This window comes from Salmo salar, chromosome 15 (genome assembly GCF_965601325.2).
Source record: "Salmo salar chromosome 15, fSalSal1, whole genome shotgun sequence".
Taxonomy (NCBI): domain Eukaryota; kingdom Metazoa; phylum Chordata; class Actinopteri; order Salmoniformes; family Salmonidae; genus Salmo; species Salmo salar.
Genome location: NC_138305.1, coordinates 101,128,975 through 101,417,332, shown reverse-complemented (window position 1 = coordinate 101,417,332; position 288,358 = coordinate 101,128,975). Strand labels below are relative to the sequence as shown.

General features: G+C 45.0%; 6 protein-coding genes across 10 annotated transcripts; 4 read left to right on the top strand and 2 right to left on the bottom strand.

The window, feature by feature from the left end:
* The first annotated feature begins 21,982 nt into the window (after positions 1-21,982).
* LOC106572707 (vasopressin V2 receptor) lies at positions 21,983-94,216 on the top strand. Its single transcript, XM_045696361.2, has 8 exons — positions 21,983-22,379; positions 25,343-25,401; positions 63,936-64,324; positions 64,842-65,087; positions 70,542-70,688; positions 76,224-76,360; positions 76,784-77,139; positions 84,938-94,216. Exons 3-8 carry the CDS (start codon positions 63,938-63,940, stop codon positions 85,153-85,155), a joined length of 1,491 nt encoding a protein of 496 aa, XP_045552317.1. The 5' UTR covers positions 21,983-22,379; positions 25,343-25,401; positions 63,936-63,937; the 3' UTR covers positions 85,156-94,216.
* An 11,006-nt stretch (positions 94,217-105,222) lies between these two features.
* On the bottom strand, positions 105,223-109,541 carry ssrd (Translocon-associated protein subunit delta). Of its 3 annotated transcripts, none has more exon segments than NM_001141872.1 (7): positions 105,223-106,047; positions 106,085-106,191; positions 106,343-106,408; positions 108,288-108,377; positions 108,627-108,701; positions 108,966-109,084; positions 109,277-109,458. In NM_001141872.1, coding segments are annotated over 6 exon segments (504 nt in total). In that variant the 5' UTR covers positions 109,326-109,458; the 3' UTR covers positions 105,223-106,047; positions 106,085-106,086.
* Positions 109,542-110,089: 548 nt separating this feature from the next.
* LOC106572708 (isocitrate dehydrogenase [NAD] subunit gamma, mitochondrial-like) lies at positions 110,090-130,826 on the bottom strand. Of its 2 annotated transcripts, none has more exons than XM_014147114.3 (13): positions 130,724-130,826; positions 130,459-130,574; positions 130,129-130,182; positions 128,576-128,673; positions 126,652-126,761; positions 126,056-126,116; positions 121,842-121,974; positions 121,556-121,689; positions 116,213-116,315; positions 115,808-115,954; positions 115,333-115,427; positions 115,133-115,193; positions 110,090-113,436 (listed from the first exon to the last, which is right to left on the bottom strand). In XM_014147114.3, the coding sequence occupies exons 2-13, from the start codon at positions 130,537-130,539 to the stop codon at positions 113,335-113,337; spliced, it is 1,179 nt and encodes a 392-aa protein (XP_014002589.2). In that variant the 5' UTR covers positions 130,540-130,574; positions 130,724-130,826; the 3' UTR covers positions 110,090-113,334. The 2 variants fall into 2 exon arrangements, with proteins under 2 accessions (XP_014002589.2, XP_082818350.1); XM_082962224.1 differs by having other exon boundaries at positions 128,849-130,182; positions 130,724-130,824.
* Positions 130,827-131,100: 274 nt separating this feature from the next.
* fam3a (family with sequence similarity 3, member A) lies at positions 131,101-139,129 on the top strand. Of its 2 annotated transcripts, none has more exon segments than NM_001165375.1 (10): positions 131,101-131,351; positions 131,596-131,654; positions 131,764-131,871; positions 134,760-134,783; positions 134,966-135,089; positions 135,665-135,723; positions 135,850-135,900; positions 136,110-136,194; positions 136,561-136,687; positions 137,016-138,733. In NM_001165375.1, coding segments are annotated over 9 exon segments (690 nt in total). In that variant the 5' UTR covers positions 131,101-131,351; positions 131,596-131,641; the 3' UTR covers positions 137,115-138,733.
* A 1,217-nt stretch (positions 139,130-140,346) lies between these two features.
* On the top strand, positions 140,347-248,577 carry LOC106572720 (uncharacterized). The gene is given in 26 exon segments (XM_082962223.1): positions 140,347-140,933; positions 163,965-165,269; positions 193,789-193,961; positions 196,102-196,322; positions 196,975-197,132; positions 207,684-207,772; positions 208,203-208,422; positions 209,009-209,345; positions 210,484-210,602; positions 210,832-211,032; positions 211,362-216,026; positions 216,476-216,519; positions 216,841-216,976; positions 217,087-217,203; positions 217,454-217,555; positions 219,985-220,033; positions 226,258-226,419; positions 226,785-227,434; positions 227,436-229,685; positions 229,930-230,179; positions 240,503-240,582; positions 240,840-241,180; positions 241,508-241,740; positions 243,101-243,196; positions 243,286-243,461; positions 245,412-248,577. Coding segments are annotated over 25 exon segments (12,273 nt in total). The 5' UTR covers positions 140,347-140,933; positions 163,965-164,486; the 3' UTR covers positions 246,033-248,577.
* A 740-nt stretch (positions 248,578-249,317) lies between these two features.
* On the top strand, positions 249,318-282,011 carry LOC106572710 (histone lysine demethylase PHF8). The gene is made up of 21 exons (XM_014147117.3): positions 249,318-249,715; positions 250,551-250,891; positions 250,987-251,072; positions 251,350-251,479; positions 252,789-252,949; positions 256,635-256,776; positions 257,008-257,194; positions 258,938-259,100; positions 260,571-260,658; positions 261,475-261,581; positions 261,679-261,770; positions 261,956-262,045; positions 262,227-262,502; positions 262,662-262,744; positions 264,460-264,635; positions 268,188-268,395; positions 268,677-269,023; positions 276,890-276,970; positions 277,149-277,258; positions 277,587-277,950; positions 278,187-282,011. Exons 2-21 carry the CDS (start codon positions 250,794-250,796, stop codon positions 278,273-278,275), a joined length of 3,078 nt encoding a protein of 1,025 aa, XP_014002592.3. The 5' UTR covers positions 249,318-249,715; positions 250,551-250,793; the 3' UTR covers positions 278,276-282,011.
* The last annotated feature ends 6,347 nt before the right edge of the window (positions 282,012-288,358 follow it).

Genomic DNA, 288,358 nt, shown 5'->3' with positions numbered 1-288,358 from the left:
CGTGTCACGCCCTGACCATAGAGAGACTTTTTATTCTCTATTTTGGTTAGGTCGGGGTGTGACTACGGGGGGTGTTTCTATCTAGGTGTTCTATTTCTATGTTGGCCTGGTATGGTTCCCAATCAGAGGCAGCTGTTTATCGTTGTCTCTAATTGGGGATCATATTTAGGTAGCCATTTCCCCACTGTGTTTTGTGGGATCTTGTTTTGAGTTAGTGCATGTAGCACCTCTGATGTTACGGTTAGTTGTTTGTTTCCTTTTGTTTTTGTAAGTTTCACTAAATTAAATATGTGGAACTCAGAGCGCGCTGCGCCTCGGTCTGTCTCTCCACACAACCGTGACAGTGCGATCTTAGTGCCAGCATCAGTTTATGGTGGTAAATAGACAGCTACGAAAAATATAGATGAAAACTCTCTTGGTAAATAGTGTGGTCTACAGCTTATCATGAGATACTCTACCTGAGGTGAGCAAAACCTCGAGACTTCCTTAATATTAGATTTTGTGCACCAGCTGTTATTGACATATAGACACAGACCGCCACCCCTTGTCTTACCGGATGCAGCTGTTCTATCTTGTCGATGCACGGAAAACCCCGCCAGCTGTATGTTATCCATGGTGTCATTCAGACACGACTCGGTGAAACATAATATACACTGCTCAAAAAAATAAAGGGAACACTTAAACAACACAATGTAACTCCAAGTCAATCACACTTCTGTGAAATCAAACTGTCCACTTAGGAAGCAACATGGATTGACAATAAATTTCACATGCTGTTGTGCAAATGGAATAGACAACAGGTGGAAATTATAGGCAATTAGCAAGACACCCCCAATAAAGGAGTGGTTCTGCAGGTGGGGACCACAGACCACTTCTCAGTTCCTATGCTTCCTGGCTGATGTTTTGGTCACTTTTGAATGCTGGCGGTGCTTTCACTCTAGTGGTAGCATGAGACGGAGTCTATAACCCACACAAGTGGCTCAGGTAGTGCAGCTCATCCATGATGGCACATCAATGCGAGCTGTGGCAAGAAGGTTTGCTGTGACTGTCAGCGTAGAGCATGGAGGCGCTACCAGGAGACAGGCCAGTACATCAGGAGACATAGAGGAGGCCGTAGGAGGGCAACAACCCAGCAGCAGGACCGCTACCTCCGCCTTTGTGCAAGGAGGAGCAGGAGAAGCACTGCCAGAGCCCTGCAAAATGACCTCCAGCAGGCCACAAATGTGCATGTGTCTGCTCAAACGGTCAGAAACAGACTACATGAGGGTGGTATGAGGGCCCGACGTCCACAGGTGGGGGTTGTGCTTACAGCCCAACACCGTGCAGGACGTTTGGCATTTGCCAGAGAACACCAAGATTGCCAAATTCGCCACTGGCGCCCTGTGCTCTTCACAGATGAAAGCAGGTTCACACTGAGCACGTGACAGACGTGACAGAGTCTGGAGACGCCGTGGAGAACGTTCTGCTGCCTGCAACATCCTCCAGCATGACCGGTTTGGCGGTGGGTCAGTCATGGTGTGGGGTGGCATTTCTTTGGGGGGCCACACAGCCCTCCATGTGCTCGCCAGAGGTAGCCTGACTGCCATTAGGTACCAAGATGAGATCCTCAGACCCCTTGTGAGACCATCTGCTGGTGCGGTTGGCCCTGGGTTCCTCCTAATGCAAGACAATGCTAGACCTTATGTGGCTGGAGTGTGTCAGCAGTTCCTGCAAGAGGAAGGCATTGATGCTATGGACTGGCCCGCCCGTTCCCCAGACCTGAATCCAATTGAGCACATCTGGGACATCATGTCTCGCTCCATCCACCAACGCCACATTGCACCACAGACTGTCCAGGAGTTGGCGGATGCTTTAGTCCAGGTCTGGGAGGAGATCCCTCAGGAGACCATCCGCCACCTCATCAGGAGCATGCCCAGGCGTTGTAGGGAGGTCATACAGGCACGTGGAGGCCACACACACTACTGAGCCTCATTTTGACTTGTTTTAAGGACATTACATCAAAGTTGGATCAGCCTGTAGTGTGGTTTTCCACATTAATTTTGAGTGTGACTCCAAATCCAGACCTCCATGGGTTGATAAATTGGATTTCCATTGATTATTTTTGTGTGATTTTGTTGTCAGCACATTCAACTATGTAAAGAAAAAAGTATTTAATAAGATTATTTCTTTCATTCAGATCTAGGATGTGTTGTTTAAGTGTTCCCTTTATTTTTTTGAGCAGTATATTACAGTTTTTATGTCCCGTTGGTAGGTTAGTCTTGATTGGAGCTCATCCATTTTATTATCCAATGATTGCACGTTGGCTAATAGGACTGATGGTAGAGGTGGATTACCCACTCACCATCAGATCCTTACAAGGCACCCCAACCTACATCCCCGATATCTCCAGCTCTTCTTCAATTGAAAGATGGGGATTTGGGCCTTGTCCGGTGTCTGAAGTAAATCCTTCGCGTCCGACTCATTAAAGAAAAACGTCTTTGATTGATTGAATCTAGGTCGACAAATGTTCCATGTCCATTTATAGAGTGATAACATGGAAACATAACATTCCCTTTATTGACTATCCTGGCGTTATCCCTCCTTCTATCTCTCCTCCTCCTCCCCTGTTTCTTTCTTCTTCTATCTCTTCCCAATATGCTTGTTCTGCTGTTTACCCCCATCTCCCCCTTATCCCTAGAAAAGTGTGTGTGTGTTTGTGAGTGAGTGTGTGCATGTTGGTGTGTGCTCGTGTGTGCATATGTGTGTTTGTGCATGCGTCAGCATGCGTGCATTCGGTCCCTAGACAGCAGTGCTACAAAAGAGAGACAGGGACCAGGCATCACTAGAACAATAAACGAGGGAGAGAGATACACAAAGAGGAGGAGGAGACGAAAAATAACGGATGATGAGGAAGATAAGGTACTGCAGGGAAGAGGGAGGACTATCAGAGAGAGACAGTCATCATAGCCAGGAAACATCTGCTCTCTGGGTCTTTTCTGACTTTCTGTCATCAGGATCCCATGTGACACACACACACACACACACACACACACACACACTGATATTTTTTTACATTTTTTATTTCATCTTTATTTAACCAGGTAGGCCAGTTGAGAACAAGTTCTCATTTACAACTGCGACCTGGCCAAGATAAAGCAAAGCAGTGCGACAAAAAAAAAACAACACAGAGTTACACACGGAATAAATAAAAGTACAGTCAATAACACAATAAAAAAATCTATATACAGTGTGTGCGAATGGAGTAAGGAGGTAAGGAAATAAATAGGCCATAGTAGCGAAGTAATTACAATTTAGCAAATGAACACTGGAGTGATAGATGTGCAGATGATGATGTGCAAGTAGAAATACTGGTGTGCAAAAGAGCAAAAATGTAAATAAAACTAATATGGAGATGAGGTAGGTAGTTGGATGGGCTATTTACAGATGGGCTATGTACAGCTGCAGCGATCGGTAAGCTGCTCAGATAGCTGATGCTTAAAGTTAGTGAGGGATATATAAGTCTCCAACTTCAGCGATTTTTGCAATTTGTTCCAGTCATTGGCAGCAGAGAACTGGAAGGAAAGGCGGCCAAAGGAGGTGTTGGCTTTGGGGATGACCAGTGAGATATACCTGCTGGAGCGCGTGCTACGGGTGGGTGTTGTTATGGTGACCAGTGAGCTGAGATAAGGTGGAGCTTTATCTAGCAAAGACTTATGGATGACCTGGAGCCAGTGGGTCTGGCGATGAATATGTAGCGAGGGCCAGCCGATGAGAGCATACAGGTTGCAGTGGTGTGTGGTATATGGGGCTTTGGTGACAAAACGGATGGCACTGTGATAGACTGCATCCAGTTTGCTGAGTAGAGTGTTAGAGGCTATTTTGTAAATGACATCGCCGAAGTCGAGGATCGGTAAGATAGTCAGTTTTATGAGGGTATGTTTGGCAGCGTGAATGAAGGAGGCTTTGTTGTGAAATAGGAAGCCGATTCTAGATTTATTTTTGGATTGGAGATGCTTAATATGAGTCTGGAAGGAGAGTTTAAGTCTAGCCAGACACCCAGGTATTTGTAGTTGTCCACATATTCTAAGTCAGAACCGTCCAGAGTAGTGATGCTAGTCGGGCGGGCGGGTGCGGGTGCGGGCCACGATCGGTTGAAGAGCATGCATTAAGTTTTTTGTTTTAAAAACTAAATAAATATTAAAAACACACACACACACACACACACACACACACACACACACACACACACACACACACACACACACTGATATTTGAAACATCCACACTGAGCTAAAGGCTAGAGCTGTCCCTTTCAAGGAGCGGGACACTAATCCGGACACATAAGAAATCCCGCTACATCCTCCAACGAGCCATCAAACAGGTAAAGCGTCAATACAGGACTAAGATCTAATCCTACTATGCTGTCTCTGATGCTCAACGGATGTGGCAGGGTTTGCAAACTATCACGGATTACAAAGGGAAACCTAGCCGCGAGCTTCCAGAGACACGAGCCGACCAGATAAGCCAAATAGGTTAAGATTCGCAAGGCTTCGGGGCCAGACAGAATACCAGGATGCGTACTCAGAGCATGCACTGACCAGCTGGCAAATGTCTTCGCAGACATTATCAACCTATCCCTGACCCGGTCTGTAATACCAACTTGTTTCAAGCGGACCACCATAGTCCCCGTGCCCAATAACTCCAAGGTAACTTTTCTAAATTACTATAGCCGTGTAGCACTCACATCTACAGCCATTACATGCTTTAATAGGCTGGTCATGGCTCACATTAACAACATCATCCCAGACATCCAGAACCCATTCCAATTAACATACCGCCCCAACAGATCCACAGATAATAATCTCTATTGCACTCCACACTGCCCTCACTCACCTGGACAAAAGGAATATCTATGTAAGAATGCTGTTCATTGACTACAGCTCAGTATTCAACACCATTGTCCCCTCCAAGCTCATCACCAAGTTCAGGACCCTGAGACTGACCACCTCCCTTTGCAACTGGAGCCTGGACTTCCTGACGGGCCACCCCCAGGTGGTAAGGGTAGGCAACAACACATCCGCCACACTGACCATCAACACGGGGGCCCCTCAGGGGTGTGTGCTTAGTCCCCTCCTGTACTCCCTGTTCACCCACGACTGCATGGCCATGCACGATTTTAACACAATTATCAAGTTTGCTGACGACACTACGGTGGTATGACTGAACACCGATGACATTAAGCGAGCCCATAGTGAGGAGGTCAGAGACCTGGCAGTGTGGTGCCAGGACAACACCCTCTCGCTCAACGTCAGCAAAACAAAGGATCTGATCACGGACTACAGGAAACGGAGGGGCGATCACTCCCCCATCCACATCGATGGGGCTATAGTGGAGCGGGTCGAGAGCTTCAAGTTCCTCAGTGTCCACATCAATAAGGAATTAGCATGGTCCACACACATACACAGTTGTGAAGAGGGCACTACAGTGCATTTTCCCCCTCAAGAGGCTGAAAAAACTTGGCATGGGACCTCAGATCTTCAAAAAGTTCTACAGCTGCACCATTGAAAGTATCTTGACTGGCTGCATTACCACTTGGTACAGCAATTGCAAGACACCGACCGCAAGGCGCTACAGAGGGTGGTGAGTATGGTCCAGTACATCACTGGGGCTGAGCTCCCTGCCATCCAGAACCTCTATACCAGGCCGTGTCAGAGGAAGGCCCAAAAAATTGCCAAAAACTCCAGCCACCCAAGCCATAGACTGTTCTCTCTGCTACCGCACGGCAAGCAGTACCAGAGCACCAAGTCTGGAACCAACAGGACCCTGAACAGCTTCTACCCCCAAGCCATGATACTGCTAAACAAGACAGCTAAATAGCTCATCAAATGGCTACCCGGACAACCTGCATTGACCCTTTTTTGCACTTACTTTCTTACACTGACTCTACAGTATGCCTGAAATCCCAACACACACACACACACACACACACACACACACACACACACACACACACACACACACACACACACACACACACACACACACACACACACACACACACACACACACACACACACACACACACACACACGCTGCTGCTACTCTCTATATATCCTCTTGCCTAGTCACTTTACCTCTACCTATATGTACATAGCTTCCTCAATTACCTTGTACCCTTTCTGGTACTCCCTGTATACAGCCATGCTATTTTTACTCTTTATTGTTATTCGTTATTCACTGTGTATTTATTCCTTGTGTCACTATTTTTATGTTTTTTATTTATCTTTAACTGTTGGAAAATAACCTGTATGTAAAAGGACCCGCATTGTTGGGAAGGGCCTGTAAGCATTTCACTGTCAGTCAACACCGGTTGTTTACAAAGCATATGACAAATACAATTTGATTTGATTTGAGAAACCAGACCACTCCCCACACTCTCAGATGAAAGTCTTGTCTACTGTCTGTCTGAAACGGTCCCTTATGATCACTGTTGGGAGTAACGCGTTACAAAGTAAAGTGTTAGAGTAGCCTACTCAGATGACTTTTTGTGGTAACGAGTAAGCTAACGAGTTAGCTTTTCAATTTAAGTAATCAGTGTAGGAGATAAGGTTGTAACGTAACAAGTTACTTTAAATGCAATGCAAGTTCCCCAACACTGCTTACGATTACCAGTCAACATATATCTCTATCCCTCTGTGATGTTGACACTTCGCTGTGTACAGTGTTGAAAAATCCCACTTTTACAGAAATCCTGGTTGGAGGATTCCAGATTTCCAGGAATTTTACAACCAGGATTTCTGGAAAACCTGGGAATTTAGGGAAAATGGTGTGAATTTTGTAACCCTAGCTGTGTATTATCTCTGAAAGACAAAATGTTAATCTGTAGACTTACTTCAGCATCCATCCATCCGTCTTGTCACTACGGAAATGACATGCCCGCTAGCCAGACCATCCATCTATGTCCTTCACTACCATTAACGTGATAGAGCACAGTGAACAGATCTAATATAATAACTTGATTCTGGGATGAATAGTGGTTAGAGGCATCCTACTGTGACCATATGTATCATGTATGCATCCCATCCTATGTAGTGCACTACCTTTGACCAGTGCCCATAGGTGTTTGGTCAAAAGTAGTGCACTATATTGGGAATGGTGTGCCATGTGGGATGCAGACCACATGAATGGCATGCTGAGGTAAGGATGAATGTACAGGTTTATGAATAATTGAAATATTTCTTTAAATAAATTATTTAACAGACAATACATATATTAACATAGGATTGGTAGCGTGGAGTGAGTGAATAGATAGATGTGTTTCTCTGTGAAAGTCACCCAACTGAAACCTTTCTGTGTGTGTGCGTGCATGTGTGTTTACATGTTTTCCTACATTATCAGGACCCCAATGTCCTAACAATTCACCTGAATATGCTGAAAAGGTAGGAAACCAATAACTTTTTTTGAAAAGTCAGAACTTTATTTCAGGTCCTGAATTTGTTGTTTTGCTATTTTAAGCTTAAGGATTGGGGAAAGGGGGATACCTAGTCAGTTGTACAACTGAATGCGTTCAACTGAAATGTGTCTTCTGCATTTAACCCAACCCCTCTGAATCAGAGAGGTGTGGAAGGCTGCCTTAATCGACATCCACATCTTCAGCACCCGGGGAACAGTGGGTTAACTGCCTTGCTCAGGTGCAGAATGACAGATTTTCACCTTGTCAGCTCGGGGATTCGATCCAGAAACCGTTTGGTTACTGGCCCAACGCTCCTAACCTCAGGCTAGCTGCCACCCCATGGGTTAGGTTTAGGGTTAGGGAAAATAGGATTTTTAATGGTCAAAGATTTTTACATTCCAAAAAGTCCAGAAATGTCATGAAAATAAAGCTGTGTATTAATAAAAAGAAGAGAAGGACAGTGTGGAATAAAAGGTGGCTGAGCCTGATGAACTCTAAGCCCTTTAAATCGACAAAACAACATTTTATTAGTGAAATAATCCTGCCAATATCTCTTCACCGAAATACAGCATCCGTCGAGCACAATGGGCCCAAATTCCTCATATGTCTTTGCTATTAACGAGACAGGTGACAGATAATAGCTTCCTCAGATGTTCCATACTGCAATGCTGCCAGCTTCTACCTTCAGCTCCAAGTGTTTTCCTGACACTACTGTCCTCCATACATCTCCCTCCCATCAGACAGAAAAGCAGACTGAAGGACTGACGTTGGGCCTGGTTCAATGTATTGCTATCCCCCAGGGCGGGGCGGGGAACAAAGGAACGTCCATCAGTCCATGATTGACCACATGATTGATTCATTGAACATTATACAACAAAGTGCATTGCAGAGCGTTCAACATCGCCATTAGAACAAGGAGGTCTGGTCGAAGAAGCGCTAAAATGTTTTGCATAAGAGACTAAGGACCCTGGTCAAAAGGACCCTGGTCAAAAGTAGGGTGCCATTTGGAACGCAAGCTAACCATCTCAGAAGAAAACAGCTATCATTTTATTTATAGCCTTGTTACTATACTCCAATACTGAGCTGGAATTGAGCCTTAACATGTGGGAGAATGCCCAGCCAGAAACCTCAGAAGAGTAGGGGAGCGTTTTGATAGCAGAGGACATTGAGATGTTTGCACTTGGGGTTCCACCATAGAAATAGAATGATACAGACTATGGGCAAAGATTTTTACAACTAAAGCAACATAGACCACAGCCTGTTGTTTCCAATGGGAACAAATTAGTCATAGTGGGGAGGACAAGCAAGGAGGTGGCAGAGCCAAGCACGGGCTAGAGAGATCCTATTGGCATGTTCTAGCATGTATCTGCGTGTGCAATAACTAAATTCACCTTTGCACTCCTAAACAAAACAATTTTTTAAAACTTTTGCAAAGCGTAAAGTCCACAAAACGTAGTACACTCTGTTCATAACAGATTCTAGTTTTGGGAACAGAAAACTGAATTGAGATAAAATGTTTCATCGATGAGAACATTTGCAGAATGTTGGCCAAAATCCATCTCGTTCCATCTTCTCCCACTACCGGTCAGTGGGCTTCCTCTCACTACCATATTCTATGGGTTCCATGTTGGTAGGCTCCTACTCATGTTGGTAGGCTCCTACTCATGTTGGTGGGCTCCTACTCATGTTGGTGGGCTCCTGCTCATGTTGGTAGTCTACTACTCATGTTGGTAGGCTCCTACTCATGTTGGTAGTCTACTACTCATGTTGGTAGGCTGCTGCTCATGTTGGTAGGCTCCTGCTCATGTTGGTAGGCTCCTGCTCATGTTGGTAGGCTCCTGCTCATGTTGGTAGACTCCTGCTCATGTTGGTAGGCTCCTACTCATGTTGGTAGCCTCCTACTCATGTTGGTAGGCTCCTGCTCATGTTGGTAGGCTCCTACTCATGTTGGTAGGCTCCTACTCATGTTGGTAGGCTCCTACTCATGTTGGTAGGCTCCTGCTCATGTTGGTAGGCTCCTACTCATGTTGGTAGGCTCCTGCTCATGTTGGTAGACTCCTACGCATGTTGGGAGGCTCCTACTCATGTTGGTAGTCTACTACTCATGTTGATAGACTCCTGCTCATGTTGGTAGGCTCCTACTCATGTTGGTAGGCTCCTGCTCATGTTGGTAGGCTCCTGCTCATGTTGGTAGGATGCTGCTCATGTTGGTAGGCTGCTGCTCATGTTGGTAGGCTCCTGCTCATGTTGGTAGACTCCTGCTCATATTGGTAGGCTACTACTCATGTTGGTAGACTCCTGCTCATGTTGGTAGACTACTACTCATGTTGGTAGGCTCCTGCTCATGTTGGTAGGCTACTACTCATGTTGGTAGACTCCTGCTCATGTTGGTAGGCTCCTGCTCATGTTGGTAGGCTCCTGCTCATGTTGGTAGGCTACTACTCATGTTGGTAGGCTCCTGCTCATGTTGGTAGGCTACTGCTCATGTTGGTAGGCTACTGCTCATGTTGGTAAGCTCCTACTCATGTTGGTAGGCTCCTGCTCATGTTGGTAGGCTCCTGCTCATGTTGGTAGGCTCCTACTCATGTTGGTAGGCTCCTACTCATGTTGGTAGGCTCCTGCTCATGTTGGTAGGCTACTACTCATGTTGGTAGGCTCCTACTCAAGTAGAGCATTGTGGTGTATATAAAACTGACGCAAGAGTTGGTATATGCTTGTCACAAACTCCCAAAAAGTGAACATTACTGTACACACCTTGCAGTTCTCATTCTTAGCTAGCCAGTGAAGGTTGCTATAGCACCTGGCAAAACCATGTCTCCAAAAAGGATGCGATATCTCCACCTGCGATTGCAGTGCCGACGGTTCAATGCAGCGTGTGAGTCTTTGTAGTCACGTGTGGTTAAATTAAAGCTGCAATATGTAACTTTTGAGGTGACCCGACCAAATTCACATAGAAATATGATTTATAGATATGCTGTAATGGAAAAATTGAGAGTGAACAAATGTGAACGATGATGAAGTGATCAAGATTCCACCTGCTGACGCTAACCTGGCATGTTGTTTCAATTTGGCCTTGTCCGGATGGATGGCTGTATATTTGCATCTCACACCTTCTAGTGGAAATCTCGGGGGAAAAGATGTTCCCCTGGAAGTCCTGGGGTCACTGACACCACAAGAGGTGTGACGACTGATAACTTGAATTGACGAAATTGGTGTTACTGTGTGAATTAAATTGTCATGCTTGGATTGTTTCAAGAGTTTATAAAGATGCTGCACATTTTGATGTCTTATTGCATTGTATGTTTTCTGTTTGATGTATTTAAGTGACTGGATTGGTCAAAACATTCAAATTGAGTTGATTAGATTAGAATCTGGGTGTGTTACTCCTGCCTGTAATGAGTGGGCTGTGAGTTGGATGCAGGTGCAACGTTTAATAAAACAACAAAACCAAGAAGATGACACTAACATAAGGCAGAACGCCGATACACAAGAACAATACCAACTGGTGAGTGAACCTGGGAGAGTGACATATAAAGGGGAGGAAATGATGAAGGTAAATGGAGTCCAGGTGTGAATCATAATGATTCACAGGTTCACGTAACATCGAGGGGAGCCTGGCGTACTCTGTCAGATCCCTACTGGAGTCACGACATCGTGGGGGTTGGCTCCAGTATCTATTGGACTGGGAGGGGTATGGCCCAGAATAGCGGTGTTGGGTTCTGGTGGAGGACATTCTGGACCCCAACATCATCCGTGATTTTCACCTTTGCATCCCGGACCGACCCGCTCCTCGTCCTCGGGGTCGTCCCCCTGGTCGGCGTCGTCCTGCGGCTGGAACCGCACGCCGGGGGGGGGGGGGGTACTGTAATGCCTGCTCCTCCCCTCCGGCGTACGACGTCGCCAGAGTACTAACCACCGGTCCTGGGATTCATCATTACGCACACCTGGCACTCATAATTACGCGCACCTGTGAATCATTTTGATTCACACCTGGACTCCATTACCTTCATCATTTCCTTCCCTTTATATGTCACTCTCCCAGGTTCACTCAGCAGTTTCTATTGTTCTTGTGTATCGGCGTTTTGCCTTATGTTAGTGTTGTGTTCTTGCTTAGAGCGTGCGGCTCTCCTTTATTTTTTAATAGTGTTCCACTCCGCTAGCCAGCACCTCGCCTAAATAGGTGTGTGTTTATTTCGCCCCTAGATCATTCTGTAATATAACATGTATTGTAACACTGTAGCACTGTAATTGTTTGAGTGTCAATTATTTCGTGATTAATAAATTCTATCTTTTACTTTCGGTTTTGAACACCACCTTCAAGTAGCTGTAAATACAATATTTTTGGTTATGGAAACAATATTTCACAGCGGTTAAGATGGTACAATGATTCTCTACACTATACTAGCTTGTTTTGTCACATAGTGCAGTGCCTGGCTCCACTCCTACTCCCCAGGCGCTCTCTTTTGATGACTTCTGTAACCGTAATAACCTTGGTTTCATGCATGTTAACATTAGAAGCCTCCTCCCTAAGTTTGTTTTATTCACTGCTTTAGCACACTCTGCCAACCCGGATGTCCTAGCTGTGTCTGAATCTTGGCTTAGGAAGTCCACCAAAAACTCTGAAATCTTCATCCCTAACTACAACGTTTTCAGACAAGATAGAACGACCAAAGGGGGCGGTGTTGCAATCTACTGCAGAGATAGCCTGCAGAGTTCTGTCCTGCTATCCAGGTCTGTACCCAAACAATTTGAACTTCTACTTTTAAAAATCCACCTCTCCAAAAACAAGTCTCTCACCGTTGCCGCATGCTATAGACCCCCCTCGGCCCCTAGCTGTGCTCTGGACACCATATGTGAACTGATTGCCCCCCATCTATCTTCAGAGCTCGTGCTACTAGGTGACCTAAACTGGGACATGCTTAACACCCCAGCCATCCTACAATCCAAGCTTGATGCCCTCAATCTCACACAAATTATTAATGAACCCACCAGGTACAACCCCAAAGCCGCAAACACTGGCACCCTCATAGATATCATCCTAACCAACGTGCCCTCTAAATACACCTCTGCTGTTTTCAACCAAGATCTCAGCGATCACTGCCTCATTGCCTGCACCCGTAATGGGTCAGCGGTCAAACGACCTCCACTCATCACCTTCAAACGCTCCCTGAAACATTTCAACGAGCAAGCCTTTCTAATCGACCTGGCCCTGGTATCCTGGAAGGATATTGACCTCATCCCGTCAGTAGAGGATGCCTGGTTATTTTTTTTTTAAATGCCTTCCTCTCCATCTTAAATAAGCATGCCCCTTTCAAGAAATTTAGAACCAGGAACAGATATAGCCCTTGGTTCTCCCCAGACCTGACTGCCCTTAACCAACACAAAAATATCCTGTGGCGTTCTGCATTAGCATCGAACTGCCCCCGCGATATGCAACTTTTTAGGGAAGTTAGAAACCAATACACACAGGCAGTTAGAAACGCCAAGGCTAGCTTTTTCAAACAGAAATTTGCTTCGTGCAACTCCAACTCTAAAAAGTTCTGGGACATTGTAAAGTCCATGGAGAATAAGAACACCTCCTCCCAACTGCCCACTGCACTGAGGATAGGAAACTCTGTCACCACCGATAAGCCCACTATAATTGAGAATTTCAATAAGCATTTTTCTACGGCTGGCCATGCTTTCCACCTAACTACCCCTACTGCATCCAACAGCACTGCACCCCCCACAGCTACTCGCCCAAGCCTCCCCCATTTCTCCTTCTCCCAAATCCATTCAGCTGATGTTCTGAAAGAGCTGCAAAATCTGGACCCCAACAAATCAGCTGGGCTTGACAATCTGGACCCTTTGTTTCTAAAATTATCTGCCGAAATTATTGCAACCCCTATTACTAGCCTGTTCAACCTCTCTTTCGTGTCATCTGAGATTCCCATAGATTGGAAAGCAGCTGCTGTCATCCCCCTCTTCAAAGGAGGTGACACTCTTGACCCAAATTGCTACAGACCTATATCCATCCTACCCTGCCTTTCTAAGGTCTTCGAAAGCCAAGTCAACAAACAGATTACCGACCATTTGGAATCCCACCGCACCCTCTCCGCTATGCAATCTGGTTTCAGAGCTGGTCATGGGTGCACCTCAGCCACGCTCAAGGTCCTAAACGACATCGTAACCGCCATCGATAAGAAACAATACTGTGCTGCCGTATTCATTGACCTGGCCAAAGCTTTTGACTCTGTTAATCACCACATCCTCATCGGCAGACTCAGTAGCCTTGGTTTCTCAAACGATTGCGTCGCCTGGTTCACCAACTACTTCTCTGACAGAGTTCAGTGTGTCAAATCGGAGGGCCTACTGTCTGGACCTCTGGCAGTCTCTATGGGGGTACCACAGGGTTCAATTCTTGGGCCAACTCTTTTCTCTGTATACATAAATGATGTCGCTCTTGCTGCTGGTGAATCTCTGATCCACCTCTACACAGACGTCACCATTCTGTACACTTCTGGCCCTTCTTTGGACACTGTGTTAACAACCCTCCAGACGAGCTTCAATGCCATTCAACTCTCCTTCCGTGGTCTCCAACTGCTCCTAAACACAAGTAAAACTAAATGCATGCTCTTCAACCGATCGCTGCCTGCACCTGCCCGCCTGTCCAGCATCACTTCTCTGGACGGTTCTAACTTAGAATTTGTGGACAACTACAAATACCTAGGTGTCTGGTTAGACTGTAAACTCTCCTTCCAGACTCACATCAATCATCTCCAATCCAAAGTGAAATCTCGAATTGGCTTCCTATTTCGCAACAAAGCATCCTTCACTCATGCTGCCAAACATACCCTCGTAAAACTGACCATCCTACCAATCCTCGACTTCGGCGATGTCATTTACAAAATAGCCTCCAATACCCTACTCAACAAGCTGGATGCAGTCTATCACAGTGCCATCCGTTTTGTCACCAAAGCCCCATATACTACCCACCACTGCGACCTGTACGCTCTCGTTGGCTGGTCTTCGCTTCATAATCGTCGCCAAACACATTGGCTCCAGGTCATCTACAAGACCCTGCTAGGTAAAGTCCCCCCTTATCTCCGCTCACTGGTCACCATAGCAGCACCCACCTGTAGCACGCGCTCCAGCAGGTATATCTCTCTGGTCACCCCTAAAGCCAACTCCTCCTTTGGTCGTCTCTCCTTCCAGTTCTCTGCTGCCAATGACTGGAACGAACTACAAAAATCTCTGAAACTGGAAACACTTATCTCCCTCACTAGCTTTAAGCACCAGCTGTCAGAGCAGCTCACAGATCACTGCACCTGTACATAGCCCATCTATAATTTAGCCCAAACTACTACCTCTTCCCCTACTGTATTTATTTATTTTATTTATTTTGCTCCTTTGCACCATATTATTTATATTTTAACTTTGAACTTTCTTCAAACTACAAATCTACCATTCCAGTGTTTTTCTTGCTATACTTTATTTACTTTGCCACCATGGCATTTTTTTGCCTTTACATCCCTTATCTCACATCATTTGCTCACATTGTATATAGTCTTATTTTTTCTTTTTTCTACTGCATCATTGATTGTATGTTGTTTTACTCCATGTGTAACTCTGTGTTTTTGTATGTTGTTGAACTGCTTTGCTTTATCTTGGCCAGGTCGCAATTGTAAATGAGAACTTGTTCTCAACTTGCCTACCTGGTTAAATAAAGGTGAAATAAATAAAAATAAAATAAAATAAATAAACTGAAATTAGGCGAACTATTGCAATTTTTGCCACCAGGAAATGGTGGAGCGATTTCTTTGTAGTGCATCTTTTAAATGTGTCTCACTGGTCTTCTGTCAAAGCGTTATTATTGTTTTCTTAGACAGACTACTCACACCCTCCCTGTCTGAGTGACATGGCATAATCAAATGTTTTCCTCCTGGCTACGATCACAATAGGTTTCCTCTTAGGGATTTACACCGGTCCTAGGCATACAGACTCATATTTTTTTGTGTTTACGGGCTGCCTGAGGTACTTTCATTAAGTGTTTACTATCTGTCTTTGGTCAGAAGTCTTCCTGCTGCCTCCCCTTCATGTTCTCACTCCACTGTTTCACTTTAATAGAGGAGAAGTGGATCAGGGATTGATGTGACATAATGGCTATGTCCCAAATGGCACCCTATTCCCTATTTAATGCACTACTTTTGACCAGTAATGCCCTATGTAGGGAATAGGGTGCCATTTAGGACAAAGCCAATGTCCTGTTAGGAGACAGGATAATCATATTACACTTGTTTCTGAGAACTCTGGGCAATGTTACAACTTCCATCGGTAGAACATCAAAAGAGTTTGATTGAAGGTGGCATGTGAGGAGAATCTGGCACTGCTCGAGTTCTAGAGCTCTCTGGCTTCAGTTGTGACATCATGGGACACTCCATTGGCTCAGGGCCAGCTCCATGCTGGTGTACTCTGCGCAAGCAGGGAGAAAGACCATACTCCTGGTAAAACACTCTTTTATCTGCGTGCTGGTGTCGTTGACATGAAAACAGAGACAGTGTACACACACAAACACACATACTGTATGCACACAACAAAGTCTGTTTTTGAAACATATACACACACACACACAACCTCTCTCTCTCACGATTAGTCAAGTCAAATTCATTTTAAGTGCTTTTAATCAGGGTTACCAAACCAAACACGTTACATAATTCAATATTGGCCATGATGGTGACCTACCTACCTACCTACCTACACAGGTGTGTTGAGGTGCCAGGTAGTGTGTGTAGTTACCTACCTATACAGGCATGGTGAGGTTCCAGGTGGGGTGTGTAGTTACCTACCTATACAGGCATGGTGAGGTTCCAGGTGGGTGTGTAGTTACCTACCTATACAGGCATGGTGAGGTTCCAGGTGGGGTGTGTAGTTACCTACCTATACAGGCATGGTGAGGTTCCAGGTGGGGTGTGTAGTTACCTACCTACACAGGCATGGTGAGGTTCCAGGTGGGGTGTGTAGTTACCTACCTATACAGGCATGGTGAGGTTCCAGGTGGGGTGTGTAGTTACCTACCTATACAGGCATGGTGAGTTTCCAGGTGGGGTGTGTAGTTACCTACCTATACAGGCATGGTGAGGTTCCAGGTGGAGTGTGTAGTTACCTACCTACACAGGTGTGTTGAGGTTCCAGGTGGGGTGTGTAGTTACCTACCTATACAGGCATGGTGAGGTTCCAGGTGGGGTGTGTAGTTACCTACCTATACAGGCATGGTGAGGTTCCAGGTGGGGTGTGTAGTTACCTACCTACACAGGTGTGTTGAGGTTCCAGGTGGGGTGTGTAGTTACCTACCTACACAGGTGTGTTGAGGTGCCAGGTGGGGTGTGTAGATACCTACCTACACAGGCATGGTGAGGTTCCAGGTGGGGTGTGTAGTTACCTACCTACACAGGTGTGTTGAGGTACCAGGTAGGGTGTGTAGTTACCTACCTACACAGGCATGGTGAGGTTCCAGGTGGGGTGTGTAGTTACCTACCTACACAGGTGTGTTGAGGTTCCAGGTGGGTGTGTAGTTACCTACCTACACAGGTGTGTTGAGGTGCCAGGTAGAGTGTGTAGATACCTACCTACACAGGTGTGTTGAGGTTCCAGGTGGGGTGTGTAGATACCAACCTACACAGGTGTGTTGAGGTGCCAGGTAGAGTGTGTAGATACCTACCTACACAGGCATGGTGAGGTTCCAGGTGGGGTGTGTAGTTACCTACCTACACAGGCATGGTGAGGTTCCAGGTGGGGTGTGTAGTTACCTACCTACACGGGTGTGTTGAGGTGCCAGGTGGGGTGTGTAGTTACCTACCTACACAGGCATGGTGAGGTTCCAGGTGGGGTGTGTAGTTACCTACCTACACAGGCATGGTGAGGTTCCAGGTGGGGTGTGTAGTTACCTACCTACACAGGCATGTTGAGGTTCCAGGTGGGGTGTGTAGATACCTACCTACACAGGTGTGTTGAGGTGCCAGGTAGGGTGTGTAGTTACCTACCTACACAGGTGTGGTGAGGTTCCAGGTGGGGTGTGTAGTTACCTACCTACACAGGTGTGTTGAGGTTCCAGGTAGGGTGTGTAGTTACCTACCTACACAAGCATGGTGAGGTTCCAGGTGGGGTGTGTAGATACCTACCTACACAGGTGTGTTGAGGTGCCAGGTAGGGTGTGTAGTTACCTACCTACACAGGTGTGTTGAGTTTCCAGGTGGGGTGTGTAGTTACCTACCTACACAGGCATGGTGAGGTTCCAGGTGGGGTGTGTAGTTACCTACCTATACAGGCATGGTGAGGTTCCAGGTGGGGTGTGTAGATACCTACCTACACAGGTGTGTTGAGGTGCCAGGTAGAGTGTGTAGATACCTACCTACACAGGTGTGTTGAGGTTCCAGTTGGGTGTGTAGATACCTACCTACACAGGTGTGTTGAGGTGCCAGGTGGGGTGTTTAGTTACCTACCTACACAGGTGTGTTGAGGTGCCAGGTAGACTGTGTAGATACCTACCTACACAGGTGTGTTGAGGTTCCAGGTGGGGTGTGTAGATACCTACCTACACAGGTGTTGAGGTTCCAGGTGGGGTGTGTAGTTACCTACCTACACAGGCATGGTGAGGTTCCAGGTAGGGTGTGTAGTTACCTACTTACACAGGTGTGTTGAGGTGCCAGGTGGGGTGTGTAGATACCTACCTACACAGGTGTGTTGAGGTGCCAGGTGGGGTGTGTAGTTACCTACCTACACAGGTGTGTTGAGGTTCCAGGTGGGGTGTGTAGTTACCTACCTACACAGGCATGGTGAGGTTCCAGGTGGGGTGTGTAGTTACCTACCTATACAGGCATGGTGAGGTTCCAGGTGGGGTGTGTAGATACCTACCTACACAGGTGTGTTGAGGTGCCAGGTAGAGTGTGTAGATACCTACCTACACAGGTGTGTTGAGGTTCCAGGTGGGGTGTGTAGATACCTACCTACACAGGTGTGTTGAGGTGCCAGGTGGGGTGTTTAGTTACCTACCTACACAGGTGTGTTGAGGTGCCAGGTAGAGTGTGTAGATACCTACCTACACAGGTGTGTTGAGGTTCCAGTTGGGGTGTGTAGATACCTACCTACACAGGTGTTGAGGTTCCAGGTGGGGTGTGTAGTTACCTACCTATACAGGCATGGTGAGGTTCCAGGTAGGGTGTGTAGTTACCTACTTACACAGGTGTGTTGAGGTGCCAGGTGGGGTGTGTAGATACCTACCTACACAGGTGTGTTGAGGTGCCAGGTGGGGTGTGTAGTTACCTACCTACACAGGTGTGTTGAGGTGCCAGGTAGAGTGTGTAGATACCTACCTACACAGGTGTGTTGAGGTTCCAGGTGGGGTGTGTAATAGCCTTGTCACAAACCCTAAAACGGGAAGCCTGGGGAAGTTCCAGGATAGAAAGCAGCTAAAGCGGGGTCGGAACCAGGTGGAAATCAGTGCTCTCCAGATTAGTGCTGTAGGAACAACAGTGCGTGAGGACAGAAAATGTCCATCATACTGTAGGCCTATGGCTGCATTGGCAATGGATGTAATATGATATGGTGCTAGGTGGATTCACATAGATGATATACTGAGAGAGATTGACAATCAAATAAAACAGATTGGAGAGTTTACAACTAGACAAAAAGAAAAGGTTCATTTGAGAATACAACACAGAAACACAAACACATTACAGACTTACCCCTTCCCCTCTTTATTGCAGGATTATGATATGTGATTCATCAACATTTACACTAGTTCACTTTGAATAATAGTTGAACAATTAAAACAAGTTTAAACACTTTAAAGAATCAACACTTCATCACTTAAAAATGTACAAATAAGCTAACTGGTATGTAAAGATTAGACAGCTTAGTCTAAACAACAACAGATCAAGGCGTAGTAGTAAGTAGGCTTTTATTACTAAAGTATCATTTCAGGCAAACAGAAAAAAGGACCTGCCCTATCCAGTACAGTAGCCTACACTCTCACTTACTGACAGTACAGCAGCCTACATTCTCACTTACTGACAGTACAGTAGCCTACACTCTCACTTACTGACAGTACAGTAGCCTACACTCTCACTTACTGACAGTACAGTAGCCTACACTCTCACTTACTGACAGTACAGTAGCCTACACTCTCACTTACTGACAGTACAGTAGCCTACACTCTCACTTACTGACAGTACAGTAGCCTACACTCTCACTTACTGACAGTACAGTAGCCTACACTCTCACTTACTGACAGTACAGTAGCCTACACTCTCACTTTACTGACAGTACAGTAGCCTACACTCTCACTTACTGACAGTACAGCAGCCTACACTCTCACTTACTGACAGTACAGTAGCCTACACTGTCACTTACTGACAGTACAGCAGCCTACACTCTCACTTACTGACAGTACAGTAGCCTACACTCTCACTTACTGACAGTACAGTAGCCTACACTCTCACTTACTGACAGTACAGTAGCCTACACTCTCACTTACTGACAGTACAGTAGCCTACACTCTCACTTTACTGACAGTACAGTAGCCTACACTCTCACTTACTGACAGTACAGTAGCCTACACTCTCACTTTACTGACAGTACAGTAGCCTACACTCTCACTTACTGACAGTACAGTAGCTAACACTCTCACTTTAATGACAGTACAGCAGCCTACACTCTCACTTACTGACAGTACAGCAGCCTACACTCTCACTTTAATGACAGTACAGTAGCCTACACTCTCACTTTACTGACAGTACAGTAGCCTACACTCTCACTTACTGACAGTACAGTAGCCTACACTCTCACTTTACTGACAGTACAGTAGCCTACACTCTCACTTTAATGACAGTACAGTAGCCTACACTCTCACTTTAATGACAGTACAGCAGCCTACACTCTCACTTTACTGACAACTGGAGCTGCAATTTCACACTCTTCCATGGCTGTTATCTACAAATACATTTGGGGACTGTGATTTTAAATTCCAATGAATACATCATTGTAGCTAGCTAATAGGAAGTTAGCTAGCTGATGACATTTAATTAACTTAGCCAAGGGGCCTCCTGAGTGGCGCAGCGGGTTTGTAACATTTGAAAAATGTATTTACTTACTTGAATAGGTTCTCCCACTGCCTCCGTTTTTTGGGGTCCTTATGGAATTTTTGGATATTTATTAGGATCCCTATTAGCTGTTGCGAAAGCAGCAGCTACTTTTCCTGGGTTCCACACAAATACACACAAACTATCTAGATCAAATAGCGGAGAGGTGTTGTGCCATGAGGTGTTGCTTTATCTGTTTTTGAAACCAGGTTTGCTATTAATTTGAGCAATATGAGATGGAATGGAATTCCATGCAATAATGGCCCTATATAATACTGTACGCTTTCTTGGATTTGTTCTGGATTTGGGGACTGTGAAAAGACCCCTGGTGGCATGTCTGGTGGAGTATTTCATTCAAACCGTTTTTCCAATCGGCAGCAAAGTGATTTTGGAGGTATGGCAATGTGAGACTAGGTGTGTAGTTACCTACCTACAATACACAGGTGTGTTCGGGTAGTGCCAGGTGGGGTGTGTAGTTACCTACCTACAATACACAGGTGTGTTCGGGTAGTGCCAGGTGGGGTGTGTAGTTACCTACCTACAATACACAGGTGTGTTCGGGTAGTGCCAGGTGGGGTGTGTAGTTACCTACCTACAATACACAGGTGTGTTCGGGTAGTGCCAGGTGGGGTGTGTAGTTGACTTAACTGAGTCAGCCTATAGTTATTCATAGATTGTGGTATTCAGGTGATCAGGCAGGCCACAACAGGAAACCCCATATTGCTTACCACAGGTTGTACATGTTTAGTAACAATGTTGTGAACAGAGGGGGGGATTAAGTGATGAGACAGCGTGAAAACAACAATAACTAATAATAAGGACAGGAGTAAATTGTCAGTGACGCAGTAAACACATAGCAACACCTTAAACAGTATTGTATATGTACTCTCTCTGTCTCGCTCTCTCTCTCTCTCTGTCTCTCTCTCCAACAACAACAGCATCAACAACAACAACAACATCCGTATAGGTTGCATACAGTATAGTATATCTAGCCTATTGCAATGGGTTGTCTCTCTCTCTCTCTCTCTCTCTCTCTCTCTCTATCAAAATTCAATTCAAAGGGCTTTATTGGCATGGGAAACATATGTTTACATTGCCTAAGCAAGTGAAATAGATCATAAACAAAAGTGAAATAAACAATACAAAATGAACAGTAAACATTACAATCACAAAAGTTTCAAAGGAATAGAGACATTTCAAATGTCATATTATGGCTATGTACAGTGTACAGACTCTTTCTCTCTCATATACTTCATTGGTATGTATAAAAACATTGTCTCCCCTCCCCTCTGGATGTTAGCTCCTCCTCCCATCCTAGAGGACAGCTAGTTTGACCCAGGAGGAGGGCAAAATGGGAGGAGGAGAGGGTGGGAGAAGAGTGAAGGAGGGATGGTAATAGCAGACGGAGCTTATATTCAGTCCAGTCAGTGAGTAGAGTCTCTCAGAGGTAGCAGAGGAGAGAGGGACACACACGGAGCCTGGCAACTAATGGATTACTCTCAGACTGTTGTGAACTACACAGCAGCCAAATGCCATCAACCACAAGGCAAATACAGTACAGATATATTGACACATATTTAACTACAGCCTATAACACCCTACAAGCTCTGAACACATTTAGATCACACAACATTTGAGACAGACAGTTCTAACACTGGTCTCTTCATCTATATTAGCGTAAACAGACAAACTGATTCAATGATCCCTCACACAAAAACAGAGACAATGGACATGCATGGACTTCACTGTTGAATCAAAGGGACAAAGATGTGAATTTTGGTGCGGATTTGGACACCTTTGTGAAACATCAATGAAGAGGATCACAAGCAAAAGTAAGTACAGTCCCTCACCTTTTAACTCACCTCTGTGTTTAGCTACCTTTCACTTTGTCTAGTAACGGAATCCTCAGATGTTACCGCAGCTGTCTGTTTGTCTGAGCACGGCAGTTTACAACAATTTATATTCAGTAAGGTGTGTGTGTGTGTGTGGATGCATTTCATAAACAGACTTTGCATACTGACAGACATGATGAGATAAGATTATACTAAAAGCTTTATGGTAAACCTGCTAGCCTCGACATTCAGATGTGTCTCTCGAAAATAGAGTCATGCTATGTAAATGTCGCCAGCTAGCCTTTATGTCAACACTCCTGATATACTTATCTGAGTTAGTTCATTAATGTTAGAACTGTCCCATCCAAGGTGAGTAGCTATGTGTTGTAGAGATTCCTATGGGAGGTCCTGAAACGTGACTGTGTATAGATCAGCTTATCATCAGTATGATCCATTTTGATGTTGATGGAAAATGAGTCTCTCTCCTTTTGTGACAAGGACAGAAAGGCCAGCACGCTATATGCTCCTTCATCCGTAAGAGTCTAGTGACGCACCCATGCGTCAATCTAAGTAACATAATAAAAAAGCTAGAGATGTTTTTTTTGTTGCATGGGCTGCGTCTCAATGCGCCACACCCGCCTATTTCAGCCTTCCACATCTGTGGTGGAAGGTGGCCAATTTACAGCGGTGTTTGTCAGACCTTAAGACGTCCCAAAAATCTTCTCACAAAAATGCCTGTATTGTCCGAACGGTTGGCCTAAAAACGAACATTGTTATCAAACAGCTTAGACTTTTAGTTAAGTACAGAAAGGCCAGCACACTACATGCTCTGTATATCACATTTGATGACAATGTTTGACCTGATGATACTCTGGATTGAAACGTTGTCATTAAGGAGGTTAAAGGTGGTACAAGGTGGTATAAGGTAATATAAAAAATGTTGACATTTATTTAACTAGGCAAGTCAGTTAAGAACAAATTCTTATTTACTATGACGGCCTAAGAACAATGGGTTAACTGCCTTGTTCAGGGGCAGAACGACAGATTTTTACCTCGTCAGCTCGGGGATTCGATCTAACCTTTCGGTTACTGGCCCAATGCTCTAACCACTAGGCTACCTGCCGTATGAGGTGCTATGAGGTGGTATGAGGTGCTATAAGGTGGTATAAGGTGGTAAGGGTTGCTATAAGGTGGTATAAGGTGGTATAATGTGCTATGAGGTGGTATGAGGCGGTATAAGGTGGTATGACGTGGTATGAGGTGGTATAAGGAGGTATGACCGCAGGCCCCAGTTTGTCTCCCGGGTGTGGCGAGCCTTCTGTGACTGACTGGGGGTCGCCCTCAGCCTCTCCTCCGGATACCAACCCCAGACCAATGGGCAGACGGAACGCCTGAACCAAGAAATAGGGAAGTACCTCCGCCAACAATGTTCTGCCTCTCCACACGACTGGAGTCGGAATATGGCCTGGGCCGAATACGCTCAGAACTCACTCATGCATTCATCCCTCCGCCTTACTCTGTTTCAGTGTGTACAGTGTGTACCAACCCCCCATGTTTCCCTGGGAGGCGAAGCCTGGTACTGTCCCAGCTGTCGCCTGTAATACCCAGAAACACTTTGCCGACAGACGCCGCCGACCTACGCCACTCTTTCACCCCGGACAGCTTGTGTGGTTCTCTACCAGAGACATCCGGCTCCGCCTCCCCTGCAAAAAGTTCTGTCTTTGCTTCATTGGTCTCTTCAAGATAACCAATCACATCAACCCTGTCACGTACCGCCTCCAGTTACCCCATCAGTATCAAATCTCCTCGTCCTTCCATGTGTCTGTTAAAACCGGCCACCTACAGTCCTCTTCATCCTCCAGTCCTCTTCATCCTCCAGTCCTCTTCATCCTCCAGTTTGAACCCGCAGTGCGCCCCCACCGTTGGACGTCGGAGGGGAACCTGCCTACACCATTCAGGCCATCCTTGATTCCAAATGCCTGAGAGGCCGCATCCACTATCTAGTGGACAGGGAAGGTTATGGGCCTGAAGACCGGTCCTGGGTCCCCGACTAGGACATCCTCGACCCAGAGATGATTCAGGCATTCCCCCGTAACTGTCTGGATCGTCCCGCTCCCTGACCTCAGGGTCAACCCCCGAACTGACCGACGCAGAATGTCGTCTCAGTCCACGACCTTGTCGAACCAGCCTGTCGGACCTCGCCCCCGAGGTAGGCGGCCGCCTCTGCTTCCCAGCCCGCCCGCTCCACCCTCTGGTGCCGTTGGGTCGTCAGGAGCCTCCCTTGGGGAGGAGGAGGGGGGGGGGTACTGTAAGGTTCTGTATTTATTTTCTTAGTCAACCTTGTGTTCTGTTCATTGTGTTCTTGAACGTAGCTCTATCTTTCATTTTTGTTCATTGATTTCACCTGTGTTAATTACTCACCTGGTCTCATCAGCTCCTTATTTAGTTCAGTTCATTCTGTTTGTGCCTTTGTGAGGTATTGTTCGTTTTGACTCTACTAAGCTTGTTCCTAGCTCGTTTGTGAGAACCAGTCATAGCCTTCAGTCCTAGTTTTGATTCACCTGCCTGTTTGCCTACCTGTGTATGACCATTGCCTGCCTGTGACCACGATTCCTGCCTTCTGCAAAGGCTTAATAAACAACTGCCGTTCCCTGCGCGTGAATCTACACCCTTTTCTCCCTGAGTATTCATTACAATATCACATCCGGCTGTAACTGTGAGTCCCATAGGGCTGGTCACAATTGGCCCAGCATCGTCCGGGTTTGGCCGGGGTAGGCTGTCATTGTAAATAAGAATTTGTTCTTAACTGACTTGCTTAGTTAAATAAATAAGGTGGTATAAAGAGCATATAGTGTGTGGACCTTTCTGTTATTTTCATGTACACCCCTAAGCCCTGTTTTGAGGTTTTTGTAGGATGTGGTTATCACCAACCATTTCTACCTCCTTCCTTCCCCCTGCTGTAGGGACACTCAGAGAGAGGACAGGACACGGGTGAGTAGGATGACCATGCACTGACAGAAAGGTGAGAGCCAAGAGAGGCAGAGAGAAGATATAGACTCACCTTGGTGTGTGTGTGTGTGTGTGTGTGTGTGTGTGTGTGTGTGTGTGTGTGTGTGTGTGTGTGTGTGTGTGTGTGTGTGTGTGTGTGTGTGTGTGTGTGTGTGTGTGTTTCTGTGTGTGTGTGTTCGCTTGTGTGTGTGTGTGTTCTGCCACACTAACCAAAACTCTTTTGATGTTGATTAATACATTTATGAACCCTGATAATTATCCAGATATACACGCATAAAGTATTAATAGTAGACAGACGCAGACAAAATCTAAAATGGCTTTGATGGCTTTTCATATCGTTCATCTAATAAGGAAAATAATCTTGAAAATCTTCAATCATTACATTTTATATTTATGTTGATGACCATCCTTATAAATGGATGTTTGTTATTAAGTAAGTAGGTAGTAAATTCTTTAGTAAGTCTTTTATGTCAAACACCCAGATGATTCTTCTCATTTCCCTCTTGGCACACTCTACGGTATTGGTATACATATTTCAATCAGAGGAAAAGGCAGATGTTCAAATTGCTTTCTTGTTTGTGCATACTGAGCTTCCATCAGGAAAACGAATGATCGTTTCGTATCAAAGGGTGTTTCTTGTTCTGATGATTCAGTTATACTGAACAAAAATATAAATGCAGCATGCACCAATTTCAACGATTTTACTGAGTTACAGTTCATATAAGGAAATTCTTTAAAACGACATTGGTAGAGAAATTAACATTCTATTCTCTGGCAACAGCTCTGGTGGACATTCCTGCAGTCAGCATGCTTGTTGCACGCTCCTTCAAAACTTGAGACATCTGTGGCATTGTGTTGTGTGACAAAACTGCACATTTTAGAGTGGCCTGTTATTGTCCCCAGCACAAGGTGCACCTGTGTAATTATCATGCTGTTTAATCACCCTGCCGGGTAGATGGATTATCTTGGGAAAGGAGGAATTTTCACTAACAGGGATGTAAACAAATTTGTGCACCACATTTTAGAGAACTACGTTTTTTGTGCATATGAAACATTTCTGGCATCTTTTATTTAATCTCATGAAACATGGGACCAACACTTTACAACTTGCATTTATATTTATGTTCAGTGTACATTTGGAACTTGTGTGGATATGATCCCCAAGTCCAAGATCTTATAGGTTTAGAGATTTTTCCAATAGAATCCTATAGGATTTTGTGTCACCTTTATCAGAATCCTACTGGAATCCTATTGGACTACTTTTATATTATTGGAAATAAAAAGTAATCATATTGGATGTTATAGGAATCTTGCAGTCCTATAGGATTTTGTGTCACCTTTATCAGAATCCTATTGGACTACTTTTTTTCTATTGGAAATCAAAAGTAACCGATTGGATCCTATATATATTTTTTTGTAACTTTTTTTTTAACATGACAAAACATGCACATACAGTTGAAGACGGAAGGTTGGAGTCATTAAAACTCCTTTTTCAACCACTCCACAAATTTCTTGTTAACAAACTATAGTTTTGGCATGTCGGTTAGGATGTCTACTTTGTGCATGACACAAGTCATTTTTCCAACAATTGTTTACAGACAAATCATTTTACTTATAATTCACTGTGTCACAATTCCAGTGGGTCAGAAGTTTACATACACTAAGTTGACTGTGCCTTTAAACAGCTTGGAAAATTCCAGAAAATGATGTCATGGCTTTAGAAGCTTCTGATAGCCCAATTGACATAATTTGAGTCAATTGGAGGTGTACCTGTAGATGTATTTCAAGGCCTACCTTCAAACTCAGTGCCTCTTTGCTTGACATCATGGGAAAATCAAAAAATCAGTGAAGACCTCATAAAAACAATTGTAGACCTCCACAAGTCTGGTTCATCCTTGGGAGCAATTTCCAAACGCCTGAAGGTACCACGTTCATCTGTACAAACAATAGTACGCAAGTATAAACACCATGGGACCACGCAGCCGTCATTACGCTCAGGAAGGAGACGCGTTCTGTCTCCTAGAGATGAGCGTACTATGGTGCGAAAAGTGCAAGTCAATCCCAGAACAACAGCAAAGGACCTTGTGAAGATGCTGGAGGAAACAGGTACAAAAGTATCTATATCCACAGTAAAACGAGTCCTATATCGACATAACCTGAAAGGCCGCTCAGCAAGCAAGAAGCCACTGCTTCAAAACCGCCATGAAAAAGCCAGACTGTGGTTTGCAACTGCACATTGGGACAAAGATTGTACTTTTTGGAGAAATGTCCTCTAGTGTGATGAAACAAAAATAGAACTGTTTGGCCATAATGACCATCGTTATGTTTGGAGGAAAAAGGGGGAGGCTTGCAAGCCGAAGAACACCATCCCAACCGTGAACCACGGGGGTGGCAGCATCATGTCGTGGGGGTGCTTTGCTGCAGGAGGGACTGGTGCACTTCACAAAATAGATAGCATCATGAGGAGGGGACATTATGTGGACATATTGAAGCAACAGCTCAAGACATCAGTCAGGAAGTTAAAGCTTGGTCGCAAATGGGTCTTCCAAATGGACAATGACCCCAAGCAAACTTCCAAAGTTGTGGCAAAATGGCTTAAGGACAACAAAGTCAAGGTATTGGAGTGGCCATCACAAAGCCCTGACCTCAATCCTATAAAGAATTTGTGGGCAGAACGGAAAAAGCGTGTGCAAGCAAGGAGGCCTACAAACCTGACTCAGTTACCCCAGCTCTGTCAGGAGGAATGGGCCAAAATTCACCCAACTTATTGTGGGAAGCTTGTGGAAGGCTACCCAAAATGTTTGACCCAAGTTAAACAATTTAAAGGCAATGCTACCAAATACTAATTGAGTGTATGTAAACTTCTGACCCACTGGGAATGTGATGAAAGAAATAAAAGCTGAAATAAATCATTCTCTTTACTATTATTCTGACATTTCACAGTCTTAAAATAAAGTGGTGATCCTAACTGACCTAAGAGAGAGAATTTTTACAATGATTAAATGTCAGGAATTGTGAAAAACTGAGTTTTAAATGTATTTGGCTAAGGTGTATGTAAACTTCCGACTTCAACTGTACAAACGACAACATATGGACACACACAAACATCCACATCATCACCCCTTCCCAGACTCACCTGCTCACAACCCCATTTCACGCACTGCCTCAAACTGACCTGTTTACCGGACGTGCTACCTTGTCCCGGACCTGCTGTTTTCGACTCTCTCTCCCTCTCTCTGTCTCTCTCTACCCCACCTGCTGTCTCGACCTCTGAATGTTCGGCAATGAAAAGCCAACTGATATAGCCACCTGACCTGTTGCACCCTCTACAACCACCGTGATTATTATTTGACCCTGCTGGTCATCTATGAACGTTTGAACATCTTCAAGGCCTTCATGGCCATATACTCTTAGAGGCTGGTTCCTCTCAAGGTTTCCTCCTAGGTCCCTGAGGTAAAACCCAACTAGGGCCGGCTCCAGGCATAAGAGACATAAACGGTCGCCTAGGGCCCCACGCCCCCCCCTCCCCCCCAGTTAGAATAATTAAATAAACAAGGTGCAAATTAGAAATTTGTCACTGACAGTCAGCGAACAATTTTTTTTATTGGTAAATTAGTCTAGCCAGCTATCTAAAGTTAATCATGGTAATCACTTAGTAATCATGGTCGAATACCGCCCGGTCACGCAGGGAACATGCCCAGGGGCCCTGAACTCCATGTGTCCCCATTGATTTTATCATTTTGTCACTCTCATTCAGATATCATTAACATGGCATAAGTCATCGACAAAATGTGTAGAATTGCAGAATATTTGCTTTAAAACTGAAAAAATATCTCTTCACATCATGGCAAAATGGGAGGAATTGCAGGAAATTGGCAGTAAAACTTTTTCCTCTCTGCCCAATGGCAAAATGTGTAGAATTGCAGGAAATGTAAATTAAAACGTATATTTTTCTCTCCACCAACCAAGTATTGCTTAGGGCCCCCAAAAGGCTAGAACCGGCCCTAAACCCAACAACCCCCTTGGCCTTGATTGTCTATTGTGTAAATAGAAAGATGTGTGCAAGTCGAATAGTGGCAACCTGAATTGACTATGACTCAAGGAGAGAACCCTCAATGCAAGTCAAGCAGCTACACAACTGTGTGTACTGCAGGTCGGTGAGTAATGGCTGTATCAGTGTGTGCAATGAGGTGTTGTCGGCTCTATTAACATTTAATAGGTTGTTTTGGCAAGATATGCTATTGTGGGACAAAGCATTCACCTGTATTGTTGCATGTCCTTTATGGTGCTATAAAGGCTAAACGGCTGAAAGGGGGGTTATATGGAGATTGAGTGGACAGATTGATTATGTGGGAGCTACAGGATACTTCAGGAGTTCAAGAGAAGTCAGCTTCTGGATTTGACTTTCACAGTATAGGCTACAAAGAGAGTGTTTTGGACATGCCACCCTCTGCAAAACGATAATGATTAATATGGACTGAAAGTTCATTTGACTTTCTAATCGACTGGACAAGGTCACAAAAAGGCAATACAACTCCTAACATAAGTGAGTAGTAGGGGTTCTGATAGTTTGTGGTGTGGGAGAGCTGAAGTATAGGTGGACAGCTAGAGGACAACACCAGTCTATAATGGTAATGTTCTGTTCCCACGTGTTCCAGAACAGAATACTGATCACAGGTTCTAGAAGTGCACGGCACCCACAGTGTGTGTCAGCGACTGAATCATCCTGGCTCAGCTGAATAATGTGTTACTGATTGGTATGTAAGTAAAGTATTTGACAATACGGAGCGAGCTGAGCGGTGTAGCATACAGCCGACTGCTCCACTTTAACGCTGCTTGCTTAGTTGGTTCACAGTACAACATGTCGTAAGACAGGAAGCTCACACACAAAAGGTTGAGCCATGCATTTTTTCCAGGGAGGCAGGCAGATAGCTCTGTTGTTGCATTTGTTGTTGTGTATGTGTGTGCGTGCGTGCGTGCGTGTGTGAGTCTGTCCGTGCATACGTGTGTGTGTGTGTGCATGCGTGTAAGAGAGAATGGTTACAAATAATACCAGTATTAATGTTTTTCTTAGAATTCTCATTATTATCATAAGTATTTGTAATTGCTGTTAATATTATTACCACTATTAACATTATCATTATTATTGCTTTATTACTAACAGCCTAGTAGGGGTGGCAGGTAGCCTAGTGGTTAGAGTGGTGGACTAGTAACCGAAAGGTTGCAAGATCGAATCCCCGATCTGAAAAGGTAAAAATCTGTCGTTCTGACCCTGAACAAGGCAGTTAACCCACTGTTCCTAGGCTGTCATTGAAAATAATACATTGTTCTTAACTGACTTTCCTAGTTAAATAAAGGTAAGAAAATAAAATGCTCCTGTCTTATTGGACCATCATGGTTATATGGTTACTTTGACAATGTAAGTGTTTAACATTCCCTGTCAATAAAGTATATTGAATTGAGAGAGCGAGAGAAAGATGAAAAGAGAGAAGAGGTGGAAAGAAAGAAATAGACAGACAGACAGAGACAGACATACAGGCAGATACAGATAGACGGAGACAGACATACAGACAGATAGGCTGACAGACAGACAGATAGACATACAGACAGATAGACATACAGATAGACAGAGACAGACAGACGGAGACATAGACAGACAAACAGACAGACAGACGGAGACATAGACATACAGACAGACGAAGACATGGACATAGACAGATAGAGAGGTGACATTCACATTTCACACATTTCACATTCACAGTCTCACAGCACATTTGGCACATGTCTCATTGAGCCTGGTCTGACGGATGGAGCATGTGTGAGCGGAGACAGAGAGAGGGAGAGAAAGACCGAATATTCCTTTGAAACTTTTGTGAGTGTAATGTTTACTTCACTTTTGCTTGTTATCTATTTCACTTGCTATGGCAATGTAAACATATACTGCTCAAAAAAATAAAGGGAACACTTAAACAACATTAGGTACCGAGATGAGATCCTCAGACCCCTTGTGAGACCATATGCTGGTGCGGTTGGCCCTGGGTTCCTCCTAATGCAAGATAATGCTAGACCTCATGTGGCTGGAGTGTGTCAGCAGTTCCTGCAAGAGGAAGGCATTGATGCTATGGACTGGCCCGCCCGTTCCCCAGACCTGAATCCAATTGAGCACATCTGGGACATCATGTCTCATTCCATCCACCAATGCCACGTTGCACCACAGACTGTCCAGGAGTTGGTGGATGCTTTAGTCCAGGTCTGGGAGGAGATCCCTCAGGAGACCATCCGCCACCTCATCAGGAGCATGCCCAGGCGTTGTAGGGAGGTCATACAGGCACGTGGAGGCCACACACACTACTGAGCCTAATTTTGACTTGTTTTAAGGACATTACATCAAAGTTGGATCAGCCTGTAGTGTGGTTTTCCACTTTAATTTTGAGTGTGACTCCAAATCAAGACCGCCATGGGTTGATAAATTGGATTTCCAGTGATTATTTTGGTGTGATTTTGTTGTCAGCACATTCAACTATGTAAAGAAAAAAGTATTTAATAAGATTATTTCTTTCATTTCTAGGATGTGTTGTTTAAGTGTTCCCTTTATTTTTTTGAGCAGTGTATATTTCCCATTACAATAAAGCCCATTGAAGAGAGAGAGAGAGAGAGAGAGAGAGAGAGAGAGAGAGAGAGAGAGAGATATGGTGAAAGATGTAACCGACCACTACAATGTTTTCTCCAGCACTGTAACTACCTGTTTGGTGTCAGGGTAAAACCCTAAGGCACTAAAAACATTTCTATAAGCTTCTGTAAGATAGAGGGGGAGAAAAGATGGAAAGGAGAGGGGGACAGAGAGGCATGTATGGAGGTGTGAAGGGGGACAGAGAGGCATGTACGGAGGTGTGAAGGGGGACAGAGAGGCATGTACGGAGGTGTGAAGGGGGACAGAGAGGCATGTACGGAGGTGTGAAGGGGGACAGAGAGGCATGTACGGAGGTGTGAAGGGGGACAGATAGGCATGTACGGAGGTGTGAAGGGGGACAGAGAGGCATGTACGGAGGTGTGAAGGGGGACAGAGAGGCATGTACGGAGGTGTGAAGGGGGACAGAGAGGCATGTACGGAGGTGTGAAGGGGGACAGAGAGGCATGTACGGAGGTGTGAAGGGGGACAGAGAGGTATGTATGGAGGTGTGAAGGGGGACAGAGAGGCATGTATGGAGGTGTGAAGGGGGACAGAGAGGCATGTATGGAGGTGTGAAGGGGGACAGGGATAGGGATGGTTCCACACTCTCCAGAAGGAAAGCAGGAAGCAGGGATCAGGTTTATTTGTTTTAATCAGAGTAAAAGCTGCAGCCGTTATGTCAATATCAAATCATTTCTGGGTAACAATTAAGTACCTTACTGTAATAGATTTCCATTTAAACGGCCAAAAATAGCTATTTTTTGTTTTTGCAAAAAACGATTCTCAAGCAAGAATTTTGGTAGGACTGCCTGGGAGTGGTCTGACTGGGGAGGGGAAACTGAAAACTAGCTGTTATTGGCAGAGAGGTTTGGAACTCTCTTTGTTATTGGTCTATTAACCAATTTACCGCAAGGTGATGTAACCATGGAAAGCCAAAACTCCCGCCCATGCAAACCTGCTGATTAAAAGTTCCTGTGTAGATTTGTATTTTAAACCAGCAACTATCAAGAAATAATACTGCTACATTTTTTCACACTTTTACAGTGTTAGTTAGATGTTGTACAATATGATAAAAAAAACTGAATTTGGAGATTACTGGGCCTTTAAGGTAAAGAAAGGCTCTGAGGGGAGTGTGTGGCTACAGACCATCTCACAAAATATGACGGAACAATTTCTAGTTCGCACGAAGGTTGTGAATGGGAGTGCTTGTTTTCTGCCAGTGAAATTAGCAGAGATTAGGCTGTATGACTCCCACCTCTCTAATAACTCTATACATCAAATAATCAATGTGAAAAATGACTGATATAAAGAGTGGTGTGTGTGTGTGTGTGTGTGTGTGTGTGTGTGTGTGTGTGTGTGTGTGTGTGTGTGTGTGTGTGTGTGTGTGTGTGTGTGTGTGTGTGTGTGTGTGTGTGTGTGTGTGTGTGTGTGTGCGTGCGCGTGCGTGCGTGCGTGCGTGCGTGCGTGCGTGCGTGCGGTGCAGCTCTTCACCACATCATTCATCAGTGTATGTATGTGTGCAAATCATGCTTATCGTGCATTTTGTGTTAACATAGAGGCAGGGTTGCACGGGAAGAGGATTTTTTATTTATTTTATTATCTGAGAAAAATATGACCCAAATAGCCCCCTATTCCTTATATAAGGCCTTATATAATGCAATATAAAATAACATGATCAACAGTATCAAAAGTTTTAGACAGGTCCACAAACAAAGCAGCACATTTCATTTTAGTGTCTGAAGCACTGACAAGATCATTAATAACTAAAGTGGTTGCTTTAATAGCGCTCTGCCCAGGCCTAAACCCTGACTGGTTTACATTCAAAATACATTTCTCAGATAAAAAAGGTATACATTGACCAAGGTTGCACCCTGGACAACCACTGTGATTATTATTATTTGACCCTGCTGGTCATCTATGAACATTTGAACATCTTGGCCATGTTCTGTTATAATCTCCACCCGGCACAGCCAGAAGAGGACTGGCCACCCCTCATAGCCTGGTTCCTCTCTAGGTTTCTTCCTAGGTTCTGGCCTTTCTAAGGAGTTTTTCCTAGCCACCGTGCTTCTACACCTGCATTGCTTGCTGTTTGGGGTTTTAGGCTGGGTTTCTGTACAGCACTTTGAGATATAAGCTGATGTAAGAAGGGCTTTTATAAATTAATTTGATTTGATTCGAGAAGGAAGCCTTGAAAGGGGGAGATAAGTATGAAGATCCCTACTATGCCCTCCCTTATGGAGTGGCAGCACAAGAGATGATTTCCATACTTCTGGAATATTTCCTAAGAACAATGTTGAATTAAAAATGTGGGTTATTGAGCCAACAATGATGGGAGCTGCACACTGAAGCAGACCAAATAAAATAAAATGTTATTGGTCACATACACATGGTTAGCAGGTGTTATTGTGAGTGTAGTGAAATGCTTATGCTTCTAGATCTGACAGTGTAGCAGTATCTAACAGGTAATATCTAACAATTCCACAACAAAACCTAATACACACAATCTAGTGAAGGAATGGGATGACAATATATAAGTATAAAATATATGGATGAGCAGTGACAGAGTGGCTAACATGCAATAGATAGTAAAGAATACATAGTGAAGGATACATTATATACATATGAGATGAGTAATGTAAGATATGTAAACATTCTTGAAGTGGCATTATTAAAGTGACTAGTGTTCCATTTATTAAAGTGGCCAATGATATCAAGTCTGTAGGTAGGCAGCCGTCTCTCTGTGCTAGTGGTGGCTGTTTAACAATCTGATGACCTTGAGATAGAAGCTGTTTTTCAATCTCTCTGTCCCAGCTTTGATGCACCTGCACTGACCTCGCCTTCTGAATGGAGTGGGGTGAACATGTAGTGGCTCGGGTGGTTATTGTCCTTGATGATCTTTTTTTCGTTCCTTTGGTGTTGCAGGTGTCCTGGAGGGCAGGTAGTTTGCCACCGGATGATGCGTTATGCAGACCGCACCAACCTCTGGAGAGCCCTGCGGTTGTGGGTGGTACAGTTGTCGTACCAGGCGGTGATACAGCCCGACAGGATGCTCTCAATTGTGCACCTGTCAAATCAAATCAAATGTATTTATATAGCCCTTCTTACATCAGCTGATATCGCAAAGTGCTGTACAGAAACCCAGTCTAAAACCCCAAACAGCAAGCAATGAAATTAGAGGGTATTAAGGTGTTGAATGCTGAGCTGTAGTCAATGAACAGCATTCTTACATAGGTATTCCTCTTGTCCAGATGGGATAGGGCAGTGTGGAGTGTGATGGCGATTGCATCGGCTGTGGACTTATTGGGGTGGTAAGCAAATTGGAGTGGGTCTAAGGTAACAGGTAGGGTGGAGGTGATATGATCCTTGGGTGATATGGCCCTTGACTAGTCTCTCAAAGCACTTCATGATGACAGAAGTGAGTGCTACAGGGCAGTAGTCATTTAGCTCAGTTACCTTAGCTTTCTTGGGAACAGAAAGAATGTTGGCCATCTTGAAGCATGTAGAGACAGCAGACTGGTATAGGGACAGATTGAGTATGTCCGTAAACACACCAGCCAGCTGGTCTGCGCATGCTCTGAGGACACGGCTTGGGATGCTGTCTGGCAGCCTTGGGAGGGTTAACACGTTTAAATGTTTTACTCACGTCGGCCATGGGAAAGGAGAGCCCACAGTCTTTGGTAGCATGCCGTGTCAGTGGCACTGTATTGTCCTCAAAGCGTGCAAAGAAGTTGTTTAATTTGGCAAGACGTCGATGTCTGGTTTTCTTTTTTAAATCCGTGATTTTCTGTAGACCCTGCCACATACGTCTCGTGTTTGAGCCGTTGAATTGCGACTCCACTTTGTCTCTATACTGACGCTTTGCTTGTTTGATTACCTTACAGAGGGAATAACTACACTGTTTGTATTCGGTCATGTTTCCAGTCGCCTTGCCATGATTAAAAGCGGTGTTACGTGCTTTCAGTTTTGCGCGAATGCTGCCATCAGTCAACGGTTTCTGGTTAGGGAAGGTTTTAATAGTCAGTGGGTACAACATCTGCTATACACTTCCTTATTAACTCGCTCACCGATTCAGCGTATACGTCAATATTATTGTCTGAGGCTACCCGGAACATATCCCAGTCCACGTGATCGAAGCAATCTTGAAGCGTGGAATCTGATTGGTCAGACGAGCGTTGGATATACCTAAGCACGGGCGCTTCCTGTTTTAGTTTCTGCCTATAGGAGGCCAGCAACAAGATGGAGTCATGGTCAGATTTGCCAAAGGGAGGGTGGGGGAGGGCCTTATATGCATTGCGGAAGTTAGAGTAGCAGTGGTCGAGTGTGTTACTAGCTCGTGTACTGCAATCGATATGCTGATAGAATTTCGGAAGCCTTGTTCTCAGATTAGCTTTGCTAAAATCCCCAGCTACAATAAATGCAGCCTCAGCATATATGGTTTCCAGTTTGCATAAAGTCTAGTGAAGTTCCTTGATGGCCATCTTGGTATCTGCCTAAACGGCTGTGACGATAACCGAGGATAGTTTCCTTGGGAGATAATATGGTCGGCATTTGATTGTGAGGAATTAAAGATCAGGTAAACAAAAGGACTTGAGTTTTTGTTGTTACAATTACACCATGTGTCGTTAATCATGGAACATACACCCCCGCCCTTCTTCTTACCAGAGAGATGTTTGTTCCTGTCGACGCGATGCACTGAAAATCCTGTTGGCTGTACGGACTCCGACAGCATGGCCCCAGCTAGCCATGTCTCCATGAAACAGAGTATGTTACAATCCCGGATATCTCTTTGGAAAGCAACTCTTTTCCTAATTTCATCGACTTTGTTAACTAGGGACTGGACATTAGCGAGTAATATATTCGGAAGCGGTGGGTGGTGTGTGCGCATCCGAAGCCTCATTAGAAGACCGCTCCGGCACCCTCTCCTCCGACGGCGTTGTTTTGGGTCAGCCTCTGGAATCAGTTCAAATGCCCTGGGAGGTATAGACAAAGGATCCGCTTTGGGAAAGTTGTATTCCTGGATGTAGTGCTGGTTGTGCTGGTAAGTTGACGTCTCTCTGATATCCAATAGTTCTTCCCAGCTGTATGCAATAACACTTAAGGTTTTCTGGGCTAACAATGTAAGAAATAATACATAAAAAAACAAAATACTGCACAGTTTCCTAAGGACTTGAAGCGAAGCTGCCATCTCTATCGGCGACCAGGATCCAATTGGTTGGCCCTTGTGGATTTCTTGTTGTCTACTGCTAGCAAAGCATCTATGACTTATTGTTCTGTAAATAGCCCAAAATTAAAGCTTTGTTTATCATTCCTCTGGTCATTCAGCAAGTTTCCCCTATCAACATCCTGCCCAAATCATTGTGAATAGGCGTAGAAGTTATTTCAAAGAGATCGCCCACTGAAATAAAATGGTGATTAAACGCATCAATAATGAGGCCCGTGTCTGATTTAATTCGTTATGGCAGAGAGGAGGATGTAGAACCCTTCAGGGATTTGACAGTTTTCCAGAATTTAGCCGGGTTCCCATTACAATATGAAAATGTGGTTACATAATAATCAGAGCCTTTCCGATTTGATTTACACAATGATTCCTCAGTTGCTTTAAAACTTGCCAGTCCAGGCCTAAGCCTGCGTTCCTGGCCTTGACCCAAGCATCATCTCTTTTATGAATGACTTCTGATAATTACGGAGTGTACCAAGCATTTGATCTACCTTTAACTCTTAATTATTTGAATCCAGCATGATTATCCACAATAGCATTGAAGACATCTGTAAAGAGGCTCAAAGCTAAATCAGGTTCAGGGATAGCTGAAAACAACCAAGATCACTAAAATAAAGATCATGTAAAAAAGCCTGTTCACTGACGTTTTTAAAGTTCCTCTTTGTGATGTCACAAGGTTTTGATTTTTGTATTCTCACATCTCTAACACAAACAACTGGGCAACGGTTACTAATGTCTTTGGCTAAGACACCAGTAGAAACATATTGCTCTGGTGTATTTGTTAAAATAAGATCAATCAGTTGACTTTGAAGGATGTCTAGGGTTGGGCCGTGTAGGCTTAGTCACCAGCTGGGTCAGGTTAAGATCATTACATAGGTTTTTTTTTAGATTGTCTGAACCCTGCATTTCCCAATCATAATTTAGGTCACCCAGGATAATGACTTTTGATTTAGTAAAAGAAGACATCAATCTAGTTATTTCCTCCACTGCATAAAGGTTAGCCGAGGGACGATGGTAGACCCGTTTAACAGTTATGGATAAACATTTTTGCAAGGGAAATGGATTTCAGTAAAAATGTGCCACTCCACCACCTCTACCCTGTCTGTCAGCTCTGAACACATGATAACCCTCAATATAAATATCAGAGTCCAGAATATCCCCAGAGATTCAAGTTTCAGTCAATACCAGAATGTCTGGATTTGCCTGCGTAGCCCAGATCTTGATATAATCCAGTTTAGGAAGTAAGGTCCTAATGTTCAGATGTATCAACCCAAGTCCTTTATGATTTTTAAAGTCACATGGAAACTCCAACTCAAACAAGCTACGTTCAATAGGTGGTTGCGGGCCGTCTGATGGTTGATATTAATATAGTTGATTTCGCCATAAGATTGCATAGAACTGCACCATAGGGCCTGAGGCCGCAGCCAATGTCCATATGAGGAACTCTTATAGTAACCAATGATGGAATGTTAGAAACTGACTTACATGTGCTTTGGTTGCTATCGTGCGACAGCCCAAGCCCTCTACGTGATTTGAAAATCGAGGGGGTATTGAAGTTTATGGAATTCACATTTAAACTTAACACACTGGGTGAGAAGACCAGTGGACTCCCCTTTTGAGCTAACAATAGCAGATCTGAGAGTGGAGTTCAAACGAATGGGTACAAGATTACAACTGACAACAACCCTGGCAATATAGACAACAGTACGACAATAATGCTTATAAAGGAGGGTAGGTATTACCTAAGCGGGACTTGGTCTGTCTCTGAGTCAATATCTTAACGTGCCTTGAAATGTGAAGAGAGTGTCCAGGCTCCTGGATGTTTTGAGTGCATCTTTTGTTTCCAAAAAGTGTTGAAATGGTCAATAAAAGTTATGCCAATAGAGTGCCAGTACATTTTAAGACAGATATGAAGTGCTAAGAGCCTGCTGAACCTTTCGTAGCCGCAACCCAGCGACGGCACATGACCAGAGATAATAGGGTGCCATTTTAAGACACAGACATGACAATGTTCTGCTGTACCTGGCTGTTCTGTAGTCAACCTAATGGGAAATTCAAAAATAAAAAAGAATCCATATTTTATGTACATGAGAATGGACGTTCTGGAATGAAGAACATGGAACACATTACATGGTTGAAATACAATGTGTTTAGTTTTAGAGATGTTCAGGACCAGTTTATTACTGGCCACCCATTCCAAAACAGACTGCAACTCTTTGTTAAGGGTTTCAGTGACTTCATTAGCTGTCCTTGCTGATGCGTATATGGTTGAATCATCAGCATACATGGACACACATGCTTTATTTAATGCCAGTGGCAGGTCATTGGTAAAAATAGAAAAGAGAAGTACACAACACTTGACGTGTTTGACATTAGAGAAGTTTCCATTAAAGAAAACCCTCTGAGTTGTATTAGATAGCTCTGAATCCACGATATGGCAATCTGAGTTTGAAAAGCCATAACACATGTTTTCTCAACAACAGCTTATGGTCAATAATATCAAAGGCTGCACTGAAACCTAACATTACAGCTCCCACAATCTTCTTATTATCAATTTCTTCAATTTCAAATAAATTTCAAATTATCAGTCATTTTGTATCAGTGCAGTACATGTTGAAGAGGTAGGGAGGGGTGAGGAGGTAGGGAGGGGGGAAGAGGTAGAGAGAGGGGGGTGGTGAGTAAGGCTGTGGTAGTCACAAAATGTTGTCAGCCAGTGATTGTCAAGCAAATAACTGTCAGTCTCACGGTAATTGACTGTTAATTAACCTCTACGGGATTGGTTAACCCCCCACGGGACGGTTGAGCTAACATGCGCTAATGTAATTAGCATGAGGTTTTAAGTAACAAAAACATTTCCCAGGACGTACAGTATGATATAGGCAGAAAATTTAAATTCTTGTTAATCTTACGGCACTGTCCAATTTACAGTAGCTATTACAGTGAAATAATACAATGCAATTGTTTGAGGAGAGAGCACAGTTATGAACTTGAAAATGTATCAATAAACCAATTAGGCACATTTGGGCAGACTTGATACAAGAATTTGAACAGAAATGCAATGGTTCATTGGATCAGTCTAACACTTTGCACATACACTGCTGCCATCTAGTGGCCAAACTCTAAATTGTGCCTAAACTGGCATAATGCATTGTGGCCTTTCTCTTGCATTTTTCTTTGTATTATCTTTTACCAGATCTAATGTGTTATATTCTCCTACAGTAATTTCACATTTCCACAAAATTCTAAGTGTTTCCTTTCAAATGATATCAACAATATGCATATCCTTTCTTCAGGTCCTGAGCTACAGGCAGTTAGATTTTGGTATGTCATTTTATGCGAAAATTGAAAAAAAGGGTCCGATCCGTAATATAAACACAGGTAGCATCTCCTGGCTTCCAGACATAGCCTACAAGCCATTTTAGTCTAATAAATCCATTTAATATAGCCTACACTTTCACAATAAATCCATTATTTATTTTAGACATGTCTAAAGAAGCCTGATATGAAGAAAATGTAGTCTATTTCAGAAGAAAAGAATAGCATACTCTGAGTTGTCCTTATGTTAAGTCCTGATGTGGCTATGCCAAATGGATGTTGCTCCTTTGCACCCTAGTATCTCTACTTGCACATTCAACCTCTGCACATCAATCACTCCAGTGTTTAATTAGTATATTATTTATTGCCTTACTTCCCTTAACTTACCTCATTTTCACACACTGTATATAGACTTTTTTTGTTCTGTATTATTGACTGAATGTTTGTTTATTCCATGTGTAACTCTGTGTTGTTGTATGTGTCTGCTTTGCTGCTTTGCTTTATTCTTGGCGAGGTCGCAGTTGTAAATGAGAATTTGTTCTCAACTAGCCTACCTGGTTAAATAAAGGTGAAATAAAAAACACTAGTTCATTTAGCGGACAATGCATTGTTTCTTATGCTGGGCATCATTCACAAGTGATAATATATAATTCACAAGTGATAGGCTAATATTGTCACCCATCAGACTATTCTTGATATAATCTTGTCTTTACATATACTAAATAATACATGCGTGACATTTGTTTTGATTTAGAATGGACCATTATCATGCACCTGTATCGAAACATGTGAGCGGGAAAAAATACATGTCATATATGCACTTAAATAGCGAATGGAGGACGCTTTTCCCTGTGGTTTATTGTCATGCCAGCCAGGTAGGCTATACTCCTGTTGTAAAGAGAAGCAATGTGCTTAGGAAAGTTGAGAAATAAATATAGTAGGCCTAGCCTATAGAACGCTGATGGAAGCCTCCTCTTTTTATTAGAAGCCATCACTCTGTTTTCTCACGCAATTGCATAGCCTATAGAAATATTGCACATCGTGAGCTCATGGGCTCTCATGAAGTGTTTGATTTGATTTTCAGGTACATTTGCATTGATGTCAGAGTGATTAGAGTGACAATACAGTGCTGAGTACCAGGCAGTTAGCAAGTTTGGTAGGCTACTAGTGACCAGCAGTAGCATCAGAGCTTGGAGAGGCCTAATTACCGTGACTAAACGGTCATGTGGAATTTGACTGCCATCATGACTCGTGACCGCCGGTGTGGTGGTAATATGGTCACCGCAACAGCCCTAGTGGTGAGGAGGTATGGAAGGGTGAGGAGGTAGGGAGGGGTGAAGAGGTAGGGAGGGGTAGGAGGTAGGGAGAGGTGAAGAGGTAGGGAGGGGTAGGAGGTAGGGAGTGGTGAAGAGGTAGGGAGGGGTTGGAGGTAGGGAGGTAGTGAGGGGTGTGATGGGTTAGGAGGTAGACAGGGGTGAAGAGGTAGGGAAGGGTGAGGAGTTAAGGAGGGGTTCGGAGGTAGGGTGGGATGGGAGGGGTTCGAAGGTAGGGTGGGATGGGAGGGGTTCGGAGGTAGGGAGGGGTGAAGAGGTAGGGAGGGGTAGGAGGTAGGGAGGGGTGGGAGGGGTTAGGAGGTAGGGTGGGATGGGAGGGGTTCGGAGGTAGGGAGGGGTGAAGAGGTAGGGAGGGGTAGGAGGTAGGGAGGGGTGGGAGGGGTTAGGAGGTAGGGAGGGGTGAAGAGGTAGCGAAGGGTATGCCCAGAGGGCAACAGAAATAATGGTGTTACAAAACACAAAAATAACACAAAAATAATGGTGTTACAAAAACGTCCAGTTGCCAGGACAACAAATACAAATTCCATCTAGACACCGTTGCCCTAAAGCACACAAAGAACTATACATACCTCGGCCTAAACATCAGCACCACAGGTAACTTCCACAAAGCTGTGAAAATATCTGAGAGACAAGTCAAGAAGGGCCTTCTACACCATAAAAGGAACATAAAATTCAAAATATAAATTGTGATCTGGCTAAAAATACTAGAATCAGTTATAGAACCCATTGCCCTTCATGGTTGTGAGGTCTGGGGTCCGCTCACCAACCAAGAATTCACAAAATGGGACAAACACCCACATCCGTGTACAACGTAAAACACCAAATAATGCATGCAGAGCAGAATTAGGCCGATATCCGCTAATTATCAAAATCCAGAAAAGAGACATTAACCACCTAAATGGAAGCGATTCCCAAACCTTCCATAACAAAGCCATCACCTACAGAAAGATGAACCTGGAGAAGAGTCTCCTCAACAAGCTGGTCCTGGGGCTCTGTTCACAAACACACCCCACAGAGCCCCAGAACAGCAACACAATTAGACCCAACCAAATCATGAGAAAACAAAAAGATAATTGCTTGACACATTAGGAAGAATTAACAAAATCAAAGAGCAAATTAGAATTCTATTTGGCCCTAAACAGAGAGTACAACATTTCAGAATACCTGACCACTGTGACTGACCTAAAATTAAGGAAAGCTTTGATTATGTACAGACTCAGTGAGCATAGTCTGATATTGATAGAGGCCGCCGTAGGCAGACCTGGCTCTCAAGAGAAGACAGGCTATGTGCAGACTGAGGTGGAAAATGAGGTGGAAACTGAGCTGCACTTCCTAACCTCCTGCCAAATGTATGACGATAATAGATACACATATTTCCCTCAGATAACACAGACCCACAAAGAAAAACAAATCCAATTTTGATAAACTCCAATATCTACTGGGTGAAATACCACAGTGTGCCATCACAGCAGCAAGATTTGCGAATGAGTATTTCTCTCTGTAAAAAAGCCTTTTTGTGGGTAAAAACTAATTCTGATTGGCTGAGCCTGGCTCCCCAGTGGGTGGGTCTAATTGCCTTCGTCAAAGTACCCAGACAAAGCCAAAGGAGAAGGGGACAACTGGCTACTGTGTCAGTGGTTGACAGCATTGTGAAGTTCCTCTCTGACATTGAAAACACGTGTTTGTACAACCCAGAAGTAAGACTTGAGGCTTCAGGGCTGCCTACTGCGGTGCCAGACCATGGCTTTAAGTTTACATCCACCATGGTGCACATAACCCTCAATCTTCTCGATCCTCCAAACAAATTACTCCAGGCAAAAGCAACAGATCTTTACATTGGAGTCAAAGTGGTCCGCAATGCATTCTAGTGCGTCGATAAGCTGAGGTGTGACAGCGATTTCGAAGCCATTCGGGCACAGTGCAGTGCCAGTGGCACTGACTCACCACCTGCTCCAAGCAAATGACGACGTTATGTAAGTACAAATCTCCAACGATATGTGGTGGACAGTACAGTAGGCCAGCAGGACAGAGGAGTGTAAAGGACTGTTCTTCAGCATGTTGGATGCTGTCGTTGGTGAAATGTCTGAACGATTCAGCGAACGCAACAGTCAATTGGTGGAGGCCCTGTGCGCCCTTGACCCAGAGAGCCATGACTTTCTAGATGTGAAAAAGGTAAAACCACTGCTGGATCTAAGTAAAACAGACTTGGTTGAAGCTGAGTTTAATGTCGCTCACCAGTTTTTGCAGACTTAAAATCGCCGCTACAGCTCCAACGAGGATAAATGGACCCCACTTGATATCCTGCAACGATTATCTGGGCCTCTCTCCGCTATGCCGACCGTGCTTACTGCACTTAAACTTATTGACTTTTGGGGTGTCAACTTCTACATGCGAAAACTAATTTTCCACTTTGACAAACTTGTTCAGTCAGCACAAAAGAAGTATGCTACACCCGAGGAAATCTAAACTAATCCAACTCGCATTTCAAGGTGATCATACAAGAAGATGTTTAGGGAGAATGGAATAATTGATTACTCAGGAAGTTCCAAATAGCACCAAGGAGGCTGCAACTCGTCTGAAAAAGTAAGAAACAATCTAGCTGGTGGGGTTTTGTCAAAATGTTGGTGGTATAGCCAGTTGCGTCATTTCAACAAAAATCTAGGGTATGGAATTGCAAAAGGACTCCAGCCTAGATTTTCTATCAACTTATTTTAATGTGTAGGGCGCTGCCCATGGTGCTGATAGAGCGCAGCGGCGATTTCGTGGCAACCTGTCATTACTTGGTCAAATGCACTCAATGGTGTCGGCATTTGAACTTTTACGTTTATTGTGGTATAGCGTGATATAAGCAGAATTGTATATAATTCCAATGCAAGAACGCAAATAATGCCCCAGGGTATAGATAAATATCAGCATGTTTCATCATAGAAATAGATACATTCTATTATGGTTTTCTTGGTAGCCTATTTGTTGTCGTGGTCGTAAATGGAACTGTACGTATTGGAAACGTGTTTATGGTAGGCTGGTATTGCTTCATTGATTACGTGGGTCAAATTTAATCGACAGTAGTGTATTGTGCCATATCACACAGTGTTGCTGAACTCATGAGCGGCATGATTTCCCATGTTTTAAGCGAGCCTATAGGCCTATTTGTTTGTAGTAGGCTGTAGGCTGCATCTCACTGTAGTAGGCTGTAGTCTGCATCTCACTGTAGTAGGCTGTATCTCACTGTAGTAGGCTGTATCTCACTGTAGTAGGCTGTATCTCACTGTAGTAGGCTGTAGCCTGCATCTCACTGTAGTAGGTTGTAGGCTGCATCTCACTGTAGTAGGCTGTATCTCACTGTAGTAAATGTAGGCTGCATGTCACTGTAGTAGGCTGTAGGTTGCATCTCACGGTAGTAAGCTGTAGGCTGCATCTCATGGTAGTAGGCTGTATCTCACTGTAGTAGGCTGTAGGCTGTATGTCACTGTAGTACGCTGTAGGTTGTATCTCCCTGTAGTAGACTGTAGGCTGTATCTCACTGTAGTAGGCTGTAGGCTGCATCTCACTGAAGTAGGCTGGCTGTAGGCTGCATCTCACTGTAGTAGGCTGTATATCACTGTAGTAGATTGTAGGCTGTATGTCAGTGTAGTAGGCTGTAGGTTGTATCTCACTGTAGTAGACTGTAGGCTGTATCTCACTGTAGTAGGCTGTATCTCACTGTAGTAGGCTGTAGGCTGTAGGCTGTAGACTGTATCTCACTGTAGTAGGCTGTAGGCTGCATCTCACTGTAGTAGACTGCATCTCACTGTAGTAGACTGCATCTCACTGTAGTAGGCTGTAGGCTGCATCTCACTGTAGTAGGCTGTAGGCTGCATCTCACTGTAGTAGGCTGTAGGCTGTAGACTGTATCTCACTGTAGTAGGCTGTAGGCTGCATCTCACTGTAGTAGGCTGCATCTCACTGTAGTAGGCTGTAGGCTGCATCTCACTGTAGTAGGCTGCATCTCACTGTAATAGGCTGTAGGCTGCATCTCACTGTAGTAGGCTGTAAGGCTGCATCTCACTGTAGTAGGCTGTAGACTGTATCTCACTGTAGTAGGCTGTAGGCTGCATCTCACTGTAGTAGGCTGCATCTCACTGTAGTAGGCTGTAGGCTGCATCTCAGTGTAGTAGGCTGTAGGATGCATCTCACTGTAGTAGGCTGTAGGATGTATCTCACTGTAGTAGGTTGTAGGCTCTATCTCACTGTAATAGGATGTAGGCTGTATCTCACTGTAGTAGGCTGTAGGTTGTATCTCATTGTAGTAGCCTGTATCTCACTGAAGTAGGCTGTATCTCACTGTAGTAGGCTGTATGCTGCATCTCACGGTAGTAGACTGTAGGTGCATCTCACTGTAGTAGGCTGTAGGCTGTATCTCACTGTAGTAGGCTGTAGGCTGTATCTCACTGTAGTAGGCTGTAGGCTGTAGGCTGTATCTCACTGTAGTAGGCTGTAGGCTGCATCTCACTGTAGTAGGCTGTAGGCTGTATCTCACTGTAGTAGGCTGTAGGCTGCATCTCACTGAAGTAGACTGTAGGCTGCATCTCACTGTAGTAGGCTGTATCTCACTGTAGTAGGCTGTAGGCTGTAGACTGTATCTCACTGTAGTAGGCTGTAGCCTGCATCTCACTGTAGTAGGCTGGATCTCACTGTAGTAGGCTGTAGGCTGCATCTCACTGTAGTAGACTGTAGGCTGTATCTCACTGTAGTAGGCTGTAGGCTGCATCTCACTGTAGTAGGCTGTAGACTGCATCTCACTCTAGTAGGCTGTAGGCTGTATCTCACTGTAGTAGGCTGTAGGCCTCATCTCACTGTAGTAGGCTGTAGGCTGCATCTCACTCTAGTAGGCTGTAGGCTGTATCTCACTGTAATAGGCTGTAGGCTGTAGGCTGCATCTCACTGTAGTAGGCTGTAGGCTGCATCTCACTGTAGTAAATCAAATCAAATCATATATTATTGGACACATACACATGGTTAGCAGATGTTAATGCGAGAGTAGCAAAATGCTTGTGCTTCTAGTTCCGACCATGTAGTAATATCTAACAAGTAGTCTAACATTTTCACAACAACTACCTTTTACACACAAGTGTAAAGGAATGAATAAGAATATGTACATATAAACATATGGATGAGCAATGGCCGAACGGCATAGGCAAGATGCAGTAGATGGTATAGAATACAGTATATACATATGAGATGAGTAATGTAGGGTATGTAAACATTATATAAAGTTGCATTGTTTAAAGTGACTAGTGATAAATCTTTTACATCCAATTTTGAATTATTAAAGTGGCTAGAGATTTGAGTCAGTATGTTGGCAGCAGCCACTCACTGTTAGTGATGGCTGTTTAACAGTCTGATGGCCTTGAGATAGAAGCTGTTTTTCAGTCTCTCAGTTCCAGCTTTGATGCACCTGTACTGACCTCGCCTTCTGGATGATAGCGGGGTGAACCGGCAGTGGCTCAGGTGGTTGTTGTCCTTGATGATCTTTTTGGCCTTCCTGTGACATTGGGTGGTGTAGGTGTCCTGGAGGGCAGGTAGTTTGCCCCTGGTGATGCGTTGTGCAGATCTCACTACCCTCTGGACAGCTTTACGGTTGTGGGTGGAGCAGTTGCCGTACCAGGCGGTGATACAGCCCGACAGGATGCTCTCGATTGTGCATCTGTAAACGTTTGTGAGTGTTTTTGGTGACAAGCCAAATTTCTTCAGCCTCCTGAGGTTGAAGAGGCGCTGTTGCGCCTTCTTCACCACGCTGTCTGTGTGGGTGGAGCATTTCAGTTTGTCCGTGATGTGTATGCCAAGGAACTTAAAACTTTCCACCTTCTCCACTACTGTCCTGTCGATGTGGATAGGGGGGTGCTCCCTCTACTGTTTCCTGAAGTCCACGATCATCTCCTTTGTTTTGTTGATGTTGAGTGTGAGGTTATTTTCCTGACACCACACTCCGAGGGCCCTCACCTCCTCCCTGTAGACTGTCTCGTCGTTGTTGGTAATCAAGCCTACCACTGTAGTGTCATCTGCAAACTTGATTGTTGAGTTGGAGGCGTGCATGGCCATGCAGTCATGGGTGAACAGGGAGTACAGGAGAGGGCTGAGAACACACCCTTGTGGGGCCCCAGTGTTGAGGATCAGCGGGGTGGAGATGTTGTTTCCTACCCTCACCACCTGGGGGAGTCCCGTCAGAAAGTCCATGACTCAGTTGCACAGGGCGGGGTCGAGACCCAGGGTCTCGAGCTTAATGACGAGTTTGGAGGGTACTATGGTGTTAAATGCTGAGCTGTAGTCGATGAACAGCATTCTAACATAGGTATTCCACTTGTCCAGAAGGGATAAGGCAGTGTGCAATGTGCAGTGTGATTGCAATTGCGTCGTCTGTGAACCTATTGGGGTGGTAAGCAAATTGGAGTGGGTCTAGGGTGTCAGGTAGGGTGGAGGTTATATGATCCTTGACTAGTCTCTTAAAGCACTTCATGATGACGGAAGTGAGTGCTACAGGGTGATGGTAGTTTAGCTGAGGTACCTTAGCTTTCTTGGGAACAGGAACAATGGTGGCCCTCTTGAAGCATGTGGGAACAGCAGACTGGGATAGGGATTGATTGAATATGTCCGTAAACACACCAGCCAGCTGGTCTGCGCATGCTCTGAGGACGCGGCTGGGGATGCCGTCTGGGCCGGAAGCCTTGCGAGGGTTAACAAGTTTAAATGTTGTACTCAGGTTGATTGCGATGAAGGAGAGTCTGCAGGTTTTGGTAGCGGGCCGTGTCGATGGCACTGTATTGTCCTCAAAGCAAGCAAAGAAGTTGTTTAGTTTGTCTGGGAGCAAGACATTGTGGTCTGCGACGGGGCTGGTTTTCTTTTTGTAGTCCGTGATTGACTGTAGACCCTGCCATAAACCTCTCGTGTCTGAGCCGTTGAATTGCGACTCTACTTTGTCTCTATACTAACGCTTAGCTTGTTTGATTGCCTTGCGGAGGGAATAGCTACACTGTTTGTATTCGGTCATGTTTCCGGTCACCTTGCCCTGATTAAAAGCAGTGGTTTGCGCTTTCAGTTTTGTGCGAATGCTGCCATCAATACACGGGCTGTAGGCTGTAGGCTCTAGGCTGTATCTCACTGTAGTAGGCTGTAGGCTGTATCTCACTGTAAAAGGCTGTAGGCTGCATCTCACTGTATTAAGCTGTAGGCTGCATCTCACTGTAGTAGGCTGTGGGCTGTAGGTTGTATCTCACTGCAGTAGGCTGTAGGATGCATTTCACTTTAGTAGGCTGTAGGCTGCATCTCACTGTAGTAGCCTGTAGGTTGCATTTCTCACTAGTAGAATGTTGGCTGTAGGTTGTTGGCTGTAGGCTGGATCTCACTGTTGTAGGCTATAGGCTGTATCTCACTGTAGTAGGCTGTAGGCTGTAGGCTATATCTCACTGTAGAAGGCTGTATCTCACTGTAGTAGGCTGTAGACTGTGTCTCACTGTAGTAGACTGTAGAATGTAGGCTATATCTCACTGTAGTAGGCTGTATTTCACCATAGTAGGCCGTAGGCTGTAGGCTGTATTTCACTGTAGTAGGCTGTATCTCACTGTAGTAAGCTGTAGGCTGTATCTCACTGTAGTAGGATGTATCTCACTGTAGTAGCCTGTGTCTCACTGTAGTAGGCTGTAGGCTGTGTCTCACTGTAGTAGGCTGTAGGCTGTATCTCACTGTAGTAGGCTGTAGGCTGTGTCTCACTGTAGTAGGCTGTAGGCTGTATCTCACTGTAGTAGTCTGTATCTCACTGTAGTAGGCTGTGTCTCACTGTAGTAGGCTGTAGTCTGTCTCACTGTAGTAGGCTGTAGGCTGTATCTCACTGTAGTAGGCTGTAGGCTGTATCTCACTGTAATAGGCTGTAGGCTGTATCTCACTGTAGTAGGCTGTAGGCTGTATCTCACTGTAGTAGGCTGTAGGCTGTATCTCACTGTAGTAGGCAGTGTCTCACTGTAGTAGGCTGTAGACTGTAGGCTGTATCTCACTGTAGTAGGCTGTAGGCTGTGTCTCACTGTAGTAGGCTGTGTCTCACTGTAGTAGACTGTAGGCTGTATCTCACTGTAGTAGGCTGTAGGCTGTGTCTCACTGTAGTAGGCTGTAGGCTGTGTCTCACTGTAGTAGTCTGTAGGCTGTGTCTCACTGTAGTAGACTGTATGCTGTATCTCACTGTAGTAGGCTGTAGGCTGTGTCTCACTGTAGTAGGCTGTAGGCTGTGTCTCACTGTAATAGGCTGTAGGCTGTATCTCACTGTAGTAGGCTGTGTCTCACTGTAGTAGACTGTAGGCTGTATATCACTGTAGTAGGCTGTAGGCTGTGTCTCACTGTAGTAGGCTGTAGGCTGTATCTCACTGTAGTAGACTGTAGGCTGTGTCTCACTGTAGTAGGCTGTAGGCTGTATATCACTGTAGTAGGCTGTAGGCTGTGTCTCACTGTAGTAGGCTGTAGGCTGTATATCACTATAGTAGGATGTAGGCTGTGTCTCACTGTAGTAGGCTGTAGGCTGTAGGCTGTGTCTCACTGTAGTAGGCTGTAGGCTGTAGGCTGTGTCTCACTGTAGTAGGCTGTGTCTCATTGTAGTATGCTGTGTCTCACTGTAGTAGGCTGTAGGCTGTATATCACTGTAATAGGCTGTAGGCTGCATCTCACTGTAGTAGGCTGTAGGCTGTATATCACTGTAGTAGGCTGTAGTTAATGTTTTGATTATTTGGATCTCCTTTCACTTTTTTTAATCTGTGTTTGTTAATGTAACTAAATTTACAGTAGATTTTGTAATGCCTTTATCAATGTAATATTTAGTTTTCTAGGCCGACTTGGTTCGGCTGAAATGTTATTCGCATTCATTCGTTCACAGTTGTGTCAGTATTCTAAGCCAAACCGCTATTCTGTATTTTTGTTTGCATAAATAACTTGGCTACTACTTTCAGCATTTAGTTTGAATTATTTTGTTAAGACAGCTGATGGTATGGCTGCATTCACATAGGCTGTTTGTAACAGGTGAATTACACTGTCTCTCTCGTAGACTATATTAATTACCAAAACGGCTTTAGTGTGTAAGGTGCTGTCCATTTTGCTGACACAGCGGAGATAGGCTTAACCTGTCACTTCAAAAAGCACTCAATCAATGGTCTTGGAGTCTCGGCATATAAACTTGGTGTTTATTGTGGTATAGCGGGATATAAGCAGAATTCAATATAATTCCAACGCAAGAACCCTCCAAAACTGTGTCCCCCTCACTGATTTAAACTGTCCCCTTAGTCACTTTATCCTGACATGGGCACACACATACACACACACACACACACACACACACACATATTGTACCACACACACACATAGATGCATGAACGTGCACGCGCACACACACACACACTTCAGAGAGAAAGAGACTCTGGTTCTGCTCCTCTTCTTCTCTCTTAATCACTCTCTGCCTGCTGAGCAGAGTGGGCCAGCCCATGGGCCAAGGTTAGAGCAATGCAGCTGTGTTGCGTTGTCACGCCTCTACAGCTGAGCTAGGTTCAAATACTATTTGAAATAATTTCAAATACTTTATCTGTGCTTGATTAAACTTGTCTGGCTTAACGGACCAATATAATATACCCAAACCGTTAAACCCCGCCCATCTGGTAATCTAGACAGTATAGTGCAAACGCTCAAAGTAATTGAAAGATTTCAAATAGTATTTGAACCCAGGTCTTCTCTACAGCAACATTCCTCTGGCAGAGAGCAGCACAGTTGGTAACACTTTAGAAGAATAAGTCATGCTGTATTATCACGCTTACCAGCCAGTATAAACATTATTTCTTGCAGCAAATTGCCCATTAAGTGGCTGTTGTAGAACTGATTGCAAACCTTGTAATTTCTTGTTAGTCATACCCAATTAAGAAATAATATGAGTGGAGCTATGGAAGTTTCCAAATATATATTTCCAGAACAACCTGACCTCTAACTCTCAAAGTGAGTATTATACCCAGGTAGTCTGTTATTGTAAATAACTAGTCATTCTTAACTGACTCGCCTGGTTAAATAAAGGTTATATACATGTAAATAAATACCGGTATATAAAAAGTATATTCAGATGGATTTTACATCCCACTTCCTGATAACATCAGTCAGGTCACACCTGTTCTCACCATGGTAATTCTAGAATCATTATGACCTAGTTACCTGTCCCTTCTTCTTCTCCTCTGTTTGTCCACCTTCTCCTGCGCCTGCCTTATCTTTCATCTGTCTTCACCTTTTCTGTTATTCTTACACCTAATCTGGGTGGCTTGCCTCAGCTGCCCCTACGCTCCCTCTATCCATACTCTCACCACTCTCTCTTCCTCCACCACATCCACCCTCTCTCTCTCTCTCTCTCCTCCTCCTCCTCCTCCCCTCTCTTGCTCTCTGTCTGTTTATTTGGTCTCCCTATCCCACGACTCTGTTTCTCAAATTGTCAGTTTCATTCATATCAATTATATTTACTTTTGTGCTATTTATTTATAAATGGGAGAAAATAAACTGTTTTTTATTGGGATCAAGAGAGGGTGTGATTGGAGGGAAGAGAAAGAATGTGAACAAATGTGAACGAGAGAGAATGTGAACGAGAGAGAGAAAAAAGAGAGGGAGAGGAGGAATGTATGTGGTATAAACGAGGGATGAGAAAGATTATGAGAGTGAAGGATAGAGGGATAGAGAGAGAGATGATACAGGGAGAGGATAGAGAGAGAGGGGGGATAGAGGGAGAGAGAGGGGATAGAGGGATACGGAGAAAGAGAGAGGGAGAGAGGGATACAGAGAGAGTGGGATAAAGGGAGAGAGGGGGGATAGAGGGAGAGAGGGGGATAGAGGGATACGGAGAAAGAGAGCGGGAGAGAGGGATACAGAGAGAGTGGGATAGAGGGAGAGGGGGGGATAGAGGGAGAGAGAGGGCGATAGAGGGAGAGAGAGGGAGAGAGAGGGGGATAGAGGGATACGGAGAAAGAGAGAGGGAGAGAGGGATACAGGGAGGAGAGAGCGAGAGGGGGGATAGAGGGAGAGAGAGGGGGATAGAGGGATACAGAGAAAGAGAGAGGGAGAGAGGGATACAGAGAGATGGGGATAAAGGGAGAGAGGGGGGATAGAGGGAGAGAGAGGGGTATAGAGGGAGAGAGGGGGGATAGAGGGAGAGAGGGGGGATAGAGGGAGAGAGAGGGGGATAGAGGGATACAGAGAAAGAGAGAGGGAGAGAGGGATACAGGGAGAAGAGGAGAGAGCGAGAGGGGGGATAGAGGGAGAGAGAGGGGGATAGAGGGATACAGAGAAAGAGAGAGGGAGAGAGGGATACAGAGAGATGGGGATAAAGGGAGAGAGGGGGGATAGAGGGAGAGAGAGGGGTATAGAGGGAGAGAGGGGGGATAGAGGGAGAGAGGGGGGATAGAGGGAGAGAGAGGGGGATAGAGGGATACAGAGAAAGAGAGAGGGAGAGAGGGATACAGGGAGAAGAGGAGAGAGCGAGAGGGGGGATAGAGGGAGAGAGAGGGGGATAGAGGGGGGGATAGAGGGAGAGAGGGGGGATAGAGGGGGGGATAGAGGGAGAGAGAGGGGGATAGAGGGATACGAAGAAAGAGAGAGGGAGAGAGGGATTCAGAGAGAGTGGGAAAGAGGGAGAGAGGGGGGGATAGAGGGAGAGAGAGGGGGATAGAAGGATACGAAGAAAGAGAGAGGGAGAGAGGGATTCAGAGAGAGTGGGATAGAGGGAGAAGAAGTCATATCAAGCCGGGGAAAGTATGAGAATGAAAACAACTGAAAGCAGGACTTATGTCAGACAGAAGGAGAGTTAGACAGACAGACCAACAGACACACTGTAGAACTGCTAGCAGAACTGTCACCAACACTGTATAACTGTTACCAGCACTGTAGAACTGTTACGAACACTGTACAACTGTCACCAACACCGTAGAACTGTCACCAACACTGTGGAACTGTTACCAACACTGTGGAACTGTTACCAACATAAACACTGTAGAACTGTTACAAACAGACACACTGTAGAACTGTTACCAACAGACACACTGTGGAACTGTTACCAACACTGTAGAACTGTTACCAACACTGTAGAACTGTTACCAACAGACACACTGTAGAACTGTTACCAACAGACACACTGTGGAACTGTTACCAACACTGTAGAACTGTTACCAACACTGTAGAACTATTACCAACATACACACTGTGGAACTGTTACCAACAGACACACTGTGGAACTGTTACCAACACTGTAGAACTGTTACCAACACTGTGGAACTGTTACCAACACTGTAGAACTATTACCAACAGACACACTGTAGAACTGTTACCAACAGACACACTGTGGAACTGTTACCAACAGACACACTGTAGAACTGTTACCAACAGACACACTGTAGAACTGTTACCAACAGATACACTGTAGAACTGTTACCAACAGACACACTGTGGAACTGTTACCAACAGACACACTGTAGAACTGTTACCAACACAGTGGAACTGTTACCAACAGACACACTGTGGAACTGTTACCAACACTGTAGAACTATTACCAACAGACACACTGTAGAACTGTTACCAACAGACACACTGTAGAACTGTTACCAACAGATACACTGTAGAACTGTTACCAACAGACACACTGTGGAACTGTTACCAACAGACACACTGTAGAACTGTTACCAACACTGTAGAACTGTTACCAACACTGTGGAACTGTTACCAACAGACACACTGTAGAACTGTTACCAACAGACACACTGTGGAACTGTTACCAACACTGTAGAACTATTACCAACAGACACACTGTGGAACTGTCACCAACACTGTAGAACTGTTACCAACAGACACACTGTAGAACTGTTACCAACAGACACTGTGGAACTGTTACCAACACTGTAGAACTATTACCAACAGACACACTGTGGAACTGTTACCAACAGACACACTGAAGAACTGTTACCAACACTGTAGAACTGTTACCAACAGACACACTGTAGAACTGTCACCAACAGACACACTGTAGAACTGTTACCAACAGACACACTGTAGAACTGTTACCAACACTGTGGAACTGTTACCAGCAGACACACTGTGGAACTGTTACCAACAGACAGACTGTAGAACTCTTTACCAACACTGTAGAACTGTTACCAACAGACACACTGTGGAACTGTTACCAACAGACACACTGTGGAACTGTTACCAACAGACACACTGTGGAACTGTTACCAACAGACACACTGTAGAACTGTTACCAAAAGACACACTGTAGAACTATTACCAACAGACACACTGTAGAACTGTTACCAACAGATACACTGTAGAACTGTTACCAACAGACACACTGTGGAACTGTTACCAACAGACACACTGTAGAACTGTTACCAACAATGTGGAACTGTTACCAGCAGACACACTGTGGAACTGTTACTAACAGACACACTGTGGAACTGTTACCAACACGGTAGAACTATTACCAACAGACACACTGTAGAACTATTACCAACAGACACACTGTAGAACTGTTACCAACAGACACACTGTATAACCGTTACCAACACTGTGGAACTGTTACCAGCGGACACACTGTAGAACTGTTACCAACACTGTAGAACTGTTACCAACACTGTAGAACTATTACCAACATACACACTGTGGAACTGTTACCAACACTGTAGAACTGTTACCAACACTGTGGAACTGTTACCAACACTGTAGAACTATTACCAACAGACACACTGTAGAACTGTTACCAACAGACACACTGTGGAACTGTTACCAACAGACACACTGTAGAACTGTTACCAACAGACACACTGTAGAACTGTTACCAACAGATACACTGTAGAACTGTTACCAACACTGTGGAACTGTTACCAACAGACACACTGTGGAACTGTTACCAACACTGTAGAACTATTACCAACAGACACACTGTAGAACTGTTACCAACAGACACACTGTAGAACTGTTACCAACAGATACACTGTAGAACTGTTACCAACAGACACACTGTGGAACTGTTACCAACAGACACACTGTAGAACTGTTACCAACACTGTAGAACTGTTACCAACACTGTGGAACTGTTACCAACAGACACACTGTATAACCGTTACCAACACTGTGGAACTGTTACCAGCGGACACACTGTAGAACTGTTACCAACACTGTAGAACTGTTACCAACACTGTAGAACTATTACCAACATACACACTGTGGAACTGTTACCAACAGACACACTGTGGAACTGTTACCAACACTGTAGAACTGTTACCAACACTGTGGAACTGTTACCAACACTGTAGAACTATTACCAACAGACACACTGTAGAACTGTTACCAACAGACACACTGTGGAACTGTTACCAACAGACACACTGTAGAACTGTTACCAACACTGTGGAACTGTTACCAACAGACACACTGTGGAACTGTTACCAACACTGTAGAACTATTACCAACAGACACACTGTAGAACTGTTACCAACAGACACACTGTAGAACTGTTACCAACAGATACACTGTAGAACTGTTACCAACAGACACACTGTAGAACTGTTACCAACAGACACACTGTGGAACTGTTACCAACAGACACACTGTTGAACTGTTACCAACACTGTGGAACTGTTACCAACAGACACACTGTAGAACTGTTACCAACAGACACACTGTGGAACTGTTACCAACACTGTAGAACTATTACCAACAGACACACTGTGGAACTGTCACCAACACTGTAGAACTGTTACCAACAGACACACTGTAGAACTGTTACCAACAGACACTGTGGAACTGTTACCAACACTGTAGAACTATTACCAACACTGTAGAACTATTACCAACACTGTAGAACTATTACCAACAGACACACTGTGGAACTGTTACCAACAGACACACTGAAGAACTGTTACCAACACTGTAGAACTGTTACCAACAGACACACTGTAGAACTGTCACCAACAGACACACTGTAGAACTGTTACCAACAGACACACTGTAGAACTGTTACCAACACTGTGGAACTGTTACCAGCAGACACACTGTGGAACTGTTACCAACAGACAGACTGTAGAACTCTTTACCAACACTGTAGAACTGTTACCAACAGACACACTGTAGAACTGTTACCAACAGACACACTGTGGAACTGTTACCAACAGACACACTGTAGAACTGTTACCAACAGACACACTGTAGAACTGTTACCAACAGACACACTGTAGAACTGTTACCAACAGATACACTGTAGAACTGTTACCAACAGACACACTGTGGAACTGTTACCAACACGGTAGAACTATTACCAACAGACACACTGTAGAACTATTACCAACAGACACACTGTAGAACTGTTACCAACAGACACACTGTATAACCGTTACCAACACTGTGGAACTGTTACCAGCGGACACACTGTAGAACTGTTACCAACACTGTAGAACTGTTACCAACAGACACACTGTATAACTGTTACCAACACTGTGGAACTGTTACCAGCAGACACACTGTGGAACTGTTACCAACAGACACACTGTAGAACTGTTACCAACACTGTAGAACTGTTACCAACAGACACACTGTGGAACTGTTACCAATAGACACACTGTAGAACTGTTACCAACAGACACACTGTAGAACTGTTACCAACACTGTGGAACTGTTACCAGCAGACACACTGTGGAACTGTTACCAACAGACACACAGTAGAACTGTTACCAACATACACACTGTAGAACTGTTACCAACACTGTGGAACTGTTAACAACACTGTGGAACTGTTACCAGCAGACACACTGTAGAACTGTTACCAACACTGTAGAACTGTCACCAACAGATACACTACAGAACTGTTACCAACACTGTAGAACTGTTACCAACACTGTAGAACTGTTACCAACAGACACACTGTGGAACTGTTACCAATAGACACACTGTAGAACTGTTACCAACATACACACTGTAGAACTGTTACCAACACTGTGGAACTGTTACCAGCAGACACACTGTGGAACTGTTACCAACAGACACACAGTAGAACTGTTACCAACATACACACTGTAGAACTGTTACCAACACTGTGGAACTGTTACCAACACTGTGGAACTGTTACCAGCAGAAACACTGTAGAACTGTTACCAACACTGTAGAACTGTCACCAACAGATACACTGCAGAACTGTTACCAACACTGTAGAACTGTTACCAACAGACACACTGTAGAACTGTTACCAACAGACACACTGTAGAACTGTTACCAACAGACACACTGTGGAACTGTTACCAACACTGTAGAACTGTTACCAACACTGTAGAACTATTACCAACAGACACACTGTGGAACTGTTACCAACACTGTAGAACTGTTACCAACAGACACACTGTAGAACTGTTACCAACAGACACACTGTAGAACTGTTACCAACACTGTAGAACTGTTACCAACACTGTAGAACTATTACCAACAGACACACTGGAGAACTGTCACCAACAGATACACTGTAGAACTGTTACCAACACTGTGGAACTGTTACCGGCAGACACACTGTAGAACTGTTACCAACCCTGTAGAACTGTTACCAACAGACACACTGTGGAACTGTTACCAACAGACACACTGTAGAACTGTTACCAACACTGTGGAACTGTTACCAGCAGACACACTGTGGAACTGTTACCAACACTGTCGAACTGTCACCAACAGATACACTGCAGAACTGTTACCAACACTGTAGAACTGTTACCAACAGACACACTGTAGAACTGTTACCAACAGACACACTGTAGAACTGTTACCAACAGACACATTGTGGAACTTTTACCAACACTGTAGAACTGTTACCAACACTGTAGAACTATTACCAACAGACACACTGTGGAACTGTTACCAACACTGTAGAACTGTTACCAACAGACACACTGTAGAACTGTTACCAACATTGTAGAACTGTTACCAACAGACACACTGTGGAACTGTTACCAACACTGTAGAACTGTTACCAACATTGTAGGACTGTTACCAACAGACACACTGTAGAACTGTTACCAACACTGTAGAACTGTTACCAACAGACACACTGTAGAACTGTTACCAACACTGTAGAACTGTTACCAACACTGTAAAACTGTTACCAACAGACACACTGTAGAACTGTTACCAACAGACACACTGTAGAACTGTTACCAACAGACACACTGTAGAACTGTTACCAACACTGTAGAACTATTTCCAACAGACACACTGTAGATCTGTTACCAACACTGTAGAACTATTACCAACAGACACACTGTAGAACTGTCACCAACAGATACACTGTAGAACTGTTACCAACACTGTGGAACTGTTACCAGCAGACACACTGTAGAACTGTTACCAACACTGTAGAACTGTTACCAACAGACACACTGTGGAACTGTTACCAACAGACACACTGTAGAACTGTTACCAACACTGTGGAACTGTTACCAGCAGACACACTGTGGAACTGTTACCAACAGACACACTGTAGAACTATTACCAACAGACACACTGTAGAACTGTTACCAACACTGTAGAACTGTCACCAACAGATACACTGTGGAACTGTTACCAGCAGACACACTGTGGAACTGTTACCAACAGACACACAGTAGAACTGTTACCAACATACACACTGTAGAACTGTTACCAACACTGTGGAACTGTTACCAACACTGTGGAACTGTTACCAGCAGAAACACTGTAGAACTGTTACCAACACTGTAGAACTGTCACCAACAGATACACTGCAGAACTGTTACCAACACTGTAGAACTGTTACCAACAGACACACTGTAGAACTGTTACCAACAGACACACTGTAGAACTGTTACCAACAGACACACTGTGGAACTGTTACCAACACTGTAGAACTGTTACCAACACTGTAGAACTATTACCAACAGACACACTGTGGAACTGTTACCAACACTGTAGAACTGTTACCAACAGACACACTGTAGAACTGTTACCAACAGACACACTGTAGAACTGTTACCAACACTGTAGAACTGTTACCAACACTGTAGAACTATTACCAACAGACACACTGGAGAACTGTCACCAACAGATACACTGTAGAACTGTTACCAACACTGTGGAACTGTTACCGGCAGACACACTGTAGAACTGTTACCAACCCTGTAGAACTGTTACCAACAGACACACTGTGGAACTGTTACCAACAGACACACTGTAGAACTGTTACCAACACTGTGGAACTGTTACCAGCAGACACACTGTGGAACTGTTACCAACACTGTCGAACTGTCACCAACAGATACACTGCAGAACTGTTACCAACACTGTAGAACTGTTACCAACAGACACACTGTAGAACTGTTACCAACAGACACACTGTAGAACTGTTACCAACAGACACATTGTGGAACTTTTACCAACACTGTAGAACTGTTACCAACACTGTAGAACTATTACCAACAGACACACTGTGGAACTGTTACCAACACTGTAGAACTGTTACCAACAGACACACTGTAGAACTGTTACCAACATTGTAGAACTGTTACCAACAGACACACTGTGGAACTGTTACCAACACTGTAGAACTGTTACGAACATTGTAGGACTGTTACCAACAGACACACTGTAGAACTGTTACCAACACTGTAGAACTGTTACCAACAGACACACTGTAGAACTGTTACCAACACTGTAGAACTGTTACCAACACTGTAAAACTGTTACCAACAGACACACTGTAGAACTGTTACCAACAGACACACTGTAGAACTGTTACCAACAGACACACTGTACAACTGTTACCAACACTGTAGAACTATTACCAACAGACACACTGTAGATCTGTTACCAACACTGTAGAACTATTACCAACAGACACACTGTAGAACTGTCACCAACAGATACACTGTAGAACTGTTACCAACACTGTGGAACTGTTACCAGCAGACACACTGTAGAACTGTTACCAACACTGTAGAACTGTTACCAACAGACACACTGTGGAACTGTTACCAACAGACACACTGTAGAACTGTTACCAACACTGTGGAACTGTTACCAGCAGACACACTGTGGAACTGTTACCAACAGACACACTGTAGAACTATTACCAACAGACACACTGTAGAACTGTTACCAACACTGTAGAACTGTCACCAACAGATACACTGTAGAACTATTACCAACAGACACACTGTAGAACTGTTAGCAACACTGTAGAACTCTTACCAACAGACACAATGTAGAACTGTTACCAACAGACACACTGTAGAACTGTTACCAACAGACACATTGTGGAACTTTTACCAACACTGTAGAACTGTTACCAACACTGTAGAACTATTACCAACAGACACACTGTGGAACTGTTACCAACACTGTAGAACTGTTACCAACAGACACACTGTAGAACTGTTACCAACATTGTAGAACTGTTACCAACAGACACACTGTGGAACTGTTACCAACACTGTAGAACTGTTACCAAAATTGTAGAACTGTTACCAACAGACACACTGTGGAACTGTTACCAACAGACACACTGCAGAACTGTTACCAACAGACACACTGTAGAACTGTTACCAACACTGTAGAACTGTTACCAACAGATACACTGTAGAACTGTTACCAACACTGTAGAACTGTTACCAACAGACACACTGTAGAATTGTTACCAACAGACACACTGTAGAACTGTTACCAACACTGTAGAACTGTTACCAACAGACACACTGTAGAACTGTTACCAACACTGTAGAACTGTTTCCAACAGACACACTGTAGAACTGTTACCAACAGACACACTGTAGAACTGTTACCAACAGACACACTGTAGAACTGTTACCAACACTGTAGAACTATTACCAACAGACACACTGTGGAACTGTTACCAACAGACACACTGTAGAACTGTTACCAACACTGTAGAACTGTTACCAATAGACACACTGTTGAACTGTTACCAACAGACACACTGTAGAACTGTTACCAACACTGTAGATCTGTTACCAACAGACACACTGCAGAACTGTTACCAACAGACACACTGCGGAACTGTTATCAACAGACACACTGTAGAACTGTTACCAACAGACACACTGTAGAACTGTTACCAACAGACACACTGTAGAACTGTTACCAACACTGTGGAACTGTTACCAACAGATACACTGTAGAACTGTTACCAACACTGTAGAACTGTTACCAACAGACACACTGTAGAACTGTTACCAACAGACACACTGTAGAACTGTTACCAACAGACACACTGTAGAAATGTTACCAACAGATACACTGTAGAACTGTTACCAACAGACACACTGTAGAACTGTTACCAACAGACACACTGTGGAACTGTTACCAACAGACACACTGTAGAACTGTTACCAACAGACACACTGTAGAACTGTTACCAACACTGTAGAACTGTTACCAACAGATACACTGTAGAACTGTTACCAACACTGTAGAACTGTTACCAACAGACACACTGTAGAACTGTTACCAACATTGTAGAACTGTTACCAACAGACACACTGTAGAACTGTTACCAACATTGTAGAACTGTTACCAACAGACACACTGTAGAACTCTTACCAACAGACATACTTTGGAACTGTTACCAACACTGTAGAACTGTTACCAACATAAACACTGTAGAACTGTTACCAACAGACACACTGTAGAACTGTTACCAACAGACATACTTTGGAACTGTTACCAACACTGTAGAACTGTTACCAACACTGTAGAACTGTTACCAACACTGTGGAACTGTTACCAACATACATACAGTATAACTGTCACCAACAGACATAGATGGGTTAGCTGACGAGATCACGAAAACGATGTGTGCACTTCCATAGAGCAGAAGTCAGCCTATTGTTGTGATTCTGGATGGTCAGATTCCTAGGTGTTTTGACTGATTTCATATCAATGTTCATATGGCTAACATTCGCTAGCTAGATAACCAACAACTGTAACAATGTATTTGACAAACAAGTGTTAATTGTGCTCATTTATTTATGTTTTCAATTAACATTGGAGACAAAATATAGCTTACATGTTGTCAACCATTTAAGCCAACCCGATCTATTTCGTCCCATAGTTGCGCACGCCTCAATTTTGTGGCTAAACAACCAACCCGTCTGTACTGTAGAAGTGTTCCATAAAAACACAGCTTTACTGACCTACATACACACTGACAGGAAATATGCAATAAGTTGAAAAGTTGAATCACATTACAATATTTGATTTGTTTGATTAAATATTGTGTTTGACTGTATTGTTCAAACATAACAATTTTGTGGTAATGGTGATGAATGATAAGGCCGTCAAATGTTTGTTTTATAACAAGACAATGAAATGACCTGTAAAAGTTATTTAAATCTTCATGACAAAACCTACCAGGAAGATCACAATCAATGAAACAAAGTGTTTGGGCTGTCTCTAATGGGGTCTATTTTAGTGCTCTGTCTCTCTCTCGCGCTCTCTCTCTCTCTCTCTTCTATTTTCTTGCTAGAAGCATGCAGCTCTATTCCCAAAATCACAGAGTTTGTGCCTGTTATATTGACCCTGGAAGATGTCAATGAAAGATGCCAGAAGTTTTGACAAGATGTCTGGACAGAGACAGTGCTAAGACATAGGAAGGAAGGGGAGAGGGATAGTAAGACAACTCGTCTGTCCAACAAATTGGGGGGCAATTGAAGATAATTTAATAAAAACGGGATTATCCCAAACTAACAAACCAATGGTTTATTATCAGATCTTAGCCGAAATGTTTATTTGAACGTAAACAAACAAGGTAAGCTTGTGACTCGCATGCTCCGGTAGAGACCGGAGTTGGGATTTAGCCCTCGGTTATTTCCACAGGCCCTCTGTGCCCTCTCCCTCTCCCTCCCCAAACAAACTCAGGAGAGATTTTATCATTATTCTTTTTCTAAGGTTTCTGTTGTTTCATTTTTGTTATTACTTAGGCATGGAAAGTATCTCAGAGAAAACGGGTTGGGATGGATTAGGCCACTCCTCTCTGACATCCGCGACGGCAGGAAGAAACAACCTCACTTCCTCCCTCTTCTCCGACTTCACGTCCCTCAACAGTTCTCATGGAGGCGCAGGGTCCTACTATTGGATTATCCCAGAGAACGTCTCAACCACCACGCCCCAAGCCTTACCCCAGCCCAGGGTGAGGGATCTGGGCCTTGCCCGGGCCGAGATAGGGGTGCTGGGCCTGGTGCTGGCCCTGACTACCCTGGGAAACGGCTTTGTACTGTGGGTGCTGCTCCGCAGGAGGAAACAGAACGCTCCCATGCACCTGTTCATGGTCAACCTGTGTCTTGCTGACCTGGTGGTGGCGCTGTTCCAGGTGAGACTGACACCTCAGGGTATGGAGTCGACTCCAGTTTTCTTGAGATTGATCCCAACCCTCTTCTGGTTGCTAGGCACCACATTGGTGTACTCATCATCAGTAGCCTATGAGTGATCTATGTAATGAGGACATACTGTTATGGTGCAGCTAGCTAGCATGACCACTCTAGTATGTTTACTAATGGCTTTGATTCCAACAATATGAATGAGTCAACTATTCCCCAACCCTCTAACGCACTGACATACTGGCTGCCCTTATGTATTGAGTGTGGACCTGTCAAGTAAGTACACACTCGCCCACCATTGTGTGGTGGACTGGGCGCAGTTCTCAAAACACAATGGAAATGGCCTGAGCATTCAAATAAATATTATTTTTATTCCATTGCTTTAGGAGCTAGTCTACTCTGTTTTTATTTCCACACTAGCATCATGTATTGATTGATGGATTCTAAGTAGTATGCTAGTATCTAACATAGCAAAGTTTAATATCCTCCTGTTTCCTGTCCGTCCCTTAGGTACTTCCCCAGCTGGTGTGGGACATCACAGAAAGGTTCCAGGGGCCAGATTTTCTGTGTCGCTCAGTAAAGTACCTGCAGATCGTAGGGATGTTCGCGTCCTCCTATATGATCGTTGCCATGACGGTAGATCGGCACTATGCCATCTGCTGCCCACTGCAAGCCTACCGTGGTGGGTCCGTGTCGCGCTGGAACACCCCTATCTTGACGGCCTGGGGCCTGGCCCTACTGCTCTCCATACCACAGGTAGGAACGCTATCACTGCTTCCTGACCCTAACCCTGACCCCGACCCTTACCCTGTCATGGGGCCTGACCCTACTTCTCTCCAAACCACAGGTAGGTACTGTAGGGGACATTAAACCTAACCCTAGCTTCATGTCCACATCCCAGCTCATCCCTAACCCTAGCCTCATCCCTAACCCTAGCTTCATGTCCACATCCCAGCCCAACCCTAACCCTCAACCCTAACCCTCAACCCTAACCCTAGCTTCATGTCCACATCCCAGCCCAACCCTAACCCTCAACCCTAACCCTCAACCCTAACCCTAGCCTCAATCCTAACCCTAGCTTCATGTCCACATCCCAGCCCAACCCTAACCCTCAACCCTAACCCTAGCCTCAACCCTAACCCTAGCTTCATGTCCACATCCCAGCTCATCCCTAACCCTAGCTTCATGTCCACATCCCAGCCCAACCCTAACCCTCAACCCTAACCCTAACCCTAGCCCCAACCCTAACCCTAACCCTAGCTTAATGTCCACATCCCAGCTCATCCCTAACCCTAGCCCTAACATGACAGCCTCTGCTTGACCACTTACCGTTGACTTCACCCAACAAACCTCGAGGTAGAGCTGCCCTCAGAACAAGATGTAGAGCTACTCTCAGAACAAGATGGAGGTAGAGCTGCTCTCAGAACAAGATGGAGGTAGAGCTGCCCTCAGAACAAGATGGAGGTAGAGTTGCTCTCAGAACAAGATGGAGGTAGAGCTGCCCTCAGAACAAGATGGAGGTAGAGCTGCCCTCAGAACAAGATGGAGGTAGAGCTGCTCTTAGAACAAGATGGAGGTAGAGCTGCTCTCAGAACAAGATGGAGGTAGAGCTGCTCTCAGAACAAGATGGATGTAGAGCTGCTCTTAGAACAAGATGGAGGTAGAGCTGCTCTCAGAACAAGATGGAGGTAGAGCTGCTCTTAGAACAAGATGGAGGTAGAGCTGCTCTTAGAACAAGATGGAGGTAGAGCTGCTCTCAGAACAAGATGGAGGTAGAGCTGCTCTCAGAACAAGATGGAGGTAGAGCTGCTCTTAGAACAAGATGGAGGTAGAGCTGCTCTCAGAACAAGATGGAGGTAGAGCTGCTCTCAGAACAAGATGGAGGTAGAGCTGCCCCAGAACAAGATGGAGGTAGAGCTGCTCTCAGAACAAGATGGAGGTAGAGCTGCTCTTAGAACAAGATGGAGGTAGAGCTGCTCTTAGAACAAGATGGAGGTAGAGCTGCTCTCAGAACAAGATGGAGGTAGAGCTGCCCTCAGAACAAGATGGAGGTAGAGCTGCCCCAGAACAAGATGGAGGTAGAGCTGCTCTCAGAACAAGATGGAGGTAGAGCTGCTCTTAGAACAAGATGGAGGTAGAGCTGCTCTTAGAACAAGATGGAGGTAGAGCTGCTCTCAGAACAAGATGGAGGTAGAGCTGCCCTCAGAACAAGATGGAGTAGAGCTGCCCCCAGAACAAGATGGAGGTAGAGCTGCTCTCAGAACAAGATGGAGGTAGAGCTGCCCTCAGAACAAGATAGAATAAATAGAATAGAATAAAAGTTGATTTTCCATCCAGGATGGAAATGTATCTTTGGCATCACCTGACATTAAAATAATCACATACACATGCATCCACACATCACACACATTTAAACCAGTCAGTCCATCATACTGCGTAAACTAAAAACATAGAGGACATTGATACATTCGCTCACAACTGACCACTGACCACAGAGAGGGCCCCATTCCTGAGGACCCTCTGTGGTCAGGGTCAGTTAATCAGAGAGGGCCCCATTCCTGAGGACCCTCTGTGGTCAGGGTCAGTTAATCAGAGAGGGCCCCACTCCTGGGGACCCTCTGTGGTCAGTCAGTGAAAAAGTCCTTTATCCAACATGTGAGGCCTCCATTGACATTCAGGTCCAGCAGTAATTTCAGCAGTGTGTGTATATGCATTGTATTGAAAGCTGAACTAAAATCAATAAATAAAATGTATATGATTTTGCATGTTAAAGGTGACTAGCCACCATGTTCACCAAGGTCAGGGTAGCATCCTCAGTCCTCCTCTGGGCCTTATAGGCTAACTGTAATGGGTCCAGTTGATCTGCTATGGACAGGGTAAGGTGCTTACTGACAACCCTTCACCATGCATTTGGCCCAAAGGGGCATGAAGGCCAGAGGTCGAAAGCCATTTGTTGATTTGGCCCTTGGCTTCTAAGGCACCGGTACAATGGTTGGCACCTTCCAGGAGATTGGCACTGTGCAGGTGCTCAGCAGGAGTTGAAACAGTCGTGTGAAGACTCCCTTGTAGCTTGTCGGTGCAGACCTTCATTACGTGCCCTGTAGTACGTCTGGGCCCGTTGCTTTGTGGCTTAATATGTGACAGGCTTGAGGCCACCTTGTTCTCTGGTATCTGAACAGGAGAGGAATTGGGGATGCTGTCACATATTTGTTTGACATTGGTCTTTAAAAATCAACGGTGTCAAATCTTCCTTAAGGTCATTTACAAAGGATGTACAGTCTGCAATGTGATTGTTCTCTGTTCTCCTCCTCTCTCCTCCCATCATTGCATTCCTTCCCATGCTTGTCTTGGATTGCCTGTACAGAACCTCTGCTCCACTTTTAGCTTTCCACATGTTTGACCTGAATTCCTTTTCTTTCTTCTTTACAGCATCCGTATCTACTTTTAGGAAAGAAAACTTAATTTCATTTAGGCACATTTTCAATTTCTTAGACACCCTGGGCTTGTTTTGGGGAAATACTCTCACAGTTTCTGTGTTAATGACAGTATCCTCCCAGAACTGGATGTAAGATGTGATACTGTCTGTCAACTCATGGGGATTCCTACAACAGTCAAGGAACCCCCCACAGTCTGTGACATCAAAGCAGTCCTTCAGCTCCTCCCTGCTCTCCTCTTTCCATGCCTGAATGGATTTCTCTACAGGTTTTTTGTGTTTCACCTGCTGGCTGTATCTCGATAGGATATGGATAACTTTATGGTCTGATTTCCTGATGGATGCTCTGCACACTGCCTTGTATGTGTCATCTACGTTGCCACAACACTGGTCCACAATGCGCGTTGAGCGAGTCGGACAAGTGACGTACAGTTGCAGAGTGGGGAGGTGAGAGCGTATTAAAATCCCCAAGCACAAATGCTGTCTGGTCAGCCGATCGTGAAATTGAAGCATTGAACAGTCTGTAATCCTGTCAGCAGCTTCCTTATTGTTAGGTCCAGGCACATACACTATATACAAAAGTATGTGGACACCCCTTCAAATTAGTAGATTTGGCTATTTCTGCCACACGTGTTGCTGACAGGTGTGTAAAATCAAGCACACAGCCATGCAATCTCCATAGACAAACATTGCCAGTAGAATGACCTTAACTGAAGAGCTCAGTGACTTTCAACGTGGCACTGTCATAGGATGCTTTCCAACAAGTCAATTTGTCAAATTTCTGCTTTGCTAGAGCTGCTCCGGTCAACTGTAAGTGCTGTTATTGTGAAGTGGAAACATCTTGGAGCAACAACGGCTCAGCCGCGAAGTGGTAGGCCACACAAGCTCACAGAACGGGACCGCCGAGTGCTGAAGCGCGTAGCGTGTAAAAATGATCTGTCCTCGGTTGCAACACTCACTACCGAGTTCCAAACTGCTTCTGGAAGCAATGTCAGTACAAGAACTGCTCGCCGCCATTGGACTCTGAAGCAGTGGAAATGCATTCTCTGGAGTGATTATTATTTAGTGACCGCACATTTGACAGGGTGATCACTGGGAGCGGGTGATGGCTTTCCCACCCCTGTAGTCTGTCTGTTTCTGACAGCACCTCTTGAGCCTAGTTTCTTTTTAGTTTCCCTTGTTGACTTTGTAAAACAACCATCAGGCAAGACATTGCTGTTTTGGAGAGTGTGAGCTTTATCTTTGAAAGAGAGTAGAAACTCACGGGAGAAGGTGGTTGTGGTTGATTTACTCACTGACTACATATAACCTCCGGTAGTGATTGTACATTTTTTTGCATATTACAGCGATCAGGATGAACAGGACGAACAGAGTCACACATGCAATGTAAAATCCAGTTTCAAAATTGAGAGATATTGAGCAATATAACTATAAACAAACAACCAATTCACACAGGTGAGCTCAGGGTTTGGCAGCAGCGCCGTGCCCTCAGAACAAGATGGAGGTAGGGACACTGGCCCGGCTGTTCAGTATAGGTAGTTCCTCGGTATTGGCTACCTCAGGTAGTACCTCGGTATAGGGTACCTCAGGTAGTACCTCGGTATAGGCTACCTCAGGTAGTACCTCGGTATAGGCTACCTCAGGTAGTACCTCGGTATAGGCTACCTCAGGTAGTACCTCGGTATAGGCTACCTCAGGTAGTACCTCGGTATAGGCTACCTCAGGTAGTACCTCGGTATAGGCTGCCTCAGGTAGTACCTCGGTATAGGCTACCTCAGGTAGTACCTCGGTATAGGGTACCTCAGGTAGTACCTCGGTATAGGCTACCTCAGGTAGTACCTCGGTATAGGCTACCTCAGGTAGTACCTCGGTATAGGCTACCTCAGGTAGTACCTCGGTATAGGGTACCTCAGGTAGTACCTCGGTATAGGCTACCTCAGGTAGTACCTCGGTATAGGCTACCTCAGGTAGTACCTCGGTATAGGCTACCTCAGGTAGTACCTCGGTATAGGCTATCTCACGTAGTACCTCGGTATAGGGTACCTCAGGTAGTACCTCGGTATAGGCTACCTCAGGTAGTACCTCGGTATAGGCTACCTCAGGTAGTACCTCGGTATAGGCTACCTCAGGTAGTACCTCGGTATAGGGTACCTCAGGTAGTACCTCGGTATAGGGTACCTCAGGTAGTACCTCGGTATAGGGTACCTCAGGTTGTACCTCGGTATAGGCTATCTCAGGTAGTACCTCGGTATAGGCTACCTCAGGTAGTACCTCGGTATAGGCTACCTCAGGTAGTACCTCGGTATAGGCTACCTCAGGTGTGCACCAGATAGATGACATGCTGGCTCATTGTGTTTGCTTTTTGTGTATTTATGTGAATATTGATGTGTACTGTATATTGTTGTGTATATTGATGTGTGTAGTGTATATTGATGTGTTTTATGTGGATAGATGGGTATACAGGGCTGATCTGTGAAAGAGACATTGGTCTCAGCATGACTAAAGGTTAAGTAAAAGTCTCAAAGGGACACTTCTGCCCAGACCCCAGAGCCTGCAGTGAAATTCAAGATATTCCCATTTTTGGCTTATTTTTTGTATCATGACATCAGTGGAAGTTTCCTAGACAGTGTGACCTCTTGTTCTGTTAGTTAGAAATGTGTTTGGTTTTGACTCCCTCACCACTCCCTCCTCCCTCCCTCCATCCTCCCACCCTCGCACTCTTCCCTCCCTCTCTCCCCCCTCCTCAATCTGTCTCGTCCTTCCTCCCTTCTCCTCAGTTCTTCATTTTCTCGCGGTCGGAGGTGTCTCCAGGAGAGTTTGAGTGCTGGGGTCACTTCGCTGAGCCGTGGGGGCTCAAGGCCTACATCACCTGGATGACCCTAGCAGTGTTCTTACTGCCAGCACTAATCATCACCGTCTGCCAGGTACTGTCTACTACTGAAACACGCATACACACACACTCACACACACACACACACACACACACACACACACACACACACACACACACACACACACACACACACACACACACACACACACACACACACACACACACACACACACACACACACACGCCTTAATCATCACCGTCTGCCAGGTACTGTCTACTACTGAAACACACACACACACACACACACACACACACACACACACACACACACACACACACACACACACACACACACACACACACACACACACACACACACACACACAGCCTTAATCATCACTGTCTGCCAGGTACTGTCTACTACTGAAACACACACACACACACACACACACACACACACACACACACACACACACACACACACACACACACACACACACACACACACAGCCTTAATCATCACTGTCTGCCAGGTACGGCAACAAGGACACAACACAGTGTGACGACAGAACAAACCTAGAATAGAAATGAGTCCTTTGCCTTTTTCCCAAGTCCCCCAGACACATACACACACACATTGAGAGGAGCAGCGTCAACCACGTTGCGATGCTCCTGGAGGGTGCCTTGTTCTACGGCACAACCTGGGATCAGAGACCAGCAGCCCTCATGTTACCAGTTCAGTTCCCATTTCATTATTGCCCGCGTCTTAAACTATGGCTTTTTCCCAAATGGCACTCTATTCCTTAAATAGTGCACTATAACAAAGGAGGTTGGTGAGAGGAGCTATAGGAAGACGGGCTCATTGTAATGGCTGGAATGGAATCAATGGAATGGTACCAAACACATCAAACAAATAGAAACATTGATTTCATTCCAGCCATTACATTGAGCCTGTCCTCCTATTGCTCCTACTACTAGCCTCCTCTGCACTACATAGGGAAAAGAGTCCTCTAGGCTACTTGCCACCCCCGAGGCAATAAAATACACAGAATCCAAAAACTGAAGCATGTCAAGCATGAATAAAACGTGTTCTGTTTTGATGGAGCGGTATTTGGCAGGCATTGTTGAATGAGCTCCAGGGGGTCAGTTCTATCAGATCAGACTGGACAGGCTCAGTGGCTGGTGTTATGTAGCATCCCGTGGGAGATGTTTCCAGTGGCCTAATTAACACAGCCCTCTGTAGACTCACTGCTGTGTGGCCAGCCTGTCAGGACACTACCCACAGTGAGGTGCCCCACAGGGAACCAGAATATCAAACAAATGAACCAGAACCCAACCAAAGATTAAGGACATTGAATTAATTTGTGTTTCATATCAAGTGCAGAACTGGGTTCAAAAATATTATTTGAAATCTTTCATATACTTTCAGTGTTTGATTTAACCTGCCTGGAGTTCCCCAGATCGGTATGTTTGCCATTTCGGTGTGTTTGCTATTCTATCGGTTCCAATGTTCAAATCAAATGCTATTAGTCACATGCGCCGAATACAATAGGGTGTATACCTTACAGTGAAATGCCCCTAACCGACAGTGCAGTTAAGCAGAGAGAACAGTCTATGACTAGGGGGTGGCTGGTGTCTTTGACAATTTTCAGGGCCTTCCTCTGACACCACCTGGTATAGAGGTCCTGGATGGCAGGAAGCTTGGCCCCAGTGATTTACTGGGCAGTTCGCACTACCCTGTGTAGTGCCTTGCGGTCAGAGGCCCGAGCAGTTGCCATACCAGGCAGTGATGCATCCAGTCAGGATGCTCTCGATGGTGCAGCTGTAGAACCTTTTGAGGATCTGAGGACCCATGCCAAATATTTTCAGTCTCCCGAGGGGGAATAAGTTTTGTTGTACCCACTTCACGACTGTCATGGTGTGCTTGGACCATGTTAGTTTGTTGGTGATGTGGACACCAAGGCACTTGAAGCTCTCAACCTGCTCCACTGCAGCCCCGTCAATGAGAATGGGGGCTTGCTCAGTCCTCTTTTTCCTGTAGTCCACAATCACATCCTTTGGCTTGATCACGTTGAGGGAGAGGTTGTTGTCCTGGCACCACACGGCCAGGTCTCTGACCTCCTGCCTATAGGCTGTCTTGTTGTTGTCTGTGATCAGGCCTACCACTGTTGTGTCATCGGCAAATTTAATGATGGTGTTGGAGTCGTGCTTGGCCGTGCAGTCATGAGTGAACAGGGAGTACAGGAGGGGGCTGAGCATGCACCCCTGAGGGGCCCCTGTGTTGAGGATCAGTGTGACGGATGTGTTGTTACCTACCCTTACCACCTGGGGGCGGCTAGTCAGGAAGTCCAGGATCCAGTTGCAGAGGGAGGTGTTTAGTCCCAGGAATCCTTACCTTATTAATGAGCTTTGAGTGCACTATGGTGTTGAATGCTGAGCTGTAGTCAATGAATAGCATTCTCACATAGTTGTTCCTTTTGTCCAGGTGGGAAAGGGCAGTGTGGAGTGCAATAGAGACTGCATCATCTGTGGATCTGTTTGGGCAGTATGCAAATTGGAGTGGGTCTATGGTTTCTGGGATAATGGTGTTGATGTGAGCCATGACCACCCTTTCAAAACACTTCATGGCTACAGACGTGAGTGCTACTGATCGTAGTCATTTAGATAGGTTACCTTACTGTTCTTGGGCACAGGCACTATGGTGGTCTGCTTAAAACATGCTGGTATTACAGACTTGGACAAGGAGAGGTTGAAAATGTCAGTGAAGACAGTTGCTAGTTGGTCAGCACATGCTCGCAGTACACGTCCTGGTAATATGTCTGGCCCTGCGCTCTTGTGAATGTTGATCTGTTTAAAGGTCTTACTCACATCGGCTGCGGAGCGCATGACCACACGGTCTTCCAGTACAGCTGGTGCTCTCATGCATGTTTCAGTATTATTTGCCTCAAAGCGAGCATAGAAGTAGTTTAGCTAGTCCGGTAGGCTCGTGTCACTGGGCAGCTCTCGGCTGTGCTTCCCTTTGTAGTCTGTAATGGTTTGCAGGCCCTGCCACATCCAACGAGCGTCAGAGCCAGTGTAGTACGATTTGATCTTAGTCCTATATTGACGCTTTGCCTGTTTGATGGTTCATCGAAGGGCATAGCGGGATTTCTTATAAGCTTTTGGGTTAGAGTCCCACTCCTTGAAAGCGGCAGATCTAGCCTTTAGCTCAGTGCGGATGTTGCCTGTAATCCATGGTTTCTGGTTGGGGTATGTACGTATGTATGGTCACTGTGGGGACAATGTCATCGATGCACTTATTGATGAAGCCAATGACAGCTGTGGTGTACTCCTCAATGCCATTGGAGGAATCCCGGAACATATTCCAGTCTGTAGCTTAGCATGTGCTTCATCTGACCACTTTTTTTTATTGATCTAGTCACTGGTGCTTCCTGCTTTAATCTTTGCTTGTAAGCAAGAATCAGGAGGATAGAATTATGGTCAGATTTGCCAAATGGAGGGTGAGTGAGAGCTTTGTGTGCATCTCTGTGTGTGGAGTATAGGGGGTCCAGAGTTCTTTTCCCTCTGGTTGCACATTTAACATGTTGATAGAAATTAGGTAAAACTGTTCCAGGCAAGCACAATCAAGCACAATCAAGCTCAGCTACAGTATTTGAAATTATTTCAAATAGTAGTTGAACCCAGGTCTGATCAAATTATGTCCTTCTTAATGTGGTTTGGCAGGACATTGTTCTAAGACCCAGACCTGGCCTGCTAGAGTCATGTGCTTTTTTCGGAAACAGAATTTAGGACTTTTAATTGAGTTAAAAAGGACAATAAGTCTGTGTTTGGTGTCTGTGTTGGGATGATTGGGTTTAGCAATCTGTTACAAAATAGGTTTTTATTGTCTATGTTACGTTTTTCTATTAGTTTTAACTATACTGAATAAAAAATATAAATGGAACATGCAACAATTTAAAAGATTTTACTGAGTTACAGTTCATATAAGGAAATGTGTCAATTTAAATAATTTCATTAGGCCTTAATCTATGGATTTCACATGACTTTGCAGGGGTGCAGCCATGGGTGGGTCTGGGAGGGCATAGGCCCACTCACTTGGGAGCCAGGTCCACCCACTGGGGAGCCAGGCTCAGCCAATCAGAATGAGTTTTTCCCCACAAAATGGCTTTATTACAGACAGAAATAGTCCTCAGTTTCATCAGCTTTCCGGGTGACTGATCTCAGATGATCTTGCAGGTGAAGAAGCCTGAAGTGGAGGTCCTGGGCTGGCGTGGTTACACATGGTCTGCGCTTGTGAGGCCGGTTGGACGTACTACCAAATTCTCTAAAAAGATGTTGGAGGTGGCTTATGGTAGAGAAATTAACATTAAATTATCTGGCAACAGCTCTGGTGGACATTCCTGCAGTCAGCATGCCAATTGCATGCTCCCTCAAAAGTTGAGACATCTGTGCATTGTGTTCTGTGACAAAACTGTACATTTTAGATTGGCCTTTTATTGTCCCCAGCACAAGGTGCACCTGTGTAATGATGATTCTTGATATGCCACACCTGTCAGGTGGATGGATTATCTTTTTATTTTATTTAACCTTTATTTAACTAGCCAAGTCAGTTAAGAACAAATTCTTATATACAATGCAAGGCCTCCTGCAGGGGGCGTGGGCTGGGATTAAAAATACAAATACAGGACAAAACACCCATCACGACAAGAGAGACATCACAATACTACATAAAGAGAGACCCCACAACACTACATAAAGAGAGACACCACAACACTACATAAAGAGAGACACCACAACACTACATAAAGAGAGACACCACAATACTACATAAAGAGCGACATCACAATACTACATAAAGAGAGACAACACTACACTACATAAAGAGAGACACCACAATACTACATAAAGAGAGAGACTACAACACTACATAAAGAGAGACACCACAACACTACATAAAGAGAGACATCACAACACTACATGAAGGGAAACACCACAACACTACATGAAGAGAGACACCACAACACTACATGAAGAGAGAGACTACAACACTACATAAAGAGACACCACAACACTACATAAAGAGAGACACTACATGAAGAGAGACACTACAACACTACATAAAGAGAGACACCACAACACTACATGAAGAGAGACACTACATGAAGAGAGACACTACAACACTACATAAAGAGAGACACCACAACACTACATGAAGAGAGACACCACAACACTACATAAAGAGAGACACCACAACACTACATGAAGAGAGACACCACAACACTACATAAAGAGAGACACTACATGAAGAGAGACACCACAACACTACATGAAGAGAGACACTACATGAAGTGAGACACCACAACACTACATAAAGAGAGACACTACATGAAGAGAGACACCACAACACTACATGAAGAGAGACACTACATGAAGAGAGACACCACAACACTACATAAAGAGAGACACTACATGAAGAGAGACACCACAACACTACATGAAGAGAGACACTACATGAAGAGAGACACCACAACACTACATAAAGAGAGACACTACAACACTACATAAAGAGAGACACCACAACACTACATGAAGAGAGAGGAGAAATAAAAAATGTATCTCATTCCAGATCCGGATCTTCAGAGAGATTCACAACAACATCTATCTGAAGTCAGAGAGGATGGTGTCAGCAGAGCTCAAGAAGAACAATGCTGTCATCTTCCGCTTCCACAGAGTCAAAAAGGAGGACGGTAGAATGACAAGGGAGCGGGGGAGAGGAGGAGGGGGAGGGGGGAGAGGAGGAGGGGGAGGAGGAGGTGGAGGAGAAGGGGGGAGAGGAGTAGGAGGAGAAGGGGGGAGAGGAGGAGGAGGGGGGAGAGGAGGAGAAGGGGGGAGAGGAGGAGGAGGAGAAGGGGGAAGAGGGGGGAGAGGAGGTGGAGGAGGGGGAAGAGGAGTAGGAGAAGGACAGCTTCTAAAGACTATGAACAACAACCCCTCCAGCTCTCTCTTTACCCCTCTCTCCCCCTTCTCCCCCCTGTCTACAGCTGTGCCCCCATCAGACTGCTATGACTACCCATCCCCCTGCCCACAGTGCAGCAGCTGTCACAATGACCACACAGCAGCAGCAGCGCAGCAAAACCCCTTCAACACCCCAGATAACCTCCCCCTCCCCTCCAACCATGGCCTTAGTGAGCGAAGGGGCTCCAGTACAGCTGGAGTTCCCAGATCACATGACTCCCATGGCCCAGTCACCTCTGGCGGATGTAGTGGTGGTTCAGTGCCTCCTAACAATGGTGGCTGCTACTGCCATGAGTCCTACACCTCCTTCGAGCTCCCCTCCTCCACCCGGCATGTCCCCTCTCCACGCCCCTCCCTGGAGTACCCTCCCCCACCCCCCCTGGCCCTGACGCCCCCCTCCATCTCCAAAGCCATGTCTAAGACGGTGAGGATGACTTTGGTGATAGTGTTGGTGTACACAGTCTGCTGGTCCCCCTTCTTCATCGTCCAGCTTTGGGCCGCCTGGGATCCCAACCCTCCAGACCAAGGTAAGAGGTCCAAAAAGCACACACGAACGCACATACAAGGGCTGTGGCAGTCATTACATTTTGTCAGTTGGTGATTGTCAAGCAAATAATTGCCAATTGCCAATTAATTAACATAAACACATTTAGCATCTCCTGGCTTCCACGCATAGCCATTGATGTAGACCTTTGGAACAGTTAAAAATCAATTTAATATAGCCTACACAATCACAGTAAATCCATTATTTATTTTAGACAGGCCTAAAGAAACATGATATGAATAAAATGTAGTCTATTTCAGAAGAACAGAATAGCATACTTTGTGTTGTCCTTATGTTAGGCCCTGATCTGGCTATGCCATTTGGCTGTGGGCTACACTAGTTCATTTAGCAGACAAGATCTGCTTAGAATTCCGTGGCATTATTTTGTATTATTTTATAGTATGAAGAATACAATTGAACATAGCTGAATAGAATAGAAAGGATATTTTATCCAAACGATTTCTGAGGGAGTGCTCACATGCATTTAACAAATGAATAAAGAAACAGGTCCTTCTATATGCTTAACTTAGAGTTATTTATGCAACTTTAGTTGTGATTCAAAGTCTGGGCTATATGTTTAGATTTTTTGAACATTCTAAGGCTGCATTTCAAATGATGATTTGAAAAAAGTTGCATGAAAGGCATGAGCTCTGCTCTGTTTCTTGCGCAGGCTGCACACACTTGATCAGTCTCTCATTCACAATTTGACAAGCACTTGATAATGCCTCAAATTTCCCGGTGGCATCCCCCTTGTGTGGCTGTAATGCCCTCTAATCCATGCCTTTTGCGGACAGTGGCCGTTGTGCCCTGGGCTGAATATAATAATTATAATTCCCTTCTCCCGGCTGCGTGCTCACTCACATGCCTCTCTCAGATATCTCAATTATTATTAGCCAATGCCCGTCACGTCATTGGGTCCTTCTCACTGCCCACTCTTTTTTTTGTCAGCCAACAAGATGAGTAGGCCTGAAAAACAGCAAAAGCACTAGCCTATGTCAATCTACAATTCCCCATAGTATAAAAATCGACCTATTCTATTGGTCAACTTGTCCTTCTGTGTGAGAAAGAAATATTCCAAACACTCTGGGACAGTTGTGGGAAGCGATAGATCCCCAAAGCAATGAGGTTGATGCAACAGATCAGAACGTTTAACTTAAAATGTTGATAAACTATTAAGCTATTTCTTCACATTATAAGAGCAGCAATTTGCACACGGCAGTAGGCTATAAGCACAAATGTTCGAAAATTCTATCAATTAGTGGGAAAACACCATTCTTAAAAGTGACCACAAATGCATGTAATGCTTTAAAACTTCTTCAGGATCGGTGGGTCCCCTGCGGGACAGTTTAGCTAACGTAGGCTAATTCAATTAGCATGAGGTTGTAAGTAACAAGAGCATTTCCCAGGATATAGACATATTTGATATTGTCAGAAAGCTTAAATTCTTGTTAATCTAACAGCCCTGTCCAATTTACAGTAGCTATTACAGTGAAAGCTGTAATATGCTATTGTTTGATGAGAGTGCACAGTTTTGAACATGAAAGGTTCTTAATTAACAAATTAGGCACATTTGGGCCGTCTTGATACAAAACTTTGAACAGAAATGCAATGGTTCATTGGATCAGTCTAAAACTTTGCACATACACTGCTGCCATCTAGTGGCCAAAATCTAAATGGCAACTGGGCTGGAATAATACATTATTGCCTTTCTCTTGTATTTACCAGATCTAATGTGTTATATTCTCCTACATTCCTTTCACATTTCCACAAACTTCAAAGTGTTTCCTTTCAAATGATACCAAGAAAATGCATATCCTTTCTTCAGGGCCTGAGCTAAAGGCAGTTAGATTTGGGTATGTCATTTTAGGCGAAAATTGAAAAAAAGGGTCCGATCCTTAACATAAAGGTGTATTTTTATGGTGTATTTTCTTCCCCAAACTAGAAACTCACGCCACCTACGTATACCAGTTGTAAAGAGGATAATTGTGCTTAATTTTAAGAAGTTAGTTGGCCACTTTAGGTGTGATACAAACCTTATCAAAACATATAGGTCTATGGGCTAGGCTACATGAGGTGTGCGACTATGATTTTTTTTAATTCTAAAAAAACGCATGCTCTGTTTCTTGTCTTACAGCACACAAGCTGGGCATCATTCACAAGTGATAATATATTATTCACAAGTGATAGGCTAATATTGTCACCCATCAGACTATTCTTGATTTAATCTTGTCTTTACATATACTAAATAATATTTGTGTGAAATTAGTTTTGATTTAGAATGGACTATTATCATGCACCTGTCTCTGAAAAGGGGCAGCGGAAAAAATACATGTCATCTATGCACTTAAATAGCGAATGGAGGAAACAAGCAAAGCAATGTGCTTTATATTAGGAAAGTTTAGAAATAAATATAGTCGGCCTAGCATCTATAAAAAGCTAATGGGATCCTCCTCTTTTTAATCGAGGCCTTCAAAACTCTGTTTTCTCACGCAAATGAATAGCCTATAGAAATGATGCTCAACATTAGGTCATGGGTTCTCATTAAATCAAATCAAACTTTATTTGCCACATGCGCCGAATACAACAAGTGTATTAACCAACAGTGCAGTTCAAAAAGAAGAAAATATTTATCAAGTAGGCTAAAATAAAAAGTTATAATAAAAAGTAACACAATAAGAATAACAATAACAAGGCTATATACAGGGGCACCGGTATCGAGTCAGTGTGCGGGGGTACAGGCTAGTTGAGGTAATCTGTACATGTAGGTGGGGGCGAAGTGACTATGCATAGGTAACAAACAAACAGCGAGTAGCAGCAGTGTACAAGAAGGGGGGGGGGGGGGGGGGGGGGGGGTCAGTGTAAATTGTCCGGTGGCGATTTTTATGAATTGTTCAGCAGTCTAATGGCTTGGGGGTAGAAGCTGCTGAGGAGCCTTTTGGTCCTAGACTTGGCGCTCCGGTACCGCTTGCCGTGCGGTAGCAGAGAAAACAGTCTATAACTTGGGTGACTGGAGTCTCTGACAATTTTATGGGCTTTCCTCTGACACCGTCTATTGTACAGGTCCTGGATGGCAGGAAGCTTGGCCCCAGTGATGTACTGGGCCGTTCGTACTACCCTCTGTAGCGCCTTACGGTCAGATGCCGAGCAGTTGCCATACCAGGCGGTGATGCAACCAGTCAGGATGCTCTCGATGGGGCAGCTGTAGAACCTTTTGAGGATCTGGGGACCCATGCCAAATCTTTTCAGTCTCCTAAGGGGGAAAAGGTGTTGTCATGCCCTCTTCACAACTGTCTTGGTATGTTTGGACCATGACAGTTCGTTGGTGATGTGGACACCAAGGAACTTGAAACTCTCGACCCGCTCCAATACAGCCCCGTCGATGTTAAAGGGGGCCTGTTCGGCCCGCCTTTTCCTGTAGTCCACGATCAGCTCCTTGGTCTTGCTCACATTGAAAGAGAGGTTGTTGTCATGGCACCACACTGCCAGTTCTCTGACCTCCTCCCTATAGGCCATCTCATCATTGTCGTATTAAGTGTTTGATTTGATTTTCAATTACGTTTGCATTGATGTCAGAATGATTAGAGGGAAAATAGAGTGCCGAATTTGACAGCGGTCATGACCGCCGGTGTATCAGTAATGCGGTCACCGTAACAGCCCAACACACACACACGCACACACAGAAACACGCATACACATAAACACACACACAGAAACGCACACGGAGCACACGGAGCACACGGAGCAAACGGTGCACACTGAGCACACGGAGCACACTGAGCACACGGAGCACACGGAAACACACTGAGCACACTGAGCACACGGAGCACACGGAGCACACGGAGCACACGGAGCACACGGAAACACACACTGAGCACACGGAGCACACGGAGCACACGGAAACACACACTGAGCACACGGAGCACATGGAGCACACGGAAACACACACGGAGCACACGGAGCACACTGAGCACACGGAGCACACGGAGCACACGGAGGACATGGAAACACTGAGCTCCTCTGTATGTCCAAAAACACCCTGGAGTTTGCCTTAGATTTCCATACAGAGTGAATTTGATTCCTTTCAACCTCTAGACCCCAAGTCGAAATCTAAGTTTAATTTTAGGAGTAAATCTATAGTGAATATAATATTTTAGTCATTGAGGTCAAAATAAATATGATCTTCTCTTCATATCCAGAACAGTGGAGGCTGGTGGGAGGATGTCTCATAATAATATATCTAACGCATGAAAACCAAGTCTTTGATCGGTTATACCTGTCCATTTATCCCGTTGCATCCATTACTCTGAGCACTGCCTCTGATTCACTGATTCAAAACTATAATTTATGTAACACCACCGTAACATAACTCAACTCAACTAGCACTCTGTCAAGTGTTGGAGAGAAAGCCTATGTTGTTGTCCCAGTTTAGCTGGCAGTGCATGGTAAAGCAAAGCAGAGCAAATCAATAAGCCAAGTCATTACTGACAGTACAGCTGCCTTCCAACTTCTAAACTCTGGGTTTGTTTTTTCTTCTCTCATCTGAAGCACAGAACACAGAACACATAACACATCTTAGTGTCAGTAAATGACCTGTTTTTATCCCCTGCTGCTCGCACACCCCTTCCAGGTGTTCACATCTGTGTCCTAGAGGTCAGTGCAGAGAGGGAGGAGGTCAGTGCAGAGAGGGAGGAGGTCAGTGCAGAGAGGGAGGAGGTCAGTGCAGAGAGGGAGGACGTCAGTGCAGAGAGGGAGGAGGTCAGTGCAGTGTCCTAGAGAGGGAGGAGGTCAGTGCATAGAGGGAGGAGGTCAGTGCAGAGAGGGAGGAGGTCAGTGCAGAGAGGGAGGACGTCAGTGCAGAGAGGGAGGAGGTCAGTGCAGTGTCCTAGAGAGGGAGGAGGTCAGTGCATAGAGGGAGGAGGTCAGTGCAGAGAGGGAGGAGGTCAGTGCAGTGTCCTAGAGAGGGAGGAGGTCAGTGCAGAGAGGGAGGAGGTCAGTGCAGAGATGGAGGAGGTCAGTGCAGATTGTCCTAGAGAGAGAGGAGGCCAGTGCAGTGTCCTAGAGAGAGAGGAGGCCAGTGCAGATTGTCCTAGAGAGAGAGGAGGCCAGTGCAGTGTCCTAGAGAGAGAGGAGGCCAGTGCAGATTGTCCTAGAGAGAGAGAGAGAGAGGAGGCCAGTGCAGAGTGTCCTAGAGAGAGAGAGAGGGAGGAGGCCAGTGCAGAGTGTCCTAGAAGAGGGAGGAGGCCAGTGCAGTGTCCTAGAGAGAGAGGAGGCCAGTGCAGATTGTCCTAGAGAGAGAGAGAGAGAGGAGGCCAGTGCAGAGTGTCCTAGAGAGAGAGAGAGAGAGGAGGCCAGTGCAGAGTGTCCTAGAGAGAGAGAGAGAGGGAGGAGGCCAGTGCAGAGTGTCCTAGAAGAGGGAGGAGGCCAGTGCAGAGTGTCCTAGAGAGAGAGAGGAGGCCAGTGCAGAGTGTCCTAGAGAGAGCGAGAGGGAGGTTGCCAGTGCAGATTGTCCTAGAGAGAGAGAGGAGGCCAGTGCAGAGTGTCCTAGAGAGAGCGAGAGGGAGGAGGCCAGTGCAGATTGTCCTAGAGAGAGAGGAGGCCAGTGCAGAGTGTCCTAGAGAGGGAGGAGGCCAGTGCAGATTGTCCTAGAGAGAGAGAGGAGGCCAGTGCAGATTGTCCTAGAGAGAGAGGAGGCCAGTGCAGATTGTCCTAGAGAGAGAGGAGGCCAGTGCAGATTGTCCAAGAGAGAGAGGAGGCCAGTGCAGATTGTCCAAGAGAGAGAGGAGGCCAGTGCAGAGTGTCCTAGAGAGAGAGAGAGAGGGAGGAGGCCAGTGCAGAGTGTCCTAGAGAGAGAGAGAGAGGAGGCCAGTGCAGAGTGTCCTAGAGAGAGGCAGAGAGGGAGGAGGCCAGTGCAGAGTGTCCTAGAGAGAGAGAGAGAGAGAGGAGGCCAGTGCAGAGTGTCCTAGAGAGGGAGGAGGCCAGTGCAGATTGTCCTAGAGAGAGAGAGGAGGCCAGTGCAGATTGTCCTAGAGAGAGAGGAGGCCAGTGCAGATTGTCCTAGAGAGAGAGGAGGCCAGTGCAGATTGTCCAAGAGAGAGAGGAGGCCAGTGCAGATTGTCCAAGAGAGAGAGGAGGCCAGTGCAGAGTGTCCTAGAGAGAGAGAGAGAGGGAGGAGGCCAGTGCAGAGTGTCCTAGAGAGAGAGAGAGAGGAGGCCAGTGCAGAGTGTCCTAGAGAGAGGCAGAGAGGGAGGAGGCCAGTGCAGAGTGTCCTAGAGAGAGAGAGAGAGAGAGGAGGCCAGTGCAGAGTGTCCTAGAGAGAGAGAGAGAGGAGGCCAGTGCAGAGTGTCCTAGAGAGAGAGGAGGCCAGTGCAGAGTGTCCTAGAGAGAGAGAGAGAGGAGGCCAGTGCAGAGTGTCCTAGAGAGAGAGGAGGCCAGTGCAGAGTGTCCTAGAGAGAGAGAGAGAGGAGGCCAGTGCAGAGTGTCCTAGAGAGAGAGGAGGCCAGTGCAGAGTGTCCTAGAGAGAGAGAGAGAGGCCAGTGCAGAGTGTCCTACATAAAAACTGAATATCAGAAGTTAGAAGTGGCTAAATTAAATAGGTAAAGTTTCAAGGTTTTTGTTCCAGAAGGAAATTTACAGGACGTGTAATAGAGCCAAAAACTGGGGAAAACTCGTGAACAGTTCGTTTCCGTACTGAATACTGGTACTATTATATATTCATTTTTTTCTGTTGATCCCAAAGAGAAGGCGGGGATTCATGACCTTTACTTCTCTATTGAGGTGTCCCAAATGGCACAACTCGTCGATCCTTTTCACGGATGGGCTATTGCTGCAGACGACTGGAGATATATTCAATGTCTGATTTGTTATTCTTACCCATCTACCAATCACTGCCGTTCTTTATGAGGCTTTCGATAAGCTCCCTGGTCTTTGTAGTTGAATCTGTGCTTGAAATTCGATACTTGACTGAGGGGTCTTACAGATGTTGAATGTATGGGGGACAGAGGAAGGGTTAGTCATTCAGAAATCATGTCAAGCCCTTTTATTTCACACAGAGTGAGTCCATATAACTTATGTGATTTGTTAAACCAATTTTTACTTCTGAACTATACTGAAGAAAAATAGAAACGCAACATGCATCAATTTCAAAGATTTTGCAGAGTTACAGTTCATGTGAGGACATCAGTCAATTGAAATATATTCATTTGGCACTGATCTATGGATTTCACATGACTTGGCAGGGGCGCAGCCATGAGTCAGGCACAGCCAATCAGAATGAGTTCTCCACACAAAAGGGCTTTATTACAGACAGAAATACTCCTCAGCACCACCCCAACCACCCAGCAATCTCACAGGTGAAGAAATCAGATGTGGAGGTCCTGGACTGCCATCGTTACGCGTGGTCTGCGGTTGTGAGGCCGGTTGGATGTACTGCTAAATTCTCTAAAATGACATATGAGGGACCAGCAGTTTACATGTTGCGTTTATATTTTTGTTGAGCGTAATTTAGGGGATGAATACTTATGCAATGACTATATTTTAGTTCTTTAATTTCTATTAATTTGTAAAAATGTGTTGAGTTTTCTTTGCACTTTGACATTATGGAGTATTTTGTGTAGATCAATGACAAACAATCAGAATTACATCTATTTCAATCCCACTTTGTGGTGCAACAACATGTGAAAACAGTTCAACTGTAGACTTTCTATAGGCTCTGTACAGTATATGCCTTTGTCTTGCCGTGTGTGGGTGTGTCTTTGCGTCATGTGTCCTCTCTCTCTATGTAGGCGTGGCGTTCACCATCCTGATGCTGCTGGCCAGTCTGAATTCATGTACCAACCCCTGGATCTACACCTTCTTCAGCAGCTCTGTGTCCAGGGAGCTGCAGGCCCTCCTACGCTGCAGACACAGAGCCTCCCGCAGGGGCTCCGTACCTGACGACTCCACCACCACACACACCTCCACCACCACACACACCTCCACCACCAAGGACAGCCTCTACTGACACACACACGTACAGTACCAGTCAAAAGTTTGGACACACCGACTCATTCAAGGGTTTTTCTTTATTTTTGCTATTTTTTACATTGTAGAATAATAGTAAAGACATCAGAACTATGAAATGACACATATGGAATCATGTAGTAACCAAAAAAAGTGTTATCTCAAATATATTTTATATTTGAGATTCTTCAAAGTAGCCACCCTTTGCCTTGATGACAGCTTTGCAAACTTTTGGCATTCTCTCAACCAGCTTCACCTGGAATGCCTTTCAAACAGTCTTGAGTGAGTTCCCACATATGCTGAGCACTTGTTGGCTATTTTTCCTTCACTCTGCGGTCCAACTCAGCCCAAACCATCTCAATTGGTTGGGTGATTGTAGAAGCCAGGTCATCTGAAGCAGCACTCCATCACTCTCTTTCTTGGTAAAATAGCCCATACACAGCCTGGAGGTGTGTTGGGTCATTGTCCTATTGAAAGACAAATGATAGTCACACTAAGTGCAAACCAGATGGGATGGCGTATCACTACAGAATGCTGTGGTAGCCATGCTGGTTAAGTGAGCCTTGAATTCTAAATAAATCACAGACAGTGTCACCAGCAAAGCATCCCCACACCATCACACCTCCTCCTCCATGCTTCACGGTGGATCTCACAAAGACATGGCAGTTGGAACCAAAAATCCCAAATTTGGACTCATCAGACCAAAGAACAGATTTCCACCGGTCTAATGTCCATTGCTTGTGTTTCTTGGCCCAAGCAAGTCTTCTTCTTATTGGTGTCCTTTAGCAGTGGTTTCTTTGCAGCAATTCGACCATGAAGGCCTGATTCACACAGTCTCCTCTGAACAGTTGATGTTGAGATGTGTCTGTTACTTGAACTCTGTGAAGCATTTATTTGGGCTGCAATTTCTGAGGCTGGTAGCTCCAATGAACTTATACTCTGCAGCAGAGGTAACTCTGGGTCTTCCTTTCCTGTGGCGGTCCTCATGAGAGCCAGTTTCATCATAGCGCTTGATTGTTTTTGTGACTGCACTTGTAGAAACTTTCAAAGTTCTTGAAATTTTCCGTATTGACTGACCTTCATGTCTTAAATTCTTGATGCTGTCATTTCTCTTTGCTTATTTGAGCTGTTCTTGCCATAATATGGACTTGGTCTTTTACCAAATAGGGCTATCTTCTGTATACCAACCCCACCTTGTCACAACACAACTGATTGGCTCAAATGTATTAAGAAGGAAAGAAATTCCACAAATTAACTTTTAACAAGGCACACCTGTTAATTGAAATGCATTCCAGGTGATTACCTCATGAAACTGGTTGAGAGAATTTCAAGAATGTGCAAAGCTGTCATCAAGGCAAAGGATTGCTACATTGAAGAATCAACATTTTTGTACAAATGTTTGGTTACTACAAGATTCCATATGCGTTATCTCATAGTATTGATGTCTTCACTATTATTCTACAATGTATAAAATAGTAAAAATAAAGAAAAGCCTTGTGTCCCAACATTTGACTGGTACTGTATATACACACGTATAGCTATATAGAGAAGACATAAGCACAAAATACACACACACTCCACCGAGAACAGCTTATACTGTCTCTCTCTGTCACACAAACTCTCACACACACTGTCTCTCACCACGCACGCACACACACACGCACACACACGCACGCACGCACGCGCACACACGCGCACACACGCGCACACACACACACACACACACACACACACACACACACACACACACACACACACACACACACACACACACACACACACACACACACACACACACACACACACACACACACACACACACACACACACACACACACACACACCACCTGCACATTTGACCATCATGGAAACAGGGACAGCTGTGTTATGGCCGGGAAGGAAGGACCCCTATGAAATATCACCTGTCTGTCTGTCCCTTCTGTCTCCTCACCCTCTCACCGAGGAGGTTGTTATTGATCGAGAGGACAAACATGAGTGAAGACATACAGACCTAAACATCATGGAATATAAACCTACTGTACATATGAAGAAATGAAATACAGACCTAAACATCATGGAATGTAAACGTACTGTACATATGAAGACATGAAATACAGACCTAAACATCATGGAATGTAAACATACTGTACATTGATTCATTTGAGGCTACTGTCTCTACATCTCTGTTTCTGTCTAAACAGAATAGTACAATCATAGTAGGAATGTGATTCCCTTCACGGCTAGTCACTTCACCCCATGCAAGAGAACAGGAGGAATGGACTGCATGCCTAACGTACAAAGCTCACTACGGCTATGCAGAGAGAGAGAGAGAGAGAGAGAGAGAGAGAACTGGAAAGGACATTTCTTGGAAGAAGAACAAACACAGGATGACAAGGATATTACAACTCTGAGAGCAATCCTTCGAGAACGGTCAGGAGAGTGAAAGCATTATGGATAAACTTCAGTAAATCAACAAAATGGATTCTAAATGCATGCTTGAGGTGGAATTCAGAATTCATCAACTCAAGTTTCAAGAACAGAAAGAAAGAAAGAACAATGGTGACTTGTGAAAGGCTGGGGAAGAGAGGAGAAACACTCAACGATGCAGTAACATCAGGCCTAGACCTCTCTGAATAAATGATACTAGACGAGAGAGAGCGAGAGAGAGAGAGAGAGAGTATTAAGTTAACAGGCCAAGGCTTCAAAAATCAGCTGTTGTGTGATTACATTTCATACAGATATATAGATATATAGATATATAGATATACAGATATATAGTACTTGTTAGAAGTGCAACACCACCCTTATGTCTGAGTGTCGTGTATAACTCATAAACACAAGGAAACGTGTCTCTTCACACACTGGCCGCGAGACACACTGAGGTGCACAACAACTAATTCACTTCTGTAAATAACATGAAAAGATATGAAAATAGAGATATCACATTGCAAATATGCAGTGATGACCATATCTTGGATATATGGTGTCAAGCGCACGCACAAGTAATAACACAGAGTATAAAAGAAATAAAGGAATTGATCGAACGCAGACCACACAACAAAGGAAACTACAAATATAACTTTTTGCAACAGCACACACCAATGTATGACCATTCCATTTAAATCGATTAAAATTGTATAATATATTTATTTAAAGTATGTCAGAGGAACAGTACAATCATTAGTATTTATAAATTGTGTAAGAGATTATGATGAATGCATGTACGAAATGTATCCTATAATTGTAAAGGCTCCGACAGAGATGTACTTGAGAAAAGTGATACAGAACAAAAAAGACGAAATACCAAATATTTTAATACTACAGTATCTATATAGGAAACAAAGCATAATCACATGTTCAGGTCTTAAGCACAGTAACAATGCAGATGACATTTCTAAGATAAATTTAGCACACTTTAGTATGCCTAAAATGACTTGTATTGTTTAAATATAGAATGATAGCATCAAATCAAATCTAATCACATTTTATTTGACACAGGCCCCAAGTACAAACGATTACAACTTTAACGTGAAATTTAAAAAAAATTGAGTTAAGAAAATATTTACTAAATTAAGTAAAGTTTTAAAAAAGTAACAAAAATAATCCTTAGTGTATTATGGTGAAACTATCATTCCGTTGATATCAGGATCCAAATTAGCCTGGTCTCAGATCTGTTTGTGCTGCTTTGCCAACATCTATGGTCATTGTCATGGCTAGGCAGACCAAACAGATCTGGGACCAGGCTAGATCCAAGTCACTCACAGCCAAACAAAGTGCCTGTATTGTTGTAGCAGCAATGTAATATATAGTAGAAAGAGTGGCCTCCCTAGCCAGGTCCTAGATCTGTTTGGGCTGTCTTGCCAACTGACCATAGGAGTTGGCACAAGACAATACAAACAGATCTGTGACCAGGCTAGGGCCCCCTCCTAGGACAATATGATACAGTATTTTCTGTAATAGAGGGGCCTCCCTCCTAGGATAATATAATACTGTATTTACTTTAGTACTAGGGCCTCCCTCCTAGGACAGTATAATACTGTATTACTGTAGTAGAGGGGCCTGCCTCCTAGGGCAATACAGTACTGTATTGACTGTAGTAGAGGGGCCTCCCTCCTAGGACAATACAATACTGTATTTACTGTAGTAGAGGGGCTTTCCTTCCTAGGACAATATAATACTGTATTTACTGTAGTAGAGGGGCCACCCTCCTAGAACAATACAATACTGTATTTACTGTAGTAGAGGGGGCTCCCTCTGTTTTAAGATGAATCTAACCAGGTTATTATTAGGCAGACAGACAAACCACAAAGAACAGGGATCAGTTTCATATTACGTCAGACTTTGAGTCATGCTATATGTTCCAGATATGTTTTATCTCTTATTTATTCTATGTCTAAACAAATGAGAAATGTAAATATGTCAGTTGACGTTGTTACTACCTTATGTTGACATATGTACAGATGTATGTATGTTTTTGTTATATTTTCCATTCCTTTACTTTGAAATGATAATATACTGCATAGATCCTTCAACTGCATGACATACTTATGACAACAATAATCTGTTACAAATGTTTTGTAAGATCCTTATTACTATGAGCTACCTATACTGAGTATACCAAACATTGGGAACACCATACTAACATTGACTTGCACCCCCCGCCCCCTTCAATTCATCAGGGCATGGACTCTACAAGGTGTCGAAAGTTCATTGCAGTTCTTGACTCAAACCAGGTGCACCAGGCACCTTCTACCATACACCATTCAAAGGCACTTAAATATTTAGTCTGCCCATTCACCCTCTGAATAACACACATACACAACCTATGTCTCTATTGTCTAAAGGCTTAAAAATCCTTCTATAACCTGACTCCTCCCCTTCATCTACACTGATTGAAGTGGTTTTAACAGGTGACATCAATAAGGGATGTTGGTCAGTCGATGTCGTGGAAAGAGCAGGTGTTCTTAATGTTTTGTACACTCAGTGTACGTACATGTTGTATCTTTATCTGTGTATACAATTAAATCCATATATCAATGTGTCTACCAATTTCAAATCAGACTTTGACCAGTGTGGTTTGTGAACTGAAAATATGTGGCCAGATGGTACAGTATAATTATAGGAGGTCAGTTATAGTAGACTGATGGTTGTGGTGGCTCAACACTTCCCTATGATTTGTGTTCAATATTATGTCCTTGTTACACTACTGAGCCAAGCCAAGTCAAGCAGAACCGTAGTTTTCACACTAGTGAGCCAAGCCAAGTCAAGCAGAAGCGTAGTTTTCACATTCCTGAGCCAAGCCAGGCAGAATCGTCGTTTTCACAATACTGAGCCAAGCCAAGCCAAGCCGAACTGTCGTTTTCACACTACTGAGCCAAGCCAAGCCAAGCAGAACCGTAGTTTTCACACTCCTGAGCCAAGCCAAGCAGAACCGTAGTTTTCACACTACTGAGCCAAGCCAAGCCAAGCAGAACCGTAGTTTTCACACTACTGAGCCAAGCCAAGCCAAGCAGAACCATTGTTTTCCAGTCTGGTTACGCATGATCCACCATAGTTGCAGTAACCTTGAAGGAATAATGTGATAAGGAAAAATCCAAGCCAGTGTCAAAAAACTTCTGTGGGTTCTCTTCCGGAACAGAGATGATCTTTATCTGTCCAGGACACTCTCTAGCCTGGCTTTCATATATTTTCAATCCGCCACAGGTAAATTCACCAGGAATAACATGGTCACACAGCTATGTTCCATAAGAATAACATGGTCACACAGTTGTTCCCTAGGAATAACATGGTCACACAGTTGTTCCCTAAAAATAACATGGTCACACAGCTATGATCTCTAGGAATAACATGGTCCCACAGCTATGATCTCTAGGAATAACATGGTCCCACAGCTATGTTATCTAGGAATAACATGGTCACACAGCTACGTTCTCTAATAATAACATGGTCACACAGTTGTTCCCTAAGAATAACATGGTCACACAGCTATGTTCCCTATGAATAACATGGTTACACAGCTACATTCTCTGGGAATAACATGGTCACACAGCTACATTCTATAGGAATAACATGGTCACACAGTTACGTTCTATAGGAATAATATGGTCACACAGGTATGTTCTCTAGGAATAACATGGTCACACAGCTACATTCTCTAGGAATAACATGGTCACACAGCTACGTTCTATAGGAATAACATGGTCACACAGCTACATTCTATAGGAATAACATGGTCACACAGTTACGTTCTATAGGAATAATATGGTCACACAGGTATGTTCTCTAGGAATAACATGGTCACACAGCTACATTCTCTAGGAATAACATGGTCACACAGCTACGTTCTCTAGGAATAACATGGTCACACAGCTATGTTCTCTAGTAATAACATGGTCACACAGCTACGTTCTCTGGGAATAACATGGTCACACAGCTATGTTCTCTAGGAATAACATGGTCACACAGCTATGTTCTCTAGGAATAACATGGTCACAGTTATGTTCCCTAGGAATAACATGGTCACACAGTTGTTCTCTAGGAATAACGTGTTCACACAGCTACGTTCTATAGTAATTACATGGTCACACAGCTACATTCTATAGGAATAACATGGTCACACAGCTACGTTCTCTAGTAATAACATGGTCACACAGCTACATTCTATAGGAATAACATGGTCACACAGCTACGTTCTCTAGTAATAACATGGTCACACAGCTACATTCTATAGGAATAACATGGTCACACAATAATATTCTCTAGTAATAACATGGTCACACAGCTACATTCTCTAGTAATAACATGGTCACACAGCTACGTTCTCTAGTAATAACATGGTCACACAGCTACGTTCTCTAGTAATAACATGGTCACACAGCTACGTTCTCTAGGAATAACATGGTCACACAGCTATGTTCTCTAGTAATAACATGGTCACACAGCTACGTTCTCTGGGAATAACATGGTCACACAGCTATGTTCTCTAGGAATAACATGGTCACACAGCTATGTTCTCTAGGAATAACATGGTCACAGTTATGTTCCCTAGGAATAACATGGTCACACAGTTGTTCTCTAGGAATAACGTGTTCACACAGCTACGTTCTATAGTAATTACATGGTCACACAGCTACATTCTATAGGAATAACATGGTCACACAGCTACGTTCTCTAGTAATAACATGGTCACACAGCTACATTCTATAGGAATAACATGGTCACACAGCTACGTTCTCTAGTAATAACATGGTCACACAGCTACATTCTATAGGAATAACATGGTCACACAATAATATTCTCTAGTAATAACATGGTCACACAGCTACATTCTCTAGTAATAACATGGTCACACAGCTACGTTCTCTAGTAATAACATGGTCACACAGCTACGTTCTCTAGTAATAACATGGTCACACAGCTACGTTCTCTAGTAATAACATGGTCACACAATAATATTCTCTAGGAATAACATGGTCATGTCCGCTGGCAGTAACAAACAATCACATTTCTGTTAAAACAAACAAAGTGGATTGTTGCTGTTGTTGTTGTTTAGAGCTGTAAGGGGCCCAGGACATTTTCTGTTGAGAATGTTTTTTCTGTCTCTTATCCATTACATTTTTACAGATTCATGAGCCAAGCAAAATATATTTTCACGGTACTTTATACTTGGCTAAGCTGTCCATCTGTGGCATGACCACAACTAAAGACCAGAGAAACAAGAGGATGGGAAGAAAAACAGAAACAAGATTTCCTCAAGAAATACAACATCATTCCTAGAAACATTTCCCTATTGTCTATTAACATGTCTTCGCAGGGGCAGTGTTGCCTATCAGACCTGCCTGCCCGGGGACGAACATGAAACACTGTTATAATTTTGAATGCTGTCAGAGGACCTTTATAGATGGCAGTCAGACCAGGACCAGTGGTCATTTGTAATATGCCAGGTGCTCGGCTCAGAGCTCCGGCTGTGCCCAGAGGAATTTGTTATTACTTTAAGCGTCTGCTTTGGCCTGCCTGGAGTGCCAGATCGACAAGGATTGAAGTTCTGGGACTATTCTATTGTCCCATTAAGCCAGGCAAGCTCAATCAAGCGCAGATAAAGGCATTTTAAATGATTTAAAATAGTATTTGAACGCAGGACTTTGTTCATATAGAGGACTCATGCTGATTGAATCTGGGCTTCTGTCTGTTGTCTCCAGTTAAGGTCACTTCTTCATTACAGAGACAGCTCTGCAGGGTCGGCTGCCTGGGTCGCACCAGCATGCGTGTGTGTGACAGGGTATGTATGACAGGGTATGACAGGTGTGTGTGTGTGTGTGTGTGTGTGTGTGTGTGTGTGTGTGTGTGTGTGTGTGTGTGTGTGTGTGTGTGTGTGTGTGTGTGTGTGTGTGTGTGTGTGTGTGTGTGTGTGTGTGTGTGTGTGTGTGTGTGTGTGTGTGTGTGTGTGTGTGTGACAGGGTATTAGAGAAATGAACAACCTGCTGTGTGACTATATGAATGGCCTGCCCGGTGACATACAAGGTTGATGTAACAGAACTTAATGTAACAGAATAGGAAAAGCAAACAATCTGGTCAAACCATCACATTATTCAAATACAAAGCTTTTCTTTCTTTCTCTTTCATTCCCTCGATGACTTTAAATTTAGCGAGGCGTATCTAGGGACTAGTTGGCCAGAACAGCTGCAAATATTATTTTGGGAGTTTGTTTCTTACCAGGACAGGCAATTGCGCTGCCAATACTTACGACTAAAGTTCAACTGCAACTGTTTGTAACCTCATCAGTCATACTCTTAATATAGTCACACATTGTTTTGTTAAGCTGGATATCGAAATCCCCCAAATTGCTCTGTGAATACTTTTGACAGAAGTTTGTTTTTGTATTATTTGTATTATCGCTTGAGGTTATTTTGTTTAGAGGCCAATAGAATCAGGGTGAAAGTTTATTGCTTAACACCCACCTGTTGTTGCCATGGTTATGGAATGTTTTTTTTACGTTTTTTTTCTAGGCCTGTGTTTTTCCATGCCTGTTGAAGAACCTGGGATTTGTCCAACCTGGTAAAAACAGACATGTGTCATGCCCTGACCATAGAGAGCCCTTGGTTCTCTTTGGTGTAGTAGGTCAGGGCGTGACTAGGGAATGATCTAGTATGTATATTTCTATGTTGGTGCTAATGTGGTTCCCAATTAGAGGCAGCTGTTTATCGTTGCCTCTGATTGGGGATCATATTTAAGTAGTTATTTCCCCACCTGCATTTTGTGGGATATTGATTGATTGTTAGTGTGTTTGGGCACTACATCCTCACGGTCTTTGTAAGTTTTGTTGTTTTGTTTTGTTAGTTTCACTTAAATAAATATGTGGAACTATACTCACACAGCGCCTTGGTCCAATCATTTTCAAGAACGTGACAATGTGAGCCAGAGAGAAACAAGTGATTTCTTTTTATGAGCGCTCTTTTCTTTCTTTTGTGGTTCTTTTCCATGTTTTATGGGAAACATAGGTCTCAGAAAAATACCTGCTCTTGCGCACTTTACAGTTGCAGTTCACAGACACTGAAATATAGTATGTTAGCATGTCTGAGTCTTTTGAAATGTGTTTAAAAACATAACTGCTGTGTCATGGTGCTGTGACCAGGGGGTGCGAAAGACAGAGCAACTCTCAGATGATTTACTAGGAGCCCACTGGGCATAACCTGGTAGAATCAACATTGTTTCCACATAACTTCAACCACAAACATCTATGTGATGACATTGAATCAACATGGAAAACTGATTGGATTTGCATAAAGTCATCAACGTAAGGGCACTTCGTCTTTTTTTCACTAAACTTTGAACCTAAATCTAATGACATGGTGAAATGTTTGGTTGATTTCAAGTTGAATTCACCAAATCTGAACTCAACCAAATGTAAATGAAAATGTTGAATTGACGTCTGTGCCCAGTGGCTATTCCCTTTGAAGTGCACTACTTTTGATCAGAGCCCTATTATAGGGAATAGGGTGCCATATGGGACCCTATTAGGCCTACTGTCAGAGACATACTGTAAAACAATTCCCGTAGATCAATGGTGAGCGTTACAGCAGAAGAACCATCCATTATTCTCAGTAACATACCAGTGTGTGCTGTTCAGCCACAGGTGGTACTGTACTGTATCAAACAAAATATATGTCTAACATAACTCTATAACGGTTGATGGCTTATTAAACTGTTATGTTTAGCTCTTCAGCAACGAAACCCTCCTCCAAACTGAAGGGCCTCAACAAAGGCTACTGTCTGTCTGCCTACCTGTCTGTCTGTCTGTCTCTCTATTTTTCTCTCTCTCTCTCTGTCTGCCTGTCTGTCTCTGTCTTTTTTCTCTCTTTCTGTCTGTCTCTGTCTTTCTGTCTGTCTTTTTCTCTCTCTGTCTGTCTGTCTGCCTGTCTGCCTGTCTGTCTCTGTCTTTCTCGCTCTGTCTGTCTGTCTGCGTGTCTGTCTGTGGTAGAAAACAGTCGCTAGGGACCGGTAGCTACTACTTCATGTGAGATTAATTTACGTGACGCCAGTTTCCACTCCTACGTTGTCTGTGGCGCAGAGCCCCAGCCTGGCTGTGTGTGTGTGTGTGTGTGTGTGGTGTGTGTGTGTGTGTGTGTGTGTGTGTGGTGTGTGTGTGTGTGTGTGTGTGTGTGTGTGTGTGTGTGTGTGTGTGTGTGTGTGTGTGTGGTGTGTGTGTGTGTGTGTGTGTGTGTGTGTGTGTGTGTGTGTGTGTGTGGTGTGTGTGTGTGTGTGTGTGTGTGTGTGTGTGTGGTGTGTGTGTGTGTGTGTGTGCGTGCGTGCGCGTTTGCGTGTGTATGGAGGCCTCCGGAGCAGAGCCTGTTTTACACCTCCAGACAGAGAACAGACACGCTGCTACACAACAGTACACTACAACCCAATTACCCCATACTTTAATTCAGGGTTTCCCAAACCCCACACTCTAAATCCTAACTCCACACTCCAAATCCTAACCCCACACTCTAAATCCTAACCTCACACTCTAAATCCTAACCCCACACTCTAAATCCTAACTCCACACTCTAAATCCTAACTCCACACTCTAAATCCTACTTACGGAGCCAGAGATGGGCTAGCAGACAGACCCTCTGGCTGACTTTCTTTTCAACAACTATCAGTGGACTGAAGAAATGTTGATAAAAGTAATGGGCTGCTGTATGTTTCATCGATCATGAGGAATGTGTAATCATTCACAGGACACAGTCCACTACATGAACTAATACTGTTACCCCACACTCAAACAACTAAAACAGATGGGATTTTTCTTTTCAACAATGATGATGTTATCCAGTCAATTGCTGCTGGATGTTTCCCCCCTTCTGTTAAATCTCTTATTCGTGTGAAGAAATTGTAACCTCTATGTAGGCAGAACAATTATAACTAATGTATCTATTTACATCTAGTCTCATGAAAGTACTGTGTTGATATATTGTACAACTAATAAAGAAACAAAGAAAACTATTCCTGTACGTCAACATTTAAACCTTTCCCAGTGGACAAAACTGGTTGCAATGACACAAGTTCAACCATATTTCAACCAGTAATGATGTAATTTTGACCATATTTCAACCAGTAATGACATCAGTTCAACCAACTGTTCACTCTGGGTTGCTGACGTGTCCACTACTATTCCCTACTATTCCCTATATAGGTAGTGTTAGTCCAAGAGGGCCTAGCAACACAGGGAGGGCCGTTAGATAGGTAGTGTTAGTCCAAGAGGGCCTAGCAACACAGGGAGGGCCGTTAGATAGGTAGTGTTAGTCCAAGAGGGCCTAGCAACACAGGGAGGGCCGTTAGATAGGTAGTGTTAGTCCAAGAGGGCCTAGCAACACAGGGAGGGCCGTTAGATAGGTAGTGTTAGTCCAAGAGGGCCTAGCAACACAGGGAGGGCCGTTAGATAGGTAGTGTTAGTCCAAGAGGGCCTAGCAACACAGGGAGGGCCGTTAGATAGGTAGTGTTAGTCCAAGAGGGCCTAGCAACACAGGGAGGGCCGTTAGATAGGTAGTGTTAGTCCAAGAGGGCCTAGCAACACAGGGAGGGCCGTTAGATAGGTAGTGTTAGTCCAAGAGGGCCTAGCAACACAGGGAGGGCCGTTAGATAGGTAGTGTTAGTCCAAGAGGGCCTAGCAACACAGGGAGGGCCGTTAGATAGGTAGTGTTAGTCCAAGAGGGCCTAGCAACACAGGGAGGGCCGTTAGATAGGTAGTGTTAGTCCAAGAGGGCCTAGCAACACAGGGAGGGCCGTTAGATAGGTAGTGTTAGTCCAAGAGGGCCTAGCAACACAGGGAGGGCCGTTAGATAGGTAGTGTTAGTCCAAGAGGGCCTAGCAACACAGGGAGGGCCGTTAGATAGGTAGTGTTAGTCCAAGAGGGCCTAGCAACACAGGGAGGGCCGTTAGATAGGTAGTGTTAGTCCAAGAGGGCCTAGCAACACAGGGAGGGCCGTTAGATAGGTAGTGTTAGTCCAAGAGGGCCTAGCAACACAGGGAGGGCCGTTAGATAGGTAGTGTTAGTCCAAGAGGGCCTAGCAACACAGGGAGGGCATTTAGACAGGTGATGTTAGTCCAAGAGGGCCTAGCAATGCAGGGAGGGCCGTTAGACAGAGAGCAGGGAGGAAGAAAGGAAGGGTTAGCCATATCAGTACGTACTGTATGTGTCAGTCTCAGGTTTGGTCCCAGTTTATTTGTTCATTCCATTTATTTACAGTACATCTCTTGATCCACTCAGCAGCGTTGCAGTGCTTGACACAAACCAGTGCTCCTGACACCTTCTACCATAGGCACATAAACATTCAAAGGCACATAAATATCCTTTAAATCCATAGATAAGCCTAGACCAGACACTGCTACTGTATAGAGGCCAGACACTGCTACTGTATAGAGGCCAGACACTGCTACTGTATAGAGGCCAGACACTGCTACTGTATAGAGGCCAGACACTGCTACTGTATAGAGGCCAGACACTGCTACTGTATAGAGGACAGACACTGCTACTGTATAGAGGACAGACACTGCTACTGTATAGAGGCCAGACACTGCTACTGTATAGAGGCCAGACACTGCTACTGTATAGAGGCCAGACACTGCTACTGTATAGAGGACAGACACTGCTACTGTATAGAGGACAGACACTGCTACTGTATAGAGGCCAGACACTGCTACTGTATAGAGGCCAGACACTGCCATAGAGGCCAGACACTGCTACTGTATAGAGGCCAGACACTGCTACTGTATAGAGGACAGACACTGCTACTGTATAGAGGCCAGACACTGCTACTGTATAGAGGCCAGACACTGCTACTGTATAGAGGCCAGACACTGCTACTGTATAGAGGCCAGACACTGCTACTGTATAGAGGCCAGACACTGCTACTGTATAGAGGACAGACACTGCTACTGTATAGAGGACAGACACTGCTACTGTATAGAGGCCAGACACTGCTACTGTATAGAGGCCAGACACTGCCATAGAGGCCAGACACTGCTACTGTATAGAGGCCAGACACTGCTACTGTATAGAGGACAGACACTGCTACTGTATAGAGGCCAGACACTGCTACTGTATAGAGGCCAGACACTGCTACTGTATAGAGGCCAGACACTGCTACTGTATAGAGGACAGACACTGCTACTGTATAGAGGCCAGACACTGCTACTGTATAGAGGACAGACACTGCTACTGTATAGAGGACAGACACTGCTACTGTATAGAGGCCAGACACTGCTACTGTATAGAGGCCAGACACTGCTACTGTATAGAGGCCAGACACTGCTACTGTATAGAGGACAGACACTGCTACTGTATAGAGGACAGACACTGCTACTGTATAGAGGCCAGACACTGCTACTGTATAGAGGCCAGACACTGCCATAGAGGCCAGACACTGCTACTGTATAGAGGCCAGACACTGCTACTGTATAGAGGACAGACACTGCTACTGTATAGAGGCCAGACACTGCTACTGTATAGAGGCCAGACACTGCTACTGTATAGAGGCCAGACACTGCTACTGTATAGAGGCCAGACACTGCTACTGTATAGAGGCCAGACACTGCTACTGTATAGAGGACAGACACTGCTACTGTATAGAGGACAGACACTGCTACTGTATAGAGGCCAGACACTGCTACTGTATAGAGGCCAGACACTGCCATAGAGGCCAGACACTGCTACTGTATAGAGGCCAGACACTGCTACTGTATAGAGGACAGACACTGCTACTGTATAGAGGCCAGACACTGCTACTGTATAGAGGCCAGACACTGCTACTGTATAGAGGACAGACACTGCTACTGTATAGAGGCCAGACACTGCTACTGTATAGAGGCCAGACACTGCTACTGTATAGAGGCCAGACACTGCTACTGTATAGAGGCCAGACACTGCTACTGTATAGAGGCCAGACACTGCTACTGTATAGAGGCCAGACACTGCTACTGTATAGAGGCCAGACACTGCCATAGAGTCCAGACACTGCTACTGTATAGAGGCCAGACACTGCTACTGTATAGAGGCCAGACACTGCCATAGAGGCCAGACACAGCTACTGTATAGAGGCCAGACACTGCTACTGTATAGAGGCCAGACACTGCTACTGTATAGAGGCCAGACACTGCTACTGCCATAGAGGCATATGAAATATTCACAATGGGTCATGAATTAAGGAAAAGTCTGAATGGAATAACATAGAACACACAAAAGTTTAATGATAAAACTTAGGGTGAAATGTTTGTTCAGCATTGTATTGCTATTATATAGCTTTAAATGTATTGGTTCCTGTGACAATCTTAGATAACCCGTAGAGGGACCTATATATAGATATAAAGTGATGGTTTTTCAGCTGGAGAGAGTGTGTAGCAACACTGTTTCATTATAATGGTGTGAACAAAAGACATGCAGCACACAGCTGCCACACACTGTCCAGTTGAGAGTACTGCTAATTGGTGATGGGGAAAAAACGTTTAATGAAACCATTTGTGTGTGTGTGTGTGTGTGTGTGTGTGTGTGTGTGTGTGTGTGTGTGTGTGTGTGTGTGTGTGTGTGTGTGTGTGTGTGTGTGTGGTGTGTGTGTGTGTGTGTGTGTGTGTGTGTGTGTGTGTGTGTGTGTGTGTGTGTGTGTGTGTGTGTGTGTGTGTGTGTGTGTGTGTGTGTGGGGGGGGGGGGGGGGGGATATATATATATATACAGTGCCTAAAGAAAAGTCTACACCCCCCTTGGATTTCTTCACATTTTATTATGTTACAAAGTGGGATTAAAATTGATTTCATTGTAATTTTTTGTCAACAATCTACACAAAATACTATGTAGAAGTAAAATGCCCCAGAAAATTATGATTATTGAAAAATAAACACTAATTCACCTTGATTAGATAAGTATTCACCCCCTGTGTCAATACATGTTAGAAACTCCTTTGGCAGCGATTACAGCTGTGAGTCTTCTTGGGTAAATCTCATAAGAGCTTTGCACACCTGCATTGTGCAATATTTGCTCATTATTGAATGGGCAAGGTCAAATATTTATCTGCCTTTGAATGTTTATGTGCCTATGGTAGTAGGTGTCAGGAGCACTGGTTTGTGTCAAGCACTGCAACGCTGCTGAGTTTTTCACGCTCAACACTTTCCCGTGTGTATCAAGAATGGTCCACCACCCAAACGAAATCCAGCCAACTTGACACAACTGTGGGGAGCATTGGAGTCAACGTGGCCCAGCATCCCTATGGAACACTTTCAACAGCTTGTAGAATGAAACTCTTATTAATGATTTGTCCACTCAGTGTATTTGAGTTATTTCATTTGTATTAATTTGTAGAATTTTTCTTTTCACATTGACATTATGGAATATTTTGTGAAGATCAGTGATAAGTAAATAATCTACAGTCGTGACCAAACGTTTTGAGAATGACACAAATATTAATTTCCACAAAGTTTGCTGCTTCAGTGTCTTTAGATATTTTTGTCAGATGTTACTATGGAATACTGAAGTATAATTACAAGCATTTCATAAGTGTCAAAGGCTTTTATTGACAATTACATGAAGTTGATGCAAAGAGGCAATATTTGCAGTGTTGACCCTTCTTTTCAAGATCTCTGCAATCCACCCTGGCATGCTGTCAATTTAACTTCTGGGCCACATTCTGACTGCTGGCAGCCCATTCTTGCATAATCAATGCTTGGAGTTTGTCAGAATTTGTGGGTTTTTGTTTGTCCACCCGCCTCTTGAGGATTGACCACAAGTTCTCAATGGGATTAAGGTCTGGGAAGTTTCCTGGCCATGGACCCAAAATATCGATGTTTTGTTCCCCCGAGCCACTTAGTTATCACTTTTGCCTTATGGCAAGGTGCTCCATCATGCTGGAAAAGGCATTGTTCGTCACCAAACTGTTCCTGGATGGTGGGGAGAAGTTGCTCTCGGAGGATGTGTTGGTACCATTCATTATTCATGGCTGTGTTCTTAGGCAAAATTGTGAGTGAGTCCACTCCCTTGGCTGAGAAGCAACCCCACACATGAATGGTCTCAGGATGCTTTACTGTTGGCATGACACAGGACTGACGGTAGCGCTCACCTTGTCTTCTCCGGACAAGCTTTTTTCCGGATGCCCCAAAAAATCGGAAAGGGGATTCATCAGAGAAAATGACTTTACCCCAGTCCTCAGAAGTCCAATCCCTGCACCTTTTGCAGAATATCAGTCTGTCCCTGAAGATTTTCCTGGAGAAAAGTGGCTTCTTTGCTGCCCTTCTTCACACCATGCTATCATCCAAAAGTCTTCGCCTCACTGTGCATGCAGATGCACTCACACCTGCCTGATGCCATTCCTGAGCAAGCTCTGTACTGGTGGTGCCCCGATCCCGCAGCTGAATCAACTTTAGGAGACGATCCTGGCACTTGCTGGACTTTCTTGGGCGCCCTGAAGCCTTCTTCACAACAATTGAACCGCTCTCCTTGAAGTTCTTGATGATCCAATAAATGGTTGATTTAGGTGCAATCTTACTGGCAGCAATATCCTTGCCTATGAATCCCTTTTTGTGCAAAGCAATGATGATGGCGCGTGTTTCCTTGCAGGTAACCATGGTTGTCAGAGGAAGAACAATGATTCCAACCACCACCCTCCTTTTGAAGCTTCCAGTCTGTTATTCGAACTCAATCAGCATGACAGAGTGATCTCCAACCTTGTCCTCGTCAACACTCACGCCTGTGTTAATGAGAGAATCACTGACATGATGTCAGCTGGTCCTTTTGTGGCAGGGCTGAAATGCAGTGGAAATGTTTTTTGGGGATTCAGTTGATTTGAATGGCAAAGAGGGACTTTGCAATGAATTGCAATTCATCTGATCACGCTTCATAACATTCTGGAGTATATGCAAATTGCCATCATACAAACTGAGGCAGCGGACTTTGTGAAATTAATATTTGTGTCATTCTCAAAACTTTTGGCCACGACTGTACTTTAGTTCAGGTAACATGATATACACTGTATTACCTACTACTCTTAAACCTTTGGATGCCATCTACCATAGTGCCCTTCATTTTGTTATAGGTGACAGTTTTGATACTGTATCTCGTATCAAAAGGTTCGGTGGACTTTGCTAAAGACCAGTAGATCTCTACATTACTCCCTTTTTGTTTACAAGGCCCTCCTTCATAAACTGAACTAGGTAAATCTGCTTTTGTATGTGAGTAAATACATATATTTTTATAATATGTATATTTATGTACAGGGCACATTTGAAAAAGAGACCTAGGTCTCAATATGTCTTCCCTGTTAAAATAAAGGTTAAATAAAAAATGATTGACTTCATTGCCCCTCCCTGCTCTTTCTACTGGGTTTTGCTATGCTTACTTCCTGCAGGAGATTGGTGGGCGGAGTAGGAGAGGTGGGCGGAGCTGGGAGGGTCATCAGTGCCTATGGGGCACAACTGTGAAAGCTCAGCTGTGGCATAAAGCCACTGTTTCCCCATTCTACAGGAGATTCCTCTCTCCATGCATACCTTTGATTGTTTCTTTGTGGCGTTGGTAGTTGACAACTCATTTACTGACCTTTATGCCTCATCTGATTATTGTTGAGTGTTTGCTTTATTTATGGAATAAATTCATTTTGTTATTCCTTTACTCAGTGTGTGGTTTCCCATTATTTGTTACAATATTGAGCCAGGTTGTAACACTTGTTAAATCCACTTCAATCAGTGTAGATGAAGGGGAGGAGACAGGTTAAAGAAGGATTGTTAAGCCTTGAGACATGGATTGTGTATGTGTTCCATTCAGAAGGTTAATGGGCAAGACAAAATATTTAAGTGCCTTTTGAACAGGGTATGGTAGTAGATCACTATATAGAGCATATGTCCACTTGGGGGACCATCAGGGTTTCGATAGAGGTCTCAGGCTCTTTAAAGTCATGCATGTGACACTGTTTACAGCAGTAGGCATCATGTGATGCAGGGATTTACGGATATGTTTACCCCATAATACCACACAAACAAATGTGAAAGGAGAGAGAAAAGAAAATAGTTAATATGGTTGCTAATAACGATATCTACTTGTGTTTTTTTCAGAATGTATCTCCATAGTTCAAGTAGAAAGGATGTTGTGAGTACATTGGAAACATAGTGGCGAGTCAAGAGCAGGCTGCTGTTTATTGGGATGAATCTTGTCCTGGAGGCAGAGCTGAGCGGTTTCCGCTAGATGGGCCTGTGAAGTCAAAATTGTCTAACAGCTTACTACACAACATACACTTAGTATTACTTTCTTAGCTACAGTATACATATCTCCCTTGCATATTACATAATTTATGCAGTAGCATAGAAGAGCTTGGACTCACCTTGGCTTGTTATGTGCTCACTTAAACATGAAGGTGGCGTGGCGGTTTTGTCATCAAACTGTCATCAAAGTCTGGCGTTCTCTGGATTTATTGTGGGAACTCGGGGGAAAAAAACACACAGCCACTCCATTGAATGGCAGGCTACTTTGCAATGCTTGCAGTTAGACACTGATTCTTTCCAAACAACTTATTGTTGAATTTGCGATTTCCAACTTGTGTAATGTTTATGTCCAATGGCCGATGAGCACCGATACATTTTATCTATAATTTCTCTTCATTATTTCCCTTCATATGATCAAGGATTAAAAAGGATTTGCCAGTAGATTGTCGACTTCATTCATGATGATGACTGCTAACTAAGACTTTAAAAGTAAGATGATGACATGATCAGTCAAATCAAAGCTACTGTACATATAACATGATTTGATGTCATTTTATCTGTGGCCAATGACCTTGAGCCTTATTGGAAGGGCACTCGTAATATAACTCTATGGCAGGAATCAAAGGGCTGACATTTTGGACGTCTACCCTTAAGGACATAAACTTGGCAATGACGTAGTGTCCCTATGAGTGACAGAACACTGAGCCAGTCACAGCGCAATGCCCCTATTTTTTGCCGACTCGCCCCACCACCACAGAAAGCAATTAGCTAGGTTGAAAGACCTGCATTTTGGAGCTGCCTTACTCCAGAAAACAAAAAAGACCATGTTTGTATGCAGCTTTATTAACTCAATGATAAAAAACAATTTTTTTACATTGTTTGCAAACTGGCATGTGACACGTATTAATGCCAAAATAACAGGCAAGTCCTTAAATATTTTGTTGCTAAAAATGTGGGGCTCACAACAGGTGGCTCTGCCCACCTGTCCTAAATGACAGGTCTCAACTGAAAACCTATACAGTATAACAGGCATCCAATTTCACAAACCCACCCCCCCCACCCCTTGACTGTTAAGACAGACAATGTTGGCATTTTGAAGCTCACTACCTACAATTTTACATATTTTGTAATGCCTCATTCCAAGTGACAAACATTCGAGCGAAATTAGAGGGGGGCATCCTGCATACCCAATCTATAATCCAGCCATGGTAATGAATGTATGAAGCAGCTGATGTCACATCACAGACTGTAGCATGATGTACTGCAGTACCCATAATGCAATAGACAGTATTGCATTATGGGTGCTGTAGAACATGCCTCACACACACTGGGAGAAAGACACACAAGGATAAAAATCTAACCATTTATTAATTTGACCACCGAGCAACAAATAATCACCAATCCTGAAATATTTGGCCTCATCAGCCAGCCAGTGCAACAAGTTACATTTAGATCAGTCAGCCACTACAAAGTTCACAGCGGCTTTAGACTCTTGCACACCAGGGTTGGTATTCACAAAGTGTCTCAGCGTATAATTGCTGATCTGGGATCAGTTTTGCCTTTCAGAGCATAATAAGACCGAGGGGACCTAATGCTAGATCAGCACTTCTACTCAGACCCCTGTAAGTACAGAACCACTTATTTTAGAGTGTTTAGTATTAGTACAGATATCACACAACACATAAGTCCTTTACAAGAAAGACCATGAACTGATGGACAGATATTCTTGTCTTTCAGTGGTTAAGTCCACCGGTAGATAAGCAATAAGCATGAGGCTGTGGAAGGAAGTCAGCACTGGTCTATAGAAACACTCCTTTCACTTTCAAAACTTGGGTTTACTTTTGAACACAAAATTACTGCATTCAGTTAGTGGGGTACATTGGGTTCGATTGAGGTATACATTATTTATTTTTGGTTGACAAAACAATGGCTTCTTCTAGGAATTGATGGAAAATAATCAGTCTGCGTTGAAAATAAAAAATAATTACAAAACAAATTGTTCTAGTTCCTAATCTCAAAATGGATGGTGGCATATTGTTGTTCTGCCAAAGGTATGCTCAGGTTGGATTGTTAGAAAAGTCACCAGCATTCAAAAATCTTTCAGAGAGCCAGTTGTAGAGAACCTTGGGACATGTAGTCCTTTATGCCTGGATGGTGCTCTTAGAGAACAGTGGTCCTTTATAACTGGATAGTGCTCTTAGAGAACAGTGGTCCTTTATGCCTGGATAGTGCTCTTAGCGCTGAAGGCCAGGTAATACACCAGGATGCCAATGAGAGCAGCCATAACCTCAGTAGGCACCCACGGGCCGTTCCACGCGCCCTAGAATAGACAAGACAAAGCCGCTGTTAGGAAGGAATCTCAGGTGAGAATGAGGTACACTAGGAGTTTCCCATTTTCAAATTGTATTGTGCGTAGAAGACACATCCATAAGTGGTGATCGGTATTCATTGGTTATGCTCTTCAGACTCACCCTGTGATCTACATTGACAGAGAAAAGGGGCTGGATGGATTCTACATCCTCGTTGTTCCTCTGGGCCTGGATTAAACAAACAATATAAAAACAGACAAACATTTGCATATGGCTAAAAGCTACAGTATTTCTTTAATCAAATGACAGGGGCACAAACAGACAAGCATGAATGCACCAGGGTTTCCATTAGCCTGTAAATGACGGCTTTCAGCCTATAAAAAAAGAAATACGAAAAGTCGATAAATAAGTGTAGCTGGACAAGTTGTCCGTGAGAGAAATGAAAAAAAATCCATTGTGAAATGCTTGTTATTAATTATTGTAAAACACCAGTGGATATGCTCCAACTTCCAAGGCAAATATGTCATAGGCTAATAAATCTTCAAGCTGCTTGGAAATTAGTATTGGGTATGTCTACTTACACAAAAGATGTGAGATCCTACTAAAAGGGACTGGGCCAAATTGGCGAAGAATGTGTTAATTATCCCTGTTTCCCATGTGCACGCCGACAGGGTATTATCTCTCTAAAACATTTAAGACGGCCTCGCACCATCTTGAGGACAAAGTAACAAGGCTGATGTGCATCAAGCTGCTCCAAGGAGTTGGACAGTTTTGACTTTCCAACAGCAACAGCTCACTTTGAGGGGACAAGTCTCTGAATGTCCTTGAGTAGCCCAGCCAGAGCCTGGACTTGAACCCGATCTAACATGTCAGGAGAGACCTGAAAATAGCTGTGCAGCAACGCTCCCCATCCAACCTGACAGAGCTTGAGCGGATCTGCAGAGAAGAATGGGAGAAACTCCCCAAATACAGATGCCAAGCTTGTAGCGTCATACCCAAGAAGACTCGAGGCTGTAATCGCTGCCAAAAGTGCTTCTACAAAGTAATGAGTAAATGGTATGAATACATACTTAAAAATGTGATAGTTTAAAATTTGTATAAATTAGCAAAAATTTCTAAACCTGTTTTCGCTTTGTCATTATGGGGTAGTGTGTGCAGATTGAGGGAAAAAAATGAATCAATTTTATATTAAGGCTGTAACGTAACAAAACGTGGAAAAAGGGAAGGGGTCTGAATACACTATTTACATAACGAATTTGATTGTCCAACATCAGTTTTATATTTTCTTAATTTTGTGGCCGCCTCGAGTGTTCACTGCTGTGGTGCTGAATCGCAGCAGGAATGGGTGGGCAGTGGGGCGGGCCGGTCATGGCTGGAGGGGATACAGATTTTGTGAAATTAAGATCAAGTCGATTTTTATTTTAGTTAACCCTAACCCTTTCCCTAATTCTCCTAACCTGCCTCGTTAATTCTCATACTACGCTGCATAAGTTCTCCTAACCTGCTACGAAAAGTCAAATCGGACGTTAATATGACAGAAGCTGGATCCCTTCTAGCCATGACCCCCGGGCCCTGGTGTTCGTAGACAGAAGCGTTTTGTTATTTATTAGGCCTAATTAAAATGATCATGACGAGGCTAAAATAAATAGGCCTAGATTGTATTTGAAAACAGCTTGGTTATTATACAAATAGCCTATAGGACAGGTTATATTACACAAATATGTATTGAAGTTGTGTTTTATTACTGTGTAGGTGATGTGTTCTTCTAGGCTAAATGTTTTTTTATATTCATTTATAATTTATAGCAGGGATGAAGACAACGGCTAATGTTTTGCTTTTCAATAAAACCTGTCATGTTGGTATAAGAACATCGTTCTACATTATTTTAACTTTACAGGCTAATTTATATTCTGTTACGATGAATTACAATAATCTAAATGTGATTTTAAACACCATATGGAAATTTCTCAAACGTAAATTAAAATCTTTCCGGTCTCATTGTCCGGCGCCAAATTTTCCCAGCGGAATCCCTGGTAATGCACCTACCTTATGCAGACAGCACTTGCTTGTGTGTGTGTGAGAGAGAGAGAAACACTATAGGGCCTACCTTGCGTAGAGAGCTGTAGGACTCCTCATCAAAGAACTTGACCTGGTACGTACCAGAGCTGGCCTGTTTGTGGGGCATGCTCCAGGACACCTGAGAAACAGAGAACATATGTCATATAGCTAAACCCAGGACACCTGAGAAACAGAGAACATATGTCATATAGCTAAACACACAAGTTACTCTTCATAAGTGCGTATTGGACATATAGGGGTGGTTTCCTGGACACCGATATGCCTAGTCCTGGACTATTAAGCATTTTCAACTGAGATTCTCCATTGAGCATATTTGTTTTAGTCAGGGAAACAGCAGTATGTGTGTATGACAAGAGCCATTTATTACCTGGTACTTGCCAACATCCTGGCCTCTAGTCACAGGGAACTGTCTTCCATTGACATCAGCATACAGAGCCACACTCTGTTGAAGGAAGACAAAGAGATTATATATATATATAATGTGACTAACAGTGTGGGGTAAGAGAAGGCAATTTGATGTCACTTTGTACAAGTTTTGACTGCTTGTTATCAATTCTTTTAGTTTTTTGGTGTGAGCGAATGTTTGCTGTTATTTGTATTTGGACAGTGAAGCTAACATTTTTTTAAATTATACTCCATTTTGGATTTGAGATCAAATTATATATATATAAATAAAAGAGAGACTTGAGTTTGATAAGTACAGTACCTGGGCTCCATTGGCACAGGCCAGGCTGAGCTCCACGATGAATACGGACTCAGAGGAGATGACAGCATCAGAAGTGGTGTAGGCAGAGGGTGTAATCACAGGGTCTGAACAACTCTCACCTAAACAACAGACAGCAAAAACGTCTTTATTAGAGATTTATGGTATCAAACATTGCAAAACATGAACACATTACTTGTAAAGATATAGTTAACTCGCTAGCAAATTCTCATCAGTTAGTTAGCTACTGATGCTAACAAGCTAGCTAATAGCTACATTTCCTTGACGTTAAGTATTTATCTGAAATTACTTACCCATGCACAGGCATATAAGAGAAAAAAACGCTGCTATTCTGGTCATCATGGTTGATTTATCAAAATGTGTTAACACGACTAAGAATTGTGGAACTAGTTATTTCGAGATTTCACCAATAATTACAGCCACGTCTTCCTACAAAAACACTTTCAGACCGGTGCGCTATAATGACGTGTACTGTGTCCGCGGGATGCATTATGGGAACGTGACTCTGTTGACACGTCACCTCTCACTGATAATATATGAAATGTCTTTATTATAGGCCATAAGAATAAATAAAACAAAACCATACTGCATGACGGTACACTTATATTTAAACCCTTAAACCCCACCTCTTTAAGGAATACCTAGGATAGGATAAAGTAATCCTTCTAACCCCCCCCCCCCTTAAAAGATTTAGATGCACTATTGTAAAGTGGTTGTTCCACTGGATATCATAAGGTGAATGCACCAATTTGTAAGTCGCTCTGGATAAGAGCGTCTGCTAAATTACTTAAATGTAATGTAAATGTAATTATATTTAATCCAAATAACCATTTAAAAATAGATGTACCAATCCCATATCGGCTCTTTAAATAAGCATTTGAAGGTTATTTCATTCCAGGTAACAGATACTCTGTGTTTCTGAGAGGGTAGTGCACTATAAAAGGAATAGGGTGCCATTTGCGTTGCATTTCTTGAATTTGCCTGCTCTGATATCGAGATTGTTCCTTTGTTACAACTTGTATTGCACTGAAATTGATTTATTACCAACCGCTGCACAATGTTTTGGGTCCTGACTTTCCCCTGAAAACAAAGTAACACAAGTAGGCTAAGATATACATTTTTATTTGATCAATAACAATGCTAATTTCATTAATCCAGCCACAGCTATAGTATATGAAAGCAAAAAATATCCCATTTCATTTAGCAGTTTAATGTGCTCTGTTTACTCTAAATTTTAACCACTAAGTTAAGAGACGGTAAATACCCACAGTGTACAAAACATTAAGAACACCAGCTCTTCCCATGACATAGCTTTCACTTGATCAGTCTATGATCCCTTACTGATGTCACCTGTTAAATCCACTTCAATCGTTGTAGATTAAGGGGATAAGACAGGTTAAAGAAGGATTTGTAAGCCTTGAGACAATTGAGACAAAGATTGTGTATGTGGGGCATTGAGGGTGAATGGGGAATACAAAAAATGTAAATGCCGTTGAACACGGTATGGTAGTAGGTGCCAGGCACACTGGTTGAGTGTGTCAAGAACTGTAACGCTGCTGGGTTTTTCATGCTCAACAGTTTCCCATGTGTATCAAGAGTGGTCCACCACCCAAAGGATATCCAGCCAACTTGAAATAACTGTGGGAAGCATTGGAATCAACATGGGCCAGCAGACCTGTGGAACACTTGAAAACTTGTAGAGTCCATGCCCTGACAAATTGAGACATTCTGAGGGTAAAAGGGGGTGCAACGCAATATTAGGAAGGTGTTCTTAATGGTTTGTACACTCAGACTAGGTATTTGTGGCACAAACACAATGGTTGTTTTTTTTTAATACAGGGATATATGCAATTCTGGTTTACAATTATGATTTCCCCCCCACTGGATCAAGTGAAATACAATATATATATCTATAAAAGAGTATAACATCAACATATTATATTTCAGGGTACAGTTCTGAGTTGTTCATATAAAGACACAGTCTGTAACAGACAAAGAGGAGAAGTTATAGACCAGTATAACAAAAAACCTTACAGATGCACTACACAGAAATCGCTCCGCCATTTCCTGGTTGCTAAAATTCTAATAGTTCACCTAATTAGTATAGTGTAGAGAATCATTGTACCATCTAAACCGCTGTGAAATATATTTTCCATAAACAAAAATATTGTATTTTCAGCTGGTGTACCTAACCGAAAGTAAAAGACGCAAAAACAAAACTTAAAAACTGGAGGCATAGAAATAGCGCACATAGAACAGATCTACGTCTTTTAGACTTGCTTTCAACGAGAATTACATTTATAACATTTCCACATGAATTTGGTCAGGTCGCCCAAAAAGTGACATATTGCAGCTTTAAGGCAAATTAAAGAGTACTTAAAGAGTACTTAAATTGATTTCAAGATCACAAAAAGGACATTGGTAAATCATAAGACTTTGGTATCTGTGGGAAAGATAAATCTGATAAAGTCACAGATAAAGTGCCCCCCCACCCCCCTTTTTACGCTGCTGCTACTCTGTTTATCATATATGCATAGTCGCTTTAACTATACATTCATGTACATACTACCTCAATTGGGCCGACCAACCAGTGCTCCCGCACATTGGCTAGCCGGGCTATGTGCATTGTGTCCTGGCACCCACTCTTTTACGCTATTGCTACTCTCTGTTCATCATATATATGCATAGTCACTTTAACCATATCTACATGTGCATACTACCTCAATCAGCCTGACTAAGCGGTGTCTGTATGTAGCCTCGCTACTTTTATAGCCTGTCTTTTTACTTTCTTTACTTGCCTATTGTTCACCTAATACCTTTTTTGCACTATTGGTTAGAGCCTGTAAGTAAGCGTTTCACTGTAAGGTCTACACCTGTTGTATTCGGCACACGTGACAAATAAACTTTGATTTGAGGCAGAGAAAGGGGGATACCTTGTAAGTTGTGCAACAATGCATTCAACAGAAAATGTAACCCAACCCCCCTGAATCAGCGCTTCTACCTGCCAGGTTACCTGTAGACGTAAAGCTAAGCGCTGGACTGTGAGAAGAACATAAAACCGTCTATAATCTTTCAGCAACATTGCAGTACCACTAGCGGTTCTGGGGGGGGGGGGCAGTGCCCCTGTGACAACAATTTTGGACCCCCTTGTGGCCCCCCTAAATGTGGAGTATGAAATAAGTTTTACATAACAAGTTTTTGCTATCGTTTTTTTTTTTTACTTCCGTTTTTAGACAGTGGCAACGATGATGATTATGAACATGGTCTTTTGCCTGCTAATGCCTGCAATCCAGTGAAGAAAACGATATGACAACAATAATGTCTAATGTAACTGGCCCCTCTAACAGTACAACTGGCCCCAGCTTGGCCCCCCCAGTTGAAATGGTCTAGAACTGCCACTGTGCAGTACCGTACGAAACATAACCGTTTACACACTTTCTTTTCTACTGTACGATAAATTGCAATTAGGAAAATAGGTCGACAGTATAACCGTTTCAAGTCTCACAAAAGTCTGCAGTGAACCGATATACCTAAGAAACAGTCGCTCAAATATAAATCACACAAACACATTATCTACATATAATACGTTTAAGTGGAGCTGGAGGTGTTGCTGTCTAGGCCATCATGTCCTGGGATGTAGGATGAACCTAGCAGAGTAGCTAGAAAGTGCTGCAGTTAAACCCAAGAAACAGATCCTAGCTGTTACTACTTCACTACAGCATGTTATTACAGATGCAGTTTGAGCCTCCTACTTCCTTTGTTTACACTCAAATGTTAAATGTGTTTGAAACAGCCAAAGAATGGTTATGGAAAGACAGAAGGGTGTTAAATTGAAATAACATTGAAAGAGACAGACATGAATGAATGAATGAATGAATGAATGAATGAATGAATGAATGAAAGGCATGCAGAGGAGAAGATAACATGGTCCTGTGTGGCTCAGCTGGTAGAGCATAACACTTGCAACACCAGGGTTTTGGGTTCGAGTCCCACAGGGGACCAGTACAAAAATGTATGCACTCACTACTATAAGTTGCTCTGGATAAGAGTGTCTGCTAAAATGTACAAATGTAAAGTGATGAATAACTCTGCTCATCTGAAAGGTGTGTGTGTGTGTGTGTGTGTGTGTGTGTGTGTGTGTGTGTGTGTGTGTGTGTGTGTGTGTGTGTGTGTGTGTATTTACAGACAAGACTAAACTGCTCAACGGTGGAGCATTACTATGGAAATAAACATGCACAAACACACACCCACTCTCTCATATGGCACACAGTTGTTCAAATATACGAGACACACCAAGTATTTGTATGTTATCCAGCAGCATTGACTTGATGTGTGTGGTCGAAGTGCATGTTCAGAGCTCGCTGGTGAGAGGCCCCTTGCTCTGGATGTTTCTCATGATTGCCTGAACCACCTCAGAGGTGGTGCCCTGCCCCCCGATGTCAGCTGTGTGCAACTGCAAGAGAATAATAAAATACTGTAATACCAATCACATTGCCTGCTTCGGTCAACATTCAGAGGTGAAATATTTCACAATGTTGATAACAGAAATAACACAATTGTTGTTCTACACATTTCTTTCAGAATATTCTGCAACATCACTCTCCCCTGTACAGGCCTCAGAATTACTATCCATCACACTTATCTAGAGGATGCTGGTGGGAGGAGCTATAGGGCTCATTAAAATGGCCATCCTCCTGTAGCTCCTCTCTGCAGACAACTCAGAGGCATTCTACACAGGTAATAAATCAGTAGGTACATTAGCAACATTTTGTACACTAGAAGAGACTCTATAGAGAAGCATATGTTTGATTACAGGTTGGACTAGAGAGAGAGTGTCAAAGATGAATTTGAGAAATGCCAAGCTATATTAACACAATTAAAAAACATGTGAGTAGCTCTTTATTGGCCTGTGCGCCGTTGATAACTGGCCAGACCTGTCTCTCAGGAGGTGAGCAGGCAGTCAGGTGTTACATCAGGCGAGAGTGCTGGGCAGGTCAGGCGAGAGTACTGGGCAGGTCAGGCGAGAGTACTGGGCAGGTCAGGTGAGAGTACTGGGCAGGTCAGGCGAGAGTACTGGGCAGGTCAGGCGAGAGTACTGGGCAGGTCAGGCGAGAGTACTGGGCAAGTCAGGCGAGAGTACTGGGCAGGTCAGGCGAGAGTACTGGGCAGGTCAGGCGAGAGTACTGGGCAGGTCAGGCGAGAGTACTGGGAAGGTCAGGCGAGAGTACTGGGCAGGTCAGGCGAGAGTACTGGGCAGGTCAGGCGAGAGTACTGGGCAGGTCAGGTGAGAGTACTGGGCAGGTCAGGTGAGAGTACTGGGCAGGTCAGGTGAGAGTACTGGGAAGGTCAGGTGAGAGTACTGGGAAGGTCAGGTGAGAGTACTGGGCAGGTCAGGTGAGAGTACTGGGCAGGTCAGGTGAGAGTACTGGGCAGGTCAGGTGAGAGTACTGGGCAGGTCAGGTGAGAGTACTGGGCAGGTCAGGTGAGAGTACTGGGCAGGTCAGGCGAGAGTACTGGGAAGGTCAGGTGAGAGTACTGGGCAGGTCAGGTGAGAGTACTGGGAAGGTCAGGTGAGAGTACTGGGCAGGTCAGGTGAGAGTACTGGGCAGGTCAGGTGAGAGTACTGGGAAGGTCAGGTGAGAGTACTGGGCAGGTCAGGTGAGAGTACTGGGAAGGTCAGGTGAGAGTACTGGGCAGGTCAGGTGAGAGTACTGGGAAGGTCAGGTGAGAGTACTGGGCAGGTCAGGTGAGAGTACTGGGCAGGTCAGGTGAGAGTACTGGGCAGGTCAGGCGAGAGTACTGGGCAGGTCAGGCGAGAGTACTGGGAAGGTCAGGTGAGAGTACTGGGAAGGTCAGGTGAGAGTACTGGGCAGGTCAGGCGAGAGTACTGGGCAGGTCAGGTGAGAGTACTGGGCAGGTCAGGTGAGAGTACTGGGAAGGTCAGGTGAGAGTACTGGGAAGGTCAGGTGAGAGTACTGGGCAGGTCAGGTGAGAGTACTGGGAAGGTCAGGTGAGAGTACTGGGCAGGTCAGGTGAGAGTACTGGGAAGGTCAGGTGAGAGTACTGGGCAGGTCAGGTTAGAGTACTGAGCAGGTCAGTGTATTGCGCATAGTGACAAGTGTGCAGTGAGGTGAGAGGACTTGACTTACCTGAGTCTCGTTCATGGTCGTAAGGACCGCATTCCTGATCATAGTGGCATAATCGTGGAGCCTGAGACACACAGAAGGACAATGACTTTCATACCCTCTGTTCTGTCCAACAAGTCGACCGCAGCTCAGATTATACAGTACATACACATCGTCATGGTTTAGAAACATCACCTTCATTAGACTACGCAAGGTGAACTCACTTGAGGTGATCCAGCATCATGCAGCTGGCCAGTAGCATGGCAGTGGGGTTAGCAATGTTCCTGTCAGCAATACTCTTCCCTGTGTTCCTGGTGGCCTGAGAGACATATAGAGAAAGAGCATATTGCGAGATCAATGATATACAGTGCATTCGGAAAGTATTCAGACCACTTTACTTTTTACACATTTTGTTAAGTTACAGCCTTATTTTAAAATGAATTATTGTTGGTTTTTTCCCCCCCCCATCAATCTACACAAAATACGCCATATTAACAAATAAAAAACAGGTTTTTATACATTGTTGCTAATTTATATTAAAAAAATTTAAAAAAATGAAATATGAATTTTACATTAGTATTCATCGATCCCAATGGGATCGAAACATTGTTTGTTGTTGGGGCATCTCAATAAACCACTGTGGAAGCATAATATTATATTATCAGAGTTGTGGACACTACAGGTGCCCACTGGACTGACCGTTTCGAAGACAGCATAGTCACGGCCATAGTTGGCCCCTGGCACCAGGCCTGGTCCTCCCACCAGGCCAGCACACACGTTGCTAACCACATTACCATACAGGTTGGGCATCACCATAACGTCAAACTGCTGGGGCTTAGACACCAGCTAGGGAATGAGAGAGGGATAGGTTAACAACACCAATAAGCAGTAGTAACACAGACAAAACAGACTTAAAAGATATTTAAAAGCAGGGATATGAACCTTCTTTGCCTGGTCCCAGATCTGTTTCTGCTGTCTCGCCAAGTGCCAACTCATGGCAATATCAAAGACCGCAGGAGTTGGCGAGTCAGCGCAAACAGATATGAGACCAGGCTAAAACTTACTGGTGTGCCTCTATCATAAAGAGAGCATTGATTTTCATACCTGCATGGTGGTGTTGTCGACTATCATGGCGTCGAAGGCAATGTCAGGGTACCCAGCAGCCACCTCTCGACAGCACTGCAGGAACAGACCATCGCCCAGCTTCCTGTGAAGGAGAGAAAACAGGATGTTCAACACCTTGGTTGTAATATAAGTAATGTATACCGGATTGGTCTGAGTACTATCTATCCAAATGTAATGTATATGAAAAAACTATATCTTGCTATGTAACTACTTTGTAAAAAAAATATAAAAAAAATACCATGTAAAAGTAACAACAACAAAAAACGTCCTCTGAAGAGGTGTATGAAGAGGTGTATGAAGAGGTGTATGAAGAGGTGTATGAAGAGGTGTATGAAGAGGTGTATGGGCCAAGAAAAATATATACAGTACCAGTCAAAAGTTTGGTTTTTCTTTATTTTCACTATTATTATGGCAAGAACAGCTCAAATAAGCAAAGAGAAACGACAGTCCTTCATTACTTTAAACATGAAGGTCAGTCAATCCGGAAAATGTCAAGAACTTTTAAAGTTTCTTCAAGTGCAGTCGCAAAAACCATCAAGCGCTATGATGAAACTGGCTCTCATGAGGACCTCAGATTGCAGCCCAAATAAATGGTTCACAGAGTTCAAGTAACAGACACATCTCAACATCAACTGTTCAGAGGAGACTACGTGAATCAGGCCTTCATGGTTGAATTGCTGCAAAGAAACCGCTACTAAAGGACACCAATAAGAAGACTTGCTTGGGCCAAGAAACACGAGCAATGGACATTAGACTGGTGGAAATCTGTCCTTTGGTCTGATGAGTCCAATTTTGAGCTTTTTGGTTCCAACCGCCGTATCTTTGTAAGACGCAGAAGAGGTGAAACGGATGATCTCCGCATGTGTGGTTCCCACCGTGAAGCATGGAGGAGGAGGTGTGATGGTGCTTTGCTGGTGACACTATCAGTGATTTATTTAGAATTCAAGGCACACTTAACCAGCATGGCTACCACAGTAATCTGCAGCGATACGCCATCCCATCTGGTTTGCACTTAGTGGGACTATCATTTGTTTTTCAACAGGACAATGACCCAAAACACACCTCCAGGCTGTGTAAAGGCTATTTGACCAAGAAGGAGAGGGATGGAGTGTTGCATCAGAGTACCGGACCTCCACAATCACCCGACCTCAACCCAATTGAGATGGTTTAGGATGAGTTGGACCGCAGACTGAAGGAAAAGTGCTCAGCATATGTGGGAACTCCTTCAAGACTGTTGAAAATGCATTCCTCATGAAGCTGGATGAGAGAATTCCAAGAGTGTGCAAAGCTGCCATCAAGGCAAAGGATGGTTATTTGAAGAATCTCAAATATAAAATATATTTTGATTTGTTTAACACTTTTTTGGTTACTACATGATTCCATATGTGTTATTTCATAGTTGAGGTCGTCACTGTTATTCTACAATGTAGAAAATAGTAAAAATAAAGAAAAACCCTTGAATGAGTAGGTGTGTCCAAACTTTTGACTGGTACTGTACATTGGTTGCATTCTGACTTCTTCTGGAAGTGTGCACTTGACTTGTTCACTTCACCTCATGCTTTTCAAAGCATTGGAATAGCGTACACATGGGCTAGGGGGCGGGGTCAGTTTCCACCATATTTGTTACACAAATGTTTCCTTTAAAAATCTATGAGGCGGCGTGAACGAGTGCATAATTTGGGGAAAAGGGTAGAGATTTGGACCGTAGCCCCAAAGCACTCAGAATGTAAGTCATTATAACACACATCTAGTGGAATACATAGACACCTCACTGACTGACTGACCTGCCGTCACTGACTGACTGACCTGACGTCACTGACTGACTGACCTGACGTCACTGACTGACTGACCTGGCCTGCCGTCACTGACTGACTGACCTGACGTCACTGACTGACTGACCTGACCTGCCGTCACTGACTGACTGACCTGACCTGCCGTCACTGACTGACTGACCTGACCTGCCGTCACTGACTGACTGACCGACCTGCCGTCACTGACTGACTGACCTGCCGTCACTGACTGACTGACCTGCCGTCACTGACTGACTGACCTGGCCTGGCGTCACTGACTGACTGACCTGACCTGCCGTCACTGACTGACTGACTGACCTGCCGTCACTGACTGACTGACTGACCTGCCGTCACTGACTGACTGACCTGGCCTGGCGTCACTAACTGACTGACCTGCCGTCACTGACTGACTGACTGACCTGGCCTGCCGTCACTGACTGACTGACTGACCTGACCTGCCGTCACTGACTGACTGACCTGACCTGCCGTCACTGACTGACTGACCTGACCTGCCGTCACTGACTGACTGACCTGACCTGCCGTCACTGACTGACTGACCTGACCTGCCGTCACTGACTGACTGACCTGACCTGCCGTCACTGACTGACTGACCTGACCTGCCGTCACTGACTGACTGACCTGACCTGCCGTCACTGACTGACTGACCTGACCTGCCGTCACTGACTGACTGACCTGACCTGCCGTCACTGACTGACTGACCTGACCTGCCGTCACTGACTGACTGACCTGACCTGCCGTCACTGACTGACTGACCTGACCTGCCGTCACTGACTGACTGACCTGACCTGCCGTCACTGACTGACTGACCTGACCTGCCGTCACTGACTGACTGACCGACCTGCCGTCACTGACTGACTGACCGACCGGCCGTCACTGACTGACTGACCGACCGGCCGTCACTGACTGACTGACCGACCTGCCGTCACTGACTGACTGACCGACCTGCCGTCACTGACTGACTGACCGACCTGCCGTCACTGACTGACTGACCGACCTGCCGTCACTGACTGACTGACCGACCTGCCGTCACTGACTGACTGACCGACCTGCCGTCACTGACTGACTGACCGACCTGCCGTCACTGACTGACTGACCGACCTGCCGTCACTGACTGACTGACCGACCTGCCGTCACTGACTGACTGACCTGACGTCACTGACTGACTGACCTGCCGTCACTGTCTGACTGACCTGCCGTCACTGACTGACTGACCTGACCTGCCGTCACTGACTGACTGACCTGACCTGCCGTCACTGACTGACTGACCTGACCTGCCGTCACTGACTGACTGACCTGACCTGACGTCACTGACTGACTGACCTGACCTGACGTCACTGACTGACTGACCTGACCTGACGTCACTGACTGACTGACCTGACCTGACGTCACTGACTGACTGACTGACCTGACGTCACTGACTGACTAAATGACCTGCCGTCACTAACTGACTGACCTGCCGTCACTGACTGACTGACCTGACCTGCCGTCACTGACTGACTGACCTGACCTGCCGTCACTGACTGACTGACCTGACCTGCCGTCACTGACTGACTGACCTGACCTGCCGTCACTGACTGACTGACCTGACCTGCCGTCACTGACTGACTGACCTGACCTGACGTCACTGACTGACTGACCTGACCTGACGTCACTGACTGACTGACTGACCTGCCGTCACTGACTGACTGACCTGACCTGCCGTCACTGACTGACTGACCTGACCTGCCGTCACTGACTGACTGACCTGACCTGCCGTCACTGACTGACTGACCTGACCTGCCGTCACTGACTGACTGACCTGACCTGCCGTCACTGACTGACTGACCTGACCTGCCGTCACTGACTGACTGACCTGACCTGCCGTCACTGACTGACTGACCTGACCTGCCGTCACTGACTGACTGACCTGACCTGCCGTCACTGACTGACTGACCTGACCTGCCGTCACTGACTGACTGACCTGACCTGCCGTCACTGACTGACTGACCGACCTGCCGTCACTGACTGACTGACCGACCTGCCGTCACTGACTGACTGACCGACCGGCCGTCACTGACTGACTGACCGACCTGCCGTCACTGACTGACTGACCGACCTGCCGTCACTGACTGACTGACCGACCTGCCGTCACTGACTGACTGACCGACCTGCCGTCACTGACTGACTGACCGACCTGCCGTCACTGACTGACTGACCGACCTGCCGTCACTGACTGACTGACCGACCTGCCGTCACTGACTGACTGACCGACCTGCCGTCACTGACTGACTGACCGACCTGCCGTCACTGACTGACTGACCGACCTGCCGTCACTGACTGACTGACCTGACGTCACTGACTGACTGACCTGACGTCACTGACTGACTGACCTGCCGTCACTGTCTGACTGACCTGCCGTCACTGACTGACTGACCTGACCTGCCGTCACTGACTGACTGACCTGACGTCACTGACTGACTGACCTGACGTCACTGACTGACTGACCTGACCTGACGTCACTGACTGACTGACCTGACCTGACGTCACTGACTGACTGACCTGACCTGACGTCACTGACTGACTGACTGACCTGACGTCACTGACTGACTGAATGACCTGCCGTCACTGACTGACCTGACCTGCCGTCACTGACTGACTGACCTGACCTGCCGTCACTGACTGACTGACCTGACCTGCCGTCACTGACTGACTGACCTGACCTGCCGTCACTGACTGACTGACCTGACCTGCCGTCACTGACTGACTGACCTGACCTGCCGTCACTGACTGACTGACCTGACCTGCCGTCACTGACTGACTGACCTGACCTGACGTCACTGACTGACTGACCTGACCTGACGTCACTGACTGACTGACTGACCTGCCGTCACTGACTGACTGACCTGACCTGCCGTCACTGACTGACTGACCTGACCTACCGTCACTGACTGACTGACCTGACCTGCCGTCACTGACTGACTGACCTGACCTGCCGTCACTGACTGACTGACCTGACCTGCCGTCACTGACTGACTGACCTGACCTGCCGTCACTGACTGACTGACCTGACCTGCCGTCACTGACTGACTGACCTGACCTGCCGTCACTGACTGACTGACCTGACCTGCCGTCACTGACTGACTGACCTGACCTGCCGTCACTGACTGACTGACCTGACCTGCCGTCACTGACTGACTGACCTGACCTGCCGTCACTGACTGACTGACCTGACCTGCCGTCACTGACTGACTGACCTGACCTGCCGTCACTGACTGACTGACCTGACCTGCCGTCACTGACTGACTGACCTGCCGTCACTGACTAAATGACCTACTGTCACTGACTAAATGACCTGCCGTCACTGACTAAATGACCTGCCGTCACTGACTAAATGACCTGCCGTCACTGACTAAATGACCTGCCGTCACTGACTAAATGACCTGCCGTCACTGACTAAATGACATGCCGTCACTGACTAAATGACCTGCCGTCACTGACTAAATGACCTACTGTCACTGACTAAATGACTTACATGATGTTGGCCTTATGAACTGCAGTGACCCTCTTGCGACCTTTCTCCCGGGCCAATTTAAAGGCATACTCAGCGATTCTCAGGGAGTTAGTCCGGGTGATGATCTTGAGACACTCCACCACCCCTGATACACTCTACAGGACGAAGGGAAGGAGAGAGGGATGTTCATGCAGGTTATTTACAGCAAAGAGTGTGAATGGAAGAACACGAAGGGATGAGTTGAGGGAGTAAAAGTGAGTGTGTGTGTCTGCCTGTGCATGTGCATGTGTGCCTGTGTGCGTCTAACCTCATGCTCCAGACTGCTGTACTCTCCCTCAGTGTTCTCCCTGATGATCATGATGTCAATGTTGTTGTGGCGAGTCTGAACTCCAGGGAGGGATTTACAGTGCATGACGTTGGCATACAGGTCCAGACTGGTGCTGTGGGACAGAGAGACAGAGACGGTGTAAGCTGACAGGACTGGACAGAGAGATGGGGGAGACAGTGTAAGCTGACAGGACTGGACAGAGAGATGGGGGAGACAGTGTAAGCTGACAGGGCTGGACAGAGAGATGGGGGAGACAGTGTAAGCTGACAGGACAGAGAGATGGGGGAGACAGTGTAAGCTGACAGGGCTGGACAGAGAGATGGGGGAGACGGTGTAAGCTGACAGGGCTGGACAGAGAGATGGGGGAGACAGTGTAAGCTGACAGGACAGAGAGATGGGGGAGACAGTGCAAGCTGACAGGGCTGGACAGAGAGATGGGGGAGACAGTGTAAGCTGACAGGGCTGGACAGAGAGATGGGGGAGACGGTGTAAGCTGACAGGGCTGGACAGAGAGATGGGGGAGACAGTGTAAGCTGACAGGACTGGACAGGGAGATGGGGGAGATAGTGCAAGCTGACAGGACTGGACAGAGAGATGGGGGAGACAGTGTAAGCTGACAGGGCTGGACAGAGAGATGGGGGAGACAGTGTAAGCTGACAGGGCTGGACAGAGAGATGGGGGAGACAGTGTAAGCTGACAGGGCTGGACAGAGAGATGGGGGAGACAGTGTAAGCTGACAGGACAGAGAGATGGGGGAGACAGTGTAAGCTGACAGGACAGAGAGATGGGGGAGACAGTGCAAGCTGACAGGACTGGACAGAGAGATGGGGGAGACAGTGTAAGCTGACAGGGCTGGACAGAGAGATGGGGGAGACAGTGTAAGCTGACAGGGCTGGACAGAGAGATGGGGGAGACAGTGTAAGCTGACAGGACAGAGAGATGGGGGAGACAGTGTAAGCTGACAGGACTGGACAGAGAGATGGGGGAGACAGTGTAAGCTGACAGGACAGAGAGATGGGGGAGACAGTGTAAGCTGACAGGACAGAGAGATGGGGGAGACAGTGTAAGCTGACAGGACTGGACAGAGAGATGGGGGAGACAGTGTAAGCTGACAGGGCTGGACAGAGAGATGGGGGAGACAGTGTAAGCTGACAGGGCTGGACAGAGAGATGGGGGAGACAGTGTAAGCTGACAGGGCTGGACAGAGAGATGGGGGAGACAGTGTAAGCTGACAGGACAGAGAGATGGGGGAGACAGTGTAAGCTGACAGGACAGAGAGATGGGGGAGACAGTGTAAGCTGACAGGGCTGGACAGAGAGATGGGGGAGACAGTGTAAGCTGACAGGGCTGGACAGAGAGATGGGGGAGACAGTGTAAGCTGACAGGACAGAGAGATGGGGGAGACAGTGTAAGCTGACAGGACTGGACAGAGAGATGGGGGAGACAGTGTAAGCTGACAGGACTGGAAAGAGAGATGGGGGAGACAGTGTAAGCTGACAGGGCTGGACAGAGAGATGGGGGAGACAGTGTAAGCTGACAGGACAGAGAGATGGGGGAGACAGTGTAAGCTGACAGGGCTGGACAGAGAGATGGGGGAGACAGTGTAAGCTGACAGGGCTGGACAGAGAGATGGGGGAGACAGTGTAAGCTGACAGGACAGAGAGATGGGGGAGACAGTGTAAGCTGACAGGACTGGACAGAGAGATGGGGGAGACAGTGTAAGCTGACAGGACTGGAAAGAGAGATGGGGGAGACAGTGTAAGCTGACAGGGCTGGACAGAGAGATGGGGGAGACAGTGTAAGCTGACAGGACAGAGAGATGGGGGAGACAGTGTAAGCTGACAGGGCTGGACAGAGAGATGGGGGAGACAGTGTAAGCTGACAGGGCTGGACAGAGAGATGGGGGAGACAGTGTAAGCTGACAGGACAGAGAGACGGGGGAGACAGTGTAAGCTGACAGGGCTGGACAGAGAGATGGGAGAGACAGTGTAAGCTGACAGGGCTGGACAGAGAGACGGGGGAGACAGTGTAAGCTGACAGGGCTGGACAGAGAGATGGGGGAGACAGTGTAAGCTGACAGGACAGAGAGATGGGGGAGACAGTGTAAGCTGACAGGGCTGGACAGAGAGATGGGGGAGACAGTGTAAGCTGACAGGACAGAGAGATGGGGGAGACAGTGTAAGCTGACAGGACAGAGAGATGGGGGAGACAGTGCAAGCTGACAGGGCTGGACAGAGAGATGGGGGAGACAGTGTAAGCTGACAGGGCTGGACAGAGAGATGGGGGAGACAGTGTAAGCTGACAGGACAGAGAGATGGGGGAGACAGTGCAAGCTGACAGGACTGGACAGAGAGATGGGGGAGACAGTGTAAGCTGACAGGGCTGGACAGAGAGATGGGGGAGACAGTGTAAGCTGACAGGACAGAGAGATGGGGGAGACAGTGTAAGCTGACAGGGCTGGACAGAGAGATGGGGGAGACAGTGTAAGCTGACAGGACAGAGAGATGGGGGAGACAGTGTAAGCTGACAGGGCTGGACAGAGAGATGGGGGAGACAGTGTAAGCTGACAGGGCTGGACAGAGAGATGGGGGAGACAGTGTAAGCTGACAGGACAGAGAGACGGGGGAGACAGTGTAAGCTGACAGGGCTGGACAGAGAGATGGGGGAGACAGTGTAAGCTGACAGGGCTGGACAGAGAGACGGAGGAGACAGTGTAAGCTGACAGGGCTGGACAGAGAGATGGGGGAGACAGTGTAAGCTGACAGGACAGAGAGATGGGGGAGACAGTGTAAGCTGACAGGTCTGGACAGAGAGATGGTGGAGACAGTGTAAGCTGACAGGACAGAGAGATGGGGGAGACAGTGTAAGCTGACAGGACTGGACAGAGAGATGGTGGAGACAGTGTAAGCTGACAGGACAGAGAGATGGGGGAGACAGTGTAAGCTGACAGGGCTGGACAGAGAGATGGGGGAGACAGTGTAAGCTGACAGGACAGAGAGATGGGGGAGACAGTGTAAGCTGACAGGACAGAGAGATGGTGGAGACAGTGTAAGCTGACAGGACAGAGAGATGGGGGAGACAGTGTAAGCTGACAGGGCTGGACAGAGAGATGGTGGAGACAGTGTAAGCTGACAGGACAGAGAGATGGTGGAGACAGTGTAAGCTGACAGGACAGAGAGATGGGGGAGACAGTGTAAGCTGACAGGGCTGGACAGAGAGATGGGGGAGACAGTGTAAGCTGACAGGACTGGACAGAGAGATGGGGGAGACAGTGTAAGCTGACAGGACAGAGAGATGGGGGAGACAGTGTAAGCTGACAGGGCTGGACAGAGAGATGGTGGAGACAGTGTAAACTGACAGGACTGGACAGAGAGATGGGGGAGACAGTGTAAGCTGACAGGACAGAGAGATGGGGGAGACAGTGTAAGCTGACAGGACTGGACAGAGAGATGGGGGAGACAGTGTAAGCTGACAGGACAGAGAGATGGGGGAGACAGTGTAAGCTGACAGGACAGAGAGATGGGTGAGACAGTGTAAGCTGACAGGACTGGACAGAGAGATGGGGGAGACAGTGTAAGCTGACAGGAAAGAGAGATGGGGGAGACGGTGTAAGCTGACAGGACAGAGAGATGGGGGAGACAGTGTAAGCTGACAGGACAGAGAGACGGGGGAGACAGTGTAAGCTGACAGGACAGAGAGATGGGGGAGACAGTGTAAGCTGACAGGACAGAGAGATGGGGGAGACAGTGTAAGCTGACAGGACAGAGAGATGGGGGAGACAGTGTAAGCTGACAGGGCTGGACAGAGAGACGGGGGAGACAGTGTAAGCTGACAGGAGGGCTGGACAGAGAGATGGTGGAGACAGTGTAAGCTGACAGGACAGAGAGATGGGGGAGACAGTGTAAGCTGACAGGGCTGGACAGAGAGATGGGGGAGACAGTGTAAGCTGACAGGACAGAGAGATGGGGGAGACGGTGTAAGCTGACAGGGCTGGACAGAGAGATGGGGGAGACAGTGTAAGCTGACAGGACAGAGAGATGGGGGAGACGGTGTAAGCTGACAGGGCTGGACAGAGAAAGCTACAGAGGACCATTTGGGATAGAGATAGGTGCCCCGTTAGCAGCAACAGAGCACTCAAGGAAGAGGTCCTCTGTCTTTTTTAAATAAACGATTGAATAGAAACCTTTACTTACCGGAGGAGGTTGTTTCTGGACTTGTGGGAAGCAGGCAGGGTGTGGAGGGTCTCAATGTTACCTACAAACACACAAACAAAAACATAAGCATGTTGACTGTTTTATAGGCATTCTATAGAACAGTGTTTCCCAAACTCAGTCCTGGGGACCCTAAGTGGTGTATGTTTAGTGGTTTTAGCCCTAGCACTACACAGCTGATTTAAAAAATCAACTCAATGTCAAGCTTTGATCATTTGAATCAGCTGTGTAGTGCTGGAGCAAAAACCAAAATGTGCACCGGGGGGGGGGGGGGGGTCGCCAGGACCGAGTTTGGGAAACCCTGCTATAGAATACAGACACACAACTTATCATATGACGCAGTGACTGACACAGCTGCAGTTAATGGACAACAGGATTAAATAACTAGAAGCTGCCTACAATTTTAGTACAAAATCACTTCAGTATTTCTCCCATAGAAAGTGCCTTGCCCATTCAAGTTAATGATGGCATAAATGGGTGGACTGGCAGCCATTGCAAATGTACCCATGAGTTCACTAGTCAAATTGCCAGCGTTAGAGCTTCCAAGGCCTTTCCATGGATTCTACAGTTTCTCCTACCTTTGAGGGCCACTCCGTTACGGCGGATGGCTGTGATGGCGTTGTTGACGTCATCCTCGGTAGCTGAGCTGACGTTCACAACCTCAAAGTCCACAGGTACACAGCTGAACCTATAGAGCACATTAACACAATATGGGAAGGACAACCCAACGACTCAGTCATTCTACCTCAACTCATTGGTTGTACTGTACAACTATGGGCATGAGACATATTGATGTCTATGTGTTTATAAGCTGTGAATATCCTGTTATGAACTTGGAACAAGGTAGCCACTCACTACCATTCCAACGCATTTAAAGGGACACTTCAGGATTTGGGCAATGATGCCCTTTATCTACACTGAACAAAAATATAAACGCAACATGTAAAGTGTTGGTCAGATGTTTCTTGAGCTGAAATAAAATATCCCAGACGTTTTCCATATGCACAACCAGATTATTTCACTCAATTTGTGTTTACATCCCTGTTAGTGAGCATTTCTCATTTGCCAAGAAAATCCATCCAATTTACAGGTCTGGCATATCAAGAAACTGATTAAACAGCATGATCATTACACAGGTGCACCTTATGCTGGGGACAATAAAAGGCCACTAAAATGTGCAGTTTTGTCACACAACACAATGTCACAGAGGTCTCAAGTTGAAGGAGTGTGCTATTGTCATGCTGACTGCAGGAATGTCCACCAGAGATGTTGCCAGATAATTGAATGTTCATTTCTCTACCATAAGCCACAAACGTTGTTTTAGAGAATTTGGCAGTACATCCAACCTGCCTCACAACCGCAGACCACGTGTAACCACTGCAGACCAGTACCTCCATATCCGGCTTCTTCACCTGCGGGATTGTCTGAGACCAGCCACCCGGACAGCTGATGAAACTGTGGGTTTGCACAACCAAATAATTTCTGCACAAACAGTCAGAAACCGTCTCAGGGAGGCGCATCTGTGTGCTCGTTGTCCTCACCAGGGTGTTGACCTGACTGTAATTCTGTGTCGTAGCCGACTTCAGTGGGAAAATGCTCATCTTCGATGTCCAGTGGCATTCTGGAGAAGTGTGCTCTTCACAGCTGAACCCCGGTGTCAACTGTACCAGGCAGATAGAAAACAGCGTGACTGGTGTCGTGTGGGTTAAGCGGTTTGCTGATGTCAATGTTGTGAACAGAGTACCACATGGTGGAGGTGGGGTTATGGTATGGGCAGGCATAAGCTACCGACAACAAACACAATTGCATTTTATCGAGGCCAATTGTTGTGCCATTCATCCGCCGTTACCACGTCATGTTTCAGCATGATAATGTACAGCCCCATGACACAAGGATCTGTACACAATTCCCAGTTCTTCCATGGCCTGCATACTCACCAGACTTGTCACCCACTGAGCATGTTTGGGATGCTCTGGATCAACATATACGACAGCGTATTTCAGTTCCCGCCAATATCAAGCAACTTCGCACCAGATACTGAATGGTTTTGTGATCCATGCCCCAACCTTTTTTTTTTTTTAAAGGTATCTGTGACCAACAGTTACATATCTGTATTGCCAGTCATGTGAAATCCATAGATTAGGGCCTCATGAATTTATTTAAATAAATAAAAAGAAAAATTCTCTGCGTGCAGTTTGAAGGAAGTTGCTAGTAGATACCACAGACTTCAAGTCATTGCGCTAAAGCCAATTGTATCCATGAGTTCATCTGACTCTGGACAAGTAGATAAAATCCTGAAGTATCCATTAAATAAACTGTTAAATGAATGAACTGTTATAAGTGTTTATAAGCCATGAATGCTATGACCAGTTATAATACAATTAGCAGACCTTAAGAGCTACCAGGGACATATTAGTGGCAATGTGTTTATAAGATGTTGATGAGGTGCGAATAACAGCTTATAAACACGTTATAGACTGTTATAAAGCATATTTGACTGACCTGAAGAGCTCCTTTACGTGATTGAGCAGTTCTGGTCCAATACCATCTCCAGGTATCAGAGTTACAGTGTGTCTGCCACCATACTTCGCAGGAGGGGGCTGAAATGCATAAATGATTTTGTTATCCTTGCACACATTTCTGTCAGAGTTACCAGGCTGCACCAAAAGCAAATCAAACTATGGCTGTGTGCCAATGGTGTGAATAAGGCGTTTTGTGTGTGATGTGTAACGTGGGAATGTGATGTACGGTGATGCAATGCAACGCGGTACTTACAATGATTTGTCCCTATTAGTTGTAGAAACGGCCGGAAAAGCAGAACAATACAGTGAGAGATTAGCAAAGCACCAGAAAACAAACAGTTACCCTACACCTCAGATTGCTAGCTCATTAATGATCCCATCTTCCTAGAGGGGGGAGGGGAGTCCTGGATCAGATTAAAAATGCTCAGCCTAAAAAGTGACAACAGAGTTAGTTAGCTAGCCAGTTTTGTCACACCAAATCAACCAAACAATAATCAATACCAAGCAGAAGCTCATAGTAAGATACCTGAATAGGCTAGCTACATCACCAGTACCATGCCTCAAATAGGCATACTTGACAGCAAACAAGCCTTGTGATTTCTGACAGTCAAGTGTACTTGGCAACTCATCATGTGCCTAAAGTGCACATTATAAACTGGTTGGTTCGAGCCCTGAATGCTGATTGGCTGACAGTCGTGGTATACCACGTCTATGACAAAACATTTATTTTTACTGCTATAATTACATTGCCAACCAGTTTATATTAGTAATAAGGCACCTCGGGGGTTTGTGGTATATGGGCAATATACCACGGCTAAGGGCTGTGTCCAGGCACTCCGCGTTGCGCATAAGAACTGCCTTATTGCTTAAGTAAGAGGCCTAGTTACTGTGATCTCTGCACACTCTGCCAGACAGCTAGCTACTGTGACCTTTGCCTGACAATCAGAGTGTGATAGGTCTAGTTCATAGTTAGATTAATGCCATGGCTTGGAAAATCTCCTCACACAAGCTCTACGAGCCAGAATATTGAATAAAATTATATTTGAACGGTTGTCTGTGTAGTTGGTCCTTTAGGCGGTAGGAATGTGAGACAATATATCCACAGGAAATTATAATTAAATCACCTTATCAAAGTGCTGGTAGTGCGTTCACATTTCTATCATCTGAAGCATGTAAACACTTACAGGAGCTCAAGTACGCATGCGTGGCGTGCATGTATTTTCATATTGTGCACATGCACGAGGTGATAGAAATCTCAACACACTACCAGCGCTTTGAAACGTTGATTTAATTATACTTTCCTGTTACTATATTGTCTCACATTCCTACCTGCAAAAGGACCACCCTAAAGTGAGCTAACATTTGATTGTATTTAACGCTCATTTCTGCCTGAAGTAGAATTCAACGCAATTCCACATCGGGTTGGTTTCCATGTAACTGGAATCTCTGCACATTCACCAGATGTAGATACAGTAGGCCTACTCAAACCACCACAGACAGCCTATCTGATGCAGTTTCCAAGATGGCACTCACTACTGTTGACTTCTCTCTGCGACTGCTCACGGTGGCTCCAAACACCTCAGAAAACTGAAGAACAGGACAGATAACTCAACATGAGTCCCTTTGGGTCTTTCTAGAGATAAGCAACAATACAGTATACCGTATGAATGTCAAATGAGAAAGTAGCGAAGGGAGAGATATTGGTTATCACTGACACTGACATGCGCTTCTTGCTGATGCCTAACCAGCAGACTAACTAACCAGAAATGACCTTGTATTCTAGTCCAGAAACACAATTTCTCTCAATCATGTTGTATGTAGTTTATTTACCAGCATAACTGTGAATCACAAACTCTGTCTTACTTTTGCTGTCGTTGCCAACCGTCCACCCCAAATGGGTTTAATGATTTTGGACATTGATATCACTGCACTGGAGGCGGCCATCTTGACGGAATCTGACTAATGCCGTAACCGCGCATCTGCTCGTGCCCACACAACAGAGAGAAGAATCGATAGAGATCCTATTATATGCATTATTAAATTACTAATAATTATTACTATTCTAATTCCCAATTCTATGGAATAATATTGCCACATTAGAGCTCGAGCTGTTCATAAGTCAGTTTACCATATAATTTTGTAATCCATTCTGCCTCCGTAATATAGTTTATGTAATTAATTGGGTGGTGATATCCCCCCCTTCATAACATGAACAAAATGTATGACGCATGGAGGCACCATAATGAGTAACCAATGATTTACAGTATGTACTGTATACACATGGGAGTAATGCCGCGTTCAAAATAACTGGGAACTGGGATCTCGGAAATCGCGGACCTCCGACTTCAGTGCGTTCAAAACAACTAGGAACTCGGAAAAAAATCTAGCTCGGTTACTCCTGCCTTTTTCTGGAGCTCAGACGTTCCGACCTGAAAATCACTGACTTTGTGATTTTAAGTCGTATTTTTCCGAATTCCGAGTTGTTTTGAACGCAGCATAACAGTGGAAAAACGCATGCACGCAGACTTGAGGCTGACGTCACCGAAAATGAAACGCTCAAAACTAATCAGCAAGATCGCACGCTTGATGAAATTAAGATAATTTCTCCATGCTTGTCGTAACTGGAACGATGCAAACACTACAGACGGTGAACTAAGCCTCCCAAATCATATTTTTTGGTTTCCAAGTTTGTCTTGCCGGGAAAGGTGAATTTTCACGAAGAAAATCTAGATGAGTTTGCCTTGGAATAAATAACAGTGGGTGTTTCCTTTTTGCTCTCCTTGCAGTGGGCGCCTTTCCACTTTTGCCTGCTTGTCGAATGCACCTCGAAAGAGCTATCTTGCTTGCCACATTGTATCATTGATAGAGATTCATGTAATTTGCTCAAAAGTATCCTTTTCATGTTTCAAACATTGTTGCTTCAGTGAAACTGCCACGAAATTACCAGGAAAGCCCATGTTCTTTCTGACATGACTATATTATTCTCATTGTTTTCTATAGGACTACTTGCAGGTCTGTCTGCCTTAGCTTCGGAAGAAAATAAATCATGAGATTGGCAGGTAGGAGTGTGTCTTGTCTGTGAGAGTGTGTCCATCGGTCTTTTTAGTTGTATCTAATGTATTTTTGCTGAGAAAGAGCCTATTCTAATGGGATGTGTCTGTGTGACAGGGCCTCTGCGAGCTGTTGCTGTGCTGCTATTGGTGGGCCTCACCTGGGTGTTAGCCAGCTCCATACTTGGAGGGGACAGCAACTTGGTGGTCAAACACTTCTTCAGTGGTAAGACTAAGACAACCTTACTGTCAGACGTCTAGCCCCCACAATAGTACAGTGCCTTTGGAAAATATTAAAACCCCCTGACTACTTCTAGATTTTGTTACTTTACAGACTTATTCTAAAATTGATACAATTAGCATTTTTTTTCTCGTTAATCTACACACTACCCCATAATGACAAAGCAAAAAACGTTATTTTTTTTTTATATTTGAATGTATACAACAACAAAAAAACATACCTTATTTACAAAAGACTTAAATTGAGTTCAGGTGCATCCTGTTTCCATTGATCGTCTTGGTGTTTCTACAACTTGATTGGAGTAAACCTGTGGTAAATGCAACAGGACAAGGACCTTAAAACTAATTCAGGATCGGTGGGTCCCCTGCAGGACAGTTGAACTAAAATAGGCTAATGCGATTAGCGTAAGGTTGTAAGTAACAAGACCATTTCCCAGGATGTAGACATATCTGATATTGGCAGAAAGCTTACATTCTTGTTAATCTAACTGCAATGTTCAATTTACAGTTGCTATTACAGTGAAATGGTACAATGCTATTGTTTGAGAGTGCACAGTTTTGAACATAAAGTTATTAATAATCAAATTGGGCACATTTGGGCACTCTTGATACATTTTGAACAGAAATGCAATGGTTCATTGGATCAGTCTAAAACTTTGCACATACACTGCTGCCATCTAGTGGCAAATCTATATTGCACATGGGCTGGAATAATACATTATGGCCTTTCTCTTGCATTTCAAAGATGATGGTACAAAAAACGGTTGGCTTTTTATTTGTTTTACCAGATCTAATGTGTTCTCCTACATTCCTTTGACATTTCCACAAACTTCCAAGTGTTTTCTTTCAAATGGTACCTTGAATATGCATATCCTTGCTACAGGCAGTTAGTTTTGGGTATGTCATTTTAGACGTAAGAGACGTGCGTTGTGCATCCATGCAACACTCACCTTTTTTTGGGGACCATGGCCTCCCTGCGGCCTCGGTGGATTAGTCCACTGAGACAGGCGCAAATCAGACTGGTCTCTCGTGCCATAAGAAAAAAACATTTGCGACTGCTTTACAAAAAATCTTGGTCGACCAACAGCCTATCAACCGATCAGTTGGTTAATGAGGTCAGCCCTAGTTGACAATATAGCGATCCCACATTCTTCCACAAACAAAGCACAGCTAGCTAAATAAAGTTCATAGTCAACACCAAACAATGGGAAACTGTCACTCTGCTAATGTATAATACATGCAATGGGTATTGCTCATCTAAAATGAGTAATTCAGTATGTTCCTGAGAACCTGAAGTTGCCATCTAAGTAAAAGTAGCCGTGGGGGGTGGGTGCACCAAGGTTGAACAAAGCCTACATTATTGCTTGCCTGACCTTTGCCTTATCTGATGAATCTCAGTTCCTGCTTTTTCATGCTTATGAGAGCACTAGGGTATGGAGAGAACCACAGTACATGCATACATCAGGCCGAGTGTCAACGTTGTAGGCTGGTGGTGATCGTGTGGGGTATTATTTTGAATTCATTGCCAATCAGGTGCATCCCTTCATGGCAGCAGTATATCCATCCGCTAATAGATTTTTCAGCAGGATAATGCCCCTTGCCACAAGGCTAGGATTGTCCAGGAGGGGTTCCACCAACATCAATCCAATTGAGCATCTGTGAGATGAGATATTCGGTGTAGAGATGCACTACCAGGAAACTTGGCACAACAGTGGGAAGCATTGGAGTCAACATGTGCTGGCTGGACTGCTTTCAACACCTTGTAGAGTTCATGCCATGACAAATTGAGTCTGTTCTTAGGGCAAAAGGGAGTGCAACTCAATATTAGGAATAAGTTCCTAATGTTTTGAAAGATAATTGTGTGTGTACACTATTTTAATAGGACACTGAAGAGTATGAATTAGGCTGTTTGAGAAGGTTTGAATCCTAAGCAACCTGCATAGACATTGTTTGAAGTACAATAGACCAAAAATAGCTCTGACCTACTACAGTAGCTGTGTGCTAAAAAAAAGTTGGTGTAGACATTGTGGAGCACATGTGAATTTCCTTTTTCGGCTTCAGACCAATGCCTACTTCTGACAGTTTTTAATAGACTAGGGCTGGGAATTGCCAGGGACGTCACAATGCAATGGTTAAGGGCTGGTAAGTAAGCATTTCACTGTAAGTTCTACTACACCTGTTGTATTCGGCACATGTGACTAACATTTGATCTGATTTGGAATACGATGTTATCACCACACTTAGTGCCATTAGTATTCACCCCCCTTGACTTTTTCCACATGTTGTTACAGCCTGAGTTTAAAATGGAGTAAATTTAGATATTTTTTTTGTCACTGGCCTACACACAATACCCCATAATGTCAAAGTGGAATTGTCTTTTGACATTTTTATAAATTAATTACAAATAGAAAACAGATGTTTTGAGTCAGGTATTTAACCTCTTTGTTATGGCAAAGCTAAATAAGTTCAGGAGTAAAAATATGCTTAACTATCTTATCTCTGTATCCCACACACACAATTATCTGTGAAGTCCCTCAGTCGAGCAGTGAATTCCAAACGCAGATTCAACCACAAAGACGAGGGAGGTTATCCAATAGTAGATCTACCTACTGGTAGATTTATTTATAATTTTTAAAAAGCGGATGTTGAATATCTCTGAGAGTGGTGAGGTTATGAATTACCCTCTTGGATTGGGTATCAGTACACCCTGTCACTACAGAGTTACAGGCCTCCTTCCTAATTCAGTTGCCAGAGAGGAAGGAAACCGCTCAGGGATTTCACAGCGGCCAATGGTGACTAAAACAGTTAGTTTGATGGCTGTGATAGGAGAAAACCGGATAGATCAACATTAACTCGTATCTATCTTTTCTACAGGGACAAACGAAGAGCCAACCACTGGTATGTGAAAAGTTAAGACCATTATTTACAGTGGCAATCACAAAAAGTCATCCTTTTGGAACCTGAACATTTCAATGTCAGTGGGACAGTGCTAATCGATGTCCCTCAGTTGAGCACCATATTCCCAGCTTGGGTGCGCTTTCATTCTAATGTGCTAATTTGTGTGTCCTCTCCTCTTCCAGAGCCCAAACCACGCAGGTACAAGTGTGGTCTGTCGGCTCCCTGTCCTCAGAAACATCTGGCTTTCCGCGTCGTCTCTGGAGCCGCCAACGTCATTGGGCCCAAAATCTGCCTGGAGGATAAGATGTGAGAATTATTGTACATCATCGGTGCCATCATACTTCTTACACCAATGATTCAACATCACCGCCAACTATCTCACTCTCCAGCTTGCCTCTGTTTCCTTTTATTTCTCTTTCTGCCATCTTCTCATCTTAACCCTGAAGTTTGTCTGAAGAGCTGAATGCAAGTATTTGTCTTTTTTCTTTCCTTCATTAGCCTGATCCCAGATCTGTTTGGGCCATCTTGCCAAAAATGACCGAAGGAGTGGTTTTGTCTGTAGCGTCATTCTGTCTGTCATTCTGTCTGTCTATGGTGGCTCCTTCATTGTCGGTGTGTAACAATGTATTGATGAACTCTTTAAGGGTTAGTTTCCTGAAAGTTTAGTAGCTCTAATCTCATCTTTCATCTACTGCCTAAAATGGGTTTATGATCGTCTTAAATTTAACCAGTAAGTTATGAAATGTTAATGGTCACATACATATATTTAGCAGATGTTATTGCGGGTGTAGTGAAACGCTGGTGTTCCTAGTTAGTACGTTAACTAACCCAGGTAAAGTGTTGGTACTTACGGTTCCTCCAACCTTTCCTTCTCTCCTCAGCCTTGTCAGCAGTGTCAACAACAATGTTGGTAGAGGACTAAACGTTGCTTTAGTAAATGGTAATTAGAACAATCTCTGCCAAATTGTTCATAGTTATGTTTCAAGTTAATTTGTGCAGTTGTGATTTTGACTTGACTGTTGCACAGAGTGCTAACTTTAAATGAATTCATGCTTCTGCTCATCAGGGGTATCTGGAGAGCTCTTGGACACAAAATCATTTGATATGTGGGCAGGAGGTAAGAGGATTAAACCCCTTTATCCTGATGTCCTGGTGTCATTTGACGCGTGTTCGTTATATTTGAATGAGTTTATTTTATACATAATTATCTTCAATATTTTCACTGTACAAGAGGTTAAAAGTGGATTAACGCCCCTCTACATATTGTTCAGTTAAATACAGGTACTTTAATAGGCTACATTCTACCCGTCTGTCTTCCATTCTCAGATGTTACTGACCTGTTGAAGTATCTCCTGCCGTTACATGAGGGAACACTTGTGTTTGTAGCTTCCTTTGATGATCCTGCCACAAAGTAAGAGTCTAGCATGGACATTACCCAGTGAGCCCCAGTCCCGTGCAATGCTTTCAGCGCTGCGTGGTTATAATATTACGCTTCATGGCACATGACACACACACAGCACGAAAGGGCTTGTTTTACAGTCACCACAATCTTGTAAAATGCTTAACGAAACCAAATTGAACATATTGACGACTTGTAAATCTACCAGTCTATTTCTTACCATTGTAAACATTAAGTGAAAATTATGTTTGGTGTTAAACTATACAAAAATGGTATATTGTACTGTATGGCAGGGTTTCCCAAACTCAAAATGGACATTCATCTAGCTAGCCTACTTTACTGTAACTGTCTGTCTCCCTCTCCTAACACCCGTGTCAGGTTAAATGATGAGGCTCGTCGCCTGTTTGAGGAGCTGGGTAGCACAGCAGTGAAGGAGCTCACCTTCAGAGACAGCTGGGTGTTTGTAGGAGCCAAGGGCATCGAGAACAAGAGTCCATTCGAACAGGTAGACTACCTGTACTTAAAGCCTAAAATATATATCATTTATACCATACAACAACGCAAGAGCGCCAAGCAAAATGGCTATCCTGCGTAGTTGCATCATTCATAATTGGATGTGCTTGTACATATACGTGTGCATGAGATAAGGATACGTGACCTGTGTGATTACGCTTGATGAAGCATCTGTTCACTCACTGTTCTCCTCATAGCTCTGCTCATAACTCTGTCCACATTATAGCTACACTGTGTTATATCTATGGCTCTGTCAGTGTGTTTCTGTAAAGCCTAATGTTCATGCCCTCTCTCTGCCTGTCTCTCTCTCTCCCCCCCAGCGTATGAAGAACAGTAAGAACAGTAACAAGTATGAAGGCTGGCCTGAGTCTCTGGAAATGGACGGCTGTGTCCCCCTCCGTTCCCCTTCAGAGGGTTAAACACTCTGCTTGTATCACTCCCTTCCTCCACTCTTCTCAGATGATGCTTATGCCCTACATGGATCCAATGCTTTTATATACTGGGAGTGTGCAAGACAACTGCACACTTTGGGAGAAGGGTGGAGAGTTGGCACGCAACCCGTTTCTAAGGACTAGCACCCTTTGAGAGTGAAGGCCTCTGGCTCTAAGGATGAGCAGCACAGATCTATCTGGAGAAACTGTAGCAGCAGAAGCAGTGACTATGACATTTTGACTAGCCTCGATTTACAGGCTTCCTCACATTCCTTCTCATTAATGAAACTTGTAGACGGACTGGGACCATAAATTTCCCCCTGCATTTCTATCACACCGGACCTTTTTTGTATCTCTCGGCACCCATTAATAGCCAAATGGTCATTTAGACAAGCCCACTTAATGGGCTTAAGATGGCCCTATGGCCAGTCTGTCCCTAATGAGACTTGAGTATGGTATTGGTATTGCACGACTACAGTTGGATGAATGATGCTCTGTTACAATATCATGTAACTACAGGGAGGTCAAGACTCGTACATTTTTTTTTCTTCACTTTTAGTTTTTTTGTCAAGTAAAACGTGCTGCAAAGGATATCTTCTCTTAAGTGGACTGCCTCACTGTAACAATGCTGGCAGCACAACAGGCAAGCTGGCCTGATGGTTGATATGCTAACTTGTTGAAGCAACTGTTTGGACTTGACATTTGAACTAGGAATTGATTTAAGTATTTGAGGCTTAACGTTCCTGGGAATGACCACGTAGGAGGACATGGATATTTCAGAGACCAAACGTTTGATGCACAGATAAGGGAAGAAGAAAAAGATGCTGGATAGAATAAATGAGAGGTAATGTCTGTAAAACCCTGTAAATGCACAGGAAGAGGGCGGATAATGCTGCCTATATGAACGGAAATCGCGAACAAAATACAATTAGGGTTCATAGCTACACTAGTACTTCACTAGTAACATGTTATTGCTGGCTGTTCTAGGAAGGATATTGTATGTTGTGATAAATTAAGATTAAAATGCATTAATATATATTTTGTATGCATAGTTTTAATATATTAAATTGTAGATTTCAATCTAGTTGTGCTAGCCTGAGTGTCTGTCTGTTCCATCATGCCAACTCTCAGCCAACTCGTCATGTCAAACATTTGGCTTGACAAGGTGCAATGGAGTTGCCAGAAGCACAAACAGATCTGGGACCAGGTTAAAGTGCTAATAACATCCACCTTTTAGTTGAGGGTTACCCTGGGTGTGGGCTACACCAATGCCACGATTACTGTATATATGTGATAACCTTTTGTATGCTTGCAATGCGCAGTGATGGGAAGGTACTGGGTAAATGGAGATGTCCTGCTTTAGTTCTCAGGCTGAGAATTGTCTGCACCTGCTGATAGTAGAGAGAGAAACCACAGTCTAGACATGTTTTTCTCATCTTAGATACTTTGTATCTAATCCAATGCAACAATGTTAAGATATGATTGACGGTAGGTTGTATAAAGAGTGTTGTCTCTTGTTTCGCGCCACAGGTCTTTACTATTGAGCTATTCTGTATGTGAAACTCTGTCTGCAATTGCAGTTTATTACTAAAGAGTTTTATACCGAGGTTCCTGTGTCTGTGTCATCTGAAAGACTAATTGCTAAAGGAAACTTTTATCACCCCATGCAAAGGACCAAGCAACATTTTCTTAGAGAGAACATTGATTGCTGCACAGCTAGTTTACCCAAATACATTCTGTCAACATTTGCTTATCTTTAATTATTAATTATTTAACTTGAAATAGAACTAGCCTAGTCTAGAATCCTAAAGATACTTATTATACCTCGTAGGCTATATTCATGGTTTGATTTCACACTAGAGTGGACTTCAGTGCCTAAAATAAACATGATTGTACTGTTGGATAACAACACTATTCGTGCTTTTACCTGTGTATCTCAGGCCTTGTTCTTAGTGTTGTTTATTTGGATATTGTATCACTTTATTACATTTTTTTCAATTTGATAGGTATCTTGCATATTTTGTTCTCTGGTTATTTGATTAAATATTTACCACTTGTTACATTTTCAATATGCTAAAAGCAAACTTCGCAGAATGTTTTGGTCCAGGAATAAGTGCTTTGAGACCAAGTGTACTATAGAATTCTACTATTCATTTTTGTGACTTACACTATTTTGTAAAATATTCAAATCTATAAATCTCTGTGTGCGGTGTGGTTCAGCCTGAGTGCCAGTCTGTGTGTGCTATCATGCCAATTCTTATGTCAATGATTGTCATGGCTTGACAATGAGCAATGGAGTTCGCAAGAGCACAAACCGTCTAGGACCAAATACTACCTTGAGTGAATTGTATAGGCTATCCTTTGTGGAGTATGACTGCATGTGAAGTATGTATTTGGTCATCTGATTACTGTAATCTTCTTTATGAGTTGATGTAATGACAATGTGAATGATTGAAAAAGCTGATGTCAACTCAATGTACAGAAGACGTGATATAAAAGGCAAAACGGGCCCGAGGTCAGCACTGATGCTCTTGAGACATACAGTGCAGCCCTTGGTTCCTTCCTGTCCATTAATTCTCTTAAAAGCAAAACTGATCCTAGATCAGCACGCCTACTCAGTCTTGTTACATGCAGCCCCAGATCTGTGTGGAAGTCGTGCATAATGCCCTCATCGGCATGCTCGATGAAGAATAGGGAGCAGTGTCATGCACCGTGGTCAGGCAGCAGTAATCTGTTAAACCCGTTAGGGGGCGCTAAAAGACGGGGTTATTCAGTTCATTCTGTACTTGTGTGAGTGGTCGGCAGAATGGAGGGAAATGGCCCACCCCCTTTCACTGAAGATCTCCTTTCCCTCTTTCTCTGTCATGTTTTGTGAAATAGAGATTTGATCATTATTGCATCTATATGCTTTTTGGGCATTATGAAAATGATATGCTAAACTCTGTCCTTGACTTTGAGCCGATGCATAAGAAATGGGAAATGAAGGCTAAACATATATTTCACAAATGACAAGTCATAGATTTTTGTTTTGTGCAATTACAGACATGTCTAGCATGCCCAATCTAATTGTAAGAAGAAGAACTCAAATGCCATGTACAGCAGATAATGACATAATCATGGCAACAATGTAATGGGGCTTACTACTGTGTAATGCAGTATTTCATTCAAATGGAAATGCCGCCCTCTTGTGGGCCTGTTCAGCAGCGCTCCCGGGCGCACATCAGAGCCTCTCGCGGATTGTGGAGAGGAATAGAGAAGCCAGCAAGCGCCTGCAGTTACACCTTGTACACAGATGGCCGTGTGACTCCTAGCTTGTAAATTATGTACATAAATTAACGTCTGAAGGTATCTGCGTGTATAAGTGTATATACATTTATGTCGCCATATCGACGGTTGACGGGGAAATCTGTACATCAAAGATCAGACCAACGAAAGGCAAGCATCATCTGTGTGGCACGTACCGTTAGACTTCCAGCCTGCTCTAGAATAGATTTAGAAAGACTCGACTCTAGTTGGGATTTTCAAACTTGGATTTACCGACACGCACTAATGGTGAAGCTTAAATTTAAAAAAGGATATAATTTGAAAATGAGTCGTATCTCGCATAATTTGATAGAATATTGATGTTAAAACAATTATAGCCAATGAAGTGCAATTTAAAGGTCGCTTGAGTAACGTTTGAAATAATTTGTGTAGCTACATAACGGAATATAAATTATAGGGCTTGGTTAGCTAGCTTGCTAGCTGTCTGGTTTACCAGTTTGTCTAAAATAATCAGAACGGACGTCAACGAGATGATACATTTAGGTAAGTGCAGTTTTCTTGCTACATTGTTTCAATTGTAACGAATTTCCAACAGTGGTCGACAGCCTGGAATGGAATCCCTATTTCTGTTCAGCAGGGTAGCTTAGGTGTTGCCATCTGTTATTGTACGCTACCATGATGTCTAATTGGGGAGTTAAATGCTTCTACCCGGTAATGTCTTGCCTCACATGTTCTTATTTAATCCCAGCACAGGGCAGGCTTCAATATTCATATATTATTTCCTAGGTTACATTGTTTACGTTATGTCAGATTTCTGTAGTGCGGGATAGCCTATTATTCGCGCCCGTGCGCCTGCTCCATGGAAAATGCCATCAAATGTATTATTTGCCAATTGCTTGTTACGTTAGTTTAGCTTCCCCTGCTGAAACAACAAATATGTTGTCTTATTATAACGTAGCGTATCCATGTATGATTTTTGTGGGATTTCAATCTGACGTGTCAATCATGAATGATAGCAAACCCTTGCGCGCTAGCTGACAACGTTGATCCTGCCACGGCTTCTACAGTCTGCTCCAGCAGCCAGTGAAATGTAAGAGGAGCCTTTTGGGGAAGGACCTGCGCTTGGCCGTGTTGTGTTTATTGTCAACAATATCAGGCTATAGCCTACAAACACCATCATTAATTGCGTTTTGCTTTTATTTTAAGGTCAAATTAGAATCAATCAACATGATGTGTCTTCCTCTTTTATTATTATTAAATGTTTTATATATATATATATATATACATAGTGATTATTAAAAATACATATTTTTTGTTTAAAAAAAAACGTTTGTTAAAAGAGAGGGTCAAAGTACTGGTTGTCATGTTTTATTGGATCACCCCACTGGGAGTAATAGCAGATGGGTAGCGTCTGAAATGGCACCCTATTCCCTATATAGTGCACTACATTGAACGGAGCCAATAGGGCCCTGGTTAAAAGTAATGCACCATATAGGGGATATGGTGCCATTTTTGATTCAGCCATGGTCTATAATAGTGATGTACTGTAGTCATGATCAGACAATTCCTTGTTGATAAAAAAAGCTGAGGACTTCATACGTTGACCCCTGAACCCAGTCACTGAAAACCATGAAGAGTACAGCTTATAATAAATCACTCTTCTAATATAAACTATGAAACAGTTTGGTTCAGAGGTGACACTCAGTAGCATAGAAATAAAATACGTGCCGTGGTCTGAGAGGCTTTGGCCATTCTGTTAATCCACTTTGATCAGTAGTATGATATGTAGTGGCCTAGACCTAAAACAGCAGACCTGTCCATCCACCATGGGGCGAGGGCTCCATCCACCATGGGGCGAGGGCTCCATCCACCATGGGCGAGGGCTCCATCCACCATGGGGCGAGGGCTCCATCCACCATGGGCGAGGGCTCCATCCACCATGGGGCGAGGGCTCCATCCACCATGGGGCGAGGGCTCCATCCACCATGGGGCGAGGGCTCCATCCACCATGGGCGAGGGCTCCATCCACCATGGGGCGAGGGCTCCATCCACCATGGGGCGAGGGCTCCATCCACCATGGGGCGAGGGCTCCATCCACCATGGGGCGAGGGCTCCATCCACCATGAGGCGAGGGCTCCATCCACCATGGGGCGAGGGCTCCATCCACCATGGGCGAGGGCTCCATCCACCATGAGGCGAGGGCTCCATCCACCATGGGGCGAGGGCTCCATCCACCATGGGCGAGGGCTCCATCCACCATGGGCGAGGGCTCCATCCACCATGGGCGAGGGCTCCATCCACCATGGGCGAGGGCTCCAGGAATAGTAAACCACTTTAGTAGCATGTGTAGTTGGCCTAGTTATAGTAATAAAAGTGCTCATTCATCCAAAGAGATGGGAGCTTGAGTAGATGATAGCTCCACTCCAGTAGTAGGCCTAGGTCCCTTCAGTAACATGTGTAACTCCTATTACTAAATGATTTCAGGTCAGAGGTGATCAGCTCAGTAGTATGTTATATTAAAACAGCTAAATCCATCCATTGGGATCGGAGCGCCATCTCAGTAGTAGACCTAAGACACTTTAGTAACATGTTGTAATCCTGATTTATCACAGAGACATCCGCTGATTAAGGCCCTCTCACCTGGATTAGATAGACTGTTGAGTGGGAGAGGGGAGGGAAGGAGAGGACAAGGGACAGAAGAAAGGAGGGGACAGGAGAAATGAGTAAAGAGGAGAGGAGGGGGAGGGGGTGGGAGGGGACAAGAGAGGGGAGGATGGGAGTGGAGAAGAGGAGAGGGGACAGGAGAGGAGGGACAGGGGAGGACAGGAGAGAGGAAAAGAGAGGGTGGAGAAGAGAAGGAGACAGGAGAGGGGACAGGAGAGGAGAAGAGAGCAGAGAGGGGAGGACAGGAGAGAGGAGAAGAGAAGGGGACAGGAGAAGAGAAGGGGACAGGAGAAGAGAAGAGAGGGGGAGTGGAAAAGGGACAGCAGAATAATAGACGGTTAGATAATACTCCTTCCTCTCACTCTCTCTCTCTCTCTCTGAATGATCTCACTTGATATCTCTCCTCTCCCCTCTCTCTCTCTCGCTCTCTCTCTCTCGCTCTCTCTCTTCCCTCCTCTCTCTCTGAGTGATCTCAGTCTCCCCCCTCTCTCTCTGAGGGATCTCAGTCTCCCCCCTCTCTCTCTGAGGGATCTCAGTCTCCCCCCTCTCTCTCTGAGGGATCTCAGTCTCCACCCTCTCTCTCTGAGGGATCTCAGTCTCCCCCACTCTCTCCGAGGGATCTCAGTCCCCCCCTCTCTCTCTGAGGGATCTCAGTCTCCCCCTCTCTGAGGGATCTCAGTCTCCCCCCCTCTCTCTCTGAGCGATCTCAGTCTCCCCCCTCTCTCTCTAAGAGATCTCAGTCCCCCCCTCTCTCTCTGAGGGATCTCAGTCTCCCCCTCTCTCTCTCTCTGAGGGATCTCAGTCTCCACCCTCTCTCTCTGAGGGATCTCAGTCTCCCCCACTCTCTCCGAGGGATCTCAGTCCCCCCCTCTCTCTCTGAGGGATCTCAGTCTCCCCCTCTCTCTCTCTGAGGGATCTCAGTCTCCCCCCCTCTCTCTCTGAGGGATCTCGGTCTCCCCCCTCTCTCTCTAAGAGATCTCAGTCTCCCCCTCTCTCTCTGAGGGATCTCAGCCCCCCCTCTCTGAGGGATCTAACGGTCCTCTGTGTGCTTGCTACCTACACTGCCCTCAGTGTCACATGCTTAACCTGGATTGGACAATAGTAGTTGTTGTGTTCCTAAGCCTTGGGTTCCTCCAATGGGAAGAGAACAATCACTGTGTGTTTGAGTGTTGTATGGAAGTTCCAAGTCCCAGTCTAAATGCAGGACAGGAGAAACAGTATCAAAGAGTCGGATACTGTGATGGTGATTATGATTAGAGGAGAGGAAGGAAGTTTAACTTCTCTCTTTTCAAAGTTAGATAAGGCATTTTATGTCTTTGATCATCTCTTCTCAAAATAGATTCTTATTGTAAACTGTGTTGTTGTTGTTGTTGTTGTTGTTGTTGGACGGTCTGATGTCTGTGTACAAATGCACATTTTCATTCAGCTTCTATCCAAATACAAAATATTCCTCTTCCTGGTATGTTGCTCAAGTCTGTACCTGTTAGCTGAAGCTGAGTGTTTTGGGCGTTGATATACAGTTGAAGTTGGAAGTTTACTTACACTGAGGTTGGAGTCATTAAAACTTGTTTTTCAATCACTCCACAAATTTCTTGTTAACAAACTATAGTTTTGGCAAGTCAGTTAGGACATCTACTTTGTGCATGACACAAGTAATTTTTCCAACAATTGTTTACAGACATATTATTTCACTTATAATTCACTGTATCACAATTCCAGTGGGTCAGAAGTTTACATACACTAAGTTGACTGTGCCTTTAAACAGCTTAGAAAATTCCAGAAAATTATGTCATGGCTTTAGAAGCTTCTGATAGGCTAATTGACATAATTTGAGTCAATTGGAGGTGTACCTGTGGATGTATTTCAAGGCCTACCTTCAAACACAGTGCCTCTTTGCATGACATCATGGGAAAATCAAAAGAAATCAGCCAAGACCTAAGAAAAAAGATTGTAGACCTCCACAAGTCAGGTTCATCCTTGGAGCAATTTCCAAACGCCTGAAGGTACCACGTTCATCTGTACAAACAATAGTACGCAAATATAAACACCATGAGACCACGCAGCCGTCATACCACTCAGGAAGGAGACGCATTCTGTCTCCTAGAGATGAACGTACTTTGGTGCGAAAAGAGCAAATCATTCCCAGAACAACAGCAAAGGACCTTGTGAAGATGCTGGAGGAAACAGGTACAAAAGTATTTATATCCAGAGTAAAATGTAAATGTAAATGTAAAATGAGTCCAATATCGACATAACCTGAAAGGCCGCTCAGCAAGGAAGAAGCCACTGCTCCAAAACCGGCATAAAAAAGCCAGACTACGGTTTGCATCTGCACATTGGGACAAAGATCGTACTTTTTGGAGAAATGTCCTCTGGTTTGATGAAACAAAAATAGAACTGTTTGGCCATAATGACCATTGTTATGTTTGGAGGAAAAGGGGGGAGGCTTGGAAGCCGAAGAACACCATCCCAACCGTGAAGCACGGGGGTGGCAGCATCATGTTGTGGGGGTGCTTTGCTGCAGGAGGGACTGGTGCACTTCACAAAATAGATGGCATCATGAGGAAGGAAAATTATGTGGATATATTGAAGCAACATCTGAAGACATCAGTCAGGAAGTTAAAGCTTGGTCGCAAATGGGTCTTCCAAATGGACAATGGCCATAAGCATTCTTCCAAAGTTGTGGCAAAATGGCTTAAGGACAACAAAGTCAAGGTATTTGAGTGACCATCACAAAGCCCTGACCTCAATCCCATAGAAAATTTGTTGGCAGAACGGAAAAAGCGTGTGCAAGCAAGTAGGCCTACAAACCTGACTCAGTTACACCAGCTCTGTCAGGAGGAATGGGCCAAAATTCACCCAACTTATTGTGGGAAGCTTGTGGAAGGCTACCCTACCCTTACATTAATCATGCTTTGACGCCAGGACAGTTTCAGTTACGGGTTTGCCTATCAAGTTAGGATTTGGCCAGTAGCCTTTGATAGAATACAAAATGACTGGTACTTGATACTTTGACCAATAGGACACATGCTTTCATCTCGTCATCAAAGTACTGTATCACTATTCATCCTTCTGAGAGTGAAATGTAAACTCAGATGATTGAATGATAGATACCTGCCACTGATGTCTGAATGATAGATACCTGCCACTGATGTCTGAATGATAGATACCTGCCACTGATGTCTGAATGATAGATACCTGCCACTGATGTCTGAATGATAGATACCTGCCACTGATGTCTGAATCATAGATACCTGCCACTGATGTCTGAATGATAGATACCTGCCACTGATGTCTGAATGATAGATACCCGCCACTGATGTCTGAATGATAGATACCCGCCACTGATGTCTGAATGATAGATACCCGCCACTGATGTCTGAATGATAGATACCCGCCACTGATGTCTGAATGATAGATACCTGCCACTGATGTCTGAATGATAGATACCTGCCACTGATGTCTGAATGATAGATACCTGCCACTGATGTCTGAATGATAGATACCTGCCACTGATGAATTTTTTTATTTATTTCACCTTTATTTAACCAGGTAGGCAAGTTGAGAACAAGTTCTCATTTACAATTGCGACCTGGCCAAGATAAAGCAAAGCAGTTCGACAACATACAAAAACACAGAGTTACACATGGAGTAAAACAACATACAATCAATGATGCAGTAGAAAAAAGAAAAAATAAGACTATATACAATGTGAGCAAATGATGTGAGATAAGGGAGGTAAAGGCAAAAAAATGCCATGGTGGCAAAGTAAATAAAGTATAGCAAGAAAAACACTGGAATGGTAGATTTGTAGTTTGAAGAAAGTTCAAAGTTAAAATATAAATAATATGGTGCAAAGGAGCAAAATAAATAAAATAAATAAATACAGTAGGGGAAGAGGTAGTAGTTTGGGCTAAATTATAGATGGGCTATGTACAGGTGCAGTGATCTGTGAGCTGCTCTGACAGCTGGTGCTTAAAGCTAGTGAGGGAGATAAGTGTTTCCAGTTTCAGAGATTTTTGTAGTTCGTTCCAGTCATTGGCAGCAGAGAACTGGAAGGAGAGACGACCAAAGGAGGAGTTGGCTTTAGGGGTGACCAGAGAGATATACCTGCTGGAGCGCGTGCTACAGGTGGGTGCTGCTATGGTGACCAGTGAGCGGAGATAAGGGGGGACTTTACCTAGCAGGGTCTTGTAGATGACCTGGAGCCAATGTGTTTGGCGACGATTATGAAGCGAAGGCCAGCCAACGAGAGCGTACAGGTCGCAGTGGTGGGTAGTATATGGGGCTTTGGTGACAAAACGGATGGCACTGTGATAGACTGCATCCAGCTTGTTGAGTAGGGTATTGGAAGCTATTTTGTAAATGACATCGCCAAAGTCGAGGATTGGTAGGATGGTCAGTTTTACGAGGGTATGTTTGGCAGCATGAGTGAAGGGTGCTTTGTTGCGAAATAGGAAGCCGATTCGAGATTTCACTTTGGATTGGAGATGATTGATGTGAGTCTGGAAGGAGAGTTTACAGTCTAACCAGACACCTAGGTATTTGTAGTTGTCCACAAATTCTAAGTTAGAACCGTCCAGAGAAGTGATGCTGGACAGGCGGGCAGGTGCAGGCAGCGATCGGTTGAAGAGCATGCATTTACTTTTACTTGTATTTAGGAGCAGTTGGAGACCACGGAAGGAGAGTTGAATGGCATTGAAGCTCGTCTGGAGGGTTGTTAACACAGTGTCCAAAGAAGGGCCAGAAGTGTACAGAATGGTGTCGTCTGCGTAGAGGTGGATCAGAGATTCACCAGCAGCAAGAGCGACATCATTTATGTATACAGAGAAAAGAGTTGGCCCAAGAATTGAACCCTGTGGTACCCCCATAGAGACTGCCAGAGGTCCAGACAGTAGGCCCTCCGATTTGACACACTGAACTCTGTCAGAGAAGTAGTTGGTGAACCAGGCGACGCAATCGTTTGAGAAACCAAGGCTACTGAGTCTGCCGATGAGGATGTGGTGATTAACAGAGTCAAAAGCTTTGGCCAGGTCAATGAATACGGCAGCACAGTATTGTTTCTTATCGATGGCGGTTACGATGTCGTTTAGGACCTTGAGCGTGGCTGAGGTGCACCCATGACCAGCTCTGAAACCAGATTGCATAGCGGAGAGGGTGCGGTGGGATTCGAAATGGTCGGTAATCTGTTTGTTAACTTGGCTTTCGAAGACCTTAGAAAGGCAGGGTAGGATGGATATAGGTCTGTAGCAATTTGGGTCAAGAGTGTCACCTCGTTTGAAGAGGGGGATGACAGCAGCTGCTTTCCAATCTATGGGAATCTCAGACGACACGAAAGAGAGGTTGAACAGGCTAGTAATAGGGGTTGCAATAATTTCGGCAGATAATTTTAGAATGAAAGGGTCCAGATTGTCAAGCCCAGCTGATTTGTAGGGGTCCAGATTTTGCAGCTCTTTCAGAACATCAGCTGAATGGATTTGGGAGAAGGAGAAATGGGGGAGGCTTGGGCGAGTAGCTGTGGGGGGTGCAGTGCTGTTGAATGCAGTAGGGGTAGTTAGGTGGAACGCATGGCCAGCCGTAGAAAAATGCTTGTTGAAATTCTCAATTATAGTGGGCTTATCGGTGGTGACAGAGTTTCCTATCCTCAGTGCAGTGGGCAGTTGGGAGGAGGTGTTCTTATTCTCCATGGACTTTGCAATGTCCCAGAACTTTTTAGAGTTGGAGTTGCACGAAGCGAATTTCTGTTTGAAAAAGCTAGCCTTGGCGTTTCTAACTGCCTGTGTGTATTGGTTTCTAACTTCCCTAAAAAGTTGCATATCGCGGGGGCAGTTCGATGCTAATGCAGAACGCCACAGGATATTTTTGTGTTGGTTAAGGGCAGTCAGGTCTGGGGAGAACCAAGGGCTATATCTGTTCCTGGTTCTAAATTTCTTGAAAGGGGCATGCTTATTTAAGATGGAGAGGAAGGCATTTAAAAAAAATAACCAGGCATCCTCTACTGACGGGATGAGGTCAATATCCTTCCAGGATACCAGGGCCAGGTCGATTAGAAAGGCTTGCTCGTTGAAATGTTTCAGGGAGCGTTTGAAGGTGATGAGTGGAGGTCGTTTGACCGCTGACCCATTACGGGTGCAGGCAATGAGGCAGTGATCGCTGAGATCTTGGTTGAAAACAGCAGAGGTGTATTTAGAGGGCACGTTGGTTAGGATGATATCTATGAGGGTGCCAGTGTTTGCGGCTTTGGGGTTGTACCTGGTGGGTTCATTAATAATTTGTGTGAGATTGAGGGCATCAAGCTTGGATTGTAGGATGGCTGGGGTGTTAAGCATGTCCCAGTTTAGGTCACCTAGTAGCACGAGCTCTGAAGATAGATGGGGGGCAATCAGTTCACATATGGTGTCCAGAGCTCAACTAGGGGCCGAGGGGGGTCTATAGCAGGCGGCAACGGGGAGAGACTTGTTTTTGGAGAGGTGGATTTTTAAAAGTAGAAGTTCAAATTGTTTGGGTACAGACCTGGATAGCAGGACAGAACTCTGCAGGCTATCTCTGCAGTAGATTGCAACACCGCCCCCTTTGGTCGTTCTATCTTGTCTGAAAACGTTGTAGTTAGGGATGAAGATTTCAGAGTTTTTGGTGGACTTCCTAAGCCAAGATTCAGACACAGCTAGGACATCCGGGTTGGCAGAGTGTGCTAAAGCAGTGAATAAAACAAACTTAGGGAGGAGGCTTCTAATGTTAACATGCATGAAACCAAGGTTATTACGGTTACAGAAGTCATCAAAAGAGAGCGCCTGGGGAGTAGGAGTGGAGCCAGGCACTGCAGGGCCTGGATTCACCTCTACATCCCCAGAGGAGCAGAGAAGAATAAGTATGAGGGTACGGCTAAAAGCTATAAGAATTGGTCGTCTGACGTCCAGAATAGAGAGAAAAAGGAGCAGGTTTCTGGGGCGATAAAATAGCTTCAAGGTATAATGTACAGACAAAGGTATGGTGGGATGTGAGTACAGAGGAGGTAAACCTAGGCATTTAGTGATTATGAGAGAGATATTGTCTCTAGAAACATCATTGAAACCAGAAGATGTCATAGCATGTGTGGGTGGAGGAACTGAGAGGTTGGATAAGGTATAATGAGCAGGGCTAGAGGCTCTACAGTGAAATAAGCCAATAAACACTAACCAGAACAGCAATGGAGAAGGCATATTGACATTAAGGAGAGGCATGCTTAGCCGAGTGATCAAAGGGTCCAGTGAGATTCAGACAGCTAGCCGGGCCATAGGTAGCAAGCTGGTGGAAGATGGGAGGGAGGTCTGTTTTTAGCCACCTCGTGCGTTTCCGTCTGTGGGTTAGTGGGGTTCCGTGTGGAAGGGGGGACCAGTCCAAGTTGGCAAAATAGTTAGTTATAGTGGCCCAAGAAAAGTGTCCGATAGACCTATTCAGATCGCAGCTGAAAAGACAGCTAACGATTAGCGGGCCGCAGATGGGCGATCAGGTTACGTCGCGACGGAGGGGCCAGTTGGATAACTCCCTCGGGCAGATAACGTCGGTGGTCCAGTCGTGAAGACCCGATGGGGCTCCGCATCGGCAGTAAAACGGGTCAGGATAGGTGAGTTGTAGCCCAGGAGACACTTCAGCTGGCTAGCTCAGGAATAGCCCAGGAGTGGCTGACGGAACTCTTCAGCTGGCTAGCTGGCTAGCTCCGTAATAATGTGTGTTAATTCCGTGACCGACGTTGCCAATAGTCACTCAGGTAGCAGCTAGTTAGCTGCAAGATCCAGGTGTAAATGTCCAGAGCCTGCGGTAGAAATCGGGGAAAGGAGAGAGAATAGGTCCGGTATGCTCTGGTCTGAGTCGCGCTGTACAAAAACTGGCGATAGCTTTTCGAGCTAATGGATAGCTGAGGACAGCTAACCGTGGCTAGCTGAACTTCAACGTTAGCCAGTGAAAATGGCTAACCTCTTGCTAGCTTCTGTTGTGGAATTCAGATGAGGTAAATAATACTTTCTTTTTTAAATTGGTGAGGCGGGTTGCAGGAGAGTGCTTTGAGGTTGAGTTTAGAATTAAAAAAAATATATATATATTAAAAGATAAGTGAAGAAAAAAATATGTAAATATATATATACACGGGACACGACAAGAGGAGGGTAGAGGACGTCTGAACTGCTACGCCATCTTGGATGAATGATAGATACCCGCCACTGATGATTGAATGATAGATACCTGCCACTGATGTCTGAATGATAGATACCTGCCACTGATGTCTGAATGATAGATACCTGCCATTGATGTCTGAATGATAGATACCTGCCACTGATGATTGAATGATAGATACCTGCCACTGATGTCTGAATGATAGATACCTGCCACTGATGTCTGAATGATAGATACCTGCCACTGATGTCTGAATGATAGATACCTGCCACTGATGTCTGAATGATAGATACCTGCCACTGATGTCTGAATGATAGATACCTGCCACTGATGATTGAATGATAGATACCTGCCACTGATGTCTGAATGATAGATACCTGCCACTGATGTCTGAATGATAGATAGCTGCCACTGATGATTGAATGATAGATACCTGCCACTGATGTCTGAATGATAGATACCTGCCACTGATGTCTGAATGACAGATACCTGCCACTGATGATTGAATGATAGAGACCTGCCACTGATGTCTGAATGATAGATACCTGCCACTGATGTCTGAATGATAGATACCTGCCACTGATGATTGAATGATAGATACCTGCCACTGATGATTGAATGATAGATACCTGCCACTGATGATTGAATGATAGATACCTGCCACTGTATAAATGCTCCCACAGTTTTATTGTGCAACGTTTTGACCTGAAGGACTTCATCAGGCTCAGATGTCTACAATCCTTTGAATGGCCTTATTTAGGTGTGTTGCCAGGCAGAGGGCAGTGTAGCAACAACTCTTTTATTCAAACTTTCTTTCTTTCCAACACACACACACACAAACACATTCATACCCACACATTCATTCATACACACACATTCATACACACACACACACCTCCCTGGCGGTCGGTTTCGGTCCTGTGCTCACAGGATTAATCAGCAGGAGATAACGAGCAGGCCTTTAACGGGCTTATGAGAGTCCCTCCTCCCCTGTCCCCTTCTCCTGTCCTTTCCCGTGGCAGGTCCTCGCCCCCGTTCCCCGTTCCTACCCGCATTCCTCCATATCCCCCCTTCATCCATGTCCCTCCCCCCAGTCCTCGTGGGGTTATTTAAGATACTATTTGAAGAGGTAGGGTTTCAGAAGTTTTTGGAAGTTAGGCAGGGACTCCACTGTCCTGATGTTAGGCGAAGCTTGTTCCACCATTGGGGTGCCAGGACAGAGAAGAGCTTTGACTGGGCTGAGTGGGAGCTTCCCTCCCGTAGGGGTGGGAGGGCCAAGAGACCAGAGGTGGCAGAACAGAGTGCTTGGGTTGGGATGTAGGGTTTGAGCATAGCCTGAAGGTAGGGATTGGCATTTCCCCTTGCAGCTTCGTAGGAAAGCACCTTGAAGATGATGCGAGTTTAGACTGGAAGCCAGTGGACTGTGTGGAGGAGCGGGGTGACGGGAGAACTTGGGGAGGTTGAACACCAGACAGACTGAGGTATTCTGGATAAATTGCAGGGGTTTGATGGCAGCAACGGGGAGCCCAGCCAACAGAGAGTTGCAGTAGTCCAGACAAGAGATGACAAGTGCCACACCACTTCCTGTGTGAGGAAAGGTCGTACTCTACTGATATTGTAGAGCGGTTCACTGCTTTGATGTTTGCAGAGAACAACAGGGTGTTGTCCCGGGTCACAGACACGCCAAGGCTCCCCGCCCCCCTGAAGGGTTTGAACCCACCAGTAGTGTGGGTCGATAGGGCAGCGTGGCACCGGGGCACCAAACACAAATAGATCACTATTTAAGTCAATGATGTCATAATGAGTGTATTGGCGGCGATTTGTGCAGTGATTTCATTTCTATGACCAAACTGCTGTGCCCTGGACGGAGCAATACGCCACAGGGAAAACCCCCCCGAGCTTCTGCTCCTTATGCTCCTAGTCACAGTCAGTGGCCATGTCTGAATACCAATACTAGCACACTACACATTTAATCTGCATACTCCTTTCGGCGTTTGATCTAGTAGAATTCACTTGTCTTTTCTGACGTGTTTGACAACATCTGAAAATGAGATAAATTGATTCGCTGTACCAAAATGAACGACTGGCGGGAGTCAACGCAGTATTGCATTTGATGGCGCATTCGGAGTACTATTTCTCCAAATTTCACATACTATAAAACTTTTTTTCTCGCATACTATTTAGTACACTAGTATGGATATTCAAACACAACCAGCCACTCAGCCTATAGAAATATTACTATGCTAATAGAATCAAATATCTCCAGTCATTTTCCTCTACCCCCAATCCATCCACTCTCATTCCTCTCTTTTTCTCATGTTCTCTGTCCTATTCATCCCTGTGCAAACAGTAGTTGTTTTTGTTCAAGCAGAAATGTAGCTATAGTCACTGCTTTCATTCACACAAACACTGGCATATTTAATCAGGGAGAATCCCCCACAACCCCCTTTTTTGTCTGTGCCCCCCCCCCCCCCCCCCTTCATTTCTCTCTTGTTCTCTTTCACACAACATTTTTCCCACCCCTTCAAACCAGCCAGCCCCATTGCTTCTTTCTCTGCACATTTACAGTCGCTCTGGTCCAGGGTTAAGTGCCTTGCTCAAATGCATATCAACAGATTTTTCACTAAGTCGGTTCATGGATTTCAACCAGCAACTTTTTGGTTACTGACCCAACGCTCACCTGCCGCTCTTTCTCTCTAAATATCTCTCCCTCTCTCGTGCTCTCTCTCTCCCTCTCTCTCTCTCTTTCTTTCAATTTGAAACCTTGATGTCCCCTCTCTACACTCTCAATCCCTTTCTGTCCACACACACACACACACACACACACACACACACACACACACACACACACACACACACACACACACACACACACACACACACACACACACACACACACAAACATTGCATCCCCCTCCTCACCCCCCCTCAACACACACATGCATGACCTCGCACACAGTGACGCACAAACACACACTGGCACGCACCCCATTCCCCTGGCTCCTCCTTTGTCTGCCTGACTAAATCACCAGAAGTTGTTCAGTCCCAGGGGATTAAATGTGTGTATGCCCATGAAGGGAGGGATGAAAAAGAAGGGAGAGAGGGAAAGAGGGAGCACAGTGTTTGTTATGTTTGCAGTGCAGCGACTCTGTGGTACAGAGGGACCCTCTGTGTCCCATGTCCATGGTGTACTATGCGATGGAGACTGTGGTAGCCTAAATTGTGTGATGGAATTTAGTTTCCCATGCTTGCATTAGCCTGTACATTAACTATGTTTTCAAACTTTGAGTTCATGTTTCATTAGAGAAGTATGGGGTTACCACGTGATACATTTTACTGTAGCTAGTTTGTCATGTTTGCAGTAGACTGTAAAAAAAATCTACTTTGAGTTCCAGTTTCATAGAGAAGTTTGGGGTTAAATGGAACTGAGCAGTAATAGGCAAATTGTAAACATTTCGTAATAATCAACTGAAAGAGTCATGATTATTTCTGCTGTGCATTAAAAAATAATGATATTAGGCTGCATGCCAAGTGTACACACCTATATGGTCCATAAAGGGCCTGGAGGGACAGGGAGGAAGAACACAGCTGGATGTTCACATCTCATTACATGTAGGCCTACTTGATGTAACTCCATTACTGCAAGGCTGAATGGATGAGATTCAGACCAGCAGTGACATGATGTGATTGTGAACATGTGCCTTCACACAAAAACACAGGTCTACGATCCAAATGGCAACATATTCCCTATATAGTGCACTACTTTAGACCAGAAACCTATGCATCCTATTCCTTATATAGGCACTACTTTAGACCAGAGACCTATGCACCCTATTCCCTATATAGGCACTACATTAGACCAGAGACCTATGCACCCTATTCCCTATATAGTGCTCTATTTTAATAAAAGTAACAAGTAATTAACCTCTCTGGGGTATGTGGGACGCTAGCGTCCCACCCGCGGGACAAACTATTCAACAGCCAGTGAAATAGCAGGGCGGAAAATTCAAAACAACAAAAATCTCATAATTCAAATTTCTCAAACATACAACTATTATATCCCATACACTTCTCGTTAATCCAACCACATTGTCCGATTTCAAAAAGGCTTTACGGCGAAAGCATAACATTAGATTATGTTAGGACAGCGCTGAGACAAGAAAAACCACACAGCCATTTTCCAAGCAAGGAGAGGCGTCACAAAAACCAGAAATACAGCTAAAATTAATCACTAACCTTTGACGATCTTCATCAGATGACACTCCCAGGACTCAATGTTACACCATACATGCATGTTTTGTTCGATAAAGTTTATATTTATATATAAAAAAAAACATTTTACATTGGCGCGTGATGTTCAGAAAATGTTTTGCCTCCAAAACCCCCGGTGAATGAGCACATCAATTTACAGAAATACTCATCATAAATGTTGATAAAATGTACAACAGTTATTGAAAGAATTATAGATACACTTCTCCTTAATGCAACCGCTGTGTCAGATTTCAAAATAGCTTTACGGCGAAAGCACATTGTTCAATATTCTGAGTACAGAGCTCAGCCTTCAAAGCAAGCTATACAGTTACCCGCCAAGTTCTGGAGTCAACAAAACTCAGAAATAGTATTATAAATCTTCACTTACCTTTGCTGATCTTCGTCGGAATGCACTCCCAGGACTCCCACTTCCACAAGAAATGTTTGTTTTGTTGGATAAACTCCATATTTATGTCCAAATACCTCCGTTTTGTTCGCGCATTTAGATCACTATTCCAAAGGCACAATGCGCGAGCGCAAAACCCTAGACGAAAAGTCAAAAAGTTCCATTACCGTTCGTAGAAACATGTCAAACGATGTTAACAATCAATCCTTAGGGTCTTTTTATCATAAATATTCGATAATATTCCAACCGGACAATAGCATATTCATTACAGAGGAAAAATAAGGAACGGCGCGCCTGCGTGACCACGCAGTAAACACCTCATTGGCCTCAGGCAGTCCACTTGTTGAGTCAGCTCTTATTCTCTCCCCAGTAACAGTAGAAGCATGAAACAAGGTTCTAAAGACTGTTGACATCTAGTGGAAGCCGTAGGAAGTGCAAAATGAACCCTAAGTCACAGTATACTGTATAGGCAATCACTTGAAAAACTACAAACCTCAGATTTCCACACTTCCTGGTTGGATTTTTCTCAGGTTTTGCCTGCCATATGAGTACTATTATACTCACAGACATCATTCAAACAGTTTTAGAAACTTCAGAGTGTTTTCTATCCAAATCTACTAATAATATGCATATCCTACCTTCTGAGCCTGAGTAGCAGGCAGTTTACTACGGGCACGCCTTTCATCCGGACGTCAAAATACTGCCCCCTACCCTAGAGAAGTTAAATAGCAGCAGTAAAATAACAATAGCGAGACTATATACAGGGGGTTAACGGTACAGAGTCAATGTGCAGGGGCACCGGTTAGTTAGAGGTAATATGTACATGTAGGTAGGTAGAGTTCTTAAAGTGACTATGCATAGATGACAGCAACAGAGAGTAGCAACGGTGTAAAAGGGAGGGCAATGAAAATAGCCTAGGTAGCCATTTGATTAGATGTTCAGGAGTCTTAGGGCCTTCCTCTGACACCGCCTGGTATAGAAAGCTTGGCCCCAGTGATGTACTGGGCAGTTCGCACTACCCTCTGTAGACTCTTGCGGTCGAAGGCCAAGCAGTTGCCATACCAGGCAGTGATGCAACCAGTCAGGATGCTCTCGATGGTGCAGCTGTAGAACCTTTTGAGGATCTGAGGACCCATGCCAAATCTTTTCAGTCTCCTGAGGGGGAATAGGTTTTGTTGTGCCCTCTTCATGACTGTCTTGGTGTGCTTGGACCATGTTAGTTTGTTGGTGATGTGGACACCAAGGAACTTGAAGGTCTCAACCAATTCCACTGCAGCCCAGTCGATGACAATGGGGGCGTGCTCAGTCCTCTTTTTCCTGTAGTTCACAATCATCTCCTTTGTCTTGATCACGCTGAGGGAGAGGTTGTTGTCCTGGCACCACACGGCCAGGTCTCTGACCTCCTTCCTATAGGCAGTCTCGTCATTGTCGGTGATCATGCCAACCACTGTTGTGTCATCGGCAAATTGAATGATGGTGTTGGAGTCGTGCCTGGCCATGCAGTCATGAGTGAACAGGGAGTACAGGAGGGGACTACCCTTACTACCTGGGGGCGGCCCGTCAGGATGTCCAGGATCCAGTTGCAGAGGTGTTTAGTCCCAGGGTCCTTTGTCCAGGTGGGAAAGGGCAGTGTGGAGTGTAATAGAGATTGCATCATCTGTGGATCTGTTGGGGCGGTATGCAAATTGGAGTGGGTCTAGGGTTTCTGGGATAAGGGTGTTGATGTGAGCCATGACCAGCACTTCATGGCTACAGACGTGAGTGCTACAGGTCGGTAGTCATTTAGGCAGGTTACCTTAGTGTTCTTGGGTACAGGCACTATGGTGGTCTGCTTAAAACATGTTGGTATTACAGACCCGGAAAGGGAGAGGTTGAAAATGTCAGTGAAGACACTTGCCAGTTGGTCTGCGCATGCTCGCAGTACACGTCCTGTTAATCCGTCTGGCCCTGCGGCCTTGTGAATGTTGACCTGTTTAAAGGTCTTACTCACATCGTCTGCGGAGAGCGTGATCACAGTCTTCCGGAACAGCTGGTGCTCTCATGCATGTTTCAGTGTAATTTGCCTCGAAGCGAGCATAGAAGTAGTTTAGCGCGTCTGGTAGGCTCGTGTCACTGGGCAGCTCTTGGCTGTGCTTCCCATTGTAGTCCGTAACGGTTTGCAGGCCCTGACACATCCGATGAGCGTCAGAGCCGGTGTAGTACGATTCGATCTTAGTCCTGTATTGATGCTTTGTATGTTTGATGGTTTGTAAGAGGGCATAGCAGGATTTCTTATAAGCTTCCGGGTTAGAGTCCCGCTCCTTGAAAGCGGCAGCTCTAGCCTTTAGCTCAGTATGGATGTTGCCTGTAATCCATGGCTTCTGGTTGGGGTATGTACGTACGGTCACTGTGGGGACGATGTCATCGATGCACTTATTGATGAAGCCAATGACTGATGTGGTGTACTCCTCAATGCAATCGGAGGAATCCCGGAACATATTTCAGTCTGTGCTAGCAAAACAGTCCTGTAGCTTAGCATCTACTTCATCTGACCACTTTTCTATTGATCGAGTCACTGGTGCTTCCTGCTTTAATTTTTGCTTGTAAGCAAGAATCAGGAGGATAGAATTATGGTCAGATTTGCCAAATGGAGGGTGAGGGAGAGCTTTGTGTGCATCTCTGTGTGTGGAGTAAAGATGGTCCAGAGTTTTTTACCCTCTGGTTGCACATTTAACATGCTAATAGAAATTTGGTAAACGGATTTAAGTTTCCCTTTATTAAAGTCCCCGGCTACTTGGAGCGCCGCCTCTGGGTGAGCGTTTTCTTGTTTTCTTATGGTGGAATACAGCTCATTCAATGCTGCCCTAGTGCCAGCCTCAGATTACAGCTATGAGTCTTCTTGGGAAAGTCTATAAGGTCTTTGCACACCTGGATTGTGCAATATTTGCCCATTATTCTTTTCGAAATTCTACAAGCTCTGTCAAGGAGTTGGGGATCTTGGCTAGACAGAAATGTTCAATTCTTGCCTAGATTTTCAAGCAGGTTTAAGTCAAAACTGTAACTAGGCCAATCAGGAACATTCTCTGTGTTCTTGGTAAGCAACTGCAGTGTATATTTGGCTTTGTGTTGTAAGCTATTGTCCTGCTGAATGGTGAATTCCTGGTATAAAGCAGATTGAAGCAGGTTTTCCTCTAGAATTTTTCCTAAGCTTAGCTCCATCCCGTTTCTTTTCATCCAGAAAATCTCACCAGTTTTTGCCGATGTCAAACATACCCATACCAGGATGCAGCCACCACCAAGCTTGAAAATAAGGAAGCAGTTAAGCTGTGATGTTTTGTGTTGAATTTGCCCCAAACATAAGGCTTTGCATTCAGGCCAAAAAGTGTATTCCTTTGCTGTGTTTTTTAGCAGTATTACTTTCGTGCCTTGATGCATACATATGCATGTTTAGGAATATTTTTATTATTCTTTTCACTCTGTCATTTAGGTCATTATTGTGGAGTCACTACAATGTTGTTGATCCATCCTCAGTTTTCTCCCATCTCAGCCATTGAACTCTGTAACCATTTTAAAATCACCAATGGCCTCATGGTGACATCCCAAAGCAGTTTCCTTCCTGTCCTGCAGCTCAGTTCAGAAGGACGACTGCATCTTTGATGTGTCTGGGTGGTTTAATACATCATCCACAGCATAATTATTATCTTGACCATGCTTAAAGATATATTCAATGTCTGATTTGTTATTCTTACCCATCTACCAATCACTGCCGTTCTTTATGAGGCTTTCGATAAGCTCCCTGGTCTTTGTAGTTGAATCTGTGCTTGAAATTCGATACTTGACTGAGGGGTCTTACAGATGTTGAATGTATGGGGGACAGAGGAAGGGTTAGTCATTCAGAAATCATGTCAAGCCCTTTTATTTCACACAGAGTGAGTCCATATAACTTATGTGATTTGTTAAACCAATTTTTACTTCTGAACTAATTTAGGCTTGCCTAAACAAAGGGCTTGAATACTTATGCAACGACTATATTTTAGTTATTACATTTGTATTACATTTTTTATTAAATCTATTTCAATCCCACTATGTAACACAACAACATGTGAAAATAGCTCAAGGGTGTGTAAACTTCCTATAGGCACTGTATTTGTGTGTGTGTGTGTGTGTGTGTGTGTGTGTGTGTGTGTGTGTGTGTGTGTGTGTGTGTGTGTGAGTGTACGTACATCTGTGTGTGTATGTGCATATGTGTGTGTTTGTGTATGCGTGTGCATGTATACACGCCTGTGTCTGTGTGTGTGTGTGTGTTTATGCGTGTGCATGTATATATGCCTGTGTGTGTGTGTGTGTGTTTATGCGTGTGCATGTATACATGCCTGTGTCTGTGTGTGTGTATGCGTGTGCATGTATACATGCCTGTGTCTGTGTGTGTGTGTTTATGCATGTGCATGTATACATGCCTGTGTGTGTGTGTGTTTATGCGTGTGCATGTATACATGCCTGTGTGTGTGTGTGTGTGCTTGCGTGTCTGTAAATGTGTGTGTAGGAGAGAGTCAGTGACTGTGAGGGAGAGAGGGATGGGCTGTGTCAGTGTGAATGTGTTTGATGCACTGTGATAACTGTTCCATGGGAACTCCTTGCCCTGGGGACACTGGGGAAAAAGCTCTTATTTAAAGGAGATATTCCCCCGTGTCACCTATTTCCTGCTGAGGCCTTACTTATCGACCCATGTCTGTCTCATCCACAGACTCACTTATATAATGTCTGTCCCCATTCCCCACTGTCTGGTCCCAGATATTTTTGTGCTGTCTTGTCCAATGAATTTTCAATGACCATAGGAGTTGGCAAGATAGCACAAACAGATCTGGGACCAGGCTAATGTCTGTCCTATATAATATGTTTGTCTCCACTCTGGTTCCTTTCCCTTGTTTGTGGTCACATCAATTGATAAGGTCAAAGGACAGGAAAGAACAAAGAGAAAAGTTCAGGTTAGCACTGTAATGTGAAAGAGTCAATTGAGAGGTTTGGAATAATATTACTGTAGCTACCTGACTAGACAGCAGCTAGACCTACAGTATTCCTATGACATGTATCTACAGACAGAATAGAGTTTGTGCTCTTAATAGTTATAGTGTCTAACTTTCATCTTTGTCTCAATCCTCATGCTGTAAACAGACTATAGCTTTAATGTAGGCTACAGATGGAGGAGCATGTATTACTGTACTGTATGGGTCTAAGTAGTAATGTACAGTGCCTTCAGAATGTATTCACAACCTTTGACTTTTTCCTCATTTTGTTGCGTTACAGCCTGAATTTAAAATGGATTCAATTTCGATTTTGTTTCACTGGCGTTTACACAATACCCCATAATGTCAAAGTGGAATTATGTTCTTTGAAATGTGTACAAATTAATAAAAAATGAAAAGCTGAAATGTATTAACAAAGTATTCATCTCCTTTGTTATGGCAAGCCTAAATATGGTCAGGAGTAAAAATGTACTTAAGTCACATAATAAGTTGCATGGACTCACACTGTGTGCAATAAGTGTTAAAAATATATTTTTTAATGACTACCTCATCTCTGTACACCACACATACAATTATCTGTAAGTTCCCTCAGTCGAGTAGTGAATTTCAAAGACAGATTTAACCACAAAGACCAGGGACGTTTTCCAATGCCTCGCAAAGAAGGGCACCTATTGGTAGATGGGTAAAAAACAGGACATTGAATATCCCTTTGAGCATGGTGAGGTTATGAATTGAGCTTTTTGATGGTGTATTAATACACTCTGTCACGACAAAGATGCAGGCGTCCTTCCTAACTCAGTTGCAAGAGAGGAATGAAACCGCTCAAGGATTACGCCATGAGGCCAATGGTGACTTTAAAAAAGTTACAGAGATTAATGACTGTGATAGAAAACTGAGGATGGATCAACAACATTGTAGTTACTCCACAATACCAACCTAATTGATAGAGTAAATATAAGGAAGCCTGTTCAGAATACAAATATTCCAAAACATGCATCCTGTTTGGAATAATACACTAAAGTAAAACTGCAAAGAATGTGGCAAAGAAATTAACTTTATGTCCTGAATAGAAAGCTTTATGTTTGGGGCAAATCCAATACAACAAATCACGGAGTACCAGTCTTCATTATTTCAAGCATGGTGGTGGCTGCATCACGTTATGGGTATGGTTGTCATCAGCAAGGACTAGGGAGTTTTTTTATTTATAAAAAGAAACGGAAAAGAGCTAAGTACAAGCAAAATAGTTCAGTCTGCTTTCCAACAGATACAGCAGGACAATAACCTTTCAGCAGGACAATAACCTAAAACACAAGGCCAAATCTACACTGGAGTTGCTTACCAAGACGAAAAGGCTGTTACTGTGTAATAGAGTAGCTACAAGTACGAGTTGACAGATTACGCTAAGAGTTGACAGTTCGCTAAGAGCATCCCTCTGCTCATGAATGAATAATGAAGGAATGAATGGTCCATAGTACTGAATCATCCATTTTTAATCATCAGAACAGGATTTAGCACCGTTGTATTGACTAATGGTCTCCACCATTGGTCTACACCAAACACAACTAAAATTGCAACACACTCACTAAATTCTGGTTGTTGACAAACTCAAAGCAAAACTATGCAATATATTATTCTATGACAGATTCCTTAGTTTAACTAGTCTATGAAGTTAAATGCACAACACTTTTTAGGGGTGCTGGGCTGTAGAAAACGTTGCTTAGTTGAACCGGCCCATAACAAAGATTAGGCTGTCATCAGATGTCACGACACCTACGGAAGGTGGCGCCCCTCCTCGCCCGGGCAGCGCTCGGCGGTCGTCGTCGCCGGCCTACTAGCTGCCACCGATCCTCTGTTTCACGTTCTGTTAGTTAGGTCTAGGATAGGCAGGCACCTGTTTTGTATTAGTTGTTAGTGGGGGGAGGTATTTAGGCTAGCTAGGTAGGTTTGTGTTTTGTGCGGGATTGTTTTTGTCAGGGCTCATGTTTGGAAGTGAGGGTCTGTGTTTTTCCTCTGCCAGTGGTTTACGCAGAGTTTATATTGGGCTGCGTCCCTGCGTTATGTTTGGAGAGGGTGGTGCGTTTTATTTATACGCCCTGCCCGACCGTGCTTGTATTTGTTTCGTGTGGATATATTAAAGAAGTATTCACGGAATCATCTGTCTCCTGCGCTTGACTCTACCTCTCCTGCTTCCTTGAGCCACACCTTGTGACATCAGGGTTTTTGATTAACAGATTTTAATGGTTCCTTTCCTCAGAGTAGGCCTACATTATCTCAAGTCTCACCATACATGGGCAGCTTGTAGCATGGCCTGTTCTAACATGGCCTGTTCTGGCAGGGCCTGTTCTTAAGCCACCCAATCCAAAATGAATGAATCACCTGACACTCTTCAGAATTAACCCAAAAACACTGGAAATGTGGAACATGCCATCTGCGTTAGCCAGCATCCTATTACTGGAGAATTTCTTCAGCAGACTTATGAGGGTTGAAACTGAAAGAAGCAGTCGGTATCGGCTTGCTGGCAAATTAAGGATTGTAGCAATTTAGAAGATAAAAGTTTGCTACTAGCTACGGCACAAACTGCAGAAATAGAAAACCCATTGCAGAATATTCCCTTTTTTAGAAGGCAATCAACACTTGAGATGGAACAGACACTGGGGAAATGCCTGGGAGTAACACCATAAATTGGTACTAGCCAGGCAGTGTTTAAAGTGTCCTATTAGGAATGAATTACATTCAAAATGAGGAAACCATTCCTCTGAGGAGTGTATGAACATTTCTACATTGATAAGAACTATTTGATTTGATAGGATTTTACACATTGTGAGCAGGCATTCTTTGACAGACAGGACTGACTGTGAAAAGGAATATAGTCCCAGGATAAAGCTGAGAACTTTGATTATTCTCAGATCCTCCCTCTGTGCAGTCACCCACTGACCTCACCATCAAACCCAAAACATCAAACGAAAACAATCTCAAACATCAAACTGAAACTGGTGTTCTTGGAAATGAATGATTTGAATATGACCTGAACAGTGGAAAGTTATTAGCATCTCGCTATACTAGCCTGCTGAATACTAATGTGTTTGTTTGTTTTCTTCACAGGATTTACCTGAGGAGATTCACCTTAAGACTTTGAAGGAGAGGATTATCTAGAAGAGGAGGAAGAGGCCCTAGCTTCCCTTAGCTTACCTCTCTTTCCCAGAGACATTAAACACTGTCCTCTGCCTCAGCATGTGTATATAGTAAGGTTGGCTGAGGTGAGGCTTTATTGAGGTGCCTATTGAGTTTAGTCCCCTTGGTAAGGTGCACAGGAAAGGGTATGCACTGTAGGAGATGGCGAGAAAGAAAGTAAGGACAGAAAGCTAGGACGGAGTGGAGATAAGAAGCACTGTGCTGCTCATCCTCTTTATGCCTCTGTAAAGACTCTAAAGAAAGGAGAGAGGAGGAAGGGAGCCTCTAGTGGCAGGGCCCAGCCCCGTAGTCACCAGCAACACTGGAAGAACAGCATCCAGAGAACCTAGAAGGTGGGTAAGAAGAGGACCACAGAAAGAGAGGAGAGACGGGGACTGAACGAGAACCAGAGGGTCGGAGGAGGAGAGGACGGGGAGCAGGAGGGGCATCCCCATGGCGACGGACCCTGGAGAACCCACGGGGACAGAGGACTCCTCAGATAAACCTGATGGAGCGCGAGAGGAGGAGACAGAGCAGGAGCAGGAGGATGGCAGGAGGGAAAGGACGCAAAGTACCCCCTCTGACTTCCCCTCCTCCCAGGCCCAGGAGAGGAGAGCCGCCGAGGGTAGGGATACAGGAGAAGGACCAAGAGGAGGCGGAAGCAGAGGAGGGCGAGGAGAGATGGAGGACAGAGATGTTAAGGAAGAGGAGATACCTCCGTTTAGACCTATGTCTCTCTCCACACCCTCATCCCCGGCTGCGACCGTGGTGGCTTCAGGGTCAAGAGGTCATGGGCCGAGGCTGAGGAGTGAGAAGCGTTTCTTCAGGAAGAGTGTGGAGATCTGCGAGGAGGAGGACGAGGTGGCGGCGAACCCCCCAGAGGTCTCCCACTCCGCCCCCCACCTGGATTCAGTCTTCACTCTCATCGGGGCCCAGGCCCCTACCGCCGCTTCAGCTTCCGCAGCCCTAGGACACGACACCGCTCACCATGACCCATCCAGCCCCAGCACCACCCAGGACCCCGGGGCCAAGGACACCCCCTCCTCCGCCCCTGCCCAGACGTGGAAGGAGAGGGACAGGGAGCAGGAGGAGGAGGCAGAGATGAAGGCCGTGGCCACCTCGCCAGGGGGGAGGTTTCTGAAGTTTGACATTGAGCTGGGGAGGGGAGCCTTTAAGACCGTTTACAAAGGCCTAGACACTGAGACCTGGGTGGAGGTGGCCTGGTGCGAACTACAGGTAAAGAACAATACTCTTTCTTTCTAGTTCTGTCGAGGCTAGACACTATTCAGACATTGTGCCGACCCAAAACAAACTGTACTGCCTTGGATATGTTATTTTCAGCACGGCTCCAGCAAGTATGGTGGATGCGTATGCAGACAAGCTTAGTACAGCTTGGTTTGGCTCGGCTCAGTTTTATGCAGACCAGATCAGTACAGCTTGGTTTGGTTCGGCTCAGTTTTATGCAGGCCAGCTCAGTACAGCTTGGTTAGGTTCAGCTCAGTTTTATGCATGCCACGGTTTGATTTCTGGTTTATGACAACAGTGTCTGTTTAGGTATGTTAATTACATGTGAGTGGTCTCTAGAGATAATGACATGGAAGGTGTAGGGAGGTAGTACTAATCAATGGCAACAATATATTGTGTTGATTTTACTGGTCTGTTTGGAAAATCTATAGCTATTACTTTTGTATTAAATTACACACACCATAATGCATGACTTAAAGTCAGTTGAAATCTTCCCACGACCCTCACACAACACACACACACACACACACACACACACACACACACACACACACACACACACACACACACACACACACACACACACACACACACACACACACACACACACACACACACACACACACACACACCTAATGCTTCCCAAGAGTCTTCTCAGGAGCTTCTCTCTTCCCTGGGATAATCTCAGCCTGTTGTCTGCTCACTATTCAGTCTGAGATTCAGACTCACTGCAGCACATTGGAGACAGAAAGAGAGAGAGAGACGAGAGAGGGGGGCAAGACAGAGAGACAGAGAGAGAGGGGGAAAAGAGGGGAAGAAGATGTATTTTTGCTGCACTCAGGAACACATGAATAATGCATGATGATATAGTAATAGGTACACTCCCTGTGAAAAAGAAAATACACTAGATTTGAAACGTTCCAGGTTGAATGTGCAGACTGCAGCGAGACAGTCACCCACACATGCCTGTACTTTCTATGAAATCAATAGATGACGGGTGAGTCATTCATTGTCCATTGATAACAACGTTGCCTGATATTCATTACATCCTTGCAAAAAAAGGTGCTATCTAAAACATAAAAGGGTTCTTCGGCTGTACCCATAGGAAAACCCTTTGAAGAACACTTTTTGGTTCCAGGTAGAACCGTTTTGGTTCCAGGTAGAACCCTTTTGGGTTCTATGTAGAAACCTTTCCACAGATGGTTCCAAAAGGGTTCTACCAGGAACCAATAAGGGTTCTACCAGGAACCAAAAAGGGTTCTCCTATGGGGACAGCCGAAGAACCCTTTTGGAACCCTTTTTTCTAACAGTGTAGTATTCATTCCCACTGCATTGCAATTATATTGTATTATATTCTGTATTACTACTATTCATTATCACTGCATATGTCATATATATACATTACCGGTCAAAAGTTTTAGAACACCTACCCATTCAAAGGTCTTTCTTTATTTTTACTATGTTCTACATTGTAGAATAATAGTGAAGGCATCAAAACTATGAAATAACACATATGGAATCATGTAGTAACCAAAAAGTGTTAAACAAATCAAAATATATTTTATATTTGAGATTCTTCAAATAACCATCCTTTGCCTTGATGACAGCTTTGCACGCTCTTGGCATTCTCTCAACCAGCTTCACAAGGAAATCTTTTCCAAAAGTCTTGAAGGAGTTCCCACATATGCTGAGCACTTGTTGGCTGCTTTTCCTTCACTCTGCGGCCCGACTCATCCCAAACCATCTCAATTGGGTTGAGGTGAGCGTCTGTTCCTTCTGCGGCAGGAGACGAGGAGCGCTCAAGACTTTGCGCTGGAGTTCCAGATCTTGGCCGCTGGCTCGGGGTGGAACGACAGGGCCTTGATAGACCACTATCGGTGTGGCCTACGTGAGGACGTCCGCAGGGAGCTAGCCTGTGGAGACGCTACCCTCACCCTGGACCAGCTAATGGACATATCCATCAGGCTGGATAACTTGCTGGCTACCCACGGGCGTTCGGACGGGGTCCTGTTGGTTCCACCCCCTAGCACCTCTGCTCCAAACCCCATGGAGGGTGACCGGAGGAGGAGCCTCCTCCCGCACTGGAAGTGGTCGGAGAGGGCACACTACCGACCGGTGTTGGAGGGGCTCGTCTGGGAGTCGAGATGGCAGGCAGGGCACTGTTTAGATACCTCAGGTGAGTCAGCACCAGGCTCACCCAGAGCCCCTTGTTGGTCACATGTTTGTTTTAATTTCTTTCCCTGAGTTTTTCCCTCATTCCCAGCATAAGGCGCTAGTCGATTCAGGCGCAGCAGGGAATTTCATGGATCGTGGTTTCGCACAGAGGTTAGGGATCCCCCAGGTTCCGCTGGATAAACCCTTTCAGGTGCACTCCTTAGACAGCAAACCACTAGGGTCAGGGGTGGTCAGGGAGTCCACGGCGCCACTGGACATGGTTACGCGGGGGGATCATGAGGAGAAAATTTGTTTTTTCCTCATTGATTCTCCTGCGTTTCCAGTGGTGCTGGGGATTCCTTGGTTGGCCTTTCACAACCCTACTATTTCGTGGCAACAGAGGGTTCTAAAGGGTTAGTCAGAGGAGTGCTCAGGCAAGTGTGTGGGAGTCCAGACCAAGTCCCCACAGTGCACATTCCCCCCGAGTATGCCGATTTGGCTATCGCCTTCTGTAAGAAGAGGGCAACTAAATTACCACCTCATCGACGAGGGGATTGTGTGATAAACCTCCAGGTAGACGCCGTACCGCCCCCGGAGTCACGCGTATCCCCTGTCCCAGGAGGAGACGGTGGCTATGGAAACATATGTCTCTGAATCTCTGAGGCAGGGGTGCATTCGGCCCTCCATGTCCCCCGCCTCCGCGAGTTTCTTTTTTGTGAAGAAGAAAGGAGGAGGGTTTGCGTCCGTGCATTGACTAGAGGTCTAAATTCGATCACGGTGGGATACAGTTACCCGCTACCTCTCGTTGCTACAGCGACGGAGTCATTCCACGGAGCACGCTTCTTCACAAAATTGGATATCCGGAGCGCGTATAACTTGGTGCGTATCCGGGCGGGAGATGAGTGGAAGACAACATTTAGTACCACATCCGGCCATTATGAGTACCTCGTCATGCCGTATGGGTTGAAGAATGCTCCAGCCGTCTTCCAATCCTTTGTCGACGAGATTCTCAGGGACCTGCACGGGCAGGGTGTGGTGGCTTATATCGATGACATCTTGATATATTCTGCTACGCGCGCCGCGCATGTGTCTCTGATGCGCAAAGTGCTTGGGCGACTGTTGGAGCATGACTTATACGTTAAGGCTGAGAAATGCGTGTTCTTCAAACAGTCCGTCTCTTTCCTGGGGTATCGCATTTCCACATCAGGGGTGGAGATGTAGTGTGACCGCATTTCGTCCGTGCGTAATTGGCCGACTCCCACGACGGTGAAGGAGGTGCAGCTGTTTTTAGGGTTTGCCAATTATTACTGGAGGTTTATCCGGGGCTTTGGGCAGGTGGCTGCTCCCATTACCTCACTGCTGAAGGGAGGTCCAGTGCGTCTGCGGTGGTCTGCTGAGGCGGACAGGGCTTTTGATCGCCTGAAGTCGCTGTTCACCGAGGCTCCCGTATTGGCTCATCCGGGTCCGTCTTTGGCATTCATGGTGGAGGTGGACGCATCCGAGGCTGGGGTAGGAGCCGTGCTCTCACAGCGCTCGGGCACGCCACCGAAGCTCCGCCCCTGCGCTTTCTTTTCGAGGAAGCTCAGCCCAGCGGAGCAAAATTATGACGTGGGGGACCGGGAGCTGCTAGCGGTCATGAAAGCTCTGAAAGTGTGGAGACATTGGCTCGAGGGGGCTAAACACCCTTTCCTCATCTGGACCAACCACCGGAATCTGGAGTACATCCGAGCGGCGAGGAGACTGAACCCTCGTCAGGCAAGGTGGGCCATGTATTTCACTAGATTTAGATTTACTATCTCATATAGACCAGGTTCCCAGAACACTAAGGCAGACGCACTGTCCCGTCTCTATGATACGGAGGAACGGCCCATCGATCCCACCCCCATACTTCTGGCCTCATATCTGGTGGCACCGGTGGTGTGGGAGGTGGATGCGGACATCGAGCGGGCATGTCGTTCAGAGCCAACTCCGCCTCAGTGTCCTGCGGGACGGAGGTATGTCCCGCTTGGTGTCTGCGATAGGTTGATTCGGTGTGCGCATACGTTACCTTCCTCTGGCCAACCAGGCATAGAGAGGACGGTGCAAAGCCTTAGGGGGAAGTACTGGTGGCCCACGTTAGCTAAGGACGTGAGGTTTTAAGGCTCCTAGACACCTGCCTAGAGGGAAGTTACATCCCCTCCCCGTTCCACAGCGGCCTTGGTCACACCTATCGGTAGACTTCCTAACCGATCTCCCTCCTTCCCAGGGGAACACCACGGTCCTGGTCGTTGTGGATCGGTTTTCTAAGTCCTGTCGTCTCATCCCTTTGCCCAGTCTCCCTACGGCCCTACAGACGGCGGAGGCCCTATTTACTCACGTCTTCCGGCACTCCGGCACCCCAGTTCATGTCTTGGGTGTGGAAGGCATTCATGGAGCGTCTGGGGGTCTCGGTCAGCCTAACCTCAGGTTTTCACCCCGAGAGTAATGGGCAGGTGGAGCGTGTGAACCAGGATGTGGGTAGGTTTCTGCGGTCGTATTGCCAGGACCGGCAAGGGGAGTGGGCGAGGTATATCCCATGGGCAGAAATGGCCCAGAACTTGCTCCGCCACTCCTCAACTAACATTTCGCCTTTTCAGTGCGTGTTGGGGTACCAGCCGGTCCAGGTACCATGGCATCAGAGCCAGATCGAGGCTCCTGTGGTGGAGGATTGGGTATAGCGCTCGAGGGAGACCTGGGAGGTCATCCAGGAGCACCTCAACCGGGCCGAGGCCTGGCAGAAGACGGGCGCTGACCGCCGCCGCAGTGAGGCCCCAGTGTTCACGCCTGGGGATCGGGTCTGGCTCTCGACCCGAAACCTGCCCCTCCGCCTGCCCTGCTGGAAGCTGGGCACGCGGTTTGTGGGGCAATTTAAAGTCCTGAGAAGGATAAACGAGGTGTGTTATAGGTTACAGCTTCCCCGTTATTACCGTTTTAACCCCTCGTTTCATGTGTCTCTCCTCAGGCCGGTGGTGGCTGGTCCGCTTCAAGACGCTGAGGTGCTGGAGGTCCCTCCACCCCCCCGGACATCGAGGGGGCCCTGGCGTACACGGTACAATCCATACTGGATTCCAGGCGTCGGGTGAGGGGCCTGCAGTACCTCGTGGATTGGGAGGGGTACGGTCCGGAGGAGAGATGCTGGGTGCCGGTGGGGGACATCTTGGATCCTTCTCTGCTGAGTGAGTTTCACCTCCTCCATCTGGATCGCCCTGCACCTCGTTCTCCGGGTCGTCCTCGAGGATGGCGTCGGCGCGCTGCGGGAGCCGCGCGTCGGGGGAGTACTGTCACGACTTCCACCGAAGGTGGCTCCTCTCCCTGTTCGTGCGGTGCTCGGCGGTCGTCGTCGCCGGCATACTAGCTGCCACCGATGCCATTTTCCTTTTAATTTAGTTCTGTCTGGTTTTACACACCTGTGTCTTGTTTTGTTTGTTTTCGGTGGGTTTATATTTCCCCGCAGCAGGTTAGGCTGTGTGCGGGATTATTTTGCTGTAGGCAACATGTAAGGGGTGCGTGCCGGCACCACGGGCGTTGTTTGTTGTTTGTACGGTATGTGTTTACCGTGGACATTTTGCTTGTGGCATAACGGAGTAGAGATTTCTCCCCTGTATGTGTCGTTGGGCTTTTCGGATCTGCCAAAATAAACGGTGGATTTTCCTGGAACCCTTCTGCTCTCCTGCTCCTGATTCCACACACCCCCCTCCATCGAGAGGCTCTGTTACAGCTAAGGTGTGTGTAAACTTCTAACTTCAACTGTATAATTCACTTTTTTGGCTACTACATGATTCCATGTGTTATCTACAATGTAGAAAATAGTTCAAATGAAGAAAAACCCTTGAATGAGTAGTTGTTTTAAAACTTTTCACCGGTAGCGTATATATTGAAGTGACATGTTCCCCTTAGGCACTGTTGTTTAGCCTATCTATCTCTGACGAGCCTGACGCGAAGGATATACTACTTCCTCGGGAACAGGCCCCGATCCCCGAGATCTGCCTCTAGAGTAGGTGGAGAAAGAGGGGCCGAAGGGCGGGCTGCCTTCTAAGAATTCGTAGGCGATCAAATAAACCCCCACTTCCCTCCATTCTGCTTGCAAACGAGAATAAATCGACGAGCTATGCGGAGAGAATAAAATCGATGAGTTATGTGGAAGATTAAACTACCAAACGGACATTAAAAGCTGTAACATGTTATGCTTCACGGAGTTGTGGCTTAACGATGACAATATCAACATGGTTAAACGATGTACCGGCAGGATAGAACAGTGGCGTCTGGTAAGACAAGGGGCGGTGGACTATGTATTTTGGTAAATAACAGCTGGTGCACGGTATCTCAGGAAGTCTCGAGTTATTGCTCGCCCGAGGTAGAGTATCTCATGATAAAATGTAGACCACATTACCTACCGAGAGAGTTTTCATCTGTATTCTTTGTAGCTGTTTACATACCGCCACAGTCAGAGGCTGGCACTAAGACAGCATTGAATGAGCTGTATTCCGCCATAAACAAACAAGAAAGCGCTCACCCAGAGGCGGTGCTCCTAGTAGCCGGGGACTTTAATGCAGGGAAACTTAAATCTGTTTTACTAAATTTCTATCAGCATGTTAAATGTGCAACCAGAGGAAAAAGAACTCTGGACCACCTTTACTCCACACTCATATGCATACACACGCATACAAACTCTGCTTTGCCCTCCATTTGGCCCTCCATTTGCCCTCCATTTGGCAAATCTGACCATAATTCTATCCTCCTGATTCCTGTGTACAAGCAAAAATTAAAGCAGGAAGCACCAATGACTAGGTCAATAAAAAAGTGATATGGCAAAAAAAAGTGATAACGTCATCCCCACAGTGACCGTGTATGTACATACCCCAACCAGAAGCCATGGATTACAGGCAGCATCCGCACTGAGCTAAAGGCTAGAGCTGCCGCTTTCAAGGAGTGGGACTCTAACCCGGAAGCTTACTAGAAATCCCGCTATGACCTCTGACAAACCATCAAACAGGCAAAGCGTCAATACAGGACTAAGATCGAATCGTACTACACTGGCTCTGATGCTCGTCGGATGTGGCAGGACTTGCAAACCAGTACAGAGTACGAAGGGAAGCACAGCCGAGAGCTGCCCAGTGACACGAGCCTACCAGACAAGTTAAACTACTTCTATGCTCGCTTCGAGGCAAATAACACTGAAACATGCATGAGAGCACCAGCTGTTCCGAAGGATTGTGTGATCACGCTTTCCACAGCCGATGTGAGTAAGACCTTTAAACAGGTCAACATTCACAAGGCCGCAGGGCCAGACGGATTACCAGGACATGTACTGCAAGCATGCGCTGACCAACTGGCAGGTGTCTTCACTGACATTTTCAACCTCTCCCTGTTCGAGTCTGTAATACCAATATGTTTAAGCAGACCACCATAGTGCCTGTACCCAAGAACACTAAGGTAACCTGCCTAAATGAAGCCATGAAGTGCTACAGAGGGTAGTGCGAACGGCCCAGAACAAGCTTCCTGCCATCCAGGACCTCTATACCATGCGGTGTCAGAGGAAGGCCCTAAAAATTGTCAAAGACTCCAGCCACCCTAGTCATAGACTGTTCTCTCTGCTACCACATGGCAAGCGGTACCGGAGCGCCAAGTCTAGGTCCAAGAGGCTTCTAAACAGCTTCTACCCCCAAGCCATAAGACTCCTGAACATCTAGTCAAATGGCTACCCAGACTATTTGCATTGCCCCCCCTCCCCTCTCCACACCACTGCCACTCTCTGTTGTCATCTATGCATAGTCACTTTAATAACTCTACCTACATGTACATACTACCTCAACAAACCGGTGCCCCCGCACATTGACTCTGTATCGGTACCCCCCCGGTATATAGTGCTGCTCTTTAATTACTTGTTACTTTTCTCTTGTTCTTATCCGTATTTTTTTTAAACTGCATTGTTGGTTAGTGGCTCGTAAGTAAGCATTTCACTGTAAGGTCTACACCTGTTGTATTCGGCACATGTGACTAATAACATTTGATTTGATTTGATATTTCAAAAGTATTGTGTTGTAGAGGCCAATGCTTTTGTGTCTGTTCCTGAGCTGTGACAACCAACACAACAGGATCAATGAAGCTTAACCCTATAAATGAATGATGATATTTACATAGAACAATCAACAATTGGACAAGAAAGGTAGAGTGGAGAAAAGAGGGTGTGTGCAGGTACTGAAATAGGAACAATAGCCATAATGAGAACATACCTCACCAAGAGGTTGAGATTAAGATGAATGATAAGGTGAACATAGAACAACACAGAGATAGAGAATGAAAGGAGGAAAGAAAGCAAGAGGTGAAAAGGGAAAGGGATGTGCGTACAGGGCAGGAAGTGAAATATGAACCAGTAATCGCTTTAGAGAATGTCCCTTCCCATTGGTGGACTCTCATAACTGTCATTTATTGGCCCTGAAGACCTGAGAGCGTGACAACCTAAATGTGAGATTGTACCCTTGCGGAGCAGCTCGTGATTTACTGACACTGTAGATCGACAGGGAACAACAGCCAACGGCATCATACGGTGTGGCCTCAACTGGTGGGAGACACCAGTCGAACTTACTCTTTGCGGTCACAAAAGAGAAGCTGTGTGATTCGGCAGCTGATTTGTTTGATGTCTTGTGTGGAAAGGCTAGTAGGCTAGTCTACCACGGCTGTGTGGAAAGGCTAGTAGTCTAGTCTACCACGGCTGTGTGGAAAGGCTAGTAGGCTAGTCTACCTCGGCTGTGTGGAAAGGCTAGTAGGCTAGTCTACCACGGCTGTGTGGAAAGGCTAGTAGGCTAGTCTACCTCGGCTGTGTGGAAAGGCTAGTAGGCTAGTCTACCTCGGCTGTGTGGAAAGGCTAGTAGGCTAGTCTACCTCGGCTGTGTGGAAAGGCTAGTAGGCTAGTCTACCACGGCTGTGTGGAAAGGCTAGTAGGCTAGTCTACCGCGGCTGTGTGGAAAGGCTAGTAGGCTAGTCTACCTCGACTGTGTGGAAAGGCTAGTAGGCTAGTCTACCTCGGCTGTGTGGAAAGGCTAGTAGGCTAGTCTACCACGGCTGTGTGGAAAGGCTAGTAGGCTAGTCAACCGCGGCTCTGTGGAAAGGCTAGTAGGCTAGTCTACCACGGCTGTGTGGAAAGGCTAGTAGGCTAGTCTACCACGGCTGTGTGGAAAGGCTAGTAGGCTAGTCTACCGCGGCTGTGTGGAAAGGCTAGTAGGCTAGTCTACCTCGACTGTGTGGAAAGGCTAGTAGGCTAGTCTACCACGGCTGTGGTAGGTGTTGGCTGTGGAGCTTATGCTACATAGCAGCTGTGTCCAAACTCTCTCTCAAATGGCACCCTATTCCTTGTGTAGTGCACTACTTTTGACCAGAGCCCTATGGGTCAATTCCATTTCAATTTTCTTAATTGAAAAATAATGAAGCAAATTGTTTGGAATTGAAATTTGAGTTTACTTCTTGAATGGAAAGAATTGAAATGGAATTGTGTTAGAGCACTGCTTACAAGACTAACCACCTCCATTGCTACCCTCTAGCCTTTAGCTCGATTTCCCTGTTTAATAACAGCACTTTTTCAAATATGTGTAATGTTTTATTCAGACAGTATTGAAGTAGAGGGGTAGATGAATGAGGAGAGGAGACCCAGCAGGAAGGATTGATGTCCCGTCTCCTGGGGCGACAGACAGATTTTTATGTGTGCTAGGAACTGTGTTACCATTAGACCACTAGACCACGGGGCTCTACACATAACAACCTCCGTATCCTACCACCTTTCAGCTCTGTCCCTACTGCTCTTATCATAAATCACATCAGGTGTTACCACTAGACTGCTTGTAGAGCTATGACCACCAGTCCTGTTCTTACCGTAAATCAGTCCCACCAGCCAACCGACCGCTCTGGTTTAGATCACTTACCACTCCAACTGGTCACTCCATCAAAGACAGCCAGCAGCAGCCAACCATACCTAAGCACTTAGGAAAGCCAGACATCCTCAACCAGAGACTTACTGAGGCAGTAAAAGTAGCCTGTTTCCATTAATGCAGTAGTACTAGTGTGTACCATTTACTGTGGTAGTAACACGTTTATTGTACCACCAGAGAAGGAAACCTGCACTATGATTGTATGCACTCTGCTTTGGCCCTTATCTCAAGTAATGAAAACAGTGTTCTTGATCTTGGATTTGCAAACATACTCTAGGCCTTTTCCACCTTATGAAAACTGTTTAAAATGAGAGAGACGGAGTGAGAGAGGGAGAGGGAGGGAGGGAGGGAGAGGTAGAGACTGATGAGCCAAATAGAGGATTAACATGGCATGACTCCCAGAGAGTGGCAGTCTGGCTAATGCACACACACACACACACACACACACACACACACACACACACACACACACACACACACACACACACACACACACACACACACACACACACACCACACACACACACACACACACACACACACACACACACACACACACACACACACACACACACACACACACACACACACACACACAGATGGTTGGATTTGTGTGTGTGCCACACTCTCACACCTCTCTCTCTAGCCCTCTCTTTCCCTCCCTCCCCCCTCTCTCCTCCCTCCCTCCCTCCATCCCTCTCCCCCACTTTGTCTGCGAGAGTGAGTATACAGAGTGATCCAGGGAGTTAATTACAGTGGGTGCCTGTCAGGCGGGAACAAAAACCCTGCACAGACAGCACAACTAACTGGTCTGGGGCGGTCTGGGCTAGGGTAGAAACCTCACAAACCAACCCCACAGGCTGGCTCACCCCAACCCTCTCTTCTCCTGTCAGCCCACTGAGCCCACACCGGCCTGACCCAATCCACCCGAAATCCACCCAAACCACCCATTCCACCCACTCCACCAAATCCACGCAAACCACCCATTCCACCCCAATCCAGCCCAAATCCATCCAGTCTACCCAATCCAGCCCAAATCCACCCAGTATACCCAATCCAGCCCAATCTACCCAGTCTACCCAATCCACCCCAAATCGACCCCATCCACCCAAACCACCCCAAATCCATCTAATCCACCAAAATCCACCCAGTCCACCCCAAATCCATCCAATCCACCCAAATCCACTCAATCCACCCTGTGTGGGAATGTATCAGTGTCCGAGAGTGTGTGTGTGTGTGTGTGTGTGTGTGTGTGTGTGTGTGTGTGTGTGTGTGTGTGTGTGTGTGTGTGTGTGTGTGTGTGTGTGTGTGTGTGTGTGTGTGTGTGTGTGTGTGTGTGTGTGTGTGTGTGTGTGGTGTGGAATGAGCCAGGCAGCCAGGCGAGGGACAGCTGGATGGAGCTAGTCTAGCCAAGAGAGTAACCTGTCCAGGAACGACAGGTTCCGACCAGTCTTCTTCTTTTCTGGTTTTATGACGGTCAGCAAAACAAATGTTTCTAGGTGCATGCTGCCACCTACTGTACGGGTAGTGAACGAGGAAAATTCTTCTCACTTTCTCCACCTAAGAGACACACTAGACAGCCCTTACTCTTGTCACTTCTGTCTCTATCACCATAAAAGGGCACTTCAGGAATTCGTTGCATGTTTGCCACCACAATTGCAGCATTTCGCCTCAGCTGGCATATGATATTCCTCCCGTGCCTTTGGAAAGTTTTCAGACCCCTTGACTTTTTCCACATTTTGTTACGTTACAGCCTTATTCTAAAATTAATTAAAAATATTTTTTAAATCATCAGAAATCTACACACAAAACCCCATAATGATAAAGCCAGAACAGGGTTTTAAACATTTTTGGAAATTTGTTAAAACAAAAAACAAAAATACCTTATTTACTTAAGTATTCAGACCCTTTGCTATGACACTCGAAATTGAGTTCAGGTGCATCCTGTTTCTATTGATCCTCCTTGAGATGTTTCTACAACTTGATTGGAGTCCACCTGTAGTAAATTAAATTGATTGGACATGATTTGGGAAGGCACACAGCTGTCTATATAAGGTCCCACAGTTGACAGTGCATGTCAGAGCAAAAACCAAGCCATGAGGTCGAACGGATTGTCTGTAGAGCTCCAAGACAGGATTGTGTCGAGGTACAGATCTAGGGAAGGGTACCAAAACATTTCTGCAGCATTGAAGGTCCCCAAGAACACAGTGGCCTCCATCATTCTTCCATGAAAGAAGTTTGGAACTTCCTAGATCTGGGCGCCCGGCCAAACTGAGCAATCGGGGGAGAAGGGCCTTGGTCAGGGAGGTGACTAAGAACCCGATGGTCACTCAGACTCTAAAGTTCCTCTGTGGAGATGGGAGAACCTTCCAGAAAGACAACAATCTCTGCAGCACTCATCCAATCAGGACGTTCTGGTAGAGTGGCCAGACGGAAGCCACTCCTCAGTAAAAAGCACATGACAGTTTGCTTGGAGTTTGCCAAAAGGCACCTAAAGACTCTCAGACCATGAGAAACAAGATTCTCTGGTCTGATGAAACCAATATTGAACTCTTTGGCCTGAATGGCAAGCGTCACGTCTGGAGGAAACCTGGCACCATCCCTGCAGTGAAGCATGGTGGTGGCAGCATCATGCTGTGGGGATGTTTTTCAGTGACAGGGACTGGGAGACTAGTCAGGATTGAGGCAAAGATGAACGGAGCAGAGTACAGAGAGATCCTTGATGAAAACCTGCTCCAGAGCGCTCAGGACCTTAGACTGGGGCGAAGGTTCACCTTCCAACAGGACAATAACCCTAAGCATACAGCCAATACAACGCAGGAGTGGCTTCAGGACAAGTCTCTGAATGTCCTTGAGTAGCCCAGCCAAACCCCAGATTGTACAGCAACGCTCCCCATCCAACCTGACAGATCTTGAGAGATCTGCAGAGAACAATAGGAGAAACTCCCCAAATATAGGTGTGCCAAGCTTGTAGCGTCATACCCAAGAAGACTCGATGCTGTAATCGCTGCCAAAGGTGCTTCAACAAAGTACTGTGTAAGGGTCTGAATACATATGTAAATTTGGATTCTCCACTGGAATCCATTTCTCCTCACTATTATATCTACTCGACACGCCATCAGTTCAAACAAAACATCCGCTTCCGCCATCTTCCGTTCCGACCAGACAGCGGATGGAACGGCTTTTAGGTTCGCTTTACTGAAGAAAAGGGTTGCTTAGGGGCACTTTACCGCAGTAAAAGGTTGCTATGAGACAATCGTTAGAGATGTTGGAGTGATTTAAAGTGTCTTCTTAGAAACCACAACCAGCCAGGGAAGCCTGGCCTCCTGAGGATTCACCTTAGTATTTATGTCATGTCCACACACAGAGGTGCTAATGCTCTCTCTCTCTCTTTCTCTCTCGAACACCACACACACACACACACACACACACACACACACACACACACACACACACACACACACACACACACACACACACACACACACACACACACTCATACACACACACACATCCAGTACACACACACAGACACTCATACACACACACATCCAGTACACACACACGCATGCATACACACACACACACACACACACACACACACACACACACACACACACACACACACACACACACACACACGCATGCATACACACACACACACACGCATGCATACACACACACACACACGCATGCATACACACACACACACACACACACCACACAGCACCACACAGCACACACACACACACACACACACACACACCACACACACACACACACACACACCACACACACACACACACACATCCAGTACACACACACAGACACTCATACACCCACACACATCCAGTACACACACACAGACACTCATACACACACACATCCAGTACACACACACACGCATGCATACACACACACACATGCATGCATACACAAACACACACGCATGCATACACACACACACACCACACACGCATGCATACACACACACACACGCATACACAAACACGCACGCATACATACACAAACACGCACGCATGCATACACAAATATGCATGCATACACAAATACACATGCATGCATACACAAACACACATGCATGCATACACACAAGGCTCCAGTTGGGGGAAACATGGTATTTCTGTGGCAGACTCTCTAATCGAGATTGGGTTCTGGGTGCTTTAGATTAGGGACAACAAGGTTAGTTAAAGGTGGCATTATCATGTGTTCACTCAGCTCAGACCCTGCGGGGAGAGGAGACACTCTATTGGATTAAAGACAAAGATTAAAGGTCAAACAACCACAACAAGATAATATAATAGCACAGAAAAGTGTTAATCTGACGTGGAAGAAAGGCAGATTTATTTCACATATTTTGTTCATTTTGGCCATTGTAGTCCAGTCAGGGGGAAAAGGACCATTGTAGTCCGGTCAGGGGGAAAAGGACCATTGTAGTCCAGTCAGGGGGAATAGGGCCATTATAGTCCGGTCAGGGGGAAAAGGACCATTGTAGTCCAGTCAGGGGGAATAGGGCCATTGTAGTCCAGTCAGGGGGAAAAGGACCATTGTAGTCCGGTCAGGGGGAAAAGGACCATTATAGTCTGGTCAGGGGGAAAAGGGCCATTGTAGTCCAGTCAGGGGGAATAGGGCCATTGTAGTCCAGTCAGGGGGAAAAGGGCCATTGTAGTCCAGTCAGGGGGAATAGGGCCATTGTAGTCCAGTCAGGGGGAATAGGGCCATTGTAGTCCAGTCAGGGGGAATAGGGCCATTGTAGTCCAGTCAGGGGGAATAGGGCCATTATAGTCCGGTCAGGGGGAATAGGGCCATTGTAGTCCAGTCAGGGGGAATAGGGCCATTATAGTCCGGTCAGGGGGAAAAGGGCCATTATAGTCCGGTCAGGGGGAATAGGGCCATTATAGTCTGGTCAGGGGGAATAGGGCCATTGTAGTCCGGTCAGGGGGAAAAGGGCCATTGTAGTCCAGTCAGGGGGAAAAGGGCCATTGTAGTCCAGTCAGGGGGAATAGGGCCATTGTAGTCCAGTCAGGGGGAATAGGGCCATTGTAGTCCGGTCAGGGGGAAAAGGGCCATTGTAGTCCAGTCAGGGGGAAAAGGGCCATTGTAGTCCAGTCAGGGGGAATAGGGCCATTGTAGTCCGGTCAGGGGGAAAAGGGCCATTGTAGTCCGGTCAGGGGGAAAAGGGCCATTGTAGTCCAGTCAGGGGGAAAAGGGCCATTGTAGTCCAGTCAGGGGGAAAAGGGCCATTGTAGTCCAGTCAGGGGGAAAAGGGCCATTGTAGTCCAGTCAGGGGGAAAAGGGCCATTGTAGTCCAGTCAGGGGGAAAAGGACCATTGTAGTCCAGTCAGGGGGAAAAGGGCCATTGTAGTCCAGTCAGGGGGAAAAGGGCCATTGTAGTCCGGTCAGGGGGAATAGGGCCATTGTAGTCCGGTCAGGGGGAATAGGGCCATTGTAGTCCAGTCAGGGGGAAAAGGGCCATTGTAGTCCAGTCAGGGGGAAAACATGGATACAGAGACAGAAAAATGGTATCCACATATCATCTGACTCTGGGGAAGTAGATAAAGTGCCTCATTGGCAAAATCCCGAAGTATCCCATTAAGGGGCGACAAGTCAATGCAGGTGGTCAGTCCAGTTCAAGTGGTCAGCGGTCTGATGGCTTGTAGATAGAAACTGTCTCTGAGCTTCTTGGTATTAGACCTCATGCTCCGATACTGTCTGCCAGACAGTAAGGGAGTTCATGGCTGGGGTGTGTGGGGTCCTTGATGATGCTGCGTGCCTTCCTCAGGCACCGTACAGCACCCACTGAAGGGCCTTGCGGAAGTCGGAAGTTGACATACACCTTAGCCAAATACATTTAAACTCAGTTTTTCACAATTCCTGACATGTAATCCTAGTAAAAATTCCTTGTCTTAGGACAGTTAGGATCACCACTTTATTTTAAGAATGTGAAATGTCAGAGTAATAGTAGAGAGAATTATTTATTTCAGCTTTTATTTCTTTCATCAAAATTCCCAGTGGGTCAGAAGTTTACATACACTCAATTAGTATTTGGTAGCATTGCCTTTAAATTGTTTAACTTGGGTGAAACATTTTGGGTAGCCTTCCAAAAGCTTCCCACAATAAGTTGGGTGAATTTTGGCCCATTCCTCCTGACGGTAATGGTGTAACTGAGTCAGGTTTGTACGCCTCCTTGCTCGCACACGCTTTTTCAGTTCTGCTCACAAATTTTCTATGGGATTGAGGTCAGGGCTTTGTGATGGCCACTCAAATACCTTGACTTTGTTGTCCTTAAGCCATTTTGCCAGAACTTTAAAAGCATGCTTGGGGTCATTGTCCATTTGAAAGACCCATTTGCGACCAAGCTTTAACTTCCTGACTGATGTCTTGAGATGTTGCTTCAATATATCCACATAATTGTCTTCCCTCATGGTGCCATCTATTTTGTGAAGTGCACCAGTCCCTCCTGCAGCAAAGCACCCCCACAACATGATGCTGCCACCACCGTGCTTCACGGTTGGGATGGTGTTCTTCGGCTTGCAAGCCTCCCCCTTTTTCCTCCAAACATAATGATGGTCATTATGGGCAAACAGTTCTATTTTTCTTTCATCACACCAGAGGACATTTCTCCAAAAAGTATGATCTTTGTCCCCATGTGCAGTTGCAAACCGTAGTCTGGCTTTTTTATGGTGGTTTTGGAGCAGTGGCTTCTTCCTTGCTGAGCGGCCTTTCAGGTTATGTCGATATAGGACTCGTTTTACTGTTGATATAGATACTTTTGTACCCGTTTCCTCCAGCATCTTCACAAGGTCCTTTGCTGTTGTTCTGGGATTGATTTGCACTTTTCTCACCAAAATACATTCATCTCTAGGAGACAGAATGCGTCTCCTTCCTGAGCCTTATGACGGCTGTGTGGTCCCATGGTGTTTATACTTGCGTACTATTGTTTGTACAGATGAACATGGTACCTTCAGGCGTTTGGAAATTGCTCCAAGGATGAACCAGACTTGTGGAGGTCTACAATTTTTTTTCTGAGGTCTTGGCTGATTTCTTTTCATTTTCCCATGATGTCAAGCAAAGAGACACTGTGTTTGAAGGTAGGCCTTGAAATACATCCACAGGTACACCTCCAATTGACTCAAATTATGTCAATTAGCCTATCAGAAGCTTCTAAAGCCATGACATCTTTTTTCTGGAATTTTCCAAGCTGTTTAAAGGCACAGTCAACTTAGTGTATGTAAACTTCTGACCCACTGGAATTGTGATAGAGTAAATTATAAGTGAAATAATCTGTCTGTAAACAATTGTTGGAAAAATTACTTGTGTCATGCACAAAGTACATGTCCTAAACGACTTGCCAAAACTATAGTTTGTTAACAATACATTTTTGTGGAGTGGCTGAAAAACGAGTTTTAATGACTCCAACGTAAGTGTATGTAAACTTACGACTTCAACTGTACATACCCACTTTTTTCAGTGGGCATTGCCTATACTCACTTCTTAATTCGTTTTGTTGCGTATCAAAGTAGTGTAGTGGAGGTATTCGACTAATTAATTATGTAATACAATAGAGAAATCATGCACAAAGTAGCCTACACAATCGAAAAGCATGTGAAATATATTCACATGCGCGCAGCACACAGCCTAGTGTCTGTGTTCATATTTCAGAAGAAATATGAACACAGAAATACTGGACATTTTGAACTCCACTGGTGACGATTTGATAAAATTACAGTCATGGTCCTGAATTGGACTGCCATTTTTCTGATCTCGGTCTTGACTTGGCCTCAAACCTCTCGTCCCCCTCCCGGTCTTGACTCGGCCTCGAACCTCTCGTCCCACTCCCAGTCTTGACTCGGCCTCGAACCTCCCGTCCCCCTCCCGGTCTTGACTTGGCCTCGAACCTCTCGTCCCCCTCCCGGTCTTGACTCGGCCTCTAACCTCTCGTCCCCCTCCCGGACTTGACTCGGCCTCGAACCTCTCGTCCCCCTCCCGGGCTTGACTCGATCACGCCTCCGGTCTTGGTCTTGAATCGGTCTCACTTTAGGTGGTGAAGGCGAAGGTCGAGTCATGTGTCCTCCGAAACAAACACCCGCCCACTTAACCCGGAAGCCAGCCGCACCGATGAGAGGAAACACTGTTCAACTGACGAACGAGGTCAGCCTGCAGGCGCCCGGCCTGCAGCTTTGGTTTTCTTGGGCACTGGGACGATGGTGGTCTCCTTGAAGGGAGCTGGGGACTACAGCCTGGGACAGGGACAGTTTGAAGATGTCCGAGAAGACGCCCGCCAGCTGGTCAGCACACACTGTGATGATGTAGCCAGGCATGACATCTGGGCTACCCGGTCGCCTCACATTCTCAACCACTAAAACGCTTATAGCCTCTCTCAACATGACAGCCACACTTCAGTTAGCTAACAGTATGTACTCACACCCCTAGCTACTCCTCTGTACACACGCACAGAGAATTACCAGTGACCCGTGGATCTGGTTTCCTACAGGCCATACCTCCCCCTTTCACATGTTAGGTGAATAATCTCCTCTATCTCCCGCATAGACACACCTGAGATGTTAGTTTATAGTAGATAAACCTATCAATAGGAGGTGTATCTTAAACTCACTGGTGTAAAGTACTTAAGTAAAAATACTTTAAAGTACTACTTAAGTCGTTTTTTTTGGTATCTGTACTTTACTATTTATTTTTTACTTTTACTTATCATCCCTACTGCCTCTGATCTGGTGGACTCAGTAAATACAAATGCTTCGTTTGTAAATTATGTCTGACAGTTGAAGTGTGCCCCTGACTATCGGTATATTAAAAAAACAAGAAAATTGTGGCATCTAGTTTGACATATATATGGAATTTAAACTTTTACTTTTACTTTTGATACTTAAGTATATTTAAAATCAAATACTTTTAGACTTTTCCTCAAGTAGTATTTTACTGGGTGACTTTCACTTTTACTTGAGTCATTTTCTGTTAAGGTATCTTTACTTTTGCTCAAGTATGACAATTGGGTACTTTTTCCACCACTGCTAAAACTGTTGTCTATTTATGGTAATGTCGAGGAGGAATGGAGAGGCCCCTCACAGTCCAAACGAAGTGGGGTTGTTTCCCAGCTGACTGGACACAGATGTCTGTCATGTTGGCTGACTGTCTTACCGGCTGTCTGTCAGGCTGACTGACTGCTTTATAGGCCTTGCTGACCCGGAACCTGGCTGGCTGGCCTTCTGCTTAACAGAAGGTGTCTGGTTCAAAACCGTGTCTGGTCCAAAACAGTGTCATGGTGTGTCTGGTCCAAAACAGTGTCATGGTGTGTCTGGTCCAAAACAGTGTCATGGTGTGTCTGGTCCAAAACAGTGTCATGGTGTGTCTGGTCCAAAACAGTGTCATGGTGTGTCTGGTCCAAAACAGTGTCATGGTGTGTCTGGTCCAAAACAGTGTCATGGTGTGTCTGGTCCAAATCAGTGTCATGGTGTGTCTGGTCCAAAACAGTGTCATGGTGTGTCTGGTCCAAATCAGTGTCATGGTGTGTCTGGTCCAAAACAGTGTCATGGTGTGTCTGGTCCAAAACAGTGTCATGGTGTGTCTGGTCCAAATCAGTGTCATGGTGTGTCTGGTCCAAGACAGTGTCATGGTGTGTCTGGTCCAAAACAGTGTCATGGTGTGTCTGGTCCAAGACAGTGTCATGGTGTGTCTGGTCCAAGACAGTGTCATGGTGTGTCTGGTCCAAGACAGTGTCATGGTGTGTCTGGTCCAAAACAGTGTCATGGTGTGTCTGGTCCAAAACAGTGTCATGGTGTGTCTGGTCCAAGACAGTGTCATGGTGTGGTTGGTCCAAAACAGTCTCATGGTGTGGTTGGGGTCAACCTGGGTCATGTCTGAGTATATTTACAAGCCTGTGGCTTGTGACTGTGGTTATGGGCCAGGAAGTGGGACTGAAGCCGCCACACAGAATGTCTTAGTCTGTTTAAAGACAGAGTTACAGGCCTGTCACTGTGACTGGGCTGGAGATGCAGTGTTGTGCACGTTACCAAACCCATTACCCATACATAGTACATTACCAAAACACATTATCAAACATAACGCTAGTCTACTGTCAAGTTCCTCGTATTCTCCCTCATCGGAAGATATGTCGAAATCACTCGATGACCAATACGCAGCGGGTTGACTGTTCCACATCATATTTATTATAGATGGAAATGACAAAACAAAATAAACACGTAAAGGAGAAAGGTGACAGTTTCACAGGTGAAACGAAACACAGTGCAAAATACAATTACCCACAAACACACAGACAAACACACCCTACTAATATAGGACTCCCAATCAAAGGCAACTCAACACACCTGCCTTCAATTGAGAGTCCAGCACCCAACCTACACACAGAAAACCTAACCTAGAACCTAAACCAACACTCACAACCCCACTATACCATAACCAAACATAACTCTGCCACGTCCTGACCAAATATAATACAAAAATACCTAAGTATATGGTCAGGACGTGACATCTACTGTACTTACAACCTGATTTACAAGCCTGCCACCAGACAACACATTGCCAAACAGCACATTACCCATTCACATTACATTACCAAAACACATTATCAAACACCTTACTAAACACATTACCAAATACTTTTTTTATCGGGAGCAACTGTGAACAATAGCCATGTCAGACATGAATTACATCTAATTGGCCAATCTTATTGTTCTCTGATAGCTCAGGGATACAATCTTACAATACACATTACCAAACAGATTACCACACTACACATACGGGCCATTATTTGTAGACTTTTAGCCCTGTTCATGTTCAGTAATGTGTTTTTCTCTGAGTGCTACATTGTTATTATCAGCATTAAGGGGCTGTTTGGCTTAGGGGCCCAAAATAGCTGCTTTATAACAACCAGTTAAGTGGTGCAACTATATTCAGTTCGTGTCCTAAATGGTACCCGTTTTTTTTATAGGCCCTGGTCAAAAGTAGTGCACTTTAAAGGGAATAGGGTCCCATTTGGAATGCATTCATAATCGTCAAATGGGTTGGAGTCATCGAGCAACATCAACACACAAGGACTTGTTAGGAATTATCAGACAGACACTAGATAATGGTTTATTTATGTTATGTGGGAGCCAGAGGAGTTGTGTAGATTATTGCATGATTGCGTCACCAATAGCAATCTATTGCCCCTGGTCAAAAGTAGTGCACTATTATAGGGAATAGGTTGCCATTGGCAACACACACCATATGTATCACACCACTTAACTTAGTAACTAGGATATTCACTCAGAGGGAATGCAGAGAGACACCCACTAGGTTGTACACAATAGGCCTCTTTCATAGCTGCCCCTATCTCTTTCACTCCCTCTCTTCCTCTGTTTCTCTCTCTGTGTTACTCTGTTGCTCTCTCTCCCCCATTTGTCTTGTGGTCAGCTTGATCTTCTTTCTTTTCTCAACCGTGTGTTTGTCTTTTGTGTATGTTATCACATCGTATACTGCCAGTTTGTTTGCTTTGCTGTAGTAAAGTGTCAATATTTTCATAGCTTAGTAGTTTTTGTAAACCACATATAGTATCTATTTTATTGTGCATCGAATAGCTGGCCAGCGTACTGTGAGATTTGATTCTGGGTTCTGAGAATACATATTTATCAATGAGATTTCTGCTCCATTGTCAGCAGTAATAGTATATGCTGGTATGTTCAGCAGTCTTTAGAATGAATGGAGGATTATGTCTTATTTATGCAGCCCCAGAGCATATATTCTACCGCCTTAACATATTGTAGAGAGCAGATGTGTGTGTGTGTGTGTGTGTGCGCGCGTGTGTGCGCGCGTGCGTGCGTGTGTGTGTGTGTGTGTGTGTGTGTGTGTGTGTGTGTGTGTGTGTGTGTGTGTGTGTGTGTGTGTGTGTGTGTGTGTGTGTGTGTGTGTGTGTGTGTGTTTGTCTGGGGCTGCCATGACATAACAGACAGGATAATTATGATAATTGACCCTAGTGACCTTTGCTGACCCCAGATTGTCTGACCTGACTCTGGTAAACACAATAGATGCACCAGGGGAGAGGCCAGAATGAATATCTCTACGGGGAGAGCTGCTGGTTCAGTGGAGAGAAAATGGGGAGGTAATGAGACAGATGGCCATACAGGGACAGATGACAAGCAGTGACACAGGGTGGTGCTCTGATTATACACAATGACATTATGACAGATGCAGTCAGACGATTACCAACGGAAACGACACACACACAATCACGTTGTAAGGGAGTTAGATGCAGAAATAATGTAAAGAGGCCTAGACAGACATAAGGACACATCCACTAACACCCAGAGTCCCAGACATATAAAAACACTCACACATAAAGCCAGTCAGACTGTGACGCAGCAGAGAGTCTAGGAGAGGAGAGGAGTGGAGAGGCAGTGGGGCAGTCCCAATTTAAAGATGCTGAGAGAGAGAGAGAGAGAGAGAGAGAGAGAGAGAGAGAAACACTTCATTACAATTCGATTATTTACAATGAAATGGTGGTTCTATGTGTTATGTCTCCCTGAGTGCTGCCAAGGGTTACTACATCAGGTGTTGGTGAGGAAATGGACGCCTCACAGCAAAAGTTTTGTGGGTGATGCTCTTGCTCAGATTGTTGTTCCTTCTAAACTTCAAGATGTAGTTTTGAAAACATCTCATGACAGTTCTGGTCATTTAGCGGTTAGTTAAACCTATGATCGAATTTGGCAAAATTTTTAATGGCCTCGTTTAAAGAAAGACATTTCCACTTACATCAAAACATGCCCTGTTTGTCAGCTGACTGGGAAGCCTAATCAGATGTTAAGGCCAGACCAGCTACAACCTATTCCTGTTACAGGCCAGCCATTTGAGCATTTGATTATTGATTTTGTTGGACCCTTACCCCGTTCTAATGCTGGTAGCACCTACCTGTTAACTGTGATGTGTCAGCCTACGAGATATTCTGCAGCCTATCCACTTCGCAACATTACCACTAAGTCTGTTGTGAAGGCTTTGTCACAGTTCATCTACCTTTTTTGGAATACTTAAGATGATTCAGAGCAATCACGGTTCCAACTTCACTTCGCACATATTTGCACAGGTCTTGCGTACTGCACTGAATTAGAAGGTGACTGGGAAGAGGGGTTACCCTGGTTGCTACTCTGCTAAAGAAGTATCACAGAGCACTGGGTTCAGTCCTAATGACCTTGTTTTTGGTCATGCTGTATGTGGTCCCCTTGCTCTATTAAAAGAGGATTGGAAGGGGGTTGAGCCTCCCCCAAATTTGTTGTCATATGTTAGTGGTTTCCGACACAGGTTGTATGGAGCCTGTGAAATGGCTAAAGAAAAACTAGCATCCTCGAAGGTCAGGATGGAGCAAGGAGACAATTGCCTTAATCTGGGCGTTGCAGCATTTTGATGTATATGTGGGGTCGGGTGTGGTCCCTATTGTGGTTTACACTGACCACAACCCCTTTACTTTCCTGCACACCATGCTTTGCTCAAATCGCAGGATTATGCGCTGGTGTTTGTTCCTGCAGGCGTTCCATTTGGATGTGCGACATGTAAAAGGTGTGGATAATGTGGTGGCTGATGCGCTTTCCCGTGCACCGATTTAGTCGACCTTCGGACGCCTTTGTTGCGTTTGTTTATCTTTTCGGTTGGTGGTATGTACATGGTTTATTTAGTCCTTCCTGTTGCTCTGGCTTCTGCTCTCCTGTCGCTCGGTCTCCATTTCTTTCTCTGAAATTGTTGCTTCCAGGTACAGTGGTTGCTGAGGTCAGATGGGGTTAGGCGATTTGGTTGGGTTGGTGTCATGGGCATCCGGTGGGCCTCTTACCTTTATGGTTTGTATAGTATTTTGTGTCTGAACCTTTATTAGTTATGGTTTTTGATCAGTTGTATTTGTGTGGTTGGGGGTTTTGTTTTCGGGTCCTTGTTAGACCCCGGTTTTTAGGTGGGGTGGGGTGGGGAGTTACACCCCCCTCACTCTCCCTGCCTACTTCTCTGTGTTTGTGCTTTTATTTGCAGATTGGGGACAGGTGGAGCTGATTGGGTCGTTAAGGTGACAAGTTGCACCTGGGTTTGGGATCAACTAGGAGATAAAAGTTCCTGGTGCACAGTCCTGGCTCTCTCTCTCCACAAGCACCATTTTGTTTTGTGAACTGGTTGATTATGGTTTTTTGATTAGGTGCACCCTTCAACACTTACACACATTTTACCTTCAGCCATGCATCTCCGTTACACCCCTCACATGCCTACTTTCACACTTCAAAGTTTAGTTTTCCTTTGTAGTTTTATACTTTGTTAGTTATTTAATAAATATTTGTGTTACTCCTTAACTGCCAACATGTCACCATTACATTTACATTTTAGTCATTTAGCAGACGCTCTTATCCAGAGCGACTTACAGTACAGTGCATACATTTTTACATACTGGCCCCCCCGTGGGAATCGAACCCACAACTCTGGCGTTGCAAGCGCCATGCTCTACCAACTGAGCTACAGTGGGACCATCTAAGAGCCAGGTTGTGACATCTGTAGCTCAGTTGGTAGCGCTTGGCACGTACAATGGCAGGATAGTGGGTTCGATTCCTGGGACCACCCATATGTAAAAATGTATGCATGCATGACTATAAGCCAGTTTGGATAAAAAACATATTTATTATATTAAATGTCTGCAGTAGTAGCTCCTCCCTGCGCGGCTCCCCGGCCCCGGGCTGGCCCGGGTGTTGGCTGGGTCACAGCACTTTGAGACATCAGCTGATGTAAGAAGGGCTATATAAATACATTTGATATGATTTGATTGTTGTTAGTTGTTATCATGAACCTGACAGGTGCTAGCTAGAGGATGGTAGTTATCATGAACCTGACAGGTGCTAGCTAGAGGATGGTAGTTATCATGAACCTGACAGGTACTAGCTAGAGGATGGTAGTTATCATGAACCTGACAGGTGCTAGCTAGAGGATGGTAGTTATCATGAACCTGACAGGTGCTAGCTAGAGGATAGTAGTTATCATGAACCTGATAGGTGCTAGCTAGAGGATGGTAGTTATCATGAACCTGACAGGTGCTAGCTAGAGGATGGTAGTTATCATGAACCTGACAGGTGCTAGCTAGAGGATGGTAGTTGTTATCATGAACCTGACAGGTGCTAGCTAGAGGATGGTAGTTGTTATCATGAACCTGACAGGTGCTAGCTAGAGGATGGTAGTTATCATGAACCTGACAGGTGTAGCTAGAGGATGGTAGTTATCATGAACCTGACAGGTGCTAGCTAGAGGATGGTAGTTATCATGAACCTGACAGGTGCTAGCTAGAGGATGGTAGTTATCATGAACCTGACAGGTGCTAGCTAGAGGATGGTAGTTGTTATCATGAACCTGACAGGTGCTAGCTAGAGGATGGTAGTTATCATGAACCTGACAGGTGGTAGCTAGAGGATGGTAGTTATCATGAACCTGACAGGTGCAAGCTAGAGGATGGTAGTTATCATGAACCTGACAGGTGCTAGCTAGAGGATGGTAGTTATCATGAACCTGACAGGTGCTAGCTAGAGGATGGTAGTTATCATGAACCTGACAGGTGCTAGCTAGAGGATGGTAGTTATCATGAATCTGACAGGTGCTAGCTAGAGGATGGTAGTTGTTATCATGAACCTGACAGGTGTAGCTAGAGGATGGTAGTTATCATGAAGCTGACAGGTGCTAGCTAGAGGATGGTAGTTATCATGAACCTGACAGGTGTAGCTAGAGGATGGTAGTTATCATGAACCTGACAGGTGCTAGCTAGAGGATGGTAGTTATCATGAACCTGACAGGTGCTAGCTAGAGGATGGTAGTTATCATGAACCTGACAGGTGCTAGCTAGAGGATGGTAGTTATCATGAACCTGACAGGTGCTAGCTAGAGGATGGTAGTTATCATGAACCTGACAGGTGCTAGCTAGAGGATGGTAGTTATCATGAACCTGACAGGTGCTAGCTAGAGGATGGTAGTTGTTATCATGAACCTGACAGGTGCTAGCTAGAGGATGGTAGTTGTTATCATGAATCTGACAGGTGCTAGCTAGAGGATGGTAGTTATCATGAACCTGACAGGTGGTAGCTAGAGGATGGTAGTTATCATGAACCTGACAGGTGCTAGCTAGAGGATGGTAGTTGTTTTCATGAACTTGACAGGTGCTAGCTAGAGGATGGTAGTTATCATGAACCTGACAGGTGCTAGCTAGAGGATGGTAGTTGTTTTCATGAACTTGACAGGTGCTAGCTAAGAGATAGTAGTTTTTTTGTATTTTCTTGCTTTGTTTTGCAATATGGCCATCAAGCCTTGTTACCACTTGTTGCAAGTGTCACGTCTGCGGTTTCCCCGCCTCAGGTCATGACCTTTGGTTGTTGTCCTATTCAGTCTAAAGCGTGATGTTGAATGATGCCTAAGAGACCACAAGTGACAAGGTCAACTGAGGTCAATGACCACAAAAAGCCCACAATGCTTCATTTGTTATTTTTTCGGTGACAATTGTTAGGACAGCTGCCATCTGTGAAATGGCTAAGGGGCCCATATGCTTCAACATTAATTTATTGATATCATACAAAAGTGTCCTGTCATCCTATCATACATAAATGTAAAATCATTCAGCATTTCCTAATAGTATAAAAGCATGTGGAATGGTTCTGACTTAGATTTTTTTCTTCACCCTGTAATAGAGAAGTGTTTAAGTCTGTGATCTCTCCTGGGTTGAAATTAATATGTATTGCATAGCATATTTTTTTGTGCTGTATGTTTTCTAACTGCGTACCTGCATCACAATTTCTCATCAAGTAGCTGAATATATCCAAAGTGTGTATTTGCCAGAAGCCAACAGAGGAGCCAGTCAGTAGTCTGCTGTGTGTGCTGTGTGTGTGTGTGTGTGTGTGTGTATGCTGTGTGTGTCTGTTTCCACCATGAGTGTGGCTGTCTGCGTGTGTGTGCGTGCGCATGCATGTGTGTGTATGCATACTTCTGTGTGTGTGTGTGTGTGTGTGTGTGTGTGTGTGTGTGTGTGTGTGTGTGTGTGTGTGTGTGTGTGTGTGTGTGTGTGTGTGTGTGTGTGTTCCCCAATGATTTACTGCCAGTGAATGGATTTCTGCAGCATCCGCCATACTGGGCCTAATAGCAGCGTTGGAGATGCATCTGAATGAGTTGTACAGGCTGAGGTGGGGTGTTGGCTCTCCACTGATGCAGATGAAACTATGTTCTGCTACCGCCATCTAGTGGTTGTAGATGTGTAATTAAATGAAACATGGTTGCTTGGTAGTGTAAAGAGGTCTGACTGATTGGTATAGTTCTCCAGTATTGGCTCTGTTGTTGACAGTACTGTTTCCTGATTGGTATAGATCTCCAGTATTGGCTCTGTTATTGACAGTACTGTTTCCTGATTGGTATAGTTCTCCTGTATTGGCTCTGTTATTGACAGTACTGTTTCCTGATTGGTATAGTTCTCCAGTATTGGCTCTGTTGTTGACAGTACTGTTTCCTGATTGGTATAGTTCACCTGTATTGGCTCTGTTGTTGACAGTACTGTTTCCTGATTGGTATAGATCTCCAGTATTGGCTCTGTTATTGACAGTACTGTTTCCTGATTGGTATAGTTCTCCTGTATTGGCTCTGTTGTTGACAGTACTGTTTCCTGATTGGTATAGTTCTCTTGTATTGGCTCTGTTGTTGACAGTACTGTTTCCTGATTGGTATAGTTCTCTTGTATTGGCTCTGTTGTTGACAGTACTGTTTCCTGATTGGTATAGTTCTCCAGTATTGGCTCTGTTGTTGACAGTACTGTTTCCTGATTGGTATAGTTCTCTTGTATTGGCTCTGTTGTTGACAGTACTGTTTCCTGATTGGTATAGTTCTCTTGTATTGGCTCTGTTATTGACAGTACTGTTTCCTGATTGGTATAGTTCTCTTGTATTGGCTCTGTTGTTGACAGTACTGTTTCCTGATTGGTATAGTTCACCTGTATTGGCTCTGTTGTTGACAGTACTGTTTCCTGAAAGCATGCTCCCCGTAATCTCAGGTTTAGTATATGCATCGTCTCCTGAAAGCATTCTTCTTGTCATAGGTTTCATGTTCAGTGTATGGTGATGGTGGAATGTGCAGAAGTGTGAACCTATACCACTTGAAAACAGATCTAAGCACTTTAAACCCATTGTTTGTTTTTGTACAATATTAGGAGTGTAGCACTGAGCGCTGTCTAGGCTGTGGGTATGTTCTTACTGATGAAGACCTTTGGGGTTGAAATGTTGGCCTGCTGGAGCATTCAACAGTGTGCAGGTATCGATCTTTGTAACTTGATCTCACAACCAAGTGCTCTCACTGATGTCTACTTATGTCTAACCTGCGTTGTGTGTATTCCTGTGTGTCTACAGGACCGTAAGCTGACCAAGGCGGAGCAGCAGCGTTTTAAGGAGGAGGCAGAGATGCTGAAGGGGCTCCAGCATCCTAACATTGTCCGTTTCTATGACTCCTGGGAGTCAGTGCTGCGAGGGAAGAAGTGCATCGTCCTGGTCACCGAACTCATGACCTCGGGGACACTCAAAACGTAGGTAGAAGACACACACACATAGACAGACCGACACACACATGCACACCACTGCTCAGCGTCAAATAGGGTTACACCAAAGACATGACGGCTCACTCTAGCTTCCTGTAAATTGGAACCAGTGAGTTGGCTAATCAGAGTGCATTCATGAGGATGTTGATATTCTCTCTGTAGAAATAGGGTCTCACTTTAAATAAAGTATTTCTCATGAAGTTTAATGAAGCCTCTATAAGCCGATGCATCACAAATCACTTATAACCAAATGTTACCTACCGCCTCGATTCAGTGTTATGTAGCAACATTTCTTACATTAGATAAAATTAGAGACTCAGAGATCCAAAATGTTATATCATACACTGCAGTTGAGGAACAATGAGAAAGTAATTCTGCTTCGAAAGATGATACATTTGTAACTACACTTTTGAGAAAATGGTCCTTGAATGTTTTGGTACACCTACTGGAGAGCTCTTCTTTGTCTACACCCATTCAGCATCACTCACACCCTCTTAAGCCTTAGCCCCACCTATCTCTTTAAGGATTCACATGTGAGGCCATGTGCTAAACAGAGTGAGTAAGGTAGTGTAGTAAAGAACCATAGATATGAAGACTAAAAGTTGTGAAAGTAGTAGCCTACAATAAGGAAAGACTCCAGGTAAAGTCACACTTGATCTAGTCTTTGGCCTATATCCTAATCTGACTTTGCTACAGGTCATGTTGTTCTTCACATTACTATCTCTGGTAAACACACACTATATCAAATCAAATCAATGTTTATTTGTCACATGAACAGGATGCAGAAGGTGTAAACGGTACAGTGAAATGGTTACTTGTATATTTGCATAGTAGCAATATCAAAAAGGGTGCCAGAAAGTCGGTGGCCCAGACACGCTTGCATGGGGTCACGTGAAATAAATGCTATAAACACCCCTCAGTCACATCTAGCTAAGTGGATGGGTCACTATTGTCTAGACATTTACACATGTTCAAGAAATACAATAGATGGCCGTAATCACCCCCAGACACACCTGGCTAACTTGATGGGTCATGTAATCATCTGGCAAAGTGTAGTCTTGTTTAGACATGTAGCTAGCTAGCTAAACAATGAACCATAAATCCAACCCATAGCTACAGTATAAACCGATTGTCATAGCTAGCCACCATGCATGAAATGCTGTTGTATGAATCTGCAGGTAGCTAAAGCTAACCAATTAGGTTCAGCTTTAGCTAGCTAGCTAACATTAGGCTATAACTAGCAATGCAAATGGATTTCAGAGATACTAATAATATTTCTACACAGATCATATACGTAACGTTCGCTAGCTAGCTAACAGTATGCTTTAACTTGCAATGAAAACAACTTTCTGACAAAATTAGAAATGTATAATATCTGAAAATGTAGCTAGACTCTTACCCAAATACATGGATGAATCCTTCACAGCAGCATGTCTTTTCTGTTTTGTTTGTAGCTAGCTACAGCTTGTTTGGTCCGTTTTGTCAAGTCACTCCAGTTCACACGTGTGCCAAATGTAGTCCATCACAACTTTTTTCCACTGATCTTTGTTGATAGCGCTGGCTAAATTCAGGGCATCAATGTTGTTGAGAGCAGTAACAACACTTGCAGTTCTCCATGGCTAACATTATATATATATTTTTAAACGTGGTAGCAAGGATTATCTACACATACTGAGCAGCTCATGTTATAGACAAAAGCGTTCTACATGGCAGACCAATCCGAACTCATCTCTTGGCATGTCCAGCCCATCCATTATCTCAGCCAATCATGTCTTTTTCCGTGGCTAAACCAACTAGGCTCACAATTTAACAATTTTATTTGTATTTACAAATGGCGTACACGCTTGTTATTAAGGCACATGAAAGTTCACGTTCCAGAAGGCATTTCTGCCAAAAAACTCATTTTTATTTAAAAAATAAAATAAAATAATTCAAATGCCTCTCCTGTGAAGTAGTGACGTGCGACATACACCTAGCTTCTTGAAATGTGTCACAAATGTGGTCATACAGTTGGTCCTCTGTCTATATAAACCATAATCATTATACTGTTGACCTTAGTTATAACCTTTTGTCCTCTCCTGTCCGGTCCTGTCCGGTCCTGTCCTCTCCTGTCCGGTCCTGACTGCAGGTATCTGAAGCGCTTCAAGGTGATGAAGCCTAAGGTCCTGAGGAGCTGGTGTCGTCAGATCCTGAAGGGCCTCCAGTTCCTCCACACCCGGACCCCTCCCATCATTCACAGGGACCTGAAGTGTGACAACATCTTCATCACGGGCCCCACCGGCTCCGTCAAGATAGGAGACCTTGGACTGGCCACTCTCATGAGGACCTCCTTTGCTAAGAGTGTCATAGGTAACTAACGATCATCAGTTATCAGTTGTTGTCTTATGTTATGTTGTGGGAAGGGTATTGACATTTTTAATGGGCCACAGGTATGTCAGAACTCTTGTGAGTAAGATTTCCAATGTATTTATTACAAATGGCAATTAATCTTGAACTAGTGCTAATGGACCTCTCTGTTGTACAAATGGCTTTTAGAATCTGTGGTAACTCTGCAACATTAGGAATATTTTATAAGCTGCCCCAACTCTCCAACAAGGCAGTATCATCTGTGTACAGTCTCTGCTGTGATTATTCTTGCTCTTAGGTCAAGCTCTAGTGTACTAACTGCCACTCAAAGGGAATGTTAAAGGGATTTTGGCAATGAGGTCCATTATCTACTTCCCCAGAGTGGATACCATTTTTATGTCTCTGTGTCGAGTATGAAGGAAGTTAGAGGTAGTTTCACGAGCCAATGCTAACTATCATTAGCGTAATGACTGGAAGTCTATGGGTATTTGCTAGCATGCTAAAAAAATATATTTACAATTCACACATGCATACTACACATGTACATGTGTGACATTTTACAAATATAAAGTACCCAACAAATATAAGTAGCCAACAAATTATTATTTATCAGGTTATTAACCTTTACAGTTGTCTCTGCTGTCCTGTCTTCCAGGTACACCTGAGTTCATGGCTCCAGAGATGTACGAGGAACATTATGACGAGTCAGTGGATGTCTATGCCTTTGGGATGTGCATGTTGGAGATGGCCACCTCAGAATACCCCTACTCAGAGTGCCAGAATGCTGCACAGATCTACCGTAAAGTCACCAGCGTAAGTATGGGTTCCTGGGACTGCAGTCCATTTGCGCTTTGGTTGGCCTAGTCTTTCTATTCCCTACTTCTGCAAGATCTTTCTCTTGATAAAATTCCCTTTGAACCTTTTGCAGTCTTGTCTTTTCCCTACTTCTGCTTGATTCCCCCCCTCATATTCAGTAAATTATTATACACTACATATACAAATTAGTAGATTTGGCTATTTTAGCCACACCCATTGCTGACAGGTGTATAAAATTGAGCACACAGCCATGCAATCTCCATAGACAAACATTGGCAGTAGAATTGCCTTACTGAAGAGCTCAGTGACTTTCAACGTGGCACCGTCATAGGATGCCACCTTTGCAACAAGTCAGTTCTGCCCTGCTAGAGCTGCCCTGGTCAACTGTAAGTGCTGTTATTGTAAAGTGGAAATGTCTAGGAGCAACAACGACTCAGCTGCGAAATGGTAGACCACACAAGTTCACAGAATGGGACCGCCAAGTGCTAAAGTGCGTAACGCGTCAAAATTGTCTGTCCTTGTTTGCAACACCCACTACAGAGTTCCAAACTGCCTCTTGAAGCAGCATCAGCACAATAACCGTTCGTCGGGAGCTTCATGAAATGGGTTTCCATGGCCAAGTGTTGGCTGGAGTGGTGTAAAGCTCGCCGCCACTCTGGAGCAGTGGAAACTCGTTCTCTGGAGTGATGAATCACGCTTCACCATCTGGCAGTCCGATGGATGAATCTGGGTTTGGTGGATGCCAGGAGAACGCTACCTGTCTCAATGCATAGTGCCAACTGTTAAGATTGGTGGAGGAGGAATAATGGTCTGTGGCTGTTTTTCATGGTTTGGGCTAGGACCCTTAGTTCCAGTGAAGGGAAATGTTAATGTTACAGCATACAATGATATTCTAGCATTGACAAGCATGACAAGCATTTCTCTACACCCGCAATAACATCTGCTAAACATGTGTATGGGACCAATAAAATTTGATTTGATTTTAGACAATTCTGTGCTTCCAACTTTGTGGCAACAGTTTGCGGAAGGCCCTTTCCTGCTTCAGCATGACAATGCCCCCGAGATTCATACAAAAATGGTTTGTTGAGATCGGTGTGGAAGAACTTGACTGCCCTGCACAGAGCCCTGACCTCAACCCCATCGAACAACTTTGGGGTGAACTGGAACTCCGACCGCAAGCTAGGCCTAATCGCCCAACATCTGTGCCCAACCTCACTAATGCTCTTGTGGCTGAATGGAAGCAAGTCCCCACAGCAATGTTCCAACGTCTAGTGGAAAGCCTTCCCAGAAGAGTGGAGGCTTTTAAAGCAGCAAAGGGGGTACCAACTCCATATTAATGCCCTTGATTTTGGAATGAGATGTTCGACGAGCAGGTGTCCACACACTTTTTGTCATCTAGATTGTATCTGTGACAGTATATTATCTGTAGTCAGGGCTTCTTCATTTCTGCTTCATGATTAAAACTCTGAAGCACAGTAGTCCCATTTAAGGTACAGTTGAAGTCAGAAGTTTAGATACACCTCAGCCAAATACATTTAAACTCAGTTTTTCACAATTCCTGACATGTAATCCTAGTAAAAATTCCCTGTCTTAGGCCAGTTAGGATCACCAATTTATTTTAAGAATGTGAAATGTCAGAATAATAGTAGAGAGAATGATTTATTTCAGCTTTTGTTTCTTTCATCACATTCCCAGTGGGTCAGAAGTTTACATACACTCAATTAGTATTTGGTAGCATTGCCTTTAAATTGTTTAACTTGGGTCAAACATTTCAGGTAGCCTTCCACAAGCTTCCCACAATAAGTTGGGTGAATTTTGGCCCATTCCTCCTGACAGAGCTGATGTAACTGAGTCAGGTTTGTAGGCCTCCTTGCTCGCACACGCTTTTTCAGTCCTGCCAACAAATTTTCGATAGGATTGAGGTCAGGGCTTTGTGATGGCCACTCCAATACCTTGACTTTGTTGTCCTTAAGCCATTTTGCCACAACTTTGGAAGTATGCTTGGGGTCATTGTCCATTTGGAAGACCCATTTGCGACCAAGCTTTAACTTCCTGACTGATCCCTTGAGATGCTGCTTCAATATAGCCACATCATTTTCCTACCGCATAATGCCATCTATTTTGTAAAGTCCACCAGTCCCTCCTGCAGCAAAGCACCCCCACAACATGATGCTGCCACCCCAGTGCTTCACGGTTGGGATGGTGTTCTTCGGCTTGCAAGCCTCCCCCCATTTCCTCCAAACATAATGATGGTCATTATGGGCAAACAGTTCTTTTTTTGTTTCATCACACCAGAGGACATTTCTCCAAAAAGTACGATCTTTGTCCCATGTGCAGTTGCAAACCATAGTCTGGCTTTTTTATGGCGGTTTTGGAGCAGTTGCTTCTTCTTTGCTGAGTGGCCTTTCAGGTTATGTCGATATAGGACTCGTTTTACTGTGGATATAGATATTTTTGTACCTGTTTCCCCCAGCGTTTTCAAAAGGTCCTTAGCAGTTGTTCTGGGACTGATTTGCACTTTTCGCACCAAAGTACATTCATCTCTTGGAGACAGAATGCGTCTCCTTCCTGAGCGGTATGACAGCTGCTGTCAGAGTCTAGGTGATGTGGGTAAGGCGAAGTCAGGCGCAGGACACTGAGATGAGTAATAATAGTAACTTTACTCAAAAATAATCCTCCAACAAGGAGAACGAAAATCCAGAATCACATGAACGAGACAACTGACAACAATAAACATGCACAAAACCATAATGGCTCCAGAGGGTTAAATAGGGAAATAATTAAAACGAAATGGGAACCAGGTGTGTACAATACAGACAAAACAAATGGAAAAAGAAATGTAGATCGGTGGAGGCTAGAAAGCCGGTGATGTCGACCGCCGCCCGAACAAGGAGAGGCACCAACTTCGGCGGAAGTCGTGATAGTACCCCCCCCTTGACGCACGACTCCAGCAGCGCGCCGACACCGGCCTCGGGACGACCCGGAGGACGAGGCGCAGGACGATCCGGGCGGAGACGGTGAAATTCCTGCAGTAAGGAAGGGTCCAGGATGTCCTCCACCGGCACCCAGCATCTCTCCTCCGGACCGTACCCCTCCCACTCCACGAGGTACTGAAGGCCCCTCGCCCGACGCCTTGAGTCCATAATGGCTTGCACAGTATACGCCGGGGCCCCCTCGATGTCCAGAGGGGGTAGAGGAACCTCCCGCACCTCAGACTGCTGGAGCGGACCAGCCACCTTTGGCCTGAGGAGAGACACATGGAACGAGGGGTTAATAAGGTAATCAGGGGGGAGCTGTAACCTACAACCAACCTCGTTCAGTCTCCTCAGGACTTTAAATGGCCCCACAAACCGCGGACCCAGCTTCCAGCAGGAAAGGCGAAGGGGTAGGTTTCGGGTCGAGAGTCAGACCCGATCCCCGGGTGCATACACCGGGGCCTCACTGCGGCGGCGGTCGGCGCTCGCCTTCTGCCGCTTGATGACCCGTTGCAGGAGCACATGGGCAACGTCCCATGTTTCTTCCGAGCGCCGAAACCATTCGTCCACTGCAGGTGTTTCAATCTGGCTCTGATGGAACGGTGCCAGGACCGGCTGATAACCCAGAACACATTGAAAAGGAGATAGGTTAGTGAAGGAATGGCGGAGGGAGTTTTGGGCCATCTCTGCCCAGGGGATGAAAGCCGCCCACTCCCCCGGCCGGTCCTGGCAATAGGACCGCAGAAACCTACCCACATCCTGGTTAACTCTCTCCACCTGCCCATTACTCTCGGGGTGAAAACCTGAGGTGAGGCTGACCGAGACCCCCAGGCGTACCATAAACGCGCTCCAGATCCTCGACGTGAACTGTGGAACCCGATCAGAAACTATATCCTCAGGCACCCCGTAGTGCCGGAAGACGTGGGTGAACAGGGCCTCCGCAGTCTGTAGAGCCGTAGGGAGACCGGGCAAAGGAAGGAGACGGCAGGACTTAGAAAACCGATCCACAACAACCAGGATCGTGTTGTTTCCCTGTGACGGAGAAAGATCTGTTGCGAAATCCACCGATAGGTGTGACCACGGCCGTTGTGGAAAAGGTAGGGGTTGTAATTTCCCTCTGGGCAGGTGTCCAGGGGCCTTGCACTGGGCGCACACAGAGCAGGAGGAAACATAAACCCTCATGTCCTTAGCTAAAGTGGGCCACCAGTACTTCCCACTAAGACAGCGCACTGTCCGACCGATGCCAGGATGACCAGAGGAGGGTGACGTGTGAGCCCAACAGATCAAACTATCGCGGACATCAGACGGAACATACAGATGACCAACTGGACACTGGTTGGGAGTGGGCTCTGTACGTAACGCCCGCTTGATGTGCGCGTCCACCTCCCATACCACCGGTGCGAGTATGGGAGTGGGATCCGTGGACCGCTCCTCTGTGCCATACATCCGGGACAGTGCGTCTTCCTTAGCGTTCTGGGAACCTGGTCTGTAGGAAATGGTGAAAACAAAACAGGTGAAAAACATGGCCCACCTTGCCTGACAAGGGTTCAGTCTCCTCGCCGCCCGGATGTACTCCAGATTGCGGTGGTCAGTCCAAATGAGGAAAGGGTGTCTAGCCCCCTCAAGCCAATGCCTCCACGCCTTCATACCCTGACAACAGCCAACAGCTCCCGATCACCCACATCATAGTTTCGCTCCGCCGGGCTGAGCTTCTTTGAAAAAAAAGCACAGGGGCGGAGCTTTGGTGGCGTACCCGAGCGCTGAGACAGCACAGCTCCTATCCCAGCCTCGGACACGTCCACCTCCACTATAAATGCCAAAGAGGGATACGGATGAGCCAGCACGGGAGCCGAGGTAAACAGAGCCTTCAGGTGACCAAAAGCCCTGTCCGCCCCAGCTGACCACTGCAGTCGCACCGGTCCCCCCTTTAACAAAGAGGTAATGGGAGCCGCTACCTGACCAAAGCCCCGGATAAACCTTCGGTAGTAGTTGGCAAACCCTAAAAACCGCTGCACCTCCTTTACCGTGGTTGGAGTCGGCCAATTACGCACGGCTGAATTGCAATCCTTCTCCATCTCCACCCCTGTCGTGGACAGGCGGTACCCTAGAAAGGAGACAGACTGTTGGAAGAACAGACATTTCTCAGCCTTGACGTACAGGTCATGCTCCAACAGTCGACCAAGCACCTTGCGCACCAGGGACACATGCTCGGTGCGTGTAGCGGAGTATATTAGAATGTCATCTTTATACACCACTACACCCTGCCCATGCAGGTCCCTGAAAATGTCATCTACAAAGGATTGAAAGACTGATGGAGCATTCATCAACCCATACGGCATGACAAGGTACTCATAGTGCCCAGAGGTGGTACTAAATGCCATCTTCCACTCATCCCCCTCCCGGATACGCACCAGGTTGTAAGCGCTCCTGAGATCCAATTTTGTGAAGAAGTGCGCCCCGTACAATGACTCTGTCACACTGGCTATGAGAGGCAGCGGGTAACTGTACTTCACTGTGATCTGATTTATACCTCGATAGTCAATACACGGGCGTAAACCTCCATCCTTCTTCTTCACAAAAAATAAACTCGAGGAGGCAGGTGAAGTGGAAGGCCGACTGTATCCCTGTCCCAGAGATCCGGAGACATATGTTTCCATAGCTGCCGTCTCCTCCTGTGACAAAGGATACACGTGACTCCTGGGAAGTGCTGCGTCTACCATGAGATTTATCGCACAATCCCCCCATCGATGGGGTGGTAATTGAGTCGCATTCTTTTTACAGAAGGCGAGAGCCAAATCGGCATATTCTGGAGGATGTGCATGGTGGAGACCTGGTTTGGACTCTCCACCGTAGTTGCACCTATGGAAACACCTACACATCTCCCCGAGCACTGACGTCACCATCCCTTGAGAGCCCCCTGTTTCCACGAAATAGTGGGGTCATGATCGGCCAACCAGGGATGCCCCAACACCACAGGAAACGCAGGTGAATCGATCAGAAAGAGACTAATTCTCTCCTTATGATCCCCCTGCGTTTTCATACATAGTGGAGCTGTGACCTCCCTGATCAGTCCTGATCCTAAAGGACCACTATCTAAGGCATGTACGTTGAAGGGCACATCAACAGGAACAATAGGGATCCCTAATCTAATTGCAAATGAACGATCAATAAAGTTCCCAGCTGCACCTTAATCTACTAGCGCCTTGTACTGGGAATGCGGGGAAAACTCAGGAAATTCTACACATACACACCGTGTGAAACAGGAAGCTCTGGGTGAGTCGGGTGCCTACTCACCTGGGATGATCCACCAGTGCCCTGCCTGCTGCCTCGACTCCCTGGAGAACCTCCCCAGCACCGACCAGCAGTGTGCCCTCTGCGGCCACAGGTGGTGAAGGGAAGGGCCCCCCCTCCGGTCTCCCTCATAGCAGCACCTCCTAGCTCCATCGGCGTCGGATCAAAGGGGCTGGGAGATGGAACTGACGAACCCCGATCCGGACATCCGCGGGAGGCATCCAGTCTGATGGATAGGTCTACCAGCTGGTCAAAGGTAAGGGTGGTGTCCCTGCAGGCTAGCTCCCTACGAACGTCCTCGCATAGACCACACCTGTAGTGGTCGATCAGGGCCCGCTCATTCCATCCCGCGCCGGCGGCCAGAGTTCGAAAGTCCAGAGCGAAGTCTTGTGCACTCCTCATCCCCTGTCTGAGATGATACAAGCGGTCCCTCGCCGCTCTCCCTTCAGGTGGAATGATCGAAAACCGCCCGGAAGCGGCGGGTAAAATCCTCATAATTGTCCAACGTCGGTCCTTCCCTTCCCCAGACTGCGTTGGCCCATTTGAGTGCTCTACCAGTCAGACAGGAGATGAGGGCATTTACACTCTCCCGTCCCGAAGGAGCTGGGTGAACGGTTGCCAGGTAGAGCCCAAGCTGGAGTAGGAACCCCTGGCACCCGGCAGCCGTTCCATCGTATACCCTCGGGAGCGCGAGCCGAATCCCACTGGATCCAGGTGAAGGAGAGGTGGACAGCGTTGTGGGTTGTTGTGGGAGCTGGGGTGATGATGATGGGGTTGCTGGAAAACCCCCTCTCTCCCATTGCTCCATGGTTTGTAGCACACGATCCATGGCTGTGCTGAGAATTTGCAACATAGTCGCGTGTTGCTGGACGCGCTCCTCCATAGGTAGAGGAGGGCTGTGTGCACCTGCTGACTCCATTGAAGGTGCATGCTTCTGTCAGAGTCCAGGTGATGTGGGTAAGGCGGAGTTAGGTGCAGGACTCAGAGTTGAGTAATAATAGTAACTTTATTCAAAAAGAATCCTCCAACAAGGAGAACGAAAATCCAGAATCACATAAACGAGACAACTGACAACAATAAACACTCACAAAACCATGATGGCTCCAGAGGGTTAAATAGGGAAATAATTAAAACGAAATGGGAACCAGGTGTGTACAATACAGACAAAACAAATGGAAAAAGAAATGTAGATCGGTGGAGGCTAGAAAGCCGGTGATGTCGACCGCTGAATGCCGCCTGAACAAGGAAAGGCACCAACTTCGGCGGAAGTCGTGACTGCTTCGTGGTCCCATGGTGTTTATACTTGCGTACTATTTTTATACAGATGAATGTGGTACCTTCAGGCGTTTGGAAATTGCTCCCAAGAATGAACCTGACTTGTGGAGGTCTACAAATTTTTTTCTGAGGTCTTGGCTGATTTCTTTTGATTTTCCCATGATGTCAAGCAAAGAGGCACTGAGTTTGACGATAGGCCTTGAAATACATCCACAGGTACACCTCCAATTGACTCAAATTATGTCAATTAGCCTATCAGAAGCTTCTAAAGCCATGACATCATTTTCTGGAATTTTCCAAGCTGTTTAAAGGCACAGTCAACTTAGTGTATGTACATTTCTGACCCACTGGAATTGTGATAATTTGAATTATAAGTGAAATAATCTGTCTGTAAACAATTGTTAGAAAAATTACTTGTGTCATGCACAAAGTAGATGTCCTAACCGACTTGCCAAAACTATAGTTTGTTAACAAGAAATGTGTGGAGTGGTTGAAAAACAAGTTTTAATGACTCCAACCTAAGTGTATGTAAACTTCCGACTTCAACTGTATAATACTGCCCGTGTAGGACGGAGTAGTCCCATCATCTAAGGTATATTACTGTCCATTTAGGACAGAGTAGTCCCATCTAAGGTATATTACTGTCCATGTAGGACTGAGTAGTCCCATCAAAGGTATGTTACTGTTCATGTAGGACAGAGTAGTCCCATCATCTAAGGTATATTACTGTCCATGTAGGACAGAGTAGTCCCATCATCTAAGGTATATTACTGTCCATGTAGGACAGAGTAGTCCCATCTAAGGTATATTACTGTCCATGTAGGACAGAGTAGTCCCATCATCTAAGGTATATTACTGTCCATGTAGGACAGAGTAGTCCCATCTAAGCTATATTACTGTCCATGTAGGACAGAGTAGTCCCATCTAAGGTATATTGCTGTCCATATAGGACAGAGTAGTCCCATCATCTAAGGTATATTACTGTCCAAGTAGGACAGAGTAGTCCCATCTAAGGTATATTATTGTCCATATAGGACAGAGAAGTCCCATCATCTAAGGTATATTATTGTCCATTTAGGACAGAGTAGTCCCATCTAAGGTATATTACTGTCCATGTAGGACTGAGTAGTCCCATCATCTAAGGTATATTACTGTCCATTTAGGACAGAGTAGTCCCATCATCAAGGTATATTGCTGTCCATGTAGGACTGAGTAGTCCCATCAAAGGTATGTTACTGTCCATGTAGGACAGAGTAGTCCCATCAACTAGGTATGTTACTGTCCATGTAGGACAGAGTAGTCCCATCATCTAAGGTATATTACTGTCCATGTAGGACAGAGTAGTCCCATCATCTAAGGTATATTACTGTCCATGTAGGACAGAGTAGTCCCATCTAAGCTATATTACTGTCCATGTAGGACAGAGTAGTCCCATCTAAGGTATATTGCTGTCCATATAGGACAGAGTAGTCCCATCATCTAAGGTATATTACTGTCCATATAGGACAGAGTAGTGCCATCTAAGGTATATTATTGTCCATATAGGACAGAGTAGTCCCATCATCTAAGGTATATTATTGTCCATATAGGACAGAGTAGTCCCATCTAAGGTATATTACTGTCCATGTAGGACAGAGTAGTCCCATCATCTAAGGTATATTATTGTCCATATAGGACAGAGTAGTCCCATCATCTAAGGTATATTATTGTCCATATAGGACAGAGTAGTCCCATCTAAGGTATATTACTGTCCATGTAGGACAGAGTAGTCCCATCATCTAAGGTATATTATTGTCCATATAGGACAGAGTAGTCCCATCATCTAAGGTATATTACTGTCCATGTAGGACAGAGTAGTCCCATCTAAGGTATATTATTGTCCATATAGGACAGAGTAGTCCCATCTAAGGTATGTTGCTGTCCATATAGGACAGAGTAGTCCCATCTAAGGTATATTACTGTCCATGTAGGACAGAGTAGTCCCATCATCTAAGGTATATTACTGTCCATGTAGGACAGAGTAGTCCCATCTAAGGTATATTATTGTCCATATAGGACAGAGTAGTCCCATCATCTAAGGTATATTATTGTCCATATAGGACAGAGTAGTCCCTTCTAAGGTATATTACTGTCCATGTAGGACAGAGTAGTCCCATCATCTAAGGTATATTACTGTCCATGTAGGACAGAGTAGTCCCATCTAAGGTATGTTGCTGTCCATATAGGACAGAGTAGTCCCATCTAAGGTATATTACTGTCCATGTAGGACAGAGTAGTCCCATCTAAGGTATATTACTGTCCATGTAGGACAGAGTAGTCCCATCTAAGGTATATTACTGTCCATGTAGGACAGAGTAGTCCCATCTAAGGTATATTACTGTCCATGTAGGACTGAGTAGTCCCATCTAAGGTATATTACTCTCCATGTAGGACAGAGTAGTCCCATCTAAGGTATATTACTGTCCATGTAGGACAGAGTAGTCCCATCTAAGGTATATTACTGTCCATGTAGGACTGAGTAGTCCCATCTAAGGTATATTACTCTCCATGTAGGACAGAGTAGTCCCATCTAAGGTATGTTGCTGTCCATATAGGACAGAGTAGTCCCATCTAAGGTATATTACTGTCCATGTAGGACAGAGTAGTCCCATCATCTAAGGTATATTACTGTCCATGTAGGACTGAGTAGTCCCCTCTAAGGTATATTACTGTCCATGTAGGACAGAGTAGTCCCATCTAAGGTATATTACTGTCCATGTAGGACTGAGTAGTCCCATCTAAGGTATATTACTCTCCATGTAGGACAGAGTAGTCCCATCTAAGGTATGTTGCTGTCCATATAGGACAGTGTAGTCCCATCATCTAAGGTATATTACTGTCCATGTAGGACAGAGTAGTCCCATCATCTAAAGTGTTGTCTGTTCTATCACCCCCCCCCCCCCCGTCTGTCTCTCTACTCTCTACTCTCACTGTATCTCTCTCTCTCTCTCTCCCTCTCTTTCTACAGGGTATAAAACCAGCCAGCTTTGATAAAGTCAACGACCCAGAGATTAAAGAGATCATCGAGTGCTGCATCCGCCAAGACAAGAATCAGAGGTAAGCAGTTTTACCTCTCCCCTCTCTTTCTCTTTCACTCTCTTTCTGTCTCTCTGTCTCTCTCAATTCAATTGAATTTCAATTTAAGGGCTGTATTGGCATGGGAAACATATGTTAACATTGCCAAATCAAGTGAAGTAGATAATAAATAAAAGTTAAATAAACAATAAAAATGACTCACAAAAGTCTCTCTCTCTCATAATAAGGACGAGTGCTTGTAAAAAAAGTTATTTTGGTGGACTGTCTAAAGTGATTAGTACCACTGACCCCGGTACACATACCAGACCAGGCATGGGTTCAACTCCAGCCCACTGCCCTTCTGATTTGCCCCTCTCCTACTGTTCCTGTCATCTCTTCTTCACTGTCTTATCCAATAAAAGGAAAGAAGTGGGAATTTGTTCTTTGCTTGATGTGTTCTCTCTCTCTGCAGGCTGTCCATCCGGGACCTGTTGACCCACGCCTTCTTTGGGGAGGACACTGGGGTGCGTGTGGAGCTGGCGGAGGAGGACATGGGGTATCAGGAGTGTCTGGCCCTCAGGATCTGGGTGGAGGATCCCAAGAAGCTGAAGGGCAAACACAAAGACAACGAGGCCATTGAGTTCAGTTATGACCTGGAGAATGACAGCGCAGAAGAGGTGGCTCTGGAGATGGTGAGAGAGGGGGAGAGGGGGGGGGGGGGACCTAGAGAACAACAGTGCTGAGGAACTAGCTTTAGAGAGGGGGAGAAAATGAGGGAAGGAGAGGGGATGGTGAGTGAGGGAGAGAGAGAGATGGTGAGACATTGATATCCTTTTCACACTATGGTACCAACCCGAAACGTACTCTGCGGGTTATTTTCTTTTTAGATTGACCTTTCTAGCATGGCCCCAGGCCAGCGCAGTACAGTAAAGGTCGGCTCAGCTCATTAGTGTGAAAATGATATGAGAGAGAGCAGTGCAGGTCGGAAAAGGAATAACTAGGCCCTCTCAGAGAACTACAGGGAAGGTGAGAGGGTCACAGGAAAGGTGGGGCGGAGTTGCTTTGATGTATTGCAAAGTCCACAGCTCATTAATCAAGGTTTCCTCGCTTGTCTAACGTAAATTCCCTTGCAATGCTTTTAATGTCTCTCTGTGTCTCTCTCTGCCTCCCTCTCGCTCTCATTCTCACTATCTTACTCTCTCTCTCCCTCCCACTCTCTCGCTCCACCCCCCCAACCCCCCTCTCTCCCTCCTTTTCTCTCTTCCCCCTCCTCGCCAGGTGAAGTCGGGCTTCTTCCATGAGAGCGATGCTAAAGTGGTGGGAAAATCTATCCGCGACCGTGTCACACTCATCAAGAAGTCCCGTGAGAGACGCCAGCAGCAGCTGCTCCAACAGCAGCAAGGCTTTGATGAGAGACGGGACTCCACCCTTACCTCCTCCTACACCAGCTCTTACCCCTCCTGCACCTTCTCCCTGGGGCCTGGGGTGGCTGGGCTGACAGGACGAGGCGGGGGAGGTGGTTGGCAAGGGGAGGCTGAGGAGATACCAGAGGTAGATCAGCATATGAGGCAACAGCAGCAGATCCACAGTGGGAATCCTCTGAGCCTGCCCACAGGTACTGTACGACTCTATCAGAGGCTTATCAGATAGGTTCGTACTGTACAATACACATACACTGACTGTACAAAACATTAAGAACACTTTCCTAATATTGCCAGCACCCCCTTTTGCCCTCATAACAGCCTCAATTCGTTGGGGGCATGGACTCTCTATCGAAAGCATTCCACAGGGATGCTGGCCCATGTTGACTCCAATTCTTCCCACAGTGGTGTCAAGTTGGCTGGATGTCCTTAGGGTGGTGAACCATTCTTGGTACACACTGGAAACGGTTGAGCATGAAAAACCCAGCAGTGTTGAAGTTTTTGGGTCCCATGTGGCTCAGTGGGTAGAGCATGGCACTTGCAATACCAGGGTTGTGGGTGCGATTCTCTTCGGGGACCAGTATGGGAAAAAGTACAAAAATGTTCTGGATAAGAGCGTCTGTTAAATTACTAAAATATCAAATGTTAACAAAAACCAAACCCCGTTCAAAGGCACTTAAATATTTTGTCTTGTCCATTCACCATCTCAATGGCACACATACACAATCCATAACTCAATTGTCAAGGCTTAAAAATCCTTCTTTAACCTGTCTCCTCCCCTTCATCTACACTGAAGTGGATTTAATAAGTGACATCAATAAGGGATCATAGATTTCACCTGGTCAGTCTATGTCATGGAAGAGCAGGTGTTCCTAATGTTTTGTATACAAATGCCACGTTCAAAACAACTGGAAACTCGGAAATCGCAGACTTCCGACTTCAGTGCGTTCAAAACAACTGGGAACTCGGGGAAAAAAACGAGCTCCGACTGGGAAATATCGATTTGAACGGTCATCCAACTCGGAATTCCAACTTGGAAACTCGGGCCTCTTTCTAGAGCTCTGACTTTCCGACCTGAAAATCACTGACGTCATGATTTGACCTCGTATTTTTCAGAGTTCCCAGTTGTTTTGAATGCGGCATTAGTGTATATACAGTACCTACCACCGTAACAGCATCAAACAAAGTATATAGTATATATATTGAACATGTAACAGATACACATATTTTTGGATTGTGGACAGACTGATACCAGTATAAAAATGTGTATCAAATAATTTCAATATCCCCAAAAAATCTATTGTTTTACACCTCCCATTGTATTTACTTCAGGAGAGGAGAGCATTGTTTCAGCCAGCTGTGAGTCCAATGCCAATGGCCAGAGCCAGGCGTACCCTCAGCAACGGGAGTCCTACGTGCTTTCTCAATCCAACCTCCCTGCTGCTGCTTCGGCAAGTCTATGGCTACATCTCAAATAACACCCTATTCCCTATGTAGTGCACTAGTTTTGACCAGGGCCATGTAGTGCACCATGTAGAGACTAGGGTGCTATTTGGAACAGACACAATGTTATGGTTGTTCCTGTTTTGGAAAATCCAGTTTACAAAGAGATTGAACTCTTATTTTCACTCAGCAACACTGCAATCACGTTAACTTATATTGTCTGTTATTTATTTTTAGGAAATTTTGGCCCACACCCAAATTTTCCCAATTAGTCAGAGCAGAGGAGTTCCGAATGTGCTTATTGGTCAGAGTAGTGGGATTTCCGGCATGTCCATTGGCCAAAGTGGTGGTGGGGCTCCTGATGGTCAGCAGACTTACGTTCAGCCTGTTGCCATGCCAACACAGGTTTCACCAGGTGTACCACAGCAGTATTCTCAGGTGAGTGGATCTGCATCTCTATCGACTCTGGTCTCTCAAAAACACTACAGCTACCCTCAAAACAGTTTGAACCTTCCCAAATAACTCTTAATCATCACCTTAATATTTTATCAGATGTTCTTTAACAATAATGACAATTCCAATGATCATAATTATGCTTTCATGTTTTCTAAAACTGTTTATAATGCTTTGATTAAATCATGTGATTAATACTTACACTTACCTTCTCTCTCCACCTCAATACCCCCTCTCCTCTCTTACCATAACTCCCTCTGCCCACCTGACCATCCCTCTGTCACCCTGCGACTACCATCCACCAACCATCTCAGTCATACCACTCAGATGGGTCACAGATTGCACATATGGCCCCTTCCCTGTCCTACGCACCCCCAGCCTCCCCCCAAGCCCAGCTCAACATCCTCCCAGCTCCCATGTTAGCGGGGGACCCAACAGGACGAGTGGGGGCCATGGTCCCTCTCCCACAACAGGCCCAGGCCAACGTCACTCCCAATGTCATCCAGATGACACCCCAGCCTTTAACCCAGCAAGCACTGCCTGACATGATCCCACAGCAGCAGACCATTGTTCAACAACAACAACAACAGATACTGATGGAGCAACAGCAGCAGCAGCAAATGGAGGCTCAACAAGCCGCCCTGCTTCAGCATCATCAACAACATCATCAACAACAGACCAGTGGAATTCCCCAGAACCAGGCAGTACTGATACAGCAACAGATGGAACAACAACAGACCAGTGGAATTCCCCAGAACCAGGCGATACTGATACAGCAACAGATGGAACAACAACAGACCAGTGGAATTCCCCAGAACCAGGCGGTACTGATACAGCAACAGATGGAACAACAACAGACCAGTGGAATTCCCCAGAACCAGGCGGTACTGATACAGCAACAGATGGAACAACAACAGACCAGTGGAATTCCCCAGAACCAGGCGGTACTGATACAGCAACAGATGGAACAACAGCAGCAGCAGCAGCAGCAACAGCAGACTATAGCAACCCAACAGCAGCAAACTACTGAGCCACAGCAGCAAGTGTATGTGCAGCAAGCTTTGGTTCAGCAGCAGCAGGCCTTACAACACCAACAATCAATGGAACAACAGCAACAACACCAACAATCAGTGGAACAACAGCAACATCAGGCCTTACTACACCAACAATCAATGGAACAACAGCAGCATCAGGCCTTACAACACCAACAATCAATGGATCAACAGCAGCATCAGGCCTTACAACACCAACAATCAATGGATCAACAGCAACATCAGGCCTTACAACACCAACAATCAATGGAACAACAGCAACATCAGGCCTTACAACACCAACAATCAATGGATCAACAGCAACATCAGGCCTTACAACACCAACAATCAATGGATCAACAGCAGCATCAGGCCTTACAACACCAACAATCAATGGAACAACAGCAACATCAGGCCTTACAACACCAACAATCAATGGATCAACAGCAGCATCAGGCCTTACAACACCAACAATCAATGGAACAACAGCAACATCAGGCCTTACAACACCAACAATCAATGGAACAACAGCAGCAGCAACAACAGGCGTTGTCTTTGCAGCAACAGAAATTGGATCAAACCCAAGCCTATGCGCAACCACCACAAATCGACGTACAACAGCAGCAACAACTGCAGCAGCAGCAACAGCAGCAAATATTGTTACTACACCAACAACACCAGATAGAACATCAGCAACAACAACAAGCAATGTTATTAGAACAACAACAGCAAGTGTACATACAACAGCAGCTTGAGCAACAGCAGCAACAGGCTTTGCTACAACAGCAACAACAGGCGCAACTACAACAGCACCAACTGGAGCAGCAGCAAGCGTTGTTACAACAGCAGATATTTGAGCAACAGCAGCAGCAAGCGCTGTTACAACAGCAGCAACAAGAGCAGCAGCAACAGCAAGCCTTAAAGCAACAGCAACAACAGGCACAACTACAACAGCACCAGCTAGAGCAACAGCAAGCGCTCCTACAGCAACAACAGCAACAACAACAACAACAACAACTGGAGGCTCACCAAGTGAGCCAGATACAACAACCACAAATGGATTTACAACAGCTGCAACAACAACAGCAAGCTGTGCTGAAACAACCCACCCAACTACAACAACAGGTGGTCGTCAGTCATCCAGTCAACCCACAGCACCAGCAGGCTGTGCTCAAGCAACAGTTGGAACAACAGCAAGCCATGCTACAACAGCAACAGCTTCAACAGCAACAAGTGATTTTACAGAAGCAGCAATTGGAGCAACAACAGCAGCAAGCTCTGTTACAACAACAGATTGAACAACAACGGCAACAGCAGGCATTGCTACTGCAACAACAAGCGGAGAGAATTCACCAACAGGGTTTGCTACAACAGCAGCAGCAACAAATTCAACAACAGCAAGAGACTGGGCAACCGCAGCAGCACCAGCAAACCGCCATAATTCAAGTACAACAAAGCGAGAAACAAGAGACCGCTTTAATTCTGCAACAATGTGAGCAGCTGCAAGCATTGATTCAACAGCAACAGATTGATGTATGTATGTTGCAACAACAACAGCAAAACCCTGCTTTGTTTCCACCTAGTCACACTAGCCTAACCCAGCAGCAACTGACAGAACAACAGCAAGTGGTGCTGATACTACAACAACAACAGCAACAACAACAACCTATCTTACTGGAGCAACAACAAGAAGCGTTCGCCCAACAACATCAGCAGCACCATCAGAGCTCTGTCATTGAACCTCAGCCTCAAATCCCCCTTATAGCCCCAGCCATACCAGCAGCAGAGGTTACACAGGCCATTCAGGTCCAAGCTCAGATGGCCGCCCAGGGTCAGGAAGTCATACCTGTAGCCATTCAGCTACAGATTTCCAGCAAAGCTCTACCGGCTGTAGTGCAAGCCCATGCCCAAGTCCTGGCCCAGATTCAAGCTCGGAATGAAGCTCACCCTCAGAGCCAGGGCAATGTCTCAGTCCCAGTACTACAGGCCCAGCCCCAGCCTCCACACCAAGCCCAGCCCCAGCCTCCACACCAAGCCCAGCCCCAGATGATCGAGGTCCAGATTCCATCTCACATGGTGGCCCCAATCCAGACACCAAGTCTTCCGATCCCTATCCAGCCTCAGGTTCCTCTGGTACAGGCTCCCCATCAGATGCCAGCTCTAATACAGGCCCAGGCGCCAGGGCAGTCAGTCATCCAGCAGACTCCCCAGCCTTTGCATCCAACCCAGGCCCTGACTCAGACTCAGATTCCAGAAGTTCTTGAGACTCAGATGATGCCTCCTAAGCAGCAGAGCACAGCTCTGGTCCAACCCCAACCTCCAGTCTCAATACCCCCCATGCAAAGCCAGGTCCAGCCTCAACCCCAGCACCAGTCTCTAGTGCAGCCCAGTGTTCAACTTCCAGAGGTGGTGCAGCCTCAACTCCAGCACCAGGCCGGCCTATTGGCACCGCAGTATGTCACTGCACTTCAGCCCACCCAACAGCAAACCATGCAGCCAGTCCAACAGCAACATCAGGACATCACTCAACAAGTTTTACAACAACAACAACAGATACTGATGGATCAACAACAGGACATCACTCAACAAGTTTTACAACAACAACAACAGATACCGATGGATCAACAACAGGAGATCACTCAACAAGTACCACAACAACAACAACAACAGCAGATACTGATGGATCAACAACAGGAGATCACTCAACAAGTACCACAACAACAACAACAACAGCAGATACTGATGGATCAACAACAGGAGATCACTCAACAAGTACCACAACAACAACAACAACAGCAGATACTGATGGATCAACAACAGGAGATCACTCAACAAGTACCACAACAACAACAACAACAGCAGATACTGATGGATCAACAACAGGAGATCACTCAACAAGTACCACAACAACAACAACAACAACAACAGCAGATACTGATGGATCAACAACAGGAGATCACTCAACAAGTACCACAACAACAACAACAGATACTAATGGATCAACAACAGGGGATCACTCAACGAGTAACACAACAACAACAGCAGATACTGATGGATCAACAACAGTCCATGCTGCAGAACCAGCAGATGATGCTGTCCCCTGGATCTGTTGATGTTGGAACTGTCCCTGCAGCCCCTGCAGCCAAGGTCATAGACCCTACCACCTTGGTCTCTGCTTCGTCCCAACACATACAACAACAGACTGGACAAGCTCCAGCTCCAGCCCCCATCCAGCTGGCTCTGCAGTCCCTTCCCCCTCAGCAGCAACAAGTCTCAATTCCCCCTCTCAACCCAAGTCAACTGGCTTCTCCGCTTCCTCAGATCCCCCCACATCTGTTGCCCCAGCAGCCCACTGTTAACCCAGCACAGATAGCAGCCCCCAGTAACGTGCCCCAGCTCGGGACTCAGACTAGAGCCCTACCCCTCTACAGTCCGGTAGGAGCAGGAGGTCCTCCACCATCCCCCCAGCACCAGGCTCAGCTGACGCAGCTGCTACCCGCCCACACACACACCCAGACGGCCATGCAAGCTCTCGCAAACACTCACACCCAGACACTGGCCCAGACGAAGGTCCACACTGAGACCCAGCTCGCTGAGGCCGCATCGGTGGCTGCCACCACCGAGCAACAACACCCTCCGAATCACCCCCAGGCTACTTCCCTCCCTCTTCCACACATGTCCCCCTGCCCCACTCATACAGCATCTCACCCCCACCCTGCCTCCTTGCCACCTCTCCATCCTGCTACCCCTGGCACAGAGACCCAGCCCACCCCACCAGAGAGTCAGCTAACCCTGCCTGGCCTGGCTGATGGCCCCCTGGGCCCCACTTCTCCCCCGCCTGTTGCCGCCGCTGCTTCCCAGCCCCTTGATTCTAACGCCCCCTCGCTGCTGCCCCCAACCTCAACCTCGCTCCCAGACTGTGACCCTGCTCTGCTGAGCATTGCTCAGGTACATAAGTGCATGCCACTCTACCACTACAGCAGACTGTTCCACTACTACCACTATCTGCAGCCAATAACCAGCCGGTTCTAGAAATGTGTATACATTAGAGAGCAATCCAAGGGCCGCACCCTTTTTAAGATACAGAATAAAACACATTATTTATTTTTTTGAAGAAAAGCTCCTTTTACTTAATTACGCTAAGTACATTTGTATGGTACTTGTTCTGATTTAAAGTTACCAGTACTACAACAACATGATCAAGTGTTTTCCTTTAACTTACATTAAAATACAGTCCTTTTTTATTTATTCCCAATTCAGTTTTATTTTTATTAGTCAAATAATGGTTTGGTATGTATTTTTTCTTTGTGGGTTTTTGCTGTTTTCTGAATGTCTGTATGTATTTGTGTTTGCGTTGGTCTGTCTGTGTGTCTGTCTCTATCTATGTGGCTCTACAGGAGAGTCCGAAATCGTCTGGCACAGAGAGACACTCCACTTCAGGGTATGTGTCACATCATTACTCTCAACGTCGGTCCCAATTCGCTGCCTAGCTCTAGCCCCCTGGCCCTGTCACGTCAATGTTAGCACATCTATAAGGTGGAAGTGATATGGCGGATGCTTCACCACTACACTGTTTATACCTATCCAGACCCTTCAGATCTGCAATCATCCAAGGGTTAAGGCCAAGGGGAAGGGCTACGGACCGGTTGTCAATTTTATACTGCTCGTTTTGAATGCCAAGCCCTCTTCCATGTTAGAAAAGGTTATGCCCAATACTGTACATGAAGTACTAACAATAGAAGTACTATTCATTTGACCGCAGCTCTGTTCCAGCCAATGGGGATGGGGATTTACAGATGTTGGCCAATGAGAAACTAGAGAGGGTGAAGTCTCAGAGGAGATTGTCCTATCGGGGGCCAGAAAAAGGATCACATGCATTTCAACTGACCATGATTCAGGTATAGTATCCCTAATAGTAAAGATTTCTAAAGAAATAGTAATGTCCAAGACATTTTTGTGTCCAAGACATTGGACAGAACAACATGGTTTCTCTTCCTGTGCTCCCTAGGTGTCCGGCTCTGGGGACAACATGGTGGAGTGTCAGCTGGAAACCCACAGCAACAAGATGGTCACCTTCAAGTTCGACACTGAGGGAGACGCACCTGAAGACATCGCAGATTACATGGTGACTAGACCAACACACAGTTATACATGGACATTGTATGGGATTATAGCACCACAAACATCTACCTGTTTGGATACATTACATGTGATTATATTCATGTTTAATTATGTTATATTGGCTGGGATGAGGAGTTTTGCAGCAAGCACTCTCATTTGGTCTAATGCCAAGTTCCCCATGCAGCCTTTGTTTGGTCCATTAAGTTTAGTTTTAAAAAGTGTGTTCTATTGTGTATCTGTAATGGCTTGCGTAGGTGGAGGAGGATTTTGTCCGTGAATCAGAGAAAGAGACATTTGTGGAAGAGCTGAGGTCCATTGTCAAGAGAACGCAGGAAATTCTCCTCACACATCAACAGGTCTGGTTTGAAAACATTGGATGCGTCCCAAATGACACTGTATTCCCTACAAAGTGCACTACTTATGTCCAGAACCCTACAGCCACTGGTCAAAAGTAGTGCACTACAGAACCCTATGGCCACTGGTCAAAAGAGGTGCACTACAGAACCCTATGGCCACTGGTCAAAAGTAGTGCACTACAGAACCCTATGGCCACTGGTCAAAAGTAGTGCACTACAGAACCCTATGGCCACTGGTCAAAAGTAGTGCACTACAGAACCCTATGGACACTGGTCAAAAGTAGTGCACTACAGAACCCTATGGCCACTGGTCAAAAGTAGTGCACTACAGAACCCTATGGCCACTGGTCAAAAGAGGTGCACTACAGAACCCTATGGCCACTGGTCAAAAGTAGTGCACTACAGAACCCTATGGCCACTGGTCAAAAGTAGTGCACTACAGAACCCTATGGACACTGGTCAAAAGTAGTGCACTACAGAACCCTATGGCCACTGGTCAAAAGTAGTGCACTACAGAACCCTATGGCCACTGGTCAAAAGTAGTGAACAACATAGGGAGATAGGAAGGGTGCCATTTGGGACGTAACCATTATGTAATGTCTGTTTGGCTCTTTTCTACTCTAAATCTTTACAGACATACAGTTTTTAATGCTGAGCACCATACACATAGTACAGACGGGACAATAATGTCCTGCTTTGAATATAATGTTGCCTCTAAACAGGTCTATGTACTGTCTGGTCATTTTCTCCTACCATTATGGAAACAATATGTCAGGAGCCATGTTTTATAGTATGGCAAAAATAAAAGAAGAAGAGCCTGCACACTCATGAGCTCCACCCTGTACCTTTATTAATAAACAAACAACGTTTCCATCCTGCAAGGTGAACACTGAACATACAGAGAGCTAATGTCATATGTTTATGGTGTATGGAGAACATACAGGGGCCCTTACAGTAGCTAATGTATTGGAGCAACAGTAACTAATCAGCTGTTTTACCATGTAATTCTGCCTGTATATGTAAACTCAGCAAAAAAAGAAACATCCTCTCACTGTCATCTGCATTTATTCTCAGCAAACTTAACATGTGTAAATATTTGTATGAACATAACAACTTTCAACAACTGAGACATAAACTGAACAAGTTCCACAGACATGTGACTAACAGAAATTGAATAATGTGTCCCTGAACAAAGGGGGGGGGGTCAAAATCAAAAGTAACAGTCAGTATCTGGTGTGGCCCTAGCCCTCACCCTCCGATCCAACAGGTCCCAGACGTGCTCAATGGGATTGAGATCCGGGCTCTTCGCTGGTCATGGCAGATCAATGACATTCCTGTCTTGCAGTAAATCACGCACAGAACGAGCAGTGTGGCTGGTGGCATTGTCATGCTGGAGGGTCATGTCAGGATGAGCCTGCAGGAAGGGTAGCACATGAGGGAGGAGGATGTCTTCCCTGTAATGCACAGCATTGAGATTGCCTGCAATGACAACAAGCTCAGTCTGATGACGCTGTGACACACCGCCACAGACCATGACGGACCCTCCACCTCCAAATCGATCCCGCTCCAGAGTACAGGCCTCGGTGTAACGTTGATTCCTTCGACGATAAATGCGAATCCGACCATCACCCCTGGTGAGACAAAACAGTGACTCGTCAGTGAAGAGCACTTTTTGCCAGTCCTGTCTGGTCTAGCGACGGTGGGTTTGTGCCCATAGGTGACGTTGTTGCCGGTGATGTCTGGTGAGGACCTGCCTTACAACAGGCCTACAAGCCCTCAGTCCAGCCTCTCTCAGCCTATTGCGGACAGTGTGAGCACCGATGGAGGGATTGTGCGTTCCTGGTGTAACTCGGGCAGTTGTTATTGCCATCCTGTACCTGTCCTGCAGGTGTGATGTTCGGATGTACCGATCCTGTGCAGGTGTTGTTACACGTGGTCTGCCACTGCGAGGACAATCAGCTGTCCGTCCTGTCTCCCTGTAGCTCTGTCTTAGGCGTCTCACAATACAAACATTGCAATTTATTGCCCTGGCCACATCTGCAGTCCTCATGCCTCCTTGCAGCATGCCTAAGGCACGTTCACGCAGATGAACAGGGACACTGGGCATCTTTCTTTTGGTGTTTTTCAGAGTCAGTATAAAGGCCTCTTTAGTGTCCTAAGTTTTCATAACTGTGACCTTAATTGCCTACCGTCTGTAAGCTGTTAGTGTCTTAACGACTGTTCCACAGGTGCATTTTCATTAATTGTTTATGGTTCATTGAACAAGCATGGAAAACAGTGTTTAAACCCTTTACAATGAAGATCTGTGAAGTTATTTGGATTTTTATGAATTATCTTTGAAAGACAGGGTCCTGAAAAAGGGCCGTTTCTTTTTTTGCTGAGTTTATGTTAACATGGTCTGTTCTGTGTCTTCCTGTTGTCCCACCAAGACTGGCTCTATGGAACAGCTGCATGTGAGCACTCCAACAGGCACAGCAAGTGAGTTACAGTCTAAAATGACACCTCATTCCATATATGATGCACTACTTTTGACCAGATCCCTATGACCCCTTATCAAAAGTAGTCCACTACAGATCCCTATCACCCCTTATCAAAAGTAGTCCACTACAGATCCCTATCACCCCTTATCAAAAGTAGTCCACTACAGATCCCTATCACCCCTTATCAAAAGTAGTCCACTACAGATCCCTATGACCCCTTATCAAAAGTAGTCCACTACAGATCCCTATGACCCCTTATAAAAAATAGTGCACTACAGTATATAGGGAATAGGGTGCTGTTTGGGAGGCAACCCTTCCTCTCTCCTCCCCTCTCCCTTCCTCCCTCCTCTCTCCCTCCCCTCTCCCTTCCTCCCTCCCTGCTCCCTTCCTCCCCCCTACCACTCCTCCTATAGGATCTATAGGCTATAATCTACTGATCTTGGATTGGAAAATACAGATGAGAAGATACAAGTAAGATAAAAGCGAAAGATGAAAACTTAATTTCCCCTTTACATTTTCATAAAATAGATGATATTGTAATAAACCTTTTACACAGTTCCATTGACATGATGTAATATCTCTCTATCTTCTTGTTGAAATACTGTATTTTTTTTTTACACTCAAATAGCAGTCAATACAAACTGAAATGAATGTGTATACAACATTTTAATGGACAAGAGTAACAAAATAAAACAAATAAGAGAAACAATTTAAATCAATAATGTCCCATGGTCTTAAAGCCACTCATTATTCAAAGAGCAGAAATATGGGATTGGTGACCTCAGTCCGTTTGTTTTGGCTGCTAGTGTTCCTGCCTGTCAATGTGATTCGGTCAGGGTGTATCCAGTCCCTGAATTTTGGGTTTTAAGAGGCTGACCGTGAAGACGGTGAAGAGTTGTGTCCATCTTTGGTGAAACCGGGGTAGGGACAGGGTCATCATGCTCTCTTCTACTAGACAATACATGGTCATAACATATGGTCATAACATGTGGTGCTTTGACAAATGTGTCTTAACCCTCTTTACAAAGCATTATGAATGATTATGAATGATTTCTGTTTAAGGCATCTTCCTTTAGCCTTTTTTTCATTAAAGTGGGATCTTTTTATACATGATTTCTCTTTATCTTCCAGCACCCTGTAGGCCAGGATCAATTTCCAAAAACAAAACAAAGAATACATACATGCATACACTACCGTTCGAAAGTTTGGGGTCACTTAGAAATGTCCTTGTTTTTGAAAATAAAGCAATTTTCTTTGCCCATTTAAAACACTATCAAATTGATCAGAAATACAGTGTAGACATAGTTAATTATTGTAAATGACTATTGTAGCTGGAAATGGCAATTTTTTTCATGGAATATCTACATAGGCGTACAGAGGGTCATTATTAGCAACCATCATTCCTGTGTTCCAATGGCACGTTGTGTTAGCTAATCCAAGTTCATCATTGTAAAGGGCTAATTGATCATTAGAAAACCCTTTTGCAAGTATGTTAGCACAGCTGAAAACGGTTGTTCTGATTAAAGAAGCAATAAAACTGGCCTTCTTTAGACTAGTTGAGTATCTGGAGCATCAGCATTTGTGGGTACGATTACATGTGCAAAATGGTCAGAAACAAAGCACTTTCTTCAGTCAATTCTTGTTCTGAGAAATGAAGGCTTTTCCATGTGAGAAATTGCCAAGAAACTGAAGATGTCGTACAACGCTGTGTACTACTCCCTTCACAGAACAGCGCAAACTGGCTCTAACCAGAATAGAAAGAGGAGTGGGAGGCCCCGGTGCACAACTGAGCAAGAGGACAAGTACATTAGAGTGTCGTTGGAGGAACAGACGCCTCACAAATCCTCAGCTGGCAGCTTCATTAAATATTACCCGCAAAACACTAGTCTCAATGTCAACAGTGAAGAGGCGACTCCGGGATGCTGGACTTCTAGGCAGAGTTCCTCTGTCCAGTGTCTGTGTTCTTTTGCCCATCTTAATCTTTTCTTTTTATTGGCCAATCTGAGATGTGGCTTTTTCTTTGCAACTCTGCCTAGAAGGCCAGCATCCCGGAGTCGCCTCTTCACTGTTGACATTGAGACTGGTGTTTTGTGGGTTCTAATTAATGAAGCCGCCAGTTGAGGACTTCAAAAACAAGGACATTTCGCAGTGACCCCAAACTTATATATATATATATATACACAGTGCCTTGCGAAAGTATTCGGCCCCCTTGAACTTTTCGATCTTTTGCCACATTTCAGGCTTCAAACATAAAGATATAAAACTGTAATTTCTTGTGAAGAATCAACAACAAGTGGGACACAATTATGAAGTGGAACGAAATTTATTGGAAATGTCAAACTTTTTTAACAAATAAAAAACTGAAAAATTGGCCGTGCTAAATTATTCAGCCCCCTTAAGTTAATACTTTGTAGCGCCACCTTTTGCTGCGATTACAGCTGTAAGTCGCTTGGGGTATGTCTCTATCAGTTTTGCACATCGAGAGACTGACATTTTTGCCCATTCCTCCTTGCAAAACAGCTCGAGCTCAGTGAGGTTGGATAGAGAGCGTTTGTGAACAGCAGTTTTCAGTTCTTTCCACAGATTCTCGATTGGATTCAGGTCTGGACTTTGACTTGGCCATTCTAACACCTGGATATGTTTATTTGTGAACCATTCCATTGTAGATTTTGCTTTATGTTTTGGATCATTGTCTTGTTGGAAGACAAATCTCCGTCCCAGTCTCAGGTCTTTTGCAGACTCCATCAGGTTTTCTTCCAGAATGGTCCTGTATTTGGCTCCATCCATCTTCCCGTCAATTTTAACCATCTTCCCTGCCCCTGCTGAAGAAAAGCAGGCCCAAACCATGATGCTGCCACCACCATGTTTGACAGTGGGGATGGTGTGTTCAGGGTGATGAGCTGTGTTGCTTTTACGCCAAACATAACGTTTTGCATTGTTGCCAAAAAGTTCGATTTTGGTTTCATCTGACCAGAGCACCTTCTTCCACATGTTTGGTGTGTCTCCCAGGTGGCTAGTGCCAAACTTTAAACGACACTTTTTATGGATATCTTTAAGAAATGGCTTTCTTCTTGCCACTCTTCCATAAAGGCCAGATTTGTGCAGTATACGACTGATTGTTGTCCTATGGACAGAGTCTCCCACCTCAGCTGTAGATCTCTGCAGTTCATCCAGAGTGATCATGGGCCTCTTGGCTGCATCTCTGATCAGTCTTCTCCTTGTATGAGCTGAAAGTTTAGAGGGACGGCCGGGTCTTCGTAAATTTGCAGTGGTCTGATACTCCTTCCATTTCAATATTATCGCTTGCACAGTGTTCCTTGGGATGTTTAAAGCTTGGGAAATCTTTTTGTATCCAAATCCGGCTTTAAACTTCTCCACAACAGTATCTCGGACTTGCCTGGTGTGTTCCTTGTTCTTCATGATGCTCTCTGCGCTTTAAACGGACCTCTGAGACTATCACAGAGCAGGTGCATTTATACGGAGACTTGATTAGACACAGGTGGATTCTATTTATCATCATTAGTCATTTAGGTCAACATTGGATCATTCAGAGATCCTCACTGAACTTCTGGAGAGAGTTTGCTGCACTGAAAGTAAAGGGGCTGAATAATTTTGCACGGCCAATTTTTCAGTTTTTTATTTGTTAAAAAAGTTTGAAATATCCAATAAATTTCGTTCCACTTCATAATTGTGTCCCACTTGTTGTTGATTCTTCACAAAAAAATTACAGTTTTATATCTTTATGTTTGAAGCCTGAAATGTGGCAAAAGGTCGAAAAGTTCAAGGGGGCCAAATACTTTCGCAAGGCACTGTATATATATATATATATACACACACACACATACACACAGTTGAAGTCGGAAGTTTACTTACACTGAGGTTGGAGTCATTAAAATCGTTTTTCAACCACTCCACAAATTTCTTGTTAACAAACTATAGTTTTGGCAGGTCAGTTAGGACATCTACTTTGTGCATGAGACAAGTAATTTTTCTAACAATTGTTTACAGACAGATTATTTCACTTATAATTCACTGTGTCACAATTCCAGTGGGTCAGAAGTTTACATACACTTAGTTGACTGTGCCTTTAAACAGCTTGGAAAATTCCAGAAAATGATGTCATGGCTTTAGAAGCTTCTGATAGGCTAGTTGACATCATTTGAGTCAATTGGAGGTGTACCTGTGGATGTATTTCAAGGCCTACCTTCAAACTCAGTGCCTCTTTGCTTGACATCATGGGAAAATCAAAAGAAATCAGCCAAGACTTCAGAAAACATATTGTCGACCTCCACAAGTCTGGTTCATCCTTGGGTGCAATTTCCAAACGCCTAAAGGTACCATGTTCATCTGTACAAACAATAGTACACAAGTATAAACACCATGGGACCACACAGCCGTCATACCGCTCAGGAAGGAGACACATTCTGTCTCCTAGAGATGAACGTACTTTGGTGCGAAAAGTTCAAATCAATCCCAGAACAACAGCAAATGACCGTGTGAAGATGCTGGAGGAAACAGATACAAAATAATCTATATCCACAGTAAAACGAGTCCTATATCGACATAAACTGAAAGGCTGCTCAGCAAGGAAGAAGCCACTGCTCCAAAACCGCCCTAAAGAAAACAGACTACGATTTACAACTGCACATGGTGACAAAGATCATCCTTTTTGGAGAAATGATCTGGTCTGATGAACCAAAAATATAACCTTTTGGCCATAATTATTATGTTTATTATGTTTGGAGGAAAAAGGGGGAGGCTTGCAAGTCGACGAACACCATCCCAAACCGTGAAGCACGGTGGTGGCAGCATCATGTCGTGGGGGTGCTTTGCTGCAGGAGGGACTGGTGCACTTCACAAAATATATGGCATCATGAGGTAGGAAACTAATGTGGCTATATTGAAGCAACATCTCAAGACATCAGTCAGGAAGTTAAAGCTTGGTCGCAAATGGGTCTTTCAAATGGACAATGACCCCAAGCAAAGTTGTGGCAAAATGGCTTAAGGACAACAAAGTCAAGGTATTGGAGTGGCCATCACAAAGGCCTGACCTCAATCCTATAGAAAATGTGTGGGCAGAACTGAAAAAGCGTGTGTGAGCAAGGAGGCCTACAAACTTGACTCAGTTACACTAGCTCTGTCAGGAGGAATGGGCCAGAATTCACCCAACTTATTGTGGGAAGCTTGTGGAATGCTACCCAAAACGTTTGACCCAAGTTAAACAATTTAAAGGCAATGCTACCAAATACTAATTGACTGTATGTAAACTTCTGACCCACTGGGAATGTGATGAAAGAAATAAAAGCTGAAATAAATCATTCTCTCTATTATTATTCTGACATTTCACATTCTTAAAATAAAGTGGTGATCCTAACTGACCAAAGACAGGGAATTTTTACTAGGATTAAATGTCAGGAATTGTGAAACACTGAGTTTAAATGTTTTTGGATGAGGTGTATGTAAAAATCAGACTTAAACTGTGTATATATTTATTTATAAAAATAATAAAATCAGAACTTAGTCGGATCTCAGTTTACTGTTGAGAGTTAGAATAGTAGAATACACCAGGTGCAATCAGTCACTGACAGTCACACAATTAGCTCATGTCAGCTACATTTTTTTTGGATTGGTAAGTTAGTTCAGCGGCCAGCAATTTAAACTTGTCGTAATCATGGTCAAATTACCGACCACAGGGCCACCATTGATTTTGTTAGTCACTCCCACTCAGATATCATATTAAAAACTGCAAAAATTTCTCTCCACCTTATGGCAAAATGTGTAGAATTGCATGAAATTAGTTGTTGTAACATTGAAAAATTTTCATGGCGGTGGCAACAAGCTTAGGTCCCCCAAAAGGCTAGAGCTAGCTCTGACTGTGTGGGTGTGGATGTGGGTACACAGACTCGCAAGCCACTGCGACCCTTCATGAGGAATTCCCATCTTTTGTGGCCCCCTCCCCCATCAAAGTTGCCTATCCCTGCTATAGGCTTTATGAAGTGTTGATGGAGCCTTGAAAGTTGAAGTTAGTTTAAAGTGGGACATTTTTTATGTTATTTCTCTCTGTCTGCCAGTGGATTCAGAACCCCCCTTGAAAAAACTGTTATGAGTGATTCTGAATGACTTCTAAAACATCTATGTGGGCTTTATAAAGTGTTTAAGGAAACTTTGAAAGTTGTAGTTTAGTTTAAAGTGGGACTTTTTATATATTATTTTATGTTCCAGTGGACGGGGCGCCCCAGTCGTCTCCGGTGGGCAGGTGGAGGTTCTTCATCAACCAGACCATCAGACACAGAGACTCCACGTCCAACCAGGGAGGAGCGTCCACCCCTCCACCTCTCTCGACCGGCGAGGTCAGGGTGCCTCAGTCTACAGACACTGACAGAGGTACAGTAACAGGATGACACCTGGGTCTGGGCTAACAGTCATTTAACACTGGGCAGTCATACCCTTTTCACACTACCAAGCCCTCCTGAAAACCAGTAGGGGTTGAAATATTTTCTGAATTGTCTTGTGCAGTTAGTGTCCTGCTCCATTAATGGGCTATGCACTGTACAGAACATGTACATTTTCTAACACAGTTCCAGCAACTAGGGTGGAAGCGTAACCAGGCCAGCGTAGTACGGATGGGCTCTGCTCAGTAGTGTGAAGAGGGTACATTCTGCTGTGTTTGGTTCTGTCTGTTGAGTAACACCAACTAACCCTCTGTACCTCCTCTCTCTGGTCTGCTTTGATTGGTCGACATACTCTAGAGTGGGATGGAGGATCCCAGAGATCGGACTCCTCCTTTGCTGAAATGGTTTCCTCTCCTCCTATCTGCCCCACCTCCACCTTGTGTGCCCTGGCCTCTGCCTCCTCCCCCCCTGCCTCCACCTGCGTCTCCACCGTTTCTACCCCTGCCTCCATGTCTGCCCCCCCAGCCACTGCTGCCCCCACTCCTGACACGACTGCCTCTGCTGCCTCTGACAGAAGTGTTTCTGACCTGGCTTCTACTAGTGCAGCTGTTGCCTCAGTCCTACACCCAGTCCCCGCTGCCTCAGCTGGCCTAGACCTGCAGGCTTCCATCCACCAAACTTCCAGTACAACCACAGCAACATCCTCCATTCCAACCCATGTCCCAAACACCGCTACCAACCTCCCAGTCCCTGCCATGGTAGCTGCTTCTGCCACCATTGCTCCCTCTACCACAGGCTGTCTAACTGAAGCTCTGACCTGCTCCATGGCGAGCCAGGACCAAGGACCAAGCCTGGGGGATGTAGTAATGATGGCAGCCCCAGGGCAGTGTGTGTCTGGAGGGGGCCACTCATCCACCGGCTCCATCAACCCTCCAGTGGCTGTGGCTACAGCTGTGGCCTCTCCTCCTGCCAGCCATGCAGGTCTGGAGCAGCAGCAAAACACTCTGCCTCAGATTCAGTGCATGTCAGCTCAGCCTCAGGCTGTGCCTCAGATTCAGTGCATGGCAGCCCAGCCTCAGGCTCTGCCTCAGATTCAGTGCACGTCAGCCCAGCCTCAGGCTCTGCCTCAGATTCAGTGCAAGGCAGCCCAGCCTCAGGCTCTGCCTCAGATTCAGTGCATGGCAGCCCAGCCTCAAGCTCTGCCTCAGGCCCAGGTCCAGTTACAACAGCAGCTCCAGACAATGCAACAGCAGCAACAGCAACAACAAAACCTGCAGGCTGTGCAACTCCAACAGGTACAGCAACAACAGCAAGTGTACCAAGAGCAGATACAACTGCAGCAGCAGCAGCAGCAACAAGCATTGCAAAAATCTATTGAACAGTTGCAGATGCTGCAACAGCAACAACTACAGCCACAACAACAACATCAACAACAACAGCAGCAGCAGCAGTCTCAGCTACATTTACAGCCCCAGCTCAGTCAGACAAAGCCACTACAAAAACAGTGTATGTCCCTGCAACCACAGACAGAGATGTTGCCACTGGCACTACAACAACAGATACAGCAACTGCCTGTCCAAATGCAGAACACACAGTGCAACACACAGTTACACATGCAACAGCCACAGCTACACCAGTTACCACCACAACAACAACACCAGTTACCACCACAACAACAACAACAGCCACAGCTACACCAGTTACCACCACAACAACAGCCACAGCTACACCAGTTACCAACACAACAACAACAGCCACAGCTACACCAGTTACCACCACAACAACAGCCACAGCTACACCAGTTACCAACACAACAACAACAGCCACAGCTACACCAGTTACCACCACAACAACAACAACAACAGCTACACCAGTTACCACCACAACAACTACAACAACAGCTACACCAGTTACCAACACAACAACAACAACAACAACAACAACAACAGCTACACCAGTTACCACCACAACAACAACAACAACAGCTACACCAGTTACCAACACAACACACAACAACAACAACAACAACAGCTACACCAGTTACCACCACAACAACAACAACAACAGCTACACCAGTTACCAACACAACAACAACAACAACAACAACAGCTACACCAGTTACCACCACAACAACAACAACAACAGCCACACCAGTTACCACCACAACAACAGCTACACCAGTTACCACCACAACAACAACAGCCACACCAGTTACCACCACAACAACAGCCACACCAGTTACCACCACAACAACAACCACAGCTACACCAGTTACCACCACAACAACAGCAACAGGCAGCGATTGACCTGCAGCAACAGCAACAGTTAGGTCTGGAACAGGCACTAGATATTCAGCAGCAACAGGAAATGCTCCAACAACAACAGTCTTTTATGGCTGGAACTGCCATACAGGGAGATGTGTTACAGCAGCAACCTACGCTGCTAGCCCAGTCAGTGAACCAACAGTATGTCCAACAACAACCAGTACAGCTACTAAACATGGCACTGGTGAAACAACAGCAACAAGAGGTTAACCCTCAGCAGAAGCATCAGGTGCCCCAGCAGGAGCAGCCGTCGTTCCAACAGTCAGAGTGGGAGCTGTCTACATGGGAGGCCATTGTGACCGAGGATAAAGTCAGTCACTCTGCCCCTCTACACCACTCCTCAGACTCCACTCTGCCACTCAACATTAACACAACCTCCGATGCCCCCCTACACCCCCTCTCCCTCACCCTGACACCCTCCCCGGTCCAACCATCCTCTGTGGCTGAGTCGGACAGCGAGGGTCCTCCCAAAATCGAGTTTGTAGACAACCGCATTAAGACTCTGGATGAAAAGCTGAGGAACTTGTTGTATCAGGAGTATAGTAGTGGGGCAGCTGTGACGGGGGGAGCTGCTGTGGTTTCTACCGCAGGTCCCACCGCAGTGTCAGCAGCCTCCACATCGGCAGGAGGGGTCAAATCCTCGGAGCCGCCCTCGCTCCATCCCTCCTCCTTCCCTACTCCTGCCTCCTCCTCCTCAGACACCTCTCCTCATTCCCCCTCCTCCACCACCTCCTCCACCACCTCCCGCTCCTCCTCTACCTCTCCTGACCTGGAGAGGGGGAGAGGAGTGGGGGAGGAGGCTCCTCCAACAGACCCGGTGGAGCAGCAGCCCGCCCCGTCTCTTTCCTCCGCCTCCCCCCCTTCCTCTCCCCTGGCCCTGCCACATGGACACTCTGCCGGGCCCCCGCCTATCCCTGGAGAACCCACCGTTCTTGTAAGTGAGGTGCACATATCTGAATAGTGTTTGATTGACTTCTTCCTGAAACATTTAGTAAAGATCACTGCTTTGATTGCCTTGTTGTTATAAATTGATAGATACATGTATTTTTCGATGCTATGGTTCTTGTAATGTGCTTATGATATTTCAGTATCTCTCCTTTTCTCTCTGAGTGTCTCAACCATTACCCCCATGGCTGCAGCCACTCTTACCTTATCGCTGTGTTACCTATCCCCTCCAGGCTGCCCCCTCTCACTCTGACACCAGTACCCCAGGAGAAGTCACTACGTGGCCCCCCAATCTGCACCCCATCCCCCTGGGCCATGGACCGCCACAGCATAATGCAGGAGGTGGATATTTTGGCCTAAACCTGACATGTCCTAGTATCAGAAATCCCGTTAGCAAGAAATCCTGGACTCGCAAATTCAAAAGCTGGGCATGCAAACTGCGCCACTCCGCCAGCTTGTTCAAGAAGCCCAGAGTCAAGCAAGGTAGCGTGTTTATAGAGAGAGAGAGAGAGAGAGAGAGAGGTTGAATGGGGTGTTTGTTGGTGGGGGTGTTTATCTAAAATACAAATGTTGTCTAGTTACGTTTAGTGTAATTCTGTTTAGTGTAACATACAGTGGGGAAAAAAGTATTTGATCCCCTGCTGATTTTGTACGTTTGCCCACTTACAAAGAAATGTTCAGTCTATAATTTTAATGGTAGGTTTATTTGAACAGTGAGAGACAGAATAACAACAACAAAATCCAGAAAACGCATGTCAAAAATGTTATAAATTGATTTGCATTTTAATGAGTGAAATAAGTATTTGACCCCTCTGCAAAACATGACTTAGTACTTGGTGGCAAAACCCTTGTTGGCAATCACAGAGGTCAGACGTTTCTTGTAGTTGGCCACCAGGTTGCACACATCTCAGGAGGGATTTTGTCCCACTCCTCTTTGCAGATCTTCTCCAAGTCATTAAGGTTTCGAGGCTGATGTTTGGCAACTCGAACCGTCAGCTCCCTCTACAGATTTTCTATGGGATTAAGGTCTGGAGACTGGCAAGGCCACACCAGGACCTTAATGTGCTTCTTCTTGAGCCACTCCTTTGTTGCCTTGGCTGTGTGTTTTGGGTCATTGTCATGCTGGAATACCCATCCACGACCCATTTTCAATGCCCTGGCTGAGGGAAGGAGGTTCTCACCCAAGATTTGACAGTACATGGCCCCGTCAAATGATGCGGTGAAGTTGTCCTGTCCCCTTAGCAGAAAAACACCCCCAAAGCATAATGTTTCCACCTCCATGTTTGACGGTGGAGATGGTGTTCTTGGGGTCATAGGCAGCATTCCTCCTCCTCCAAACACGGCGAGTTGAGTTGATGCCAAAGAGCTCCATTTTGGTCTCATCTGACTACAACATTTTCACCAGTTGTCCTCTGAATCATTCAGATGTTCATTGGCAAACTTCAGACGGGCATGTATATGTATTCTTGAGCAGGGGGACCTTGCGGGCGCTGCAGGATTTCAGTCCTTCACGGCGTAGTGTGTTACCAATTGTTTTCTTGGTGACTATGGTCCCAGCTGCCTTGAGATCATTGACAAGATCATCCCGTGTAGTTCTGGGCTGATTCCTCACCGTTCTCATGCTCATTGCAACTCCACGAGGTGAGATCTTGCATGGAGCCCCAGGCCGAGGGATATTGACAGTTCTTTTGTGTTTCTTCCATTTGTGAATAATCGCACCAAATGTTGTCACCTTCTCACCAAGCTGCTTGGCGATGGTCTTGTAGCTCATTCCAGCCTTGTGTAGGTCTACAATCTTGTCCCTGACATCCTTGGAGAGCTCTTTGGCCTTGGCCATGGTGGAGAGTTTGGAATCTGATTGATTGATTGCTTCTGTGGACAGGTGTCTTTTATACAGGTAACAAGCTGCGGTTAGGAGCACACCCTTTAAGAGTGTGCTCCTAATCTCAGCTCGTTACCTGTATAAAAGACACCTGGGAGCCAGAAATCTTTCTGATTGAGAGGGGGTCAAATACTTATTTCCCTTATTAAAATGCAAATCAATTTATAACATTTTTGACATGCGTTTTTCTCGATATTTTTGTTGTTATTCTGTCTCTCACTGTTCAAATAAACCTACCATTAAAATTATAGACTGATCATTTCTTTGTCAGTGGGCAAACGTACAAAATCAGCAGGGGATCAAATACTTTTTTCCCCACTGTAGTTGTGTAATTTCTGCTAATCTTATCCTGACAGGAATGATTATTTCTTTGTTATTTTTTAACTAATCTTTTGGTAATAAGTAACTGTAGTCTTATATTTTTCTTGTATTTCTATTGTTATGCGATTGTCTTTGTTATATAGTGTCGGTGTTGACGATATCGCTACATGACACATCACTCTTGTGTTTTGAATTGTTTTGTTTTGCAGAATGGCTTAACTGCATTATTTGGCAATCTTTTTTGTTTGCATGAGGGGGGTTCTTCACCCTGCCTGGGCCTGCATGAGGGGGGTTCTTCACCCTGCCTGGGCCTGCATGAGGGGGGTTCTTCACCCTGCCTGGGCCTGCATGAGGGGGGTTCTTCACCCTGCCTGGGCCTGCATGAGGGGGGTTCTTCACCCTGCCTGGGCCTGCATGAGGGGGGTTCTTCACCCTGCCTGGGCCTGCATGAGGGGGGTTCTTCACCCTGCCTGGGCCTGCATGAGGGGGGTTCTTCACCCTGCCTGGGCCTGCATGAGGGGGGTTCTTCACCCTGCCTGGGCCTGCATGAGGGGGGTTCTTCACCCTGCCTGGGCCTGCATGAGGGGGGTTCTTCACCCTGCCTGGGCCTGCATGAGGGGGGTTACTCACCCTGCCTGGGCCTGCATGAGGGGGGTTACTCACCCTGCCTGGGCCTGCATGAGGGGGGTTATTTATCCTGCCTGGGCCTGCATGAGGGGGGTTACTCACCCTGCCTGGGCCTGCATGAGGGGGGTTACTCACCCTGCCTGGGCCTGCATGAGGGGGGTTACTCACCCTTCCTGGGCCTGCATGAGGGGGGTTACTCACCCTTCCTGGGCCTGCATGAGGGGGGTTACTCACCCTTCCTGGGCCTGCATTAAACCAGAATAATGTAGAAAAGAAGAGAGAAGAAAGAGAGAGATGGGGGATAAAATCAAACTTTATTTGTCACATGCACTGAATACAACAAGTGTAGTACTTACCGTGAAATGCTTACTTACAAGCCCTTAACTAACAGTGAAGTTCTAGAAGAGTTAAGAAAATAAAAAGTAATAATAAAAAGTAACACAATAAGAATAACAATAACGAGGCAATATACAGGGGGTACCGATACTGAGTCAATGTGCGGGGGTACAGGCTAGTTGAGGTAATTTGTACATGTAGGTAGGGGTGAAGTGACTATGCAAAGATAATAAACCTCGAGCAGCAGCAGTGTACAAAAAGAAATGGAGAGGCGGGTTGTCAATGTAAATAATCCGGTGGCCATTTGATGAATTGTTCAGCAGTCTTATGGCTTGGGGGTAGAAGCTGTTAAGCAGCCTTTTGGTCCAAGCCTTGGCGCTCCGGTACCGCTTGCCGTGCGGTAGCAGAGAAAACAGTCTATGACTTGGGTGACTGGAGTCTTTGACACTTTTTGGGGCTTTCCTTTGACACTGCCTAGTATATAGGTCCTGGATGGCAGGAAGCTTGGCCCCAGTGATGTACTGGGAGGAGGAGGAGGAGGAGACAAGGGGAGAGTGTAGGAAGAAAGAGAGAGATTGAGGGGTGAGGAGGAGGAGAGAAGAGGAGAGTGTAGGAAGAAAGAGAGAGATTGAGGGGTGAGGAGGAGGAGAGAAGAGGAGAGTGTAGGAAGAAAGAGAGAGATGGGGTGATGAGGAGAAGGAGAGAAGAGGAGAGTGTAGGAGGAAAGGGAGAGATGAGGAGGAGGAGTGAAGAGGAGAGTGTAGGAAGAAAGAGAGAGATGGGGGGATGAGGAGGAGGAGGAGAGTGTAGGAAGAAAGAGAGAGATTGAGGGGTGAGGAGGAGGAGGAGGAGAGAAGGGGAGAGTGTAGGAAGAAGGAGAGAGATGGGGGATGAGGAGGAGGAGAGTGTAGGAAGAAAGAGAGAGATGGGGGAGAGGAGGAGGAGAGAAGAGGAGAGTGTAGGAAGAAAGAGAAAGGGGGGGTGAGGAGAAGGAGAGAAGGGGAGAGTGTAGGAAGAAAGAAAGGGGGGATGAGGAGGAGGAGAGAAGGGGAGAGTGTAGGAAGAAAGAGAAAGGGGGTTGAGGAGGAGGAGAGTGTAGGAAGAAAGAGAGAGATGGGGATGAGGAGGAGGAGGAGAGAAGAGGAGAGTGTAGGAAGAAAGAGAGAGATGGGGTTGAGGAGGAGAGTGTAGGAAGAAAGAGAGAGATGGGGATGAGGAGGAGGAGGAGAGAAGAGGAGAGTGTAGGAAGAAAGAGAGAGATGGGGTTGAGGAGGAGAGTGTAGGAAGAAAGAGAGAGATGAAGAGGAGAGTGTAGGAAGAAAGAGAGAGATGGGGTTGAGGAGGAGGAGAGAAGAGGAGAGTGTAGGAAGAAAGAGAGAGATTGAGGGGTGAGGAGGAGGAGAGAAGAGGAGAGTGTAGGAAGAAAGAGAGAGATGGGGTGATGAGGAGAAGGAGAGAAGAGGAGAGTGTAGGAAGAAAGAGAGAGATGGGGTTGAGGAGGAGGAGAGAAGAGGAGAGTGTAGGAAGAAAGAGAGAGATGGGGTTGAGGAGGAGGAGGAGAGTGTAGGAAGAAAGAGAAAGGGGGGATGAGGAGGAGGAGAGTGAAGGAAGAAAGAGATGGGCAGTATAAGGAGGCTGATGATGAGTTTACATCTGTAACTTTGGAGATCAGAATTGAACCTGGCTGCTTGCTGCACCCAGGATATGAGAGCATTAGACCCCTTTATGACCCCCACCAGCCCCGCCACACCCCCACTCTGCCCCCACTCTGCTCTCAGAGGGTAAAGGCCACTGCACACTGCTCAGTCAGTGCCCACCACATAGCAACCACGCACTGCTCTACGCTTCACCTGCTCAGACTGAGCATCTCACACTTTGAGTGCTCACTCACACTTGGCAAATGTCATGACAATCACCCCATTAGAAATGCAATACATTATGCAATGCTTTATAAATGAGTCAATTGCTTGCCAGTATGTTCTGTATGTAATATCCTAGATTATAGTGACATCATAATTGACTATACATTGTTCAGTGCAGCGTTTAGAAGCAACTACCTATTCCCTTTCTTTCTTACCTGCATAGGCTTTTACAAGGCCGTCATTGTAAATAAGAATTAGCTCTTAACTGACTTGCCTAGTTAAATAAAGGTTAAATAAAAAGAAAACAAATAATAAAATATAAGGCTGAGCCAATAAACCACATTGTTTTAGAAGACTGCTATGCTTGCATGTATTAGTGTGTTCCACTGTAGTTTAGTTATATGTGAATGTTTATTGTAGATATAGCATGAACATACAGCACGTTACATACCTTATGTTCAACATCTGTGTGTATCACAGGAGGCTGCTGAGGGGAGGATGGCTCATAATAATGGCTGGACCGGAGCAAATGGAATGGCATCAAACCATGCGTTTGATGTATTTGATACCATTCCACCAATTCCAGTCATTACCTCAAGCCCGTTCTCCCAAATGAAGGTGCCACCAACCTCCTGTGATATACACACTTTCTGTTTAAAAGCTGCCAAATATCATACACCACGGACAACATCACTGTTTATCCAAGTGAATTCATAATGTCAATCAATTCATTGATTGGTTGATTGATTGATGTTGATTGGTTGATTGACGTGGGATGTTAGTGTGGGGTGTAGTATGTTATTGGGACACTGTCTATGAGTGTGTGAGAGAGAATGGATGTGTGTGGGTGGGTGAGAGGGAGAGAATGGATGTGTGTGGGTGGGTGAGAGAGAGAGAGAGAATGGATGTGTGTGGGTGGGTGAGAGAGAGAGAATGGATGTGTGTGGGTGGGTGAGAGAGAGAGAGAGAGAATGGATGTGTGTGGGTGGGTGAGAGAGAGAATGGATGTGTGTGGGTGGGTGAGAGAGAGAGAGAATGGATGTGTGTGGGTGGGTGAGAGAGAATGGATGTGTGTGGGTGGGTGAGAGAGAATGGATGTGTGTGGGTGGGTGAGAGAGAATGGATGGGTGTGGGTGGGTGAGAGAGAATGGATGTGTGGGTGGGTGGGTGAGAGAGAGAGAGAGAGAATGGATTTGTGTGGGTGGGTGGGTGAGAGAGAATGGATGTGTGTGGGTGGGTGGGTGGGTGAGAGAGAGAATGGATGTGGGTGGGTGGGTGAGAGAGAATGGATGTGTGTGTGTGGGTGGGTGAGAGAGAGAGAGAATGGATGTGTGTGGGTGGGTGAGAGAGAGAGAGAGAATGGATGTGTGTGGGTGGGTGAGAGAGAGAGAATGGATGTGTGTGGGTGGGTGGGTGAGAGAGAATGGATGTGTGTGGGTGGGTGAGAGAGAGAGAATGGATGTGTGTGGGTGGGTGAGAGAGAGAGAGAATGGATGTGTGTGGGTGGGTGGGTGGGTGAGAGAGAATGGATGTGTGTGGGTGGGTGAGAGAGAATGGATGGGTGTGGGTGGGTGGGTGAGAGAGAATGGATGTGTGGGTGGGTGGGTGGGTGAGAGAGAGAGAGAGAGAGAGAATGGATTTGTGTGGGTGGGTGGGTGAGAGGGAATGATGTGTGTGGGTGGGTGAGAGAGAATGGATGTGTGTGGGTGGGTGAGAGAGAATGGATGGGTGTGGGTGGGTGAGAGAGAATGGATGTGTGTGCGTGGGTGAGAGAGAGAGAGAATGGATGTGTGGGTGGGTGAGAGAGAGAGAGCGAGAATGGATGTGTGTGGGTGGGTGAGAGAGAATGGATGTGTGTGTGTGGGTGGGTGAGAGAGAGAGAATGGATGTGTGTGGGTGGGTGAGAGAGAGAGAATGGGTGTGTGTGGGTGGGTGGGTGAGAGAGAATGGATGTGTGTGTGTGGGTGGGTGAGAGAGAGAGAGAGAATGGATGTGGGTGGGTGGGTGGGTGAGAGAGAGAGAATGGATGTGTGTGGGTGGGTGAGAGAGAATGGATGTGGGTGGGTGGGTGGGTGAGAGAGAATGGATGTGTGTGGGTGGGTGAGAGAGAGAGAATGGGTGTGTGTGGGTGGGTGGGTGAGAGAGAATGGATGTGTGTGGGTGGGTGAGAGAGAGAGAGAATGGATGTGTGTGGGTGGGTGAGAGAAAGAGAATGGATGTGTGTGGGTGGGTGAGAGAGAATGGATGTGGGTGGGTGGGTGGGTGGGTGAGAGAGAATGGATGTGTGTGGGTGGGTGGGTGAGAGAGAGAGAATGGATGTGTGTGGGTGGGTGGGTGAGAGAGAATGGATGTGTGTGGGTGGGTGAGAGAGAGAGAGAATGGATGTGTGTGGGTGGGTGAGAGAGAGAGAGAGAATGGATGTGTGTGGGTGGGTGGGTGGGTGGGTGGGTGGGTGGGTGAGAGAGAATGGATGTGTGTGGGTTGGTGAGAGAGAATGGATGGGTGTGGGTGGGTGAGAGAGAATGGATGTGTGGGTGGGTGGGTGAGAGAGAGAGAATGGATTTGTGTGGGTGGGTGGGTGAGAGAGAATGGATGTGTGTGGGTGGGTGAGAGAGAATGGATGTGTGTGGGTGGGTGAGAGAGAATGGATGTGTGTGGGTGGGTGAGAGAGAATGGATGTGTGTGGGTGGGTGAGAGAGAGAGAATGGATGTGTGTGGGTGGGTGAGAGAGAGAGAGAGAGAGAGAATGGATGTGTGTGGGTGGGTGGGTGGGTGAGAGAGAATGGATGTGTGTGGGTGGGTGAGAGAGAATGGATTGGTGTGGGTGGGTGAGAGAGAATGGATGTGTGGGTGGGTGGGTGAGAGAGAGAGAGAATGGATTTGTGTGGGTGGGTGGGTGAGAGAGAATGATGTGTGTGGGTGGGTGAGAGAGAATGGATGTGTGTGGGTGGGTGAGAGAGAATGGATGGGTGTGGGTGGGTGAGAGAGAATGGATGTGTGTGCGTGGGTGAGAGAGAGAGAGAGAATGGATATGTGTGGGTGGGTGTGAGAGAGAGAGAGAGAGAATGGATGTGTGTGGGTGGGTGGGTGAGAGAGAATGGATGTGTGTGGGTTGGTGAGAGAGAGAGAATGGATGTGGGTAGGTGGGTGAGAGAGAGAGAGAGAATGGATGTGTGTGGGTGGGTGGGTGGGTGGGTGGGTGGGTGGGTGGGTGGGTGGGTGGGTGAGAGAGAATGGATGTGTGTGGGTTGGTGAGAGAGAATGGATGGGTGTGGGTGGGTGAGAGAGAATGGATGTGTGGGTGGGTGGGTGAGAGAGAGAGAATGGATTTGTGTGGGTGGGTGGGTGAGAGAGAATGGATGTGTGTGGGTGGGTGAGAGAGAATGGATGTGTGTGGGTGGGTGAGAGAGAATGGATGTGTGTGGGTGGGTGAGAGAGAATGGATGTGTGTGGGTGGGTGAGAGAGAGAGAATGGATGTGTGTGGGTGGGTGAGAGAGAGAGAGAGAGAGAGAATGGATGTGTGTGGGTGGGTGGGTGGGTGAGAGAGAATGGATGTGTGTGTGTGGGTGAGAGAGAATGGATTGGTGTGGGTGGGTGAGAGAGAATGGATGTGTGGGTGGGTGGGTGAGAGAGAGAGAGAATGGATTTGTGTGGGTGGGTGGGTGAGAGAGAATGATGTGTGTGGGTGGGTGAGAGAGAATGGATGTGTGTGGGTGGGTGAGAGAGAATGGATGGGTGTGGGTGGGTGAGAGAGAATGGATGTGTGTGCGTGGGTGAGAGAGAGAGAGAGAATGGATATGTGTGGGTGGGTGTGAGAGAGAGAGAGAGAGAATGGATGTGTGTGGGTGGGTGGGTGAGAGAGAATGGATGTGTGTGGGTTGGTGAGAGAGAGAGAATGGATGTGGGTAGGTGGGTGAGAGAGAGAGAGAATGGATGTGTGTGGGTGGGTGGGTGGGTGGGTGGGTGAGAGAGAGAGAATGGATGTGTGTGGGTGGGTGAGAGAGAATGGATGGGTGTGGGTGGGTGAGAGAGAATGGATGTGTGGGTGGGTGGGTGAGAGAGAGAGAGAATGGATTTGTGTGGGTGGGTGGGTGAGAGAGAATGATGTGTTTGGGTGGGTGAGAGCGAATGGATGTGTGTGGGTGGGTGAGAGAGAATGGATGGGTGTGGGTGGGTGAGAGAGAATGGATGTGTGTGCGTGGGTGAGAGAGAGAGAGAGAATGGATGTGTGGGTGGGTGAGAGAGAGAGAGAGAGAGAATGGATGTGTGTGGGTGGGTGAGAGAGAATGGATGTGTGTGGGTGGGTGGGTGAGAGAGAGAGAATGGATGTGTGTGGGTGGGTGAGAGAGAGAATGGGTGTGTGTGGGTGGGTGGGTGAGATAGAATGGATGTGTGTGTGTGGGTGGGTGAGAGAGAGAGAATGGATGTGGGTGGGTGGGTGAGAGAGAGAGAATGGATGTGTGTGGGTGGGTAAGAGAGAATGGATGTGGGTGGGTGGGTGGGTGAGAGAGAATGGATGTGTGTGGGTGGGTGGGTGAGAGAGAGAGAATGGATGTGTGTGGGTGGGTGGGTGAGAGAGAATGGATGTGTGTGGGTGGGTGAGAGAGAGAGAGAGAGAATGGATGTGTGTGGGTGGGTGAGAGAGAGAGAGAGAATGGATGTGTGTGGGTGGGTGAGAGAGAGAGAGAGAATGGATGTGTGTGGGTGGGTGAGAGAGAGAGAGAGAATGGATGTGTGTGGGTGGGTGGGTGGGTGAGAGAGAATGGATGTGTGTGGGTGGGTGGGTGAGAGAGAATGGATGTGTGTGTGTGGGTGGGTGAGAGAGAATGGATGTGTGTGGGTGGGTGGGTGAGAGAGAGAGAATGGATGTGTGTGTGTGGGTGGGTGAGAGAGAATGGATGTGTGTGGGTGGGTGAGAGAAAATGGATGTGTGTGGGTGGGTGGGTGAGAGAGAATGGATGTGTGTGGGTGGGTGAGAGAGAATGGATGGGTGTGGGTGGGTGGGTGAGAGAGAATGGATGTGTGGGTGGGTGGGTGAGAGAGAGAGAGAATGGATTTGTGTGGGTGGGTGGGTGAGAGAGAATGGATGTGTGTGGGTGGGTGAGAGAGAATGGATGTGTGTGGGTGGGTGAGAGAATGGATGTGGGTGGGTGGGTGGGTGGGTGGGTGAGAGAGAATGGATGTGGGTGGGTGGGGATAAACTGATGCATACGTTGAACTAACTGACCCCTCCCCTAAAATAGATTTATATGTTATGATTAATCACTTATCTACCACACTTCCCCACATCCCATAACATGTCATGCTTATTTAAGCATGATTTTATTGTGGATGTACTGTATCTTTAGTTGTCTTTATCATTACCTTTTTGTTTATTCCTGTCGCTGTAAGAAAAGGACAGAAAAGCATTGTTAAAATGCTATAGTTTTCTAAATCAACGTAATGTACGCACACTTTCCCATAGTCATGCATGTACTGTTAGCTTGTATACAATGCATACAATGTATTGTACAATCACAGGGTGGTGTGCTGATGCTGATGTGATGTCGTGTGATTCAATGATTTTTAACTCTGTTCTTCTGTGTTTGTGGTGTCTGTGTGTTCATGTCTTATCTCTGTGCTTGTTGGTGTGTCCCTCTTTGTGTGTGTTTGTCTCTGTGGCTCTACCTTGTCCTCACTCATGTGAATGTCTGTCTCTATGCCTGTCTCTGTGTCCTTGTCTCTCTGTGTATTCTCTTTCTCCTCCCCTTGTTTTTCATTCACCCTCTTTTTACCAGATGGTCACTCTAGAGGCAGCCAGGCAGTCAGAGAGGGAGCTTCCTCCAACCCTACCCACTCACTCAAGGGACGATTTCGGGTACGGCCCATCCCGAAAAAAAAACTAGCCCCCTAGACAATAGATCTGAAAGGATTAGATAGGTGTAAGAATTATGGTAAAATATCCACAGAATGTACGAGGGGACAAGATACCTACTACCACGTCTAATCAATTATTTCAGATCTATGAGGTGCCTAGAACTTTCTGATAATCCTGAAAATCCCTTCCTGTTTAAATATCAGAATACGCTGGTAGGGGAAGAACACAATCAAAGTTAATGACTCACATTTCTCCAGGTCACCGCAGTGCCCCAGCTCCCCGAGGCCTCTCCCCCCAAAGAGGCAGGCTCCAGTATAGGCAGCAGTCACAGGAAAGTGGGGCGCTTCTCTGTCACCCAGACGGAGGCCCAAAAAGAGGAGAAAGAGCTAACAGACAGCTCTCCTGTGTCTCCTGACCTGGAGAGAGAAAGGAGGAGGACCCGAGGGAAAGAGGGAGAGGAGGGGAAGAAGAACCCAGCACTCAGCCACCCACCCCGAGGACATGGGCATGGTCACTCACCCCTAGGCAGTAGTGATGATGAGGAGAGTGAAATGGGGGATGAAGACCTGAGGAAGGAGCTGCACAAGCTGAGAGAGAAGTGAGACATGGAGGGGATAAGGAAAGATTAGATTATAATGAACCCAATCAAGAAAGAAAGAAAGAAACTGAAGTATCTACTGAATTCCCCTTTTTCACATATTGACTAACCAGTTTTTATTCTCTTCCTCCCTCCCACTCCACTTCATCCCTGCCTGCCTATATTCTCAAAATGTACTCACTTTCTCCTCCTCAATTATTTCTCTGTTTCTCTATTCTGTCTCCCTTTCATTAATGATCTCCCAAACTCCATTCTGTTAATTTCCCTTCCTCCCTCCTCCCCTTCTCCTCTTCCTCTTTCCTCTACCTGTGTTCTACCTCTTGCCAGACACATCAAGGAGGTGGTGTCCCTGCAGGCTCAGCAGAACACAGAGCTCCAGCAGCTGTACAAACAGCTCCGCTCCCTCAAAGACCACCGGCCGACCCTGCCTCTGCCCCGCACCCCAACCCTCCCCTCGGGAGCGGCAGCCCTCTCCCCCCGCAGGCCCGGCCCGGCCAAAGCCAAGCTCCGGCCCAGACCCCACTCCCACATAGACAACAATGGAGTCACTGGTCACCCTGGTAACCAATCTCTCTTCCTGGGTCTACATTCGGTCTTTCAATCTCGATCTCCTTGTATTTTTCTCTCTCCCCCCTCCTTCCCCCTACACACAACACCCCATAATGCCAACGCAAAAACAGGTTTTTAGACATTTTTTCTCATGTATTAAAAAATGTAAAACATAAATATTTTATTTACGTAAGTATTCAGACCCTTTGCTATGAGACTCGAAATTTAGTTCAGGTGCCTCCTGTTTCCATTGATCATCCTTGAGATGTTTCTACAAGTCCATCTGTGGACATGATATGATTGGACATGATATGGAAAGGCACATACCTGTCTATATAAGGTCCCACAGTTGACAGTGCATGTCAGAGCAAAAACCAAGCCATGAGGTCGAAGGAATTGTCCATAGAGCTCCGAGACAGGATTGTGTCGAGGCACAGATCTGGGAAAGGCAGTTAACCGACAGTTACCCGGTAGGCCGTCATTGTAAATTTGAATGTGTTCTTAACTGACTTGCCTAGTTAAATAAAGGTAAAAATAAAAACAAATAAAAAATGGAGTTTGCCAAAAGGCACCTAAAGACTCTCAGACCATGAGAAATAAGATTCTCTGGTCTGATGAAACCAAGATTGAACTCTTTGGCCTGAATGCCAAGTGTCACGTCTGGAGGAAACCTGGCACCATCTCTATGGTGAAGCATGATGGTGGCAGCATCATGCAGTGGGGATGTTTTTCAGCGGCAGGTACTGGGAGTCTAGTCAGGATCGAGACAAAGATGAACGGAGCAAAGCACAGAGAGATCCTTGATGAAAACCTGCTCCAGAGCACTCAGGACCTCAGACTGGGGCGAAGGTTCACCTTCCATCAAGACAATGACCCTAAGCACACAGCCAAGACAACGCATGAGTGTTCGATCGGCTTTCGAACCCAACCGAATATCTCTGAAGAGACCTGAAAATAGCTGAGCAGCAATGCTCCCCATCCAACCTGACAGAGCTTGAGAGAATCTGCAGAGAACAATAGGAGAAATTCCCCAAATACAGGTGTGCCAAGCTTGTAGTGTCATACCCAAGAAGACTCGATGCTGTAATCGCTGCCAAAGGTGCTTCAACATTGTACTGAGTAAAGGGTCTGAAATCTAATGTAAATGTGATATTTCCATTTTTTATTTTTAATAAATTAGCAAACATTTCTACAAACTTGTTTTTGTCATTAAGGGGTATTGTGTGTAGATTGAAGAGGGGGGAAAAAACAATTTAATCAATTTTTGAATAAGGCTGTAACCTAACAAAATGTGGAAAGCGTTATGGGATCTGAATACTTTCCAAAGGCGCTGTACATGTGATATCTGACTGTCTGTTGTATCTCGTGAAGGTATCCAGCAGTCCAGTAGTTTTTCAGGCGGAGAACAGAGCAGACTACCACCGTACTGCAACCCAGAACACACCAGTCTACTGACTACTAAAAGAGGTAAGTAAAGGTTTCACCAAAACATAAGACTATTCCGCTTCCTCTGAATAAAGTGTTTGATTGAATATCTTCCCTTTTTCTTTTCTCAGACCACAGTCCTCCCTCCCAAGATGCCAGGAAGAGCACGTTCACAGATGACTTGCACAGACTGGTTGATGATTGGACAAAGGAGACAGTGGGTCCCACCCATCCCAAGCCCTCGCTCAATCAGATCAAGCAGATTCAGCAGGTGCAGGAGTTGAGAGGCTGGCCACAGCCCACAGAGGTAAAGTACAAGGTTCACCCACTTGTGACCTATACATACAGTTGGTGTACAATTCAGTCTATGACTGCAAGCTACCAATAACTACTACTACTACTACTACTGTTGTTACTACTACTACTACTGTTGTTACTACTACTACTACTACTGTTGTTACTACTACTACTACTACTACTACTACTACTACTACTACTACTGTTGTTACTACTACTACTACTACTACTACTACTACTGTTGTTACTACTACTACTACTACTACTACTACTACTGTTGTTACTACTACTACTACTACTACTGTTGTTACTACTACTACTGTTGTTACTACTACTGTCACTACTACTGTCACTACTACTGTCACGGAAAGTGGACCAAGACACAGCGGGGAAATGTGCACTCATCTTCTTTTATTTAAATGGACAAAGAAGGTAAACCAAAATAAATACGTACACAAAAACACAATGACTAATAACAGGCCGGTAAGGCAACAAAGCTATACCCAGCACAATCTCCCACAAATACTAAAACAAACACATACCTATATATAGAACCCTCAATCAGAGGCAACGAGAAAACACCTGCCTCCAATTGAGGGTTCAACCCCCAATTAACTAAACATAGAAATACAAATAACTAGACTGAACATAGAAATACATAAACATAGAACAGTGCCCAAAACCTGGAATACTAAATCAAACACCCTACAACTAACACAACCAGCCCGAACCACATAAAACAAATATACCCCCTGCCACGTCCTGACCAAACTACAATAACCCCCCAAAGGTACAGACCCCGGATGCACCTCACACAAATAAACAAAATAACCCCAAAACAAAATAAATCCCCTAAACTAAAGGGAGGGAAGGGCAGGGTGGCTGCCGTCAACGACAGCTCCTGTGCTACACCCCCCCCCCCCCCTCCCCAACCAACCTATACTGGAGGTGGCTCAGGCTCAGGTCTATTTCCCCCACCCAACCTGTCCACCCCTGCTAAATACTCAGGGCTGTAGAGCGGCTCTGGGAGCTCCGGACTATAAGCCGTCTCTGGAAGCTCCGGACTGTAAGCTGACTCTGGAAGCTCCGGACTGTAAGCCGACTCTGGAAGCTCCGGACTGTAAGCCGACTCTGGAAGCTCCGGACTGTAAGCCGACTCTGGAAGCTCCGGACTGTAAGCCGACTCTGGAAGCTCCGGACTGTAAGCCGACTCTGGAAGCTCCGGACTGTAAGCGGGAACAGGACGTTGTTGTTATGTTTAGGCTATAATCTGAATGGAGTTATTGTTATGTTTAGGCTAACTGTAGGACAGTGAGAAGTGCAGTAACATTATGGCTAGCCTCAATTAGTTTATTATATCTCTGTTTGATGTAGTCAAGACAGGTAATATGTAATCGGATTGGGACGATAAGTTACTAGCAAGAAGTCAGTCTAGCGTGAGATAACAGTGGTTACGGTCTCTCCCTCCGTGCTGCGGTGCTCCGAGCGTTTTAATAAAGTAGCAAAACCATTGGCTTTTCTGCTGCTTCCCTCACTCGGATCGGACCGGTTGTCCTTTAGATCCTTTTGGAACAGGTTTTAAAAAGGCATATTGAGTCTGGGGCTTTCCCATGTCTATTTCGGAACGGAAACTCTAACTCCCATCACTATTTGTCCTTATTCAAATTCAATCATGATGTGTTTAGAGACTGATTAGAGGAACAATAGAACACTTAGTACCAGGCCATTAGCAAGGGCCATTAGCAAGTTTGGTAGGCTACTCATCAGCGCCATTCATTTGCAGTTTTGGATTGGGATTACAGTGACCAACGCTCATAGGCAATTTGACTGTGGTCATGACTCGTGACTGCCGGTGTGGCTGTAATATGGTCACCGCAAAAGCCCTAGTTATTACATACATTATAATGGTATGCTTGGTGTTATGGTGCTCATTAGTGTGTCTTGACTGTCATCTTTCCAGGTGGCTCCTCCAGGTTGGTTCCCTGTGGCACCACTGAACCCCCAGGCCTCCCCAGCCCCAGCTCAGTACACTGCTGGGGGGAGCCTGAGCCAGTGGAGTGGGGTGGGGGGACCACCAGGATCACAGCAACAACAAACGCACATGCCTCAAGTCCCACAGCTGCAGCAAAGTTTACATCTCCAGCAAGCCCAGCCTCCTCACCCATTACAGATACAGCAATCACCTCTATGCCTACAACAACAGCCCCTAATCCAGACTCCACTATTGTCTCAGTCCCCGGCTCCTGTACAGCCACAGACTGGGCAACAACAGATACCCAAGCAGCCCAATGTCGGTGTAGGAGCCTCACCACAGAATCAGAATCAACCTCCGTTGCCTTCCCAGATACCCCAAATGGCCCCGTCATCTCAGCTGGCCCTAGCCCAGCCTGGGTGTCTGATTCCTGGGTCTAGCACAACCACGGTGGTGGGAACCATAGACACTGGACCTGCTGCTGCTGCCACCGGTGGCCCCGGAGGGACATTCTGCTCCTCCTCCTGCTGCTCTGCTGCTGCTCAACCATCCAGTGCCAAACTTCACCCCACACCCCCAACCTCAACTCTTCCTCTGGGACAGCAGTAAAATGAAGAAAATAAAAAAAGGGAAGAGTGATGTCGATTATGATGGAACGAGGGAAGGAGAAAAAAGATTGAGAGTGTGTATGTTATGAGAGGTAATGTCTGAGAATGAGAAAATGGACGCCAGTGGGTTTGTAAAGATGAGATGGGGAGTGAATGAGAGAGATGGTTGAGTCTATGTAGAGTAGAGTAGAGTATGTACAGACAGAGGGAACATTTGGAACTCTGGGGGGGGGGGGTTATTGTTGTGTTTGAGTGTTGAGATGTACAAACTTACGTAACGTTTGTGTGTGTATTTGTGTGTGTGTGTGTTTGTGTTGCCATTGATTTTCTCAATACATATCTCTTGTGTGTTTTGACACCAAGTAACAGTCATGTTATTTTTTAAATCCAACTAAGTTGGACCCTGAACTCTTCTCCCAAGTAGAGACATGAAGGAACACAAACATTATGACATTATTATTGTATTTTTTATTTTTATTTGTCAATGCTTACTTATATTGAAAAGGACTATGGATTTTAGAAGTGCAATTACTAACTGTCATCTAAATGTTATCATCCTGTATTGTCGTGATTTGTCTGTAAGGCATTTAACAAAATATTTTTGTAGAAGCACGTTGACAACAATCAACCAGACATTTACAAGCCAATACAATGAGCCAACATCTTACATGAATATAGCACAAATGTTTCAACAGGCTACCAATGAGATGTAAAGCAGCTAAAAACAGCATGTTACAGTAACACCACAGAGCATGGTAATAATGGCTATTATCACTACCACAATGTCACTAAGCACACTGTTGTACGGTGTAGTGCACTGGCAAGGCATGTACTTTGTGTATTGTTATATTTTACATTGATAAGTAGTGGTAACAACTAGGTTAGAAGATTTAAAATAACAAGTTGATGAGTAACATGATTAAATTCTGATCAATTGATTTCCTTAATACACTGATAAATTGATTTCATTGATGAATATGTTCAGTGGGCTTTCATTGAAATCTTACTGAATAAACACTCATCGAGACTAAGACTGCATGATCTTACTGCTACAACATACCTTGACTTGCCTGACTTTAGTGCAATCTACTTACACGTGTGCTTATATATATATATATATCACGTCTGCTGCTGTGCACAACAGAAAACTCCAAGGTAACTTATTGATCAGGAATAAATCAATGTTTTATTTGAGCTAAAATAAATACATTTGTTTTAGATAAATGTTTTATTTCCTCTACCAGTCTCAGCCCTGCATATTGAAGGTGTCATCCAAGGAAAACAATGATGAGAAAACAAACAAAATGCTAAGTCATTTCATGGTAATGGAGAACCCATGTAAATGTATAGGGGCTGTTCTCATATTGCCTTCTACAATTAATACTTTACTGTGTGTGTGTGTGACTGTGCACCAAAAACGTGGACTATGTACAAGAAGTGCTATAGTTTCTAAAGGGTTCACCCTATATGGTGAAAATACCCTCAGATTAAAGCTGACAGTCTGCACTTTAACCACATATTAATTTTATAATTTCCAATCCAAAGTGCTGGAGTACAGAGCCGAAACAACACATAATGTGTCACTGCCTCAATACTTTTAGAGCTCACTGTATGAGATAGACTGCTTCATAGTGAATTGAAAACTCACCATAAAACTACTGAAAGTGGAAGGACGAAAACAAAACATTGACATTTCTATTGGGGAGCTAAAACAGTTTGTGCTTACGCTTATGGTTGTTCAAAAAGTAAAACCATTGCATATGAATATAGAGTTTAACATAATGGTTTCCGGTATTTTTTTGGGGAATTTGACAACCCACATTTTCACAGTACTATAGTTGCTGATTATTAGTGGAGTGGAGGAAGTTACTGTGCTGTCAAGTCAATACTAACATGTTGACCATATGTCACAGCTTAATGATATTCATGAAAAGGAAATGTGGAACTCACCCTTTCCTGAAGTGTTACCAAAATGTAATCTAAAAGAAGAAAATATTATTTTTGTATTTTGAAATGGGGTTGTACAAAATGTAAAAATGGTGTTCTTCTGATCAACATTTAAAATCTGAGGTTATCTGATACTAGAAAACATTGGTTCTCATCTCTGTTGATGGAGTCCCTCCATGCATATATTATGTTCCTCTTAGATTATGTGCTGAAACAGAGCTACGTCATGTTTCAATTACCAGAGGTTTAGTCAGCGTGGATATAATCATAGGGATATCTCAACTTGTTTTATCTCTATGGTAATATTGTCTTACATTTCACATCTTGACTCACTGGACAACAACAAAACGTTATCAAGGGGCAGGCCTAGACTATCTATAGGCCATTGGGATCTTCTATATGACACATACTTGAGTGTCCAGATATTACACTAGATTGGGAACCAATGATTTATAAAGATATTTAATCAGAAAAAAACATAAATAAAACGTATGTTGCTGGTGATTTAGCCTCTGTAAAATGTTAACTAATTGAATTGTTGATTTTATTTATGTTTTGTAACTAATCAAAATAAATGGTGTTAAACATCAAACTGTTAATGGGCATTTTGTTGCTTATTCTATTGGACACACACCTGTCCTCAATTTCACCAGTCTTGTCATTATATGGTTGAAATAATGTATCTTATTACAGACCTAGGTGGATCGGGTGGAATAGCTGCTGGTTAGGGTTATTACAGTTGAGTGATTACTTCCTTGTAATGTAAATATTGTTTCATTTTGTGTCGGCCTACATCACAGATTATCCATTATATTGAACAGATAAAATAAATGTCTTCAAAAATGGAAGGCATTTGGGAGGAGGTAAGATCGAAAGGACGAATTCCAGCCAATGACAGGGCAAGATATGCGTGTGAACAACAGGCACAAAGTCAAAATGGGCTATATCGTAAGAATTCATGAAAACAAAAATGTGCTTTTTGGTTTTAATTTAGGATTAGGGTTAGCAGTGTGGTTAAGATTAGGTTTAAAAACACATTTTAAGAGGATACATTGTGGAAGTAGGCGGAGTTTGACTTTGTGGCTGTGGTAACTAGTGACAACCAGGACCAACTCCGATATGAAGTGTTTTTTTCTCAAAGTTGCCGGGATATCACATATCCTACTTATATCGATACACTCATAACAACCTAATAATTACGAAACTTATATTCAATCAAATAGGCCACACGTAGCAAATAAGCCATTACATTTTTGTTAACCAAATTCGATACTCACTCATTGGCCTCCATACAAAAATGAATCGCCTAGTGAGCGAAAAAACGCCACCTGCTGGAGAAGACAGATTTCGGGCCCAGTTATACCGCTCGCTCGCCCCCTCCTCTCTGCCTACATTTGAAGGCCCGCTACTAGCGCAACTTTATTGTTATTTCAACTGCAGACAGTCTCTTTGCGAGTGGTTTGAAATGCCGCTGTCTTTATTTCTGAGTTGTTTATAGTAACATTGCTCCTGTAGTGGTCTTTTAAATCTATTCAAACCCTGCATACATATTTGGTGACAAACTACACACCTAGACATACTTTGTGGCAAAAAAACCTATGCAGTGAGTGCAATTTTGTCAATACTTTTCGCTGCACAATAAGGCCTCATCGATCCTCGGCCTTTCGTACGGATTTTAACCGATTTCGAATGCTTGGCCGGTGGCCTCTTTGCAGCAACCAGACAATTAAAACCCCGGTAAGAAATGATTTCGGACCGATTTTTATGGACGTGCAACTTACATACAGCTAATACAATACTATTTTCTGTCATGAACGAATATGAAATACTAGATATTAAACTAGCTAGATTAATACATATTTATCCGATGTTTAGTTAACGCGTTACCTAGTTAGGTTGCATACGTTAGCCAACGGTGGCTAGCATGTTCTGCTAGCGGCTAAGTTAGTGAATAAACAGCAGTTATAGTAGCCAAATACTGAAATGTGTTGTCTTGAATTGCAACTAACTAATATATTACTCGTCATTTAATTAATACAAATTATTACCAGCTTGCTAGCCATCGGTAACGTTTAAATTAACTGTACTTTTCGTTTGTTAGTTAACATTAGTTTACATAACTAGTTACTTACTAAAGCCATTATTGTTAGCCAGGCTGCAATCTTTACTTATCTAGCTAAGCTGCTAGTTAATGTTACTTTCTTACCAGTACTAGCAAGCTAACGTTACTTAGCCAATAATGTTTGTCTGATTTTTCAGTTAAGATGTGAAAGCTGTCAGTTTGCAAGGCCTACCCCTCCCCATACACCATGTTATTATTAGTTAGCCAACTTTTGTAGCTATTTTGCGTTTAATATGCATCTTGTTTGCTAACTATATTTAGCTAATCGGGGGCTGGCTAGCTAGTCAAGACCCACTGCTAGCAAGCCAAGTATAACGTTAGTAGCTAACTAACGAGACACTTTCTGTTAGTAAGACTAGCCTATCTTAAGTATCCTTTAACCTAACACCCAAATCCCTGTATATGTTTTTAACAGATACGTTTGTGCTCTCTCTTCTACCCGTTCAACAGGTGCCTAACCATGGCCAGTACAGTGTGACAGGCACCTAGTCCCAGTGAAGTGACACAACCGTTAACCTGTTACTGGCACTGCCCTGTGCTGCTTCAGTACCCTCACCATTTTAATGATATATATATTAAGCACTCAATGCAACCCTAACCTATTTCCAATTTAGACTATCACGTGTAGTGCTGTTCCATTCTCAGTAGCCTAACTGTCAGACAGAGCAGTACTAGTTCCCATACACTCCCAGTATGGCGTCGGTTCCAGTATACTGCCTGTGTCGCCTACCCTATGATGTCACACGCTTTATGATCGAGTGCGACATCTGTCAAGACTGGTTCCATGGAAGGTAAGTTATATTTCAGTGTCATTGAGCTTTACTTATTTGAGCTAGTTGAGTAAATTGGTTTTGTTTATTGTGTACATTATTATTTTTTTGTTTAGTTGTGTTGGAGTGGAGGAAGACAAAGCAGCAGAGATTGACCTGTACCACTGCCCCAACTGTCAGGTCACTCATGGGCCCTCTGTCAGTAAGTCCCTCTTGTCACTTTCAATTTGATTTCCAGGCTGTCTTTTTATATTTGACATGTATTTCAAACCTGTTTGAATCTATTGCATCAGGTGTGCTAGTCCTGAATACATTAAATACGTGGAATGTCTGGGGGTACTCATGGAGAGGTTTAGTAAACCCAGCTCTACAGGAATGCACATGCCAATTCCTCTGAGTCTTTGGCCTTCTGGTCTGCCTTTAGTAGTGTGGTTCTGGTTGTAATCCCAATCTGTTGTTGTCCCCTTTATGTTCTGCAGTGAGGAAGCGGCGTGGAGGAGCCAAGCAGGCGGATATTGGAGCCACTGGAGGAAGAGACACTTCTGGTCGACCGGTAAAGACGGGCACTCCACAGTTTGTCAGAGAGCTACGTAGCCGCACCTTCCCAAGGTAAACCTCCCATATTACGTTATGTCTATACAGTACATGTTCATTTTCTTCCACAGTCTTTATATCTACTATTTACATTTACCTAAAATCACTCCCTCCCAGAGGAAGAACCCAACCTGACACCTAAATGAATTCAAGCGTAAATCTTCTGCTTGCGTACATATTTTTGTCTTACTTTTTAACTTGGCATTGTTTGGAATGTGCTCGTTAGTAAGCATTTCAATGTAAAGTCTACACCTGTTGTATTCGCATGTGATCAATACAATTTAAATACATTTTATTTGATATACAGTGTAGTGTCTCAACTCTATCCGAGTGGTCCATAATATGGCCTTTTAATTTTGCATTTTGTATTCTGTTAATGTATCATTGTGGAGTGACACTCTAATAATGATTTCTACCTCTACAGGTCTGCCCTGGTTCCCTCCATTGAAGTAATAATAATAAGTCATTTCATTTGTAAAGTGCTTTTCTCACACCTGAGGCTCTGAAGAAAACAACTAATAAAATAGTCAATTTCTATAAAGCTCAGTTTTTAACTGTGCCTTAAACAAGGCCAGAAACTCTGCAGCCCTGATAGTGACTGGAAGTGTGTTCCACAGCCAAAGAGTCACACAACTGAAAGCCCTGTCATCCATATCCAATCAAATGTATTGGTCACATACACATGGTTAGCAGGTGTTATTGTGAGTGTAGCGGAATGCTTATGCTTCCAGATCTGACAGTGCAGCAGTATCTAACAGGTAATATCTAACAAATTCCACAGCAAAACCTAATACACACAATCTAGTAAAGGAATGGGATGAGAATATATCAATATACGGATGAGCAGTGACAGAGCGGCTAAGATGCAATAGATAGTAAAGAATACATAGTGAAGGATACATTATATACATATGAGATGAGTAATGTAAGATATGTAAACATTCTTGAAGTGGCATTATTAAAGTGACTAGTGTTCCATTTATTAAAGTGGCCACATTGGTATCTGGTTGCTCACATCTAAGTTCTCAATCTAAATACATACTGCAATTCCAACCACAAAACGTCTAACACTAATTCTATTTTTGAGGCAACACATGTTGTCATGGAAAATATCCATGTTATTGCCAACAAGCAATGAGCAACTCTGCTGTAAAATCCAGTGCATATTAAACGTTGAGATTCCTGAAAGGCCAGTCACTTTGGCACTGGCAAGGAGTGGAATGTTAGCTAAATAGGCTGGTACTCAGACTAGCGGTGCTTTGCCCATTCTAGTTATTCAATTTCTATATGTCCCTTATGCTCTCCCAATCTGTGTTTTGTTCAGTGCTGACGAGGTGCTGTTGAAGCCGTCGGGGGCCCAGCTGACTGTGGAGTTCCTGGAGGAGCGTTCCTTCAGTGTTCCCGTGATGGTCCTCAGGAGGGACGGCTTGGGCATGAGCCTTCCCCCGGGGAACTTCGGAGTCAATGACGTAGAGCACTATATTGGTAATCCTCCCCGTTTTACATGCCATTATTTTGATATGTGGTGGTTTTACCCACATAATTAAATAGAACACTGAATTATATTCTCTGCTATGGTACCTTTACCTACCTTAGTTGAATGTATTATTTTTTTTATTTTACCTTTATCTAACTAGGGAAGTCAGTTAAGAACAAATTCTTATTTTCAATGACGGCCTAGGAACAGTGGGTTAACTGCCTTGTTCATGGGCAGAACGACAGATTTTTACCTTGTCAACTTGGGGATTCGATCTTGCAACCTTTCGGTTACTAGTCCAACGCTCTAACCACTAGGCTACCTGCCGCCGCATGCACTGACTGGAAGTCGCCCTGGATAATAGCATCTGCTTAATGATTGAAATGTCAATGTACACCTGCTCTTCAACTAGTCACATCTCAACGACATTTCATTACCGTGGGAGATGTGACCTAGTGTAGGTTGTCAGAGTAACCTAATGTCTTCTCTCCCGCAACACTTTTTCTGTGAAGTTGTATATGATCATGGTTAAGGCTGTGGCGGTCATGAAATTTCTTTAGCCGGTGATTGTCAAGCAAATAACTGCAGGTCTCACGGTAGTTGACCATTAATTAATGTAAACATATTTAGCTTCTCCTGGCTTCCACGCAAAGCCTACAAGCCACTGATGTAGACCTTTGGAACATCTACATTTAAAAAAAGTCAAATACATCCATGTTATATAGCCTTCACATCACGTTAAAGCCATTATTTATTTTAGACGGGTCTAAAGAAACATTATATGAAGAAATGTAGTCTATTTCAGAAGAAAAGAATAGCATACTATGCGTTGTCCTTATGTTAGGTCCTGATCTGGCTATGCCATATGGCTGTGGGCTACACTAGTTCATTTAGCAGACAAGATTTGCTTAGAATTCCATGGCATTATTTTATGTTGTAGTATGAAGAATACAATTGAGCATAGCTGAATAAAATAGAAAGGATATTTTCTCCAAACAAATTCTGAGGGAGTGCACACTATTTTGTGTTGAGCGGTTATTTATTTAACTTTAGTTGTGATACAAACGTTGGGCTTAAAATGTTGATTTTTCAATACATTCTAAGGCTGCATAATGCAACTCTAATGATGATTTGGAAAAAGTTGCATGAAAGGCATGAGCTCTGCTCCGTTTTTTTTGCGCAGGCTGTACACACTTCATCAGTCTGTCATTCACAATTTGACAAGTACTTGATAATTCCTTGAATTTCTCGGAGGCATCCCCCCTTGTGTGGCTGTAATGCCCCCTAATCCATGCCTTTTGCGGCCAGTAGCCATTGTGCCCTTGGGCTGAAAATAATAATTATAATTCCCTTCTCCCAACTGCATGCTCCAAAGCACCTCACTCAAATGGCTCTCCGTCACGTGATCGGGTCTTTCTCACAGGCTACAAGTGAAGACGGACACATCAGGGACGCAACTGCGCACATCCCATTCCGAGGCGCATATTGAAGATATTGGAACAACTGTCCACATTTACTTTTCGTGAGCCAACAAAATGAGTAGACCTAACGAACAGCAAAAGCACTATCCTATGTCAATCTACTATCCCCCATAGTACAGAAGTCGACCTATTCTGTGCGAGAATAAATATTCCAAACATAGTCTGGAACAGTTGTGGAATGCGATAGATCCCAAATCAATGCAACCACTACCATTAAAAAAAACCAGTTTTAAGCAATGAGGCTAACACAACAGATCAGAATGTTTTAGCTGGTACTCAGTGTAGGTTATCAGAGTATGTAACCTAGTGTTGATAAACTATTAGGCTGTTTCTTCACATTGTAAGCTCAGCAATGCGCACATGGCAGTAGGCTATAAGCGCGAATGTTCCATTAGCGGGGTAACTCCATTCTCAAAAGTGACCGCAAATGCTATTATGCATATAATGCTGTTGTTATAAAAGTGCATTTTTATGGTGAAAATGATCTTCCCAAACTAGAAACTCACGCGCTGCGTATCTATTCCAGTTAGGCTTTACACCCGTTGTAAAGCGGATTAATGTGCTTCAGTTTAAGAAGTTATTTGGCCACTTTAGTTGTGATTCAAAACATATAGGACTATGGGCTAGGCTACATGAGGTGTGATACTAACCTTATCAAAACATATAGGCCTATGGGCTAGGCTACATGAGGTGTGATACTAACCTTATTAAAACATATAGGACTATGGGCTAGGCTACATGAGGTGTGATACTAACCTTATTAAAACATATAGGCCTATGGGCTAGGCTACATGAGGTGTTATACTAACCTTATTAAAACATATAGGCCTATGGGCTAGGCTACATGAGGTGTGATACTAACCTTATTAAAACATATAGGCCTATGGGCTAGGCTACATGAGGTGTGATACTAACCTTATTAAAACATATAGGCCTATGGGCTAGGCTACATGAGGTGTGATACTAACCTTATTAAAACATATAGGCCTATGGGCTAGGCTACATGAGGTGTGATACTAACCTTATTAAAACATATAGGCCTATGGGCTAGGCTACATGAGGTGTGATACTAACCTTATTAAAACATATAGGCCTATGGGCTAGGCTACATGAGGTGTGATACTAACCTTATTAAAACATATAGGCCTATGGGCTAGGCTACATGAGGTGTGATACTAACCTTATTAAAACATATAGGCCTATGGGCTAGGCTACATGAGGTGTGATACTAACCTTATTAAAACATATAGGACTATGGGCTAGGCTACATGAGGTGTGATACTAACCTTATTAAAACATATAGGCCTATGGGCTAGGCTACATGAGGTGTGATACTAACCTTATTAAAACATATAGGCCTATGGGCTAGGCTACATGAGGTGTGCGACTATGATTTCAAAAAGTCTCAAAAAAAGGCATGAGTTTCTTGGCTTACTGCACACAAGCTGGGCATCATTCAGTGATAGACTAATAGTGTCACCCTTCAGACTATTCTTGATTTAATCTTGTCATCACATATACTAAGTAAAATTGTGTGTGAAATTTGTTTTGATTTAGAATGGACATTATCATGCACCTGTATCAAAACAGGGGCAGCAGGAAAAAATGTAATCTATGCACTTAAATAGCGAATGGAGGACGCTTTTCTCGTTGTTCATTTTCATGCCAGCCAGGTAGGCTATATCCTGTTGTAAAGAGAAGCCATGTGCTTAATATTAGGAAAGTTGACAAATGTGTGTATATATACAGTAGGCCTAGCCTATAGAAAGCTGATGGGATCCTCCTCTTTTTAATAGAGGCCATCACTCTGTTTTCACACGCAATTGCATAGCCTATAGAAATGTTGCGCAACATGAGCTCATGGTCTCTCATGAAGTGTTTGATTTGATTTTCAGTTACATTTAAATTGATGTCAGAGTGATTAGAGGGACAATAGAGTGCTGAGTACCAGGCAGTTAGTAAGTTTGGTAGGCTACTAATGACCATTAGCAGCATGAAATCAAATGAATTGGTCACATACACGTGTTTAGCGTCAGACCTTGGAGAAGCCTAATTACCGTGACTAAACGGTCACGTTAAATTTGACTGCCACCATGACTCGTGACCGTCGGTGTGGCGGTAATACGCTCACCGTAACAGCCCTGATCACTACAGGATAATGAAGTCTGGGGAGCAGCAAGATGTGATTGTGTTGATTGCGTGTTGTCTGTAGGTCCAGACAGGGTGATTGATGTGATTGACGTGTCTCGCCAAGCTGACCTGAAGATGTGTCTAGGGGACTTTGTGGAGTACTACAACAGCCCCAACAGAGACCGAGTCCTCAACGTCATCAGCCTGGAGTTCTCTGAGACCAGGTACACTGCTTGTTCTTGGGTCTCTTCGATCCACTCATTGGTTGGTAATGCTTTCTAGGGGTCTTCCTTGTCACCAGTACATCATTTGGTTGATCAAAAGTTCCATTTTGCCAGAGCCATACTGAGTGTAAGAAATGACTTGGCATAATTGTTTCTGCAGAAAAGAGTAGTTTAAGTACTGTTGTAAAATCTGGTGTTTTAAATATACAAAATGTGAATGTTCTGTACCAGGCTGTCCAATCTGGTGGAGACTCCAAAGATAGTGAGGAAGCTGTCATGGGTGGAGAACCTGTGGCCTGAGGAGTCAGTGTTTGAGCGGCCCAACGTCCAGAAGTACTGCCTCATGGGGGTAAAGGACAGCTACACAGACTTCCACATCGACTTCGGAGGCACCTCTGTCTGGTACCATGTACTACGGGTAAGAAGAGCGCCGTTATGGGACAGTTGTGGGACAGATTGTGGAAAGGGACAGTTGGCACTAGGCAGTCTTCCTGCTGTGCTGACATGCACAATTGGATAGTTATACACTGAGTATACAAAACATTAAGAATACCTGCTCTTTTCATGACAGACTGACCAGGTGAACGCTATGATCCCTTAATGATGGCACTTGTTAAATCCACTTCAATCAGTGTAGCTGATGCCTTGAGACAATTGAGACATGAATTGTGTATGTGTGCCATTCAGAGGATGAATGGGCAAGACCAAAACATTTAAGTGCCTTTGAAAAGTTATGGTAGTAGATGCCAGGCGTAGGACAGTTGCAGTGACCGTATTACCGCCACACCGGCAGTCACAAATTCCCTGTGACTGTTGGTCACGGTAATCCCAATCCAAAACTCTGCAAATGAAGGGTGCTGATTTGTAGCCTACCAAACTTGCTAATGGCCTTGTACTCCGCGCTCTATTGTTCCTCTAATCACTCTAAACCAGTGGTCCCCTACCGGTTGATCTCCAAGCCATTCCTAGTCGATCACCAAACATTTCTGTAAAAAACCCAACAATAAAGCCTTGTCTTCCTATTTGTTTTATTCGTTTGGAGCTGTTGACGGTAGGTGCACTTGATTCTGCAGCCCTAGCGCCTGACTAGTAAAGGCCCAGTGCACTACTTTTGTGAAAATAATATATTTTTCCCCAAAAAACTATATTCATATATTTTTTTCATTCTGATTTTTCAGACCCTCAGCCACCCTACTTCCCAAGGCTATGCTTCCGTTATTATTTGTGGCTTGCCTTTTTTAATATTCCAAATTGCAACTCAATATTAGGAAGGTGTTCCTAATGTTTGGCATACTCACTAAATAGAGGTGTTACGAGAGATTTAACATTTAAATGTATTTTATCCATTACTGCCTTTATGTTGTTCATCATTGTACGTGCTGTGTCTGCCTGATGGATGAAAATGAGCTCTGCTGCTAACATGCTGACCAGACAGGCTCCGTGCATGCGTATGCACGCGCCATCGTGCGCATATTGATTTTGTCAATATGCACCAAACGCGTTAAAATACCAAAACCAACCGTTAACCAACTATATTAATTTGGGGACAGGTTGAAATACATGGACATTTAGCTAGCTTGTTGTTGCTAACAAATTTGTCCTGGGAGATAAACATTGAGTTGTTAGTTTACTTGGATTGCATATGGTCCTTTTTTTTTTAGCTGGAACTTTGTAGAATTTTAATCCATGTTGAGTCATACAAAATCATGTGTTCTCTACTCTGACAATTAATCCACAGATAAAAAGGGGAAAACTAGTTAGTTTTTAGTTTTTCTTTGATAAGTTCATCCTTCTTCTGTGGATTTTATATGGCAGGTGGTAACCAACTTTAATGTGCATTACCACCACCAACTGGAGTGTGGATCTTTAAATCACCACCGTTGGTATGAGTAGATGGGAGAGGCGGGACTTGCAGTACATCAAGTGTCTGAAATGGAACCAAGTTCTATGTTAGTGCCAGGCTATGCAGACTCCCGCGAGCAGTTTGGATGAAATTATTATATAAAATGTATGTGTACATTTTATTTTGCAACTCTCGCGCACGCGACGTGGCCGGTCTGATCAGCATGCAAAGCTTACGTTCATGTGGAATAAAATGTTGATCAACTGAAAGGTTGATTTAATAAGCACTGTTAGATGAATGTCTACGTGTGTCTCTCAGGGTGAGAAGATCTTCTACCTGATCTCCCCCACGCCGGCCAACCTGGCCCTGTTTGAGCGCTGGAGCTCCTCGTCCAATCAGAACGAGATGTTTTTCGGGGACCAGGTGGACATGTGCTACAAGTGTTCCGTCAAACAAGGGAACACGCTCTTCATCCCAACAGGTAATCGCCCTCGCTCGCTCTTCATCCCAACAGGTAATCGCCCTCGCTCGCTCTTCATCCCAACAGGTAATCGCCCTCGCTCGCTCTTCATCCCAACAGGTAATCGCCCTCGCTCGCTCTTCATCCCAACAGGTAATCGCCCTCGCTCGCTCTTCATCCCAACAGGTCTAAATCAGTCGCTGATTAGAGGGCAATGATGAAAAAACACAGTGGAACTGGCTTCGGGTTCCAAAGTTGAGTTTGAGGGATCTAGAGTACATCCATGTAGGGTACTATTAGGTACACCCATCTAGTACCGGGTCGGACCCCCCCCCCCTTGCCTCCAGAGCAGTCTGAATTATTTGGGGAATGGATTTTACAAGATGGAAACGTCCCACAGGGATGTTGGTCCATGCTGACGCAATGTCATCCATGAACTCATGCTGCTTCCACCAAATCCTGACTCAGCCATCAGCCTGTACTGTCGACACCAGGCAGGACTGGGGAATGAACTCATGCTGCTTCCACCAAATCCTGACTCAGCTATCAGCATGACTCAACAGGAACCGGAGTTCGTCAGACCAGTCAGTGTTTTTCCACTTCTCAATTGTCCAGTGTTGGTGATCGCGTGCCCGCTGGCGTGGTCGTCTGCTGCAGTAGCCCATCCATCACAAGGACCAACGAGTTGTGTTCCAAGATGCCGTTCTGCACACCACCGTTGTACTGCGCGTTGTCTGTTTGTGGCCCGCCTGTTAGCTTGCTCGATTCTTGCCATTCTTCTTCAACCTCTCAACAATAAGTTGTTTTCGTCCACAGGACTGCCTCTGACTGGATGTTTTTTGTTTGTGGCACCATTCTTGGGGAAACCCTAGATACTGTTGTGCGTGAAAAGCCCAGGAGGCTGGCCATTTCCTGAATCCGCCGTGCCTGGCACCGATGATCATACCACGCTCAGTCACTTAATTCACTCATTTTACCCATTCTAACGTTCAATCAAACAGTAACTTGGATGCCTGTCTGCCTACTTTGTATAGCAAGCCATGGCCACGTCACTCACTCTCTGTAGGAGTGATCCATTTTGTGAACGGGGTGGTGTACCCAATAAACTGTCCAGTGAGTGTATGTACAGGGAGTAGTCCTGTGACATGCAGTACTGCAGTGTTTGACATGCAGTACTGTTAACTTCATGTTTTAAGTATCCCTATATTTCTGTTATTACGGGGTTATCACTCAGTCAAGAGTGCGCCTGCACGGGAAGTCTAGTTGTTGATGGACCGAGCCTTGTAGTGGCTACCTTGTAGTGTGTTCATACGGTATAGTAAACTTTGTTAAACTGGAACCTTGTCGTTGTGTCATTTCGAGTTAACAGTACATTTCCGGTGGAGTTCGTCAGAACTCAGTATATTATGTGTTAATAGTACATGCATAAATTAATATTTTATTACCTGTATATGTGTGAGTTGTTCACATGTACCTTTGTGTGTGTTTCAGGATGGATCCACGCTGTGCTGACTCCTGTGGACTGTGTGGCCTTCGGAGGGAATTTCCTACACAGCCTCAACATTGACATGCAGCTCCGGTGAGTCCCTTCACCCCTGCCTCCTCTTAAAACATTAGTCACATCACCTACGGTACTCTGTTTTTCTCAACTGATCTTAGCAACCTCTCTCTCCATATCAAAACTAGAATGCCATTCGGAAAATTGCTCTCGCAATACATGGCGGCAGGTAGCCTAGCGGTTAGAGCATTGGGCCGGTAACTTGTCGGTTCGAATCCCCGAGCCGACAAGGCTCTGTTGACGTGCCCTTGTTGCTCCTAGAATTCACTCTGGATAGGAGCGTCTGCTAAATGACTAAAATGTACGTTTTATATTACCGTTGTACCAGAACCGTTTTATATTACCGTTGTACCAGAACCGTTTTATATTACCGTTGTACCAGAACCGTTTTATATTACCGTTGTACCAGAACCGTTTTATATTACCGTTGTACCAGAACCGTTTTATATTACCGTTGTACCAGAACCGTTTTATATTACCGTTGTACCAGAACCGTTTTATATTACCGTTGTACCAGAACCGTTTTATATTACCGTTGTACCAGAACCGTTTTATATTACCGTTGTACCAGAACCGTGTATTCCTACTATAGCTTCTATTATAAACTGGTTGGATCTATCCCTAAATGCTGGTTGACTGACAGCTGTGGTATTTCAGACCGTATACCACGGGTATGACAAAACATTTATTTTTACTGCTCTAATTACTCTGTGTTGGGTCGTGTTTAAGAACAGCCCTTAGTCGTGGTATATTGGCCATATACCACACCCCCCTTGGGCCTTATTGCTTAAATACCAAATGTCTAATAACATTCTTTCTGTGTTCTCTTCCAATCAGAGCATATGAAATAGAGAAGAGGTTGAGTACAGCAGACCTGTTCAGGTTTCCAAACTTTGAGACAGTGTGTTGGTATGTTGGCAAGCACCTGCTCGACACATTCAGAGGTGAGGCGCTTCATCATAAATCAACCTCTGCTGAACTGCATTTGTTTGGGCAATGTTTGTCAGGAACCTTTATCTTCTATACTGGTCTACTTTACAGGTCTGCGAGAGAACCGCAGACACCCTGCTTCCTACCTGGTCCACGGAGCCAAGGCCCTCAACAACGCTTTCCGCACCTGGACACGCAAAGAGGTGATTCTTTGTAGGCCCCCTTATGAATGCATTAATTAAGCCTTTATAGCAGCTACATAAGACATAATAACACCTGTCATAGGCAGTCATAAACATTATGAACAATGGCATGAAGGTGTCATGAAGCTAGTTATATTGGGCGCAGTAGTCCTTTGTGTTTTGTGATGTTTTTGTGCTCTGGCCAGTCGCTGACTGACCACGAGGTGGAGATTCCAGAGACCATAGAGACTCAGCGTCTAGTGAAGGACCTGGCCAAGGAGATACGACTGGTTGAGGTAGGCAGGGGGAAATATTTCATAGAGTACTCTGACCGAGCCAAGCTACTGGGCTGGCCTGGTAGTTCGTCCACCATAGAAAATATCTGAGCCAGTACAGTTCAGGTCGCACCTATAGTGTGAGGCACTATCAAATTTCTGTCTTACTGAGACTACTCCGTCTTCTCCTCTGCCACCACAGGACATCTTCCAGCAAGGCCGTCCTGCGGCTCCTTTCACCTCTACACAGGGCTTCCCCACTCCCCTCCCCAAAGCCTCCCCTCTAGCTGTCTCCCAGAGTCCAGGCCGCCCCCCGGGGAAGAAGAGAGGTCCCAAACCCAAGGATATGTCCCCCAGCCCCAAGAAGAAGGGTCCAAAGGGCTTAATGAAAGAGGCAGGCGAGTTGGACCTCCTGGAGATCCACACCAAACACACACTGAAGAAATTCCAGTGTGGAAACAAGAGAAACAAGAAGAAGGTATGACTGATTGTTCAATAGTCCTTTTTACCTCAATATTTCCCTCTCTGGAACAAATAAGGTTGAAAGTCTAAATGTACTTTGGCTCTCAGCCTCACATTGTTAATGTGTATTATAGTGAAATGCTAACAGGATTGTGCCATTCCTCTCCGTCTCCAGTTAGAGCTGCCTCTGGAGGAGTTTGCAGGGAAAATGAGCAAGAGCAAACTGAAACTGGTGCTGACCAACGGCAAAATACAGGGGTAAGACTGGGAGGTCAGGAGACTCTTCATGCCAAATCTTTATCTCTCACTTTTTTCCCTCACCCTTTCTCACTCTCTCTGCCTGTCTGTCTCTCTGCCTGCCTGACTGCCTCTGTCTCTCTCTGCCTGCCTGACTGCCTCTGTCTCTCTCTGCCTGCCTGACTGCCTCTGTCTCTCTCTGCCTGCCTGACTGCCTCTGTCTCTCTCTGCCTGCCTGACTGCCTCTGTCTCTCTCTGCCTGCCTGACTGCCTCTGTCTCTCTCTGCCTGCCTGACTGCCTCTGTCTCTCTCTGCCTGCCTGACTGCCTCTGTCTCTCTCTGACTGCCTCTGTCTTTGTCTCTGCCTGCCTGTCTCTGCCTGCCTGTCTCTGCCTGCCTGTCTCTGCCTGCCTGTCTCTGCCTGCCTGTCTCTGCCTGCCTGTCTCTGCCTGCCTGTCTCTGCCTGCCTGTCTCTGCCTGCCTGTCTCTGCCTGCCTGTCTCTGCCTGCCTGTCTCTGCCTGCATGTCTCTGCCTGCCTGTCTCTGCCTGCCTGTCTCTGCCTGCCTGTCTCTGCCTGCCTGTCTCTGCCTGCCTGTCTCTGCCTGTCTCTGCCTGTCTCTGTCTCTGCCTGTCTCTGTCTCTGCCTGTCTCTGTCTCTGCCTGTCTCTGTCTCTGCCTGTCTCTGCCTGTCTCTGCCTGTCTCTGCCTGTCTCTGCCTGCCTCTGCCTGCCTCTGTCTCTGCCTGTCTCTGCCTGTCTCTGCCTGTCTCTGCCTGTCTCTGCCTGTCTCTCCCTGTCTCTGCCTGTCTCTGCCTGCCTCTGTCTCTGCCTGCCTCTCTCTGTCTCTGCCTGCCTCTCTCTGTCTCTGCCTGCCTCTCTCTGTCTCTGCCTGCCTCTCTCTGTCTCTGCCTGTCTCTCTCTGTCTCTGCCTGCCTCTCTCTGTCTCTGCCTGCCTCTCTCTGTCTCTGCCTGCCTCTCTCTGTCTCTGCCTGCCTCTCTCTGTCTCTGCCTGCCTCTCTCTGTCTCTGCCTGCCTCTCTCTGTCTCTGCCTGCCTCTCTCTGTCTCTGCCTGCCTCTCTCTGTCTCTGCCTGCGTCTCTCTGTCTCTGCCTGCCTCTGCCTGTCTCTGCCTGCCTCTGCCTGTCTCTGTCTCTGCCTGCCTGCCTGTCTCTGCCTGCCTGCCTGTCTCTGCCTGCCTGCCTGCCTGTCTCTGCCTCTGCCTGCCTGCCTGTCTCTGCCTGCCTGTCTCTGCCTGCCTGTCTCTGTCTCTGCCTGCCTGTCTCTGTCTCTGCCTGCCTGTCTCTGCCTGTCTCTGCCTGTCTCTGTCTCTGCCTGTCTCTGCCTGCCTGTCTCTGTCTCTGCCTGCCTGTCTCTGTCTGCCTGCCTGCCTGCCTGTCTCTGCCTGCCTGCCTACCTCTGTCTCTCTCTGCCTGCGTCTGTCTGACTGCCTGCCATCCTCTCGGTCTGCCTGCCATCCTCTCGGTCTGCCTGCCATCCTCTCGGTCTGCCTGCCATCCTCTCGGTCTGCCTGCCATCCTCTCTGTCTGCCTGCCATCCTCTCGGTCTGCCTGCCATCCTCTCAGTCTGCCTGCCATCCTCTCGGTCTGCCTGCCATCCTCTCGGTCTGCCTGTCTGCCTCGCTCGCTGTCTATCTGTCTGCCGCCTCTGTCTGCGTCTCCGTCTCTCGTACTGTTCTTGCTACATTTCAGTGTCATCCATCCTTATTTCTACCCACAGGAAGAAGGGTGGTTGTTCAGGCATCAGTAACAGTGCGGCCCGTGCCTGTCAATTCCAGCACCATGCTATGGGAGGGTCTACCTTGTCAGATTTCGAGTCCGAGGACGAGCTGCAGATTGATGAAACTCCCCCTCCACGACGCAAGGCTGGAGGATCTAGCAAGAAGAAACTCAGTGGTGAGAGAGTACATCATTTAGTTTGAATGTAATATGTAGTGGGAAGCACCTGCTTCATAATAGCATTCATTACTAAAGACTACAACAGTTTTCTGCTCCTGTTGGGGCGTTCAGTTCATCCTTCTGAGCCTTGAGGAGGAAGGTTTTTGAAGAGTCCTTTGGAACAGTGAGTGTTATCGTTATTAAATTGTATTGGTCGTATACACACTGAGAGCCAGGCCTAATCGCTCAACATCAATGCCCGACCTCACTAATGCTCTTGTGGCTGAATGGAAGCAAGTCCCCTCAGCAATGTTCCAACATCTAGTGGAAAGCCTTCCCAGAAGAGTGGAAGCTGTTATAGCAGCAAATGTTGGACCAACTCCATATTAATGGCCATGATGTAGAATGAGATGTTAGACGAGCATACTGTTGGTTATGTAGTGTATTGTGCGGGGTAGGTTCTGTTTATTAACCATTATTTTAACAGGTATATTGATAGAAAATACATCTCTTCTACTCGTCCCCAGGTCCTTTGTGTACAAGAGAAGAATGTGCAAAATATAAAAAGTAGCTCTCGTGCTAGAAAAGGTTGGCGACGCCTGGCCTAGATCGTATTCCATCAGGGCACACTTGGCAACAAAACCCGCTACGGAAAAAAATTAACATTAACCTCTCTTGGGTAGGGATCAGTATTTTGACGTCCGGATGAAAAGCGTGCCCGTTGTAAACTGCCTGCTACTCAGGCCCAGAAGGTAGGATATGCATATTATTAGTAGATTTGGATAGAAAACACTCTGAAGGTTCTAAAACTGTTTGAATGATGTCTGTGAGTATAACAGAACTCATATGGCAGGCAAAAACCTGAGAAAAAAATCCAACCAGGAAGTGTGGAAATCTGAGGTTTGTATATTTTTTCAAGTGATTGCCTATCTAATGCACAGTGTCTGTGGGGTCATTTTGCACTTCCTAATGCTTCCACTAGATGTCAGCAGTCTTTAGAACGTTGTTTCATGCTTCTACTGTGAATGGGGAGAGAATAAGAGCATATGGAGTCAGATGACTGAGAAAATGACATGAGCTCAATCGCGCGTGCTCCCGTGAGAGTTAGGTGTGTTTCTTTTCATTTCTGAAGACAAAGGAATCGTCTGGTTGGAATATTATGGAAGATTTATGATAAAAACATCCGAAAGATTGATTCTATACATCGTTTGACATGTTTCTACGGACTGTAATATAACTTTTTTGACTTTTCGTCTGAACTTACTGCGCGAGCACAGTGCATTTGGATAACTTGAGTGAACGCACAAACAAAATGGAGGTATTTCGACATAAAGATGAACTTTATCGAACAAAACAAACATTTATTGTGGAACTGGGATTCCTGGGAGTGCATTCTGATGAAGATCATCAAAGGTAAGTGAATATTTATAATGTCATTTTTGACTTTTGTTGAATCCAAAATGGCGGGTATCTGTATGGCTTGTTTTGATGTCTGAGCGCTGTACTCAGATTATTTCAAAGTTTGCTTTCGCCGTAAAGCTTTTTTGAAATCTGACACAGCGGTTGCATTAAGGAGAAGTGTATCTATAATTCTTTGAATAACAGTTGTATATTTTATCAACGTTTATGATGAGTATTTCTGTAAATTGATGTGCTCATTCACCGGAAGTTTTGGGAGGCAAAACATTTCTGAACATTACACAACACACCAATGTAAAATGGGGTTTTTGGATATAAATATGAACATTATCGAGCCAAACATACATGTATTGTGTAACATGAAGTCCTATGAGTGCCATCTGATGAAGATCAAAGGTTAGTGATTAATTTTAGCTGTATTTCTGGTTTTTGTGACGCCTCTCCATGCTTGGAAAATGGCTGTGTTTTTTTTCTTGTTTAGGTGCTATCCTAACATAATCTAATGTTATGCTTTCACCGTAAAGCCTTTTTGAAATCGGACAATGTGGTTGGATTAACGAGAAGTGTATCTTTAAAATGGGATAGTTGTATGTTTGAGAAATTTGAATTATGAGATTTTTGTTTTGAATTTGGCGCCCTGCTATTTCACTGGCTGTTGGCGAGTGTGTCCCACATACCCCAGAGAGGTTAACCTCTCTAGGGTCGGCGGGACGAAATCGTCCCACCTACGTAACAGCCAGTGGAATCCTGTGGCGCGTTATTCAAATACCTTAGAAATGCTATTACTTCAATTTCTCAAACATATGACTATTTTACACCATTTTAAAGACAAGACTCTTGTTAATCTAACCACACTGTCCGATTTCAAAAAGGCTTTACAACGAAAGCAAAACAATAGATTTGACACCCAGGCACAAATAATCAGACACCCATTTTTCAAGCTAGCATATAATGTCACATAAACCCAAACCACAGCTAAATGCAGCACTAACCTTTGATCTTCATCAGATGACAACCCTAGGACATTATGTTATACAATACATGCATGTTTTGTTCAATCAAGTTCATATTTATATCAAAAACCAGCTTTTTACATTAGCATGTGACGTTCAGAACTAGCATACCCCCCGCAAACTTCCAGTGAATTTACTAAATTACTCACGATAAACGTTCACAAAAAACATAACAATTATTAAAAAAATTATAGATACAGAACTCCTCTATGCACTCGATATGTCCGATTTTAAAATAGCTTTTCGGTGAAAGCACATTTTGCAATATTCTGAGTAGATAGCCCGGCATCACAGGGCTAGCTATTTAGACACCCAGCAAGTTTAGCCCTCACCAAAGTCAGATTTACTATAAGAAAAATTGTATTACCTTTGCTGTTCTTTGTCAGAATGCACTCCCAGGACTTCTACTTCAATAACAAATGTTGGTTTGGTTCAAAATAATCCATAGTTATATCCAAATAGCGGCGTTTTGTTCGTGCGTTCAAGACACTATCCGAAGTGTAAATAAGGGTCACACGCACGACGCGTTTCGTGACAAAAAGAATTCTAAATATTCCATTACCGTACTTCAAAGCATGTCAACCGCTGTTTAAAATCCATTTTTCTGCCATTTTTCTCGTAAAAAAGCGATAATATTCAGACCGGGAAAGCGTGTTTACGTTCAAAGAGAGAGAAAATAAAAGCATGGGATCCCCTCGTGCACGAGCATGAGTCTCATAGTACTGTGACCGGCCACTATCCAAACGCGCTAATGTTTTTCAGCCAGGGGCTGCCTCGATATCATTCAGCTTTTTCCCGGGTTCTGAGAGCCTATGGGAGCCGTAGGAAGTGTCACGTTACAGCAAAGATCCTCAGTTTTCAATAAACAGAGCCAAGAAGAACAAGAACTTGTCACAGGCCACTTCCTGCATGGAATCTTCTCAGGTTTTTGCCTGCCGTATGAGTTACGTTATACTCACAGACACCATTCAAACAGTTTTAGAAACTTGAGGGTGTTTTCTATCCAAAGCCAATAATTATATGCATATTCTAGTTACTGGGCAGGAGTAGTAACCAGATTAAATCGGGTACGTTTTTTATCCGGCCGTGCAAATACTGCCCCCTATCCCCAACAGGTTAACAACCCTTGTCCCCTCAGGTCTCCCCCGGAAGCTACCAAGGGCCAAGCCTTGCTCTGACCCCCATCGCATCAGGGAACCCGGAGAGGTGGACTTCGACATTGAAGAGGACTACACTACAGATGAGGAGGAGACCATGACTGTCCATGGAGTGAAGGGTGGAGCCGGGGGCATCCTGGACCTGCTGAAGGCCAGCAAACAGGTGGCAGGGCTGGACTCTGCTCTCAGGTAGGACCTGCCTCGCAGTTCCAGACACCTAATCAGCACTCTGAATACATTTTGTTTGACTATCATGTCTTTTATTTTTTATCTTTCTGACGTCAAGTGGATAATGGAGCCAATGAAATGTGGAAGATTAATGTTTTACTCTTTGCTTCCATTAACATTACTGAGAAGCTTGGACGACTTGCGTAATCAAAGTTTTTGCTACAGATCTTATTAGAATTCTTACTTAAATTACATTTAGTTGTTTGTGGCGAATCTTGATCACTCACCTCTCTACCCTCCAGTGAGGAAGCGCCAGCCTCTCCCAGCACACGAGAAGCCATTCAGGGCATGCTCTCCATGGCCAACCCTCCCTCCTCTTCCTCCTCTTCTTCGTCCTCCTCCTCTTCCTCACCTCTCTCCGTCTCTGGAGGACTGTCTGAGGGACTGGGATTAGTCAAAGAGAAAGGAGGGAGAGCCGTGTGGGTGACAGGAAACAATAAGAGCAGAACAGGAAGCGCCTCTAAAGAGAAGACGACGTTCCAGCGCCCCGGGAAACGGCCTGTCAAGCGGCCGGCCCGTCACCTTAGTGATGAGGAGAGCACAGATGAGCAGGAGACTCTTGGCACCTGTTTTAAAGATGCAGAGTATGGTGAGTCATAGGCTGTGTGCGTCCATATGACACCCTAGTCCCTATATAATGTACTACTATTAACCAGGGACTTGTTTCCATTCAGCCACAAGAATTAGTGAGGTCGGGCACTAATGTTGGGCGATTAGGCCTGGCTCACAGTCGTCATTCCAGTTCATCGCAAATGTGTTCGATGGGGTTGAGGGCAGGGCTCTGTGCAGGGCAGTCAAGTTCTTCCACACCGATCTCAACAAACCATTTCTGTATGGACCTCTCTTTGTGCATGGGGGCATTGTCCTGCTGAAATGGGAAAGGGCCTTCCCCAAACTGTTGCCACAAAGTTGGAAGTGCAGTGTCATTGTATGCTGTAGATTTAAGATTTCGATTCATTGGAACTAAGGGGCCTAGACCAAACCATGAAAAACAGCCCCAGAACATTATTCCTCATCCACCAAACTTTACTGTTGGCACTATGCATTCGGGCGTGGGCGTGTGTATAGATATCCAGTGCATTCGGAAAGTATTCAGACCTTTTTTAACTTTTTACATATTTTGTTACGTTACAGCCTTATTCTAAAATGAATCAATCTACACACAGTACTCCATAATGATAAAACCATAACAGGTTTTTAGACATTTTTGCAAATGTATTAAAAATAAAAAACGGGTATCTTATTTACATGAGACTCAATTGAGCTCAGGTGCATCCTGTTTCCATTGATCATCTTTGAGATGTTTATACAACTTGAATGGAGTCCACCTGTGGTAAATTCTAATGATTTGGACATGATTTTGAAAGGCACACACATCTATATTAGGTCCCACAGTTGACAGTGCATGTCAGAGCAAAACCAAGCCATTGTCTGTAGAGTTCTGAGACGGGACTGTGTTGAGGCACAGATCTGGGGAAGGGTACCAAAACATTTCTGCAGCATTGAAGGTCCCCAAGAACACAGTGGCCTCCATCATTCTTAAATGGAAGAAGTTTGGGTCCACCAAGATCTTCCTAGAGCTGGCCGCCCAACCAAACTGAGCAATCGGGGAAGATGGGCCTTGGTCAGGGAGGGGACCAAGAACCCAATGGTCACTCTGACAGAGCTCCAGAGTTCCTCTGTGGAGATGGGAGAACCTTCCAGAAGGACAACCATCTCTGCATCGTCTCTACAGAAAATAAATAATTTTGGCAATTTAATAAAAATATACTTTATGGAAAGCTTAACTTCCTCTAGCCTTATGGAGGCACCGCCTACGCTCTCGTGTCTTACGCACGGTCCCCAGCCCCTAATAGCCTACAGCTGCTCGCTCTGTGCCTCTCTCTCTCTCCCTTCCGGCAATGGCTCCGGTTTAACCCCCTAGAGTCGATTGACACACCGTTGCTTGAGAGTGATTAGAGCAGGGGTTCTTAAACTTTTTCAGCCTCGGACTCAAATGAGAGATTCTGTGTTTTCCTGGGACCCAGACCTATGAAAACATGCAACTATACGTAAATATCGCTACATTCCATTGCCCTTATTCCATCCTAAAACAAATGCAATGAAATATCCATATAAATATCTATTCATGTTTATTTTTCCCTTTAAACAACTCTTACATATCAATCAAATGTGTCTATAAAGCCCTTTTTACATCAGCTGATGTCACAAAGTGCTATACAGAAACCCAGCCTAAAACCCCAAACAGCAAGCAATGCAGATGTAGAAGCATGGTGGCTAGGAAAAACTCCCTAGAAAGGCAGGAACCTAGGAAGAAACCTAGAGGAACCAGGCTCTGAGGGGTGGCCAGTCCTCTTCTGGCTGTGCCGGGTGGAGATTATAACAGTGGCAAGATGTTCAAATGTTCATAGAAGACCAGCAGGGTCATATAATAATAATAATCACAGTGGTTGTAGAGGATGCAGCAGGTCAGCACCTCAGTAGTAAATGTCATTTGTTTTTTCATAGCCAATCATTCAGAGTTAGAGTCGAAAACAGCACGTCCGGGACAAGGTAGCACGTCCGGGACAAGGTAGCACGTCCGGGACAAGGTAGCACGTCCGGGACAAGGTAGCACGTCCGGGACAAGGTAGCAGGTCCGGGACAAGGTAGCACATCCGGTGAACAGGTCAGGGTTCCATAGCCGCAGGCACAACAGTTGAAACTGTAGCAGCAGCACAACCAGGTGGACTGGGGACAGCAAGGAGTCATCAGGCCTGGTAGTTCTGAGGCATGGTCCTAGGGCTCAGGTCCTCTGAGAGGGAGAGAGAATTAGAGGGAGCATACTTAAATTCACACAGGATAAGACAGGAAAAATGCTCCAGATATAACAGACTGACCCTAGCCCCCCCGACACAAACTATTGCAGCATAAATACTGGAGGCTGAGACAGGAGGGGTAGGGGGACACTGTGGCCCCGTCCGACGATACCTGTGGACAGGGCCAAACAGGATATAACCCCACCCACTTTGCCAAAGCACAGCCCCCACACCACTAGAGGGATATCAACAGACCAACTTACTACCCTGAGTCCAGGCTGAGTATAGACCCCACACCACTAGAGGGATATCAACAGACCAGGCTGAGTATAGACCCCACACCACTAGAGGGATATCAACAGACCACCAACTTACTACCCTGAGACATGGTTGAGTATAGACCCCACACCACTAGAGGGATATCAACAGACCAGGCTGAGTATAGACCCCACACCACTAGAGGGATATCAACAGACCACCAACCTACTACCCTGAGACCAGGCTGAGTATAGACCCCACACCACTAGAGGGATATCAACAGACCACCAACCTACTACCCTGAGACCAGGCTGAGTATAGACCCCACACCACTAGAGGGATATCAACAGACCACCAACCTACTACCCTGAGACCAGGCTGAGTATAGACCCCACACCACTAGAGGGATATCAACAGACCAGGCTGAGTATAGACCCCACACCACTAGAGGGATATCAACAGACCACCAACTTACTACCCTGAGACATGGTTGAGTATAGACCCCACACCACTAGAGGGATATCAACAGACCAGGCTGAGTATAGACCCCACACCACTAGAGGGATATCAACAGACCACCAACCTACTACCCTGAGACCAGGCTGAGTATAGACCCCACACCACTAGAGGGATATCAACAGACCACCAACCTACTACCCTGAGACCAGGCTGAGTATAGACCCCACACCACTAGAGGGATATCAACAGACCACCAACCTACTACCCTGAGACCAGGCTGAGTATAGACCCCACACCACTAGAGGGATATCAACAGACCAGGCTGAGTATAGACCCCACACCACTAGAGGGATATCAACAGACCAGGCTGAGTATAGACCCCACACCACTAGAGGGATATCAACAGACCACCAACTTACTACCCTGAGACCAGGCTGAGTATAGACCCCACACCACTAGAGGGATATCAACAGACCAGGCTGAGTATAGACCCCACACCACTAGAGGGATATCAACAGACCAGGCTGAGTATAGACCCCACACCACTAGAGGGATATCAACAGACCAGGCTGAGTATAGACCCCACACCACTAGAGGGATATCAACAGACCAGGCTGAGTATAGATCCCACACCACTAGAGGGATATCAACAGACCAGGCTGAGTATAGACCCCACACCACTAGAGGGATATCAACAGACCACCAACCTACTACCCTGAGACCAGGCTGAGTATAGACCCCACACCACTAGAGGGATATCAACAGACCACCAACCTACTACCCTGAGACCAGGCTGAGTATAGACCCCACACCACTAGAGGGATATCAACAGACCACCAACCTACTACCCTGAGACCAGGCTGAGTATAGACCCCACACCACTAGAGGGATATCAACAGACCACCAACCTACTACCCTGAGACCAGGCTGAGTATAGACCCCACACCACTAGAGGGATATCAACAGACCAGGCTGAGTATAGACCACGAAGATCACCTCCACACGAACCCGAGGGTGATTTAGAGCAGGGGTTCTGGAATAATCTGTCTAGGTTGGAACTGTTGCTGTTAAAATACAATAAATCATTTTCAATCTGAACTGGAATAAACTGAACACACGCACAGGCTTTTTGATAATGCAACACGAAGTAACAGTACAGATGAAAAATGATCAGGCCAACTGTACATCTTACTGTAGAAATTCTTGTTGAAAACAGGTCTAGGTTGGAACTGTTGCTTTTAAAATACTAGTAATCATTTTGTATTCTGAACTGGAATAAACTGATTGATCGCATCACACAGATGTAGACCAGAACACACACACAGTTCTGATGAGAGGTGTGTGGCTAGTTAGTTTTCAAGAAACAGGTCTATTCTGGGCTTCGTTTTTAACAGTGTAACCCAGAGGTCATGCTCAGCATTGAGTCTGTTCCTTTACTTGTTTCTTAAGTATGCCAGAGTTGAGAACCCTGACTTGCATAGGTATGTGGTGCCAAACTGGACCAGAACATCAGCCAGGCAGGAGACCGCTTCCTGCTGTAGATGAACAACTCAGAACTGTGTGTGTGTGTGTTTGCCTCAACAAGCATCAGGCTTCAATCAGTTTATTCCAGTTCAGAATACAAATTATACAAACGTTCCAACCTAGATTTGTTTAACCACAATTTCACAATGATATACCCATATAAATATCTATTCATGTTTATTTGCACAAGGCCAGGGGAATGTTTGAAAGAGAAACTCACATCTACTACTATGAGCGAGTACTCTGCTTATCATCACCTATTATAAAATGACAACAATGCCTTGCTAGCTGACTTCCACTGTCGAAGCACTGTTTCCTGAAACATTCTGCCCTGTTTTGAAAGAACTCCCTGGGTTTACCGTCATGCTCTGGATGTTTGGCCAGAACGTGTCGCTTTTTATTCATCCGTTTGTTTTGAGAGACTCATTACTAACGAAATGCACAAAACATATTGTAATGACCAGGCTAGATCACAAAGGAACAATTGTCCAGACAGAGGATGGAGTTTACGAATTCACGTTTATTAACCCAACTCCACACAGGCTGTTTGGCCATAGCTCACGTCAAATATATGAAAGATACCCTATAAAACAACCGTGACCTTCTCTTGTGAAGACCAGACGTAAGCGAGAGAACAATGGCTAAACTTGGCCTTAACTTGCAATGCGCCATTCCGAGACAAACATATGCAGTTGTGGTGTGTTGATTGGGGGAAAACATGTTGGCTGAAAAAGTCTCAAAATAAAGGTGGATAATGTTGTGTAACCAAACAACAAAGTGCTTCCCTAAAAGCTGCCTGGAGTTAAACAAACATCTCTTTTCAGAAAGAGAAAAGCTCAATTATAGCAACAAAATAGCAAAGTAAATTATTTTATCTAGAATATTATAGTTTAGCTTCAGATTGTCATAGAGAGGAATCAATATATGCATCTGAGTCACGTCTCTTGCGGGCATTTTCGAACACGTTTCTACCATAAGGCATCACCGAGTTAAGCATTGTTATAGAACGCTTGATATAATCTGGATATGTTTTATGTATTTATTTACAAATATAAAGCAAACAATACATACCCTTTGTTAAAGAAAAGGGCAAAAGGGATGCGTGATACCCTCATTCAATTGGAGCCCTGGTTTTAACCAAACACACCAAGCCCTTCCCAGACAAGGAGGAATTTTAATCCGTGCATGCGACAGGATTGGAGTGTTTGGCTATACCGAAATCTATGGATAGCATTATTGTGTCTGTCAAACAGGTAGGCTTCCACTTATTTTTTGGAATATGAAGAAATAGGCTCCAATTATATTTAATTCTGTTTATTCCCATAAATGTTGCTGCACGCGTGCATATATAGGAGGTCCCTTACCAGGCAGAAATGAATTTTATTTGAACCCCTGCATCGGAGAGTTACAATGTTGCTGTCACTATACAGCGAACTACCTATAGTAGGAAACCTGGTTTGTTATTAGAATATCCCACCTGTTATCACACATGGCACGACCCCATAGTTGTTACAATTACAATAAAAAATAACACTTGTATAACATATTTAACATATGTTTTAATATTCCTGTGTAACTGTAAAAAGAAATAGTAAGATCATTAGAACTTTGGGAACAAGTGCTTTCATAAATGCATGGCGCGCCTCGTTTCACTGGAGCAGTGTAAAATAAGCTTTATGTCAATGACCCAGCCTTAACGAATTGTGTTTATGTACACATCGAATTTGATCGTCCAACATCAGTTACAGCATTTATTTATTTCGTCACCGCCTAGAGTGGTCTCTTTCCTCTGCTGTATTTCAGTCAGCGATGTTTTCTCTCGGGGTGGCTGTCCATGGTCCTGAAATCAAATCAACTGTTTGCTTGGACACCAGCCTTATCTCCAGCTCCTTCCACTTCTGGAAACTATCTAGGTGGTCATGTGACTTCTCATGCGAGCTGAGGTGGCACAGATTCTTCCAGTCCCTTTTCCATTCCTGACCAGCGCAGATTTTCACTCGTCTGAAAAATATTTGCAGTAAAAACAGAAGGCTGTATCGTTTTGCTTGGAATAGACAAGCCATGGTCTCCACTCTCTCCCAGTTCGCCATCCTCCTATTGTAGTGGGCCACCGAAAACTTTAGCTGCCCCTCTCTTGGGAAATCCCCCTCCTTATCCTGATGTGGCCCAGCCTGCACGAACATACCCCGTAAAGATCCATTCATATATTTTGGCCACTCACTGGAATCTTTTATGTTTTTTGCCCTGCGAAGACCCTACTATCTTGGACCCGGACTCCGATTCGTCGCTCCTTGTCCCCGATGACGGTGGTGGTGGTGGTGCTGCTGCTGCTAAATCCAACTCCCAGTCAAAAAAACATTAAAGATCCCAGTGAGTGGCCAAAATAGGAATGGATCTTTACGGGATATGATCGTGCAGGCTGGGCCACATCAGGATAAGGAGGGGAATCTCGGCGAATGAATGGCCTGGCCTCGTAGGCTTGTCATTCTCCACACCTGCTGATGGACATTCACCAGCCAATTTCTTTTTTCTCATTTTTATTTTATTTATTTTTTATATTCGCTTCCTGATAGTTTATCTTAAACATGGTAGCAAGTTGTTTCAAATCTCTATAGATCACTTTTAGCTACGACTCATGGATATCATTTTTGCTATCTAACGTTAACAGGCTAGGTTACGCTACCGCCTTAATCACTAATCATCCTCATCACACACAAACATAATTTTTTTTAAAAAATATCCATTTCATTGGCAGAATCATTTTAATTCATGTTTCACAATTGGATAATCCCATATAAACACACACATCACCATAGCTACCAAGGATAGTGGGAGTGAACTTCGGGAGAAGAGGGAATGGGGTGGGGGCGGGAACTGCAGCAATGCTATGAGCTGGTGTCTGGGGTGCCGCTGGCGGTGTAGGAGCCTATCGGGGGCGCTGGTGGGTGGCAGCCAATTGTCAAAATGCAGCCCCAAATTCAAGTGCCGCCATAGGTGCCTGCCTAATCTTGCCCAATGGGAGGGCCGGCCCTGGTTGCGACCAATACTTTAAAGGCTGGATTAGAGGGACAAGAGAGCGCCAAGTACCAGGCCATTAGAAAGTTTGGTAGGCTACCCATCAACACAGTTCCTTTGCACAGTTTTGGGATTATGGGGTTACCGTGACCAACGGTCACAGGGAATTTGACATAGGTCATGACTCTTGACTGCCAGTGTGGCGTTAATATGTCACCGCAACAACCCTAGTCTCAAATATGCACACTCTGCCTAACTGGTTCCCGGGCGAGCTAAAAACAAACACACACACATTTTAGCTTGTCTAAGTCATGGTCCAATCAGGGCACTATGGATGCTTAACTAAATGTGAATGATCCAATGATGTCACAGTCATTATCCTTGACTGTCTGTGTTTTCAGTCTATCCGTCCTTAGAGTCTGATGAGGAGGACCAGGTCAAGAGGAAGAGGAACTGGGGCGACACTCCTTGGAGCCCCAAAGGTACTCATTATTGAGGTCCCTGAATATTGGACAGTGGACATATTCCATCACCAAATCAGCAAAGGAAATGTGTTGATACTTAGTTTAACATTTTAGAACCATTGGTAGGGGGATGCTCCAAATAAAGTGTTACCAATCATTTGATTAATTCCACAAAAATCTTCTCTTGTTCCCTCAGCCCGGGTGACCCCCACCCTGCCCAAACAGGAGCGCCCAGTAAGGGATGGGGCCAGAGTGGCGTCTGTAGAGACTGGCCTCGCTGCAGCTGCTGCCAAACTGGCACAACAGGTGAGAGTGGACATATGTTGGAGGAGGATCTACTTTTAGCAATAAATAAGCTTTTAAAATGTAATTCCATTGTCCAAGTGTTGCTGTATCTCCTCTCCACTTCTACGGGCAGTTTGGGACAAGTTAAAGTTCTGAGAGAGGAAGGGCTGTTAGCACTAGTGCTTTTTTTTTACTAAATCTTATAGGCATCCAAATAGATAAGACAACCATCAAAGAAATGTTTTCCCTCAACTGTCAATTGAGAGCCAAATGTCAAAATGCCGTGCTCCAAGGAACTAGGGAAGCTGAGTGCGTGTCAACTGATTTGTTTGTTTATTCATTCATCCAGGAGATCCAGAAACCCACCAAGAGGAAGTACACCAAAAAGCCCCGCCCTGTTGCCCCACCACAGCCCCTTCCTCAGGCTGAGCCGTCCCCTCCCTCCCCCCCTCGGGCCCCGGAGCCTCCCACCCCTGACTTCAGCCCTGAGCGGAGGATGGAGTGCTATTCTGCCAGTCTACTGGACCATGAGTACACGGCAGGCCCTGGCCCATTCGGCCCTGGAGGCCCCAGAGGGAGTGCTGCTATGGCTCCTGGGGTGTTCCTCACCTCCAGACGACCCTCCCTCTCCCCCCAGAACAGCAGCACTTACTCCCCCTCAGCAGCCTCCACTGCTGGGCTAGCCAGCCCCGGCAGTATTGGAGCTTGTGGAGGTAAGTACACAAACACAACATCACAGCACATAGACATGAGTTGTGTTCATTAGGGCACACAACGGAAAACGTTTCTAAGCATTTTGCAATGGAAAATGATTATTACATGTCCAGATAGTCCCTCACTGTGTGTCTGTTTTCTTCCATTTGGTGCCTAATGAACAAGACCCTGCACATTGACATTCACAAATGTGACAAACTATTTTCTTACCCATTGCCTTCTTCCTTCATCTCAGGGAAACGTCCAAAGAAAGGACTTGCAACAGCAAAACAGAGACTAGGAAAGATTCTGAAAATACACCGCAATGGGAAGCTTCTCCTGTGAGAGATGCTTGGGGAGATATAGACGGAGAAAGATTTTTAGGAATGATTTTCAGAGGAAAGATGGATGTAATTTTAAAGAGCACTTGAAGGACGTGACAGCTTTAAGAGACTGTTTATTTTTTGTTCATCTGGTGTCCTCATGTTCCACCCTATACTCCTTCCCAGTCCCCTTTAATAATTAGTCATTGTTTGAATCTATATAGCGCTTTTCTAGCACTGAAATATTCCCATTCTGCTTTGGTACTCTGCTTTCACATTTGGGATTATTCATACCTTCATATGAATATATTGAGAAGCATCTCAACATTTAGTTGGTCATGCACCGCTCAGATCAATGGAAAACATATGGTCAATTAATTGATCTGTCTAATCGTCAATCAAACCATTTAACTTAGATGACGGAATCATGTATTCATCAAATTGGAAATGAAAAATGTCTGAAATCAATTTTAGTTGATAAGTTTATAACCCACGATATGACCCATTCTTCATTTGACGTGGGTCTACTTTGTGTGCACAAGCGCGCATGCTTGAAGGCAACGGGGTGAATATTTTAAATGGGAAATAATGTATTTCCTTACAATTCAGTCAAATGGGATTTTGAGTTCATTTTTAGTTTGAGATTGACTAATTTAGTTGGATTATTTATTTTCAAATAGCTTTTATATTTATTTTGTGGTAGTAGGAATGCTTGCCATTCCCTTTCCAGTTCTGTGTTGTCATCCATGTTCTCACTTTCAACTCTTCAAGTTCACTCCATCTTTTGTATTTATTTGACTAATCTAGGTTGTTCCTTTTATTTATTCACCACCTGGGTTTTTCTTTTTTCCCCATGTACATAGCAACCAAACATTTTTAAAGGCACAGTGCAGTCTGTCTTTTTTCTGTTTTATATATATTTTCACACTGAGGTTGGAATAATATTGTGAAAATGTTGATTATTCCCTTTTAGTGTGCAAGCTGTTTTGAAAAGTCCACCTGGAATTTCAGCCTGTTTTAGTCGGATATTGAGTATTGGCCTGCCTGGTGACTAAATTAGTTAATAGACCAATAAGAAAGAGTTCCAAACCACTGACGACAACAGCTAGTTTTCAGGTTCCCCCTCCCCACTCAGACCACTCCCAGACAGTCCTAGCAAAATGTTTACTTGAGAAATTGCTCTTTTGCAAAAAAAAAAAAAAGTTATTTATTTTTGTACCTTTTTTTTAAATAAAAAAACACTGAAAAGCACCATAAGGTACTTAATTGTTTCCCAGAAAATATGTTATATTGAGAACAGCAACATTGGACCTTTTTTTTTATTATGTGAAACCTGTCACCAGAAGTTCTGCATATATTTCAAGAGATTTCACTTGTGTTTTTGATTCTATTCATTTAACAGACTGGTACCTAGGCTACATTAAACTCACATCTGGATGAAGTTTTGTGATTTTAGATGTGTATATTTTTGAATTGATATAGCCATCTGGTCCATTAGTACTGTTATGACATGAACAGTCTGGTTCCTAATAATCTTCCAATCCACCATGGTTTGTATTCAAGTCTTTAGTATTATACACTTGAGCCAGCAGTTGTAGAATGCATCCCAAATGGTGCCCTATTCTCGTTTGCACTATTTTTGACCAGGGCCCATTTGAGTAGCATACGATTTCAGAAATAGGGTGCTGTTTGGGACGGAGACGTAGAATGTGTTTTATTTAAATTACGTGCTACACATTTAGACATGCAGAGTTGTAGTTTTATCTAAGGATATTGAAGTCGGGAAGCTATGGATTTGATAATGATTCTGAAATGTACATAATTGTTGGAATTTTGTTTTTATATAGTTCAAAGGAAGTTTTTGTTATTTCTTAACATACCTTGTATAAAATACATAAATGTAATATGGAAAACTGTATGCAATAGTCTAAAGTATAGTTTTTTTTTAAATGTATTTGTATGCAGTAATAATTGTCATTCTGTTTAGATGGTTGTTATAATTAAGCAGTAAGGTCCGAGGGCGTGTTGTATATGGCCAATATACCACTGCAAAGGGCTGTTCTTAAGCATGATGCGGCGTGGAGTAGCCGCGGTATATTGGCCATATACTACAAACCCACAAGGTGCCTTATTGCTATTATAAACTGGTTACCAACGTAATTAGAGCACTAAAAATACATGTTTTGTCATACCCGTGGGATATGGTCAGCCAATCAGCATTCAGGACTCGAAGCACCCAATTTATAATGGCAGTAAGGCACCTCGGGGGTGTGTGGTGTATATGGCCAATATACCACGACTAAGGGCTGTTCCTATGCACGACGCAACACAGAGTGCCTGGACACAGCCCTTATGGTATATTGGCCATATACCATAAACGCCTGAGGTGCCTTATTGCTGTTATAAACAGGTTACCAATGTAATTAGAACAGTAAAAAAGTATTTTAAAATTTGTCATACCCGTGGTATATAGTCTGATATACCTTGGCTTTCAGCCAATCTGCATTTAGGGCTGGAACCACCCAGTTTATAATGAAGTTTATGTTCTCAGTAGCTCTGCTCTTATTGTTTGATTTGTTTCCCTTATGTTATCATTTAGTATTAATAATATTTACCCTTGTCAATGTATATGTTAGATGTGAAAAGCATTGACCTGGAGGAGATATACTTTCCTTTTCTTATTATTTGTGTGGCCTGCAGTTGTTCCCCAGTACCAAAAAGGCCCTGTACTCACTCATGTTGCACTACTGATGTACAGCGCATTTAACAGAATGGTTGTGTGATATACAACAGTTTGTCTGTACAAAGTTTCTCCACATAACTTCTGTAATAATTCTTGTGCTAAAAAAAACTTTGTACCACAACAGTTGTATGAAATGTGTTGTACATAATTTGTACAACCTGAGTATACAAGACCAAATAGTGCAACCTTTTAGTGGGCCAGTACTGTTACATTGTTTGTTTTACTACACTTTTCTCTGCAGTTGACCCCTGTCTTAAACCATACCTGGGTTAAAATACTATTTGAAATCATTCAAAATACTTTAGCTGTGCTCGATTTGAGCTTGCCTGTTGCAATGAAACCAATAGAAGTCCCAATAGTGCAAACCCTCCCACCAGACCTGGCAATCCAGGCAGGCTAAAGCAAACGCTTAAAGTATTTGAAACATTAGAAATAGTGTTTCAACTCAGATCTGTTTTCTACCAGTTTTAAAAGCTTCATAGCTGGACAGATGGTGGCGACACTGAAACGCACATCAATCTCAACTGTATGTTCAAGATGAATGGTTCTGACTGCTATTATTGTAATGATATTAAAAAAAAGGAACATTTTGCATTGTATTAAACACACCAATACTTTACATGTATTTGGACGTACATTTTTTTCCCCCTTCCTATAGCATTTCTACCAAGGACTTTCAGAGGATATGTCTGCACCATCCCTTATTCTTTGTCATTGCAAGGAAGGCATTTGATTTTTGATATATATTTTTTTATAAGTATATCACTGAGCCATTGCTATTTTATATTGGGATGGTTTATTATAGTGTGGATCACAGTTTCTCTCAGGGTTTTATTTTGTATCTATATTGTGCTTATTAGCTAATGGTGATACTTACATTTACACAAGCTGTAGAAAAATATCTCTCACATTTGTATTCCATGTACTGAATTAAATGTCAGGTAATTATCCATCTGGTTTTCAGAGCTTGAATGTTCATATTAAGTGGAATTAAATCATATACTTTCAAAGGTCAGTCGTATGTTTCAATGTGATTGTCTGACTCATTTCATAATTATTGAGGAATTGTTTCTCAGACCGGTCTCAAGCTGGCAACCCGAGGGCTGCTGGGCTCGTATTCACAAAGTGTGCTGATTTTTAAGTCCCTCCTGTCCATATAATCTTATCTAAAAGGCTAAACTGATCCTATATCAGCACTAAGGTACTGTTGTGCCCTGGAGCAAGGGACTTAATCCCTAAACTGCTCTCCATCTAGAGGTGCTGCTCTGTGGCTGACCCTGTAAATCTTAGTGTGTGTGTGTGTCACAAGATGGGCAATAAAGTAACTATTCAATAGTTAAGGCCCAGTGCAGTCACAAATGAGATTTTACAGTGTCTTCAAAGTATTCATATCCCTTGACTTATTCCATTTTTTTTTTTGTTACAGCCTGAATTCAAAATGGATTAAATAGCCGTCTTTTCTCTTACTCATCTACACATGAAAAAATTATATTTAGTAAATTTTACATACAGGCTGTAAAACAACAAAATGCAGAAAAAGTCAAGGGGTGTTAATACTTTCTGAAGACACTATTTATATTTCCACACTATAAAGTTGGAATAATCCTGTGAATTAATGAAAATTATGATGATGCCCTTTTTTAATATAAGAGATGTTTAAAAAGATGGCCTGATATTTCAGCCTGTTTTGGTGGGGAGTTTTGGTAAAAAAAAAGAAAAATGGCGTTCCAAACATTTTCATGCGAATATGATCAAATCTGCATAAATAAAAGAAGCGCATTTTACATCAATTTTACTTGTTGCGGAGAAAAGTCTGTGCGTGAAGAAATGGGGCACAACTTTTGCGGTTAAATTCCCAAGTACCAAATAAAAAATACAATTTAACTCTACTGATGGTTTTGTCACTAAAATGCTGCATAAGGAGGCCTGCATCTTGTCGGAGAGATAGGTAGGAGCAAGTCCATGTAAAGCTTTGTATTCATTTTTCCATCCGGGATTTTAGAAATATTTTATATAAGGTCTGTGTTTCGTGTAGACTTACCCTGGTGAAACGTTTTGCTAACTGCCCAAAGTCTCGGACAAGGTCACTTATCAATAATTAGCATTGTAAAACAATTTTTAAAAAACATATTGGCGAATATATCGAAAAAACTCACCTGGTCCGAGATAATTACACAGCTATCAAAACACTACGCTTAGGTAAGCCTACACCAAATACACAATTAATTAGATCGTTTAAATTGATTCACGATGTGAAAAATGAATGGAACCATTTCCAGCCATTTATTGGTATTATGACACGTCCACTGTGGCGGACAAAAGGACAGGCACCCCCAAGTGTCTGACCAGCTCTGCTGTGTAGCAACCTAGCAGTGCCAAAAGCCCTGGTCTGTTCTTCGAGGTTTAACGTCAGTTGGCATTCCATAAATGTTGCATTACCGCCACCTACTAGACTGGAGTACAACTCCCGAATACTTTGCTTCTAGCACTACACTCACAAAAATAACTAAATAAATAATAAATCAAATGATAAAGAATAACACCACCCTACTCCACTATTTAAATCTATTTAGTCTTACCGAGGGTTGCACATTTTGTGGAATATTCAGAGGTGGAAACTTTCAGTGGGAATTAACAGGATTGGCATTGGATATATTTACCATATATGGAGGCAGAAACATAAACCTTTATCATAAGTAGACATTGCAAAAGATGAAATCCTTCCAATAGAAATAAAAAAAAACAATGTAGTTAAGAATTGAATTTTAATTAAATGAGTTGACTCTTCATTGTGGGCGGCAGGGTAGCCTAGTGGTTAAAGCGTTGGACTAGTAACCAAAAGGTTGCAAGTTCAAATCCCCGAGCTGACAAAGTAAAAATCTGTCCTTCTGCCCCTGGTCAAGGCAGTTAACTGTTCCTAGGCCGTCATTCAAAATAAGAATTTGTTCTTAACTGACTTGCCTAGTTAAATAAAGGTAAAATATGAGATTTCACTGAACAACAAAAGAAAGGGAATATTGAATGATCCCCAATGATCCATCTCCCAAAAACAATGGAACCAATATACAGTTAGGAAAGCAAAGGCTAGCTTTTTCAAACAGAAATTTGCATCCTGTAGCACAAACTCCAAAAACTTCTGGGACACTGTAAAGTCCATGGAGAATAAGAGCACCTCATCCCAGCTGCCCACTGCACTGAGGTGGTGACATCAGCTAAAGAAAGAACTTCAAAATCTGGACCCCTACAAATCAGCCTTGCTAGACAATCTGGACCCTCTCTTTCTAAAATTATCCACCGAAATTGTTGCAACCCCTATTACTAGCCTGTTCAATCTCTCTTTTGTATCGTCTGAGATTCCCAAAGTATGGAATGCTGCCGCGGTCATCCCCCTCTTCAAAGGGGGAGAACCTCTAGACCCAAACTGCTACAGACCTATATCTATCCTACCCTGCCTTTCTAAGGTCTTCGAAAGCCAAGTTAACAAACAGATCACCGACCATTTCGAATCCCGCCGTACCTTCTCCGCTATGCAATCTCGTTTCCGAGCTGGTCATGGGTGCACCTCAGCCACGCTCAAGGTCCTAAACGATATCATGAGACAATACTGTGCAGCTGTATTCATCGACCTGGCCAAGGCTTTCGAATCTGTCAATCACCACATTGTTATCGGCAGACTCAACAGCCATGGTTTCTCAAATGACTTCCTCACCTGGTTCACCAACTACTTCTCAGACAGAGTTCAGTGTGTCAAATCAGAGGCCCTGTTGTGCGGACCTCTGGCGGTCTCTATGGGGGTGCCACAGGGTTCACTCCTCGGGCCGAGTCTTTTCTCTGTATACATCAATGATGTCGCTCTTGCTGCTGGTGATTCTCTGATCCACCTCTATGCAGACGACACCATTCTGTATACTTCTGGCCCTTCTTTGGACACTGTTAACTAACCTCCAGACGAGCTTCAATGCTATACAACTCTCCTTCTGTGGCCTCCAACTGCTCTTAAATGCAAGTAAAACTAAATGCATGCTCTTCAACCGATCGCTGCCCACACCTGCCCGCCCGTCCAGCATCACTACTCTGGACGGTTCTGACTTACAATATGTGGACAACTACAAATACCTAGGTGTCTGGTTAGACTGTAAACTCTCCTTCCAAACTCACATTAAGCATCTCCAATCCAAAATTAAATCTAGAAACGGCTTCCTTTTTCGCTACAAAGCCTCCTTCACTCATGCTGCCAAACATACCCTCGTAAAACTGACCATCCTACCGATCCTTAACTTCGGCGATGTAATTTACAAAATAGCCTCCAACACTCTACTCAGCAAATTGGATGCAGTCTATCATAGTGCCATCCATTTTGTCACCAAAGCCCCATATACTAACCACCACTGCGACCTGCATGCTCTTGTTGGCTGGCCTTGGCTTCATATTCGTCGCCAAAACCACTGGCTCCAGGTCATCTATAAGTCTTTGCTAGGTAAAGCCCTGTCTTATCTCAGCTCACTGGTCACCATAGCAGCACCCACTCGTAGCACGCTCTCCAGCAGGTATATTTCACTGGTCACCCCCAAAGCCAATTCATCCTTCGGGCTGCCTTTCCTTCCAGTTTTCTGCTGCCAATGACTGGGATGAACTGCAAAAACCAATGGATTGCCACCGACGACGATATATATGAATGGATAAAGATTTCGATCACATGACACCATTCATTCCTATGTGAAGACTCATTGAAGCCAAATTAAATTGGTTAAGATGGCGTCTCGAGGACACATAACATCTGTTACAAACCGGCTCAGAGTTCGCAACAAAAGGGAGACAACGTGGAGACAAGGAGTATCAAAATATATATTTATTAAATAAAGTAACTAAGTAATTAACAATGGTGTGTGTAATCAGTAGTGTAAGTGAGTGTTTTGCATACCTGAATGTAATAATGCAGAGTGTTGAAAGGTGCCAAGGCAAGCAAACAACCCCCAAAAAATAAAAAAATAAATTAAAATAACACAACTACCAAAAACAACAAGGTGTCTGCATGGAGAGAGTCCCCACAATGACAGTGGAAGAGGTCTCTTTATCCTGGGACACACCCGAGCCCAGGTGTTTCCCATGTAGCTGACGACCCTTCCAACTCCGCCCACTGGCATCCTAATAAGGAAACAAGAACAAAGAGAGAAAATACGGCAGACAGAATGGGAGGGTCGTCACACATCACAGAGTTTCTAAACCCAGAGGCGCAACATCACAAGACTTCCGGGAATGCTTGCGAAACAGACTAAGCAGACCAGGTCTGAGAAGTCAATAAGATGCATTTTAAATCATTCCTTGACAGTTTTCCTTGACAGTTTTTCATTTTCATCAAAAACAACTTCATATGGAAGGAGTGCATTTGATTTGATGGCTTGCACATGTGCAGTTCAGCACGAGACGACCATTTGATGTATACAAACCCTGGATTGCTGATGCTATGTATGTCTTTTATTTAACCTTTATTTGACATTTAATTATGTTAAGTATTTAATATTGGCACTCCCTAGTAGGAGCAATCCTCCATAGCAATTAATGGAATTATACGCTATTTCAATTAAATCAGGGATGGGCAACTGGCGGCCTGCGGACCAAATATATATATATATAATATATATATATAATATATACAGTGTGTTTTTTTGTTGTTGGGGGAACTCAGTCGGGGTCTCAACTTACTTTCAGAATAATAGAATACACAAGGTGCAATTTCGAAATTTGGTTGTGCATCAACAGTCACTCAATTAGCCCATGTCAGCTAAAATGTTTTTAGAATTTATCTAGCGGCCAGCTATCTAAACTTGTAGTAAGCATGGTTGAATTACTAACTGGGGTGGGGCCCATTGATCATCAGTTATCATATTAAGAACGGCAAACATTTGCCTCCACCCTATGGCAAAATGAGTAGAATTGTAGTAAATTAGGTGTAAAACTATACATTTTTCTCTCCGCCCAATGGCAAAATGAGTAGAATTGCATGAAATGAGCTATACAATTGCAATATTGTCTCTCCGCCCAATAGCAAAATGTGTAGAATTGCAGCAAACTTGCTTCAAAACTGCAACATTTTCTCTACATCCAAGGCAAAATGCACAGAATTGCAGGAAATTTACTTTAAAACAGACCCACAAGCCACTGCGCTGCCTCATGCTGAGTTGTTTTTCTTGTGGCCCTCACCCCCATCAAAGTTGCCCATCCATGAATTAAATGTTTCAAGTACAACATTACATGTATTTAAGTATTGTTGTAGTGGGAACAGTAACAGTAAAAAATACTTTCAGTTGAATTTTTATGTTTAGCCTACATAATATAATTTTAAAGTATGCATTAAGATGTCTGTAATATAATAAACGTGTCAAAAACGAATGTAGACATTAATAAATGCATTTCTGTAGTTCCCTCAATATGTTTTACAATTGAGGAGGAGTGTCAAGATGGCTGCTCGGTGGCTTCAATACAGCGCCTTCTGTTAGTCGTCCAAGGTTTTTACACATCATTGGTTTAGCTAGCCAACGTCGCCATGACATCGCCACAGACAATGACCCAGATACTTCACCAAATGTATAAATGTGAAGCATCCGGTTGGCGTTTTCACTAACTACCAAATATGGTGATGAGAGGAAGCCCAGCAAGTGGGAGAATATGGAGCAAGGTGGATTTTGACCGACATTCTGCAAATGTTCTCATCGATTAAACATGTGATCTCCATACAGTTTTCTGTTTCCAACACTACAATATGTAACAAACAGAGTGGACTTCACCCTTCGCCAAAGTAAAAAAATAAATAAAATGCGTTGTTTAGGGGTGCAAGTGCGAATTTAGTTAATGCACACACGCGCATCACAGAGTAGGCGTTCCCTAACGGAAATATGTGCCTATAGGATCTCACATAGTGCTTGCCTATGCCAACCTCCTTGCTTGTTCTTTCTGCCCACTATGATTAATTTACTCCCATTGGAAACGACAGGCTCTGGTCTATCTAGGGTTAGTCATAAAAAATATTTGACATCACGTACACGTGTGATCGGGGATTTCTATTGGGGAAGCAGTTTCTACCAATCTTCATACTGTACTGTCTTTGAAAACATGCACAGTTTAATGAACATTGGAGCACTCGGGATCCGGAGTTGCGCTGTATCACAATCGGCCGTGATCGGGAGTCCCATAGGGCGGCGCACAATTGGCCCAGCGTCGTCCAGGTTAGGGGAGGGTTTTGCCGGGGTAGGCAGTCATTGTAAATAAGATTTGGTTCTTAATTAACTGACTTGCCTAGTTAAATAAAGGTAAAACATTTTAATGAAATGAAAAGCACAAGGGCGATGCGCACAAGTTGGTGGC

Excerpts from the sequence above, each read along its gene's own strand:
- fam3a (XM_014147079.3), top strand. Across the intron at positions 131,872-134,759 it reads GGTCAAACACTTCTTCAGTG|GGACAAACGAAGAGCCAACC; the intron begins GTAAGACTAAGA and ends TCTTTTCTACAG. Across the intron at positions 136,195-136,560 it reads TTTGATGATCCTGCCACAAA|GTTAAATGATGAGGCTCGTC; the intron begins GTAAGAGTCTAG and ends CACCCGTGTCAG.
- LOC106572707 (XM_045696361.2), top strand. The coding sequence starts at position 63,938 with ATGGAAAGTATCTCAGAGAAAACGGGTTGGGATGGATTAGGCCACTCC. Across the intron at positions 76,361-76,783 it reads GACGGTAGAATGACAAGGGA|TGAGCGAAGGGGCTCCAGTA; the intron begins GCGGGGGAGAGG and ends CCATGGCCTTAG. Across the intron at positions 77,140-84,937 it reads TCCCAACCCTCCAGACCAAG|GCGTGGCGTTCACCATCCTG; the intron begins GTAAGAGGTCCA and ends CTCTCTATGTAG.
- LOC106572710 (XM_014147117.3), top strand. The coding sequence starts at position 250,794 with ATGGCGTCGGTTCCAGTATACTGCCTGTGTCGCCTACCCTATGATGTC. Across the intron at positions 251,480-252,788 it reads CGTAGCCGCACCTTCCCAAG|TGCTGACGAGGTGCTGTTGA; the intron begins GTAAACCTCCCA and ends TGTTTTGTTCAG. Across the intron at positions 259,101-260,570 it reads CACGCTCTTCATCCCAACAG|GATGGATCCACGCTGTGCTG; the intron begins GTAATCGCCCTC and ends TGTGTGTTTCAG.
- LOC106572708 (XM_014147114.3), bottom strand. The coding sequence starts at position 130,539 with ATGGCCGCCTCCAGTGCAGTGATATCAATGTCCAAAATCATTAAACCC. Across the intron at positions 121,975-126,055 it reads TCCAGAAACAACCTCCTCCG|CACCAGTCTGGACCTGTATG; the intron begins GTAAGTAAAGGT and ends TCTGTCCCACAG. Across the intron at positions 113,437-115,132 it reads CGACCATGAACGAGACTCAG|TTGCACACAGCTGACATCGG; the intron begins GTAAGTCAAGTC and ends ATTCTCTTGCAG.
- ssrd (XM_082961461.1), bottom strand. The coding sequence starts at position 109,325 with ATGATGACCAGAATAGCAGCGTTTTTTTCTCTTATATGCCTGTGCATG. Across the intron at positions 109,085-109,276 it reads TCTTATATGCCTGTGCATGG|GTGAGAGTTGTTCAGACCCT; the intron begins GTAAGTAATTTC and ends TCTGTTGTTTAG. Across the intron at positions 108,702-108,965 it reads CCTGTGCCAATGGAGCCCAG|AGTGTGGCTCTGTATGCTGA; the intron begins GTACTGTACTTA and ends TTCCTTCAACAG.